This window comes from Phlebotomus argentipes, unplaced genomic scaffold, assembly GCF_947086385.1.
Source record: "Phlebotomus argentipes unplaced genomic scaffold, Phlebotomus argentipes genome assembly contig_6, whole genome shotgun sequence".
NCBI lineage: Eukaryota > Metazoa > Arthropoda > Insecta > Diptera > Psychodidae > Phlebotomus > Phlebotomus argentipes.
Genome location: NW_026776145.1, coordinates 1347484 through 1563209, shown reverse-complemented (window position 1 = coordinate 1563209; position 215726 = coordinate 1347484). Strand labels below are relative to the sequence as shown.

At 38.3% G+C, this 215726-nt stretch overlaps 11 protein-coding genes across 27 annotated transcripts; 7 read left to right on the top strand and 4 right to left on the bottom strand.

Moving 5' to 3' along the window:
- Positions 1 to 1181: 1181 nt before the first annotated feature.
- LOC132256238 (uncharacterized) lies at positions 1182 to 2292 on the top strand. The gene is made up of 3 exons (XM_059752535.1): positions 1182 to 1754; positions 2020 to 2101; positions 2179 to 2292. Exons 1-3 carry the CDS (start codon positions 1238 to 1240, stop codon positions 2246 to 2248), a joined length of 669 nt encoding a protein of 222 aa, XP_059608518.1. The 5' UTR covers positions 1182 to 1237; the 3' UTR covers positions 2249 to 2292.
- A 154-nt stretch (positions 2293 to 2446) lies between these two features.
- On the top strand, positions 2447 to 15003 carry LOC132257043 (transcription factor E2F1). 3 transcript variants are annotated; one of them, XM_059753776.1, is made up of 7 exons: positions 4015 to 4618; positions 8648 to 9412; positions 9503 to 9606; positions 9715 to 10153; positions 10869 to 11061; positions 11227 to 11571; positions 13194 to 15003. In XM_059753776.1, exons 2-7 carry the CDS (start codon positions 9080 to 9082, stop codon positions 13298 to 13300), a joined length of 1521 nt encoding a protein of 506 aa, XP_059609759.1. In that variant the 5' UTR covers positions 4015 to 4618; positions 8648 to 9079; the 3' UTR covers positions 13301 to 15003. The 3 variants fall into 3 exon arrangements, 2 of the variants coding, with proteins under 2 accessions (XP_059609759.1, XP_059609844.1); XM_059753861.1 differs by lacking the exon at positions 4015 to 4618 and adding an exon at positions 5233 to 5351; XR_009468246.1 differs by lacking the exons at positions 9503 to 9606; positions 9715 to 10153; positions 10869 to 11061; positions 11227 to 11571; positions 13194 to 15003 and adding exons at positions 2447 to 2617; positions 2706 to 2730 and having other exon boundaries at positions 2791 to 4618; positions 8648 to 8987.
- A 251-nt stretch (positions 15004 to 15254) lies between these two features.
- On the top strand, positions 15255 to 121298 carry LOC132265379 (maternal protein pumilio). Of its 14 annotated transcripts, none has more exons than XM_059766012.1 (14): positions 15255 to 15813; positions 17323 to 17593; positions 19217 to 19588; positions 35659 to 35885; positions 36117 to 36252; positions 36923 to 37044; positions 39605 to 39854; positions 39999 to 40097; positions 109840 to 110166; positions 110997 to 111195; positions 111667 to 111741; positions 112725 to 113777; positions 114500 to 114668; positions 115371 to 121298. In XM_059766012.1, the coding sequence occupies exons 2-14, from the start codon at positions 17408 to 17410 to the stop codon at positions 115633 to 115635; spliced, it is 3480 nt and encodes a 1159-aa protein (XP_059621995.1). In that variant the 5' UTR covers positions 15255 to 15813; positions 17323 to 17407; the 3' UTR covers positions 115636 to 121298. The 14 variants fall into 14 exon arrangements, with proteins under 14 accessions (XP_059621995.1, XP_059622003.1, XP_059622101.1 ...); XM_059766118.1 differs by lacking the exons at positions 15255 to 15813; positions 17323 to 17593; positions 19217 to 19588 and adding exons at positions 24835 to 25025; positions 25959 to 25973; positions 26056 to 26896; XM_059766020.1 differs by lacking the exon at positions 111667 to 111741.
- A 1100-nt stretch (positions 121299 to 122398) lies between these two features.
- Positions 122399 to 125185, top strand: LOC132265767 (cysteine sulfinic acid decarboxylase). Its single transcript, XM_059766544.1, has 6 exons — positions 122399 to 122595; positions 122703 to 122890; positions 123404 to 124022; positions 124274 to 124384; positions 124444 to 124677; positions 124736 to 125185. The coding sequence occupies exons 1-6, from the start codon at positions 122479 to 122481 to the stop codon at positions 124925 to 124927; spliced, it is 1461 nt and encodes a 486-aa protein (XP_059622527.1). The 5' UTR covers positions 122399 to 122478; the 3' UTR covers positions 124928 to 125185.
- A 229-nt stretch (positions 125186 to 125414) lies between these two features.
- LOC132260357 (semaphorin-5B) lies at positions 125415 to 169505 on the bottom strand. Its single transcript, XM_059758454.1, has 12 exons — positions 168453 to 169505; positions 157300 to 157400; positions 151369 to 151468; positions 130487 to 130691; positions 129904 to 130412; positions 128775 to 129780; positions 128636 to 128708; positions 128049 to 128382; positions 127642 to 127811; positions 127408 to 127572; positions 126788 to 127140; positions 125415 to 126709 (listed from the first exon to the last, which is right to left on the bottom strand). The coding sequence occupies exons 2-12, from the start codon at positions 157397 to 157399 to the stop codon at positions 126464 to 126466; spliced, it is 3261 nt and encodes a 1086-aa protein (XP_059614437.1). The 5' UTR covers position 157400; positions 168453 to 169505; the 3' UTR covers positions 125415 to 126463.
- Positions 169506 to 169994: 489 nt separating this feature from the next.
- LOC132260687 (venom protease-like) lies at positions 169995 to 175383 on the top strand. Of its 2 annotated transcripts, none has more exons than XM_059758984.1 (6): positions 169995 to 170042; positions 173884 to 173969; positions 174043 to 174182; positions 174247 to 174645; positions 174710 to 174831; positions 174977 to 175383. In XM_059758984.1, the coding sequence occupies exons 1-6, from the start codon at positions 170006 to 170008 to the stop codon at positions 175297 to 175299; spliced, it is 1107 nt and encodes a 368-aa protein (XP_059614967.1). In that variant the 5' UTR covers positions 169995 to 170005; the 3' UTR covers positions 175300 to 175383. The 2 variants fall into 2 exon arrangements, with proteins under 2 accessions (XP_059614967.1, XP_059614957.1); XM_059758974.1 differs by lacking the exon at positions 169995 to 170042 and adding an exon at positions 173359 to 173556.
- Positions 175384 to 177077: 1694 nt separating this feature from the next.
- On the top strand, positions 177078 to 180380 carry LOC132265521 (inactive ubiquitin carboxyl-terminal hydrolase MINDY-4B). Its single transcript, XM_059766223.1, has 8 exons — positions 177078 to 177238; positions 178290 to 178353; positions 178443 to 178596; positions 178681 to 178722; positions 178867 to 179056; positions 179120 to 179190; positions 179271 to 179421; positions 179745 to 180380. Exons 1-8 carry the CDS (start codon positions 177182 to 177184, stop codon positions 180198 to 180200), a joined length of 1185 nt encoding a protein of 394 aa, XP_059622206.1. The 5' UTR covers positions 177078 to 177181; the 3' UTR covers positions 180201 to 180380.
- Positions 180381 to 180780: 400 nt separating this feature from the next.
- LOC132260694 (uncharacterized oxidoreductase TM_0325-like) lies at positions 180781 to 182040 on the top strand. The gene is made up of 3 exons (XM_059759000.1): positions 180781 to 180999; positions 181062 to 181365; positions 181596 to 182040. The coding sequence occupies exons 1-3, from the start codon at positions 180954 to 180956 to the stop codon at positions 182017 to 182019; spliced, it is 774 nt and encodes a 257-aa protein (XP_059614983.1). The 5' UTR covers positions 180781 to 180953; the 3' UTR covers positions 182020 to 182040.
- Positions 182041 to 182146: 106 nt separating this feature from the next.
- On the bottom strand, positions 182147 to 183376 carry LOC132260702 (3-oxoacyl-[acyl-carrier-protein] reductase FabG-like). Its single transcript, XM_059759011.1, has 2 exons — positions 183069 to 183376; positions 182147 to 183005 (listed from the first exon to the last, which is right to left on the bottom strand). Exons 1-2 carry the CDS (start codon positions 183112 to 183114, stop codon positions 182281 to 182283), a joined length of 771 nt encoding a protein of 256 aa, XP_059614994.1. The 5' UTR covers positions 183115 to 183376; the 3' UTR covers positions 182147 to 182280.
- A 10994-nt stretch (positions 183377 to 194370) lies between these two features.
- LOC132265444 (delta-1-pyrroline-5-carboxylate synthase) lies at positions 194371 to 204983 on the bottom strand. The gene is made up of 12 exons (XM_059766139.1): positions 204744 to 204983; positions 202985 to 203161; positions 202665 to 202808; positions 201877 to 201932; positions 201739 to 201787; positions 201421 to 201585; positions 200829 to 201017; positions 199766 to 199964; positions 198944 to 199185; positions 195881 to 196364; positions 195493 to 195771; positions 194371 to 194979 (listed from the first exon to the last, which is right to left on the bottom strand). The coding sequence occupies exons 1-12, from the start codon at positions 204909 to 204911 to the stop codon at positions 194720 to 194722; spliced, it is 2412 nt and encodes an 803-aa protein (XP_059622122.1). The 5' UTR covers positions 204912 to 204983; the 3' UTR covers positions 194371 to 194719.
- Positions 204984 to 206533: 1550 nt separating this feature from the next.
- On the bottom strand, positions 206534 to 209909 carry LOC132257279 (gustatory and odorant receptor 24). Its single transcript, XM_059754128.1, has 7 exons — positions 209730 to 209909; positions 208908 to 209057; positions 208598 to 208780; positions 208252 to 208425; positions 208079 to 208192; positions 206852 to 207202; positions 206534 to 206740 (listed from the first exon to the last, which is right to left on the bottom strand). The coding sequence occupies exons 1-7, from the start codon at positions 209907 to 209909 to the stop codon at positions 206534 to 206536; spliced, it is 1359 nt and encodes a 452-aa protein (XP_059610111.1).
- Positions 209910 to 215726: the final 5817 nt, after the last annotated feature.

The window sequence follows — 215726 nt, the reverse complement described above, 5'->3', positions numbered from 1 at the left end:
TTTTCCTCACAGATTTTCCGATTTAAAGATGTTTTTTGCTTAGTTAAATAACCTCTTCTGTTTATACTTATCACCTTGTGTAAATGACTCTTCTGCATTCACTTTCATCATGAAACAAGTCATGAAATCAGTGGATTTTTTTTTATGTTTTTTCTTTAGTCAAAAATAATTTTGTAATTTGTTGTTTTTTTCTGTGGTCAATTGTGTGTGTGTTTTGTCGAAATCAATGGCGTAAAATTGGCACCAATCAAAGATACACTCTCAAAATTGTGATCTTGAAGAGAGGAAAACTTTTTTTTCTTTTTTATATTCAAGATCACTGCTGTGAAACTTTATCTTGAAAGAAATTCAATTACGATTTCTGACCTTTCCCTCTCGTAACATCTCTTGCCAATTAAGATATTAGATACACAAATTGCGCAATATCAGCTGAATATGCACTTACACTTTTCTTGCGATCTTGTTTATGGCGAACGCCGAGTTATTTGGTTCCATTTTCACTTTCCGCTTCTTGTGGAACTCGTTCGCGGTGGTCGCAGAATCTCTTGCGGCCGGCTATGAAACATCTAACACACAAACACATGTTGCGTAACGTCAACTATCAGTTTTGGATCACAATTTATTCGCTCGTGAAAACATGGTGCAAAAAGATTGTCAATGGGAAAGCCAAAGAAGTGTGTCTGCGAGTGAGTGACATTGAATTGATGTTGCATCATTGGATTGAAGAAATTTCTTCCAAATTCTTCACGCATTTCATCAGCTGATGTGATTTATGTGGAGACTGTACAACATGTTTTGGACTCATTTATAAATTTGAATATATTTCGCATTATTTCATTTGCATTTAGATGCATTTTATCTGGCACGCGCATTTATCGATTTTCATCGAAAACTGTCTCTTCACATTCATCTTCAAATATGAAATGTGAAAAGACATAAATTCAGTTTATCACTGAATTGTGGGATGTTGAGTGTGTTAATACTTTAGCCATGATTGCCCAAAAAAAGATCGGTCAAACTTTATGCACGCCATCACCTACATTTTCTCTCTTCGGTGCTCCAATATGACTCAATTCTGTCTCATATTTATTGCATTTCTTAGTCAAATTACTTTATAGCCTCTGTGATTGAGACACTTTCAATAATTACTTTTTCAGACACCATGAAGGTGATCTTTGGACTGTTAATAGTGGCCATTCAGTGCTTGGGAGCAGTTTTCGGGCAGGCAGACGCCGTGATGGACATATTCAGCGATTGTCGGAAGTCTTCTCCGGACTTTGATGAATGCATTCAGCGAGCCTTCAATGATCTCCGGCCACTGTTTAGTGTTGGAATTCCTGAATACAATGTGGCGCCTTTTGATCCCCACCGATCGCCGTACGTTGAGCAGAGAAGAGGCGACGCTAGAGGCCTTGGTGGCTTCCGTCTCATCCTGACCAATGTCTCGGAACACGGCTGGACAAACTCAGAAGTGACCAAATACAGAACTGACGCGAAGAACAACAGGATCGTCTACTCACAGTTTTTCCCAGAGAAAAGCCTCGATGGCGAGTATATGTTTAAGGCTCAGGCTTTAGGGAATCCAGCCAATACAAAGGGAGTGTGGAATCTAACCCTGTACAACTATAGTCAAACCACCAGCGTCACGAGGATCGGCGGTCCCGGAGGACTCCTCAAAGTCAGAGTGGAAATTGATAAGATCGGCGACATGTCCATGCACATCTCCAACTTCTTCGGCGGAAGGAGGGTTTTAGGTAATGAATTCAATTAGTCTTAACATGATTTTAATTTGAGAGATTTCTCAAGTCCACACGCTGACCAGTTAAATCACCTTGCTTTCAAAAATTATTAATCATACAAGTTTCAATGGAGTGTCAGTCTGCGTTCTCAAACATTAATTTTATGTAAATTCACAAATTTTCACGTGTCGAAATTGGGAAATCGTCAAGTATAATCTCAGATATAACGATTACAGATCTAATTACATATTTAAGTTATGAAAAAATTGTCTCTTCTTAGAAAATATCGCTGATGTTGTGATCAACTCGATGTGGCAAACGGGATTTCCATTCATCAAGCCGCTCATAAACGATTTGGTTAGGTAAATCATGCACAATTTATTCACTCTTGCATTTTTCATAATCCGTGTGTTTTTCTTATCGTGAATATTTTCTGCAGCACTGCATTTACTGACATCTTCAACGAGTCTTTCAGACATTTTCCACTGGACAGGTTCATTAAAGATTAACCATCTTCTCAGCGATGTGATTGTTTTTGTGAATAAACTAGGAGATTATACATTTTTTACCAAAATTTCAACATCCTTTCAACTGAATCGTCGCATCGTTATTCTTCAAATGGGGCAAGTGTTGGTTCCTGTTGCTAGAGGCGCTACGGGCAACTGGGATTCGGAGAGAATTTTCGAACACATTGAAGTGTCAAAAGCATGTGTAAACATTGCGAAATAAGGCATTTCGTATAATTTCAGGGTGTTTTACTCTATTTTAGTGCATTTTTTGTGATATTTTTGACTCTCTGTTGATTAACAGTATTGCATATAGAATGGAGGTGAACTTCAATAAGAGTGACATTGAGTTTGCTGAGAAGAAATATGAATGTAAGTATTTCACAATTTCCTAGGTTAGAATGCACATTTGGCGATGAGTAATTTTTTAAGAAATCCTTGTAATTCTGTTTATTTGCAGATCTTGACCACACGGCTGATGTACAGTGAGTCGAAGAATATGGGGAAGATTAAAATTCCCTTATTAATTGATCTCTCTTTGGCAGACTCCACGCATGGGGCGCTTCGCTGAAAGAGGCTTTCGAGCAGTGCGGCATTGCTATGAATGGATACATGACGGATCTGGAGAAGGTCTCTGTGGAGAATTGCTTCAAGATTGAGGCCCAGGCGGATGATCTTGAGGGGTTGCTCTTTCGCTTCTTGGACGAATTGCTCTTTCTCTTCTGCGCTGAGCCCTTTCTCATCGCCCGGAAGTTGGAGTTCACCAAGTTTGACTTGGATACCTTCTCCGTCGAGTGCCTCTGCTATGGAGAGCCATTCGATCTGCAGCGTCACCCTCAGGGCACCGAAGTGAAGGCAATAACCTACTCCGCCATGCAGATTAATCAAGACCCCACCAAAGATTTCTACGAAGTCTTTGTAATTATCGACATTTAGAGTGGTTTTGTCACCATTTTACCGTGCCTTTAATTTTTCCAATTGTGCTACTTTAAAACGGGTTCTGTTAAATTGCCTCTCAGGGCGTCACCCATTGAATTTGCTCCCATTGATGCTGCATCTCAAAGAGCAGAGTGACGAATTCAAATTGGGTCAGCCACACATCCTATAAATTTCGGCTGGAATAAAAGAAAGCACCAATACATTGAACAGGACTCAAAAGACCCGATATTGCACAAAAAACCCCGAATGAGGGATGCAGAGGAAAATGCTCGAGCTGGCAACTTTTTGTGTGAACTCCCTTTTAATCTACCCTTCGTGAAGGGACACGTTTGTCTCATAAATTTCGATGCATTGAGTTCCTTTCTGATTTTTTGATTTTCGAGGGGTGGATTTTGAGGAATTCACTGAGGGTCTTCTATCTGGGACTACACATTACAAAGGATATCGCTGGTGTGTAGATTTATTCAACAAATTTTCCTTCGACAACACTGAATTCCATGTATTTGGTGAAGTAATAAAATTGGAAAAGAAAACATTTTTTTCGGTTTTGAGCTGAGTGAACAAAAAAGAATTTTGGCGCCAAAACGACTATCGAAACTTTGAGTGTTTCTTCGAAATTGTGCAACATCAATATTGTCGGTAAGCTCATTTGATGGCTATTTTATTGCATTCTCGCGATTGATTGCACCGATAATTGGAGCAACAGCTCCCCACATAGAGGAGAAGAGCCACGGAGGCTGAGTGAAATATTGGGAAATTCAGGCAAATTCCGAAAATGTGTCGTCGAAATCTAGTCCCGCCCTCTTTCGGCACTCTAGTACCGCGCACGGCTTGAGAATTTGCCATTGTGTCGTCGATTTTGAGAGGTGTACATTTGCGCGCAACTGGGTGCAAGTTAACTTTGGGGCGTGAAATTCGAGGTGACATTACGTGAGCATCTCCGGCGAAATCCTCCCTGAAAGTGGTGTCCCCTCACTGGCCGGAAGTCGTATTTTTAATTGATGCTGTTATATCGTGAATTCGGGGTGGATTTGCACGCGTAAATCGGGCTGAAAATCGAAGCGACGCGATCAAATTGCGGCCATAGCTGGGCCTCTCTCTACGCAGTCACACACACACACACACATCGTCGCGTCCGAGAGAACGAGAGAGAAGTCGGAGTAGGGCGCTTTCCGAAGCGGCAGACATTTTTCTCAGTCGCCGCGAAAAATTTTTCACAGTCCCCGATCGCCCCATTTCCGGGCATCTTCCGTGGCGTCTTGCCGGTGAACGTGGTCAGGAGTGCGCTGCGGTGCTGCCGATGGTGGTGGCTGGAGTGCAACAGGGGGCGCAGCGCTAAACGAGCTTCCACGGGCGGCCCCGGACTCCCGGTGTCACTGCGTCGTGGGAATGCCTGGTAGCCACATGAGGAGCCGCAGATAGGATCACCTGCATGTGAGTAGTGTTTTTCCCAGCACCTCGGGATGGGCTTTTTTCTCCGCCCACGGCGGCGCAGGGCTTCTCCGGAATTTGCTACGCACTGACGCGGCGCTGCGACGGACGCGGCCATGACGAACGGTGCGTGTGGCTTGGCCGTGTGCGCTTCAGCCTGTGGTGGTGTTCGTGGCTTGTCCGCATTTCCATGGGGGGAGAGCATGAGGCTCTGCGGAGCCCGGCAGCGCCCCATGACTTCCGCCCTCTTTCAAGGTGACGACCACCCGCGCCCGGCCGAATGGCTCCGGGACGGCCCGAGCTGTGCGTGAGAGTGCGTGTGCGCCTCTCGTCCCGGAAGGGTCGCAGCAGCAGAAGCGAGTGTGAGGAGGAAAAATGGATAAAGTGTGCTCAGTTGGTATTGTTTCTGGCCCAAGAGGCCGCTCTATCTCTTGCTCTCGCGGGGCCATCACATCCACCTTCTTGCCAGTCGCGCCAAATGGGTGAGCAAAAGTGACAACAAAGTGTCCGGAAGCTTTCGGTGCGTCAGTCTCGAACTCTCTGGCAAATAACCTCAAACTCCCATCGATCCAATTTTCACAGTGACTCGCTTCGCCCTCGCGGTGGGCCTTATTTTTCGCGGAAATCGTGGGTATTTGGCGGGTGTTTGAGTCTCACAAGAGGTGGGGGGCAGGAGGAGTGTTGGCCAAGAACTCTTCCGGGGCGCGTGGAGAATGCATGCCAATTGACATCTCGGGTGAGTTTGTGTGACTCTTCAAGTCAGCGCCCCTCGTTATGCACGTTTTTCCACCCGGGAACCCCCTCGTCGAGCTGCTTCACTCCGGAAAAGCCTCTATCGTGGCTTCCGGCAAGTTTGCCGGCAAGATGTAGGGCTCAGTGTGCAACATTGTCTATCTCTCTTGGTCCGCCGGCTGAGGTTTGGCCGGGGAGGAGGAAAAGAGCTAAACATTCTGCCGCTCTGTAACCTCTTTCTGGCTATATGCTCGCCTTCCAGACAAAGTCGCCATTTTATACACAAATGCGCAAATACAATTTTCATTTTAATGCTGTATTGGGCAATTCTGTAACACTGAATGCCAAGTGGTTTTCTGGGGAAAATGAAAGTGAAGATTCTGAGGGTGAACTGATGAGTTGAGGAGTTTGAGGCGGAAACTCAGGTGATTAATTTGGCAAAATGCTTTTCTTTCGCTTTTAGGGAAGAAGGGCAAAAAGGGGGGAAGTGAAATGTGGATTTAAGGGCGGCTCTTTGGTCAAATTCTCAGATCTTTTTGGGTGCCCAATTGAGTTGTGATTATATTGTCTGTGAAGTGCGGAGAGCGCAAACATCCCAGACACACAGTGTTGATCAAACTGGTTCCCTTTTTTCTTCTTTACCCCAAAGCATTTGTGTATTGAGAGGAGGCCCAAGAAGAAAACACAAGAGATGACCCATGTATTTATTGAACTTCTCTCTTCATGAGGTGCTCGATCGATCCTTCGCGTAGAAATCCAGTCTTTCGTGTCTAGTTCATTGAAATACGGTGGATAAAAAAGACAAGAGAATGAGCCGGTGTTGTCCAATATATTGTGCCTCTCTGTGACTCTGTGTAGAGATGTTGGGACTACTCTTTTGTAGATTTTGGTGTGGTGTGTGGTGGAGATACGACAAGAGCGACAGAGAGAGAGAGAGAGAGCAAAAGAGAGTGGAAAAGAGGAATTTTTCTCATTTTAAATGGGTAGCTCAAGTGTATGAGATTGAATTTCACATGATATTTGGGGTAAGGAGAGCCCATAAGAAGAGCATCTCAGAGGCCTGGAAGACGGAAAAAAGTCGACTACAGCATTTTGGGAAGGAGAGACACACGAGAGGGCGCAAAAAGGCCAGGAATGCAGGGAAATGATGCGCTGAGGATGGGAAGATGTTGAAATTTTTGGCGGTAGGAAATTCTTATTGGAAAGCTTCCTTTTCGAATTGGGATTCAAAGGATATTATTCAGTGTTTGTGAATATTTCTGAGTAGAGTTCCATTGCAAAGCTTTGTGGTTTCCATAAAAAACGCGATATCAGGAGAAGTTTTGATAAGATTCTGGGTATATATTTGTAATTTCCAGGTTGAATTTCACTCCATAGTAACTTCTATTCCTCTACTGACTAGAGAAACAGAGTTCAGGGCAGAGGGGGAACGGGAAATTGCACTAGAAATTGAGCGATTTTTTGCGATTGTCCTCTTGAACACGACAATCAGTTAGGACAGGACTAGTTGTGGTGACAAAAGGCTTTGAGACCCAACATGAGGTCGATGACTCGACATGAGCGCGTTGCTTGAGCTGAAAAATTTCTAAACGCACTTCTTTATGCTCTTCTTGCCTGTCCTCTCTTCCTGCTTTCGTGTGAGTTTTGCATCAGGAGGCCCACAGAGCAGCTTCTTTCTCTATGGCACAAACCATATTCCATTGTCTCCCTCGTTAGATTGCTGCCGAGAGGCCTATAATCTCATGAGTGCGCGAAGGGTGAGATTGGTGAGGGACAGAGAAGGCTATATGGGTGGCCAAATGAAGGGATGTGCTGAGCCGCGCTGAGGGTGAAGCTGAAATTTGTTGTTTCAGTTTCATCCCTCTTTCGATATCGTCCAAACTCTCGTGCGGTGCGAATGTTTGAATATACTGTCGTTACGCCATTCGAGGAGTTTCTTCAGCGAAATGCTGTAAAATTACCATTTTAACTGGTGTAATTTTGGTGTCTTTTTTGTAATATCCTCCTTGGCGTGCTCTTTAACAACAGTTGGTGTGTTGCCTAACCGTTTTCCTTGCGCGGTGTGCGCGGGGTGAAATGGAGGGTGGGCGTTTGATGTTGTGAGTGACGCAGAGTCGTGTCGAATGGAGGGGTTGCGGAAAATGAACGCGCTTCACTCTCAATGAGTGAAGGAAATGAGGAAAGCAGCAGCGCGATGGTTTTCACCGGATTTTGGACATTGTGCAGAAATGTTCGCAACATCCATTGATCCATGGCAGTGAGTCGCGAAAGAATGGCTATGATATTGACAAGGTATTGCCCTCGGGAACTTCCCTCTTTGCATTGCATCATGATTGTGTGAAATGTGTGGCATTTTGGCTTGGGTAGGGGAGACTGCGTTGGCCCTTTCGGTCTCGGAAAAATGCCAGTGTGAGACAAATGGCGCCCTTTTTCCACTGCTGGCGTTGAGCAGTGAGTTTATCAAAAGCCTTTGGGTTGGTAATGTAATATATTATTGCTACTGATGAAAATGGGTATGGATGATTTTGTATGCGTTTCTCCTGGGTTGTTTTTTTTTCCTCTCTATTTTCTTCTTCCTTCAACTCTTATGTGGTTGAATAAGCAAAAGAGAGAGAGAGAGCAGATGAGTGCATTTTATGTGTAGCTTTTTTTCGGGACAAAGGGGGAATAAATGTGCAGTGCTGAAGAGCGAACAGCAACAGTCGCTGTGAGGAACGGTGAGGGTTGCTCATCCGGTTTCATAATTGCTGCCTTCATTCGGAATCTCTCTCGCTCTTAACCATACTCAGACGCGCGCGAGGAGCATTTTGCCTCAACCGTTTTGGGCATGGAGAGAGAGAGAGAGTGTGTGGAGGGAATTTTTATCCATATAGGTACGATGTGTGGTTGTGAATAAAATTTTTCAATATGTAGATATATGAAGTCTCTTTTTCGGTGGTGTGTTGTGTGCATGCATTTCACTCTCACCCGGGTGTCGCGGGCTTTTCCTTGTCGCTGCCGCTCTGTTTCGCCCCCCGATTGACTCGATCCAATGCACGCGGTATTATTGAGTACATGAGAGTTGTATGTATATCTTCTTTCCTCTCTCTCTCTCTTCCTCTCTTGGCAAAACAACGCAAGATGGGTAATGCTATACGCGCGGCTTGGTTGGGCTGGAGAGGCGCGCGAGGTGGGCAAAAACAGAGGCAATCATTAGCATTTTTTCCTCTTGTTGTTTTTTGTATTTTTCTCGTGGAATAAAAATGTGTGTAATATAGAATTTTGATACATCTCCTCTGTCTGTTCTTGTATACTTTTCAGGAATGCTGACTGGTGGTTGATTCTCTGTGGAGACAAAACAAGCTGAAAGAGAGTGGAGCAACGGAGTCGAGAGCACAAGAAGCACATGTAATGCAATTGAGTGATCATCATCTCTGTTGTGCGCTAGAGAGGTATTTTCTTCGTCAATTGCGTTCTGCGGGCGCGGACCGCCATTTTGGGGAAGAAGAGGACACAGAGTGCCGGTGAATAGCTGCTCCTTCGCTGAAAATTGGCGTAGGTCTATCTCCTTTTGGATGGGGTGTTGAGGAGCCACAGTGTGACCACAACGGGGGTGTGGGTAGACGAGCGCGCGAGGGTGTGCTTTCTGCTGGCAAGAGAAGAGAGGAGACGGAAGAGAGAGAGAGAGAGAGAGTGTGTGTGTGAAGGAGCGTGAGCCCCACAGAAGCTAAGTGACGTGGAGAGAGAGGAAAAATGCCCAAATATATGACGCACCCCAATACAAATCAGACTGGCGGTATATTCAGTGAATATCGACCAAATGAGGATGGTGACGATCAGCTAGACATGAATATTGAGAAGAGTGTTGCCATATCATCATCATCGTCTGTTATTCCCACCGCCATTTCAGCAACATCCAATTCTGCCTCACCATGCGCCGGCAGTACAAAGTCTGTCAAGACACTAAACACGGGCAACCAGCTGAGGATCCGTTCGCATCTGCTGGACCATGGCTACGGATCCACCCTTCAGCCGCCGCAGTTTATGCGTGGCAAGGCAGATCAATATATCACGAATTACTACAGGGTGAGTAAGCTGTTAGCGCTAGTTTTGTGAGATGACAATGTGAAGATGTGCGCTCTTTACCGATGATGGGTTTTTGTTGTGTTTTTGCAGCAAACGAAGCGCCGCCATACAACATCGGCGCCGGGTCCACCGTCGAAACAGGCGAAAACAGATAAATTGGTGGATTCGAAGAAGCGATACTCGGAGGGCGCATGGTTAGTAGAGAGAACTCGATGATTTTTTTTTCTTCTTCTGGATGCCCTTCTCGCCACCCCACTGTAACCGCGATAATGACACATGGTTTTCTTCATCCTCCTTTGCAGTTCACCGGTGTGTCGATATGATACTTCACTGGGGCTGCTCACGAGGAAATTTATGGAGTTGCTGCAAACATCGGCGGATGGTGTTGTGGATCTGAATGTCGCATCGGCCAAGTTGAATGTGCAAAAGCGTCGAATTTACGACATAACCAATGTTCTCGAAGGCATTGGGATATTGGAGAAGAAGTCAAAGAACAACATCCAATGGAAGTGTGGCACAACACTCACGGAGTTGACAAAGGATGTGAAGAGGGAGAGTGACTATCTGGAGCAGAAGGAGAATCGGCTGGACTTTCTAATTGCTCAAATGCGTGATGAGTTCAATACGCAATTCGAGACGAATCGATATGGATATATAACACGACAGGATCTCGCCTCGATAGACATGTTCAAAGATCAATCTGTTATAGTTATCAAAGGACCACAGGATGCCAAATTAGTGGTGTGTATTTGTTGTTTTTCGTTTTTCCTTGTGTATTGATTTGTCAATGTGTTGTGATATATTGAATGAAATTCACAATGAAGAATCGCAACGCAGACAAACCAATTGCACGATTATTTGCATATCTAGAGTGCAAAATTGTAAGAAGCAATAATATTGCGGCACTCTTATAATATTCTACTCCGACTTGGTAATCAGTCAAACGGAAATTTTTTCACTGACTCACTTAAATTTAAATTTTCTATTGAATCACAAATTTGACGATATATTATTCCAGTTCTGAACGTTCATTTTCGTGGCAGCATAAATTATGCTGGAAGAAGTGCTGACATCATGGTTTAATGACTGGAAAACTTACAAAATTCACACTATATGTACATATACATATAATGTATTTTGTAGAAATTTATAGCTTAGTGAGCTTGTGTCTGATTGGGTGGTGTATATATACATGTAGCTCGCGTATGTGGTGTAAAGAGATTTTCCACATCACAGGATTTGAAGCGAATTTGCAATGAAACTACCATAAAATGGTTGATAATTTAATTTTTATTGCATTACCAAATTGACTTTTTCAATGAATTGCTTGTAACACGGTATGAATATTGATTGATAAATCTTCTGATGGGAGATTTAACTTGGACAGGCTTTTGAGATGGTCTCTTCTATATCATAAATTTGTAATGATTATGTGTGTGTGTGTGCTTGCTTGCAGATACCGGAAAATGGTGGTTTGGAGATAATGTTGAAGTCGGAGAAGGGTGAAATAGATGTATTCTTGTGTCCAGACGCGAGTTCGACGGACAACTCGTCCCAGTACTCAACCACAGAGCAATTGTTGAAGGACATTAAGCCAATGTTTGCTTCTGGCTCATATAATAAATTCATGAGTCCAAAGCGAAAATCCTGTAAGTGCGCTACTGAATCTCAATCTCCTGCATTTATATAGCTTCGTTTGCCGCCTCTTCATCACCACGAGATGACTTTCGTGTGTGTTTGGAGAGAGTGAGTGGCGAGGCTTTGGAGTGTTTTAGTGGTAATTTTTATGTGGCTCTCTTTTTGCGCGCACACAGTGTACGGCGTGAGTTCGGCCCAGAGGAACCTTAATCCGCTGCTCGAGGGGGATGGAGTGGACAGCAAGAAGAAGATTTTCGATGGCATCGAGGACTTTGGCATGAGTGTCACTCGACCTGTGGTGACACAGCAGGAGGCATCATCGATGATGGGCACTAAAGGCAATACATCGGTGCTTGGCCGTGGGGAGATCAAGAGGGAGGACAGAGTGTCCACGGAGAGTCCCAAGAAGGAGAAGTCGACGCTGAAGAGCGACGGGAAGTTGTCATCCAGTCCAGATGAGAGACAATGGACGCTGTTCAATGAATATGATTTAAGTCCTAACCACCTGTCTCAAGTCAATGGTGAGTTGAATTGGTGCCTATTGATGATGCTTACTATCTACATATATATTTTCCCATATTCCATCTTGACAAAAGTGCTTTGTGAATATTCCATTACTGTTTAATATGCTTTCCACATTTTGTGTGCCGATATTCCATACAATGCATATCGCAGATAATCATCATGGGGTTTATCATCCTCTGTTTGTGCGCTGACTAAAAACAGTAATTGATATTTGCAAAGTATACATATTTCTGTGAATGCTGAAGGATTTACAGTCTGGATGATGGTCCGCGTGTGAGGGTGCTTCTGGAAGGCAGAGATAGAGATAGATTGACCACAGGAGAAGAGAAGAGAGAGCGAGAGAGATTGATCGTTTGGGAGTTGTTTGTCAAGGACTCTGGCTGTGACCAGCGTGTTTTTGACATCGCATCACAGTCTGAGTTCTTGCTGAACGATTTCTCTCATGAAGGCAACAGTGTGTGCACGAAAAGTACATTAACTATATCGTTTAATACCTTCCTCATCATACATTGACATTCTAATCTTGCATTATATCGTGTGTGTTTGGAGGAAGATCAACGGCCAAGAGAGTGTTGCTGCTGTGTGTCTCTTTAAAGGAAAAGAAAAGAAAAAAAAAACAAGAAAATGCTTCTGTTTCATCATTAAGCTTCTCACGCCAGTACTAATCACATTTGTTAATAGTTTTATCTTCTCATTGAGTGGCCTTTTGGGGCAAATATTGACGCTATATGAGAGGGAAATAAGAGTTTTTTGTGTGTGCGTGTGTGCAATTTACCAATGGGCTTCTCATTCTTTTTGTGTGTTTCCCTCTTATCTTGTGAGTGAGACGAAAGGAGGAAATTGTCATGGGGAAAATTCACACCTGCGCTGAAGGCTCGTGGGTCTGCATGTCCGTTTGCAATTTTGTAGCACCATGAGATTCAGCTCTGGTGTGGATTAAATGTCTCTAACCGCTTTCATGTCTCTTTCTGTCACCATCACAAATATGTTCATCATGAATTCAGACGCCACGCATTTTACACCTGAAAGTAAAAAACAATATATGAAACAGTGATATTTAATATGAATGCTTGTATGGTCGTTACTCGAAGTGTTTGAGGAGGAAGAGAGCAGTTGTTTTGTGTGTGGAGAGCAGACAAACAATTTAATTTTAGCCGGTTCCACTATAAATTTAATGGGAATGTCATATGTACATTTTTTGCTATAGAATATTTTGATGAAATTTTCAGAGCATTTTCAAAGCAAAAATGCAATAAAGAAAAGAATTTCATGGAGTGAAACATTCCAAATAGATGATATTGTGAAAAATTTGCTAGTAATAGAAAACTCCATCGTGACACGGTGTTAAGCTGTGATATTTTGAGAAATGGAGTTGGGAAAATGCGGAGAGTAATTGAAATGGGGACTTTAGAAGCAATTTTCTAAATGTGCCCCTTCTTATCGCAAATACTGCTGAAAATCCTTCGCATTACATTCGAGTGGCGACTGTGTTTTTCAATATATTCAAATGAGATGACAATGGCGGTGTCGTGGGGGGACGAAGAGATGTCCCTGATTCGGTGGCAATAATGTGCAGACTGTGAAGTGCTAATGCTCCTCTATTTCCTTCACAATATAGAATTTGAGTCATTCCTGTGCATCGAACCACCTCCCCTGGATACCGACTACAATTTCTCCCTGGGACAGACGGAAGGATTATCCGATCTCTTTGATGATATGATGTAGGAGGTGGTGAAGGAGCGCTCGTGGTGGAGTCAATGCGACGAGGCGGCGGGAAGCACTTTTTGCCATGCATAGGAAAAACCAATTTTGTTGAATCATCGTCCTGAATGTGAGAGAGAGAGAGAGAGAGTGAGAGTGAGAAAAGAGAGCACAGCGGCATGTGACAAAGGGGGTTGAAGAGAGCGCAAAGCTCAGAGAGCAAGCGAAGGAAGAGGAAAAGAAAATCTACCCTTACTTTAGCGAGCGAGAGAGAGAGAGAGGAGAGATGATAAAAAACAAGAATTATCAATTAGAAATACATGAAACTTGTCTCTAGGTTTATTTAAGAGTATAAGTTCTTAAATGAATGGAAGATAATACAAATTAGTAACTTCCGCTGTAGATAAAGAAGGATGCGAAGAAGAATAATGAGGAGTGAGAAAGAGGAAACTATTGAAAGAATATTTTGTATATGTACAAAGTAAATAACTTATAAGTGATCATAACTAGACAATTAAATTTAGAGAAGATGCAGAAAGAGGAGAAAAGTACAGAGAGAGAGAGAGAGAGTGTAAGGAGAAAACGAGGAAGAGTGAAAACATACACAAAAAAAACAAATAGTTATGTATAGTTACTGGATGAGATATGAGAGTATAATGGTCTTTAGGAGAGCAGGAGAATAAAACAGCACAGACGAATTGTTTTTGAAAACGGCGGATAGAACTCCACCATAGGCATTGTATAATAAATAATGTATCTAATTGTAAAATGTATAAATTAGAGGCAAACTCATATTTTGTACTACTAAAGAGAGAGTGCGTGGATGAGGAAGAGAGAGAGAGAGAGGTAACTGTTACAAAAAATAACACAAAATACAGAGAATGGCAAAGATGACATCAAATTTTCGATTGTAATTTGTAGATGATGAAGAGCAGGATAGGCGTGAGGTGAAGAATGATGTAGACTCACTGTAATTGCAGATCTAATTGCACTAGAAAAGCGTGTGCAGGTGGGCATGCCAATTGGACTTTAGATTTCGAAATTTGTTTAAATGTCAAGATTGTTGGTCTATTTACTGGAAGAAGAACCGGAACAAAGGATAGAGATGATATGATGAACAAGAAAAAGTCTCTTGATTCACACAATTTGAGTGGAAGAGTCAAGGGTGATTTTGCATAGAAACATGTCCAAAATTACCTGAAAGATTATTCTAAAGAAAAATGTATTTCTTTGTGTGAACAAGATTGCACGATTCTTTTTCGTTGAATATGTAATTTGCACAAGTAAGGAAAAACACACAGACTTTTGTACTAAATGAATGATTAGGGCACTGAAAACGGGTAAAAATTGCTGAATTTCTCTTTGGATGAAAAGAATGGAAAGAAATGTCAAAATTAATTTTAACACTTTGCATACGATGACTGCATTTTCAGTGAAATTATGTTTTATTATCTGTTCTATTGATGTTTGTTTTTGCGCTGAGTTTTCCCGCCCACGAGGAGAGCGTTTTTATTTCTTTCTGTATACAAAGTAGTAAAGAGAAAAAAAATGTAAAGAACGAAGTTTTATGAATTGTAGGACAAACTCACGATAGCGTGAGTGAGGAAATGAGAGAAAATGGGAAAAAAAGAACTGAGTGAGTATTGAAAGAAGCAAAAGTTGCAATTTATTGTTAATATTTTTTTTCTTTAAAAATAATAAATTAGTATTTTTATTCTGACAATGGATTCTACCGCGTATACTTATTTTCCAAGAATATTGTAATTTGCAAAGTGAGGAAAATAGTAATTGAGGGTGAGAGAAAATAAAAAGGAGTTTCCACGAGCAGTTGGTGTTTTGAATGTTTGAATGCGTGTACTAAAAGCGGTTTTGGTTCTGTTTAGTCCTGAGCGGCGGCGCTGGCGCGACTCATCGACGGGGCTGTCATCGCGGGAAATTCATCGACTTGTCATCGATTGCCATCGATTTTCTCACCCATGTCGCCATTTTTCCCCAGTTTGGCGGCTACGAGCAGCACCATCTGCGCTAAAAAATAAATGGCGTAATCAGTGAGCTCTGTTGTAATTAGCGCATTTTCTTGTAAATAGCTTTGTGTACAGTTAGTGATAATTCCGTGTTTAATTTCTAATCAAACGTGGTGCCTCCGGTGGTGTGCATACAGCGACGAACACAGAGTGAACAAGAGTGGACAAGTGAGGGCTGTGTTTAATCAATTTTCGTGGGACCTCCACCGCGGTGTTGCCTAGTGCGCCCCCACCCCGGCACTCTCCGGCTTCGTGAGACGCCGCGGACGCGCTAGAGAGGCACCCGGCCGTCCCTGGATCGCCCAGGAGGCTCCCCGGCGCACGATCTCGCATCACTCAGTCGCCTGCCCATCTCCGGCGAGAGGTTTTGTGTACATTTGCCGTGCCGCCGCGTCGCGCCTTCCGTGTGTTTTCAAACAAGCCGCCGCAGGCCGCACACATCCAGCCGGCGACAAGCTCTCGGCCTCAGCTCGGAGCCCGGGTGGATGAGACAGTTGCAGCCATTGGAAGCAGGTAAGCGGGACCCCCACCCCTCGAGTGACCCTGAACGCCCGGGTGAGCCGCTCAAGGCCGCCGGCGACACGCCCGGAGGTCGCACTTCCTTTGTGGTGGGTTGCCTTTGTGCGCGGCGGCCGGGGGCCGCGCAGAGGGCGCTCGTGGCCCAATGGCGGACGGTGTGTTTGTTTCAGCCCGGCCGGCGAGCGAAGCTCCACTGACGCACGGCAAAACAACGCCGGGCCCCTCCATCGCCCCGTGCCCCCACCCACGGCGCCCGGCGAGCGGGGGAGACACCTTTCCGGACGGTGGAGCGCTTTTCTCTCGCTTTATTTGTGTTTTGATGTGCTCCGACGTCACAAACATTCTCGCTCGTCAAATGGGATGTCAACAAAATGATTTTGTGCGTTTTGGGCGCCCAAGAAAAAGAGGTTTGCAGATTACACGGCAGAAAAAAATGCTGTGCTGGGGGTAATCCTGGTTGGGGGGGAAATTGAGGATGGATTGCTTGTGAGGTTTTTTCGCTGGGCTGCCCGGGGGGTATTTGGGATACAAGTTTGGTCTTTTAGGATCTTTTATCTTGTGCAAACTTCTCTAGAGGAAATAATTTTCCGCTTTATTGTACGCTGGAACTGAGTTAGAGGATAAAAGGTTACAGTTTAACCTTGGCCCAGGGATGAGCATAAAGGCAGCTTTCGCGAATTAACTAATGATTAATCCTTGAGCAAATTGATCCGATAAACTGAGTAGTATCATCAAGTGTTAGGATTATCGTTTCTCGTGTGGCTTTTCGCCGTTACACAGGAGACGGTTTGCGGATACTTGCACAACTACGTAATCCAGTGAGCCAAAACTCTTATAGGACATGATTAAACCTAATTTTTGCCGAGATGATATCATTTCGCATCTGTCACTTGTATAAAAGTTATCAAATTCACGTATATTTTGGTTGGCTTTGATGCGATGAAGAAAAGTGTTATTAATAAATAAATGTTTATTCATATTTCAAGAAATTGATTAAGAGGAATTTTTTTTTTAATATGCTTAACTTTGTGATGTTTTTTTTTTTTTTAAATATATCCCTGATTTTTTAACACATATTCTATCACTATTGCACATATATAATTGGCATAATATTGATATAATGAAAGTTCAGAAATTATTTTCGCTTCAGGGCATGATTTTGATTGAACTTTTCAATTAAAATAATCAAAAACCTCATAGAGTTATTTTTAATCTTGCGTAATTATAATTTTATTGAGCGTTGAGAGCGCTGAAAGGATCAAATTTCAGTTATAGAATTTATCTTTGGCTTAACGTTTTTCATCTATCCGATTTCTCGCCGCAAACGGAGATTCTGACGTATTGATTTCTTCCATTTCTTTTCTTTGCGTTAATTTATCGCAACATTGCATAAAAGAGAGTATTGAAGCACCCACTCAATTGAAATGTGTAAATCTCTGCAAGTCGCGTGGTGGAAATGAAGGAAATTGACAGATATTTGTGCACACATTGCTTCTATTGCAGTTGGATCAGCGCAACAACGAAAGCCGCAACGGCGACAGGTAAATCAGACGACAGCCACTTTATCAACGCACCCGTTGACAACGGCATGAAGCTGCTCGGGGGCACCGATGACGGCGGTGGCCGTGGCCCGCCGGCGCGGTCCCAGGACGACGCGGCGGTTGGCTATGTGTTCCAGCGACACTCGCACGAGCCCGAATTCCATCAGTTCAAGCAGCCCCGCTGGGCATCCGGCGACGATGCCATCATCGACATGGGGTTCGCCGTCATTCCGGTGAGTGTTGCCTTCGCGACTGCGACTCTTCCTCTCGTCACAGTGGCTTCCTCGGCTCGCGCGATTTGATCAGTCAACTGTGAAATGGTACAATGCTTCAGCCTGGGGCCGCAGAGCGATCAATTGACTCGATGAGATAGTTTTAGGGGTGGTGGAATTTCAATTGCCCCCCCATATTTCTCACTCTCCTGCGCGCACACTCTGGTTGCTGGGTGAACATATCGGGGCCCGGGAGAGGAGGAGATACAAGAAAAAAGAATTTTCATTGGGGTTGGTTCGTCTGTGTTGTCGCTTGTAAGACATGGCAGATATTTAATTTCCGCACATTTTCCCTCCGCAACACTAACGAACATGACAATAAATCTCACTGGGGGTTTCTTCTCGCTGTGATGTCGATTTTGCTTAGATTTGTGCTGAAAGATAATTTAATGACTGCTTAATTGTGCGAATTTATTGCAATATTTTTCTTATCTGGCGCATTTTATGGGAGGGATACAAGGGGTGAAATGGGCAACAGTTTTTAATGATCCTTGGGTGTTTTGGGGTATGGTTAACAGTGTTGTGTTTGGAGGGTATATTTTTGGGGAAGAAAGGCTTTCTGGCTTGCACGAAAAATTCATTCATCGACCTTTAATAGCCTCTTTATTTAGCGTTCACGCTGTAATTAGACAGATGTAGAATTTGCATAAAGCCTCAGGCCGTACCTCAATGAATAATTGTCGGGAAATGTGTAGCGAAAGGGGGACTTAGGGCTTATTAAATTGCCCCTCTGTTCTCAGATGCTGACGTAAGGAGTTCTTCTCGTTGCATTTATTTGTCGCGAACGTTATGCTTTTTGTATGAACGTTTCTCGAAGAATATCTTAAATATATGTTTAATTTCTTTTGTATCTCTTGCTAAATTCAGTATGAATTCGAGTTTATTTTTTGAGGTTTCTCCTCTCCTAAGGAAAAGACATTTTCTTATTTTTATGTGTGTTATCTTAAATAACAGGAGAGTGAAAACATCAGCATAAAAGTGTGAGCTGATAGAGATCTCTTTGGCGAGCATTTAGAGAGTGTGTTTTTACAACCGATAAGATGTGGAAGTATTTTTACTACCGCCACTGTACGTTTCCTGGACATTTCTGTTGAGAATCTGAAGAATGACGAGAGGGCAAAATATTACACGACATTTTTGTCTTCGGAGCGTTTTGAGCAGTCATCCAATGATACTTGTACACAGAGACATCTCCTTCTCTCCCCTGTTCGGGGGGTTATATTGTTTTAAAATGATTGAACGATGGAGGGACATTGAATGGGAAACTTCAGCGTTTAGCATTCACCGTGGGTTTTCATCAAAAGATTTGTTTCTTCATCTCTGAATAGAGAGAAGAGATGAGTGGAGTCGAGAGAGAGAGAGAGGCTTGGAAATCTAATTACGCCGGCGAAACGGGGGAGAGCAAATTGGGGGAGGACTTGGAGTGTGTGTGCGACGAGGGGGGCAAGTTAAAGGGGCTGTTCTAGGTTGAAAGGCTCAATCGATACTTTCAATATAGGGATGAGATGGTTGGAAAAAGCAACGATACAGAAGTAGCGAGCCCATTTGATATTTGAGTGTGTTGTTTGTTTGCTTAATTTGCAGAATCAAGACAAGTGGAAATACAATGGACCGATGAATTCAAGCCATAGCGGGGGTGGTGTTTCCCTGCCACCACCGCCACCGCCACACTCGTCCAAACCACATCAGATTATGGGCCATGTATCGCATCAGCTTCAGCAGCAACAGAATCACATTAATAACACTTCACAAATACTGAACCAGACACTCAGCAGTGCAACGGCCGGTCTGCCCATGCAGATGGCCGCCATCCAAGGTGGCATCTATGATCCTGTCCATCAGAACATGAATGGATTGCCAAAGCCCACGGAGCAGCTTGTCTACTTGGGCGGACAGCCGCATCTTGGTGTGATGCCACCGCAGAGTCAGTACATGACAGCAAGGAACACTGCGGCGGTGAGTTTTCACTTGATTTTCCATGATTATTTTACGTACAGTGTATAGAGAGGGGAAGAGCGGGTTAGATTCAGCCACAAGAAGCAGGTCCCTTTTCTCACTACATCGACTTTGGTGACGAGTAGAAATCTCGGAAGCAACAACAAATTGTCTCTCTAAGCCAAATTCTGCATAATTTTCGCCTTATGCATGGCTTACATGAGCTCCATCATCTAAAGCAAACAAATATTGTATCAAATTAGTGCCCGAACCTACCCGACTCTCCCTTATGGCGTAGACGTGTGCAGAATGTGAGCGTGAATGGGCGCAATATTTATGCATTCACTGGTACGATATTGTCTGGTTTAATGTTGCCATGGGGTTTATGAGAGATTTTCGGTCATGGCGGTGAAACTGAGATTCAATGCAGGGCTGGCAGATTTTCAGCACTACGCGCGTCCCACTAAAGTGGCGAGATAGTGGAGTTTTCATTTGCTCGAGCGAGCAAAGGATGTTTCTTTATACATGAATTGCAAATCGGAATTTTCTGCAGCAGCAATTGTTAAATATTTGATTGACTCTTGATGAGGTTTTCATGACTATTTACGTGGCTTTTCGTTTGGAAATAGGGTTCATTGCTGGAAAATGCACATCTAAAAATGCATAAGTCATAATGTGTCATTCAAAGCTAGTGAGGATCTAAAAAAAGATACTTTTTTGTGATATCCTGTGATATTAATGAGGACAGAAGGGCGAATTTTCTCATCTTTTATGTTGTCTGAGTGCAGTGTGTTCAGGCAAACAAATTTTCCACACAAATCCATTAAAACTATTTTTATCAAAAAAAAAGTGTGAACAATGGAAAATTGCAATGAGAGCAGTTTGTAGGGGATGTTTTAAAATTTATATACATTGCCTCTTGTTTTTCCCATGTAGTTTCAGTCTGGAAAGGCTCAAATTAATGATCTAGTAATAAGTTTTGTCTTTATTGTTGAAAACTGGACATTTACGTAATTGAGATATGAATATTTTTCAAAGTACTCTATTTCATCGTTTTTCCCGGTCATGACGTACACACAATATAAGTGAATTTGAAAAGTTTTTAATAGAATTCAAATGGACATGACAAGTGTGTTGTGATTATAAACGGAGAATTTAGTTGAAAGAATTTGCAAGAATAATGTCACTAAAACAGACAGAGAAGAAGCTATTAAAGTGAAGTTACTCCAGCATTTAGAATTCCATTTCCTCAACACCCCAATCCAATGATATTTTAATTCGGTCTCAGGGTGCAGATTAAATTATCAAGTGTAGGGAAATAATGTGCATGAGTGGGTGGCGGAGAATTTGTGTAGTTTCAATCCCTGGTGTGTTATATTTGCACACTCAGGAGTATGTTTTTTTGGTCAGAAATCACAACAATACCGGCTAGTGATCAGAGAGGAAAGTTTGTCTGACTCGCAACACTTGCTTTCTTGACAGAGACATTATTCTGTACTTGAACATCATTACGATGGCTGTTGATTGCGTGTTTTCCAGCCACTAACGACGGTGTCCTTAGCCATGGTCTCCATGGAAGAGACACGGCGATGGTTGTGGTGGGCATCAATAAAAGCTTTAATGGCATTAATAATTACGGATGAGTTGAGGGGGGATTTCCTAAGAAATTCACGTGCTGCTAAGTTGGAGGAGAAGAAATGATTAACTCTGTCTCTGGCTTACTCTCTGTTAAGGGGTGTTGTTCGCCTTGGAAGATGGCCTCTCTTCCCGCACTGCGTGGCTAGATGAAATCGTGAGATGGAGAGATAAAATTGAAGAGAATGTGTGTGTGTGTTTTTTTTGCATAATTTTTGCTTCTTGCCATATAAATTGTTGAGAATTTTATAATCGTGTTTGCAGATGATATTGCGTGTCCTTGTGGGATTTTCACTTTGTACCCTACGGTTTCTTTTTCATCTTCTGCACACGTCATTGACTTGCCCGGGTACGGTTATTCATTTCTAGCAGGGGCTGTGTGGGGTGAGAAGTGGAAAAGTGTATGTTGAAGTGAAGCCCTATAATCATATGAATATAACAACACTTGAAGCTATACATGGGGTACAAAATTCTATGGGGCATATTAGCTATCTTAAATATTTCCTTGCGTTCAAAGACATGACACAAAAAGTTGCTTGGCTTTAGGAGACGAAGCGAAGAAGATCCTAATATATGTATATACGTACATATACGTATATCTAATCGAGAGAAAAAAAAATGTGTGAGTGAGAAAACGAGCAGAGAGAAGAGAAAAGGAGTGTGTAGAAAAAGAGTGAAAATATGTGGCGTCGTAAATAAGTAAATATGCGACAAGAAGTCCAAAGGGGGTTGGTAGCGTTCAATATTTTGAACGTGAAGAAAGTTTGAGAGGAAAAAAATACCTATTTTTCCCATAAAATCCCCACACGGAGAAAATATCTTGAGCTTGTAAACATTCTATTCTTTCTTGGGTCCGATGCGAGAGAGTGTTTTGTCCGAAAATGAGTGGGTTCATCTTGGCGATATAGGAAAATCATTGAGTTGTGTCTTTAGCGATTTCACCCCATATGTGTGCTGTGTGAGAGAGGGGCGAGAGCATAAAAAGAGCGTAGAAGAGTGATACTTGATGGTGCTTAGCACTATTTTTATGACAAAGCACTATATATTTTGAATCATGGTATTTTTTCCCACCCACATTATGTACAAATGATAATTTGATAACGAAACAAACTCATATGTGGAGTAAATAGACAGTGATATTGATGTGCGATAGAACTGGGTATCGTATTGCTCTTATGTGTATGTAGGAGTTAATAAATAATGAAATGAATACGTGAAATGCTGTAAGTTTTCATAAAGATTCATCCTAGATCAACACTGTTGTTTTAGGATTTTGTACCTGAAAGTTTTCTTGTTTTCTCAAGTTTCTGCGTGGGATGGAAAACAAAGGTTATTTACGATGAGAAGAATTTGACCTAGAACTACAGTGTGTTTCTCTTATAAAGAGACAAAATGGGATGGGGAAATACTAGAAATATTGAATTCTCACATGATCTCTTTTCTATGTCATTTCAATATGGAATTAAATTTCTAACACGCAATACATTTACTTCTCATTTAAGGGGTGGATTTTGCATGATGTGCGCGCATAGAGTGTAATTTGGTGTGTTTTAGTGAATGATTCGAATTTAGTAACTTTCGAATCTCCTCTTGTAATCTAAACAACTCGAAAGTGCTCTAGAGCGGCGTGGAATTGAATGAAACAGTAAATATAGATAGGGGGTATAATTACAGTGTACCTATTCAAAATATTCTAGCCCCCTTTTCAAACTATTGATCCGCATTGGAGGATTTGAAAATTCCCATACAAATTGGGGTGTTTGTATTGAGGTTTATCGTACAAAATAGGTATTTTAACATAGTTTAAACTAGATAATAACATATGAAGAGGTAAAATAGTTTATTTCCCTGCAAGGACTTAAGTGAAACTTTAGACTGTTACCAGATTCGTTGATTGGGAGCACAAAATGTTATAGAATTTAGAAGGAAGGGAACATGACGAAAGAATTTTCATGTGGTGAAGTACGAAAGAGAAATAATTGTGGTTGATGTAAATTTCCCGGCTGAACACACCCCTCTTCTCTCCAGACTCGAACACCGTGAGCAGTGCCTGTGTGAAGTGAATATTGTTGCTGGCTTGCACTAGAATATTCTGTCTGTGTTGTCTGGAAAGGAGGTATTTTGTGGTGTGTACTGACGTCTCTTGCATTTAATTTTGTTTAGGATTTTATTTTTAGGTAGGCTTGAGGTGAAAGATCATATTAGTATACACTGTGTGTATAGTGTGTATAGAGAAGGAGAGAAAACTGAAAAGTCTCCAACATATAGAGAGGAGTGAAGATGGTGTTTGTTTTGAGATGAAGAGTGGTTCATTTGCATTGACTGTATGGTGTAATGCACAGTTTGAGAATTACTCTCTGGATAGAATATATTTCTGTCTTGCTGCCTATGTACCATTTTATATTGAATGCAATCCGGGTTGGAAGGGGGGAGGAGAAAATTCTCGATTGTGTGTTTTTTTTCTGAGCACTTCTCTTGTTTCTGTCATGGCATATGATATATAACACAAGACTTCAACTTTTCCACTATATTTTCACGTTGAATTCTTTTGCCACAGTCTTTCTTGTTGTCTTTTGTTCCTGCATTTGGTTATAACCCCAAGAGAGAGTCTGTGGACGTGAGATAGCAAAGATTTTATTTCTGGATTTGTCGCAGAAAGGTGGATTTTTCCGGGTTTGAATTTTCTCATGGATACTCAAGCATGATTAGGAAATTTCTGGATTTATGTGTGTACATAAGTTGAATATGGGTGATGTGTGCGTTGAATTGCGCTCATGTTTGTACATAATATGCATATATCTCTCTAAGCGCATGGATGAATTGCTAGGTAGAGAAGCACTCGGTTTCCACATAGAATATTCTCTGCAGCACTTGGCTAAATCATTCTGCTACATAGTGGATACTTACTACTACCGGTATGGTTGAATCTATTTTTCATATGCCGGTTGTCCTTTTCTGGCTCTCCTCTCTCGTCATACCATGTTGCAATTGAATGTGAAAATGTGGAGCCGGGGTGTGAGTGAGAGAGTGCGAATTGGGTATGACAAGGTAGGAATATCTCCCGGAATATGTTGTGTGTACTTTCTGAGATGTTATTTCCATTTATACACAACACACATTACACATTATGTGGGAACATTATTTACTTTGTTATGATGTATACATTGTACATACAGAGGGTTAGAGTGAGATGGGAAATGTGTGTGCAATGTATAGAGAGAGAGAGAGAGGGAAAGAGAGAATAAGGGAAAATCTGTGGGTGTGTGTTGAATTGAAATGCGTGAAATGTGTCTCTCCATCTCACTTGTGATCCCATTTGTATCCCATATAGCATCTCTGTCGAGTGCCAAAGGAGGAAAAGCTGGTTGTGTTTGGTGTGGTATTTGCCTGGGACGATGACGGGTGTCGGATTCTTTTTTTTCTTGATGCGCGACTCTTTAAGAATATATAATGGGCATATACAATACTTAAAATGGGAGAACATATGACTCTCTGAAAATAGAGGTGTTCATTAATTGCAGAAGCCATGTGCATAGGGAAGAGCGAGAGAGGGGATCTCGCAAAGTGGAGAGTCGGTGGAGTTTGTGTTGGACAACAGTGGCACTGTGTTGACTGCGTCGGTATATGTTCACGTATGTATTGTACATAATGTGCCTCGGAGCTGGTGGAACATTCAATTTGACTTGGTCGTCTCCAATTTCTGATCAGAGTTCTTACTCTGCTTGTGACTATTGTACATAAAATATTGTAGAATAATCCGTAGTGCGTGGTCCAACAGTGTAGTTTTGACTGTTAAAACAGAGGGCGGCTGGTGGAAAAAGCTGTGAATATTCTCTCTAAATGCTGCTTTGTTCACGAAATTAGTAGCAAAAAGCTCTGTCTCTCTCTCTCCTTCTGTCTTTATCTCTCGATTTTTGGACATAGAACGGAAAAACAAATAAAACAGAGGACAATAATTCTGCTGTCCGGCGACAATAGCTAATTTGGAGTGATATAAACACAGTTGAAGTCTATTGGAATCGAATTTGTCAGGCCATTGGCGGAGGGAAGAAGTTGTTGTGTGTGACTGGAGGGCAGGAAAGGGGAGAGATATCTTGAGGTTTGGGAGACAGAAAAATGCATCAATACATTTTGTCGTGTGTTATTGGGTGGGAAATCAATTGTGTGACAGTGTTTGAGAAAGTTTTTACACCCTCATCACGCCGGAGATACACATACTCTGGGGTTTGAGAATGGGGTGTGAGGGTGAAGAGATGAATTTCGGAATAAATATGATGTGGAGGAAAGTTTTGTAAAAGCTTCGTCCCTCGAGTTGTAAGCTAAATTGTGGACTCTTGTGTGTGAAGTGGTGGGTCCAGTTGGTAATTTTCAAACTGTATGATACTTCTGTGGAGTGCAGAGTAGCTGGGATTTTATAACCTACGATATAGAGAAAGAGAGATATTTTGCAATACTCGTAGAGAGTGTATAATGTACTTCTTTTGTACAAAAGTTTAATAGGAGTGAAAATCTAACAGTTTCTAGACAAGTATTCTCGACATTACATACACCACTTTGTTCTCCAACCTTTTGTTTCACGACGATCATTTTGTGGTTGCGTTCTGTTGGACTCTGAGTGTGTTGATCTGTTTCCAGCTGAAAATTATTCACGGTAGAAACTGGAGGAGAGACTGTATAGGGGAGAGAGATAGAGAAAAAGCGAGAGCGAGGGAGAGAGAGAGAGAGAGAGAGAGTTGATATACTAAAAAGTTCAAAGGATAGGAGAGTCCGGGTAAGATTTCCCGTTGAGGCAGAAATTAGTTTGTTGGCAGATGCCATGAAATCCTGATTGTGAAGTTGAAAAATATATCCAGAGTGAAGAGAAAGAGTTGGACGGAAAGAGAGGAAGATCCAAGAAGAACACCAGCCACGGAGGGCTTGTTAAAGATAAATAAATTCCAATTGTTGGGTGTTAAACTTCAGTGTGTGAATCGCAGTGAAGTTCCAAGTATGGTGGATGGATAAACAAGAAAAAAAATAGTACGGGAAAGAAATTGAGAGAGCGCGAGCATATTATCATTGTGTGATAAATGCGTGGTTACCATCGCAACGAATTTATTGTCTTCAGTTCTTTCGGATAGTTGTGTATGGTGTCTAAACTCTGGCGAGCCTTGAAATTCATCTGCATCATCGGCATTCATGAGAGTGTGAAACGCACCCTCCCATTAGAGATTTTGGCGGGGGGAAGGAAAGTGGGTGAGGAGAAGAACTTCAATCAGAGTGTGTGTGCGGTGATCCTCAGCAATAGACAGTTCATTCTTCAGCTGGTAATTTTCAACAATTAAGTCACTTTTGACACTTTGGTGAGTCCACAAGGCGCAGTGAAGAGGAATTACTGGTCCTGCTTTGGTTGATGAGAGAGAAAGAGAATATATATACATATACATTTTGATATTGTGTGTGAAGAAACTCGATCTAGAACGACCGGCGTGAAGAGCAAGTGAGAGTGCTAAATAAGTTGTTTCAAGTGCAATTGCCAACTACATAAAGCGCATTAAAGTGGTCACTGAGGAGCAAAGATACAGTAATTTGCACTTTTGGATTACGGAAGACAGAGAAGGCAGCAATTTGTTGCGGTCACTGGGGATGAAACTCCTTCAGGAGTTTGTATTTGCTACACCGGATGTTGGTGATGATATAGTGACGCCAGAAATGGTAATTTTTTCTCAGTTTTTACTTCCCTCTTCCTTTTTTAGCTCTCCTGTGCGCTCGTGAATACACGAAAATTCTCATATTTATGAAATGTGTGATGCCACGATGGTGTTATTAAATTTATGCTATTAATATTTCATCCTTGATGATTTTGCACATCAAGTGCTACACGTTCTTTTGATAGTTCACAGCAAACTAATAATTTATATTTTCATAAGCACATAAGAGACCTGTATATGTACATCTTGGGAAATTGTGCACCGCTAAAATAGGGGGTATTTTCATTGGGGTCTGTGCTGATGGCGTGATGAGACTTTAGCATAATGAGGCAGAAACAGTGTGAATGCGAAGAGAAAATGGGTGATTATTCATAAATCTTTTTTTTTTTCGTATTTCATAAGGAAATGTACATAAATATTTATGATGTGATGCGCATAGGCGATGAGGTTTCGGACGCGGAGGTGTGTATGGGGTAAAGGGATATTTTCATGTTGTTACTGTTATGTTACCTGTTGCATATAACTTAATCAATAATAACACTGTCTTCGGGAAGATGGTTTTTGTGTGGGAAGACGGAGCTTTTATCTCTCTTGAGTGCAATTAGACGACTGAAAAAAGGGTGTGATTGATCTCAGGTGATATATTTGTATTTTTACGGTAGAATTGTATATTCTATCAGAGAAAAATCGTATTTCGGTTGATAATTATAACAATGTTGAGAACCGTGAGTAGTTTGGTTGGGGCGAAAAGGTCAAAAGCGGTGAAGAATGTGGAATGAAGGCAAAGACTAAGGATTGATGGAGTGATTCGATTTCTAAATATACCAATCGTGCATTTCTCGTTACATTGCCATGAAGATGGGAAATGTATTCTAATTGAGGGTTGTATGTAAAGGATTGCATAACATGGAAGGGAATTGATATGATTTCTTCAATACCAGAAAAAAAATATCAATTCGATTTGATCTATTATAGAGGAAGCATTTGTCAAGAGTCGATTTATAGTAATAAGACTACGAATGATACTTGTTCTACTTATATAGAAAGATGGGATGATCCGAATTTGTTCTTTTCATGCTTTATCGAGGGGAAATGAGAACACAGAAAACATGCATAGCTAAGAAGGTTTACTGTAGAACAGAAAAAAAAGCGAATTTAGGATTTTAATGGTGAGATATTGGATAGCAGTATGGCTATATTGCATGTTTTTCCCCTATAAAACGTATCTCAATGTTTTAGTACTTAGCTTTAGGTTATTATTCGGTATTTCACAGAGCAAAGCATGATGATTAGTCTTGTTTGGGAATTGGGCTTTGTTCTGCTGTACAACTTCAAGTATGTTGCACTATATATGCTTATGTATGTATGTATATAATATCCAAAAGTAACGAAAACGCCGAAACCGATATATTGAATGTGGAGAATGTACAATTTGTGAGCTGCGTTTGTGTTAATGTCTGGAAGGTTGTTATTGATTTTTCATTTTGTACTTCCTTTTTCTCCTTTTCGAATTCTCTTCCTTATATTTATCATGATGATGCGGAATGACAATAGCTCACTCCTAATATCCGTCTCGGGGATGATGTAACAATGGTGTGTATGTGGCCTGAAGAGTTGAGAGGGCATAGGCTTAATTGGTGCGAGGATTAGGGTGATGAATTAAAATTGTATTATGCGTAAATGCGTGTGTGCTTATTGTGTGTGCCGTAGAGGGAGATTACGCACTTGCGAAATGGCATGAAAATGCTTAATTGAGCTCTCCTTCTATGTGATTATTATATAGTTCTGTTGGAGCATTCCTTTCGATATATCCATTGGTATTATGGGAAAAGATGGGGTATAAAAGCCATTCTTTGAGAATGTATTTTCTCTTGGCCGACCTTGACTCAATCGCAAAAGCCAAAAACCTTGTTCAAAGCCAACACCACAGTGAAATAGTCGTGCATTTATATAGAGGTGGTTTTAGTGTGTTAAGTTCATGAATTACTGAGACTCACACATTTCACAGTGAAATGTATACAAACAAACACATAATATACTGATTTACCTCAAGAGTTCTTGTGCCTCTTCGCTGCCTTCTCTAAATCGACGTTTTATCGTTATTTCCTCCTTCCCGCACGAACTTTTTTCCCTCTTCACCACACCGAAATCTGAGCCACTCTGCGCCTGGCTATGCTTGATGGTGTCTTGTGACAAAGATGGCAAAATTAAATGCACAATATTCGCTGGGCTTGCACTTTGTGTGTGAATAATGTTGCATGTTTGAATTTGTCGTCAAGTGGGATAGTCCTGGCCTTTTTTTTTGTTGCACTGCAGCTCCATTTCAACTTGCGATGCCCATTGCAATTGTTCTGCATTTAGATTAAATGTGGATGGAGCAAATTTCTGCCCTCTGTATTTGCAGGACACTTGATAAAAAAAACAGTAATGTTGGCTATTTCTGTTCTCTCTTTTCATATGAAATGAGAGTGAGAGCGCTGCTTGTTCTCTTTTGTACGTGACGCACAAACAAGTTTTGCAGAAAGAGTTTATATATTATGAACATCCTCAAAAAACTTCTCAATATCAACTTCTTTCTCGAGACAAAATCAACAAGAGAAGAAGCTCTTCCTATCTTCCCAAAATCGTTCATTTTGTCTCCCACTCCTTCATATATTTGGTTGTTTTCTGCATGAAAATTGCGCGTCTCGCCTATGTGCCCAATGATTCACAACAATGGGCGTCAAAATAAGAGAAATGAAATGTGCTCCGTGTTCAGACAAACAGAGGTAGTTGAATAATGTGAAATTGGTTTTAATAATAGCTATAAATATTTAATCGTGTAATTGAATCAATAATTATAGCGTGAAATATGAGCATGTTGATTAATGTTGTAGTGCTGTGATTAAGTCTATGTTTTGCCAAGTGCAATCTATGATATACATTGCATATTGTATATTAATTATTATTGACAGAATCACCCAGTAAATTGTTATATTTTTCACACCACAATTTTCACATTGTAATTTTTGATTTGTGTCATTTTTATGCATGTAAATATAGTTTGTTGTGGGAAAATTTCGTCAATTGGTGCGGTTTTCTGGTGTGACTCGAAATTATATGCGGTCGTTTGGGGCACTGGGACATATCGATGTGTCGCGAATTTTCATGCACAGCTAGAAGTCTGATGTTCACCACACATATATCTTATGAATGTTTAATTATCTTGCCAAGTTTAAAGTCCTTAAGTTCTTAGACTTCAAAGTTTGAATATGCGCAAGTTGTTAGAAGTAATTTTCAATTGAGACAACTCTGACGAAAGGTCGTAACATTAATTCAGGTTGAGTAAGAGTGGTTTTTCTTTTTACTTCAATTGATCTATTGCATACAACAAATCGAGACTTGCCTTTCGATCCTTGTTTTTATACAATACAAGACAAATATAGGTGATATCACTTTCTACTTGAGAGATGTTTTCAATTAGGGATTCCTTTGAAATGAAACTCTGCATGCATTTCTCTTTTATCTGTGCGGAGTTGCAGAAGATAAAGTGTGAGGTAAAATTGAATGGGATGTAAAAGTAGTGCATTCTCGATTAATAAAGGGCGAATCTTATCGACTGATTGGAAGGGTAATGCGATACAATATTAAATTGGATTGGGTTGCCACTGGTAACGTTACTAAAATAAACACCTACACTTGCAATCGCGCTTTCGATATGGCTCCGGAATTGCTGCGTAGCTGAGAAGTGAGATGTTGGCATGGGACTCTGAGTACGGAGAGTCGACCATGAGAGAGAGACATGCGGCTTTTGGTCTTTTCTGGTATCGTAGCAACTGCTGGATATGCGATTTCGCGTCTATTTTCAGGACACTCTCCATACACATGAGTGTGTGCGCTTTGTGCTAAATGGCCGGGTGGCATGTACAAGGTGTATGTGATGGGAAAATATCATAAATATGTATAGACACAGACTATATATATATATATATAGATATTGGCTCTACATATTTCATTAAAATTGCTATGCTGAGCGAATTTTCTCACCATTTACATATGGGGCCATCATCTCTCGCTGAAATAATGGCAATGACAATTCAATATATATTTTTTTCAACACGGCAAGCACCAAAAATGTGATACCCGAAGTACGGTGTGTGAATTTTTGTATCTCAGAGGGTGTTTCTGCGTTTTTGCGAGTTGGGAAATGTATTTTTTTTTTTAATATGTAAATAATTGTGTGAAAGCTATTATTCGGGCATATCTCTTCCGCTGGGTTTTGTCTATTAATTGCTTGAATGTTGGTTCTGGCAGAATTAAAGAAAACAGGAACGGAGAGAAAAAAAGGGAGAGTGAGTGAGGAAAAGCACTTAAAGATTGCCTTTGTGAAATTACATAAATTTAATTGTATGCTGAATTTTCATTATTAAATTTTGTAGATGGAAATTTTCATTGCAAATTTCGCAAATTTAACTAAAGTTTGAACAATGCGGAACATTATATTGTGTGGATTTAGTGCTATTTATTTATTATACTTGCAATTAAGTTGACGCCTTATTTCAGGCGGCATTACATAGTAGATATGTACATATCTTCAATATTCAGTATGATCGTGCCGTACTGCCATGGAGAGTATAGAGAGAAACTGTTTTGTAATTCAGAAAATTGATTAATTACACGTATGCATAATTATATTTCATGTTCAGGAGGGTTGGTTAGGTTATTGTCTATTGCTGAGCTTGATTCTCTATGACATTTTCAGTCGCAAATGTATTGTGCCAGAGTTAATCTAAAGTGAGCATGAGTAATTTGATATTTGGAAAACGAATATCCTCAACACACTTACTATACATGTTTCTTCTGTGTGCGATATATGATTGCGAATGACTGAAATGTTCAAAGAATGACTGTGGCATAGTAGCAATTTGCTGAGAAATCTCGTCTTTTGAAGTTCAACGAGAGATGTTGCTGTGATGAGGCAAAAGGACTCGCTTAACCTCTTTATTAGGCGAAGTTATTTCTGAGAAATAATCATTTTAAACTGTTACACGTAGCATCGTTACAGTGTTTCTGGCATTTTTTGCTGTCACTCACATTTGTGGGTATTTCTGTACCTGTTGATATGGGTGGAAAGGTTCACAATTAGAAAAGAAGAACGCACGAACAGGGCATTAACATTAACTAATCAATACTTATTGTGGGGGTGCAAACAAATTCTTCAACATATTAGACCACGAACCCCTATTTTCTTGACGCCACAATGATGGATATTTGTATTTAAAATAATTAAGACGATTTAACTCTTGACCAATGCTTACAGTGTTCAATTAATAGCCACCATTAAAATCTTGTGAAAGATTCATTCACTTCTTGAAGAGTGATGGATGTATTTTTCAAAAAGTCCTGAACAAATCATTGTGGTCGATTTATGAGAAATTAGAGTGTCTGTTGTGTTAATTATAGGAATGATAGAAAAAAATAATATGATTTAGAAAAATTCCTTTTACTTGTTCTTTCACTGCGATGTAATCAATCAATTGAGCTCTTCTTATTTGCTCTCTGTGAGACTTGCCATGACGAGACGTTGGGCGGCACAGTAGGTGATACTTGTTAAATGGCCTTGGCTAGAATCGATGACCCAAAACAGACAGGCTGTTTCTATCAAATATTCATTTTCAAATAATATAAATTGCTAGATTCCCAGAGAAAGAGAGAGAGACAGAGGAGTATTTCAAGACTATTTGACTTCCATTTATCTCCACATTGAGTTTTTTTCCTGGTCTCTTCGCACAATCTGCGAAAATGAATGCTCAAAGAGGTGAGAATAGTGCAAAAATGTTCTTTTTTTGTGTATTCCCTAATTGGATTCTTACTACGAGTCAACAGTGAGGTGAGATTGAGAGGGAATTGGTTAGATGGATTTGCGAATGAAGTGGAAAGTTCAGTAACATTTGGTTGGGGTGTTGTGTGGAGTTTGGAAAATTGCGGTGTGTGTTTGTGCATATGGTTGGCCATGTTTGGGGGTCTAATGAGATTAATTCGTTTAGATTTCATATTTGTGCACCATGAGTGATATGTTTAGTGCCATTTCCCACATTCTTCAATTGCCGGAAATGGAGGAGAAAAAGTATCGGAAATGGAATTATTATCACTGTGTCTCGTACAATTTGTGAGAGAACGACTAACAAATATTGTGCCTAAATGAGCTCGATGGTTGTGGCAATATTACGTGCTCTCTCACTCTGTCTGTGGGGTAGATGATGCATGAAATGTAGATTTATTGAGAGAGAATATAAAATGATTAGAGATGACATATAAATCTGTGTCAGAATGTTTTGCAAATGAGCATAATTCCATGAGAAATGTGTATGTTTTGATGCTGTCAGAATATTCATGCGCACAGAATTTTTAGTATGGGGGAGAGCAAATGGAGAGACGGTCTCGATGATGGGGGATGGTATGAGAGAAAGAGAGACAGAGAGAGAGAGAAACGAGAGGTGATGAAAATATACGAGCATCCGATTTTGACGAGAGTAATCTGCTATCATCATTAATATTCGTTAAATAAATAGTTCCGGTGGTGATGAGGAACAAAACTATTACATATTCAGCGGACATGATGGTAAATACACGAAAAGTCACACAAGTGATATCATTTAATTTGGGTGGCTTGCTTTGCCATTAGCTGTAATGAAAAGTTTCTGACTCCGACTATATGACTGTGCGGTCTCCCCTCAATTGGGGACTGTGTGGCTGAGCAGCTTTTGATTTTATGCGGTGTCTGTGCGGTTGATTTGGTCGAGTATGATGGGAGCCACAGGGCGGTCTGTTGAATGGGTGGGAAATGCTGGACTTGTTATCATGTCGATTTGTCAAGGAAGTCATCCAATTGATAGATCCACGGAACACACAGAATATCAACCATTTGTTTGTTATTTATTGTTATATCCAGTCTGTTGGTGCGCAAACGCCGGAAAGCAAGCACAGACGCATTTAATGCAAAATAACCGGGCCACGTTATTCCCAGAAGCCGGGTAGCCATGTTCCGCTTCTCTCTGTGCCATACCTTTGGTGGATTCAATGCCCACCGCTAGAACATGTTCAATTGTATAATTTTCCAATGTGTCATCCGGTGTTTGAGTCTCTCAACCTCAGTAGAGATTGTTTGTGAGAGAGAGAGAGAGAGAGAGAGAGAGAGAGAGAGAAAAGTGTTTTCACCCAGTCTGAGTCAAGAAAGACAGAGAGAGTGGAGGCTTCTTTGCTTATTTCCTCGTGCATGAAACTTATGATTTCTGGCATCAATTCTGGTTCAATGATTATGATTGATTTTTGTGTTTTGGTTGGGGTATTTAGAAGTGAGTCTTTTAGACTGAAGATTGATCTTTTTACATAAAAGGGGAGAACAACGCCAACTGGCTCGATGGTGGATGAGTTTCTTGATTTGTGCTTTCCACAGTTTTTCGCCATTTCATTTTATTGCGGAGCTTTCACAGAAACAGTCTCAAGAATGAGAGCTTTTGACATATCATGGAACATTGATTTTGTTTTTTACAATAGTGGTGGGCTTGAGATGAAATCACGTCAAATGTGTTATTTTGATTGACAATTGATGTTTTTAGAAGCTCATAGTCCAGTAAATATCTCCTGGATAATGATTTAATACTTGCTTTTTAAATTATGGGGTGTTTTGAAACAAAAAATAGAGTGAATTACTGAAAATTTACATTTCATTTCTCAAAACTATTCCATATTTGTCTTGAATTCATAAAAAATGGAAGCAATTTTCTACATAAATTTATGAGATTCTACTAGAATTCTAGATTTGAGAGAAATGCAGACGAGATTGGATAATAAAATGAATAAATAAATATGCATATACCACGCTTGGTGGAGTTTTGTGATGCATTTTATTCTCTATCTCGTTTACATTTTTTTCTGCAGTAGCTATAATTTTTTATATTGTTTTTCTCATTCTCTCTTTCTTTTACATACAATACATTTTTTGCCATGTGCAATATAAAGTGGCAATATACATATGAAACAAGGTATCATCAGCATTATTAGAAGAACGATATTGCCGTGTTTTGTTTGTGCTGTACTGGAATGCCATTTGCACGCGGAGAGAAAGAGAGAGATAGGCAAAAATCTTGTGTATATTTCACATAATTGTGTGTATAAAGTAGGCAACAATGTGAAATATATATGTATCTATAGGGATTGCAATTGTATTTTCTTGGAGAGTATGAGAAGAGAGGAGAGAGTCATAGTTTTTGTGACCGGCTCCGGTTCTACGGTGATGGAGTTGAGATAAAAGGCATAGAATATCTACTATATGTGTGCTGTAGCATTCTGTGTGCAATGAACCTTATGGAATGTTAATGACACACACGCAAACTATCGTGAAAATCTATTTCTCTCTCCTGGTTTTGTCCCTGTATCGATGCGATAAAGACAAAACTCTCCTGATGTTGTATCAAGAGCTGATCTTCTTTATGTGTGCACATACGGAGCGAATTTTCGCCTAAAGTGCACAACTATTAGATAAGCGTGATTTGTTTTTGCTCCTCTCAACACTGCTGGCCACACATTGATCTTTCTATTTGCTGCTGTTCCAAATATGCCCGTGCGATGATTCTGCTGTGGCTGAATTATTGGGGGATGCGCGAGCGAGAATGGGGCCATTTTGGATGTTTGCGAGTATGCAAATTGCAGTGGGAGACGAGCGAGTGTGGAAATTCATTAAGCATTTAATTATAAAGCGTGTTGTGTTTTTCCTCCACCTTGCAGATCACCACATCTGCCGCAAAGAAGTTGTGGGAGAAAGGAGGTCCTGGCGATATGAAAATTCCAAGTGCAACGAGTGGGCCGTTGGCGCCGCTGCAGCTCCACGGTGGGCCTGAGCATCAGGTGTGGCGCGACTCCACATGGTCTACCCAGGGTGAAATATTGACACCGCGAAGGACATTTCAGCAGGCACCGGAGACCAACTCCACTGGAAGTACTGGCATTCTCAGGTGGGTTGTGAGTGTTGAGAAATATAAGGCGAGAAACTGTTGAGAGAGTCTTAGAAAGTGGATCATCAGCTTGGCATTTGCCATCATAGTGTTGTCCATAAGATTGAAAACTCAACCTATTTCTCGTCTTTGACACTTATACTGATGGTTGGAGAAGGAAGGAGAGTTGAAGGTGAAAAAGAGAGGCGAATGAATAATAATAATAACTTTTACTCGTGTCTCTCTCCACAGTCCGCGCGATTCAACTGGTGGCTTAGGTGTAAAAATGGTAGAATATGTGCTTGGTGGTTCGCCCACCAACAAGGAGAGTCCTCTTGCGAGCTTGGAACCACGTTTGAGGAGTTTAAAATTTGATGATTCTGACAAGGTATGATTTACCAGAGTGTTCCCATAATAATGTTTCACTTTTGAGGGAAATGAAATGTGTGTAGAATTTCTGAATGGAAAATATTTGAGAGTGCACAAGAGGAAAACGCCTGGCGTGGGAGGTCGAGAAAAAACCGTCAGAAGGCGCGAAAGGAAGGAAGGAAATGCTACAGGGTAATTCCACGCAATAAAAGTGGATCAATGATGGTATTACTATAGTTTCTCTAGGGAAATTCTGTAATTGGTTACAATGCACGAACATGCCCTTATTTATTAGTTTATTCTGTGGGAAAATGTGTGGCATTCACTTGAGGATGACTTGAAGAATGCACGACATGTTCTCAAGTGTGGGCAATTTTGCAATGTGTATTTTGTGGAGGAAGTAAAAATCAATAGGAAGTTGTGAAGAGTTGATTTGAACGAGAGGAAATAGGGTTATTCTATTTCCATATGAATTTGTTCAATTTTTCGAAGAGAAGCAACTAAAGTTATGCTAATATGAATGGGTTGAATATGTTTTTAATCACAATTGCAACGGAATTCAATGACGAGTGGTATTTTATGAGCCAGTCAGTAATAAAAATGCACATTGATTTGAAAGAAAAGTGAAATATGTATAAAGAGAAGCTTGTGAATACAAAATATACACAATTTGTGATCTGTTTTTGCAGTCGACAGACGATAAGGAGAAGACAAATTCGCCGTTTGACGCGAATGGCATCAAGAAGGAGGATCAAGTGAACTCTTCAAATGGAGTTGTCGTGAATGGTATAGATGATGACAAAGGATTTAAGTAAGTTGATGGGTTTATAGAAAATTTCCCTCACTTGATGTAACAACCAGGCGTCTCCATTTCCCATAAACGTCTTGTATAATGACACCAGGCGCCTCCATTGCAATTTGAGAGTCAAGTGGTGCTCCAAGAGCTCCATACACAATTGCACATACATATGAGATGTATGTAGTTTTGATAAAATGCATGAGAGAGTGGCGAACGGAAAACCTTGATGTGAAAGAAACCAGTTATTGTGTGAACATTTGCACACATACAGTAATGTCAATGTCGTGCAGAATTGCAAGCATACATAATTCTTGTGTGGTTTTCTTTGTTGTCCATCCTCGTCTTTTGCAAAAAGATAAAACTGAATGTGCGCAAGAGTCTGCTGTTTAGGTAGGGGGGAAAAATAACAATCACTCATGTTTTGCGGGAAAATTGATTGAAATATTCTAGGAAAAAAAAGCATTTCATCTGACTTGTCGGGAGCATACATAATTTTTTATTGTTCCGTCTCCTTTTTTGAGATGTGGTACACAAAGTATTTAACTTTGTAGGGATTTATACTTTACTTGATCTCAATTTTTGAGCAATATGAAGGGAAGAAAAGTAGAGGTTGGCAAAAATACAAAGAGTATGATATTTGAATGATTTTCTTTTCATACCCGGGATTGTATGTTGGTGGCTCTGTTGATGTGTATTGACAGGAAGTCTTCCACAATAAGCTCAATGGAATGGTAATATTTTATCCCTTTTGCGATTGGATTTCTTGCGAAAGGGGTTTTGGGTGGGTTTTCCATGCTAAATATGCAGATCATGAGAGGAATTTTGGGGGCTGAACATCCGTATTCACAGTATAAAGATCGATCACAAAGAGTGTTAAGTCAAATTATCATCATTGCTATCTACACTTTTACTGTGCGCCGTGTGCGTTTAGGTGGAAAATCATAGAGAGCGAGAGAGAGAGAGAGAGTCAGAAAGCTCAGGTGGATGAAGTCATTTATTATGCGGCACTTGGTGTAAATGACTTTCACCACCATCTGAATTTGTTGGACCCTTCATGAAAGTTTCGGGGTACCTATAATTTGTTCCCATGCCTAGACGCGACAGCGCACGGACAGGCACTTGCGAGCATGAAACATGACATAATGTGACACAATACATATCAAATACAATTGAGTGAAAGAGAGAGAGAGAGAGTGAGAGAGAGATGAGGTTGTACTTGATGTAATTGTTTGGTGCTAATTATGAATTAGTTTGTGCGATGTCGACAAAATAATTAACATATAATTCGCACTCATAAGGCACTCTATATTGCTTCGCCATACACTGATGATGGCGGCATTGTTTGACATTCTCCCAAGAGTTCGCGAGGAGGAGTTTTTGAGATCATTCTTGTCTCACTTTTTTTATGTGTCTCTTGCGCTTATTTGTTCTCTTCGCTTGATTCCCGGGCTTGGAATACTTTTCCGTGACGTGCAGATTTAATATATGTTAAGATTATTAATTACGGACATGGAGAAAATAAGAGTCTCTCTATCTCTCGCGCGCTCTTTCTCTCTCTCTATTATGTATGAAGTCAATGTCATTGACTGTAGAGAAAATGTTGAAACTTGGATATAATTTTTTTCATGTATTTGCGCCTCTCCAGCACTCTTGGGTGATATACATCGTGTAGGTTTATTTTCTCCTCTCGATTCTATGTTGTGTTATATATACACATATTTCCACTAGCTTCCACATACATATATGTTATACAATGTCATATTTTTTTCTTTCCATAATCGCGCTTTTTGTGTTGTATTTACGAACGTTGTCTGTTGGATAAAATCTTGACTGGAAGAGTAAGTTAGTTTTAAGGCAAAAACATAGAGAGGAAGGGAGAGAGATGAGAAAATGACATGCAATGATGAAGATTTAGAGAAAGAATGTGTTTGCTTGCAAAATTACTATTGTACACACTTTCAATTTCACTGTGAAAATTGAAATTTCTTTTCAATATTCCAAATTAAGCACATTGTCTAGAAATTCAGTAAGTTCTCTTCATTGGTAAATATTTATGAGAAGAACAAAGTGTCTTATATTTGCCATAATAATGAAAGAATTTGATTTTGTAAATCAATTTCGTAATACTTATACTCGTATACTCATGCATTTATCAGTGCGTTGGAGATGACAAGCTGGAGTCATGATATTCTTTTTTTTCCTATATTGAATCAATTATAGCCAATATATGTAATTTCCCTATTAAAACATACTCTTTTTGTACGATAATATGATAATGATAATAATAAGCTTTCCAAAATTTGGGCGCATGGTAATTGTAATTTTTAATTTCCTATCGGGAATCGTATATTTCAATTTAAATAGGAACATACATTTAATGAATGCTGTGAAAGTCTTTTAAAACACCGCAAAAATGTGTAAGAATATTTTTTGGCGACCTCTTAAAATAAGAGAGTCGTGTGTCTCGGCTAAGCGGAAGTGAAATGTTATATTTAAATTGAGGAGATGCAGCATAAGACGATTACTTCTTGAATTTCGGATTTAATAGCGTGTTTTTCCACTTTTCCCATAGTCGAACTCCCGGATCGCGACAGCCATCTCCGGCCGAGGAGGCTCTGACGCGCCCGAGTGGTCTCTTGGATCCGACCGGTCAAGTGGGCTCGGCGTATCCACAGTTGCCTCTGCAGCATATGCTCGGCGCGAGTGATCCACAGGGTGTTGGCCAACTCAATTCGTACCATCATGCGGCCCAATTGGCAGCGATGAATCAAATGCAAGGGCCAGTTATGAATGGCGTCAGTGGAATGCATCAAGTTGCACAGGTTGGCAAAAGCTCTCGCCTATTTTGCATTTCTATTTGTCGAGACACAAAATATAAACAAGCACACAGAGTTTGTGGGCGAATTTGATATGACGCCACTTGAATGAATGGTGATGTTGAACTTTTTCCTCTCTATCAATTGCAGAATTTCCAGCAGAACCAGATGGTGAACCAGCAACAAGGGCCCAATCAATTGGACACGTCGGCCAATCTGCTGCAGCAGCAGCATAATTTTGATGTACAGGTAAGTGAAATTTGTCCTGTATCGCTTTTAATTCAATGATCCCCGTCATTCGATTTGGTATCTCGATGGAGTACAAATTAATTGCCAATCACATCGACTATTTATTCGTGTATTTAGCGTATGAGACTCTCCCTCTGTTTCACAACGCTTGTGACGTTTGGAATTAGATTTGGTGCGGAATAATAAAGGGATGGAATATTTCTTTATTTTAGTTATATGAAAACGCTAAGGCGATAGGAATGAGGATTTCCTCGTAAATTTTCTCTGTGTCTCCCTTCCTAAACAATTTATAAATTCGGATTCTGAGAATGTATATAAGCTTTTGTGTAGAAATTTCAACTGAGATTGTCATGAAAGTCGTAGAGACAAAAGCTCTTGGCATCTCATCGCTTGTGGACAAGAGAAGGTGGAGAGGACAATGTGAGGGATTTCTGCTGGGGGTGTTGCGAAATGTGTTAAGAGCAAGAAGAGGCAGTCAAAGAATAATGTGGAGCGAAGGAGAGATTGCAGGAAGAGAGAGAGAGAGAGTTCCAAGAACGGGGGAGATAGGATGATGATGAAAAAGAATATAAATGAATATTCTTGTGTGTTATTATTTAAAAAGCAGAAGATTTTAATCGTCTTTCCTCGGAGGGTTTTTCCCATTTCTGCCAAGAGCAATAAATACACAGTATGATTAATTGAATAGGAGCAGAAACTTGCCATTGAAAATTGGTTTTGACGCTCCGTGTGTATAGCAAAGTGGAGAGTTTATAATTGAGATGTTCACAAAGAAAGAAAGAGGGATGCTCGTTGTTCGTTCATGATACAAATTGATAAAATAATGTTATATGTATCATAAATGAGTTATTTGACCAGTGTTAAACTTTAATATTTGATTATGGTTGCAGTGGTTGCAGCATAATGCGATTTGGTGAACTTTTGATTTTATCTATCCACCCTTTGCTAAAATGTCACATTTTGTCTGAGAAAGAAGCTCCGCTCTATGCTTGAATGGACGCCGAGTGTGTGCAAAAAATGGCAAGTTTTGCTAATTGCAAATTGGGGAGTGCAAAGTGTGTCTGACGGGGAAGGTTGGGAGTTTTGGGGTTGATGAAAGAATGAGAAAAGTTGGCTGGAAATAGTTGAAACATTCCTTTACGTTATTAAATTGTTGCAAAAGTTTGGCGTGGAATTTCTCAGCGTGTCAAGAGGAAGGCAGACAGAGAATGAGATTATATTTCCACCCGCTAAAAGATTATTATAGTGTATGTGTTTGAAAATGTGAGCTATCAGAGAGCACTAACATTTTTATTACGCACCATCGTGCACCACGCAGAGCGTATTGATTTGCAATTAATCAAATTGATGGGATTTATGGTTCACTTTTTTCGGCTATCTCTCACATGCTGAGGATAATGAAGTAATCTTGGTTCATTATAAAAAACGCGATATTATCCCTTTTAGCTTTGGTAATATGCGTGAATATATTGATAGAGTTATAATTAAATTAGTGTCATATTCTGGCGCTCATTGGGTGGTCACGCTCTCGACATGTACTGGTCAAAAATAATAAATTAACATTTAATATAAATTGCAATTTGATGTCAAATTCAATTATCATGCAATAAATAATCAGTATAATTTTGTTTTAATGTTTAACAAGATTTTCTTTATACGGATTTTCACGTGTCCTATTTATGTATGATGTTCAATACACTTTTTTGGCTATAAGCTGATCTATCACAGAAATTATGGGGAATTATGGTGAAAGGATTGAAATAAATGAGCTTTTATTCAGTTTTATTCAGCATATGGACAAGAGTAGAAATTCTCTTTTTTTTACGTAATAGTACCTATTTAAAAAATAACCCAATAGTCGTATTTGGTTATAATTTTAACAAAGAAGATTTAGTTAAAAATCAATTGTGTGTCACACATAAAGTCTATTTATAATTCATAGTGATAATAATGTAACATTCCAGTAGATCATGGTTTTCCTAACAAAGAACATGAAATTAACTGTCAAAGTTTATATCTCTTGTCTCTGAAAACACGCGACACATTTAGAGCTTTATAATTAATTCATTCTGTATAAATTTTCACCCCCTGAATTTCTCTGTCTAAAGTAATTTCAATGAGAGTCTATTGATTAATGTTTAATTTTTTCACATCACTTTTATTCTCTCCTTCCGTTTTTCTACCTCATGTAATAATGCGATATGACGCCGGTGGAGTAAAATCCAATCAAATATTCATAAATCATAACGCAAAGCGGTAAATCCAAATGAATTTTCCTAATCAGTGAACGATAGTGTTGTGCAAAATGAAACTTTCAATTACCCTTTTCCCTCAATAGATTGTAAAGAGAGATTGATTATCTGTGAAATTGATTTGGTCCAATTAATGAGAGTGTGCGAATGTATGTGTTTGTTTTGGTGTAGAATTTTATGTGATTTTTGCAATAATACAGAGAAACATTTCAATGCATTAGCATAGTATTGAGAGTTCGTTTCTTTTTTGTAATTTGGATTAATGCTTCTACTGCCTTTTTTTGCACAATTCAAGAGAGGGAAGAGAATTGGTAATTTGGGAAAATGGAAGAGAGAAAGGATGTCTAATTCACAGTGAAATTGACAGAGAAAATCAATTGATTTGAGTGGAGCGAAAGACGGCCAAAGTGTGAGTCAGAGTGGCAAAGAAAAAATGCAAGCTTATCTTGTCAAGAGTGTTTTTAAGAGATTTACCGTGGATGAGGAAGTGTGGTGAAAATTGTTAGGATTTGACTTTGTATCATTTTTTGTAAAGTGTGTGTCTAGAATGTAATGCGGAAAGGGGATTTTGGGGTGACAGTGTACTTGATAAATAATGTAAAATGATGGATATAATACGTGTGTATGTAGCTTTGAAGTACACACATTGCACTCAATAATGTCTGGCAAATATTTGCTTACAGCGATAAAGTCTACTTGAACGTTGTCGTTGTATCAATTGAAACTTTGTCATATCACCACGACATGATGCCAAACAGGAATGGTCTGGGCAACACACATAGTCTCTGGGATAGTCGTCAATCCGGAGGGGAATTGAGCGATGCTTGTGGGACTTTTATTTCATAGTTTATGTATGAAAAGGCCCCGGGGGTGGAGGTCTTAGGTCAATTTTGACAATCCAATGGTGAAAAGCTCGCAATGATGGCAGAGAGTTCGGAGCTCAGTATTTGATGAGAGTGAAATTTCTCATTCATAATTTTCATTTTGCTGAAACTTTTAATAAGCCGCCATGGTGAATGAGATGAACGGATAGGTCTCAATTGCAATTTTCGGTTGAGTTCATTTCAACGAGAGATGCAAAGAGTTAGTGAAGTTTAATTCAGTGCACTTATCTCAGAGCTGTGCTAAAAAATAAATAAATGAATGAAATATACGTTGAGTGGAAAATTTGCCATATAGAAAGAAATACAGTGTGTTGTGGGCCAGACCCGAGAGGGTCGAAATTACACTATAGTCGTATAATGTATATTGCAAAGTATGAAACTTGTTGATTGTTGCATTAATTATGCTAGCTGAAATTGCCATTTAAATGTGAGGTTTAATGAATAATTTAAGATGTGGGGGTCGAAAAAGTTCCAACACTCAAATATATATCCCTTATCAAATCATCTCTGCAATTTCTTTTACGCCCAGAGCATTATTCCCTCCATGGTGTTGCTGACACGTAAACTTGTTGATTCTGGTGTAATTTCAAATTTAATTGCTTCGCAATTGATGATTATGGCAAAAGTTTGAAATTTACCGTCTTTTGACAGTTAATTTGCTGCAACAAAAGAAAATTGAGTGTTGTGTTTTTATCACTTGTGGAAATGATGAGAAATTTATTACACACGGGCTTTGTTTTGTGCTGCATTTAGTTCAAAAATTGATTGTTTAAATAATGAAGCAGTGTCAAAGAGTGTAAAAGAGATTGACAGGAGATTATGAGCAATGGTGCTTTTTATCTCCTGCGCTGTGACTCATGCATTATGTGAATTAAACAGTGAAGCAAATATTGGTCAATTAGATGAGGCAGGAAGGGGTGTGAGGGTGGGGGTCATAAAATACGAGAATATGGATGTGTGTCTCTGTGTATGAAATGGTTTTCCGAACGGAGAGAGACACTGTGTGACATGGGGATTCTTTCAATATTAGATGAGTTCATTTTGATGATCATTAAATGTCAGTTTTATGGGTCAACCATTAAATTAGGGTGGTTTGATATATGAAGCATAGCGCAGGAAGAGAGAAAAAAGAGTCTCATGATTGACTTTCATGCTTTAGCATGTTTGCATCTAACGGGGATGTAAATAAAAGTCCAAATGGGATAGATTTAATAGTGTTGAGGGATGATGGGTGTTCTGTTTGGCCTTTTCGGGGCCACAACATGACAAAGGAAATTGCTGAAATTTCCACTGAAGACATAGCTTAGGGAAAATTTCTATGTAATTCTCCATAAATATTCAATTTATCCTCGGATTTTCACGTCCCTTTAATTTTCTTGCATAATAATTATAAAATTGCTGTGTGTTAGTTTAAGAAGAGCATAAGTTTGAGAAATTCTTACAGCAGTCTTCTAAACTTTTCCAATTACCCGTCAACTTTGATACAAAATTGTGCCATATATACGTATGAATATAGTGTATCGGAAAAGATGTGGATATATATATATATATATATATTACAATTTTGCTTAGAACTGTGTGTGTGGAGTGTGTGTGTGTGTAAGAGAGTATATATTTTATTTGAGGAAATTCAATTACTGTCCTCTTTCACAAGCATTGGATGGAACTCTTCCAGTCGGTTTACTCCTCTTTCTATCTTCTCTCTGCACTTCACGATGTTGTACCTCTTTTCTTATCTGATTGAGTGAAATTTGATACATCTATTTTTATCTACACATATGAAAGGATATCTAGTGAACTTTTAGGGTCTTGCCAAATGATATCATTTCTCTGTTTATTGGTGTATTGCATGCAATTGATTTTTTTTGCTGCCTCGCTACAGTGAGCATGCAAAGAGCTTTCACCCTCACTTTTATGTGATGACAGGGTAGAAGAGACAGACTTTTAATAGAAAAAGGCTGTGAAGACGGGTGTGTGCCTTTGCAAAGTGCGCGCGTGATGTGGTGGAATTGTGTGAGAAAAACCTGCATTTTTTTTGCAACAGTCGTGATTTCAATTTGACGACGAGGCAATAGACATACATGATAACCTATATTCTAGCTAATGTATAGAATTACATTATTGCTTTTCGGAGTAAAATATCGAGGCGAGTTTGGGAAATAAAATTCAGTATTATTACGGAGTGGGTTTCTCTCTATTCTTCACGTAAAAATGTCTCTGAAGAATGAAGCAATAAGTCAGGGCATTGAATTGGTTTCTCTAGTAAATTTGTTGTTCTCTCTCTTGAGTAAGTGTTGTGTTGGGAAATCTATTTTTTCTGTCTCACTTGTCCCCCTTTTTTGGAGGGCAAATGTCAATAAAAAGTCAATTAATTGACACTGATAAGGAGAGACGGGGGAGGTGGTGTGTGGTGGATGAAACTAATCAATTATAAAGTGGCAGTCATACGGGGAGTATCATGGAGCTTGATTGGTTGTGGAAATATTTGTGAATTAAATTAAAGCAATTGAAATTTTCCGGGAGGGCGTGAAGAAGTTGCGTGGTGCTAAATTAAGACAATGTTACACGTATTTGGCTGTGATTGAGGGTTGAACATGAGCAAAATTCGACATTTCTATTAATGTTTACCAGAATGTCGATGTAATTTCCAATTAATTGAGGTGTATGGGATTTGGAATTCCCATCGAGAGGCATTGAGGGCAATTTATGGTTGCAATTATATATGCGGCAAGAGGGCGCGGGGTGTGGAAATTAGTGGCTAAATTCGGGTTGTGGAATTAGAATTTTATTGGTTTGCGGATGGGATGTTAAGAAGTCATTAAAATTTCATGTTGTGTCATTTTGATTGATTTCACGTACAGTGCGCAAAGAGAGAGAGAGAGTAAATTGAATTTAATCAACATTGCTAATTAAATTGTGTGCATCTATATTTAAGTGCGATGCTATATGTACATACATATATTGTCGTGCATCATATTTTTCCTTCATCCAATCAATTTGGTTAATTAAATCACGAAGAACATCGCTAATGTTGCATAATTAAGTGGAAATTGACGGGTCTGCTACAGAGCTAGGGTGTTGGGCGCGCTGAGGAGTTCTTGAAAGTGAAAGAGAGAGAGTGAGAGAGAAAGAGTGAGTGAGGGAGAATAATGAGTGCATATTGAGAGTCTGTCATTGAAATGTTGCTGGGGATTTGAGGGGCTATAAAGTTTGTTTCTTGTCGTATGTATTATGTTACTTATGAGATTTCAATATTTAACTAACAGTTTTATGTGCTAAAGACATTGAAAGTATGAGAAATGGTGGCTTATCAAATTTCCAATTTTACACGTTTCGTCGCTCCCGCTGTAAATTTATCACGATGTTCCCTAATTAAATTTATTATTCAGTCTCAGCGCGGGTCGGGGGGTGGTGAAGGTGGATGAAGAGAGCTTTCCGCTAAAATGTTCCACCTCTCAATATATACCTAACATTTGTACGCCATGTTAGCTAGGTGGAGAGAATAAAATACAGAATCCATATAGCATATACTTTGTAGCTTGACTACACTTCATCATGCGAATTTAAACATGTACAGTATGGTTGGTGTGTGTGTGTGTGTGTGTACAATTCCCTATATTACATATATGTGGGAAATTGAGGTAAATTTTTGCACTCTCAGGTGGCAATGTTGGGAAGCACCTTCTGTGTGCTGATTCTACCAATTTGTGGGAATTTGTGTGGTGTTTATTCAAACAGATTCAATGCTCAAAATTTTAATGAACACACTACTTCACACACACAGACACCTTTCTGTGTCCTTTGGATAATTGTAAGTTTCATTACAGCCCCCATATCCGGCGTGCTACACCAACCCTGAGAACACACATAATAATTAAATAGTCCCACACTCGTGCATTATGTGTCTAACACAGACTTTTTGGGGGTGATTTTAACATATCTGGTATACATTGTTATAAAATGCAATGTTTACATTCTGTTTTTCCCATCACCGCGTGTTGATGGAAATTTTACCAGGATTATGGTGAAAAGTAAACTATATATGGGTGGAAAAGGTCATTTGCATTTTGCGCATTGTTCGGGTGGAAAAGCAAAGTTGAAAGTGTTATTCGATAGACACTCCTTTTCCTACAAATTTCTCTCTGTCTCCATTTTTTGCTTCCAATGTATAATTATTGACTGTGTTAATTCCAGAAGTTCTGAGAAAGTGGGCAAGAGTGGGTGATGAATGGAGGTATTTCTGGAGATTGTTGACAAAATATTCATGAAGTAATTCACACGAGTTGAGAGGGTGAAAAGAAAGAGCAATTTGTTGATCAGAGAGTGAGAGAGAGAGAGAGAGAGAAGAAGAAGAGTGAGGGTGTAGAAAACATGGTATTTTCCTGTATCAACAGTCAATGTTGTGAATTACAAATTGAGGATTTATCACTTAAAACCTATTTATTTGGTGTACATATTCTTAACTGCGTTTCTCTTCGGTGGAAGGAGACTCAATAAATATTCATGTACAACATTGATGTATGTCTCTATGGTCGCTGACAAGTATTTAGTACCATTGATTTATTCTCCGTACCAAAATAATGTTGTCTTTCCATGTTGAATTACGCATTGGGTGAGTTGCCTGTACATCAAAAGTAATATTGATTTCTCCATATAGGTGGCTTTTCCAATCGATCGCGCCACGCAATAAGCCTAAATGGGACTCGAAGAGTCAACTTATCCTGAAATATTCAACGTTTATCTGTGTGACATCTCTCACAAAGCATGTGAAAACGCTTTCATAATAATTTGTCTAATCGCATTCTGATTGTTTTCTTTTTCTGTACCTCACAGAAAGTCATCTGGCATTAGTTACACTCGTTGCTGTCTTTACACTTGATGTGATTCTCCAATTTGTCAGACATTTATCCAATTATTTAATGTTTATGAGTAATATTGAATCATTCAATTTGCCTTTAGTGGAAATGGAGGGTTTATTAATAGGAAACTGCAGTACAACTGTATATGTGACATTGGGTGTAAAATTATTTTTAAAATCTCTCTCTAGAAATCTAGTTCATAAAGGTGAAATGGATTGCCTTCGAGATTATCTTGTTATAGGTTCAAAATCAGAATTCGTTCCGGTCTTGTGCACAACAATATCTCGAAATGAGGCAATTTCCTAAACAAATGCCCAAATGTGAATTGGAATAGCGGTCCTCTACTCGATTTTCTTAACAAGCGAGTCATTAGTGATTGTGTAAAAGGGTCTGGCTGTTCGTTCCTGTAAATTCGGGGCCACCCACATTTCTGTACTTCTCACTCTATTGAAATTTACATATTCTTTTATAGGGCATTGTCCACCAATTCCCCTCGAATTCTTCCCACTTTACCTGAGGTTGAAATTTCATTTCTACATATGATCATTGGTACTTTATGAAGTGTGAATGGCAAGGTTTAAATCGTGACCGCAACAGGGCAATATCGAAAAGCTTATAGTTTTATCGATCTCTAGTCAGTACATTCTTTTTGACATTGCCTTGTCATTTGTATATTTTTTTTTCAAGTCTCTGTTCTGATGTTGGTTTCATTCAGAAAAGTTGAAATGAAGTGCAGAGACAGTGGTTATTTTGTTTGGTGAGTGATGATACAATGGAAAAGAGACCATAATTTATGGTAAAATAATAAATTGCATGGCTTTCGTATCTCGACGAGGCGCCATTGAATATTTTTTTCTCCTGTATTAGATAGTATACCATCCTTACTGTATGATATACATTTTTTTCTGTAAACGAGAAGGCATTCCAGGGGAAGGTGAGAGAAATTTCCGGTGTGTTTACCTTCACTTAGCCGCTAGACATCTTGATGGCACCGGATATACAGTCATTTCGAATGAAAGATGGCGATGGGTGGCCGTCAGATTTTCCTAGGGGCGGGGGCGTGAATGGGATGTGTATCGTATAGTGGGTGAAAGAGAGAGAGTCTCTCATGATGCGATGGGGATGATATTGCTGGTTAGCATGGTTGAAACAGATTTGTCACGTTGTCACCTCAAAAACCGTATTGCGAGTGAGTATGGTTGAAAACAGTGGGTTGAGAGCGGAAGAAGGACTCTCCCAAAGTGTGAATATGTGTGATAAATTCACCCCTTCGTGTGTTTTTCTCACCCATTTATGCCACTGAATTGAAATTCAATCTCTGTGATTTTCCACATTATATATTTTGTGTTATTTGCTTCACGATATACCGATGATGGGTGGAGAATGTATTTTGAATTAGAGATACATACACTAGATGGGCATGGGAATAATATTTTGATATAATTTTTTCCTATTTCGTATTATGCGCATAATTTTCAATCTATTTGAAGAGGCATTAGTTTGTGTATAGTTTCATATCTTCCCTTCCACTGGTTTCGCCTTTTTTTCTGAGGAGACGGCAGGACAAACGTGAGGAAAGCTCATGTGGGTGGATTTGAGTTTGAATATAAATGATATATTTATGTACAGCTGTTGGGCGCGAGTGGGGGTATAGTTTGAAAATTTGCAACTTCTTCGTGTCTATCGATATTTCATGTTATCGCGTTTTTCGCGAGTTTTCACGCTATATGTTGTATGAAAAATTTTAAGGTTAAATATATAGCAATAGGGTGACACTCTGGCAAATTTTCAAACAATAATGGCGATGATGGCGGGTGGAGAAGAGCGATAGTAATTCTTGTGGTGATTTAAATTGTTTATCAACTTCAATATCGTCTATCGTCGTATCTTCGGAAAGTTTATTTATTTTTTTGTCACTTTCCAAACAAGATATAGTGCGAGGTGGATTTATCATGAATGAATAATTTTCCACTTGTGATGGATTTCCTGCAGGCAAAATTGGTGAATAATATTTCCGTCGAATGGAAAATTGTTATGAGAAAAGAGTGTGTGTGTGTGTGCTCGATGGGGTGGCAAAAAACTGTTTGATTTACATTTTTATTATAAAATCTATTATGGAAAGTGTTGGAATAAGTATTTTCGGGGCATAAATTCTTTTCTTAGCTTGTGAATTTTCGCAATATGAGGTTACTAAAAAATGCATAAGCGCTGAAGAGAGTGTGAATGGGTGAGAAAAGGAGTGAATATGTTGATTTTTCAATGCTCTGGGTTGACTATTAAAAACGTGATGCACTCGTCATTTTTCACAATATAGAGCATTATACATATTATGATGCATACGTGTGCCAATTTATATTTATTATTGCATTCCATATGAATGGCTCAGTACATAAATATGGCAGTGATAAAATATATAAAAATTGTTAGTTCAACTCATTCGTCAGAAAAGTTGAGAGTGAGTTTGTGGGAGTGTGAGAGAAATGTCTATTTTAATAGCAACTCAGCACTTTTCAATATGAAAAAATCAATAAGCTCTCTTTTATGTCTTTTTGTCAAAGTATGCAAACACATATGTGTTAAATACTTTAGTGGAGGAAAATGGTGCAATATAGAGAAAAGAAAGTGAATTTATTGTTTAATAAATTCATAGCAATTCCCACATAGTGTCTTGTAGGGAGGGAAATTGAATTTTTACTTCACCTACCATTATATTTTAGAATTGTGAAGTGATTTCTGTGGGATTTCACTTTCTGAACTGAATGTACTTGCAGGCATTTGAATGCATAGTGACAACACCACATTCCGTAATATATTAATAATTATAGTGCATATTGTCCAAGGTGAAAATATGCGGTGAGTGCTCAAAAAAGGTCAGAGATTGCAATCAATAGAGTCTAAAACGCTTTAGCACACCTCTGATGACTTAGTACACAGGTAATTAACTTAAAATTTTATGATATGTCGTGCAAATTATCATGTGTGTGTTTTCAATGGTACTTTTTGAAATTGCAGTGCACATTAGTAATTTATTTGGAATGACGACGAGGGAAGCCGAAAACCACAGCATTAATTAGTCCTAATGAATTTTGTACGATAAATTTGATTACAATCTCGGCTGTAGTTGCCTGGAAGCTACAAGTGTGAGGCGAAAATGACGGAAAACACTTTGTTTTCTCACCTTTTTAATTATACATTTGGACAATCAAAATAGTCGTAAGCATATCCTCGGGGATGCTATGGTATTTTAAGATACACCACATGCAGATTACTGGGAAATGAAAATCTCACCTTGAATCGTGAATGAAAAGTTTTCATGCATAATGACTTGGAGATTTTGCTGGTGTGAAAGACATTTCATTATAAAACTGACGAGCTTTTGTGGAGAAATCCTGACTGAACTACTCTGAACTTGTGTCACACTGAAAATAAAATACTTTTTCATGAATTTATAATTCCGTTGGGTTCTTCTTCTGTTTCTTTTCTATGAGCTTTTCGACTTTACTAATAATGTAACAGGACTAAATATGCTTGTTCTTGTTCTTTGGGACATTTCAATAATTCATGATTTAGCGAATATTTCATGTTTGACAATGACTTTGATATAATAGTTGGTATTGTATGACTTCATTATGTAATTTGCTTTATTTGAGTCAAGTGACACAAATATGTTTTGAGAAGTGTGATATACAAGACGTGGGCGATGTGTAATGGTTTTATGTTAGCAACGACAATGGTACATGAAGACTGCAAAGCAAATATTAACACGAGCAAGACTGCCAAATTGTCATATATGCGAAAAGTTTGCAATGAAACAATAAAATTTCTTGGCAAATGAGTTTTTAGGAAAAGAGAGTTGATGAATATCTTTTGCCATTTCATATTATTAATCATATTAAATAGGGACAATTGTGTGAGTATTGTTTGTGTACAAGTAAATTTATAAATATACAGTATAGGGTTTTTCAAACAATTTCTGGTACAATACGAGTGCATTGGCTGAGTTATTGCTTGATTTATGAGAGACGCAATTTGAAAATTAAATTGAGAGCCAATTTTGAATTGTAAAAATCTTGAACAGAATCCAGAAGAGAGCGTTTCTCGTAGGCCGAAGTGCCCTATATTGCATTGGTTTTCTTGTGTAAAGAGCTTTGTAATTTTCTTTTTTGCTTGTTGTTTAAAGGAAATGAGACAAGATTGAGGACTCTCTGTTCCTCTCCACCATAGCAGAATGAGAAGGAAATTGAAAACTGGAACAAGGATTTTTATATGACAGCCTTTAGATAGAGAGGAGAAGTTTCAAGGAGGGGATTTTGACAATATTTAAATAAATGTGATTAGGAATTTGTTTTTACCGTGTAACATTTCTAAAGCACTATATAGAATTTTTGTTTTGTTGAATGTAATTGATTATTTCAATATTTAATGTTTTAATTATTTCTTGTTTAATTAGCACATGCTTTATGCATATTCATTATGATGAATTTTCAACTCGAATACAGTTGTGCTAATCCTCCAAAATGGCACATATTGCATGCGAGTGAATTCAGGAAATAGGAAAAGTGGCGAGAATTGCGGATGAACACGTAATATTTCTTTGCACTTGCGGGTGATATGATTAATGCAAAAAAATTTGTCGAAAGCCCCATTGGCTGAGGTATTAAGTTTTCCGTATATGTGTAGTACCGACGCTAAAAGTGGTTTCCACTTTGGCGAGCGGATACAAAGGACAGTGTGCGAGAGGTTGAAATTTCGGAGGCTCGGCCGAGGTGGTTTTAAACATATTTCCAGGGATATGCAGATTCTGTCTCAATTAAAAATGATGGTGAGAGGGTGTGTGAGCGTCAGAGGGCTGAGATTTTAGATGAAATAAATTAACTCTATCTGTCATGACCATATGTCTGTCCATGCAGAAATTTCACATAACGTATACTGTTCTTTTTTGTATATTTCTTATATCATAGATATGTATGGTTCTGTATGTATTCAGCAGCATATCTATTAATATTTCCACACACCCGCATTTTCCTTCTATCTGCCGCACTTTTCCAACGGCACCCGGCTCTGAATTTCACTGTGGCGACAGGCGAGTGAGACACGGAAAAAAGAGAGCTGAGATATAAGGGCCAATCTAAATGTGATGACCAAAACGGAAATGCGACTATGGGTGTGCGTTTGCATACATTTATTTTTATTGCCTGACACTGGATGCTGTGTGGGTTGTTTGGAGATGATGCTCACTGATGGTGACGAGGAAAACATATCATCTGTTCATGCTAGAGAGTTTAAAATCTTCCTCTTTGCATACCTACCCGAAAAAAGTCCCTTTATGAGCACGTGTGCGAGAGTGAAATAAGCGTTGGAAAATTTGGGTAAAATCTATTTGTGTCTCCACGCGCGCGAGAGTGATATTTTGTGAGATGACACCGAAGGTATAAATGACGTGGTTTTTGGAGGTATTTCAGCATCGGGCGGCACAAATTCCATATCGTTCTCACAAAATGCATTCGCGCGCTGAAAATTTTTGAGGTCTTGTGTGTGCTGCTGCATTTATTAAAATTTTCTGTCTATTTTGAATGCTTGCGACGATGCAATAAAACTGTTGCAATGACGGTAAAGTTTAGAGTGTTTAGAGGTAGATTTATAGCGAGACATCGTGATATTGTTGGATGTGCGGCACAGAGGCGTTTTTCAATTAGGATTATCCGCTGTAAGCGTGCAAAGCTTGGATCTCAAAGGAGTGAGTGAGAACTATACAAATTGTTGCAAAATATGAACATGTCGAGCACAAATCTGCAAAGCTGAGTGCACACTTGTAGGCTAGTGAGTGGCATTTTTTTCGTCTCTTCGGAAAAGGAAATAGAAATGTGATGAATTCAGATGTTCTAGTTTATGAAATTGTTATGAATGTTTGAGCTTTTTATTTCTTACAGCAAATGAAAAGTTCACTATGTTTTGATATTAATAAACTCTAATCAAAATTGAAGTTTGTCGAATGAAAAAAAGTTGTGAAATTTCTTTATCACAATAGTTTTCATACAATGATATTGGCGTTTGTAAAAATAACTCTATTGTAGTCAGAATAAATGCCACAATAGCTCACAAGAGGAGTGTGCAAAATTTGAACTTTTAATGTTTCTCTGAGTGTTTAGAAGTGACTTCCGCGTGACCCGCAATGATGAAAGGCGAGAAAACTCCGGTGACGGGTAGTTTATTTTGAAATGTCAGAATCATGAAACGTCAAAATTTTATAAACCCGGCCTGAGCGAAATAATGAGTTTATAAATCCTCTCGCGTGATTATTTGTACTACGAGGTACCGCTTGCTATGTATGAATGAGGCGAAGTGCGCGAGGGAAGGAGGGAAAAGAGGGGAGTGAGAGAAAAAGCGAAAAGTGTTTGAGTAGGGGAGTTAAGAGGAGTTCCTTAAACATTTCCTCTGACGCAATTTATCGCACGGTTTAATGCAGTGTTGGATGGTGTTGTTCAAAGAGGGGTTGGTTTAGGTTGGAATATGCTTGGCAGATAACGTGTAAACCCTGTGGAAGTTTGATGTGTGTGAGTTGATTGTGTGTGAAAATGTGTGGTGGAGGAGAGAGACCCGCATATATGGGCAAGGTATGGCCTCCAACACCAAGAGACACCAACCAGCTGATTGTGAAAGCTCTCTTGCGGTGTGGAGCAAGAAACTTGAGAGCTTGACGTGAACGTGAAATGGGAAGAGCTTTTTTTGTTCTCGCTCCCCTCCTGAGTACAAAATGTGAAAGAGATAACACAACAATTTCGTGCGAGAGAGCTGTGTTGTAGCTGTACTGTTTGCGCCTATTGTATCGTCATTGGATCCTTTGCGGAGAGTACGCTGTTGCCATCACTCTTTGGCGCTCACGAGTTGCCCCATCGAGTAGTGTGTATGTGGTTGATGAAGAGCGGTGTCGAAAGAGATTCAACCAAGCGACAGTCTCACTTCAGTCGTGTTTTGACTAGCGGGCATTTAACTTCGGTGTTTATGAGACGAGTATTTTGATCGGGAAAAATTGCTTTAAAGAATACAATATATAACAATTACGGATAATCAAATATTTGAGGGAAAAAAAGTTATAAAAGAAATTTATACGGAATATCATCGGTGAGGAGGAGAGAATTTCCTATATTGTGTGTGGTTTTTGCTGTGTGTGCAGTGCATTCTTTTTTATACCGCGAGGAAGAGATAGAGAGAAATCAGGAGGAGAATAAATATACAAAAAGACGAAACATAATCAAATTTGAATGAGAGCAACTGATCTATGCGATGTGCAAGACTATTTGAGACTCGTATTTTCTATACCATCGGATATCATGCCAGAGTGTGTATGTTAAGCCAAATTGATGATACAGTGTATTTATGATGATGCAGCAGTGATTCTATGAGGAGAAATATACCAGAATAAATTTGAGGTGCAGTAGATTTCAGAGGTTTGTTGAGATCAAGTCGTTCTACACACTATCGGAAGGAATCATCCGTTCAGTGCCAATAGATGTGTAGTATATTGTTTAATATTCACATGACGGTACTTTGGCGTAATGAATTTGCAATAAATAGCACGTTTCTCTTGATTAGTCAATCATGTGTGCAGTATATTTTGAAGGAGAAAAGGCAATATACCATTCAATTGCTCCAAACAAGTGGTTAGATCATAATAATGATGGTGGGATGTAGAAGTACAACTGTTTGAACGTGAAAATTTCTATAGTACCGCTGATGGGTTTCAGGGAAAATTGAGTGGAAAATGGTTTGTGATCTCGACACAAGGTCCATTTGGAGAGTCAATATTTACGGGTAAACATTGAGTTTTAGATGAAAACGTTGAAATTTATTTAGAGTCGTGTACTGATCGATTTGATAAAAATGGCTCATGTTCTTTCGTCCGTAGGGAATTTTCACGGCTAATGTTTTTCCATTTGCCCCGAGACTTTGGCGGAAATTGAAACACTTTCATTCATTACCTCTCAATTTCGGTCAATCCGTCTCAGAATTGAATAGGCACGCTCTTTGTGTGTGTCGCCAAAATACTCTAATTTTCCCCTATGATAGACATCATGAGTGGTTTTTGTCAATTGACGATGATTGGACCTCATAAATGGCTCAATTGATAATGTGTGAAATCAATATAGTATGCTGGTTGATAAATTTATGGCCGGGGGGGCTATATCTCCATCGTCTTTTGTGTCTATGACATGATTTTGCCAATTAGACATTCTACAGAGTGAAATTAATTTTTATATTCGCGCTGAAATGACTGGCGGAGTGGGTAAATTGAAACATGAGTTATTGAATGAGGAGTTGAGAGAAAAAAGGCATTGATATTATTAATGATATCTTGAGGTGAGATGAGTGAAGAGGGAAAAAAGAGCGGTGCCGCTAATTTTGTTCGTGGGCTCTTGTGTAGTCAAGTCGCGAATTTTATAACAGCAGTGTGCGCGTGAAGAAAAAATGGTTCATACTAATTTTTCATTACAATTCCGGGTTCACTCAATATAATGTCAGAAACAATTTGGTGAATTTTATTTGATCCGAGTCTCTCGTGTTTAGTACCGCCACCCCATTATGAAGCGCACAATATTAAGACAGTAAACACGTATTATATACACGTTTTGGGCTGTAAGAAAAGGGAGATTATGATGGGCTTTTATACGGTGAAAGACAAGAAAATGCCATGTACATATATTTTCAAGTTAAGGTTGTATGAAGTTACTCTTCCGCACTGTTGATTTTCTTAATTAATACAATATTTTTTTTCTCCTATGCGCTTCTCTGCTCTAACTTTATCACTATTGTCGGTAATGATAATATTGAGGAGTTGAAAAAAGAAAAAAGAATTGCAATTGGAATGAAACTTTTACTTGAGTTGTGAATTCATAAATGAATTCATCTTACAGTGACTGATTCTTTTATTTTTTTTTGCCTTCCACCCCAGAAGTTCTACTCGATGCGTAATATAATGTACAAAGAGGCGGTAAATCGCCGAGAAGAAGGGTATTGAGAGAGACGGGACGGAAAAAATTACGTGTAAAATATAATATGATGGGGAAAAGGAAAAAGGTTGGTTTGCTGTATTAAACTTATAACTATGTGCATACAGTAGAAAAATGCAAATTTTATCCGAAGCTTGTGCTAAAAATCAAATTGAAAATGTAAAGTAAGCGTGTAAGGAGACTGTGGCGAAAGAGACGTGGCAAAAGGGATGGAAATGAATAAAAATCCGACATAATCTCCACAATTTGTATGCCATTTTTTGTTTGGTTTTAATTATCTCTTGACGGCGAGATTCTCACCACTCTTGACAGTCTCACTCAAAGTCGTCACCGTTGAACCTACCATGGAAAATACGTATGGTGTGGGTGAGGGAGGAGAAATCAAGTGAGAAATGGTATGTTGAAAATTCATTTAGGGGAGGAAGCACATGTCCACCTTCCTCTCGTATGCAAGGTAATTGGACTAGATACAGAGCAGTGTTGGGCATTGTATGGCCATGTGCAAATAATGTGTGTTGTCGACTGCAATATATGTGTGTATAGTGTCCAATAGCCTGGCATCGTGCACTTGATCGATTTTATTTTGACAATAAGTTTTGCTCTAATGGAAGTTTAATATCACAGGAATTCATTTAATCCTGTTTATGATTATATTTCGTGCATTTCTATGAGTTGCCTCATAGTGGGTGGTAACAGTGGCACCCAGGCAAGAAGGGAAGTTACGCCTGTGGTGAAATTCAAAATTTGTTAGTATCATATGCAATATGGTTATATGCTTCATATTTAGAATATTGTTCATAATTCTCATTTTCTGCCATGCTCTGTTGTATGGCTCAAAAATGGGGAGATGATTGTTGAGAAGATGAAAGGATTTGAGGGAAAATTTGGAAAATTTTCCAGACAGACACCCACTGTGCGGGAGAGAGCTAAGAGATGTGTTTCGCTGTGTAGATTTTATACGCTCTTCTGGGTTGGGTTGGGGTGGGGTTGGTTGGGAGAATGAATAGGGTTTTGCATGATGGGGAGAAAAAAGTGGGATGGAAAAATGGGGCGGAGAAGGGAGAGAGATAGGGAAAGTTCAACAAGAAGTTTAAAAAGGAAATAATTTCGCAAAAAGTTATTCTGTGCTCTTGTGTACACATACAATTAATAATATAATATGCTATATAATTATTTTAAAATCCTTATCGCGGAAATTGTTACATCATCACCACATCAGATTAATGGTGGCACAGAGCTGGTAATCTGCGCATTGCAATAATCTTACAATACAGATCCTATGAATGGATTTTTCTGTGTGACGTGGAAAAAATCCAAATGTGCAACTCTGTGGAAAATTGAAATGGTGTAACAAAGAATCGACAGAGAAAGTTTGGTAATTACGTCAGTTAGTCATAGGTTAATTACCTAAAATTGTTGCAACTGTTGAGTCTGTTTTTTTTCCAGACCTTCGCTAAACAGAATACACACCTTATATTTATTTAAACACAATTATAGGTGGAAAAACGTTGGCAAAAAGTGCTGAGCATGAGCATAATGCGATGCATTGATGTTTGAGTGTAGAAAGTGGATGGGATCGTGGAAAAAGTAACTGAGTGGCTCTGTTCGTTTTGTAGTGGAGAAAATTTTCACACAAGGGATGTGCTTGCACACTTTCCCTTCCATTTTCTACCATTTGCCATGGGTTAAAACGTAATAGTGGGAAGATGAATGCGAGACAATTTTCTCTGCTTAAACAAGATTAAGTCTAGTGGAAATCGGATTCACAGACGACCAAGCTGAGTGCACAGACAAATTTTCCCATTAATTGCCTATGTAAATTTTTGCCCCCTTAATCGAATTACTCGTTAATTGTGTTGTACCGCCAAAAAATCCCCTCTTGCGGGGATGAAATTTCTCCCTTTGTGCTGGCCGGCTTCTGGAGTAATCCAAAATGTGAAATGTTTCAAATGTGATTGCAGTAATTAAGTTAGACCCCTGGAGGCGGTCTCGCTCTTTTCACTAATCACATTGGAATATTTAATATTTACTGGGGATTTGTTGCCTTCAACGCACTCAATCTCATAAAGTTTTCCGCACACACCTTTGATGACTTCACATAATACCTTGCGTTATCTCTGGGTGAGCTATCGATATCGTCTTTCCTGTGTGCTGTGCGTACCTTTTTTCCCCAGAAACACAATGAACATCATAATATTTTATTTCCGATAAACTTTTGCAATATGGATGAAATCATAAAATATTTGGAATATGTATTCCTAAACTTGAATATTTCCTTCGTCTTTTTTTGGGGCCCAATGCGATGTTTCACCAGGGTAAAGTGGGTAGAAAAAGGGGGAAGAATATTTAGTTACAAAAGGTTAAATCCCTGAAGAATTAAATAAATTTTTGTACAACACTAAAGGTATGGCTTTTTGTGCTGTTCCGACATTTTTCCCGCTTTCTCTTTCACTTTTGCTATAAAATATGTGCCAGTTGATTTAGGAAGATTGCCTCCATTCTATCACGATAACAATTCCAATTTAGAGGAAAATTTTTTGTTGTACATTTCGGAGATGAAAGAATGTGAAAGAAAATGTTTTGGGAAAAGTTTTAGTCATCTCATGTTCTCTCAAATCAGCTTTGAGAGTGTGTTTGTGTTTTTAGTTAAATATCTGTCATTCTATATAGTTGACGTTTTGAATAAGTGTCAAGCGTGTGCCAGAACCACAGAAGGCAGTGAAATTTAAAAGAGTTCTCGAAGAAAGCAATTACATGCAGTGAATATTATGAAAAGCATATAAACTCTCATGTTTTATCTCCTTTCCTCTTGCTCTAGTAACTTTTTAATAGGGGACATCACATCTCAAGAGACTAAATGCAATTTTCGTAATAGAATTATGTTAAGTGAATGAGATAGAAAATTAGTTTGTTCTTTGGTGACTTTTATCATCACACTTGTCTAGTTTATGAGATTAAATGTAATCCTTATATGGCCCTTATCTTCTCTGTTTATTTTCCTCAAAGTAAAATGCAAGATCAGACAAACAGACACACACACACTCGCACACACTCGGAGCATCTCCCATGGTGCAACGATGTGGTGAAATATTCTATGATAAGATAATAGAAATTCATGTGGGAGACAGTCTTTCAATGCTTTTGAGATGGATTTGTGTGTTCCCTATGTTAAAATTTTGTGTATACAAAGCTTTTCCGCCCCTTGTGGTCATGAGGCAACCAGCAGCCAGCGGCGGAAGAATTCTGGGAAAGTGTCTCTTTCATGATGCTTATCTCACTTGAGATTGCGATATTGTAGTAAAATGTTCTATGGGAAAAAGAGCTTTGAATATCGGGGAAAAAAACAACACGATGAGTGGAATCACTTGGACACATTTTATATTATCTGTTTTTCTCTCGGGAGATGCAAGAATGTATTCATGTCGTACAATATTTTCCGCGGGAAGTTAATGTTTGGAGAGGTGAATTGATAATGATGGTCTGTTTGATGCTATAAGACAACACTAACTGTAAAATGCGCTCTGTTCCCATTTCTGGTCGAAAAGACGAAAGAGATATTCAGTCCGTTTCGCACTCGCGAGTTTCACAGTGTGACACAATTTAAACAAAGAACTTGTGCGGAAGAAGCAAATATACTCCGGCTGGGTGGTACTTTTGTACACGTTAACAAGAATAAATTCTTCAACACGTATTCTTATTTCACATTGAATTGGCTGTACACACTTGCATATGTGTTGTGTTTCTCATGTGAAATTGCCTGGCAAGTCTTTTTGCAGCAGCACAAGAGCCACAAGAGGAGGAGAACATAAAGTTTATACAATATATGTAGTTTTCTCCATGCATTTACAGTTATGTGTGAAATGCAAGATAAGACTGAGGGTATAAAGGCAAGGGAGACACATACATTCACTTGAAAAGATATTATATCAAATCAAAAACGGAAACGATAAAATTTTGACGTTTACACAAGATTGTGGCCATTCATATGAATAGCATTTACTTGGGGTGTTATAGAAATATGAACATGTCGATGGTATGCCCGTTGCCACTCCATAAATATGCTGTGTGTGGAGCATTAAATTTCGAGATCAATAAAAAAAACAAGAACACATTAATGACATATTGGAGGGAATTGGAATAAAATTTATATTAGAGTTATACAAAATGATGGTAGAATATTCCTCTATAAATTTTATTTCTTCATCGATTTTCCCTATAATACCACTCGCAATAACAAGAAAAGATGTGTAACGTAGGAGAGGAGAGGAGAGGATAAAGTTAGGGAAGAAATGGGAGATCATAACAAAAATTGAAAGTATTCGATAATGTGAAATGTTTGTATTTTATTTGAGGTATTTTCTTCACAATCATTTGAGATGCTATAAAAGTATCCATTTTTCTCATAGTTAAGAGATTTTTTTTATGAATATTAAGATCCAATCTAATACTTTGAAAGGTATTTTAATAGATTTTCACACATGGAATTTAACTCGCCTTTTTTCCACATTTATCTGTTTTCTGTGAAAATGCTTAATAAAGAATAGAAAGGGCTTTGGGATGGGACGCTATAAAAGTCACAAATTATAGACCTTTTCAGAGATTATGCCCACGATGTCTAATAAGAATGGTGTCTTCAAAGTTAGCACACACGCAGTGTCAGTGAACTCTTGCGTTTATTCACGGTGAAAAAGCAACGGAATCAATGTGTAGAAAATTTTTGTGTTTCCATGCTTTTTTCTCTTTCTTCTGAATTTATACTTATAATTTAATATATGCATAGACTATATAGCGTTGAGTTTTTTTCTTCTAACGTGTTGCTTCGTAAATTAATCTACCGGAGCCAAAAATTAGAGCGACATACGAATATATTATATCATTCAACTTTGTAGTTTTCTTGTTTTCGGTTTAGTAGGGAAAAAAGAAGAAGATTAGCAAACTGGGTGTCTCGTTGTTACTTCAGATTGTCAAGAAGTTAGATATACTCTGATTTACAAGGACTGTTGAGCTCATGTCAAGATATGTCAGTGATATTGTGAGAGAATAGTTCTAAAATATTGCAATTTTGATATACGAGAAGCTACCGAATTGGGACGAATGTCGACTGAGATTTTGTGAACTATCTGTCATAATGGCAATTTTATTCAGTGTGTGCAAATTGAAGCTCAATCAAATTGAAATTCTCATTACAGCGTCTTTGCTTTAATTACCATTGAAAACTCCTACGATAAATCATTCAAAGTTTTGCGGTGTGTGTTGGTTGGTGAGACGGCAAATTTAATCTCAATAGTTTGGCAACCTGATGCGTGTTTTCGGTGCCTGTCGACTGGTGTGCTGAAATAAGAGCAAAATGCCTCTGAGAATCTGGAGGCGATAAGACGAATGTGGGACGTGTCATGTCGCTGATAGACATCAAATGAAATTCTTGCCATCTGAATTTTGACATGTGGGCTTCGTTGTAAGCTTATTTCTTCTCATTGAGAAAATTCTGACCGAGTCGAAGAAGTTGAACGAAGACGGTGGGGGAAGAAAGACAGAAAAACGAGTAAAACTTCTGGAGTGTCCAAAAAGGGTGGCTTCCATATTATTAAGATAATTCTTCGCATTGAATTGATGTGTTGGAGGTGGAAAAAATACCAGTGTTTAGAGGAATATAATTTGTATTCATGGATAGATCATGAGGGACAGACACAAAGTGGTGGTACTGTTTGAAAAGTACGAGAGAAAACACACATCTTTCTAGTGAAATGTATAGAATTTTTTTCTGACATTGAGACGAAAATTACATATGAATAAATAATCAAACACGAGCCTATTGGGAGTCGGGATGTTATACATTATGTTTAGTAAAAGTGTACATAAAATTGGGTGGTGTTTCGAGAAGAGAACCATATTTACCTTTCGACGTGTCTTTATAAATGTTTAAATAGATTACAAAACGGAACTGAAGCGAGAGGGGTCCGGAAGAGATAGGGGGAGTGGAAAAATAAACTGAAATCGATCGAATTCCTATTAATTATATACAGAGAGCAATATTTTCCTTCACCCGCCACCATCAAAATATGGAGTTTTGATAACGGAAATGAATATATGCTTACGATGGTGGTTTTCTTTTCAAAAACCTCTCTACGCCGTCGCTCTTCTGTTGTATTCTTTGGATGTTTTTCCTCCACCTCCATGAGAATGAACATACCGTTAATTTTCGCCAGAGAATTGAGGTTAATTTTTTGTGCTTATATTCCTCAAACCTCAAACATACCGCGCGGGTAAAATTGAGTGCGCGCGCGAGAGAGAGAGAAGGGAGAGAGACTTGTTAAAAAGTCTAACTGTGAGAAATTGGGAACGGACTTTAATTCTAACTTTAAAATGTGCCACAGTGAGTTACAATTTTATCTCGAAAGCTTCACATTTGGAGATGGGGAAGCTGTCTCACAATTAAAAGCATGACATGTCATCAATCAAAGAGCTCCTAGGATGAGAGATGGACGGATAAAAGGAGAAATTTATATTGCGTTATAGTATAAAATGCCTACAATTATACAATGAGAAATGTTTTGGAGCAATGAAGAGAGGAGAGAGAGAGAGAGAGAAAAAAAAAAGATTTTCCACAATAATTTGTACAAGTTGTGTCGTGAAGTGAGTGGGTCATTGATCTTTCATTTTGATGGATCAAAAGCTGAATTGGATGGAGAGAGGAGAGTAAGTTGTAAAAAAGTACACTTAGAAATTCCACGCGCATAGCTAATGTCTCAATAATACTTCAACGAAATAAAAATTTTTTCTCTCTCACACTCTTCTCCCGAGGAGCCCTATTTCATCTTATGATATAAAATTCATCGTAGCCAGATTCAGCAACGGGTTCCAACCGTGTGGTATATAAAATCTTTTGGTAATTGTTGAAATTAACTCAAATTACCGGCGTATATTATGTACAATATGTATGGTGTACATTTGCTGAATAAAGCACAATTTACTTGGCTGAAACGGGAGTTATGTAGTATCTCTCCTCATACTACATAAAATTGCTGTATACACCATTTCTCACCGGGCGCACAGGCCCGTGCAAACAATAGTATGCCTCGGTAGCGTAAATTTCGGGGACAAGGAACTCAGGCTATTAGGCTTGAATATCGTGCATGACTTTGACCTTAGTCAGCCCTGAATAACGATTTCCCTTCACTCCGGGGCTTTATCATTCGCGGAACGTGTCTGTATTACTACATACTGTTTTTTTTTGTCCATTTTAACAAAATATAATGAATTGGTGTATGTCTTCTTCAAATACACTAATCACACATGAGGAGATGGTCATAATAGTAATTATAGCATTTTTGACCAACGCCCATGGTTGAAATGGACGCGAACTTTTGGGCTTTAGTAGTGTAGTATTTTTTTTGTCTTTTCTTCTCATCTTCTTTTTCTTTTCTTTTTTCTGGGAAGCATAAAATTTCTCATATTTACTGTGTGACTTTCCACATAGAGAGTATTTTATCAGGGCAACAAAGAAGGCATGAAATGCACGATGAAAGATAAATCATTCGAAGAAATTTCAAACTAATATTTTCACACATTAAATTTGTGAGTTGTTTTGTTAAATAATTACTCTGAATTTCTCACGTTTTTCCCTGTTATGTGTGGGTCTTCGAATGTTGATTTATCCCCATTTTCAGTGTTACTGCAGAGGCAACAAGACGAAAGCCAGAGAGTATGAGGGAGAAAAAAAATCAAATATGGTATTGTAATTTGAAGCCATGATGTTTGCATATTGACTTCATACATTGTGTTTCCTTTCACGTAATATTCTGTGAAAATTGAGTTGAAAAATACAATACACATTTTGTTGTTTACGATTTTGGATGGCGAATAAATATAATTTAATTCTGGACTGTAGAAATATGAAACACTTTTTTAAAGGTATAAATTGGTTGATATCTGGGCCGTACATAAAATGTGTGTAGTAGAAAAAGATGTTCGAATGGGGAAGTGTGCATATGTATAGGCTGACATTGAATACAGATATGATGGAGTGGGTGAAAAATGGGACTTTTATAAAGTTTGAAGCAATTGATATGATATATAGATATTGTATGAAGGTGTGCTTTGAGTTTGGACAAATATTTCACCATTTAGTGCCCTAGAGGAGGAGTGCTTTTAATTAAATATTGAATCCATTGCGAAGTGAGATAGAATTGTTATCTCTGTTTATTTCTAATTTTAACTGGTTCATACAGCTGCGGTATTTTATCTTGGATAGCACAATAGACACTCTATCCATGTACGCGCAATGTGCAATCTGTGTCATGTGAGCTGAGCTCTATATATAATGTATAAAGAGAATATTGATAAGGAAACTTACATCTATTGACATTGGTGGATAATTGAATTCATAGATTGGAGCGCAGACAGATCTCTGATAAGATTGATAAGGTGTGAAATTGAAGCCTGAGGAAAGTGGCGTCACTCAAGTGAAATATCTCAACAAGCATTGTCTGTGGATATTCAACAGGGTACGATGAGCTGAGTGGAGTTATAGTAGGGAAGAGTGATTGATTCTGCAACAAAAATTTCCGATATATATATAGAGAGAGAAGGGAGAAACATTTGTGCAGTGTGTCAAAGTGCGTGGTGATATTTTGAGAACATCTGAAAAGTCATATCATATCGGTGAAAGGATTAGAGATACAAACATAATATATAGGGAAGGAGATCGAAGGGAGTGACCAAGGAGGGCTCCTTTCCGCGACAATTTCGTCCAAAATCAGTGCTTAAATACAATGGTCGTCCTGGAGACGGCAACAATTGGTGGCTCCCTATTGGGCGGCCCCTATGCCCAAGGGGCGCCTGCCCTCAAAATGGTGCCGAAGCGCTACTTAGGGCTTCATCAGTGGCTGGGACCAGTTTGTACAAAGGAGCTGAAGGAGCAAATTGTAAGTTGAAAAGCATTAATGCGCAGAATTCTTGTTTACTATTTATTATACATATTATCTCTCGTCTGGACGGAAAAAGGAACTGATTGATCGGAAGTACGTGCCACCTTAAAGGTTGATTTTAGAATGGGGCCACACTTGTGCTGAAAAATTATGATTATTTACACACTGTGATTCACATTGGTGGGGTCATTTGCGAGGTGATTTTAGAAAATCGCTCATTAAGTCATATTTGTGTATTCACACGTGAACAGAATTTCCGGGAAATGTTCCAGTTCTTGTGGCAATAATCTTTTCATTGTAAGTTCCTTCCTCGCTAATCCGCTCACGGTTGATTCTAATTATAATATTCTACAACGTTGAAAGCAAAAATGCAGAATGTATGATTCAATCGAGAGAAAAAAATCCTGTAACATGGATAAAATCGAAATTCATAAATTGTAACGTCCCTTATCCACTCCACTTTGTCTATTGTCCTGGCTTTTTTCCCTAGAGGTCATGAATAATTTGAATTGGGTGGTGTTCTGGCAAAGAGAGCAGCAGCGCCAACAGTCTAGCCAGAAATTTGGTGTTTTTTTACGCTGAATTTAAGTGAATTACCGGTTTTTGTTGTAGACTTAACTGTGAATAAATTGAGTGAGAATATTGAAAATTCTTTTATACAATTATCGATGCGTTGTTGAATGGTTGAGTTGACAAAAATGGCTTCCTCTGGCACTATAATCTATTTTTCCTATTTTCAATTCACTGTGTTGGCAAATAATGAGGCTGTATGTGCATGGATAATGCATGAAATCGCTACGCATCAGCTCATTTATGAATATTTCAATTCATGACCAGAAAATCGACCTCTCACTCTCTCTGCAATGAATTAATAATTAGACACAATATATAGATGTGAGCGAGTAGTACTGAGGGAATGAATCCCTGGTGGAAATTTTGTTCATCTTAATGCACGATATATTAACGTTTTGCTTTAGCACGAAAAGAGGGGTCAAGATTCATAAGCCGATATCATGAAATTTTAATACGTAATCTGTCTCTGTTTTTTCATTGTAAATTACCAACAATCTAAAATGTATGCAGAGTGGTGTACTCTGCTGGTTTCTCCTGCAACAAGGTGTTTAGACATCTTTATTCCAGACCTGTGCTTAGGTACTTTATTAGTCCTAATTTGTCTGAGTTTAAATTTGCGGGTTTTGTGGTATCAAAGATAATGGATATGACACATTCTTGTAAAAGAAATTGTTGAACCTGAAACACGGAGGATGAGTTAAGCTCAATTGCGTAGAATGAAAACAATGAATTGTGTCTGGTTCAATCACCTTGATCTTGTGAGATATGGTTTATGGTAGGGAACAAGCACTTAAGATGACAAATCTCTTTTGTTTTGGTCTATTGTTCCTGGCTTAGGATGAACATAGTTGTGTGTTCTTATCTTAATTTTTGTGAAATGATGGTTAAAATGGAGAAAGATTGAGAAAATTAAATTTTCTAATTCTCAAAATGTCTCAATTGTGTGGAAGACGTGGTAATTTGTGAATTCTGATGGTTGGGTTGGGATTAAGAGATGGAATGTGGGTGGTGGGATTTTTCATGGTCTGAGAGAGAGGGTTCCAGTCAGAAGATGCCTTGATAAAACTAACCCGCTATCGTTTCACCTCCTCTCCAGTTACCCATCACCTCCGGAATCCTGAAGTACTTGCCTCATACAATGAATGGGGGATAAATTTAATGGGCACGTGGTTCGTGTAAATGTGAGAAAATGCGAACTCAAATGCGGAATACAAATGGGCTTTGAATGAGATGCCCCTTTTGCGCGAAAAAGTCTTTATACGCCTCGCCCCATCGCCTACAATAATCCCAAGTATATACTGATGTAGTGGCAAATGCCAACAAATTCACCACCATATCTTAAAGTGTTGAGGGGAGTGGAAATGACTTATTTTATATACTTGATTTCTTGACTCTACAACTTCATACTTCATACAGCAGCATATTCTAATCCTCCATGATGTTGTTGGGATGGGGAATGGATATGGAGTCAATCGTTCTTTACCAGATTTCCTTCTATTTTTTTTCGTCGAAGTCATGTCAAAGCAAAAATGTGTTTTTTGGTCGATTGAAGGAGAGACACGACGAGTTTGTGTGTGTGTGTGAGAGGGAAAAATTCTGGGAAAAATCCTAATGGAATATGTATGCTTGGGCGCGCGACAAGGTTCGGAAAAACGCGAAAAGCACTTGATTTTTATTGCTGTAGATCTCTCACGATATTGTCATACAAATTTTAGCTGATGATTTTATCCGATTTCCACCAGAATTTTCACCCCCTGGCGAGAAGAGTAAGGGCGGGCGAACGCGAAAAACGTGGGTAACGAGAGAAGATTGAGTGAATCAGTCGTCTATTCGTCATATTGAGCATGTTAGAGGTGGCAAAAGTACTTGCTATTTTAACATCACGACATTTCTTCACCTTTGTATACTTTGAACGCAAATGGAGGTGTAGATGATGATGCTAAATCGTGCGTTTTTCCGCTTGAAGCTCACGAGGGGGGCCAGACGCAATTTCGTTAGTTGAAATCCCGGCGAAGGATGAGTCAGGTTTGGAAGAGAAAATTTATACATAGATCGAATTCTTGGCAAGGTGTGTGTGTATCTGAAAGATGTCTCTCAATCTATATCTAGTGGCCGATGACAATATGGCGAAAATGAGAGGAAAATTAAGCTCTTAATATTACACAATGGCATCCAGTGTTGTACAGATGGGGAGTGGTGATAAAAAATCAATTGTGGAGAAGCGAATTTGACTTTTTTGTATCTCTCACCCTGACGAAAAATGCTCAAACACAAATACTACTCTATTCTCTAGTAGACTTTTTTTTCCCTCTCGTGCTCAATGGAATGGCAATGGCGATATTGAAGTGGAAAAAGGTGGAAAAAGTAATCTGATATCATTTGCTTTTCCTGAGAAGTGATTGACTTTTAACAGAGTTGTATAGGATTTAGCAATAAAGGCGGACACATGTAGTTGAAATGGACGTGAAAAATTCTAAATTCCACAGAAATAGATATTAGTGACGTTCGTGTGGTGAAGCAAAATACGCGCATTTCCTATTGAATTGCATTTTCATCATAGTCCAGATAATGAAAATGTGGAGTAATGTCACTTGGGAATAGAATTAATTGATTCCAATATCATTTGAACTTTATATGTTAGAACATTACAATACCGACAGAAGTGGCATTTCCCATGGAGTAGCTGACAACACACGTAATTGGATATACTGAAATTGAATATTAGTCACATAATGGAGAGTGTATAGCAGCGGGTCTGCCAATCAACAGTCATTTCTGTTTGGACTACCGAGAGAGGTGGTTTCACATTGGTGGTTATATGTATGTAGGTATTAGCGTTTTATGAGATGCCTTTTTTATGGAGAGTGCCTGTCCACTCATTATCAATATTCTTGAACAAACAATTACTCGAATCCTGGGTAATACATGAATGGTGTAGCTCAATATCTCGGATGACTGAGAAACATTTCTGCTGCGCTCTGTTGTGAAGTGAAATGAGTAATTTAAATTGATCTGTTGGCTGACAGGGGAAAATGCTCTTATCGATCATGGAGTATTGAAGCGATCGCGGATTTAAATTTTATTGCAAATGCTTCTGACATTGTTCTGGTACGAATGCACAGAACTGTGCATAAAGTAGTTGGACATGATGTAATAAATCACGATGGAAAATGGCAATGTCCTCGTTGGAAAGCTATACATTTCGCAACATATTTGGGAGCAAAGAAAAGTTTAATATATATATGAAAAGTCTTTTTTTCTCAAAGATATAAAGAGCACATGCTTGATTAAAATTGAATCAACTACTTGTCATTACTCAATACTTTTGTAATTAAAATGTCTTGCAAATTTGATTCACATCTACAAGAGAGTCTGATTTTGTCACTTACGGAAAATCTATAATTTAGCGTGATGAATAAAATACTTCCATGTGAATTCAAGACTATTGAAGCGAAACAGTGTCTTTTTACGAAATGTATATAATTAAGAAATCTGAAATGGAATTACAGATGAAGGGGAATGAACTTTTCTTCAGTTCATTTGTCGCAGTGATATTGTTGGTCCAAACTTGGCTGCTCAAGTATTTTTTTTTTGCCCCTTTGTATCTGAATTTAATTGAAGTTTGTTTGACTTTAATTTTATCTGTCGCATTAAATCACGGTATCGTGAGGGTCCCGCTTGCGACATAATATAAGCATTGTGAGATCAATCTTGAAAATGCATTAACTTGGTCAGCTGGGATATTGAATGCGCACAGCGTTCGTGCTATATAGCTGTAGATAGGGCCACATATGTTATTTTATTGCGGCACAACATTGTGTTTGTTTATTCTTTGTGCTAAAAGTGATGATGAAGATGGTATCGAATAAAGTGCATTTGACGCTGGCCACTCGCACGGTTTCTCCAGAGGGGATCAGTTTAACAATTACAGTGATAAATTCAGAAACACAGCACTTGAAGTGTTGAGCATTGATTTCGAAGAGGGCGTGTGAGAAGGAGATGGGTTCATTGAAATGTTAAACTCTCTAAATTTTCGAGAAGACACTCGCATTTCAAGGTTCTACTTCACAGCCCAATGGAATGATTACAACTCTCGGAGATTGTTTAGTTTAGTTGAGGAATTTTGCGAAAGCAATGATCGTATGACTGTATATTTATTGTGAATATATCTGCATTATGGCATGACAAAAAATTTATGTTATGTGGAATACAAGAAAAATAAATAACAAATATGAAAAATTATTCCTGTTTGACATTTCATTTGAATGTGATGATCTCTTGACATTTTAATTTTCGATTGAAACCTGATGGGGGAGGTCAATGCAATCCATATTTCGATGAATATTTTGATGTCAAATCTCTCTCATTGCATTGCAAACCAATAGGGTTTGTTATGCAACAACAACGGGAAAAATGTTCTCATATTTCCGCTATATATATATATATATATATGTGTGGAATATATATGTGGTGTGCTGTGTCGTCAGAAAATGTGTGTACGAAGCGAAGGTAGAGGATGTTTGTCTCATTATCAGAAAATGTGGTCGGTTGGTTGCGTTCCTGTTTTTGTCACATTGGTTTTTGTGGTCGATTGGTTGTGAGGGATTGCGAAATAAACATGGTGTGGATGTGTGGGGGTGAGTGAAGAGAGAAGGTGATATAATTTGCATGTTATGCGGGTGTGAAAGTCAACGACAGAATTTCACGGATCGTTGCTTCAAGTTATTACATTCTCTACGCATTAGGAGAAAAGTGTGTTGTTTGCTGGGAGAAGGAGTTATATTTTCACTGATTATTATTTTCCACAAAATACCTCAAAGTTTCGCGCCCACCTCCTTGATGATATTTTCTTCGCCCGAGACAAACCACCCACTCTACCCATCTGACAATGGGAAATATTTGTACGAGTTGCTAAAATTTGCATGTATTTTTGGTGGGGGGAGATGGAGCATTTACATGAACAACAAACTATTCGAAGAACTTTCAAATTACACTTTGATGAATCTACAAAAGATTTTGAAGGAATTTTCCTCGGGGAAGCTTTGCTAAAATCCTCTTTGGGTGTATAAATGGCTTTCGGAAGGAGGGCGCGTGCGGAGGCGGCACAGAGACGCACAAGAAAGTTATGTATAGCTTTTCTTGGATTTTTTATCCGCCTTCCACAACTGCAATTAACAATCACAAACATTAGTTGAGCGTACACACGCGCTTTCCTCATGAATCATATGTTTTTATTATTGGTGGAAAAATATATTGGGTATTTTTAGATGAGGGCATCAGCAGAATTTTGAGAATATCACATCACCTGGTACGCTTTCCCGACTTGATGATTTTCTATCGCAAAACACTCTCAGAAAGCATTCTTGTTCTTCGTCAAAAACTTGTGAACAATGTAGTATTTCTGGTTTATATTACTTGTGTGTGGTTCCACAGAGAGAGAGAGAGAGAGAGGTCTTCGTTGACACTTGGTCAAAGTATGCTTTTTTGTTGGGTGTTCATTAAAAAAAATAGTCATTTCTTTACAAAACGATGGCTCAGGAGTGATGTAATTTGTAGACTCTCAACGACATTTCGTTTAATGGTGACACTTCGAGGACGATGATTCTTTTTGTGAGTGCGGCAGAAAAATGCGTGCTATTGATTGATTACGTTTTTGACTTATCATATTTTTATCTTTACTTTTAGTGAAATGTTTAAAATAAACATTGACTCATCCTGACTTGTGAGATAGCATTGTGAGTTTTTGGGTGAAGAGCCAAAAGAAACTGCTCTGTCACAGATGCAGTGGAGAGTGATTCAGAAGAGTGAGGCAAAGTCAATGAAAGTCGCTGAGGTTGAGGAGAAGATCAAGGTGGTGGAGTATGAGAACAGTAATGTGAATTTAGCTATAAATGTTACCTTTGGCTACTGCAAGAATGCTGCTGAAAGCGAACTTGTCTGCAATTGTGTAAAAATGATTTAACTAACTTTTGGAATCATTCTTACGGTCTCTTGAGAGAAGTCATACAAGGTGATATTGAGACGTAGTATAAATTCTTTTACATTTCAATTGTAACATTAGTAGACTCTTCGCATTCTGTGTGACTATTGTGTTTACTTGGATGAGTGACATAACAAGACTCTCTTGCTGTGTAAAGTTTCAACTTTTGTGGAGTGAATGAGGAAACTTATGATTCCACTCTACTCTGTGGGTGGGTTGGGATCCATTGAAAAAGTTGTCCCAATCACTATCCACTGCAAGAACTTATATGGGGCTGTATGGCTGGCGCTGGGTGAGGGGAAATTGTATGAACGTGTACTGGGATGTATCATAAGAATAAGAGAGATAAAATTGCAATCCTTGACAGGATTTTGCTCTCTTTCTCTCACTCCCATCACTATTCCTCTTTTCTGAAGTTTTCAACCTCATTCACATCCGTTTCACTCTCTTTTCTTTCTCTGTGCGGCATAGATGATGATATTGCGAGGAAACCGCAAAAAAGAGAGCGAGGATGTGGATGGGTGATAAAGAGAAAGAGTATCTCTGTATGTGTGGTTTTTCTCCAATTTTCATGATAGTTCGCTATATTTCTCACATGGTCTGGCTATCCTCTAAAAGTGATTGTCTTATTATTTTTTATGACCCCACCAAAGAAAATCTTCCCAGTCGCAGTCGTGTGTGAGTTTTACAGTGCCTGTTAGGCGGTCGTATAACTATTCAATTTTATTTTGTGAAAAATCCTCTTCACTTGGGTGAAAATTTATGATGCGAAATTGGAATGTTTATTAAAATTCAAATTATATGTGACACTTCGGGGTGAACTTTGACATTTTGCTGAATGTTATCAAAATATGCGTGTAACAAGAGTGTCATATGTAGCTCATGCTGTATTCTGAATTGATTAGGTATAGCTCTCCGTATAATACACTGAGGGTAATTTCACTGGATTCAGTGTGGGAGAGAAGCGAGAGAGAGAGAGAGAGAGCATATTGAAATGTTTCATTATAAAATAAATGGAAATTCAGCAGAGGAGGGACGGAAGGTTTGCTTGCTGATATAGAAATATAAAAGGGATGGAATATAATGACAGTGAAATATATGTCTGGAAGGATTCACCATGTGAGACAAAAATCTTTTTTTCCTCAGCTTATGCCTTCTCCTCGGCAAGAATATTCCAAAGTGTGTTGTATGGATCTGACGTAAAATTATAATTTTGCTTGGGACATTCTGGGTATGTTCCATGTTCCATTTTATGTGCCCTGTGCGGGTATTTCGCCCCCCAGAAGTGTAGTCACAGAATTTTCATCCTCACATGGTGTGGCGTGTATTTGAACAAGTAATAAAAGTGCTACAATATTTTATTGGAATCGATTTAAAATTCGGATTCCACTTCAATTACATCTACATTGAATTGTTATGAGAACTCTCTTGCTTTTCCACGTTACCCCCCGAAGTGAAATTTGTCTGTCGGGACTCTGGCGAAGGGTCTTCTCCTTTGGTGTCACTCCAATTTTATGGCGCATTTAGGGTGAAAAAAAAGGGAGTGAAGAAAGTCTGGTAATCCTATTCCTGGAGTGTGGTAACTATTGTAATAGTGTATGGTGGAAAAAAAAATTGCTTAAGAAATTGAGAATGTTGCCTTAACATGTGAAGTGGGTGATATGGAAAAAGTTAACCTTTGAATTTTCATTCAATAATCTCTTCACCCTCTCTATTTGATATTACTTGGATTTGTTCAACTATGTAAATGTGCTCTTCTGCTACAGTTTTATCTATGGCCAAAGTATGGGATTCTTTTCTTTTCCTTTTCACGACACAAGCGGAGCGAAATGTTGAGGGTGTAATATGCACGATAAAATCTTGTGTTATTTTCCATGTGAATGCGCAGGATGCTTCAGCATGGGCTGGCGGTGTTGCCGCACAAACTAGGATTCCTGCTGACAGTTGACAAAGTGTCTAATATTTACAAAACAATATTACAGCGGAGGGAATGTTGAGCCGTGACTAAAAGGCAAATAGCGCAACTAACATTTAAATCCTGTGTGTGTACAGACAAATATACACTATATCGTCGGATTCATTAAGTGTGTCACTAAAATTAATCATAAAATGTGTAGCATTTTTCCCACATTTATGTCATCATTATTTATATTAAAATGTGGGTTTGGTGTTCTACATGGGCAAATGAGAGATAAAATCCCGATGCATAAGGCATACACTAGTAGGCAAAAAAGCTGTCGAGTACTAAAGTTTTCGAGGGCAAAAAATGGCGATGAAAATAAGATACGATAGCATTAATGTGCCAAGTGACTTATCTCTGAAAAGTGTGTTGTATCTTCTTCCACTTTGAGATAGAGAGACACAAAAAACGGTAATGACTTTATCGCTTGAAAATAAATACTAATGTGAAATTTAAAGTGACGGTGTATCGCCCAATGAAAGAGAGACCCACGTTTGATCGGTCTAATGGAAGTGTTAAAATGTTTATTTAATTTTTCCATTGGTACTCTGTGAGTTAAGGAGTTTTTTTTCCGCACGACAAAAATCCAACTCCATTAAAGAGGGTTGAAAGTCAAACACTTTTCCCTATGGAAGGTGATTTTCCATCTCTGTGAGCCCATTTTCTACCCATTTCTGTAATATACACGTGTTCCCTTGTATGCAATCTAACGATGATAATGTAAAGTGTGGTAACTTTTCTGGTAGAACAGGTATATTTTTTTATGTTTCAAGAGTACGAGGTGTGGAGAGAGAGAGTATAGGATGTGTTAGGGCTATATTCTGAGCGAAGAGCGGTCGAGGTGAAGTATATTATGTTTGTTTTAAGGTTTTATGGCACTCTGTTTGAACGGTATCCTTAATCAATCTCTTTGATATTAAACTCCATTTTACATTCAGAGTCATGAATAATTTTGCCCTAAGAGACGATAAAGATTTTTCAGGGTAGAGTGTCCCTAATCGTATTCTGCCTCGTAGACTGCAGTGCTTTCTGCAAAGGCTTACATGAGTAAACCTGGTTTACTGGCATGGCGTGGAATTGTGTTTTCATCACTCTCCTTCCCAACTTGTTCTGACTTTTCGGCGGGACCCTTTCTGAAAAGAAGAAGAGGGTGCATACCTCAGCAGATGAATTTAAGGAATTAATTCCTCGACAAAGTCTCCCTTCCGGCTTTCGTGTTCCCTTCAGGAATTTCCAATGTTTTGTCACATTCAGAATTCAATTTTATTCACGTTGTATCTCCGCATCTGAGATTGCAAGTTATTCGGGTATGATTGCTTTTGATCTTTCTCCATGTGTGATGTGGATGTTGTGTGTGGTAAATTTCGTCTGAGATATAAATATAAGACGTGAGCTTCTATATAACCTCGTCTTTCGTGAATCATAAAAGCCCCAAAAAAAGAGTATATTTGTGAGTTCGTAAAATTTCTCCTATTGTTTGATACCATTAAAGTGGTGTGGCAGTTTTTTTTCTGCTCTCCTCCTCTTCAATTCCCAAACAGCCCCATATTCTCATGTGTGTGATGAAAAACGTATTATATAAATATTTGAAAACAAGACAAAAAGAGAGCTACTATGCCCCAGCAATGGTATAGAAAGTATAAGGCAAAGTAAAATATTATTTTGCTTTATTTATATACAATTTTGCGCGCTGTTAATGTTATAAAAGAGACACAATTTATGTTACAGATGAATGATTTTCATATGTGAGTTTTTCCGTATATGCGAGAAACACACATTTGACGTAATGAATATGGTGGCAACTTTGGTGTGTACTGCTTTGCTACACTAAATTCCATCTTGCAAGAATAAGGTGAAAACCTTGAAATTCTCAAGAGCTCTATTCTTCATTTGAATGTTGTATTGACTTGCGTTTTCTTTGCCAGCTCTTTTCATTAGAGGAATATTTTAGTGCTAAAGAAACAAATCATGCTGCCATATAAATAATAGCATTGTATTAAATGTTGCACTGCCGCCTTTTTATTTTACAAACTATAATGCTTATTCACAGTCTTTATTATGAGATGTGTGAAGGATTTTTGGAGATACGTTCATAGTGGCTGCAGAAGTTGAACATTGTGTAAAGTTCACGTAAAGGGTATAAATTGAAGGAAATTTACGTGATGAACGATATCAATTCATGGCTGAAATATCATCTCATACATTTCTCAGTCAGTTGAATTCATTGTTAAGGTTAAATCTTGGAGTACGGATGCAGAAGAGAGCGAGCGAGTGAGTTTATTGTATGTATAGGTGAACTTAGTGCTGCTGTGAAATCCACTTTCGAGGAATCTTATTGAAAAGTATAGCAAACCTGGTTGGATTATGTATATATGTATGAAATCTGTATTTATGATATTTGCCAAAGACATTCTCAAGATGATGTGAATATTTGAATGTATGTGAGATATATATAAATATATATATATAGAAAATCTCAAGTTTGCCTTATTGGGAGTTCTTTGACCTCCTTTTGTGTGCTGTAATTGTTTGGAATTTCAATTGCATAAGGCAAAAACTCGAAAACCTGCAAGCAAGCAGTACACACAATTTCTCATTGTTGACGTTAATAAAATTAACATGCTTGTACAAATGCTACCAACGTTGAGAATGATGTTTTGAGGAGTTGGTATAAAAGTCGACATGTTTTTCCTATGACTTTGATTGGAGGCGAGGAGCATAAGCACATGGGCTAACTGGGAGTGTGTCTATTGGACAAGACAATGTGTGACTTTGGTTGTCTCTTGAATTAATGACGGTGCTGCTGGGAAAATGAGGTAATAAAAAACTGTCACCTTCAGTGTTGATTCTTGCACGAGTGGTTCAAACTTGTTTTATTTTTTCGCATCTTGATGGTGCGTATAAATTTATGTTTTTACGATCAAAGTGAACACAGAGGCAGAGAATTGCATGAGGTGAGAAGAATCACCTGCATTTGATGCCTTTCTAGGTCATCCATATGAACAGAAACATCTGATATGCCCGTGCCATCCGACACGAGCAGAAGAAATTTATCCCACTGAGATAAAATGTGTGTAAGTTGACCATCATTGAATATTCTGCATGATGGTGGCATGAATTCAGGTTAACACTGTGTTTCAAGCTAAATGCCATAAATTTTCTCATTAGATTTTTCTGCTGCTCCCCTTGTTGGGTTATAATGTTGCTGTCTGTGACTGAGAGAAAATGCTCTTCGTGTGGGGCATTGGATTGTGGTGCAAATGTGGTTTCTATGTTTATATGGAAGAGAAAAGTAAATCAAGAGGTGAAAATCTTTACCCACACTTGTGACATATTAAATATATGGATTCTGTGCAGTATGTGAAGAGCATAAATATTGCTTCACATGTAATACCGTTAAGTATCGGTCAAACTAACGGTATGTGGTAGTTTTCGAGACGTGGTACACTTTAGTCGAGTTCAACTGGTTGATCTCTTTTGCTAACAAGAACAAGGAAAAAGTCATCTTCGAGACCTGATTGAGACTTAATTATTTCTCTGTAATTGTGATCGCGACTTTTTTCTTGGAGCTTGTGTGAAATTCTTCACAACGCGCGCACGTAAGCGCAGACCAAAAGACTCCAGGAAGAAAGGCTAAAAGAATTTGGTGAGTGATTTCATGACTGAGAAATTAATTGGTCCGAAACCAGTTCACAAAATACTCTTTTTTTACAGCCGCCTGTGTGTCTTTTCTACACTGTTTGTAACCATGGATTGTATGTGTTGTGTAGTGTGCGAATTGAGAAAAAATTTCTACTTTTCCCGGACGTAAGAAAAAAAAACTGAAACATACTTGGAAAATAATTTAATGTAATTCTCTGTAATTGGCATTTGCTGTAGAATGAAATGCAAAAAAAATTCTGTATCAAGCCTCTTAATACCTTCAAAGAAAATTAATTTGCCTTCTGGTGAAGCATATTTCTCATGAGTTTTCTATCTCCTGTGTTGTTTTGGGTGTATGTGTGTGTGTGTGTGATTCGCAGAGTGAGAAAGGAGAAAAGGAGAAAAAATGGGAAAAGTTGCTCCTTTTGGCTATAAAATAAAGTTTAGTACATGGCGGCTTTAAGTTAAAAAAGTTAAACTTGTCATTTTCAGATACTGACGTTTTCAAAGAGAGCGGGAACATGAAAAAAGTATTTGAATAGCAAATTTAGAATGAAAGAGAGGGTGGTTTTTCCATATAATGTCTTGTCCTATCCATAGAATTTACATACAATGCATTAATTAGAGTGTTTCCGAAAGCTTTTCGTTTAAGCTCTTTATGAGTCTAACATCTGCGATGCAACGCGCAATTGACTCTTTTTTTCTCGCACTTGAGGCAGAATTTCCATAAGTTATGTTCAGTGAGTATTTTTGGCTGTGTCTAATGACTCTTTAATTTTTTCTTACACCACATTAAACCTTTTTGAATTCTTCTGCGAACATAATCAATGCAAAAATTGAGCGACGCATTTTATTCCTGTTTTGCGCACCCTCGAAATTGTCAAAATGTACATTTGGGATTCAGTTTCGTGAAATTCTTTCGTATATTTTATCATTTGAATTGTAAATTTTCTTTTCTTTCCAATTCTGTGATGTGAAAGAAATTTCCTGATTTTTTTTTGTGATGGAAGATTTTTTGACGGATAATTTATCATATGACTTGTGAGGGAAATGTTTAATTACGGTCTTGTTTTCTCTTGATAAATTGTAATACAGACATGCATTCATGATCCAGTTCTTGGACAAATAATGTAGTGTCTGATAGACCAGTCTCGTGATTATTATGAGATTGTGTGTAGAAATAGTGGCAGTTCATGGGTATGTCGTGCCTGAGGAAATGAAAAAGTGTGGTAAATGTGCGGCTGGGAGAAGAGAAGATGTATTCACATCCATACTCAAGTTTTGTATCCAATTCATTCTTTCAATCGTCTAAATCCGGTCTTCTACATGAGATCAAGGAGAAATGTGTCTCAAGATGTTCCAGTGTAATAAGACGTTTCTTTCACGGGAATCTTTTTTGTTCCTTTTCCCTTACATGGAGGATAGCTCTCTATGGTAGTTGCTTCAGTAATCCAGCCATTTATAAATGACATTTTTATTGTGGATTTAAAATTTGAATTAAATTCCAGACACATATAAATTGTCCTGTACATAAATTTTATGGAAATTTATGCAGTTCATTCGTGTAGAGATTTTGATGAAAGAAGAACAATAACAGTAATAATAGAGTACAGTGTATATCGGGTTGAAATTGAAAAATATACAATCCAATAACCTATATTGCTTGTTTGAGTGTGAATTGCAATATGCTTATTGTGAGAAATATGGTTCGGAAAATGAGATAGGTAAATAGAATGGGGCAAAGTGGTTAAATATATTCCGTAATGTTTGCTGATGTTACATTTTTTTCATTCTACTTTTGGTATATTATGTAGAAATTAAATGTACCTGAATATCTTTTGAATTGGCCAATGAGTTTCAGCTTGAGATATTGAATGCAATCTTGAATAAAGTGAGTTGGATGTTGTGTGACTTGAAATTGTTTTATTATTATTCACGGGGAAAATAATGTGACGTCATAAGTGTAAATATTTTAATGTCTTTCCATTGCTTATCTATTCTAGAGAACAAAAACGCTGTTAATTTGGGCACAATAGGGGGAAAAGGGCGTAAGAAAATGTGACTATATGGATGAGAGAAGTTAATTTAATTATGGAAAAACAGTGCGGCCATTCATCGTTTCAGTGAGTGCCATGTGAAATGGTAACAAAAAGTGATATTCATATACGATTCACGGTATAAGTTGGAACAAGAAATGAATTGTTCATAGTACGTTCTAAGGTGTACGCCATGTTCAATAATCCCGGAAGCTTATGCACATCAGCAGCAACAATGATGGCACGCCATTCGTATTTCAGCATAAATGTGCATACAAAGTTATAGAGTGTGTAATATGAGAGTGGCAACGATTACGTGAAATTGTACTGCAACGGAGGATTACAGAATTTTGTATTAACACATACGATATAGTGTGTGTTTGTTGTAGGTCCCATGCATTTGCACATGAGAGTCACACAACGTGCTACATCTTCCTCACATGTCCATGGTGTATGGAGGGTCCTTGTGCATTACCATTCATACATGATTCCATTGTGACTATACTACAATTATCGCTCCTTCATTATCTATCAGCAACAGGCGCTGTTGCCAAAGACAGTGTCATCTAAATGGAAGCAAACAGAGCCTAAATTCGAATGTGCGGTATTGAAGAGTTACACAACAGATAAGGAACTGAAATGTCACTGAATACCCAGTCCCTCTCTATTATTAAAAATATACATAAGTACATTTTCATCTATATCTATGTACATTGGGTGGTGACATAATTCAGAGAACATTCATTAGGTAATGTTCTCAGGGTGAAATATTAAAGCTATGTAGTAAATGTGGAGAGTGTAAAAGGTGTAACGGAAAATTTAGGTACTTTGAAAAAGTTTCTCTCCACAGCCAGAAAACATTCTGTTACAGATGTTTTATCAATTTGGAAATAGCTTTGTGTGGGGGGAGAAGTAAGAAAAATAGGTGATGCCCTTGGTGAAGAACCAGAAAGTGTCTCTCTCTTTCTCTCACCCCGTGAAAAGTTTAACAAATTCTATTTGTCAACTGTCACTCCTCATTATTTCATACTTATTCAGATGTTTATTCAATCATCTCGGCCACGTAATAAATCAGTATACAATTTGTCTGGATACATATCCTAAAGGGAGTGCTGCTGTATGAATAATATGCTCAAAATATCCAATAAATTTGCACAAGCAGGGGCGTATAATTTGCTGAAAACGCGTTGATGTCAACAGGAATGAATTCCTCATAGTTAGAATGACTGTCTATTCCACAGTATAGATTCATAATTGATTACAAAAGGGCATTTCATAACTTTCTAATGAAATTCGAATGGCTCTCCGTCACAGTTAGAAGGGCTTGTGCCGGAGAGTAGCAAATCATGCTAAATTTTTACGAGCTTTTTGTCTGTGGATATAAAAACATTAGCCTCCATCGCATCGTCGCTACAGGGCAAAACCTCAATTTTAAAAATAGAGCGGTCGCTGAATGACATGAAATGCTAAAGTATACCGTATTGATGTGCTTGTAATTACATATTGAGAAGTCTCATTCTCAGCGATCTTTTCGAAAGCTCGATAGGTTAAATATCGCAATACAACAAAGAGTCTACTTTGGATAGACGTGTTGCTGCATGGTTTGAATTGGAGGTTAAGAGAGTTCCTGATGTTGTAAGACATCAGCAACTGATTGTTTTCAAATATTGGGGGCATAAGATTGATTCAAAATGTGTTTGCTATTGCGTATTGAGTGGATCATATAGCCCACTTATTTAGGAACTGATGAATTCTTCAGAGCCTCTGCACGTGCGGTTATTAGCCTCTCAGTGCATAGGGGTGAAAAATACATAATGTAATATACTTGAAAGACGAGAATAATAAAATACGTTGTTTTTCGTCTTTGAAAATCGATGTGGTTGGCAATAAAATGAATTTCATATGACTTAATTAATATTTCTCCCCTATTATACTTAGAATTACATCCATATATGATGTCATTTTGCCATTAAATATTAATGAAGTGAAGGCAGAATTTGGCTATATTTTCATTTTTTCTCTCTTTCTTTTCTTCTAGGTAAGTGACGACATTTTCCTTACCCTCTACGTGATTTTCCTGGGCTGTGAGACAGAGAATAAAATCAATTGTGGGATAAATGCCGTGAATAAACCACAAATTATGTGGTATCTAAGATGTATGGTAGTGCGTTGTGTCAGGAAAAAGAATTCAGAGAGGTAAGAAGCTATTAAGACTGTGGAGTATAGATATTTCGTGAAATTCTATATCTGGGATAAGGTTGATTTTCACGCTTGTGGGAGACCAACAAGTGCGATTGTGTGTGGAACGGGGGATTTGTGGTCGAGATGATTATTTAATAAAATAATAACGCAGTCCATTGGATAAAGGTGCGGTGGTTTGAGGGTGAACATTTATATGTATATTGGAAAATGTGAGTTAAACTTGCAATCCATCACGTTTTCATCCATTGAGTGGGTGCGAAGTATTTATCGGTTGTGATGCTTCATTATTTATTTTCAATTGACCATGGCAAATATTTAATCAAAATGAAATGAACTTTCGCGTACAATGTGGACAGAGAAAATCCGTGAAATAAGCTTTCAATTCAATTTCCAATTAGTACTTGATATCATGTAGATAAATGTGCTTTTAGGTGTCGCATTTTGTGTGTCTGCTCACAATTTAAATTTCCATTTAGATAATTAAGTTTTTTTCTCCGTTTGGTCCGCCCCAAACACTGAACGAGGCACAACAGTGGAAAGGTATAATTGTATATCTTCTTCCAGTGCTACCTGAAAATGGGTGTCTGTATGCATGCGAGATGGGAGGAAAAATGTTTGAAATATTATCACACCTGAAGCAAGAATATTTTTGCGTGGAAAAGGTTCTTTCTGTCTTCCTTTCTTTTTAGTCAGGCTGCAAATTTGGATTTAATTATGTATATATGTATGTATGTATGTGTGGGGAGACGAGACCAAAAGCGAGGCGAAAGAGAATGGCTTGTGGTGAAAAAAGAGGCAATTACAGTTCTTTCAACCAAAGTCTCGGAGCTAAATGTGCACGACTGAAGAGTACTTGTTGTATAAAATTGAAGCCGCGTCACTTTTATCATTTCTGCTATCGCAATCGTCATCATTATCATCATCAATAATAGCCAATGTTGAGGAGGGAAACATATGAGTGTATAGCGCCGAGGTAGTGAAAAGACTAAGCAAAACAATAAGAGAATCAACAGAGCGCGAGATTTTGAGGTCCGTGAACTTCAACTTATTTCCTTCACTATACTCTGGCTCTCTCGATGTATGTAACTATTATATGTAATGTTCTAAGGCGTGCTTTTTTGCCTTTGCCTCTCTCATCTGTGTTGGACCACAAAGGAAAGAGTCATGATATTGCAAAGCGAGCCAGCGAAGAGGGGTGAATAATTGAGGAAAGAGCTTACTCATGTGAGATTAATTTAATAATACGACATCGTATTCATTTGATTATTAGAATCCTGTGTGAGTCGCATATGTGTTTATTGGGATTTTCTGTATATTTATTCAATATGCCAAAGGTATGCATTTACATCAATATGTGTTTACATAATAATGTATGTATGTACGTTCACCGAAGAAGTTGTATATTAAATTGGTGTTCATTAATTGAATTTCTCAATTAAAGTGCCACCGATAATCTCACATAACTCGCGCTCTCTCTCTCTCTCCCACTCATTGCTGTGTGGGTGGCTCGGAGGCTTGATTATATTTACTCACAAGCCGCCCAATATAGGCTCGGTTTTTTCGCGAAAACTTCTCTTCTGGAAAGATGTAGCGCACAACATATTGCAATGTTTGAGGAAGTTTTATACACATACATATGTGCGGAGATATTTTTGACATGAGAAATGCCGGTTCCCCCATTGAGGAGAAAAGCGAAATATGTAGTCATATTAGAGGTTCGCTTTTTCATGTGTATGTTCGAGCGTATGTAGTTATACTACACATTTTTTTTAGGAGGTAGCACACACTGCCGTTCTCGCGACAGTGCTTAAGGGATACCTGGCTAGCGCAGTCATGTAACGTAATATTTAGGTAGGTGTACGAAGACTGACGATATTCCAGCATTGTTCTTCATTATATATCCTTGCTAGAGTGGGAGAGAAAGGATCACAAGTTTGTTTAGTTGCCCCGTGGCAGAACAGATTGAAATTGTATGGTTTGTGTTGAGGAATTGTTGAGTTTTACTATTCTTGCAGGTTTTCGCATAACTGGAATGAAATATGTGGCTTCATGTGAAAATATCATGATGTGAAATTTTACTGAACCCTGTGTAGATGGATTACATTTTAGACGAGGCAACAGTTTTTCCTCCTCTGGGTGGAATAACAATAAAGAAATTGACTTTTGGTGGATGTAAATGTAGTTTATTATTACGTACATATGTATAGGTTATATATTTGAAGGGTTACAACAGGCATAGTTTCTATTAATTAACATTAGAGAAATCGATTTTAGAAAATTGAGTATATACTTTGGAGAGTCTTTTAACAAAGGTTGCATGATGGCGTTTTACTGAAATTGCCGATCACTGATTCAGGAATGCCAAAAATCTATCAATTATAGCACTTCAGCCCATAGTAATTCCTAGGCAGAGCTCATCTGAAACAGCCAGGAGCGTAATGTATTTCTCCATGGAATGCACTTGAGGGGGAAATTGATGGAGGCTGTAGATAATTGAAAATTCCCATTTCGTTTAATATTTGGTACTTTCCCAATATACATGTTTACATCGGTGATGAGGAAGAAAATGACGTTCATGAAATAATTAGTATGAAAATGTTTTGGATAATTATATTTATGGTTTAATTGGAAATAAATTGCACTCTATATACTGAGGGTAGTGTGGACACACAATTTAATCAATGTACAAATTGACTGGCATATTCGGGGTGTACGTATAATTTGTGCTATATTTTGTAAATAACTCAACCAAGTGCCTTACACTTCCACTTGCTTTCGTCGAAGCCATCATGAATCGATTATTGCGGTGGGTGACCGCAATTTCTAATCATAACCTCATACATACATACACTAGGCAAATTGCGAAAATGACAATCAATTTCACTTAATATACATGCCGAAGTAATGCATCACAGTAAATTTTTCATAGCTCTTATTTAACATTGAAAATGCATGAGTGGCAAATTACGGTATGAAAGCGTGTTTCACCGTTGCATTGCATACACAATATTGCGTTTGAATATGATTCGAGTCTCGATGGATGCAAATTAGATTGAGAAAATTGAGGGGTTTCAATGAGATTTTCCACACAATTTTTAACACCCAATTATGTAATTTGTGGAAAAGTAATTTTCTACTTTGTCACTCTCTATCTCTTTCCCTCTACCTCTACCTATAGCATAAATTGCACTACAACTCTGTGTGTACAATTTGAGCTTAATATTCAGGATTTTCACTGTTTTATGGACTTGTGGGTGGAATAAAAGTGTCATATTTTTCTCAGAGAAACGCCACACATACAGCGAGTAGCGAGAGATGCATGGATGCAATTTAAATTGAGTAAACATTCCTCAACTTTAATGAGTTTAATTAACTTGGAGATTTTAATGTTAGACAAAGTTTTCGGGAACTTGTTTAAAATAGTTGATCTCACACAAATATGCGATGACGCAAAAGTTAAATAAGAGTTCTTCTCACTTCTATTCCGTTTGATTTTTCACATGATTGAAGCTTCATCAATTTCTAGAAATATTGGAATAAAGTTGTGAATTTCTCTTGGAAAAAAGTCGCGTGTAAAGTGAAATTTAATGACAAAACTCATTTTGCATATGAAGCACGTTATGGTCAATTGTATTTTTTTTCATATCTGGTCGCTATGAAGAATATGGAAAATTTATAAATGCTTGTGGGAAAGTGCTCTCAATTGTAATTCAATCCGGACACCGCTGTATCATGTTGAGTGGAAAATTGGATACAATACAGAAGAGAACTTGGTTTGGTGGGTATTTAAAACAAGTATGGATATTTTCCATATCGCTTCTGGTGTGAACAGATTTAGACAGACAGAGTTGGTCGCAAAGTTGTGGGGCACTTTGTAGAGGTGCTTCAGCTAAGAAATGTACATTCTAATAGATGTAGTAAGTGATGTTAATATCTGATTGAGTGAAATCCCAGTTTGAGTTGATTTGCAAATAGTATTTTCGATGAAGTTTAGCAAAGTAGCGTCAGAACTTGTCGGTTAACCTATAATTCTAAAGGAATTGTGGTGAAATTGAGGATATTCTCAGTCAGACCTATAGTGGTAATGATGCTATGGCGAAGCGCAAAGTTTGGAAATAGGGGAAACGCTTGGAACATGTCTGTGTAGTTTTGTGGCTTTTGTGTTGACTTTGAGAGTTTTGGAAGTTATGAAATTTTCATAAAGGGCAAAGGGGGGAAACTGTGAGACACAGAGGGAGAGACAGAGAGAGAGTGTGTGCATACCACGAAAAAGCTTCATGATATATCCAGCTCTTGTAAATTTGGCACATAAAAAAAGGAAGTTATTTTATATTTTAGGGCATCTTTTTGGTACGAAGGGGGGAGAGATGGAAAACGAGAAAAGTATGAAGGAAATTATGGTTCTATGGATATGCCATTAGACCAACGGGGTCGTTTAGTCGAGGATGTCGTATATGCATTGCGTTATACATATATTTAAATTGCGTAATTATAACAAAGTTGGTACATAGTTGATTTAATTTCTTCGTGTGCAGAGAGCTGTGCTTGTATTTCAGCCCTCTTCAACCTTAAGGACATGGATGATGAGCGTTCATTCTTTAACTTTTGCAGATGCTTTGGGGGTGAAAACAATGTTACTTTCTCCGGCGGTCGCGCTACTAACAACATCCCTCTATTTTGTTTTCCTCTGAGCGTATTTATACACGTCATTTGTGCATACAATTATTATTTCATAAAATGTCTCGGAGAGGTTTCTTCTTGGGATAAAAGTTTTATTATACTTTTACTGTTATATATAATTTTCCTAATTAATTTTAATACCAGAATGATTACATCATTTTCCCTGTTGAATATGGAGATATATTCTCTATTCTGATATCTTTAGATTTTCTTGTGTTGACAATGTAATTGTTGTCACTTGATGTGGAAGAAGAAGAAGCAGATCAGGGCAATTGAGTTGCGTACTTTCATTTTATCTAATTTGACTTTAATATTTTGACTTGCAAAGGCGGGAAGATATTGTCTAATTAAACATCAGATATGATGGGGGAGAAAGTATGCAGGAAAATAGTACTAACAAGGTTTGATGTAAAGTGGAAATATATTCAATTTTTACTGCTATGTATAAACCCAATTAAAAGTTTGTCAACGTTGGCAGGAAGAAGTATGCATTTCTCATTTATTAATATTTTATGAGTTTCTCAATTTCTAACGAATTTTCATTATTACATTGTGCTTATTGGACTGCGCGAGTGTATAAGATGAGCAGTTGTTGCAATTTGTAAGGGTGCTCCTGCCAAATTAATGTCAAATTAAATGGCGTAGTCTCTCACCTAGCAAATTCATCTAATACAGAATTTTGATTTATATCTCGTGCATTTAATGAGTTTCACAACCGCAAGTGCTTGCCAATAATTCTGTGCATTAGAGCATACATGGTGTATCATACCTTGATTGTCATCACGATGATCATACAAGTTGTAATATGCTTGGGGTGATTTGGAATTGTGTTAGAATGGTTTTGTAATATAACCCACAGTCATATCTCATTTATATTTAGTATATCTGGGATATAATTAATTACTGTAGTAAATAATTTTCGCAGATTCACAAAATAAACTCTGGGGTTAGTCTTGTAGGATATGATTCTATTTGCATTTCCACGAGTAATAATTTATATTGTCTGCTGGCTGTGAAGTGTGAGGAGATTGGTAGAGAGCAGCGTGGTTAAATGATAGATTATAGCGGGAGAGTGAATCTGTGGGGAATTCGTGCATCTTGAGCAATTAAATGATAGTTTCAGCTTATAATGTTTACAGTGTTTATGTAGGGAAGGCAACGGTATTTGGATATCTCGATGAAAGGGGATTTGATATTTATGTATTGCATGCAATAGAGGCGAGAAGATGCAAGGCGATAGTGGTTGTTGGTGCGATGAAAAATGATGATGGCGATATAAAGACGATGTGCTATGGTGGAAATTGGAAAATTTATCGTTAGCTCAAGGGTATAGTGATGATGTGGAAAAAGATTCTTGATTGATTTTATGCCATTACATAAAGGTGATATACTATATTCCATTGTCATCGCAAATTGTTATCATTTTATCAAAAGGGGAAAAATATTTCATTTTATACGTATAAATTGAGAACTATTTTATAATCATTGTTGTATAAATATTCTTTTCGCTTACAAATATGTGCACAAGCACAGAAGAATTTGCATTTGCTGACAAATTTGTTGTCTTGATTCAACGAAATGGCTGAATTGGAAATTCCTTTTGCCATCACATCAGCTACCTTCAGGGCATAAGAGCAATTCTACGATCAATTGATTTCATTTCTATGAAGGGAAGAACAGAAGCTAATAGTCTTCAAGGGAAATTTCCCATACCTTCACGGTACTGTATGTAGTCACTTTATCTAAAAATTTACAATTCAGCATATGATAGATGGTATATATATGTACGTACTTATTTAAATCTATTTCTTTTCCGGTAATTTGATTTGCAAATTTGTGAAGACGGAAAGAGTGAGGAAAAATATAGCACGGCTTTTCATTTCCTTTAAAAATTTAGCACCATTGAGTGAAAATTTACTCAGCAGTATATGGCATGCAGAAGGTATTAAAACGTTAGACAGAGAGACAAGAATGGAAAAAAAAATCTAATTATATTTATTTGATGATAAATTTAAAATGTCACAATGCTTTCTCTTCTTTTATTTTATAATTCTTCTTTGTGACTTCACTTGAGAAATTACAGTCTCTCTTGTACTATTCTCAAGTGTTTTCATCACATTTTGTGTAAATATTCCAGCACCCATGCGACTGGTGGTAGTCGATGTGAAGCCAGTGTAGCAGAGAAAAGAGAGTGAGAGTGGGCGATGTCGTGCGTATTTTACCAAGAATATGCTCATTTTCTTCATGTCACATACATATGTATTTTATGTTGATTTATATTCAAAAAGGCCTTTAATTTAGCAGGTTTGTGTCTGTCTGATGCCCTCCAGGATGAGACGAATGTCCTTTTTGATGCTCCCGCTGTCTGTGTAGTTCCTCCCGGTGAACTTCCCTTCGTTGCTGCTGCAAAGCTTTTAAAGCTTGACAGTTGGTTTCATTTGCCAGAAATATTACAGAGAGGAAAAAAGAATGCCCCAGTCTCTGTTTATTTCTCCCCCTTCAGCTCTCTCTCTCTCTTTTGTATTTTAATTGGAGCAAGTTTTTCAATATACTGGGCGCTTGTAGTTAAAGTGATTTAACAGTGAAACGCAGAACAATATTGGACTTGATCAGAATTTATAGTTTATCTGCCCTCAGTGAAACATTCATCACACTGTTGATTCAGCCATTTCAATTTCAGTTGAATGCCTGATAAACAAATATCCTACAGTGAAACAAGAAAACAAATTAATTTTCCCCGTTCCTGTCTATACAAAAGACCATCAATAAATACATGTATTATTATTGCTATGTGTCTCTAATGTAACGTTTTACGAGTGGAAAAAGTAAATGGATGATGCTGAATGTGTGATGAGAGGAGATGGCGTAAATCACCACCAGTGATATGCAAATATTCAATTCACAAAATGTTTGATTATGAATAATTGTGGGGTAAATTTTCATATTTAACGACAACGAGAGAGTGAGGAAAAAGCGTGATAATATTAAAAAAAAAAAAAAACTAAAGCCACATACATACATCAATGTATATCAATTTTTATTGATTATAAACTCCATTACCTTCTCTATATTTCTCTCACATTGAAAAAGTTCAATGATTCTTTATATTCAGCATGAAGATTAAATGAGTCGATTTTTTTCCACATTCAACCTAACTTTCTATGGGGAAGAGTTCATATAATTTTCCTAGGTTCAAGAGCATGAAGAAAGTTGTTTGTAATTTGAAACATGATAATTTTTGGTTTTTTCTTCTAATTTTCAAGCGTATTCAACTCGATTTTTTAGTTTTCCATATGCTTGTATCATCTGCTGAAGATCTTAAAGAAATCTATTAACTTCATTTCTCGTACAAACATCTGTGTGCAGTATGAGAAACCAAGATAAAATTCGCACACTTCATAATGATCATTCGTATAAGAGTGCGCAATCAATTTATTTATTTTTTATTATCTGCAAAAGTGTGAAGAAAAATAAAACAGATCTCAAGAGTGTGCTCTAATTTCGCAAGTAATTTACACAAATACACTCAGTAGAAAGTATGAAAGAGAGAATGTTGGGGAGAAATTTATCATTAACGATGAACATCATTCATCTGGGTTGAGATTCAATCGATTGAAGACACACGTTTTGCTGTGAAAAACCTGAAGACGTGTTAGAAAATGAGAAAAATTAGATTGTTTCTCCATTTTTTTTCCTCGCACCACTTCTCGTCTCTATTCAATATATAGTACATACAGGTATTTGAAATGTGAAAATGTGCTGGTGGTATAATTTCATTAGATGAGAGGAGTCTATGGGTAAAATATATGTATAAGGTTTTTCTGCACCATTTTCTCTTCACTGACTGAAGACTATTCTCGTCTGAACATCAACATGCCATTATTGGAATTTTATTACGAAAAGAGCATTGAATATTTTCCAAGCAGCGACGTTCGTTGGGGGTGTACTTGGATAGCAAATGAGCAATACGTTTTGCGGCAAATGAAATTGAAAAATAGCATCTTAATAATTCCAATTTGTGATGAAAATATGAATTTTTCACAGAGGATAATGTAAAATTCATGCAATACATTTCACATGCATAGCCAGAGTATGTAAAGAGGCATCTACATATACATATGCTTCACCTTCTGGTATTCTCGTATGAATCCACTATTCCATTTCACCTCAAGTGCTACATGCAACTTCTTTGAGTAACTTCTCCACTCGTCGAAGAATGTGCAATTTCACGGAGGCAACTAAATTCGCATTTGTATGCTATAGACACTATAGAGCAAAAGACAGATAGGGGGGAGAGGAAAATTCTTATACATGTTGACATATGTATGTGTGCATATGTTATAGGTGGTGGGTTTTGGTTTCTCGCATGTAAATATCTGTGTACCTACTTTTTCTCGAGTAGACACACATGTGTGAAGGAATTTCCAAATAAATTCAGGAGTCGGGTAGTTCAAGAGAAATGGAGTGAAAGATAATAGATAGCAATAGTGTTTTCCAAACTTTATAAGACCCTCCTTATTTGAAATGTCAAGATTTCCAAAACGTTTTGCTGAAAATTCATACGAGGAACTTTTATGTGAACGTGAATGAAGGGGTTGGTAAATATAGGGAGAATTTTCACGAAAATGTTGAACACAATCTTGGGAGGCTTTTTTTTTTGTTCATCCGCAGCAATAAAGGGTATAATAGTATATAGTGACGCTGTATAACCCTGAATGGCTATGAAGTATTTCATCTCCGCACCAACAAGCGAAGGTATAATTGCATTAAATTGTCATCTGTCCAATTGCAAAATTGTCTGGCAATTGTTCCATGGGATGAATCAATTGAAGGAAAAGCTGAAGGATGATCATTGGAAAGCCATAAATGAGTTAATTAGTGACATTTTCACTTCGTTTGCCAGGACTTTCTTGGCTGTGGAATTATATAATGAAATTCCATCTCATTCACTTTTGCTCTCTATATCACATTCCCCTTTTGCCCTAGAAGATGCCGATATAAGTGCGTGAAAATAGTTCTGTAAGTCGATAAGGGGATCTTTCTCTCCACTCCTCTCCATTCTGCTGTGTGCTTTTGAATGTATGGGAAGAAAAACCATTTTCATGTGAATATAAGAAGCATCTTCTTGAGCGAAAAGAGGAGCTGTAAAGTTGAGTGTTGGAAATGAACACATGATTTTCTTCTTATTACATTCTATAGATTCGTTTTGCCCTTTTGGGCTTTTCGCCATCCGCATTTGCCCTCATGTCTTATGGTTTTGGGCGGGTTTTCTCAAAGGAAGGACGAGTGATCAATATGTGAACACGTTCTTGTTATTGAAACGATATGAAAAAAAATTAATGTTGGTTTCTCATCATGGGCATTTTTTGTCTGAATACTCTCTTGCCCTGCATAGTCGCAATATTATGAGAATCCGAGATTTTGAGTGGGGTAAAACTCGGAGAGTTTACACAATCGAAAAAAGATAGACAGAAATATTTTCTGTTGAGGAGGAAGGGGATGAAGAGGGAGGGTGGGCTGGGCGGCACAGAAAATTGGGTATGGTCTGTATGGTGTATAAAAATTGTTTGCATGATATTTTCCTTTTTTCCACTTTGGCTTTTTTTTCTCTATCTGCACTCTTGTGCCATATCGCAATATCCCAGAAAAGTGTTGGTTATGTAATATAAACATTCTAATTTGTGGAGCCAGATATCACATATGTATCCACACATATGTATAGTTTCAGGCTAGTGGTGTATGGGTGAGGTGCGACCAACCCCTGTGGAAATAATTTTCCTAATGATTCTGCATGAGTCAAGCTATGGGGCTAGGGGAGTGCCCTCGAGGGTGCGGTCGTCCATAATAGTGATGACAGACAAATATTGTTGCTATGTAAAGAGCACCCTATGTGAGGCCGTGTAGATACGGGTCAATATATGAAGATTTTATATTTATTTAGTGCGAGGGCGGCTGAGACGAAGGTATAGAAGGGTTCTTGCGACGAATCGCCAATTGGATTTGCAGAGTATATCCAGAGGTATCTGTCTGAAACATAATGATAAGCCATCTGAAATCACAAGAGCATGAGAAAGAGCGATGTTGCGCCGTCATAGATGTCTCACACCCACCTTAGCTCTCATTCTGTGTGACGGATAAATCCTAGAATTTCGTGTATTCTCGCAATTCGAGGAATCAGGTGGAAAGTAGGAAATAAAATTTTCAATATTACTCACTTCACCCTTACCCTTCGATGGTCCCCGTCACTTGAGAGCAAATCAAACACAATTTTAATATTCAATATTGGATAGTATGGTAGCGGATGAACAGAGAAAAAATTATTTTATCATTGAACGATTTGGGAAGTTCAATGCGACAATTTTCTTTATTGGTTTTTCTTTCATTCGTCGTGAATGTAAAAGGAAATAAAATTGAAACCATTCAATCATTCTGCTACGTCACATGTTGACTTTGATGTGATTTTTTCAAGATTCCGCCGAGAATTTAGGGGTGGATGTGGGTTTTCCTGGGTCCCCCAATTGGAGTTGGTGTGCTGAGGTGGAGGATTTAGGATAGATGAGGCGAGGCAAAAACAGAGGGAGAGAGAGAGAGAGTGAGTGAAAAAAGTGGAGAAGAAGAAGAAAAAAAGACCTTTAAGATTTCGTGTTTCCGATTACATTGAAATTTTACAATTCACTTACCCTCAAAGTTGGGTTTGGATGGCAAAGAAGAGAAGGAATGTCATGTGGCGGAGAGGATGAGAGAAAGTGTACCACATAAATGGGGATGGGCGGATGGAGAGGGAACGGGGGGAAGAGGGGCTGGCCAAAAGGAAGCTCCTTAACTGAGTGGGTGGATTGATTTTAGTGCCCTTTTACTCAATCTTCTTAGACCTTTCGTGTCCAGTTTATGGATCAATTTAAAGCATATATGCTGAGATTTAGAGTGCTTAGTGTGTCTACAAAGTCATTCTCTCTCCCTCCCTCTTTTCGATGGTGTGGCTGGCGACCATCTCCCATCACGTCCGATCGATTTTTATGTATGCAACAAAAACCACACGGTACAAGGAGCGTGTTCTTCTTTTGCTGCAGCATACTTTTCGATCGATACCATCGATTGAATGTTATGGACTTGTAATTGAATTTGTCACTGCAGAGTGCAGACAGAGTGGACTTTTAATATGATTTCATCTGTGATTTTGTGACATTCTCTAAGGGCGGGAAAGCAAAAAAAAATCACAGGACAAGATAAGCTATTAGTTAGTGCACATATTCCTCAACACCATTGCCGTGGAGTGAAATATATGCTATGTGTGTACGATATAAAGTAGAGAACTAGATTAAATGATTTGCCAGTGACATGTTTAGGTTCTACAGTGACTTGAAATAGCTCGTCCACTGGAGGATTGGACTAACTTAATAGGCTAGGCGATCTGGGTTGCGGGATGGGTGTTGGAGGAGTTTGAAAGAGTGAATCAATAACTTTTCCATACATTCTCGCTATTTACCACCTCCAATCAATCTCAGGTAAAATCTGAGGTGCGCGCAAATGATTGAGTATATGGGTGGATTTTTAATTAAAACCCCGTCAATGTGTGTTGTGACGACGGGTGGTTGGGATTGATAAGATTGATTGAGACATACACGGGGACGTAATGAAATGTGGAGCTTCGTTGCGCATAAACTGTTTTACTACTTCACCTCCATAATCCTCTAAAATAAATGTCCGCATGAGAATCGGTTGTATGGTATAGAGCGATTTTAGATATTTTTTCCCTCCTTTTCAGATACATCTAGAGGAGGGATAGAGAGAGATATTGACGGCTAATCGGAAGGGTCTAGTATGGATCCCTTCGGTTGCTAGTTAAAAAAAAAGAGAGGCTCTGAAGCATATCGTTAAAATTTATGTCCTTTTAATCTCACATCTATTGAATGGAAAATTGTCGAGTCGGCAATTTATATATGTGTTTAATGTCGTAAATGTGCGGTTTTCAATTTCAATTAGGAAAATTAAATACGACACACGCCCATTTTAGTGTTCCGTGCACACGTCCATATAGTGTTGGTGGGTTTTATATGTACATTTCATTGTCTGCCATCTCCCATACACTTCAATAGTGTGAATTACTCCATACCCACCTTGTACTAACTGTGTTTGGGATTCATGAGGGTATTTTCGACGGGGCGACACCAGAGCAATCATGATAAAGGGGGATGGCACACGGGGTTGAGTGTGAATTTCCGTTAGTCATTTGGTGGTTTTTGGCGCGAACCAAAATTGACTGATGGTGCGAGAAAGTGCCTCCATAGTCTCTTTTAGCTCATTCCAACTTCATTAAGTCTTTGACATTACTTGTGGAGGGGGAACGATGGAGTTTATGACTTTGGCATTTTTGGCACCCAGAAATAAGTAAGGGTTTGTCTTACACATTTTCCGTTCCCTCCCCATTTTTCCACGTAAAATACCGTGCTATATTTCAGTGTAATCACTCTGTGAGAACGTAACATTACACATCTTTTATACAGGGATAAAATTCGTTTTACTACATCATTAAATGCTTATTGAAACTCTTCCCCAAGAGGAGGGTATATTGAAGAGAGTGTATATGTTATTTAATAAATTTACTGCTACATTTTATCTATGAAAATTTGTTTAGGTCTCTCTACCTTCTTTATTTCCATGTCCTAATGGCTATTGGGTTAATTAAGCTGGAAAATGGAAGCATCACCCACTCAAGTTGATGAATCGATTCTCTGGGATGAAATGACAAATTGTGACCCTGATTGACTGTATCATGTAATACTCTGACTGAATATCATGGTGAATTAATGTGCATTCTCAATTGACTTTCTACTGTTTCAATATCATAAATCATATAATCTAATAACTTCATAACACTTGAATGCACTATGATGTTCACTGAGATGTCCCTTATTGCTGTGGTTGAAACTGGGAAATGTAAAGATTAAGGACAAGGAGTTTAAATACACTGAATGAAATGTGAATCATTTGGAACAGGATCAGAAAATATGTTTGCTATTTTTCTATGCAATATGCATTCTTTTGCGTATGCAACTGCATTTTTCTCTGTATTCCCATTTGCATAGTTATTCCAATTAAATAAGAAATGTATGCAAGTGCATTTTGCTCAGTGTAAGAATCAGTGAACTGAAAACCATTAATATGCATCTTACAAAGTAGAGTACAACTCGCATCAGAAGACTTACCATTCGTATTCCGTATTGTAGTTATATCATGACATCTTCTATGACTTTATAAAGTATACGGAGTATCCTGTTATGATAAAGGTTACGCCAAGGCTACATATTGCTGCGAAATTCACGTATAAATCCTGAAATCCAATAGTAATATTTATGAAAATATTTTTACAAATTCCCCTTTATTTATTTATGTGGAGAGAGAGAGCTTTTTTCTGCGACAAAATTTTCGTGCACATTATATATAAGATTTTGGAGGAGCCCAAGAGTACATATGTACTTTGCATTTGAATATTCATTGTGTGAATAATAGATCTGCCTATATGTATCTGTCTCTGACAGATATGAAGACTAATCTACCATCTATCCTCACTTGAGGAAATGGAGTGGGTGCAGAGCAATGTTGAATATAGGCGCGTAAAGTCAATTTGTATGGCAGGGTGTTTTTGGGTGAGTATGGAGACAATTTATTTGTCAATATTATGCGTCAAACTCATCAATATTATTAAATGGTTTGACGTTAATGGAAATTCTGTCGAGAGATGGATGATGTATATATTGGCGAGAGAGGCTGATGGTGATGAGTGACGAAAACTTTGGGTGAGAACTTTGCAAGTTGTGTGAAAATCAGAAGCTTTGATGAAGAGTCTATTCATTGTTATTCCATGAGAAAATTGTCCTTCTATACACATTTTGTTGTCTGTCTACCTCACAACTGTAGTCAATTGAGTTAGATGGGTGCCTGTGTGTGGCTGTTCTCTGTGGAATGTGCCAAATTTGGTTAAAGTACACCCTTAAGCTCAAACATACTTTTGGCACTCATTCAAACTGTGGCTACTCAACTGATATCCAACTAGAGAGAGGTGGCAGGGGACAGAACAGAAAAAATATATATTAGAACGCAAACTCCAAGCAGGGTGACGTCAATCAGTTTCATTGTTTACATCGTAATATTATTGGTGAATAAATAAATGAGTGCTAATGGAAGTGGAGTATAATATTTGGACAAGACGTGTCCTCAAGAATATCAGTTACTGATACAGACAGTATCTAGACGTTGAAACTTGTGTTTGCTATATGAGATTATACGATGTGTGTATACAATCGACTTCGCATAAAAGGGGAATAAATTATATTGCATTGAGAATAATGACAAAATATAGTGCCCAACCAGACTCACTACTACAATGCGGTTGGGACTTTGAGACACACCAACATTGTATATATCATTTACACATTGAATAAAGTGCTGGAGAAAAGTTTTGAGGGGCTCAAGTCCTTGCAACTTTGCACAATATTTAAAAAGTCGTGCTCTCCTATACAAAATCACCACAGGAGAGCGACAGTATGAGTAAGTCAATTCAAAAGTTTGCATTTTACTTATAAGTGAATGGCTTTTTAATGGAAAACTTCAACCACAGAACTTTAGTTTTTTATGCATATGTTTTCTTTTTTTTCTATTTGTCGCATATCATCTTTTCCTGCAATCATTGCTCGTGTAGTGTGAGTTGTGCGAGTAGAAAGAAAAAAGGATTATTGGTTCTCAAAGGGTAATATTTTTCTTTAGATTCATATCAAAGTACTTGAAATATGATTATGGGGCTTTCTGAGTAAATTAGCAATGTTCTTTACAGTTTAATATATACATATCGTGACCTTATCATTTTATGGACCAATTCACTTTATATAAAGGTTTATAGGAGAAAAATCCATCCTATTAATATGGCTGAAATGAGGTGAATTCCGGCTTTCTCTCTCCACTGGATTTCAATTGCTTCTTTTATCTCCAAACGAGTTGTTTTAGCTTTGCCATCTTCAAAGTGCCACCCAGAGTATATTGTGAGGGGAAAAGTGCTCCATTTGCAAGAGGAGCACATCCAATGGAGCGTTAAATAACTGTAACGATCGTCCCATATAAGTTTTCCCTTTGATAGTGGCGTAGAATGTAAACTGTTTGTAATTCTTTTTCTTGTCACAGGTGTTGGGGCTTTGTTGTGAATTCATGCTCTTGTTTTCCTTTTCTCCCATACTTTTCCCTATGTTCAATTCCCTATGCTATATATCGTGGCATTTTTCTGGAAAAATGCTCTCTAGAAATAATTGAGTGGAATTGCAGGGGAAGTTTCTTCTACAGGGTTTGTGTTTTTACAGGAATTGTGCAAGTTATTTGCTGGGTTATAATTGAAATGAAATGTTCGTTTCATCTTGAAGTCTGCGACACTTTCCTTCCTTTTAAGCATGAAGCTCTGTAAATACGGACCGAGTGAGGAGTCATGGTGGATGATTCAGGGCGAATAATGATGACGGAGATGGCGGGTGAGGTGGGCAGAGCAAAGAGAGCGAGAGGGGCCTTTGTCCATGCTCAATGAGACAATCATGGGTGCAAAAGAAGAGACACAAGACTCTTTAATGAGTCTAAATGAAGTTCAATCTAGTTCAATTAAATTCACAATATGTTCTCATTTGGAGCGTGTGTATAATGTTGAGTAATTGAATTTTGTATTTGAGTGAGCAGTTTTTTTCCCTCCAACACTTCAAAGTCCATTCATGAGTTAGCAGAAGCATTAGATTCACTGTGAGAAGTTAATTAGTCTGCTTAAGTGAGGTGTGTGTTGTGCGCATGAATTGACAATGAGGCACATGTCGAAAATGTGGGGGAAGAGAAATACAGAGAGACAGAGAGGTTTTGTCAGTTTCATGCCCTTAGCCCAACATTAAGTGGGAAATTCAAATGGTTTTGAGCGAAACTATGTGTACTTAATGAGTGCAGATTGGGGAAAATTTGGGTCATCATGAGGTGAGATTATGAATTGACGAGTCATGTGCGGTGTAAGGAAATCATGGATTTTGATTTAAATACAAATTGGTGAAATTCAAAATTAGATATGCTAAGTCTCCGATTTTGCAGAATATATTTTGGGACGAAATTCTCTTTCACCAGTGAAATTTATCCAATGAAGAGGAGTGATATGTAAATCAATTTAGGAGGGGTGTCTGTCGACTTATTAATTCGTTATTGATTTTCTCGCATAAACGGGAGCACATCAGTGTAGGGCGAGTGTGAAACAAACGTTTGACTTTTGACAGAATCATCTGCATAGCAATTGTGGCGGCTTTGCTGAGGGTTGAGTGCAGGGGGTGGGAAGAGAGGGGAGAGCTTGAGAAAGACTGCGAAAGGCTCCCTCTCAGGGTGACAGAAGTGTTGATAAATACTTTGTCGCGTGAATAACAACATTTTAGTACTTTTTTGCACGAACCGCATAACTCATGCCGTTTCACCCCATTCTCATTCAATCGAATTGTCGACTGAGGATGAATATTGAGGGACTGCGGGAGGGATATTAGGAAAATTTTATTCATTCTCATTCTATACTTTATATTAATGCTTTTTCAATACTTCATAGCTCTCCGCGGAGGCTCCATTATGAAATGTGACAAAATGAAATTATGATCATCAATCACGGTGGTTTATGTCTGATTGCCATACACAATGTGGTTAGAAGGGATTATGTTTGGATAGTATAAGTTTTAAATGGGGGATGGAAGATGGAAGTGTGTGGAACACGTAAAAAAAAAGTTACTTGCGAACTTCACTCGGCACTTTATTATTATCACCATTATGGGTTGAACGTGTCATGATTTAATGGGTGAGAAGCAATTGCATTTAATGGTACTCCATAATGTATGGTTCTCAATGTCAATGTAGCGAATGTTTATGCTCTTTTTTTGCTTTGCCGCATTTACGTGGCTAATTGAATTTGTATATCACTATTTTGAATCTTTTATATACACTCGACAGTTCTAGAGATTTTCGCAGTATTCATTTTTTCTAATTTCAATCTATGGGTTTTTTAACTGAAAATTATTGTATTCGTCTTTACTGAGTTCAATGGATTTATTAAAACAAAGTGTTTTATTCGACAGTGTCTGTAGTATTTTTCGCTTATTTTCATCACTTGGCAGTCGTGTTAGTTTTCACCTGGCACCCACCTAATAAATATTATATTGCAAGTTATTTCCATTTCGTTGTTTTTTCTTCTCATCACAGACACTAGCTCGGTATAATAAAATCACTGTCATTGTTTCATGTGGAAGGCAAAATAGAAAGAGGGAGAGAGAGATGGAGATATTGGAGAAATAGTCATAATTTCTTTCTTGACAAATTTCTCTTTCTTGATTTTTTTCTCTCTCTCTCCTGTAGTTTATACATATAGGTAGAGTCAAAGAATTGTGCATATTCTTGATGAGGTGCGGGTGGGAGGCCGTGTCATATAGAAGGAGAATCCAGTAAATTCCAACTTGAGTCACGCAAGCAGGTGTGGCGAAGTGATTTTTCGGTGAAGTACTCTTTGAGGGAGCGCTCGAATGATTCATTAAGATTTTTTTTACTCTCTTTCTCTCATAATTAATTCTCCCCCAATCTGCCCTAATATTGTTCGTAATTGTTGGTGTATATGTATTTGGTGGGCCTGAGGAGGAAATGAAGTATTTCAGGATATATATTTCACCGTGGGTCGGATATTTAAATCTCAGGTGGTGTTGCTATATTGCACCTGTAATCTACATGGGATAAGAGGAGTTTCTCTGAATGTGACCTCAATCAAATGGCGATTGAAAATTGGTTTTTTCTTCTTTATGAAATAGAGGCATCTCAACAGAGATTTGATTGGAAGACACACCAATCAGCATAATTGTAGTCTATTTATATTCACTTATGTACATTTACATGTCTCGACAGAATGAATTATCGTATTAGGTAAACGACTAATCAAGGCACTTTATTCTTAATGACATGGTATGTTCATCAGTTCCATGTTATACATTGTCGGATGTTCCAGTGATCCGGTTCTAATAAAGTGAATTGAGCACGTCAAGATGCGGTGAGAATGTCGTTTAGTCACTTTACAACTTTTAATGGGCCATTATTGATGCTTTAATAATAATTTTATTGGTTCATAACATGAAATATCGAAGGGTGTGTTGCGTTGCAAAAGGAACACACGTACTTCCTTTCTTATGCCATCATAATACTCTTCACTATACATTAATATAAAGGTGAAGCACTTTAACGATGCGCCATGACAGATGCGCTACATTAGTTAATTGAGGGAAGAAAAAAGTTCCGCCTTTTCACACTCAAGAAGTGTGTATGGTGAGTGCCATTAACATTTTAGTAAATAGCAAGAAAAGCTTCCGATTTCTCACATCAGACACTCCCGAATAGTGTGGCACTGAGACTACAATGATTTTTTTCTGTTCGTAGTAAGTTGGGAGAAGTTATGGTGAGATACAGAGACCAGAAACTTTCCGAGTCATTTCTTGACCGCTAGAGATCATTGACATCTAATAATGCATGGCACTCTTACAGAATTATTCCTTCTCCATGCACATAACTAGTCAATTCCTCTAGTGCCCAGTATATTATGTATGGAATGTGTCTTATGTATATGCTGCGAGTACAGCAGATGATCTTCACATTCGTATGTGTTGTGTGGCTGTGGGATAGATTAGTTCTGTTATGGAATGATAAATTTCTACACCTCCTTCGTCTGCAGTCACATTTGAGAAAGACAGAGAGAGAGAGAGAGAGAGAGAAAGAGCAAAAAATGAGGAAAAATTATTATTGCATACTGCAATAACTTCATTTTTTCCCCACCACAGTGACTAGCTCAGCATTTCTTATGACCATTGATTTTATACAGATATGTATAAGGATGTTAACATATTGTAGAGATGATACGAGGGTTACATAGAACTGACCCTTTTGGCCAGAGGTAGGGAACAATTCACGTCGCATTCCCTCATTTCTCTCAACACTTTGTGTTTAATGTGGAAGGAAAAAAAAATTGTAATTATTTTTCAGTATTAGTAAACAAGAACTTTTTCTTGAGGTAGAAATTCTTCATATATTTAACTTTTACCCTCTCGTTTGTACACTTTTATGGAAATAATTGATATTTGTTCTGTATAGATGTCTTTGGCAAGTTCCACGTCGGAAGTTTCTTCATAGTTCTCTGTTGAAAGTTTTTAATAACTTTGAGGTTTTCACCTTACCTCTCAGAAATACTCTCATCACGTGCATGGTGTGGTTATGATTTCCTTCATTGAAGTTTTGCTCAACATTTTATATATTTCCACAGTATAAAATGCTTTTCAAAGTATTATTGAATGTAAACATACCACGTAATGAAGTGCAGAGCACATCTTTGAATTTCGTATTAAAAATAAATTGTGAAAGTAATCGAACAGAAAAATCAATTTCAAATATTTGTGTGCTTTTATACGTGTTTCATTCTCGTCATTCTTGTAGTATGAAGAGTAGTTCGCCTATGAAAATATTTAGGAATCCATAGAATAATTGTTTATACGCAATTTCAATTCCTTAACATATGTAGTATGTGTTAATTTAACAATTTAGATGGTGTAATAAGAAATTTGTCAAATTTATCACTTTTTCTGTGATGCTAGTTATTTTTTAAGAGATGATCTGTAATGTGAAGGACTTTTGTAAGAAAAAAAACATAACATAGACATGAAAGATTTGTCATAAAGTGAGTGGTAGAGAAGAAAAAAAAATCTCATTCTGTATTCATTTCTTCTTTAGAAGTTAACTCAGAATTTATGAATATTTTCTTTAACAGAAAACTTACCATTTCCATTTTTCTTATACTCACTCCATTTTTCTCGTTGCTATATTACAAAGAAACACTCAGGCCATACTTCAATATTCAGCATAGTACTTTCTGCAGGCAATTTGAAATTTGTGTAGGTATAACATGCAGATGTACATTATGTAGAGAACTGAAAATATTCTGCATATAGAAATTGTGAAATTTCATGTCTATATCCTGTGAGTGGGACACGTTTTTTTCTCTCTCTTTTGCGTTCTCTTACTTGATGCGTGCCCTATTGAAAGAACTTCAAACAAGTCACAGGAATATCAGATTCACGGGTATTTCCTCGTGACTTCCGCACGTTATATGAAAAGGGAATATGTAAATTTGCATGCGTACAACATTCTAATGCTTAACCTTCTATTTAGCATTTATCTATCAAATATATGGGTACTCACATAGGATGGTGTGGCTCTATTTGAGAACCACTCTCCCAGTCTCTACACATACGGGAAATACACTTTGGGATAAAGTACATTCTTAAGATGGTAGATATATTTACCTAATATATTACAATTGTGCCTTTGATACTTGGTGTGGAACCTGTACAATTTAGATGGTGAGTTGCGGGATGATAGTTATGCTCATTGAAGGGTTCCATCTTATGTAATATGCATGGAAGAGATTTCGCAGTTGCCACAACAAGGGAATACAATTTGGTATGTGGTTTAAGTTGAGAATTCCACTTTAGTGCCTGTTTCATTCTGTTTTGTCGGATTCTTATTTACACTTTGGCCTGGATGCCTAACATGAAAGAACAAGGAATAGTACATATATGCATATCTATACTGAAGTGTGTTGCAATTGTATATGCCTTTCGCCTCCCCTCTTTTTCTACATGGAAGATATAATTTATTTATTTTTTGTTACTCATCATCATTCTTTGGCTATACCCATGATGGTATCTTATACAATACTCGTGTGTATGTTGTGCAGAATACAGGGCAGTATAGTTCCAGCTCGAAAGGGCGCTCTCTTTAGCACTGACATGTTCAATGACCTCTTGGTTAAACCGTCAGGATCATGCCTTTCGATACTACCAAGATGAATTACATCTCCTCTCCCACTTTACGTCAAAGAGTTTCTGTTTAATTTTGCGAACGACAAAGGAAAAAGATCCTCAATCATCTCAGTGTTTGCTTTCCCTTTCTCGCATTGAAATTTGTGTCCCGAAGATACACAACTGTAGGATGAGGTCGTCTTGGAATAAGAGGTTGAATATATTATGCAGTGGAATGAATATTTTACATTTTTTTCAAATTTAACTCGTCGGGAGAGAAATCATCTTTTTGACACAACAATATTTCATGCTATGCACTAAAATGCTATTTTCCGGAGGAGACTATCATCTTTTCATCTGGTGGAGGCTAATTTCAATTTTACTTTTAATCTCTTTTTACCTCGTAAAATGTAAACATTTTATTTACATTTTAATATGTGGTTCTATATGTGTATCTGCACTCCTTGGCTTATTACTTGACGCAAAGCCTTGAAACATTGAAATGATAATTGTTTACGATTGTGCTTTAATAAAAATTATAAGTAATTATTATTATGTGAAACAAAAATTTTTCGGTTATAATAGGGCTTTTTCGTCTAACTGTCAGCGCATTCATATGGTAGCGGAAAATATGGGAAATATGTATTGTCAATTACGTAAATTGTTGTGATCTCTCGGGTTTACATACTTTGTCATTATAATTAATAAACACTTCCATTATAATTGATTGTGTATTAGCGGTATGCAATATGCAAAATTAATTAATTTTCGATTACTACGTGCGTTTATTGATTTTAGGAAATTTAATGAACAGGTATATTTAATTTTTGGAGTGAGAGACAATATTTCAGAATTTCGTATTATCTTGCAGTTGATTTTCGTTTTTAATGAGCGTGGCTCTTTGTCACATTTGTTGCAAATTATTTATCAGGTGAAATTGTGGCACAATGGGTAAAAATATTGCATAATTCATTGTTAAGTGCTATGTGTGTTGTGAATTTGAACTGGGTTTCTGGTGAGACCGAATTATAGAGTAATCGATTTATATGTTGTTGGTGTAACAGCCAGTCTATAATAGTGCATCTCATGCAACAATTTTGTCACACTTGAAGTATTTTTACGCTTATGGTACACTTTGTGAAGTCATCCATGTGTGAATTTTATTACGTCGTTCGTCAGTCTGTCTAGTTTGATATGCACCTTATAAATATTATTTAGATGCAATGAGACTCACTTTGCCTCTAATATTAATTTAATATAATAGTGCTGTGCACAGGGAATGATAGTCATTTCATGTGTAGGTTTGTTCACTTTGCTATGCTTTCATGTGCAATAATAATTTCTGTAAAAGCGGTAGATAAATTGATTATATCGCAACATACTCATATAGTGTTTCTATGATATGAAATTTATATTTGCCCTGGAACTTCCATTAACAATAGCTGAGAGACTGGTTGTGTGATAGAGGGAGAATGCCAAGAAGACGTGTCTGTATGAGAAAAGGGGTGTACGATGAAAAATTAAGGCAGTCAATGGGATTTTAATAATGGAAAAACTTTTAGGTTCTTGCGAGAGGGGGGCTGAAGGGAAGTTAAACAATGGTGAATTTTCATGAACAATACATGGTGGTGACTCTTACACTGCAGGTCAATCCTATAAATTCAATGTTGGCTGCTGAGGGCTTTCAATATTATACCTCTCCAGGAATGTAAAATGCGAATAGAGAGCGGTGGTGATAGAATTTAATTGACATTTTTTCATTCCAATGCAATTATTTTATTCCCTCCCGATTGAATATGTGTTGTGGACGTGAAAGCATCTCTCTCAATTGGTATTAGACTTTTCATCAATTTTCAGCTATGTGTGGAACTTAATTGCATGACTCGCTGGGAAAGATGAGAAAATAGTCATCATTGCTCAACGTATTGGTAGTTTATTGTTGTTCAAGAGCAATACGGAATTTAATATAGATAAATATACGTATATATGTATCACTACTTTGCAATATATGAACAGTTTCAGTCTCCAATCTTTAGGGGATTGTTTTTAGAACAAGATTTATTACTTACATAGCCTGAGAAGTTGTAAATCTTGTCTGAGTGTTTCTGTTTTGGTAAATATTGGAGACAATCAGGGTGTGAAATTCATTTTTGGACACTATTTTCTGCCTACTGCTCTTTAGGTTTTAAAAATCCTATAAAGAACTATACACATATTAACTTATCAATTTGCATCAGAGATTAATGGTCAATTTGTTGTTTGATACAGTTAAATGGGTTCAATTAGAGCAATTGTTGACTCTTTATTTGCGAATGACCTTAGCAAAGGGTGATGTTTCTTATGCTAGTGCTTTCCTTCCGCACTTTTTGAGAAACGTGACAAATTTACTGACTATGAATTTTCACATTAATTACAATTTCTCCTTCTTTTCTTCACTCAGTGAATGGATTACTCTTTAAAACTCTGTGGCTTTTTATATATCTTTTGGGGTGTTTTTTGTCTAAAGTGAAAAGTTCTCTAAATGCAAATTAAATTGGTGTAGTGAAGAAGAGATCTGTTTATATACTTGAGCATGAAAATGGTTTGGGTGTACGCGCGACTAAGACTTTATTCATTTTGCTATGTAGTCTCTTGCGCAAGGATAGAATTATGCAAATCGCTTGTGGGGATCAGCAAGCAGTCATTCGGCCAGAAACGCATAGCGGCGAAGTAGTGGAGTTCCATGCCAATGCTGTACATAGAGCCACAATATCTCCGATGAAAATTCTACAATTTTTTCCTCTGCTTCGAATCTTTAACCAATTCATGAACGAGAGAGGAAGAGAATTTGTATTCAGACATTGGGGGTCGATTATTTTATATGTATCTTAGGTCTCTTTCTCTCTCCCCCTCTCTCCCTCTCTCCCTCTCTCCCTCTCTCTGTTTTTTCCCCTATAACCTTCATCGTAAAGGAAGGTGTATTAGTGAGAAAATAACAGAAGGAAAAGAACGTGGAAGGTACATGTAACTGGGATGAATGGGTTTTTCATGCGGATTTTCTCTTCATCTTCAAATTTTCAATCCGATTTTCTAAATGTTTTTCCACATTGTGTCATAGGATGGAGTGAGAGAAAAGGAAAAGCAATGGAAGAGAATGAAAGTAAACAAGATGAACTCATGATAGACTTGTATGCTTATTTTTTTTCCTTGTTTTACCTCTCTGACTAAATCCATTTCTTTCACCGTTTACTTTTTTACTTTTTCTTATAATCTAATGAAGAACATTGAATGGTTTCGGAAGGTGTAAAAATGGCTCTGGAATCCAAATTCACAACCAAAAAGGACGTGATTCTATAATATGATCTCACATTCACTATGCTTGTCGCGTGGAGAACCAGTGCACTTTGACTAGACGTATCTAGTAGGGAAATTCACAACAAAATTAATAAGACGAAAGGCTCTATCACTTGAGATTTTCCATATTTCTCTCCTCTATACCCTCATTTTCCGTCTTCCTTTTTCCATTATGGTAATTGCTTAGAATTTAATTATACTTTCATGACGGAATGGTTATGTATGTGACACTATTAGCTTCTCTGAAATTAGTTTTAAATTCAATAAAAGCGAATGCTGTTCTTTCTCACTCTTCATCTTTTGGCCGACACAGACAGAAGCGTCTACAGGGAGAACGGAGCATAGATGACAAAGCTATATGTATGCATTTTATGTGTAATTTATACATGTACAATGTTGATGGTCTTTCGCCATTGAGTGGCCTGGCCGCACATATGACTATAATTGTATTATATGGCTTTCATGATGACCAACATACTTTCAATGTTGCGTTGCTGTCTCGTCTCTCTTGTGCACTCCATTTCCTTTATACATACATACATATATACATATGTACATTTTGCCGATGCCGAATAAAATTCGAATAAAGTCATTAAGGCGAAGTGCTAAAGGCAAACACACAGAATAAATCAAACAAGTTGTAATATTATTAGGAGTTTATATGGAATTAATTTCTCGCAGATTTTCTGGACCATTTGACACGAAGATTGATACTCTATAGCTCTTCGTCTTTATCTCTGAGTGCCTTTCAAGACGAACACTGAGAAATTTTCCCCTTTACGGAAAGTCAAACAATCTTATGCTGGTGAAGGAGATATGTCTTATTCCATCCACTTTTGGAACTCATTCATGTAAGACTGGAAGTCGAGTAGAGATTCTCTATATGGTTGTGTATATCCTATTAAATAATTTAAAGTTTTCACTTGAGTGGTTCAAAGTGAATTTTGCGGGATGCACGCCTCCAGTGTTGAGATAATTCGTGAATGGCGTTTTCAATTGCAGAATAAAAGACGGCTTATACACCTGTATACAATTTTCACAGTGAACACTTGCAGTTGAATCATGTGAATGAACCTATAAGCACAGTATAATTAACCGCGCAGCAACTGTATCTCCTTATAAAATACTTTTCCTCTATGTGAAGAGCATGAGAAATTGACTGAAATGCATGTAAAACACATTTGGAAGGCATATTCCTGACATGTTTGACTCGACGTTTTGTTGCTGTGAAAAACAATTAATAAAATCATGTTTGAACAAAGTACAAGAAGCATATCTTCATCTATGTGATTGAATCTTCCAGAATTATAATGCATGCGGAGGAAGAGAGAATGTAAGATCAAGGTACTCAAAGTATGCACACACAATAATAGAATCTGACTTACTGAAAGTTTAGAGAGATTCAGAACAATTTTGCGTGTCTCGTAAAATTTCCTTGGACCTCGAGATGAGAGTTTCTAACTTTTCCAAAGATTACATGGATAATCTGGGCATTTCTATACAAAACACATCCATACGTGAGTCGATGCAAAGTAAAGCGAATGAAATTATAGGATTCAACATTCCGTGAAATATTCATTCACATCAGTCACGTATTTATATGTATTTTGGGGTATAGGATGATTGTGTCTGCGTATGTATTTCGCATTTTATTTACGAAAATGTCTTTTATATATATGTATATAAAAGAGGAATAGAATGAAAATGCCTTGGCACGCTTCTTATACACAATATAATAAAAATAAAAAATTCCTTGCAAGATGAAGTCGAATTGGAATATTACTATGTGAGAGGAAGAGAGACAGAGTGAGATTGAGGCGACAGATATGATGAATAAGTGAGGCATGATCGTTTATAAAAATTATTATATTTTGACAAAATATAAATAAGTGAGGAGCAAAAGACGAAATTCTTTCCTGTTCATTTTGTCTGTGTATTGAAGTGAACAATTGCTCAATTTAGTATCTACATTCCAGATAGTATATTATATTCACACAAGATAATGAAGAGCTCAAGTTGAAAGAAAACGACAAAATTATTCACAAATGGTTGTTAAATGCTGTAATAAGGAGCTGTGGAGGCGAGGGAAGAACTTTAATTGGATGATTTGTGGTGGAAGAGTGACTGTTCTCTAATGTTCATCGTGCATAATATGTACAAGATATGATATGAAGCATGAACGTGATCGACAGTTTGGTGCAGAGAGAAGAGAGTGAGTGAGTATCCTTCGAGAGTCTGGCACTGTGGGAAGAACGATTGTGCATCAGACAATACTCCACAGTCCTAATAGTGTATCTCTGTCTCTGGCCTTTCTCAATCTTTCCTCCATTGCTTAACGAAGGGAATTTCTCTCTCGCGCGGATTTTTATGGCTTTTGCATAATAATCCCGTTACCTGTGTCGATAAGACATAGTATTGTATAATTGAGGTGGACATAAAATGGAAAGAGAGAGAGAAATTTTCACAATTAGCATACAATTACTCGACTGTGTCGTGTTAAGAGATTAATCACGCTTCCATTTGTTGTTGTTGCAGCAACTCTTCCGCAGTCAGAATCCTGGCCTTGCCACAAGTGCAACGGCGCCTGGGGCGCCAAGTGGCGCCCCGTTGCCGCAACATCTGCCACAATTTCTGGCACAGCAGAATGCCTATGCAGCCCAACAGGCCACCCCATATGTGATCAATCCCGGACAGGAGGCTGCCCCCTACATGGGGCTCATTGCGGCCGGAATGCATCAGTACTATGGTGTGGCCACGGCACCTTGGGGCGTGTATCCGGCGAATCTCATCCCCCAGCAAGGATCACAGCCGCGGAGGCCGCTCACGCCGTCACAGCAGGGCGCCGAAAATCAACCGTACCAGGTGAGGAACCACGTTAAATGGCTCCCACACTCGCCATTTCACTTAATTAAGTGTACAAAACACAAAACAGTGCAAGAGCCTTCGAAAGTTGAAACTAAATAAGGCGTGAATATAATGTACATTCTGTTCATATAGGAATTCCATTGAGTGAGATTAGTTCAGAGTTTAAGTGACAAGGAACGTCATGCTAATTGATTTTGCAGTGTTCAATGAAGAAAATGGGGTGGAGATGAAAAAGTAAATTAGATTTTGTGTAGTGCTTTATTTTTCTTATTAACACAAATACCATTCATTTGAGCTACGTGTGGAGAAATCTCTGTCTCCCCATTGCTCTTTTCAGATTGAGAGAAACTTTTACCTTCATAATTAGCTGTATTGTGTCGAATTGTTGCCGATGTGATTTTCACAGACACATCGAAGCGTGGAAGTTTACAATGAGATTGTCTATTTTTGAAATTTTTTAAAAATTACAAAGCTGTGATTTAATTTTGGAACACAATGTATGTATCATCTTCATCAGTAGAGATGATTATTATTGGAGGTGAATGCTAAATGCATTTGTACAAAATAATTTATTGTTTTTATTGCATCTTTCTGTAAATATACATTACAATATTGAATTGGAATGCAAGGGAAAGTTATCTGGTTATGGTTTTGGTATTGCGCCGGATGATTTTCCCTTGACAAAACTATAATAATGTACAAGTGAAGAAGATATTTGAAAGAAGGAAATAGACTTGTCAATAACTTGCAAATCAGTCGAATTATATATATTCTAGCTAATAATGTACAGACATACTTATACACAGTGATATTTGTATATATAATAGGTAATTTCGGCATTTTACGATCAGAGTGGCTCGTTGATGATGGGCCCGCGTACTGGTACGCCCATGCGACTGGTGAGTCCAGCTCCTGTTCTTGTGCCTTCTGGAGCCCGAGCTCCTCAGGCGCCCCCAATCTACCCGCCTCAGCCTCAAACAGCACAGCAGAATTTATACTCGGCCCAGAATGGTTCAAGTGTTGGAGGTAGGTTGTCATTTTAACTGTAGAGTTATGCAATGTACAGGCAAAGAATATGCAATACACATGTTTTAAATCTGCCTACTCTTATCAGCTTCTCTGCAATTTGTTCTACATTGTACACAATATGGTCTCTAGAGTACACAATATCAGTTATTATTTCCAATTTGGGAATCATAAACTAACGCTTTTCTGTCTCCATGTGTGTAACACATATCAAAATTGTGAAAATTACACTAAAAATTACTCCAAACTATTTTACATAAGCGTATTGTGTTAAATGTTCACTGAAATTTCATAATCTTTTTCAAAAATCTATGTTTCCATCTTGTTTTATTGCTTTACAACATGCATATGGAGTTGTTTGAATGTTTCTCTTCTAAACGCATATAATCTCTCCCTGTTTTTTTTCACCTATATTTATGTGTGTGGCATAAAATAGTCTTTGTGATTGTAAAATTATCTTACTAACTCTAGGTGGCGGGTTGTTCGCACCCCAAGCGTTCAGCGGCGGTCTTGGTACCTTGGGGAGTCCTGCACAACCCACAGGTAGTTGTAAAATTTTCGGTGTAATTTTAACAAATACTCCTTTTAGAAAATCTCTTATTCACTTTCTTCGTGTAGTGTGTTTAATTCTTGTATATTTTTGCTCTGAGACACTGTAATTGACTGAGCAAATTTAAGTTTCTTCTACAACGCAAAGACGAAAACAAGTTGGGATGATGTGTGAGAGAGGTTGAATGAACACAATTTATTTAACGTGTTCTGTTTACTTTATTATTTACACCAAAAATCTATGAAAAGGGATAGTGTTCTTTGGCAGTTTGAGAGAAGGAAAGTGATCTTTTGTATGTTTTTCATGTTCACTTTCAGTATATTTTCAAGTCCTCAGACTTGTTCTCAGAAAAGTTTAATGACATTCAGTCTTTGCTGTGATGAGCATGAGAATTTATTGTGGGGTATTTTTCATCTTCAAATAACCATAAGTTGAAGAAGAAAATATTACTTTATTGTATGGCGCTATTTTTGAGAACGGACACAAGTTCGATACATGTTTAAACATTGTCAATATTCATCCCTTTCTTATGCGATGACCTCCTCCGTCATCGTGTGGGTTTTCTGGATCATGCATTTCTTTCAGTATATGCTCGTTTTTATGACTTTCCCGACTATTGTTTTATTGCGTCTCTTTTCTTCTCTCCTATTCTGCCTTGAGCGAGGAGTTTTTGGGACTCTTGTGTGTGTGCTCTCTCTCTCTCTCGTGCTTCCTATCGGTGTGTGTGCGCGATCGGAGTCTCTTAGTTGCAAAATTATCGGCTGAAGGGAATGAGGTTTTTCGTCACGAAAATTACTGGAGACAAACTAAAATGGATTCTGAATTTTTGTGTCATTTGTGGTATGCCGAAACGATGAACTTTGGTGGGTTTTTCTTTTTGTAGTGATCTCTCGCGATTGTTTATTTGTGTCATGTGTTTGTGTTGGGCATGTAATTGGTTGCGATCGCTAATGAGAGTTGTTTTCCGTCTGCTTGACAGGTCTGAACACATCTTTGACTGCGCGAAGGGACTCTTTTGATCGAAATACATCTGCATTCAGTCCCTCATCGCTGGATTACTCCACATCGACTGTGGCGCGAAATGCTGCGGCTGCCAAGTGGCCTGTGGGCAATTACGGGGCTCTGGGCACAGTCACCGCCGCGTCGGCTAGCCCCCATGGCGCCCCCATCACCCCACCGCCGTCGGGCATCGGAGGATTAGTGACGAATCGCGCTCCAGGAGCTGAAACCAAGTACCGGAATGTGAATCAACTGGCACCACTGTCGACTGCGAACAATATTTTCGGCTCCAACAACTCGATATTCTCAAAGTTGTCGGGTGCCGTAGTTCGGACGCCAGCTGCGCCACTGGATCGCCAGCCTGGACGGTCGCGCCTGCTAGAGGACTTTAGGAACCAGCGATTCCCAAATCTGCAGCTGCGAGACTTGGCAAATCATATTGTGGAATTCTCACAGGATCAGCATGGCTCACGTTTTATTCAGCAGAAGCTCGAACGCGCCACGGCCACTGAGAAGCAACTCGTGTTCCAGGAGATTCTCGGATCTGCCTACAGCCTGATGACTGACGTGTTTGGGAATTATGTGATCCAAAAGTTCTTCGAATATGGCACACCGGAACAGAAGTCCACGTTGGCGCAGCAAGTGAAGGGTCACGTGTTGCCGTTGGCGCTCCAGATGTACGGCTGTCGTGTCATTCAGAAGGCACTCGAGAGTATCCCGCCTGAGCAGCAGCAGGAGATTGTTCGTGAACTGGATGGACACGTGCTTAAGTGCGTCAAGGATCAGAATGGCAATCACGTGGTGCAGAAATGCATTGAATGCGTGGAGCCGGGCGCCCTTCAGTTCATCATCAACGCATTCCAGGGACAGGTGTATGCCTTAAGCACTCATCCTTACGGGTGTCGTGTGATTCAGCGTATATTGGAGCACTGCACGGCCGATCAGACGGCTCCAATTTTGTCCGAATTGCACACGCACACGAATCAATTGATTGAGGATCAGTATGGAAACTACGTCATTCAACACGTTCTGGGTGAGTTTTTGCCACTGAAAATTGATTTTGAACTTCCAACTCTTGGGCATTCATCAAAGTATTATTTATGTAAGAGAAGAGGTCATACACTTTTTTGTCAACTATTAATTTTGAATGTCCAAATCTTGAATTATTCTACAGCTTTGTCTCTTTTATGAGACTTCAACTGGCGATGGTGGAGAGGCATAAATTTGACGAGAGAGTCATTATATTGTGCGCGTCTTTAATATTCATTAATTTTGAGTATTTTCATAAAATATTTCACTGTATTTGCATATTGTTGACTCTTCAGCGGTGACAATGTCATATACTCAGCATAAGTGATTGGCATAATTTCACCTTGATATTTGAAGTACTTCTGAATGTTATTAGTATTCGAGGAATTTATGTTCAAAAGCCTTTGCAAATCTGTAAAATTTGAGAAAAAGTATTCAATTAATTACAACGGTAAAAAAGATATTCTTAATATCCTGTTCGTTGTACAATCTCTTGAGAACAACTTGTAACTTAACCGTTGTTGTAATCTGTGAAGTGTGTGATATTTTAATTTCGATACTTCACCAGACTGTCATGTTGAATATAAGATGTGAAATAGAGGCAATTTTAGCGTCATAATATAATTTATCTCTTTGTAATGTAATACGTCGGTAGAGATTTCTGTTTCACGGTGTATTTATTGAATTTAGCGTAATGTTGATGTTCCTGTTGTGTGTCTCTTGCAGAGCATGGGAAGCCAGAGGACAAGTCCGTTCTCATAGGGAGTGTGCGGGGAAAAGTTCTGGTTCTGTCGCAGCACAAGTTTGCATCAAATGTCGTGGAGAAGTGTGTAACACATGCCACGAGAGCTGAGAGAGCTCTGCTAATTGAAGAGGTTTGCTCCTTCAATGATGGGTGAGTAGCGCTGTATATTGTCAAATATGTTGGGCGGCATGGTCCAGAGATTGCGAAGGAATTCTTGGGGATGATGTGGGTGATGCTCCATGGACACAGGGTGTTGATGTACCGCACCGTGGACTATATACATATGTATTGGCGAAAACAAACACTTTCTGGGGTGTGTGCAATGAGTGTGTGTGTGTGCGCACTCATCAATTGGCACACAGCCCCAAGAGATGCAAACAAACAGGTTCCAACTGTCGATTGACTGTTGCGGGAAATTCTCCTTTGATTTAATGTTTGTAATTAAGCATCCGGCACAAGTTTACGGTCGCATTATGCAAATGAGAAAACACAGACTATATAGTTATTATGAGTCAGCAGCAACTTGTTTTATCAGTCTCTGAACCTTACTATTTTCTACTCGCCCGACATGGCGATAAATTGGTCATTTGGTCAATTGAATGAACGGTTTAACGGAGGAAATGGTTGAGTAATGTGGTTTGCGGGTTCTTGTCTCTCCGTGTGATCTTGTTTTTAGTTTTTGCTCTCGCCCCTTTGGTGAATTTGTTACGGCCACAACGTTCATTCATGCATTGTTGCTCAATTTTGAGACAGAAAACGGTATTTTGGGGACACACTTTTGAGAAGATGAATATTTGAGCGCGAAATTAGTATTATGAACTATTCTTAATGCTTGTTCGTATATTATTTCAGTGCACTTCACATTATGATGAAGGACCAGTACGCAAACTACGTGGTCCAGAAGATGATTGATGTGTCCGAGCCGACACAGAGGAAGACCCTTATGCACAAGATCAAGCCGCATATGGGATCCCTCAGGAAGTATACCTACGGGAAGCATATTATATCGAAGCTGGAGAAGTTCTTCTTGAAAACATCAAATGCCGTTGGGAGCTCACTGACGGGCAACTTGGAGGGACTGGGCCCTATTGGACCGCCCAGCAATGGTGTCCTGTAAGGAGGAGAACAGAAGGAGCAACTGAATATTTTCGTAATAATTCTTTAGCGTATGATTTTTTACGTGTCTTTTAAGTTTTTTATAAAAACATCTATACATGAGGACATATTTAAGGAGATATAATATTGAATGAAATCCAGAGATGCAAAAAAAAGCAAAACAAGGGATAAATTTTGTTTATCCATCACTTCTCATATTTTTTTGTGTTTAATTTACATAACATAGAATGTATTTTAGAGAATTTACATTTTCTTCTCGTCTTATGTTTCGAAGACTTTTTTTCTGTTCAAATGCAGTAATTTCTACTTTTTTCCTACTAGCCTAGGTATTATGTATATTTTTATACTTTTTTCCGTTGTAGTCTTAAAGTCGAATACTTTCCTGCATATTAGTAACGATGAAAGTGAACAGAAATCTCTGTGTTGATAAAAAGAACACTTTCTTTAATCCGATGATGACAATTATGATGAGAAAAATATGTTTTTTTTTTCTTTTCTTTTCGCTTGATAATATGATAAAATGGAAACGATGGATATTGAATGAAGAAGAAAAAGGAAGAAAAAAAAACATTTACAATGCTATACATAAACATACATATTGAATGTAAATCATATATTGCGAATATCTGTATCTATTTAATGTATTATAGTACAGTTCTTTGTAATTTTTCACATGAAGACTTTATTCCATATTTATATATTTTTCTTTATTTTTTTCCCTCAGAAAGTATATAATTCACAGAAGAATGAATTCAAAATATTCTGAAAAGAAATCTAAGTATTTTTGTAATTGTGTAAATTTGTGTAATTTTGAATGGAAAAAAGTGTGGTAATATGAGAAGCAGAAAAACGATTAGATCCTCTATTTTTATTGGCTTAATTAGTAGTGATGACAAAGAGGAGTTAATTGATTGGAGTATTGAAGAGGATATGGACGTAATGTAGTTAGAAAGTGGAGTCTCCGCAGAGGAGAGCACATTTTGGGAGTAGATGAAGTGAGAAGTATTTGAATAGACCCTCAGGAGGAGAGTCTTTTTGAAACGATGAGGGTGATTTCACTGTTGGAAAATACGACTTTTTAATGCTGTCGCTTCATGATGAATTTTCCCTTGAGCGACAGTATTGCTTTTCCTGAAAGAGATGTAGAGAGAGAGAGAGAAAAAACATCCACAGTGGCATTTTGATCTCGAGATGCAGTGGAACTCCTTCAGCAGAGGCAGATCTGATGGGGAGAAGCCACACACTCGGAGATGTATTGCTTAGGAATTATCATTAAGATGAATATTCATGTAGTAGAATTTTTGTGTATATGGAGCCAGTCAATGTGAGTTTTTACTTGAAAGAAGGACAACATATTATTTTGTGCAAATGAAATAAAAAATAAAGAAATGGAAATAAATCTCGAGATTGAAGAAGAACCCGACTTGTGAATTGATTGAAAAAAAAGGTAAAAAGAAGAAGGAATAAAATTGCCAAAGTTCCAAGGACAGCACAAAAAAAATGTTTGTATCAAAATGACGTAAATTATTTTAAATATAAAATAAATAATTAAAATAATGATGATGAGGAGGAAATGTGTGGCCCATAAAATCAAACCAACAAGAGAAAAAAAAACGAGATAAAGAAGAAAACACGTTTGAAAAATTAAGAAACAAAAAAATCAAATCTACTATGGAAGCTGGCATAGGGATCACAAAAACGCTCTCTTATAAATAAAGAATAATGAAAAAAAAATTAAAAAAACAAACGAAACACTTAAATAATTAATAAATTAACTGATAAAAGATGATTTATTGCTTAATGAAATTGTAGTGACACTGTTTAACTTGGATATGTATAATTAATGTTCTATACTTTTTAAAATAATCTCTCTCAATGCAATTTCTATGTATCGATATAGACGCTTCTTTCTGTCAAACCATAGGCCATTCATTGAGTTTATCTCTTCTCGTTTTACCTTCCAATAAAGTGTGTCACATCGTGGCATTTTCGCTGATAACACTAAGAAATAGAGAATCAAAAAAAATGAAGACCAACTTCAAAGTATACTGAATTGTTCTCCTATCCTTTCCAATCTACTTGCAATCTGAGAAGGAGAGGAAGGAAATATGCTGCCCATTATTGTTGAGCTAAAACTTTCACATCACAACAGCGACACAAACTTTTGAAACCGTCAGAAATGCATGAAATTTTTAATGCAGTGCAAATTAATGAAATTTCTTGAAATCCATTGCATTAGTAGACTTTGATTTGAAGTTTTTGAATACAAGAATAAAACGAGAAATGACATGCCATTGAGCGACAGCGGAGAATATTTGAGGATATTGGAGAATACAAAGATAAAAAAAACACGATAATAACCATGATAGATCACTTTCTAAAGAGAAAATGGAGCAACTTGAAAAATTTTTACGGGCCTTTTTTAGAATTTGTGACAAGAAAATGCGAAAGAAAATGCAACAGAACAACAACTGATACATTCGTACTTTGCCATAAAGTAGTGTCTACATAGTGGTTGAATAAGAGAGGAGGATAAAAGGAAAATTTACCACAGCAATCTGATTGCCGTATTAACTCTTTGAAACAGAATTACATTTTTGCCTGCATCCAAGATATAATGTATAACGTAGTGTCTCCCACTTTCAAAATGAAATATCATCCACGTTTTCTAATAACATACAAGTCTTTCGAATATCAGTAACTTATGCTATTTACAGAATAATGTGAAGGAAGGAGAAGAAACTTTAATGTAGAGTGTGTTTTATACATAATAATACATAAATTATTCTAGTTAGTTGATAAAATGGAGAAGGATTGACACGAATTATGTTCACCGTTCCTTTTCGCTCTTAAGTTAAGATCCAACTGCATTTCAATTCAATCTGTAATGTTTCTCGTAAGTTTCACTTTAGGCAGATAATTTCACTACTTTTACTGTATATTTCAGTAGAATTTTAGTTACTTTCATCAATTCAATGGAAAACTAAATATAATTCTAGATCATTTTTTGATAGAATAGATTTTTATTTTTATTTATAATCTTACTTTTCATCTAAACAATCTTATTAGTTTAGTTTAGTTTATGATCATTTAGTTTTTAATACATTTTCAACCTCATAGTGAGTTTCTGCGTTCTTTTATTATCGAGAAAAAATAGTAGATAAAGAGAAGTGTAACACATAAAATGACAAAAAGTAATTGTGTATGCAATTAATTAATAAAAAAAAAAAAGAGAAAATAGATGCATAAATTGCATGATAAAAGTAATAAAAAGAAGATTTTTTAGTGTAGTCTAGTAGTATTTAAAGGAAAATATATTCTTTAATTAACAGAATCATTATAATATACATGCATAAATGTGTATAAAATTTTTGACAGAGATACTGAGAAAAGTATTCAAATTTGGCTGAAGGATTTCAGTTGAAGGGACGTTTTCTATCCAAAAAGAAGAAGAAGATGAAATGAAATATAAAAAAAGAAAGTCTAATGAAAAAGTATAATTTAAGAATTAAAAATGAAGTAAAAAAAATGAGAAAAGCCCCCCACTGGAGGGGGGATAAATTTGCTAAATGAAGACTGATAATGATGCTTGGAAGTTTCGAAGTGGTTTTAAAATCTCGGATTAATTGGAATTCTCATTTTGTGTAATAATGATGAAGAAACAATGGAAATCTTTATATAAAAGAGAGGAGATCCCTTTAACTGAAGATAGTGTCACGAATTCATTTGTAAGAAATTTAATTATGAAAATATTAGGTGAAAAAAGTGTATGTAACTAAATTAAATATTGATAAATGTATTTGTTAGTGAATTATAAATATGAAGGAAGAAAAAAATATTACAGACTATGTATATCGCTGTACAAAGGTCCTGTCGTTATTATCCATTCAAAATGAAAAGATGATTCTTAGTCGTTTCGAAGACTGCATTAACGCAAATGTTTATTTCTTAACTCTTACTTTAACGCAACGCTGCAACTTGTATCACGATCGGATTGTCTCGATGAGATTGTCGTTTGAAGGGAAAATAGAAGAAAAAAAAAACTGTCGAAGATGTTCTATGAAATAGCGTCACAAACCCCGCCACAAAATAATGATAAAGACAAACCCAAAGTGAAATTAATCAATTGAGGATGAACCGAAATCATAATATGAAATCCATCAGTGCATTTTGTACATTATATAAATATATTGTAATTTATATGTATAATATATTGTCAAATGAGAAAAAAGTCATTTTCACGCGCATTTCTTTTCATATTGGGATGAATTTTTGAAAGACACGCAGCACATCTGAATGGCGATTTAAAACCCTTTTTCTGATCTCTAAACCAAAAGTGACAAAAATAACTGCATGTGGTCGAAATCGCTATTCAGAGCATAGCTTCAATAGCTACCCATATTTTCCAAATAACCAATAAGGCTTACGAAAAAAAAAATTGACAATGGAAGTTAATCTGATGAAAAGAAAATAGGAAAAAGCCTCTCCCGAGAAGAAATAGTCATCTTGTAAATAAAATCATTGCCCATTTGATCCATTGAACACATAATTTAACGTAAAAAAATGCAACCAACAAACTCAATTAAACCCATAAGCGAAGATGAAAATATTTTGTAAAATATGTGATTTTCTAATACTTTCTACAGTTAGTTTTAATTACTATAAATAAAAGGGATAATAGGAAATTAGACAAAAAATCATGTCACGGAGCTTCTCCTATGATTTGAAAAACGTGATAACCAATTGACATTTTTCCCAAGTTCAAGAGAGAATCAGTGAAAAAGAAGTCTTTTGAGTGACGAAAGAGAGCATAATACTATAAGAAGGAAAACATTGGATACGATATGACTTTATTATTAAATTTAATTGTATTGTTTGCAGTGCTGTATAGGAAAAAAGGAAACATTAAATTATTTGACATGATTGTAAATATCTTATTTGTATTGTATGTAATTAAAAAAAAGGAAAAAAAGTCGAGATGAAAAGATAAACTGTTTTGTATACAAAAAATGAATATATTTATATATTGTTGCAAAATTGAAACGAAAACCCACAGACATAATAAAATTAGGACAAGTCATGAACTATGAAGAAAAAAAAATTGAGAAAATATTGTACAGAGAAATTGAGAAAAAAATAACTTAATCTGATAAACTTTTATGAAAAGCTCTCTGACATTATTTTTAGTGTGTCTGATTGATAAAGAAAAAGTCAAACACGTGTAAAAATTATTTTATATATTTTTTAAAAGAAGCATAAAATGAACTATTTTGGTAAATAATAAACTCCTGAAATGACTGTGTATAGAAGAAATTGTATTTAAGATGGAAAACCCTATCAGATCCGGATAAAAAGCACAGAACGATTATGATGAAAAAAAAACGACAAAAATTTAACTTCGAAGCGACAATGGATGATGATAACAGCCAGTAAGGAAAAAAATGGTGTGAAGCGAATTAAATGGAATGGAGAAGAACTTTTCTTGGGGGTAATAATGACAGATATTTACGATGTAATTTGTTTAAAGTAATCACGATTATAAAGAATATAAATATATATACCTAAACAGAATATGAATATTACGTGAATATATTAAAGAGTAAAATGTATTTAAAAATGAAAGAAAAAAAATTGAGTAAAAATGATCATAATATTAAAAAAAAAGAAGAAAAAATACACACACATAAAAACATAGACATGAAAAAAACAGTTTGTAATCCTTGCATTGTAATAAATAAAATATGAGAAAAATTATACATATATACTATTTTAGTGTTTAGCACGTTTATATATTACTATGAATGAAAAATGAAAACAGAAGTAAATACTGCAACATTGAATAAACATTTCTGTAATAATTATAAATGCATTCTTTCAATTTTTTCTCCTCTACTCACTTTCTAACCACCAGAAATCTACATAAATCAGGTTCAAAATTCCTCAGATTTCACTGCCACCCATTCTCTCTATCGCAATGAAAGAATCTCAGGATTTTACGGTGCGAAAGGCATGAAAGTCCGTAAGAGGAATTCCTAAAGTGAGCCTTATGTAAAGTCTATGACGTTATAGTAAATGAGAGCTCAGAGACAAGAGCAATTTTCCCAATAGAGAGTGCGGCGATTGCCCCACATATATATATGATAGATGACAAATTTCCCTCCCAATCTCGGTATTCATGGTTTTTCTAATTTTCACTCATCATGCATTGGGTTCTGTATGAGACTACGATGCCTCAATGCCTGTTTATATACGGTTGTGCGGGTTGTGCGTCAATGTGTAGCGCAAGGTGGTTGGAGGGAAACGGAGAAAAGTAATAATTTTTCCCACGAGTGACACAATCTCCCTCTTTTTAATTAACCCAAGCTTTGAGTGCCACCCCAAGAGACGACTTCAGTGGAAAAGAAGTAAATTGCCGTGAAAGAGTCTCATGCGGAGGATGGAAGACTGGCCGTGGCGAAAGATTACATCGCAAAGCGTAAATAATTGCACACACATATTTATGACTATGAGTTGTGTCTTCGCTAGATTGAAATGCGCCCGAATGCAGGCAAAATCACCCTCGAGGAGATGATAGCATCCCATGATCACCTCTCTGGCAATTTTAGAGACTTTATCAGGCCAATATGCGCCGTCTCTTTCACTCCTACAATTCTCAAGTTTGGCGCGATTGATAAAATCAACAGCTGAGCAATTCGGCTCTCGAGCCTTCGGCTGATCAATCGCCAAGAAGCTCAGCCGAGCCAGTCTCCGTCCAATCTCTGCCGAGGCAACGTCTTGATGCTTCTTCTTGAGCAACTCTGAGAGGTGAAACTTGTGGAATTTTTCCGTGTGATCGTCAAAAGCAATGGCAGAAGAATGGGCATTTCTCGAGAGAGTGCATCGACTCCTGTGCGAGGAACAGGTCCTTCCCACGCCACCCGAAGCCTCCGTCGTGGACTTTCACTATCCTCACGATCTGGCGGTGAGTCTCTTTGGGATTTTTCCCACAAAACTCATTCCCACTGCATTATCATGAAATCCCCTTCTTCGAAAGGAGAAAGATAATAACTCTGGCCCTTCTATTTGCAGAAAATCATCGACGTGTCTCTGGACACTGAAGTGCCACGCACTTTGGACGAGGCGGAGGAAATGTGCCGCCTCGTGTTAAAGTACTCAGTCAAGACGGGTCATCGATTCTTCTGCAATCAACTCTTTGGCGGCTGCGATCCCTTCGGCCTGGCCGGCTCTTGGATCACCGATGCACTCAATACTAGCCAGTGAGTATAGATTTTTTTTACCTCATTCCATCTATATCTCAACAAGAGTAATTACTGATTAAACTTACGCCTCAATTGTCTCTGATAAACACTCAATTGGTTGAAATACTCTCGCTCTCCACTCATAAATCAACTGCCTATTTACTTTATTAATTAATTATTAATTATACCGAGGAGGAAACACACGGAGATAAGTGAGAAATACAGATTACACTCATAGGGAAAAAATATTTCAGCACATTTTGCGAGTCTTATCTCTATGTTTCTGTAAATCATCAGAGGAATGAGGGAAGTGCATGCTATGAGCATGATTAAATCTATGCAATCGTAGTTGAAATCTCCAGTGACGTGAATTCAAGCTGTAATTTGAGCATTTAAGACAAACATTTGAATAGCTTCGTGCAATCTATCACAAATCTGACTCGGTTAAACTAATAATCTGTCTAATTGTGTAAGAAATGAAATTTTGGTGAGAAAATGCATATTTTTTGTATATTTGTTAATTTTTTATAGATACACTTTCGAAGTTGGTCCTGTATTCACCCTAATAGAAGACTCCGTGGTTCGGAAGTGCCTGGATCTCTTCAATTTTCCCAGTGGTGATGGAATCTTTAGTCCCGGCGGATCCATGTCCAACATGTATGCGATGATCCTGGCCCGTTTTCGGCTGGATCCGCGCTACAAATCCGCCGGAATGTTCGAATCCAAGCCTCTGGTGGCCTTCACGTCTCAAGATGCACACTACAGCATCAAGAAAGCTGCACATTGGATGGGCATCGGACTGGACAATCTGGAGACCGTGGCCACAGATGATCGCGGGCGAATGCGGCCGGACGCTCTGAAGGAGGCCATTGAACGAGTCAAAAGTGGAGGTCGTCGACCGTTCTTCGTGAATGCAACGGCGGGAACAACCGTGCTCGGGGCCTTTGATGATCTCGAGAAATTGGCGGATGTTTGTGAGGAGGCTGGAATTTGGCTGCATGTGGACGCATGCCTTGGGGGCTCTGCTATTCTCTCGCAACGGTACAAGGGACTTCTCGCGGGATCAGGAAGGGTAGACTCTCTGTCGTGGAATCCTCACAAGACTCTCGGAGCGCCTCTTCAGTGCTCAATTTTGTTGGCTCGCGAAAAGGTGAGAGGAAGTAGTGTATTTTTTCCACTTGTTTCTTATCACTTTTCATAAATGCCGAATACGTGATTTTTTACTCACTTACACTCCCATTCAATTCTCTGATACGTCCGTTGAACTCATGCGGCAATACAAAATCTAATCTCTAGAGAGTTCATCCTTATCTGTATCTTTTTTGCGGATTTCCTGAATGTTTAAAGAAATCAGGGGGAGAAATCATATTCGCAAAGTCACAATTTCTCTTCAATTTTCAGAATATGCTGCACAAGTGCAACTGTGCCAATGCAGACTATCTCTTCCAGCAGGATAAGTTCTACGACATCTCCTTTGACACAGGCGACAAAAGCTTTCAATGTGGCAGAAAGGTGCGGATTCCGTCGAGTGAGAATTGTTCAAGTTTGTAATACTCGATTTTTCATTGAAGGTGGACGCCTTTAAGCTGTGGCTGATGATGAAGGTTCGTGGCATTGAAGGTTTGGGAGAGAAAATGGATAACGCCATGGAGATGAGTCAGTATCTGACGGACCAATTGAGATCTAGGCCTGGATTTCGCTTGGTCCTGGATGAATTTCAGTACACAAACATCTGCTTCTGGTATATTCCTAAGAAGATGCGAGATCAGGAGGAGACACAGGATTGGTGGAAAAATCTCTATAAGGCAATTACAGTCTGTAAGTTTATCTCTATGAGTGGCTCTAAAGATTGTTTCCTCACAGGTCGCGCCATTGATTAAGGAGAAAATGGTCAAAGCTGGCTCCATGATGGTGGGATTCACTCCGCTGCTGCATAAGGGCATTGGGAACTTCTTTCGGATGGTTATCACTTGTCAGCCATCCTTTTCCCGCAACGACATTGACCAATTCATCATCCAGATAGAGCAGTTCGGCAATAGCCTCGCATTCCCGTGAAGCCCTCCCAGCGTGCGACAATCAGTATTGTGTCTTGAAAGGGTCACAAAATTGCCAAACCTTATCTGCCATACATTCTTATCATTCTCCTAACATGTCATCCCACTATAGGCAGATTGACTATTCCTCAGCTCCTAGTGAGCAGTGGAATGTGGAGATATTTCATAAGATATACCCGTAAATACTTTAAATAAAATAAGAGATCATGGAATTTTATTACCGACAGTATTCGGAATAAAAGTTTTTAAATATCTGGAGAAATAAAGCATGATTTTTCACGAAAAGGAATTTACGAGGAAATTCTAAATATGATTGTAATTTACTCACATCGTAAGACCTCTTGAGATTTGATAACTTTCAGACAAAATTGATTTACACTTCTTGTCATGATCGCGGTTGATAAGAGGGCTTCTGCCGAGACTTCTGAATTTATAGCTGCTCATTAATCAGCACTGAAGTACCCACAATATGAGTGAATTGACACTAATTGGATTTACAAAAGAAAATTTTATTTGAGCTCCGTATAAATTTCGATTATAGATTAACTTGAATTATTCACATTTTTGTCTTTCACTGTAAGTTTCTTAATAAACTAAAATAGACAAAATTGTTATTGCAATTTAGGATTCACTGTTAAGTAGCCTAAAATCCTTTACACGTTCCTTTTACATCAAATTACGTCCTTATGAGCTACCATTTCACACTATAAAGTATGGAATAAATCTAGAAATCACTCAATATGAGCTACTGATTCATGTTACAATGAATTAATATTCAAATCTAGCAAATAAAATTATACGAAAAATCTTGCATTACAAAAGAGTCTATGCTAACCTTGCTAAATGGCACATTTAATAACCTTAGCAGTTGCTGATAAGCTACACAACACAATGCTGATTTTTGGTTATTTTGTAAATTGAAGCTTTTAAAATTACTTAAAAGGATTATCATTTTAAGGAATCATTCCAACCACTTAGCGAAATTATATTAGCTACAAATCAGACTTTCTTTAACGGAATAGACATCCTAATAAAATGCAAATCTTGTATAATTTTTTATGGAATTTCTCACCTAAAAAATCTAAAACCTAACATCACAATAGACATTAGTATTTAAATCTATGTATATGATTTTGAAGTAGTTTAGCAGTAACTGGCTTGGCAGCGATTTGATTATATGGGAAAAAATTAAGTCACGATTTTTAAAATTATACAGGTCGTTGAAGTTTTAACTGTTAATCGTGTAACATAATTTGGCACTCATTCACATGTGAAATTTGTAGTAATATTACAAAAGAGAGATGACGTTTCTCTGTCTATATAGTGAAAAGATGAGTTCTACAATCTAAACTTTTCTCTTACAATTATCCTATCAGTTTGGGCAACACTTGCCTCAGATATTGCAGTAATTTTGAAGAATGTGCTATGACGATAAATGCTCTCTTCGATGATGCATAAATTTGTACTTTCTCATGCGACAATGCGTTATGTTCAAATGATTTTCTACAAAGCTGGTTGGCATGGCCAGCAAATTGACTCAGAACTTCTCCTCGTCATTGATGGATCTCGTTGGGGGTCTGACGTTGTTGAGTGAATGGGAATTCCTTTTGATTGTGGCTGTGTCTGGTTCGAACGATTTCGAGAGCACTTTGGGTGTGTGATTACCCATCATGTTATTGGACTTTGTCAGTGTCCCATGTCCATTGGGGATGTTCTTGGAACTGCTCGAGCCATGGGAATTGAAGGACGACTGCCTCTTAGGCTTCTGCCTGGGTTCAGGGTACTGTAAAACAATAAATACACACGTGAGAAATGATGTTCGACGTGAATCCCTAATGCGCTCCATTTTCTTTCTACTCACATCCTTCGTGGGGAGGCTGGAATATTGATTGGGGTATGTGTCGTAGCACGGTGACCCGGGAATGTTTTTGATGCCCAGCGGAGGCTTTCTCGTGTACCTGGCGCGAGTCACGAAGAATGTTAGTGAGCAGAAGAGCAAAATCGTGGGGATGAGGATGATGAAAAGGCTTGTCATGCCAATAGAGGCAGTGTCTGTGTTGGCAGCCGCTGGCGGAGCACAGGGCCGGACGTCCCTCTCCTCGCCCTGGCACTCCTTCGAAGTGGGATTTGTGGTGAGACACTTCCGAGTTCGAATTCTTTCGCCATCGGGATTGCACTCGTTCCATTCGCTCCACTGACTCCATCCCAGGAATGCTGAAAGTGCACAAGGAATCTCATGAAATATCTGAGAGTGCAAATTTCTATGAGTCGATGTAATAGAAGGTTCATAAATTTGAATTTCAATCACTTCCAATGTTAAGAAGTTTGAAAAAATACAGCGAATCTCACCCGTAAATATTCATATAAAAAGTGACCGTTTAAATGATTTAAGTATAGAGAAGAAACATTATGGGAAAACCGGATATGGAGGAGGTAAACCCCTTTTTTCAGGAAATACGGCGCTGCATAGAAAACACTCACTGTCACAGCTTGGCATTTCGCAAATCTCTTGTTGAATGCCGGATCCATCGCAATCGCTGCCATCGCTGGAATCTGTCGCTGAAAGGCACTGGCGAGTTCGGGTACGTTTTCCAATGCCACAGGATACAGAGCACGGTGACCAATCGCCCCAGCATCCCCATTGGCCTGAAAAATTCATTTCGCATCAATCCATGAGAGTCGGAAGTCAAAGTGGATTCGAGTGCACGTTCTCACCTCTGCACGCCTGAGTGGCACATGCTCTTGCCATCTTGCCAGTGCCGTCGCATTCCCCGTTGCCCCTGTCGCACTGTCGGATCCGGAACTGCTGCCCTCCACCGCACGAGACGCTGCACGGTCCCCACGGACCCCATTCTCCCCATCCGGCGTCGGAGTTGTCGCCGTTTCTGCCGAGAGAAAAATCGCACAGTGAAAGCATATTTGGGATGTTGTCATGATAAAATCTGGGCACTCTTCGCAAAATCGATTTACAATAAAAGGCCATCGGAATGCTAAATTGGCGGTATTGGTGAATTTTTGTGCGGTGAAAAACCCGATAAGACTTCAATTAAGGCAATTGAGAGCGGCACTGATAAAGTGTGAATTAATTTCTGTTGAATTTCCTTATCAGCCGAAGCTCTTACCTCTGGCATGTACCATCTGGCTGGCAAATCCTCGTCTCCTCCTTGGCCAGGGCGATCCTCAGCGTTGACGAGTCAGCCACTGAGGCTTTGCATAGATAGCGGAAGCGCCGTTCTGTGTGGCCGCCGTCACCTGTTGTACCATTCAACTCCATTAACCACGGCGTCCAAGAGCTGAGGCGCTTTACCTCAGCGCAAGGTTGACTGTTACAGATCTCGTAATCAATACTGCACCCGGGACAGTCTATGCCGCCGTTCTGCGGTGTGGGATTGTCGCATTTTCTGCGACGAATTCTGAAGCCGCCTCCACATGGTGAACTGCAGTCCCCAAAGGCACCTGTACGGTGTGAAAATTAAACAAGAGGCATTGTGAAAGGAGGTCAAGAACTCCAGGGAAATACAGAGATTTTGCAGGTGGAGAAATTTTTTAATGAGCTCCCTATCATAGGACAACCATCTCAGTTGCTCCACTTTAGGGTAAAAAGAGAGATTGCTTAACGTTAAGCAATGTGAATTTCATTTCCAATTGATCACGAGAGGTTTATGGTCTTATCGCTCTTATCTAGTGAACAATTGATTAAAGCAATTACCCCAAGGTCCCCAGCCTCCGTCGATGGCGGGTTGCTTAGGTGCTGGACACGGAGGCAGCATCGTGCAGTAGATCTAAGATGAGATAAAGAGAAATTACGGTGAATTGCGAGTGCATGAAGTTGCATCTTTGACTCTTACCTCAGAACGATCAGGTCCCACACACACTCTGCCGCCATTAGCTGGCTTGGGATTGGAGCATGTGCGTCTTCTAGTCTTTACAGCCACACCGCAGGATTGGGAGCACTGTGAGTAAGGACTCCACTCGGTCCAGCCGCCGTGAACCGTGCAGTTTGTCACTTCAATGGGCATTCCTGTGCACTTTTCACCGCCATTCTTTGGCGCTGGATTATCGCACGAGCGGCTACGGCAGAGACAAGTGTCGGTGTTTGAAGTGTGCTCAGACACCAAACCTCCAGATGACTGGGCACACTTAAACCAGTCTGACCAGGCGGACCAACTCCCATCCACCGGAGCCGTGAGCACCGGACACTCTGTGGCATTCTGCACCCAATATCTGGCCAAAGTGTCTCCACTCGGCGGTCCAGTGCACATCTCGAGCATTTCATTCCAACCACAGTAGGGATCCATGGCGTTCAGACAGCTGGCCTTAGACACATGACGATTACAGTGATAAGCTGATATCTTCATTAGAGCCCGATCTGTGCCGATGTACAGCGCCTCTGTTTCCTTAAGAAACTGAATAGTTCGGATTCGTGTGTTGGGACTGGCCTCAGGATGCCAAATCTCCACCACACACGTGTCCTTCGTCCGCGGTAGCACAGAAATCTTCTTCACTTGCCCCTCCTCAGTCGCAACGTAGATCACCCTCACGCTCTCATGCAATTTCGTGGAAATCATATCCAAGGCAATATGAGTGAATCGCTCGAGACGAGAATAGTGAAGGGGCTGCAGAGTTGTTGCCTGAACAGCTTGATCCATCAATTGATAGCGTGAAGAATCGAGAAGTTGGTGTCTCTGGGCTGTTTTTCCGCGACCCATTTTGCATTCATAGTGATCTCGGTGTGGCGAATCTTGCCTCTCCCAGGCAGATCCCACAGACTCTTGCACCTTGAACGGACCCGAAAAGGCAGCATGAATGGCTGACATGTTGAAGGCACAAATTGCAGATCCGTGAATACTATTACTGAAATATATACGGAAAAAATTAAATTAATTATAGCATATTTGCATGATGGCTGGAAATATATTCAGTTTTTTTTTAGTTTTATTTCAGTATATTCTTCACGATTATATGTATTTTACTTACATCGGCGTTGTGAATGTAGCATAAAGCACTCCCTCCTCATGTGAGTAGGAAACACCCTGAACCTCGTCGAAGTAGAAGGGATATTCCCCGGGCAGAGAGCAGTTCAGTCTGGCTTTGAGAAATGATATCCAATTGTCCTTCAGGATGTGACTGCCGCCAGGATCATTTTTGCATACTCTGGCAATGCGAGAGTAGACCACTTTACCACAATTTATGTACTCCACCGCCGTCTCCCGGAAAATGAAGTAGACAAAGTCTCCCGCCTCGAAGCTGCCGACGAATTGTGGGTCGTTGAGCCACTTGGAGTTGTACTGATTCGTCCTCAGCATACGCGAGTTGTCCTGTGCCACGTCCGCCCGCAGGATGGCTGGATCCGAGCCAGAAAAATCCGTGGGGGAGCCAACAAAAATCTGCCCATTGTCGGTCATGAGGGCGGTGATGTTGGCATGAGGATTGAAAGGACACTTTGCTACACCCTTGTCATAATTCAGCACCGTCAGATTCTCCATCTGCCCAGGAAAATGTGCGTCATTAATACACCCGTCGGTGAGGTAGGGTTCAAAGTTACAAATTAACACCTCACCTGACGCCACGAGCAAAAAGGACTGAAGCCGTACGTTCCGCACGCATATAGACGATTACCATAGTTCTGTAGCACCATAATATAGTTGTGGCAGTCGGTTTCACTTTGACCCTTGTTCTGGCATGTCTCCTGGATCGATGTGGAAGCCTCCCAGGGCATCCTCTCACGAACTTCGAGGCCAAACGACAGGCGATATAGTGTGTCCCTGCGGAGAGTGGTAATAATGGATTAGGCTCGGATTCCTTCATGGACTTGCTTGAAAAATTGTCTCAGAGATTTAGGTATAAATCTTCCTTAGGCCAGTACACGACAGATATTTTAGTATTCCACTGAGAAGTTCACAATTATAATTTAATTAAACTCTCCCTCTCTCTCTCTCTCTCTCTCTCTCTTCATCTCTGGCGCAACGACATGTCCTCGGGACATTGTTTGTGAATTTTAATGAAAAGTCCACGGTATGTTTTCCTACATCGCCCCAGTTGTTATTCCACAGAGAAATTCCTGTGACTTTGGTGGTCATTTGTCGAATGGCGTGGTATCTATCATAAGAGGTATAATTCAGTGAGTGGGTAGATGAGATTATTATGATGAAAAAAGACCTATCAGACTTTTATTTTTCCGCCTAAGTGACTAAAACCAACAAATTACATCATAGTGCGGGGTAGGATGGATATTTCTTCACAAATAACATATCTCCTGTATCATGTTCCACTGGACAGCAGAGAAAAGTATTTTGATACTCTTTTTACAATATAGCGCCAAATTGCACAATAAGACGCTTTTTGCATTACTTCGGCTCTTTCAGCGCCTCGAATGCGACATCTTAATTTCCTTAAAAGTACATTAATGGTGGTTTTTATATTGGAAGATGGAAGCTATTAAAATGAAATTTATACTATATTTAAAATAATCACACGCACGCCATCGAGTAGTATAAAAAATGCCCAAGCACTTTCAGCCTCGTCGATTTAATATAATAATATGTCGATGAGCAACATAAAAATGACCATTAAAATTTCTCGTGGTCTCGCATTCGCGTTGCATAAGAAGTCACTTTGAACTTGGATCTGATGGTGTGAAAAAAGTGTGCAAAATGGATTATCGCGGTGAAACTTTGAATTTGCGTCTCGCTTCACCACTTTCAGGTATGCCTTAATTCCTTTTCACCTTTCATTTCAGGTCGCGAGTGTGAAGAAAACCGCTTTTCTTTTGCCGCTACATGCACACCTTCACCACGATGGGGCATGGCGAAAGAGTCGAGCAGGAGATCATTAAGAGATGTTCCCTGAAAGAATTTAAATTCTTTTCCTCCTCTTTCGCCTTCTCAGAAGTCTGTTTGCGCACTGGACAGGTTGCTTTCGACCTTGAGCATTCACCAAATTTGATTTTAATTGGCAATCTCCTACTTAAGAAAGGTGTGTCATTATGATCTAACCTTAATCAGCGATATGTTGAGTGTATCGTTTAAAATATCTCACTCCTACATTAAATTCGTCGAAACCCTACGTCTGTCATTCCTAAAGCTCATATAATTGTGCAATCAAGTAATCACTGTACAAAAATACATTGCGGAGAGTCTCTGGGAATGGCTTGTAGATGAGCTACGTATAATAAAATGATTATATGGATTCTCGTGTCCCATTTGTTCATATTTAATTTTCCCACAAGACACCATTTTACCACCAGAATTACCCGAGAATGGATTTTTAATGAAAATTACTACCTCGCCTCTCAGCCACACTCTACCCAATATAACCATGTGATAAAAAGGATTTCAAATTAAATATCGATGTTTTATATCCGATTAATGTTTATAGCACAAATAATGGAGAAACTTCACATTTTATAATGAGGAGGAGGTGAAATTGCTAGTTTTCCCAGTTCACTAACCACATTCAGTTCACAATTATTGTGCCTTATATTTGCTCAACCTACGTCATGACAGAGAGTGAGGGGGTCATATGGAGAATCTCGCACCAGGCTCATGGGCACAGAGTGTGGTGAGGAACAATAAACCGTTGGAGTGCAGTTTTTAATCGCCTCACTCTGATTATATTTGCTTATTACACTTGAAACGATGCTTCGTTACGCGTTTTATTGTACATTCGAAGTCGGTCGGGACAGAGAAGATTTCAAGACACGAAGGAGGGAATCGAAAGAGAAAAAGGAAAATAAAGTCATTTGATACAAACTCAGAATAAGTATAACCAATTGACCGGTAAAAAGAGCCGAGGAGTCTTGCTGAGCTTATTGGATAGGAGGATTTTTGTGGTGAATTCTTAGAATATCAGTTGAATAATTTTTGAAAATATTTCACTTTAATTCTTTATTATAAATTGGCACTTACAATGCATTTATGTTGGTACATAAAATTTTGGACTGTATTATATTTAATTCCTATTGCTTCTATTGTGTGTCTCACACATTCACAGTATCTGTGCTTTCTGCGAGTCTCTTCGTTTCAAAGTTGAAAAATAAAGCAAGAGAACATCTTATATTGAAGGGGATGGTAGTGTTGGGGAATATCGGAAAGTCATTCTTGGAAGACTGTTAATTTCTGGTGAGCAAATAAATTCTCACAGCTGCTAATCATAATTGATTTTTTTCTTGAGCCTCTTCCAAACTTAATGGCTGCCTTTATGGTGGTGGGGAAGAGCTGTGAAGTTTCAGGTGAATTTGCCAAATTCATGGACCATAAAGTAATAAAAAGGTGCCTTTTCTGTGCCAATCTCACAAATTATCCTCAGATGGCTTCATTGCTCTTTGCCATTATTCATCACCTCGTTTCACGACCCGGGCAAATGGTTTCTTCTTTGACTCCACGAAGGAAAAGGGGTATTAGATAAAATGCCGTGACTTTAGAGCGAGGGCGAAAGAGAGAGAAAGAGAGCTTTCCTTTTAATCACAGGTTAAATTTTGACGTGAGATCTCTCATGTGATGAGAATTGTGACTTTCACCATGTGTAAAAACAAACAGTGTTATAGTGATATGATGGGCACAGAGTATAAACAATGAAAAGGGGCATAGTGAGAAAAATGAGGAAAATTGTATGGTATATTCTTTGTCACGCCCCACAACGAAATTGTTGAGACAAAGAACACGAAAATTTATTCTCCCCGTGTTCTTCAAGCTCTTTAAAATCCATTCAGCTGCATAGATTTTGATTTAGTCCCGCTCTCTAAAATGTAAATGCACTCACAACACAATCAACACACCACAATTTACACACTTCAATTTCTTTTTTCGCTGCTATATTTATTTATGGACACACATCACATTTACCATCAAGGTAAGAAGTGTGTGCGACCACAATAAAATATGCTTTAGTTGCGAGAGAGACAAAAAAGGAGGAAGATAAAATTGTGCATTTTATATGACATGAGCGATGGTGCGATGCTTCGACGAAAAAGTGTCTTGCCAGGGAAGATCAGAGGGGGAGGTGCCGTATGATACATAAAACTGCGATCCGAGGAACTATATAGTGTATGTCAACATAAACACCCACATTTTAACAAAACCATAGCATTTATTTCACCTTCGTATGAAGTCTGCCATGGAGGAGATTACGGCGGTGTTCTTAGTATTGTCGAACAACAGCACTAGTGCTCGCCGTGACATAGAAATTTAAAGTCAATCGATTCCGATTGCGGAGGATTTACTTCTCTTGTGCACACACAACATAAATTTCAATTGGATCAACACTAAATATTTTAATCACCACAAATATGGAATGTGGAACAAGTGGATAGTGAAAAAATATACATTATATTGCACTATGATTTCTGCTAGTGCGGCAGGAATTGACATGATCGAAGGCACTCTGGCTGTCTTCAGACAGCCCGACAGAGAGCTCATAGCATATGTAATTACAGAACTTGATTGCAATTAAGTGAGATATTGTACAAGTGAACAATATTCTCAGCGGCAATCAATAAATTCCATTTGATGCGAGTGAAAATTAGACTTCGATTCAATTGCTGAACCTAAATTTATGGCAATTATTGGCCAAAATTAGAAGATAGTTTACCTGATACTGCTATTAAATTCGCTCTGAATTTCTCAAGATCAGCGCTTATGCTGCAGTAATTACAATTCAATTAGCCTCATCAGTCTATTAAAATGAACAAGACATTAACCATTCAATCTTGGCCGATGATAATCTACTTTTATGACTGTATATGCGGGATTATTTTGTTTACTATCTTCTTTATTCGGCAAATATTGATAAGAAATGATGTAAATTGGGTCAAATCAAGTCAAATAATGATAATGATAGACATGAGTTCTTCAATTTTGCTTCTTCAGGTATTTCTGTATGTTTGTCCTACTTCACTATCAAAACAGGTGAATCTAAAAAAAACGCTTCTAAATCCCTATACTGCTGATCCTAAAGCCTTTCGTAAAACTAAGCGTTACGCCCAAGCTTAAGGCGAGATATCAGAAGTTGAAACAAATAGTTTTATCTCAAAACACATTCTGGGAAATGATTGCATAAATTCCACATGGTTATTGATCGAGTCCGAGAGATATTTAAATATTCACTGTATTAATCAGTGGGCATGGAAATTTGTCTTTTGGATTGCACAAAGAAGTGGCGCCAAAATAAATTAGAGGCAAAGTGTCAATATTCGTATTGTTAGTCCCACAAATCCTTACGAAATTCCATCCACGCCACAAAGTACAGAGATTGGCAAGTGAATAACTTCTCCCATACGCAATCAAAATGCCCAGACTCCTCGCATAATGCAAATATGTGACCATAGATTTTGATGGAATCTCACACTTTGGAGTTATTATTTACATAGCCGTTCGTGCGACGTCTTATTCGCCACATAGTGTATGTGTGATGAGTAAATTACATGGGAGTTGAATAAAACATGGTGCCGAGTTGGGAAAGACACTCTCATTACACACATTTTCCTCAACATATATGAAATATCGCAGCTTTCCACCAGATAAAAATGCATCTCGCGGACTTTTATGGGGGACTTGTGGTGCACGAATGCCAACTAATGAAGGAATAAACATTAACCAATCTCTCTCTGCACGATTGTGAGTTCAGGTGCATAAAGGAATGATGGATCTGGTGGATGTTGCAGGAAAAACACATGGAAATTCATCAGAATCTCCTGGCATTGCTCACAATCTTGCCACGATCGTAAAATGGCAATGAAGAATTGATTATTAGCTACTCGGTGACCAATATGATGTACATTGGACACCTACTCGCTAAAAATGCCTCCAACCACAGCTTCTTTATGATGACTAGCAGAAGTGGGAGCTGGAAGCATGAAATGCCTGAGCAATAAAACATCTCGCATAATGCGACAGTAGAAGTGACAAAGACCATTGGAAAATGAATACAAATTCATACCCATATCCACAATTAATCATCTCTCCATCTCTGACACAGTTTCCGACTATTTCAGATGGAGAATAGAACCACACACTGCCAGAGCAACTGAAATCGCCGTATAAGCTTTATTGATTGTTTATACGATAAATCTGATAGATACGGAGGTTAAGTGATTCCGAACTGTTGGCATTTTCCATGCCACCTCAAATGCCTCAACAAGCAATAATTATCACTAGTAATTTGCAATGCGACTCATACCATTTCGCCCGATTTATTGGTGACCTCCAAGAGGTTGCTGGTAGCGCCAGGTTTTGTGACTCTATTAAAATCGCAGTGGATGGCGTGTGAAATCTATGTGATGATCACATAAACTCCACAATGTTGGCAGCAATCGATAGAAGCTAAAATAGTGACTGGCGGAGTGACAAGCTCAATGAGTCAAATTGGAATATAACGTCGTGCGCAATTGACATTCCATGTTCTCTCGGACAGGCCAATCACGCACTCAAATTGAGGTGTGAACAACACGGAAAATCATCTGCCTGATGAGATATTGAGATTTTCACAGCAGATCCACCGGGCAAATGTGTATGCAAATTGCCTCCTATGTGCAACTATTCCAACATGGATGATTGTGGTGTGTATTGTGTCAGCTTTTCTATCACATAAATTAAAGAGGGTGTTATGGTTTTCAGATCCCCTGAGGTTCCTTTCTCTATCCTAAGTTCTGCATTTCTCTGCAGATTGAATTGACTTGGAGAGTATACATGTTGATAAAGTTTTAACCAATATCCGTGACCATTTACATCCAGATATATCGATGAAGATGTGTATATGTTATGTACATTTTTGAAATGACACTGTTTGTCTTTAGGATTGGTTCAAAATTTACAGCTGCGTGCATATAGAATATTTGCCAAATCTTGTAATTAAAGATCTCTTGACGTAGCTTTGCCAATTCGAAGAATTTATATTTATCTTTGATGCCTCGAACCAGTTGAGAAAATACAAAGTATCAGACTTCCTCGGCGCACAACTGAGACGAGGCTACCTGACAATATATAAATCACGCATTGATAAGTCTTCTGTGGTGCTCAATGAGTGTCCGTCTCGGCCTTTGCAACATTATTCCTCCAGTTCTCCAATCTTCATTGCCACCGGACAGAGTGGATTCCATACACTCTCTACGCGTACATTTGAAATAAACTGCAAAACTTTTCACATCCCTATTGCCTTTAGATGCCGGAGTGAGCGCAAAATCGCGCAACATTGAGAGAATATCTTTTCGAGAGACGCGAAACATTGGAAGACTTATATGGAAGTGGTCCGCCCATCTCCGTGTAGCACAGATGAAAATTTGCTTAGACATGAGTGGTTGAGTTGGAAACACCACCGAGCATGGATTTAATTGATTAGGGATGCTGCATACTTCTGCGGCAACAACTTGCTCTATTTGGCCAAGATTGGCGCGCCTTTTTGCTGCTGCTTTCTAAGGCTCAGGCAGAGAGAAGAATACCCGGCGAGACCTTGTTCAGGCGTATAAGATTTCTAAAATAAATACATGTGTGAAATGGTATGTGATGTGTTTTTGCTAAAAGGGAAAAGTTGTGTTTCAGGAGGCAACAAAGAGACCAAGAAAAAGTCTCAGTGTGCTGTAGAACATCGATATGAGTGAGTGGAAGAGCAACTTTTACAACTTTTTGCCGTTCAAATGTTTTATTGTCAGGTTTTTGAGCATTTATAGCTTATAATTTGTGTTTGAAAATGCTTCAATTTTTTGAACGTTTGAAGACACGCGGAAGAGTTACCATGAGAGTGATACATTTGGGGTGGCAAACAGTAACAGCAGAACATATGGTTACATGTTGCAAATAATAACATTGCTCGAGAATGCTTGTAAGAAAATACTTTAATGTTTTGATTGTGCAATATGTCTCTCCTTTCAGTACACAATTGGCTGTAGTGCTCAACTTGTTGAGTTATTAACACACAAACGAGGAAGTCCCAAATTGTCTGCAGCAGCGAAATTCCTCGTGTTCAATTGAACGCCCTCGTTCGACACAATTTTGAGTGTATGCCATGGAATGAATTCACGGAGAGACTTTCTTTGCTCACAATCCTGACTGAATAAACTTCCATATAGAATGGCAAGTGAGGCCAGACAGATGGCTGTGCAGAGATTGATCACGCTCAGCTTCAGCTCAAGATGATGTATTGCACAATTTGCAAGAGCAAATAATCGTACAGGATTACCTTCCATTTATAATTGTTGATTCCGCAAATAATTCAAAATCTCGGCTACAATTTGAATGTTGGACAAGTGGCAGGGCGCAGAGGATAAGTGGTAACATTGGTGCTTCAGTTCGTGGAGGGTTATTACAGCCAAGAGGCAGGAAAGTGTGCGCACTTGAGAAAATTGCATCTGAAAGCGTCCAGACAAGAGTGATGGCAAGAAGAAGGGCTGTTCATCATGGAGAGTACCAGATATTTATTCTAAGTTCGCTTCACGACAATCGGGTAAATTATCACCTTGTTTAGAGGAAATAAAAGTATATTTTCGTGGAATCTCTTCGATATACTACCTATAATTTCTGTTTTTCGAATACAATAAAATATGGCACAATAAAACTCTTTTACCGCTACGACGTCTCACCATCTCGTGCACGCAGCCAAAGATAAATACGTATGAATATATGCAGGAATAAACAATCGTTAATAATAATAAAATGACGAAATAAAATTTCTTTATGGATGCACCTCCATCACGCTTAAATACCGTAAAAATGTTTACCTTGAAGACTCCAGAGTCACTCGATGGCGATGCAAAGGCAAGGCCGAGGCATATTATACGATTCTTTCTACACCCCGAGAGTCTCTCCTCCACTTTTTTGCCCAGCGTCTTGTCATGGGATGTTCGAGAGAAGTCTTGTATTTTCGTTATTTTAATTTCTCCTTTTACCCTTGCACACACTGTGGAAGATACTCAATCTCGGGACTGAAATGAGGAGATGTCCAGAGAGAAGTAAAAACAACAAGAAAAGTGGCACTTGTTGATTTTTTGGCATATGCGTTCACGATAATAAAATTAAATAACTCTTTATGGACAACCAACTGGGTCTTTTTGTACTTTCCATCGTGGTATTTATACATAGAAATATTCGATGCACACCTCAAGAGATCTTAAATTTCATGGTAATTTAAGCAGTTGAAAAATTCTCCACATTTCATTCCAAAGATACCAAACAATGGAAGCACGCCAAATGTCACATTTTTGCATAGTGTTTCTTAGGCGAAGGTCTTATTGCTGATTTTTTAGAGTGTGGTTTGTTTTTTTTAATATGAGAAACTATTTGTACAAGCAATTAATCACGAAGTGGAGAAGTTACAAACATAAAAAAAACCACAAATACTATACAGTTTTTATTAGTAGGTGTAGAACCAGTTTATCATTTATTTCGTAACTTGCTCGAAATTATCTAAAGTACTTTTGACTTGTGGGAAAATTTCCAAAATTCTTATTGAAAAATTCCTCACAATTTACCAAATATTTCGGACCATTCCAGCGAACCTATACACTGTGTTTGAATTGAATGTTTTTTGTGCAGCACGACAAGAGGCTTAAGCCTCGAAAATGCAGATGAAAGTTCGTCACGGAATGATAATGAGTTTCGGTGTGTAATGCCGGTGATTATTGCTCTCTTATAGTCAATTTATATTTTTCGTTTTTATATCCACTTTGATGGCATCCTGCACACTGGGACATTTTCACTTTTGTGAAAAAGGCAAATATGAAAAAAATATGCAAATTTTGGCACTTTTTGTCATGCTCTTAATATTTAAAGTAAGAATGAGGATACCATTTTGCTTGTTATCTCAAGTGATTTTGAGTGAACATTTTGAATGGTGAGAAGGAACATTGGTAAATTGACGCCTGAAATGGCATTAATATTGCATTTTAATGAGGATTTCTTCAGTGGATGATTGCATTCCGCGCGCGCGTAATTATTGCATAATGCCATAATTTTGCGACAATTGCCAAATGAACTATATTTTCAACGGACATTTTCCCGCTCATTCATGGCGTATTTGCATATGCGACTTTTTGCCCATCAATCGCAGTAATTAATTCACACTGGGTGCCACCAATTAGCTGTTGGTGCAATAATTGCAATGAGTATCAAGAATCTCTAAACAGTTGAGTTTCATAACAACGTGCTAATGATGTGTTCTCATCGATACATTTTGCTGCTATGGAAAGTGTAGCACAATTGTATGGGTATCGCTTTTCGATTGTCGTGTATGATTTGCAAGAATCATTTTACTATGGGTGTCGCCAGATGGATTTTTATGATCTTTGCTGTTGAGACATTTACCTTCACCTAACCTATTGCCTATGGCGTTCGCGGAGTTGTTTCCAATCTATCTCAATGGCCAAACGACCTTTCCTAATCACACCTCCAGAGGCAGATCTAACGGGCGAATGTGAAACTGAAGAGGCATCAAGTGGGATGGCGGAGCATTCCCCTCATATTTCCCGCGATTGCATAGTGTGTCAATTAAAATGGAGCCTCCGTTGGATGTGCACAAGAATTATTATATTGTTAAGCTGGATGAGGACAATTGCTATGCTGCAGCTTTATTCCCTCCATTCCCATTGAATTCATGCTGCGGGAATATTCCTATGCATTCGTCTATCTATTGAAATCTTAACGAACAATTTCAATTTCCGCGCGCAACTCCCAATATCGTCGTCCGTGAATCACTGATTATGGCTAGATTGCAGTAGAGAACTATGCATACATTAAACCTTTCCACCAAATACCCTTACATTTGGCACATTTTCCGCATCACAAACATTGTATGTAGTTACACATGGAATAATCTCGCTAAGGCTCTATTGAAGCACAAAGATCTAATTAGAGAAGCATGAAAATTATGTTTGAATTCAATTTGCATTTGATATCGTGCGATATATCCAAATGACAAAGGTCCATAATTCAATATTGCAAAAAAAGAAGAAAGAAGGAGAGGTGAAAGAAGTTTTACATTGTATTTAGCGTGATATAGGGTGTGCGACTGCATTATTGTATGCCATAATAATAATTGTGGGTTGGAAGAATACAAATTGAAAATGTTCTGAAAATTACACTGATATTCAAGATATATATTATCTCCCACATCTTGCTTAAGTGCCAGACTCATTTTCTTAGTGCAACTCATTTCCATTTATTGAGGAAATCTGCATTGTGTGGTCGATGTTAGATTTTCTCGATTAAGAAAAGCACTTATGCTGGGAAATTTATTAATCTATCAATTGCAAATGAGATATTCAAATGCTTCCTACAAGGGAAATGTAGGTAATTATAAGAAGAAGAAATCCTTCTCCAATGATTATGTCACAGACACTGGTGGTCTACAAGATTTCACACTACTGAAGAATCCTCATTCTTCCACTGTTAATGGGGTTGCTTTAGTGAGGTTTACAATCCTCTTGGCCTCGCTTTCAAAGTTGCCAATAAAGATTACTTCTCACCAAAAAAAGAGTAAACAATCGCCTGGGGAATATAAAAGTTGAACTACTTGAAATTGGTTATTGTGACACCATCAGCTGAGTTGAAATTATATCTCATCTTTTGCAGTCCCTTTCATCGGGTCCTGAGGAAATCTCCATGGTAAATGGCATAAATCGTCTCACGGAGAATGAATTTGGTAATAACGCTCGGCAGTGCGCTCCTTTCATAAATCAATTTTAATAATAAGAGATACACCGAGTGCCATTATAATTTTATTGCAATGGTGACCGATTTTTCGCAGACGCCTTGCAATTGATGGCGTCGTCGCAGTCACTCTCTCAGAGTCAAGAAATTGCCCTCCCAATGTGAGCGAGGCACTCATTATGATTATGCAATGTGTGCCGCCACCACAAAATTCAGCCTTTTTTGCATAAATTGTGAATTTGATTTCGATATATCTTAATAAGCCGTATTAGACGAAGAGTGTGGAATGGCGTTAACCACCCATAGTCTGTTCAGAGAGCATATGCCATTGTATGAAGGAATTTTGAGGTGGAAGAAAGCCCCGATCAAATATTTTCTGACGCGAGTTGCCACCCATTCGATTCTCCAGTGAACTTTAGCGGACAACCACTTGATGTAAATTGGATTTCCAAACACTTGTAACCTGCTGCATTACAATTCAAATTCCAAATAATAGAGACGCGTGGCGACGCAAGGGGAGGGAGGGAGATTGAAGGAATTTGCAATTTATTTGTCAAACGTGTCAATTTAGCGGTAAGACATGAATTAATATATGTCATTAATGCAAATGAAATAAACGCATTTTGTAGTATAAGTATTCCATGAATGCAAAGCCGCTGAGATTGAAATGGAAAGAATATATGGAGATATTTGAGAAATTATTGCACTCGAATCTGCTGGATGCAATTTATCTGACAATTAATCCTCAGTAATTCAACACATGATGATGAGATGTTTGCGTGTGTTTGGCGAATTGAGAAACAGACAAGGCGCCTCCATTCGCCCACGCACGCGACTAATTAACTAACTCTGGCCCGAAGAGCCCCAAGAGGAGACTGTCGTACAGCAAGAGGACTTGCCTTTCACGCAACATCCAGAACTCAAACGACTGGGTGGAATCAAACAAGGTGTCTCCTTGGGAAAAAGTAACACAAATGCGTAGTAATGTTGTGCGAGGTGGTTGTGAAAGACATCATTAGAGATTACCAGCGAGATCATCCGTGATTCTGCAATACTGTGTGGACTTTTGTGAGAAAAAGGCGGAAATTACAAGAGATTGTTGTTGGAAGTCTTCAGTCTTTTCCTCATTTCACTCAAAATATCAGCGCTTCACTCCTCCGCAAGGTGAATTGATTAATTGGACGTGGTGTACGTCTTGTTAGTGTTTCTCAAATGATACTTTCGAAAATCATATACGTAAAAGAAGGCAATTATCGCAATTATCATAATTCAGGTCTCATCGTACATTTGTTGAAATCATAAAATGTTTTTCAATTTGATATCTTACTACGTTGCTCTTTAATCAACCGCTTCTATGACATTTTAAAATTCAAAAGCTTCTCAACGTATGTAATTAAAAACAAATCCCTGTTGTATGACATGTAATGTTCTTGGTCCCGTCTACATGACCTGTCCTTGCCTCACACGTGTCTCTGGGCAATTCACAAGATAGAATGGTAATATCAGAAAAGTGAGGCTTTCATTTCGCCACCCACACACAAAGGTGATCATCTTCCATTCGCCGAGATTACCGTGCTCAACATGCTGCAAACATCTCGTCCTCCAGACAGTACAATGTCTAATCTAAGATTATTCTTCCCTCTGGGAAGTGGAGAAGTCTCTGTGTTGTGAGTAAAACTGGTCGGTGGTGGAAAAAATGAATGTCTCTGTCAGATTGCCCGTGGACCACCGTTGACAACAGCACAGAGTCACTTGAGAAAACACCAGGTCGGATAGGCAAATGGTGAAGAGGAGTTGATGAGGAGATCGTGGTGCTGTGGATGTTCTGCATGACATGAGAGAAGCTGAGGAGGTGTAGATGTGTGTGCGTTGATATGTTGGCACTATGAAGCCTCCTGTGCATCTGGAGCCTCGCACAGAAGTGCCTGGGAATCAATCGTGAACTCTTTTCGTGGATGGGGAGGGGAACATTAGAAAGATGTCTGGAGAATCTATCAGTCTCACTTGAGTGGCTGGAGAGTCGCTTCACCGTGGGATCGATAAGAAGTCAATTTGGTAAATTGATTCGTCTCATGCCTTTTGCCTTCTCTCCCTTTCTCCTACTTATTTACGTGGGCCAAGGAATGGCCCATCCCTTGGCGTGACAGTGCCCGTAGGGATAATCAGTGTGCTTTGGTGTGTTTATGAGCAACCTATTAATTATGATATGCTTATGAGTGTTGATGTTGAAAAAGTCAATCATCTAATGGCATTAGATATCCCCTTCTCGCATGAGTGGTGCCAGTCCGGTTTGAACAATCTTCCAGTAATGAGACAGAGAGACTTGCACAACCAACGCTGGCGCCGCTCTGCACCACACAATTATATCACGTAAGAGGTCTACGATGGCGCGCGGATGCAAGTAACAGGTTCCTGTCGCTTAAATTGCCCACTTCCATAGGCTGCACCGTTCTTGGCTATTCATGAAGGTGCAATGATTTGGTCACAATAACAACAAATGACTGGAAGAGTAGCAAACAATCTGTACTTGTAAGATGATTTATTGGTGCTGCTCCGACCATGGCAAAAATTGTCCGTGCTCCAGGGGGAGATTCCGAGACTCGCCAAAACGATTATCAAGCGCGGGCCGTGGTCAAGAAGTGGCCAAGGAGGTGCGACAATCCGACAATCCTTATCTGCACACGGCAAATTTATGCATTTCGGCATTTGAATTTATTGACTCGATATGGGGAATTATACAGCGATTAATCTGCAGCATAATAACCATGCGGCGATCACACAGTTGACGGATTGCAAGATTTGTCGGTGATGTTGTTTTTGGTGCCACATGGCGTTCTCATATCAACGTTATTTATTGCCATACCTCACTACATTGTCTCCTATCGCTCGGCCGCTATTTATGGAAGTGTTGCGTGAGGTCGGTCGCTTTGGGTCACTCTTAAGTGAATTCCTCAAGTACGGCGACACCACCTACTGATCACCCGTTTGGCACTTCGGCCTGTGGTGCTCTAATTATACTGCACAGATTCGCGCTCCCTTCTCCTCCAAAGTAATCCTAATAAATCACAATTCCTACCATGTTCCAAACTATTGCAGGCGAGCTAAACAATTGTACAAATTTGTCTTCGCGCTGAAATTCCATGGAAAATTGCTCAGTAGTTTTTTTTGTGAATCTGCTTCTTTACTTTTTTTATGTAAATTACCGCGGAATTTCTGTACTCGTCCGCAGTATTTACAGGCAATGTTGTGCACAAAATAGCTACTCGCAATGTCTTTTAAAGTTCTTTTGGCTGTAATTCAGACAGAAACCATCTCATTACTTATGTACCAAATTTCAATAGGACTTAAATTTCCTTTCTTCAATACCCACTCCAAGTCCGCTGGGACGATTACGCGCCTCAATTTGCATGAAATCCCGATGATTCAAGTGAGATTTCCTTGAAAGCGCTTTTTAACACCGCAATTTTCTCGTTAACTCTCCCATGTTGGTGAGCAAACAATAATGCAAAATTAGTGTTTTGTGGACATATTTATCTATTCTTATTTTGATTGTGATTTTTTTCGCAAATAGTGAAAATGTCCCACACACCGCAATCGACTTGTTGTGGCGATTCGTGTGGGTTTTTCTCGACGCTGGCCAGCACTGTGCAGAAAATCTTGGAACATTGGAATTTCACACGATTCCCATTTGATTGAATTCGGAGTGTTCTGTCGCCTTCACAGAATCTAACAAGTGGCAGTCAGGCTTTTAATCATATATGCCCTCGCTACATAGTGAGTGATTTTTTGTACTTTATTTATTATTAATATTGATGTCAACCAGGTATTTGTCGCCCATGTTAATCATTTGAGCGACACAGTGTCGCTGGAATTTTAAATATTACACCACAGCATATCTCTCAAAGACTATCTCCTGCAGAGTGACAGAATTTGTCGCCACAGCATTCACTTAGTGCTTCTTACATGCTTCGATAAAGTGTATCGATACAATAAATACTATTTTTCTGAGAATTCACATTGGGGGATTTAATCAATGTCTGCATGAGCATGATTCTGCATACTAAATGAAGAATATTCATGCACCATTCAGTGTAATGTCACAGATTTACGGGTTCTGTAATGAATTGTGTCTCTCGAGAGGAGATATATGTAACTCAGTGTTCTGTAGAGAGATACAATGGGAAGCATAGTATTCTGTTTGCACTCCTTCCATGGGTAGAGTAATCTCTTGGATGAGAATCTGCCGTTCAATTATGTGCCTGAGTAAACCGGAATGAGACGGATTAATTGTTTATTGATTGTGGTATGTTTCTATAAAATACATCTTGCGAGTTGAATAAATCTGCTACGGATTAGCCGGTCCTTCGTCATTGATCAATGATCAAGAATATGTCGGCTGTTTGCAATAAACTTATCCATTTTCTTTCTCAATTCATGCAGAGAATAAGTTAATTTATATTATTTCTAATGCTAAGAAATTGAGTGAAAAGAGCAAAATTTCCATTTCGCCGCCAGCTCTATTATTTCTCTATGACTGAATACATTTTGTGCAGAAATCATATGATTTAAATGAAATTGTAGTAATATTTCAACAGTGGTCGAGTGTTAAAAGTCTTTTCGCTGCGTAATTAGAGAAAACTATTGGGTTTCCTCATTTATAAAAATCACTTTTTGGATTAGAAGTGAATTTATCAAAGCAAAATTGGATTCCACAAATCCTAATTAGTTTTTATGATTTCCTTCAGGTTGCATTTCTAATTCAGCGACACCTGATCAGGCCCTGAAGAAAACTTTCTTTTCGTCTAAAATCAGCGGAATGATTGTGTTGGATTAATAACATTATACATTGCAGAGCGGAAGTTCAAAGACTCCTTGGAAAAAGAGAAATTCTAGCAATATTAATATGCTGGAAACATACTATGTATTTTGCAGTGTGTACACCTTCATTAGTAGCAACGCCATGTGACGGCAAAAGAAACAGCGAAAATAGCAACATAAATGACTTTTTTCTCGTCACACAGATACGCATGCGATCTTCCTGTGTCGGAGATATCTCGCGGATTCTGTCAAAAAGAACCCATCTTGTTCAACACACCACCTGAGGCCGCGAGCATTTGCATATATGCACGAACTTGATGGACTTCTATGCATTTCTATTTTAGCATCCATAATTAAAACACGCACACATGCATCGATGGGACGTGTTACGATTCTACAAACCCGTTCACACGATCACTAAGGCCGTTTAATTGATTTGGGGTGTTCGAACGCCTATATAATTTCGGACCCAGACAATTATCACCTTTTACTTGGTCAAAAGTAAGTTTCTTCGCACGTCTGTCTGAGTACTTTGTGGCAAGTCAACATCATGATTATCTCTCTCAACAGTCACTTTAAATGATTAACTGGATCATTACGCAATAAATATAAAGTGATCCAGTGACACCACATTACGCAAATGCAAGATCTCATAAATTTTCGACGGAGTCAAAACTTTCAGCCATTTTTCAGCTTCCCCTCATCAATACAATCTCTCAAGCGCCATTGGATGTCTCTCAACCAACAATCATTGATTCTCTTTGCCCGGATTGCAAGTGACATCGTAAATTTTTGCCTTTATTGGACTCTTTAACCGGAATGCGAATTTCATGGGCGGCAAATTGGCGCCCCGAGAAATTTCATGTTTCCCTGCTCAATTTGGACCTCTTTTTTTCGTGCCTTTTATTTTTTTTTATATCTGTTACTGCGAGGTGAAAAATACTCCCAACCCTCCACCATAAATTACCATTTACAATAAAGCAAAATATTCACGCTATTTCTTGTTTTAACGGAAGATGCAAGATGGAACACCCACATGGTGTTTCACGTGAAAATCAGCAAACATTCCGCAGTTTAGCACTTCGTAAATGCTAAAATAAAAGTTATTACTGTGGAAAAATTATCATCTGCGAGTATCTTCTAATTTGACCTCCTATAGCGGATTATCACTTAAAAGGATTTTTACAATGGAGCTACATTTCAAATGCTCCCAGTTTATCTATAATGAAACTTGAGATGAAATGTAAAATTAGTTGAAAAGTGACAAATTTTAATTTGTGTATATCTAATGAATTTCCATTTGATCTAAATTCCTTCACATCTCCCTCCGACATTCCTTTACTATGAGTGAAAGCGTCTTCACATTAATTGGACCAATTCAGATAAATGGCGCAAACGAAATTCCATTTTCAATAGACGAACTCATGCGTGTGGAGGCGAATGGGTATAAAATCGTGGAGTGTTGTGTGAAAATAGTCCCTTTGTCTGATGGTTTACAAGAAGTTGTGCTTGACCTGCACGACTTCAACCCTCTGGGAGAGGGAACCTAATGCTCCAACACCTCTCGGAATATTCACCTAAATCACGCAGTGGGATATTATCTCTATTTTCACACAAAAAGCCTGAGTATGTAAATATTCACCATATTTCACTGAGTAGGCAATCTCCATGATTATTCCATCCCAATGAATGGGTCTCTAAACTTCCACCAGAGTGCATTCTGCAATTCGGATAGACTTCTGAACTCATAGGCTATCTTCCAGTGTGATCACTGGCGGAGGCTAGAAGTTACAGAAATTTGCATGCACTTGTATCCGGAGGACCGTGTTTATGTTCTCTCTCGGGCGAAATTCTCGAGATGGTGTCAATTTTCATTAATTTAAGAGGAATGGCGTGTGTGATTGAAATTCGGGCGCTAGAGATTAATTAGTTAGCGCATGTAAAATCCAATTTGTGGATGTTTTCATGGTGAAACCCACATAATTACCAGCAAATCGGCAATAGACTCAACAGATGGTCAAAATATTCCTTCATCTCTCCTGCCTTCTCACACGTTGAACATTCAAAAGACTTCATACATGAGCGAAAATCGCGTATTTCTCTCTTATGAAACAAATTCGCGATACATTTGCTGTCTCACTAGAGATGATAAAATATACCGGTTTGCCCCTGCCCAGGCTTCGTCCGGCACTCGAAAGATTTTTTAAAGGCGCATTGTGAGAAAGAACTTTTTAGTTTCTGATAGCAGAGGAAGCAGAGAATTTTCTCCGGCATCAAGAAGTGGGATTTCAACGAGCTCTCTTGCCTTCTTACACATCGTAAAATATTTATTGTTCATTAGTGATACAATAATGGTAATCAATGGACTGCTCAATCGATGCTTGCAGTCAGAAATTACACTCAATCTTCCTCTGTTGTCTTGCGAAGGTCCCTCTAACATCCATGGATTTTTCCCGCGCGCAATGTCTTGTTTGGCCGACTAGAGATAATGCATTTTCTTATATTCCACTTTTAAGAGCTGTGGTGGTAATGGAGCCATTTAGATGATGCTAAGATTAATCATTCACTTCCTTAGCAAATGCCCGGGTGATTCTGCCATGTTGTACAACAGACCGTGGTCGGAGCCTCAAATGGACGAAAAAATATCCCAAGTATCCAGCTGAGTGTTTCTACTCCTCAGAAGCAACTTTTACCATTCCGAGCACCTCGACCGTGAGCAACAAGTGAAATCATGCAGCGTGTAACTGCCAATAAAACTATTTAATTATATCAGATAATACAGTCTCACTTCTCATTTTCATATTCACAATTATCAGTGGCTAGTTGGAGAATATGACAATGTTTTTTTTCTCTTTAATACTTCATGTTTGTACAGTGATTTCCTGAAAGTATCGCTATGTATTTTCTTAAGCATCCATATCAATCATCGCCCAGTAATGAAAACAAACATAACACTCTTGAGATTCAACATACCACATGGAAAATGAGATGAAAACGTTTTCAATATTAAACACTTTCGTTTTGAAAAATTTTATGTATTATGACTGTAGTTAGAGCATGGTGTGAAAGTAAATTCAAACTTCACTACGTCTGTATAATTTTGTATTCATGACTGTAACTAAATGTTCATTACGTTGAGTGATACAATTTTCAATGCAAATGCTCTAGTAAATTTAAAAAAAAAAAACCCAATTTTTTAGCCATACTATCAACAGAAGCAATAAACGAAATGTTACTCTGACTTGTGTACAAACTTCAAGGAACACGGGAGAAATTACCAAGGCAGAGAAATCAACAATTCTTTATGGCAGTATTTCATACATTTCGCCACTTATTTCGTGCGAGAGCACCGACACAAATTGTAAATTATGTTTTCAAATCACATTTCGCATGGGTCGATGTCTCCTTACAGTTCCGTAGGCCATATCAGCCAAGTCGCACATTTGCAGTAATCTTCTAAGCGTGTACAGAGCAAATCGACATAGTTCTTGTAGGAATAATTTGCTGTATTATTTCACATTGGCTCATGCCCTACTTGTCAAGTATACGCTTTTATTCAATCAACAACGAAATCTTCCATCTATGTATAAGTCAACATGAGCTCAACATTTCCGTTTTCACTTTGCAAAACATCTAATTGAGGAAAATATTCACGGTTTCTGCCAACTACTGTTCGTACTTGTCCTATCATATCGACTACATATAATTACTTTTCACATGACTAAAATTTATGTTGTGTCTGGCAATCAATCGTGAGATAATTTTCCCAAGACTCTGACCGTGGGCAAGTCACAGTTCGAGGAGAGTATTCACGAAATGGGCAAATCGCCTTCGCAACCTATAGGCCATATAATTTGGCAATCACTGAGATAGAAAATTTTATGATCCTCCAGGGAAAAAGAAAGTGCTTTAGACACTAGAAAATTGTTACACTTGATGTCGTGTTAGAAAAAGTTTCTTCAGCCACAATTTCTATTGCACATTTTCATGCTTGAGCTCAATATCTTGTCTCTTCCGTCGACTCTGCCGCAGCATAAATTTCTTCATGGCGCGGAATCGCTTTTTTCGGTGTGAATCCGTGAAAATCAATTCACGATTTCGTGATAAATAAACTGTGTGACAAATTGAGTGTCATTAATAAACAGCAAATAATACAAAATTGCCTTTCATTGAAACGTTGTGTGGATTATTTTCTATATTTGATCTCAAACACCCCGTGAGGAAACAGTATTCTCAAGACGCACACTTCAATTTGGCAGATTAATTGACTTTCTCCTGCATTGCAAATTATCTCGTGAGTATCGCTCTGAAAGAAGGGTTCAAATGGAACACTGAACCCAGATTAATTTGAGAAGTATCAAGCTGACGAGAGGATTGCTCGGATTCGTGGGAAGTTTGAAAAGTAGCGATAAAATTAGCGCGGTAGAAATCATCTGTGAAACTTTCTTCCCGCAAATTAATGCGATCATCAGACGATAGTGAGAGAAAAGGCATTAAGTTTGATGTACATGTTAAATATCTAATAAATCTTCTACCTTTTCTTCACATCTCTCCGCTTGTGTCGCATGCGAAATTAGGTGTGTGGAACTCAAATTGATGAGAAACACAGTTAGAAATCGCGATGAATTGCTTAGAAAATGGGAAGAACTTTTTTGCGACTCTCAAATTAGTCATAATGATACATTGATTATTCACAATATAATTTGTGTTAAATTTATTGTATATGTTTCAAATTAAAATTATCTGCACGTTCTTCCCGTTACTTAATTAACTCTATCTGCACTTTTAATTTTTACTATCTCGCATTAGTCAATAGACATCCCTCTCAATGTTTAGCAGTGGACTAACCGGACGTTTTTTTCTCATTATCACATTTCGAAGTATTCATTTCTCTGACATCGATGGCGTCGATGGAATAATTAACAGTGGTGGACTTTTTTTACTGTTTGATTGGCAAATAATTGAGGAGCTTAAAAAGAGTCACACATACCTGGCCCCAACAATCACTTGATCTCTGGCGACATCGAAGAGCAGACGCGAAAATGATGTGACATTTCCATCAGTGAAACGACTCGAAGTCGGCAGCAAATCTGCAAAGAAATAATCCGAAAATCAATTAAGAACCTTTCAAAATTATTCCACGGTAAGTGGATGGGAGCATAAGTGTGTTTAGTGAGATAATTCTCCAAAGAGTGATTGAAGATCTTTCACATCAAGTGCATTGAGAACTCAAGATGCATTAGTGATCACTTTCAAGTCCTCTTTGACTTAACAGTGACACGCGTTCACCAATCAATCATGGGAATGTTTTTCCATAAAAAAAATACCCCACGTGCATGCCAATCACCACTCTAATAACTTTCAAATTGTATTTACTTTTGATGAGTGACCATAGCAAATATCGCCAACATTTGAATTTATGTAGTATTTCTAGAGACTGTTTAAATTTGCCAATATATCCCATTCACTGATCTTGTTTGCAAATAATTGACCCAAATTGTGAGGTCTTGTTGATTTTCAATTTTTGACCCTTTTTGGATGTTGATACTGGCTGAAGATCGAGGAGTCATGGCGCCGCGCTGCGGTCTCCCATTAGCATAAGAAGCAAATATGAATGCTTTCTACAATCACACTTATTATTTGAAAACAGTAATGGACTCAGTAATGGTTCAGTCCTTCATGTATAAATCCACAATGCTCGACACCACAATTCAATAAAATTAATCAACCTAATTGTATAATGAATGTACAGATATTCCACGAAATTCATCCTCGAACTCTTATATTTCCAGACAGAAAGCACATAGGTCATAACTATTTACAGTTAAAGATGATTAAAGTAAAATGCAAATACGGATATTGTAAGTTTTATGTTGGTAATTTTAAAATGAATTGAGGTATGCAAAGCATATGGTCACAAGATACAAGATGCACATCCTTCTAGAAATCTTTGTCAGCAAAGGCCGGTATGAGAAACAGATGTTTCAAAATCTTCATGTGAATTCAGAAAAGCAACCGTTTACTTTAGTGGGGTGTAAAATAAGCAATGAAATTTTACCATTTCTTATTACCAGTCGCACTTTCTTATTCTTTTCATGATTTCACCCACGACCTTTGCCTTCATTCGAAGGTTTATCAGTAAATTGACTCAAATTATAGAATAATTTAGGCCAGCCTTAAATAGCCTCAATTTTCAAACACTTACGACAAAACTCTAGTGAAATTCCCACTCATTTGCTCCCTCGATTTTTATTTATTATTTTAATACCATCTATTTGCAATTCTCCTAGAGCGCACAAAGCCAAAGATTCATTGCTGTTTCACGGGCGTATATCTCTTGTAGGTTTCTTGTACAACCAAAGCGATCAGTTTCAACATGCAAAGAACCGCCTGATGCAATCTTTATCATTCCGTTTTATGCAAATCTCGATCTCGGGAATAAAAATAAAAATGGTCACTATTTGTTCTGGCTCCGTACAAAATGATTGTCAGAAAATTGGCAATTATTCACGAATGGCATTGAATTAATTTATGAGGTGTACTTTAATCCATTTTGTGTATATGAAATAATCTCATCATTGGTGGTGGAGCGCTTTGCCAGGACTTTGTGATGTTCCTCGCGCGTTCTTTTTATGCCATTTGCTACACTATATATTATAAATTACGTTGCTTTTTATTTATGCACATATTATGCAGAACATGTTCATGTAATTTACGCATGTACGAAGAGAGTGTGGACTCCTCCATAAATTCCTCTCCGCCAAGGTGCTAATTTTGCATTATCTTAGACACTAAAGAACATTAAGAATCTGCATGTTTTCGCCAGGCACAATGGAGCACAGGTAAGAGGTATTATGTCTTTCTGTCAGCTCGTTCGGTACATGAACTGGTTTGACCATTATTTGACCCATTTTGGCCAGTAAATTATGGGTGAGAGATCGGCCAAAATTTCTGGCACTATAATTGCACACGGCTGTGTTTCGATAATAAGTTTACCAACAGAAGAAATTGACTAATCTTGCTCTGGCAGCTTCAACAATTCATATTCTTCGGCTCCATTCGCATCATTGCGCGCAACATTTCTTCTCTCAATCACCCCACATTATCATTGTCCTTCGCAGGGCAGGACATTGCCCTGAGATGACTCTCCGTGACCACGGCGAGTGGGGAGTAAAACAAACTGTTGCGTTATATCTGTGTTCTCGTGGTGGAGCTACCTTTTGAAGTTATTTCACGTACTCGGCCTGTGATGTGCGCTTTCTGTTAATGCCGCTGCTCTTTTCCTACTTTGGACAAGTGTCTTTCATTGTCGACTTACTGGATTTACCGGGAGGGTCGATCTTTCCATTACTTTTTTCTCTCTCCTTCTTCTCATCTTCTCCTTTCTCCACTCCTCCTTCTTTCGCCCTGAAGCCACATCAAATCCCAACGAGGCGCAACGGTTGTGCGGACGATGGCATTAAACAAAGATGGTAAATAATTTCAATTCCTGTGTCATCGATATTTTTACAAGCAAGTAAAAATTTATCTAGATTGCCCGTTAGAAATGGGAATTCATCGACTTTTTAATCGTACCTATTAAAACATTCTTTTATCTCTCGTTGCCGTTGAAATTTTTCGAACCTGATGAGAAATATCAATTAGGCACTCGATACATAAACTTCTGAGAGAAATCTTCTGTTGGAGGAGATTCAAGTGGGATTAAGAAGTTTTTCACATTAAATAATATCAACTTCTGTTTGCCGCTAGATTATATGCTTCAATTAATTTACGTATCTGACCATGCTTAGAGAATACGAGTCTTTCAACTATCCATTTCATTTATTAAAGACGACAAGTCGGAGTCCAAGAGGGCTATCTTCATTTGATTAAATTACCTCAATATTGTGCAACGACTCTCAGAAGAGTTGACGCAAGAGAATTTACTAGCCCCTCAACGCAAAATAATTTAAATAGACAAAGCTCCTTCAATTTAAGAGAACGAGAAAGGCGATCTTGCGCTTCGACAGCCACAAAGAAGCAGGAAAATCTTACAAACATGCCTCCATAGAACCAATATGGGATATTTAGCAAGTCTCTCGCCAATAGTAGAAGCCTTTGTCTCAAATCGTGCCGTGTTGCTGACTGTAGCCAAATAGGTTTTACTTGAGCTGAGTGAATTAGACACAATATTTTAATATTTATCACCCACTATTCACAATTTGCTCACCTTTAATTCCCTATCTCTCAGTGTCTATTGATCGAAATACCACGACTCTTGATTCACGTGGATTCTTTGCATAAGGTTGGCGATTATCATTGAATGCCTGGGTATCTCTCGAACGAGGCTAGGCATGAGATGATTAGTTGTCACGAGGGGTCAAGGCGCAACAATAGAAGATTTTTACAGCATACAAATTGATTGCACTATTGACACAATGCCATTTTGTACTTAACGGTCTTATTAGTCGTGTCGATGGATTTTTCTCAAATTTCTCTTTTAACCTCCTCCACAAATGAGATTTTACTCTCTTTGCTCGCGTCAGACCGGGAGATAAATCTCTGGAGACTTGGAGTTTCACCATGACATTCTTTGTTTAAGCGCGACCATTAGAATACATACATATTGTACATTTCCTGATGGAAAATAGCAACCCAGGAAATTATGGACACCTCCGGACTCCGGAGTGAGGCTGACCAGAGTGCTTGTGAGCGATTGAAGATGCCATCGTCACTAATATGGTGAGGTTTGCATTCCGTGTAAGGTCACAGTGTTACCACTGTTCACGTTGATATCGAGGAATGGCTGGTGGTGGAAAAAGTCTCTCGTGAACTTTTATTGCATTGGCATGTCTCAAGAAATCTGTCGTTTTTATTGCCTTCGTACCGCCATATCGCCAGTAAATTGAAGCTCACATTGCGTCCATCAGTATTCGCCATATAAAATGCTCTCGCCGAAGCGATGAGACTTTCTTGTATGCCGAAACAACGGACGACGCGATGTACAGGAATGCTGTCACATCGGAAAAAAGGCTCCGTATCGACTTTTATATTTGCGTGGATGATTTAAAAGAAATGCAAGATCGAATTTCTCACTCATCAATACCTTTTCCATCATACCGAACGGCAAACCGTTACGCGACAATCTAATTGCGATCTACCATCCATGAAGGAGGAGATTTCTTTATTTCTTTCTCCTTGTCGAGAGTGTCTTCACCATCAGCATTTAACCCACTTTGGAGCCACCCGCCGTGTGAGATATCTATTTCTCCAATTCTTCACCACAACAGCTCACCGAAGATCTTCCACCTCGCGGAGGATTTACCACGGATCACCGAATCGTTCAATCATCGTGATCGGGCTGGACAAAAAGTGTGAGGTGTGTGCGTGAGACTAAACCAAAAAAAGACTAACCATGAAAAGTTAAATGCGGTAAGGGGCATCTGGGCTTTGTGCGGAAAACATCATATAGATGGTAACAATCGATGATTGCTCTTTAGCGTGTGATTAAAAGACCCACAATTCCCATTTATACCCAACTTTTAATTCCGCTTGTGTCTTTTATCTATCGATCTCTCATTGGATCGCTAGAAGTGTTTTATATGGCAATTCACATGGTGTCTCTCCATTGAATTATTTGGTCTTTTCGGCTGAGGTTCAAGCATTTGGCTATGTCCCATCAACATTGATTCGCGAATCACCTCATCATTGGTCATTTTTGCGCGTGGAGAAAAATTGATTCAATCGAGAACAGGAACTTGATCGATTTCGCATTCCCAGCATATCGACGATTGATGTTGAGAATGTTTTTTTTTCTTATATCTCTCAGTTGAAGCTTTTTCTGCGTTCATCGACTGTTTTTTTCTCTCTCAAAGATTTCAACTTTTTCTTGCTGCACCAAAGAAACTGGCACTGACATTAGTGCCATTTTCTCAGTTGGCGATTTTTTTCCCTCTTGCCCATCAATACGTATAAAATGTATGAGTTATGTGTATTTCTCAATACGGACATAGAGTGTATGTAAAAATAACCACAAGTCATTCTTCAATAATGTCGTGATTGAAGACTTAATTTTTAATCACGTTGGGCAGTAAATCAATCGTTTTTCTGCAATTAGTTTGTCTCCAGAGACTTTCCACATAAGACAGTCACTAGAGTTGATTTCCTTACTCACATAACCTTTCTTAGAAACGCAGTCTCGATGATGTTTGAAGAATTTTATAAATGCAATTCTTTTCCAAGTACCTACTAGCAAAAAATACCCAATGTGAGCCGCTAATGTGAACTTAGGAAAACAGGCAGAAGAGAGAGTGGAGGAGAATTGTCTTCAAGGAAAGGCGAGATTCCATTTAGCGGTGATGATTAATATTTGACGATTACTGAATTTATTTTAAATACCACCCAAAATATATTGCTACCTTAAGAGAGCATGAAATATCAAACAAATTTATTGCTGCTGTAGTAAAATTATTCTCATTTAATGGTCTTTCTTTTTAAAGTTAACTCTCATTCATTAATTTAATGAAACAGAAATTACACACAATTTACCACACGTCATATTTATTCAATGTTGGCAATTAATTACCAATTCGCGTTAAGTACTTAATTACATACTGATTAAAGACATCAATTTGAATGAGGTGAGACATGCAAAACGAAAATAATTCGAATTGAGATGCGAAAGAAATGTTTTGCATGACAATTCTGTGATTTTTTAAATGAGGAGCGTATCTTTTACACTTGTAATTGCAGACCACACTGCACGACACATTCTTCATAAATTGCCCCTTCAGGTGCAATTTTGCTGTAATTGTAAGGTAGATTTCCTAAGATATTCATCATATTTGGATCCTTGTGTATCTCTATGAAAATCTTAGTCTCATTTTGACTGAAATGTGTTACAATTTCGGCAACGAACATGTCACACATGAAGCTCTCTTACCTTGATAAGCGATGGATCTAAAGTCATGTTCCTTCTCACTTAATACCACTAACGGTGAAGATAGTGTCACGAAGACAACAAATGCCGCCAAAAAAGCCATTCTGCAAATAAAACAATAAAGATGGTATATAATATCAGAAGGAGGGTAATTTTCTATATAGATTAGTTTATATATACATAAGAATATACATTAGTGGGATTGAACGCATGTAATCGAAACCATGTGAGAGTTTCTCTTTTTCGTTCAAGTATAAACCACAATTTAATAAAAATGTTATGACGCCGTTATTTCTTTTAAAAACCCTCTAATAAAAACTACTAGTTACGCAAAACTCAACATGAGTTTTTCGGGTTTTCCACTGATTTTACATTGATTATATAGAATTAAAAGCCCTATGTGTAGCATAATATTATTTTGGGCTAGAAATTAAAGCAGTGGGTAGCTTCATATCTCACATGACAATATAAATTCGACATTGGCGGTTTTTAACCTGCTTAATCATGGCAAATAATAAAAGTCTATCTGATAGTAAAGCGAGACATTAAACGATATTAACCACAATTCATGGGCTGAAAAGACTGGAATCATTTGTAGAAGTGCCACAAAGTCTGGTGAAGAAATATTTCTCTATGAAATTTAATGTGAAGTGTGTGTATATACTGCAATAAATAACTGAGGTCATTTTGATGCTTTTAAAGGAAGCAATTCAATTAATTTTATGAAAACATTTACGTCAGTTATTACTCAGTTTATATTACAACTGTCAACTTTTTTCTCCATGCAATCAATACGTTGATTAATTCATTTTTGCGTAATAATGATTAGATTGCTTTACGGAGCACTTGTCACGGGGCATCATTCTTAATGAGATTTTGATAGAGAGTCGGAGGGATTTGGAGTGTTTGCAAAAACTCGTGTGAAAACAGAGTTCAAAATGTCTTGTGTGATTACGTACACGTAGCCACAAAAACCTATTATCTTCTGTTTGAGCAAGCTTTTTCGGCTCTGGCAGAACCACGCGATTTCGTTGGAAGAGAATTATCTCATTGAAGCAATATCAGACTTCGAGTCACCTTTTTCTGTTTGTCAATGCAAATGTTAAATAACAAGGAAAGCAAATAAAGCGCAAAATAAAATAAGAAAGACTGACAAACAGAAAATGTTACGTGAAAATGAAGTCGGACGAGAAAAATTTAATGCTTTTAGCAGCAATCAGCAGTGTCACATTGAAGCGTATTTCGTGCAAGATCTTGCATGAAATATTGTCCGATGCTGATTATGTGTTTCACTTAATGAGACACTTCATATGCAAATATATATTTTTACGTATTGGCATAGAAGTGTCCTTTCCGAATGCCGAACAATGCCACATTCTCGCCCATTTTCCCAGCTACATTTTTCTATGAGCAACAGATTGTGTTTGAACATTCAACATTTAGTTAAACAGTTAAATTTTGCAAAAGCATTTGCCAGACCGCGTTTCACCATTTGTTTGTTCAGCAAGTAGAACATGCCAAATAGCGTCACAGTGATAAAGAAACCTATTACCATTCTCTTACCATTAATGCCCATAGCTGGGCGATAAGAGAAATATAAGACAATTTTTTGCCATGCCATTTTAAGTGCTATTATCTCAAACATTTTCTTGTCTTTTCCACTGAACCGGAGAAGTATTTAGAACGAAATATACATATTTTAGCGTTTTTCCTTGCAATAATAATTCACATAATAATTTAGAAGAGTGTATCTGCATATCATTGTTTATGTAAACAGTGCGTATGATTAATTTACAAAAACGCAAATTTGCTAAATAAGGGGGTTTCTCAGTGGCAGAAAATAACGTAGTGAAGCACTTAAACGCCAAAGGAACGTGCAATCCTCCTAAGTCAGACCATCTGCTAGATTCAATTTATTTCTTGCCTGTTTTGCTGCGACTCTTGCTCATATTTTCACAAGAGAAATTTCTTTAGGAACACTATATTCAATTGCGTGTGTAAAATGTGTAAAATAAATGGAAAATATTTTAACATTTATAGCACTTGGCTAATTGAAATTTTATAAAGCACCAACATATAAATTAGATGCTGGAATTTATGCAGTGAACAGCATAGTTAAACGCCCAATGACAAAAGTATAAATGCTTGACTAAACAGGAAACATCTGCTTGTAGATCATACAAACACTCCAAGTGGTTGTGCAAAAAATGGTTGGAAAATCAATTAGATAAAATTATACGACCACCACACCGCAAGGTGTGGCTTTTTATTGAAAGATGTTGCGAAAAATATGCCACTTCAATCAGAATGTGAAATCCTTTCATGATACTGAATTGCGGATTTCAAAACCGCTAACGGTTATAATGATTGGATGAGCATTGGAGGAGTACCACAGGAGAGTGTAAAGCTTTATCTCTCAATTGTCATTTCTTTGTGTAATTTTTCTCTAAGTATAGATCTCGTGAGGGTTCATCGATCTCATCAAAGTCATATCTCGGCCCATGAGATCGTTATGAATCGAGATAGAAATTTATTTCTTTATTGAAAACATCCAGCAAGACAACCTCAAATTAAATATTTGATGTGCCATGACTTTATCATCACACTTCTTCAGACCATCAAACCTGTTATCGTACAACATTGTATTTATTTAGGTTATCGTGCCCTCTAAATGCTCTCTTTTTCCCTCCACTTTTCCATGTGCTCAGCACCTTTTCTGGAGTTACTATCTCCGTGTTGGATCATATTTTGAACAACCACACTCCAACTCAAGACACTCTCTTCTTGGCCAATACACTTCCATGCGACTCGGCAGATAAATAAATGCGACACTTATTAATTGCTATCATCATGTTCTTGTGTACATGGTGACATCAAATGATTTGTTTTTATTTCCCAGAGAGAGCTTCACTTATTCTCTGGAGGAGACCACATCTAGCAAAGGAGATGGATTAAATAAGATTACTTCTAAGAAGTGATATCTTTCACAGTCAAATATTTTGCCTCTAATTTGTTGACATGAATCAGCTTCAACTGCGGCTACAATTAAAGTCACGAGAAGCATTGCTGTACTTTTATTAACTGTTGAATGACAGCAAATCTTTCTTGGAAACTCTCTTGTCAACTATGAAGGCAATCATCCAGAAGCTCATAAGAGCCGTCCCAACAATCCTGACCTATTGACATGCCTTGAATTGAGTATAAGAAACAGAAGAATGCCACCTGAAATCGTTTGCAAAATCTGTATTATGTAGCCATGCTATGTACATATTCGCTTGCCCATAGTCTCATCTTTTAAACCTGTTTGCCGGTTGCGTTTTGCTTTGGTGTAATATTTTAAATAAACTCTACGCAAAAAAGAGATACACTGCTTCTGAGAATCCTGCCGCATTTAAATATAATGCGTCCAGTTAACTCCAGAGACTTGATTCGCCCACTTTGTTCATTGTTTCAGACCAAATAAAGTGGCCCATCCACCTTCTCGAGGAGACCAAGTTTCAAATTTACACTGCGGGTCAAAATGCACAATCGGACAAAACGATTGCATAATCTTATATATACAGATTTGCCAAACAAACTTTGAATCGCAGATGAAACAAAATGAAACAAATTGATTGTAAAATGGTGTGGATCAATTCTATTAAACTCCTTTTACTCATTCCAAAATTTTTTTTTAATAATCCTTCTTCATGTATGAAGTTCAAAGCGAATGATTTTTATATACTTTTTGTGGCTGAATTTACTGAATTTCATAATACTCTGTTGAGGTTTTTCATCTCACTGTTTCTAGAAACTCATCCGAGCCTCTCTCTCTCTGCATGTGGTGGTTTTGCACATAACGAAAGTGTACGAGATACGCTAAGAACGTGAAATCCCTTTGCGAAAACAATGTATAGATAGAATCGCTGGCGGTGCATTTTAGACTTTGTTTTTTTGCTGAAAAATCTATAAACACGCTTACGTTTTAGTTTACGTTCAAATGTACTTTCGTGTGAGTTCTTGTGATATGATTATTCACACGAATGTCGCAAAAATGAATTGACAGGCACTTAACTCAGTGCTTCAGAGTATTTTGTCTTTTTCCATGTCCGTTGAAATATTATCATCAGGAATAAATTGTCTCTCTTAGCCTTCAATTTCGTTAAGGCTTTTTTATGATCACGTCTTAAGATAATTGATATGGTAATTTTTAGTCAGTGTGATATTATTTTATCGATAAATATGCTCTTTTCAAAAATACACCCGGTAATTGTAAAATATTACCTTGAAATTCAATACATTCAATATGACTTGGCGGAAGTTGATTTATTGAGTGACACATGGATTTATGCAATTCCAAAATCTCATCAGTTACAAATAATTTCTGTGAGACATTCTCGGCCTTCATGAAAATACTTTTGCACATTTTTCATCACAATCCAAAGAGATTCTCCAAATAGCACACACTGAAAAAATAATTGAGACTTTTTTTTAGAAAAAAATGTGTGTTACAATCCCAAAGTCACATAATCAATTCGTCTGCACGTTTAAAGATCTCTTCCAAAGGGCATTTCACAAATTTTTGGGATCCTAAAACGTGTCGCTAAAAAAAGAGACGAAAAAGGAGGGTCACTGAAGAGGACTATTTAAAAGGACAGTAAGTAAAAAAAACTACCATCAGGTCGTGCATCCATGGCAAAAATCTGGACAATGGTTCGGAATTCTAAAAGATTGTTGTTACATAGATATGCCAAACACGAAGAAGAAACAGAGAAAGCGATATAGGATTTCACGGTGATTTATGACATTTCATGGTTCTCAGCGAGAGTGCCACATAAAAAGTCAAAATCTAATCGACTTTTGAAATTAGTGATTTTCGAGGGCCTCAGTTTTTTTCTTTCGATATGTGAGAACGGAGAGCCCATTTGGGATCTTAGTTGCACTCTTGCATAAACTCACGTCAAAGAAATGTTTGGCCTGAAAAAATATCCCAAGCCATCAGGCCTTTAGACTTTCGGGACAACTAATGAACAACTGTTTTCACATTAATTTCTGCACGAGAGAGAGAGAGGATCTACGTAATTGATATGTGAGAATTCAGGGATATGGGAGAAACAGGTTAATTAAGAAGTGGTATATAAACAAACATAGGCTAATTGCTTTTTATCATCAATTCTCGCGACTTGGATAGCGTGCTTCCTGCAGCATGTGGTGGACAGAAAAAGGAGTTGAAAAAACAAGACAGAGGCAGCAGAGTTTCGCAAAATGCTCTACTCTCAGGCTATTTGTATCAATTTTCAAACTGACCACAGATTACGCGCCAACCGATCTATCAATAGAGCTAGTGGGTCACTCTCCCCACACTGCATCGTGAGCTTGGGCAAGGTATCCACTCGCAGGTACCTTTTTCCCATAAAGCATATCTAATAAATATGAGAGCCTGCCGAGTTGACGGTGTGATTATCGAGGCTCATTTGAATTCTCATCGGCGGGTGCATATCACATTCGTTTAGCAGCTTCCTCGTTAATGATGGATACTTTTTCGGTTCTTTTGATATTTAGACGCTCTCTTGACTAATTAACAGTTTTCAAGAGTATAAACCTTGTTATATGCCTGATTTATTCACTTCACAGAGTGCAATATCATTAATTAGTAAATTCTGCTCTCAGCATGCAATCAATTTTACTGATTTTACTACTTATATAGGCTTGACTCCAGATAATTCAACACATAACATAAATCGTGAAGAGTATATTTTTTGACAAGAGTTGCGTCCGACTAAAGAGGCCTTAAGATATGATTTTAATTGTCGGTGTGGCGTTGATGTGAAAACACAATAATATTCTTTGCGGCCGTTCACGGAGATTAATGCCGCTGCCCGATATCTGTCTTGGCAGATTAACACAGTTTCATCGCTATTCAAGAGATAGTACTGCATTTGATTAATAGGAGAGATAGGAAAAGTAGGAATTTTTTAGTTAATATCTCAAATGACCGTATAAAATGTTTAATGTTGCTGTTAAGAGTCTCCTCTTTCATCAAGTGCTCGTGTGTGACTTTTCAGGTGAATTCAATACCTCAAATATCATAAAACTTGCTTGGCTTCTGAATTTATTCTCCGGATATATAAAGCGTATGACCAATAATTGGTGTCGTTTTTCATGGGAGACAGAATGATGAAACAGTACACCTCTTTCTCAGTGTTCTCCCTTCTCCCAGCATATCAATCGATTGGAAAGTGATCTCTCTCCAATTAGTTGATTTTTTTCCTCATTGTAAAATATAGGGTTAATCAGTCATTTCCGTCCAGTAATTTTTTTTGGTCTGCACTTTATCAACGAAAGGAAAATGCATTGCCCAGACTCATAATAATAATAATAATCGTCATTTGTCGGCACAGATTATTATGTATAACTCTTCTCACGCTCATGACGACCCCAAAAAATGCCACAAAGTATATACGAAGGGATGCAGAAAATCATCACAATTAAAATCTCTCCTTGAACTCTGTTCTCGACCTTGTCACGGAAAAGACATGGAAGTGGAATACGTTGCATAATCGCGACACGCTTCGATCAACAGGTGTGAGTCCCAGCATGGGGCTTTCGTATCCACGGCGGAAGGCTGTGTGACTAAGAGTGTGGAGCTCCGGACGCTAGACTCGCGGAAGTCATCTGGCTCAGATACGTTTCGCAAGAGGGAAAACCTCGCGGAGGACGAGACGCAGGCCATGTGCTTCTGGGCACATCCGGGGAAAAAATTATCCGCATCAGATTGCAAATATACACTGTATGGTGAATTTATACCTAAGTGGAGGCATAGGTTTTAATTAATAGGGTGTCAAGGCACAGTAAAATGTTATGACAATTTCACCATCTCTAGTAGTCGACATAGAGATCTGCAACGGAACTTTTACGGCCAATTACACTGAAATTTACAATCGTGTACTCCAATCTCAGCAGCACAACTTTGCCTATTAAAGTTAACAATACATCCACCCAAAAGCCTCTCATGTGGCTGTAAAAGTTCATTGATTTCCTTCAATGAAATTGAGTTTCTCACGATCAAGGTCAATTTTGAGAGCAGCCCATCATCATCGTAATTGCTTAATTGTCCCTCACGGGTGAGTTCTTGCAAGAAAATACCCTAAGTACCAGTTCGCAAGACAGTGTAAAATCTCTGCTGTGGACCCTCCTCTTCAGGTGGATGACAAAAGGTAGGTATCAATTACGGGGCTTAAGGAGTACTCATGAGAAGACGTTGTCAAGAGTGTCGCATGGGAAAATTTGGCAAATCGTAATCTTCAGGCGAAAAATCGGAAATTGGGAGCACATTTACCACGTGGGAATATTATCAAGTAAAGTGAGTTTTGAAAGCCAAGAAACTCTCGTTGATTTCTCTCGCTATCATATTGCGAGCGCGATACATCTAAAATTAAATGAGTACTGGGAGACAGCGATGGAAGTATTTTTGCCAAAAAGCCATATCCAATTTAAATAAAAATCTCTCACGCAAAGCTGGCAGAAACCGATTAATATTTTTAATGCTCGTCTTCATACCAGAAGACTGCGACAAAAATATTTTCCACGGAAAACTCTCCAGATGATGCAAATGGAGAATTGTATCAGTTTAAATTTGCATCTCATTTTTGAGTGCACCGAAGCCATAATCTGAAATATTCTGACACTAATTGATACTCTAAATTCCAGTGCGGCTCAGAAACCGGAGATTTGTATAATATTTGTGATTAATTAGAAAAAGCCCGTGTTTCCATATAAAATGAATTGGAATATGAACTCAATCTGATGATGTACTCTTGCTCTTTCACCCATTGAAAAGGGGCCACGAGACATGGAAAATAGACAGAAATTTGTGATTGATCTTGTTCACGTCGCCCACTTCCCATTCAATTGAGATGTCATCCTAGGAATTATGTTAAAGAGGTCTCAAGTGGTTAACAATAAAAATATACATTCCCTAACATATGTATGTATGTAGGAAGAACTGTATGTTCCTTTCATGCTCAGTGTGACTTGAATTTTGTAATGGCATTGAAGAGTTTTCGTGTCATTGAGTGTTGAATAAAGAGTGTTGGACTTTTGAAGAAGAATAATGAGGACAGTCATTTAAAATTGGGAAAGATTTGGGGGATAAAGTCTCGAGTTCATCCAGAGAAGGGCATCAATCAGTGTAATTAAACTGTGATCTCAATTTGTGAATAAAGGAGAACCCGAGAGACGTCGACGGATTTGGAGGAACGCGAAAGAAGTAGGAAAGAGGATTGTTGACTGTAATTAGTGGTTTGTAGTCTGACAACTGTGAATACCGTCAACAATTAATAACATGGACACATGATTAATGGCAGAGAGAGATGAACTGAAGTGACCACCATGATGGAGCTGCGACAAAATTAATTTTCACATATTATCAGAAAGATGGAAAAATTTATCGAGTAATGCCATTCAATTTCAGCATTTCTCCATTACTCGAAGCCATATGGTGGACATCCCATGCATAATTGCCAATGAAACTGCACAAGAAGTATGAATTTTATTAACCAATACCTCAACAATCTGTCTCTTGAAATAAGTCATGCTCATATTTATAGCGCTTTATTGCCAATTCAAGTGGCTTCAATATAAGGTTCCGTTGTGGGGACTTAAGTGCACATGAAAGTCTTCTCTGTCGCTTTAATGATTATTTTAGCCCCAAATTGATTTCCCCATGGTGCATCCCGAGGAGAAATTCACTATCAGTCATCTTATTGAAACACTGAGGAGAAACTTAGTTGCCTAGAATTTGAGTGGAGTATTTCATTTATTCACAAAAGCGAGCACATGAAGAGTCTGAAAAAAGCCCCAAAATCCAATTCGTGTGGGGCTCTATAGGCAACCTTCATAATACCATTGACCTTTACAATGTACTAACTCCGACTCTTTCGTACACTTTCATTCCTTTTCCAACCTTACAATGATACAAAGTGAAAAATTGATAATTCACGGGAGAAGTGATGCTTACATATCTGTTGAAATTCAGTGATAAATCATGAAGAGTATGATAAAGTGAGTATTTAACTGTGTGAGAATTCAAACCCTTTCACTCACTGTGAGTCAAGTCTGTGTCTGTATCATATGCACATATTCATTGCACATTCAATTTACGTAATTTCAGCATCTACTGCTATCTGGCTGTGTTCAGGAAGTGAAGGCTGCAGTGACCTCGAACTTCAAAGGCGCAATGTCACCGGAGCCTTAATACATCACTCAGATCTACAGACCAATGACTGATACAGGTGTCTGACGCTTGTTCTGGCGGCACTGCAAATGCCGTATGCTAGGGGGAAATTTATGTATGAAGGAGTACAATTTAAGTGAATCGGAAGACAATAATTATGTCTCTGAATTGTGTATGGGAAGAATTATGCTATAAGAATAGCTATTGAGAGTAAAACTTATTATTCTCGCACTCAAGAAGATGAAACTTGTTTTATAATTGTTTCAAGTGGTACTTTGCATCATATTTGCTGGTCTGTCGGATAAATTAATTGCAAATATTTATTGTGTCTCTCTGCAATAAATTAACAATTTTTGCAAGAGATATCCTTTCATATGCAAATAATAATAATAACATTCTCATGATTCTCATTAACTATTCATCTGCGATCCGCGCTAAAACTAAAAACTCCAACATGAATCGCTTATTGACTTTGCTTGATTTTTTTTAGCAGTCAAAATTTGCATAACTAAGCAGGCAGCATCTTACGTGAATGAGTTTGTGTATGTTATTAAAATCACATTATTCCTCCTATTCGTTATAATTGAGCGTCTCATTAAATTCCACTAAAATAACTCGTGGAAACGTGGTATTTTGGAATCGAAGAAGTTTCCACCCGAAAATTTCCATTTGTTGCGAAAATACGTTATTTCATCTCGGTAACATTGGAAATGTGTTCCAATAAGTTTATCGGGACATTAATTGAGTTGATGAAATGTTGAGGAAACTGTTTCCCCAACCAGAATTCGCACCATAAAATTACTCCTCTTGAGTATGTGCACACAAGATAAATGGTCCCATTTGTTATTTTCATATTTCAAATAGCATCAATTTTAAACTTTTCCATGCTAGAGATATTTTCACGTTTTTCCATTATGCAATAATAAATATCCTCGAGTATGTCGCGATTAATATGAGTTAATTGCGCATTTATGCTTGAAATACCACATATTTCTCCGCCACATCGGTTCTTATGCTTCTGCAGATAAGTTCTCGTTATTGTATTGCTGATGATTGATTGGGAGATAAATCGAGAAGCACATAAAACTATGTAAAAAACGCTCAAAATCATAAATGCTTAGCTAGATGTACCAGCCACTAATTTGAAATCCAATTTTCAAACTCTGTAAAATAGGTTAATGATTTCCAACATAAATTAGAGCCTAATCTACCACCTTATATAATGCGCTTTTTATCAGTTTTCTTTTCTTGTTTGATTTGCCTCAAAGTCTCAGACGACTATCTGATGAAACGACGACGTGGAGATTGGACGAAGACCTAATTGAATGTTTTTGGAGAAATCATATGCGTTCAAGAGATGATGTGTTTTTTTCAGTTTGTCCTGCCTATAATTTTGAGTAGCTTTGTGTTATGCTATTGGTTCTTCGCTTATGTAGACCGTTTCTCGAAACATTAGATACTACACCGCATCAAATTGATAAAAAAAAAATTCTGATTAGGAATTTTCTCTGGCATTACATAAGAGTAAAAATTTAGTACCTGCGATAAGACTCTATTTACCTTTGGTTGACTAACTGTTGAGACTTATCACTCCTGATATTAGATTATTTTTTCAGTCGTCTCCACTTGAAATGCCTCCCAAGAACACTTTCCCATGGAAAGCTTCAATTTCCTGGCCGTAAGCCAGACGCTCAAGGTATGAATTGTAGAATAAATTTGTGTCAGAGTTATTCAGAATGAAAATTACATGTCTAGAGTTGAAAGGTCAACAATTACATGTAACACAAGCCAGATGAATGGATATGTGATGTGGCAAGGAGAATTTACGGCACACCATCACCGCGGTTACAATTATAGCTCAACTGCTACATTCTTCATGTCGGAGCTGAATTGGCGCCGATTTTCTTCCACTCTAGTAGATTCGTTGGATAGCGAGACTCACCTGATATTATCACTCAGCTGCTAATCCATGAACCAATGCATATGTCATAGCATCAAGATGAGATTTTCAGTCCAGAGCTTGTACAGTTACTCCGTTGTCACTTGTAATCACTGTTCTTACAATCATTCAGCCTTTATACAACAATCGTTCGCTAGATTGGATGAAGTGGACAATATTTGCCACCGACAAATCTCACTCTGTTCAACTCAACTTGACGGTATTTTGTTGGACACACAGGCAACAGCAAATCACGAAGAATACAGCAAAAAATATTGTTCGTAGCTTTCTCAAAGAAATTTTGATTGGCCTTTGTTGATCATTTGAAGAAATAGAGAAAATGACTTTTTTGTTCGCTGACACGGGATTAGACTGTCTTGTACACGCTAGAGTTCTCGTTTTTGCTTAATCCTCTCCACGAAAGCGCACTAAAGCTCACTTTGAAAAAATTCCAATGGTATTTATTCACTTTCAGTCAAAACAAACTCAAGTTTAAAGGTCACCCTGCGTTTCTTCTATCTGTATTTGCATGTGGTGACAAATAGGAAATGGCGAAATATGTCACGAATACAACGTCTCAATCTGCACAATTAACCGATTAAATGCTCCACGAGAGATATTTTTTACAACACTTCTTTATGCACACGCCATAATCATTAATTTATTGTTATACAGTTGAAAGGTCAATGCTTTTGCCTAGTCGTGAGAAAAAGACGTTCAGGCAGAAAAAAACTGTGATTATTTTGAATTATCCGCAACATAAATTTCCAGTCTATCTGCCTATAATGTAAACACCACTTGAGATATTTGACGACATCATCTGGTCCAGAGAGTCAATGGGGGTAAGGCCTCAAGCGATAGTGTGAGTTGCTTGGGCAAGAATGATTTTGCGCGCCAAAAATAACATTTCACTGATTGAGACACTCATTCACACTCTCAAAGAGTCAATTGACCGTCGAAACTCCGATATTCACACGGAAATGGCCAAAATTGATGAGCGTTGGCTCCAAGTTGGTCCACAAAACACAAATCGGAATAAGCAAAACACCTCGATTTAGTGATCCGCGCAGTCGCAGCAAAAGCACGTCCGACCGTTTGTAATGCTTCGCAACCAATGGCAAACTGTCCAAGGAACTGAGGCTTGAACCTCAAGAGTCGTCGTAGAGTTGGGTTTCCAGTTTTTCTCCGCATATGTTTTCGTTTGTGTTGGGTTTCTTTTGAATCGTCACACTTTAACATGGAGTGAACACTAAAGCCAAAGCACATGAGCTCAAGTCGTGCGGTATATAGACGCTGGCTTCAGTTTACATAAGAGGCTCGAATATGGCGCGTAGAGAGAAATCACGATTCAGCCGGCATCGCGCTAAAACTGTGTGGGTTATGTTTTGTGTTTATGCTTAATGCTGAATTCAAAGAGAGAGAAAGATGAAACGTAGGTCTGAGCTCGGCGGAGAGCCACTCATGTGTTTATGGAAGATGTTGAGGCATCCGGCACTCGGTGGTGCTTTCCTTGCTGGCCAGAGCGAGATTTCAACTTGAGCGAATTGCCATACTGAATGACTATCTCATGTATACATGAAATTGTGCACAAAGGTGTGTTTATGCAGAGATTTTACAGCCAGAGAGACAGCTCATTTGTCAAAGTGGATGTTCATCATTATCCAAAGAAGATATAATTAGCCAGGCAATTTCTACTTACTCAGAAGCTCTAACATCTTGAACCTTTCTTTTATGGATTGCTCCATAAGATGACAAAAAGATCGACAAGCAAAGTATTGAAAATTGCTTACATATCATAAATTGACACAATGCCTCGCCCCGTTTGGTCATGATGGTCGACAGCGGAGTATTGCGAAGGATGGGACGCTATGTGTCAATCCAGACGTCTCTTCACATCGAATGCCACCTTGCCCCGATCTATCTAACAAAACATACTCGCGATGTAGCAGCCGGACTGGGACACGGTGTAGTCCTAGCAAGGAGTGAAAATATTCTATTCATATCGGATTTCACTGTAACTAAACGAAAAGTATTGCATATAATAAAACTGCATGATTGTCACAGAGGATGGATGGCAGCAGAGGAAGCTGAGATGATAAAAGACATGGCGAGACACTTTGATGAATAATGCGCTTGAGTACATCATCATAATCAGAAAGGAAACTTGAGCTCACAGAAATTGCCTCACTTTTGTCAAATTACGACTGACACTCTGATACAAGAGCACGGCATTTCTCAGTCAGAAGAGGGGCATTGAGAGGGTGGCAAAGGGTTGAAAAGCTATCCAACTGCTTCATTGAGACACTCCAAGAATCCTCCTTTTCAAGTCCTCTCGCACATTCAATTCATCGACGTACGAAGGCAGTACAAAAATGACGAATGAGAAATAGCACCGGAGAGATAATTACAATTTTTAAATATTATGCGTAAAACTTGTTTGACAACGAGTCTGGATGTGGATGGAATCTCTCAGAGGATGATTTCTTTTACGATCACCTCTAGACTCTTTCTAAATTGGCTCTATGTCGAGCCATTCCCTACAAAGTTCGCCGGAGTGTGAAAATTGATAAAGTGTTCAAATGCTCGGAGCAATAAATTTAATTACTGGCCTCGTATCTTTCACAATCACAGTATTTTGACATCACGAAATGGTCGATAGAGTCTATAGAGCCCCGAAAGTGTGTTCAATACCGCAGGGTCTTCAATTTGTATACCTGCGACTCGGCTGAGGGGTTTTACTAGTGATCTTTCTTCTTCCAACACATCCCTCCGCTCATCTCTAGTATCGTACAATGGGACTCTATACATCCATCCTCACCCTGTTCCCTGGGCTCTATCTTGAAAAAAAAGGAGAAGAAAAAACCACTTAACCAATAAGCTAGGTGTATTATTTTCGTGTGGTCAAAAAACCACAGAGCAATACATTTAAACTGCGTATAACATCCATTACTTTTAAGAGACAGCATGCAATCGACAATTCACGCAACTCTTCCACGAAATGCGAGCGCCTCTCGAGTTCGAGAAAAGCCACAATGATAGACGATTAGTGTAGAAATTTCAATTTGTAAGCATTATCACTGCATGTCATGGACTTCCACGAAGTGAATCTGCAAGTCTTCATGCATAGGGAATTAATCAAAATACTCCTCAGTCCCTACAAATGCAGGGTGTAGCTTGCATTGTTCCTGAAGACACACCTTCGATTTCGTCTGCCTTTGCCATGCACAGCTGGAAATGAGTTGCTCTGGGACTTTCCCATCCTAAATTCCAATTTAGACATAAAACGCACTGCAATTCCAGTCTGCAAATTATTCCAAAATTTTCCTCTACCTAAGGGAGGTTGTAAAGTCTTTTTATTATAGGTCGGCTCTTTGCAAATTGCGGAGGATATTAAGTACATTTAAATAGGGAAGGAGAGAGATATAGTGTTTGAGGAATTCCCCAGTTTCAATGATTTCAAAATTTTCAACCAACTCTCTTACCATTTATATAATTATGTTTTTTACCCATTGATTTTGCTAGTTAATTCACAAAGTTCTATTGTTTTTATCCCTTCTTTGGCAACTACTCTTCTATGACTTCGCGGTCTTCATTTTTACTCACGATTTGTCACAGTGTAGGGTAGTTCCTTGTGGATTTATCTTTCAGAAGCCCATGGTATTTTGTGTGTGATGTTAACATCATAGTTTTTGGACGGAAGAGTTGTTAGTTCTACCCATTGTTTTGGCTACTTTTCTACCTGCAAGAGTGTTGTCCCCTATGTACACAGGGCAGAAGGGTCTCCGAAAACAAATATTTCACTTAGTCCCACTATCGATGCCCCCAAAAAACATCATCATGTTGGGAATTCAAGTGTACAATCGTTTGTGATTTGTTCGCATGTTACCATTTACTGCTGAATCTCTCTTAGCACGTAATTACAAAATTGCTACCTCTGTACAAATCACCAATATAATTTATGAAATGGAAGTATAACAATACCAGACACGCAATTTAACTTCATATAGAAGATTTCCCGGTATCAAGTTATTGTGCGGTGGATTCTTTGAGGCGTCTTTCAATGCAATTCACATCAAAGAACACACCTAGATTTGGAGAGTGTCGTAAAGTATTTTGGCGGCTGAATTAATTGTTAATTCATGAAGAAGTAATCGGCCACATATGGAATGCTGTGAGATAGATAATTTATGAGCATTGAGCGACATTCCATTGCAGACTTTATGTGATTCATTGGCAAGAGCCGTGAATTTCAGGCGCTTGTGCGATGAGGCAGAAAATAAATTTGACTATTTTCGCCCACCCTCAGAGGCGGGATTGTCTAGTGGTGTATCACGCAGAAACATCATCTTCAATGATTGTGTTACATAATTAGCATTGGCCCAATTTTGGGCAAATTGAGTTGTAGCGCGCCGAAGTTCTCTCGGAATTTCTCTCTGTCACGTTGTTCCCAGAAACTTGACATTTGAGGCCAAAACAGCCGGTATAGGTGACTGATCAGCATATATCTCACCTTATCCATGGGAATTAATGAGATACCACCCGTATATGCATGCAAAGTATAGCGACAGTACCTTCCCTCTCGGCTACAGAATAAAACCGTCCGTTGGCATGGCATTACCCGCTTAAGTGATTTTTTTTTATAATTTCTTCACTACGCGCCTTCCATATCCATCTAAAACAATAGGATGTTCACTTGGTTTTATATCAGAGCACAAATTTACACACAGTGAAACATTCAACTTATCTAAACTTACACAAGGGAAGTAATAAAGTGATTAGGAGTCGCAGCGGCTCACCGAGACTACAGCATTAATGTTTTTGACATAACACTCAGAAGCTTTAAAATCATTAGTGTGGAAAATTTATTTTGGGAGAAAAAAAAATTCAATTCCGCTTCTCACACTGCATGAAGGAATTTGGAATTAAAATATCAAGAGAGAGAGTGAATGAATCTCAATTCAACATCTCAGTGTGAATTATGGTGTTAGAGCTACCGAAAGTGTGGACAAGTATTTAGACATGATTTGGAGAAATTATCGCTCAATTCTAATTCTAATCTGCTTCATTAGTATTGTCCACTGCGTGCCACTCAATAATAATGAACAAGGTATGTTGTTGATCTCTAAAACACTGATTCTCTCAAGAATACACCTGGGAAAACTTCTCCCAATTTGCATTGCTGATGAGACAGATTTTATCCAGAGAGTAAACGAAAGTGCAACTGAATTAATGAATCAGTGAATTTGTATTCGACGGAAGTGCAAGTTCAAGTTTGCTTTATCTGCTTTTGCTTATTACACTTTACTGAAATGTAGATATGCGATTCTATTAGCTTATCGTATATTTGTAATATATAAAGCATTGCAGAGGTTAAAGTAGCTTTTTTATAATGCTTTGTAGACTGAACTTAATGGTTAACTTCTCTGATAAATAGCGCCGTTTATGGGAAATTCAATCATGACACCAAATAAGACGAGCGACGTGGATTTGAATTCACTGGACTTACTGATGGGAACATTTGTAAGATCCCAAGTTTTTCCTCCACTTAATGTGAACAGCACTGACGAAATTGACAAACTACTTTCGCACGCAGAGTCTTCTTCAGCGCTACCAAGTGTGCACTGCCCCGGACGGCAGGAAGGGTCGCTGCATGCACTCCAGGCACTGCACTGCCTTCAACACCCAGCAGAATATTGGGGAGGTGATGGGGTACTTGTGTGTGATTGAACAGACGTATGTGACTCTTGAGTAGCGAGATGGCGGACGCTGTAATTGTCTGATTGTCGCACAATTCCAGCTCCATTGGCGTGTGCTGTGTCGAGAACGTGACCAGACTGAGCTTTGGCGACACGGTAGATCCGCCGTCTGAGGGAAGGATTGTCAACCGACCTGAGGAGCGTGGGTGTGGGGTGTCTACTGGTCAGTTTCCCAAGATAAGTGGCGGACGTCCTGCCCATCCAACCGAGTGGCCTTGGATGGCAGCCCTGCTCACCAGAGGATACACTAAAGCATTCGGCGGCGGAGCTCTCATCACAGACAGACACGTACTCACGGCTGCCCACTGCACTGACGGCCTGAAGGCAGAAGAGCTTTTCGTGCGCCTCGGCGAGTATGACTTTAGCAAGCGAGATGAGACAAGAGCGAGAGATTTTCGAGTGGCAGAAATTCGCGAACACGAGGACTATGATACTATTACGTAAGTGAGAGCTCTAAATGTAATTGGGAAGTAAATTTCATCAGTTATTTTCATTATTGAATAGGTATGAGAACGACATTGCCATCGTGAAGCTCCAGAGGCCCACCCTTTTCAATACCTACATTTGGCCCATTTGCTTGCCGCCAATTGGGGAAACGTGGGAAGGACACAATGCTGCAGTGGCAGGTATGAACAAGTTCCTTTACAACTCACTGCGCGAAAGGAGGGCAGCTTTTTGAACTTTGGCCCTAATAAGTTTCGATCTCGGAGAGAATGACGGTTTTCCTGCACCTGCCAATGTATGTGAGCATTGATTGGCAATCCATTTCAGGATGGGGCACGCAATTCTTCGGTGGGCCACAGTCTGACGTGCTTATGGAGGTCTCCATGCCAATCTGGAAGCAGTCTGACTGTGTGGCCGCTTATGCTAACCGCATTGAAAGTTCATCCATGTGCGCTGGTGGCCGCCAGGATGGCAAGGATTCCTGTCAATCAGACAGTGGAGCTCCTCTAATGGTGATGCTCCCCAATCGCCGCTGGGTCGTCGTCGGCGTCGTCTCTTGGGGTGTGCAATGCGGCCAACCTGGCCGACCCGGCGTCTACACCCGCGTGACTTCCTACATCGATTGGATCGTGGAGAATGCAGTGTTTTAAAACTCTAACGCTTCAGAACGCTTCATCACAGAATATATTGAATTTCCCAGTTTTCTCGCAGAGAGCTTAGAGAGTGAAAATAAATGCACATCTATGAAAAGTGTGTTGTAATCTCGGTCGCAATTTCCTCTGAAAGTTGTAAACTTGATCTCAGAAGTTGGAAGAAAGTTTTTGAACAGAAGCTTGCGCCTAATTGTATGCAGATTGAAGAATTCTATTTCCACAGAATGAAACATTAGTCGAGATGAAACACGAAACAGACATTTTTTTTCTACAAAAACTTCCGTCAGTTTTTTAACAATAAACTATGAAGAGAGCTCCAATTTGCAGTAAATGAGAAAAGTTTTTTTTGCTATCTCTTGCGATACATCAAGTTTGTGACAGAAATCTAATTTCCATCATTGCACAATATTGTTAAGTGCACGAAACTTTCGCGTGAAAAGCCTTATGAATCACCAATCGATGCGGTGGATTTATTAACTCTCACTCTTGAAATAAAGACCTTTTATTTTATATCGCGCCCTAAGGTATTGCACGAGATTTATTTAAAGGCAATAAATTGCTCACAACAGTTTCGAGGATTGCTTTTCCACTGTCTTTCGATAAAAAAAAACAAATACACTCTGAGTGTGGCAGAAATTGAGCTGAAAAATATGGAAAAGAGTGTCACATTGAGTGTATTTTCAGCCGTGCTGAAGGGTGGATGATTTTCCGCTGTCCTACTTTGTTCAAGAGCAAATATGCTGTAAAATATGCACGTGTGAGGGAACAAGTCATCCACATTTGATGTGGGAGCCGCGGATACTTTAAAAGGCGGCGATATTATTATGAAATCAAGCAACGTCTGCATTCGCGCTCAATGTGGGGAAATTTGGGAGAAGTATAAATTTTCATATATCCCTTTAGAGAGAGAAAGAGAGAGTAAACTGTCAGACGTTTCAGCTCACACTGCCCATTACCCGCCAAGTTACCCGCACTTGGAACCATCCCTCATACTTCATATCCACTCGAACGTGTGCAAGTTCACCTGTCGATTTCGCTCAAATCACCTCTTTCAGCCTTCTCCTGTCACTCATTCAAGTCAGTGGAACCACTTGTACTCTCTATATTTTGACGCCAACTCGCGTGTTTGCCACCTATCCTGGGCGATGGGTATTATTTAAGAAAATTTCATTTTACTGTTTCGGTTATTGAAAAAAACTGTTATGAATTTTCCTCACGAAATATTCGAGAGGGTGCAAACACCTAGAGCAATATTTTAATTTAAAGTTTGTTCTTCGTTCATAAATCCGCATGAGGTGTAATGAATATTCTGCGAAATTGAATGAGAAAGCTCAAATTTTGCTGGAGCATTTCTCATTTTATATGATGGTTTATGTGCTCACATATCTCCAGGGTGAATCGGAGGAATTAGCATATTCCCTTTTATGATGTCAATATTTATATAGAAATTGATTTGTGACTCAGTTTTTCGGATCCCTCAAATAAAAGCTTATTTGCGAGGTGATTGAGTGAATGGCTGATGGTGTAGGGTTCCTCACTGCAAAGGTATAAATCCATTGATGGTGTGTGTAAGCGTTATAAATTGAACCTCCAATGCTGCTACCGTGCAATCAAAATCGATCTGATTTGCCAACTTTTATGCTAGCGCCAAACAAACACTCAAGTCGACACGCGAAAGCTCTAAAAAGCTCAAACAGTATCACCACTGATGGCGCACACCGATGCACATTTGCGTCTCCTTGCTCTATTATTATTACTATTCGCCAGCAATCAGTATCGAATGGGCCAAAGAGGGCCCCGTAGTGTCTCTCTGTCCTTAGTATAAATAAGAGGTAGCTTCCGGCGGTGGATCAGTGCGTATCCTGGGAGGCATTCGAACATGGTGACTCGAATCAAACTGACGGGCGGGACTCCCATTACCCTGGAACAGGCAATTGTGAGTGATTAAGGATTCCCTCAAGATGGGCTCTTTGTCCAGCACATCCTTTCCACATTTCTCTCCTTAAAATTACCATATATGCAAATGTCAGTGGATAATGAAAAGCCGCACATTCGAGGGCTCTTAATTGACTATTCTACCCCTTTCCGCCTCTGCAACCGTCATCATCTCACTCACCAAGCACATTATTATGTGAATATGTGACAAAACATCTTCCGGAATGGTGTATTTATCCGCTTTTTATGATCCCCAAAATGAATATTATATGAAAATCACGACTCATGTATAATTCATCGCTCATCAAAAAGTTTCCTTTCTCAATTTCATCCATTTCATCCCAATTTACTCAGGAAGCCTAATTTTATTCAGAACACCAGCTATGTAATTATTGTTCCTAATTCAGTGACTTAAATCAACATTTTTGCCTCCATAATTGCGTCTTAATCATTACTCGTGACGACACTTTGTCATAAAGAATCTTCCAGCCAAAAGGGAAAATTTATGCGTCAAATCATGTCTACACAATTACACGTATTTCCCTCATTATCACAGTGAAATATGGAATAAGATGTGAAGTGTTGTTTTCACCATGGAATTATTAATGAATGACGAAATGTGCGTGTATGATTAATTTGTTAAGGAAGATATATAGCACATATGGCAAAAAATAAATAAATACTTTAACCGTGAAAAGCCTAAATAAGCACAGGAGAGTTTACCTACCGGCAAAGCTAATACAATTTGTGAAATTAATATGAAATTAATAAATACTTTTGTGTACATAATGTATGAACGCACATACGTGTCTCTGTCTAGAATGCTCACTGAATGTATACGAAAATATATGAAGTGTGAATATTCAATTTAAAAATCATTTTACATATCTTCAGCACTCAAATCCTGTATAAAATCTTATTTCCTTCCTCGTAACCCACTTAATTTACATATGTTATGCATAATTTTATAAAATCTAACTGCTTCTATTCAACATATCTCTAAGTAAGGACTCCGGGTGAAACTTTTAATTTTCTTACCCAATTTCCGGAAGGACTTGCGTCAGACGGTCTTCGGATCGGCAGCAGCCCCTCCTCGGGGTGAATGGACAAGGACGGGTGAGCAGTAAATGCCGAAATAGACGGCACATGCACTGAAAGTGGAGCTACATTGAATCAATTTCCGCACATTTATGTACATCATGTAGGACTGATATTCGGCCAACCAAATCAGGAACTGCCGTATGGCTTGCGATGTCCGAGGAATGCAACGCGAGGACTTCAGTCAGTGGTGCAGGCGTTCATCATAAAATATTTTCTCTTTGATAGCAGGAACAATGAGAAATCTCTCCCTTTGGACGTGTGAGTATCATTTCTGTGTCCAACTTTCATTTCCACTTTCGGGAGCTACATAAAAAAAAAATTTTTATTGCACATGAAACCCAGACTCCTGAAGCCGTCCGAAGCTCAACAGCACGAAGCGCTCTGGTAAGAGATATTCCTAAAGTTTTGAGTGCTCTCTGGAGAGCATATTTGTAGAATACAAATATTTTATAGGGCATCGCATTGAGTTGTAATTCGCTGGAATATATTTCGGACATCTCTCGATGAATACATTTTATATCCTTTCAGGCGCTCCATATCCACTGTTTTGTGGATGATTGGTGAAAAAGCTTTAGTGAAGGTCGTGTTGCCAGGTGAAATTCCCCACATACCGCACAGTCACACATATTTTCAGGATTCAGTCACCGAGAAATTGTATCTCTTTGAGTTTACCAATTTGGAGGATTTGCAAATATTTATCAAGCGCTACTTATTCTTCGTAAGTTTCATCTCTTGTTGAATTTTCGGGAGCACGAGAAAATTGCATAGCGTCTCTTTATAGTTTCTTGAAGATCCGGGACCTGGAGCTCTACTTTTCCTCTATAGTGCAGTCATTACCAGAACAACACCCAAGTATGAATAATGCAGGAATTAAATAACAACGATAGCAACATACATAAACGAGATGGTGTAATAAATTGTTGTGTTTTCAGAATTAAGACAGACTTGGATGCTCCCAAAGGAGCTCATCTGATGGGACCCCACGAGGAGGGATCACTCAATGTGGTGACTCTGCTCTTGACCGGAAGAGCCACTCCATATTTGCACAACGGAGTCGTGTATGTCGGCGATGAGGACCACTATGTGAGCTTTGCTATTATTGAATTACCTTGTGATTAAGCTTAGATTTCGGACAATTTATCTAGTGCACATTCAAGTGCACATATGTAGGATTCGAAGGACATAGTGTGATTTATGCTAATTTCGCAAAGTAGACATGTTATGGCCCAACTGACTCCTTAAAGGCCATTAATTACAATGATAAGACGGGAGGTTACAATTTAATAACAGTCATATTGGCTTATTGATGTAAATTTAATGGATTTCCTTGTGGGCGCCAATCTGAACGGTCAATTTATCAAAATATAAACCTTCTAATTACGCCATTGTATTGTCCCGCACAATAGGCACTTCCTCAATTCGGAATTCTGCAGAGATCAAGCATTGGGTTGATTGTCTGGGAAGGTGAAAATGAGGCAGTCCAGGCATCTTCTCGCCAACCAGGCTCTCGTCTGAAGACACCCGCTATTCCAATATGGGTGACCAGCTGTTGTGGTCACTACGGTGTGGTGTTCAATTCCAACAGAGAACTCTTGAGGAACTACCATGCTGAGAAGCGCTTCGAGTTGCACTACTACACCTGTGCCGCGTGTCATCTCTCCATGACAGTCGACACGAGGACTCATGAAGATCCCGAAGCAATGTTGCAGAGGCAAAACAGCTCAGCCTCGAGCGGCAACAACAGTGGGAACACTCAAAATCAGGACATCGTGGCCACGCCACTGGAGAGGCTGATCCACACCAAGTGGATGGATGCTAAGATTACATTCCACGGTCCAGCTCCTCCATCACTGAATTACTAGCAGAGACACGGGTAATCACTTTGGCGTGTGATTGTTAATGTTCCGTAATTGAAATTACATTTTATGGCTAATAAAAGGACACTAAATCCACCTAGAAAATGCAGTATAAGAAAGATGGATTATTCTCTTACATTTATAGAACCAACTAAACAAATTATAATTACAGAATATAAAGCTTAAGAGTTTGTTGAATTTAATTGTCGTGCCGTTGTTCAGTAAAACCATAATGTAAGACTTTTGGATATTGCTAAACTTGAGCAAGTTTTTTTTTCACAGACCGTGAAATCGTGTGAATAATTAGGTGAAATATAGTAACTACAACAAGTAAGTGAGTACAGTAAAATTATTGCATTGAACAAGGCATTGGAGTTGTTTTTGTTTAATTTCATCTAAACTGTTTTATGACAATATTTTATCGTGATGCATTTCAATAAATCGAATAAATTTCAGTGTGCCATGAATCGTTAGAGGTACTAAAATTTGAATTTATTTCGTCAAGCTCTTTGACACACGCACATTATTTACTGAGAATCCGGAGATAGCGGTAGGTAATTAATATAATACAACATTTAATAGCGTACGTAATTGTAAATGGAGCAAATGGAGATACCACTGAGGATGAGGCACTCTATGTGTCTTCAGAGTCAGTAGTACAGTGATATCTGAGCGCTTACACAACAGCAATTTATTGATTTCAATTAATCTTATCAGCGTCGAGAGGCATCTTTGGGCATCGCAATTACCAGTTTCGCAATGGCTTTCGAGGGGAAGGTTGTTTTAATCACCGGAGCATCGTCAGGTAATGGCGTGAAATCAATTATTCGTGCATTTCGAGGGGAAATTGTCATGGTAATATTGCAGGAATTGGTGCGGGAACGGCAGAGCTGTTCGCCAAGGAGGGCGCTCGACTCGCCATCTCGGGTCGCAATGAGGAGCGCCTCCGGGAGACTCTGGGCAAGTGTAAATCGCCCACTTCTGGACGTAGTCATGTGATTATCAAGGGAGATGTCACGAATGAAGAGGATGCCAAGAAGATTATCAACAATACCATCGCGCATTTCGGTCAGCTGGATGTTCTGGTCAACAATGCTGGGATTCTGGAGAGCGGATCTATTGAGGAGACCTCTCTGGAGCAGTACGACAGAATTATGAACACCAATGTCAGGTATGTAAATTGAGAAGCTTTCCTCCCACTCTTTCATAACTGCTTTAATAAAGCGGATATATTAAAGTTTTAATGAAAGCACTTTATCTTCAGAGTGTGCTTTTTGCTTTCTATTTGAATGTGTTTCAACTGGAGAATATAACTAACTGGACTTGGACTCCAGTTCTACATTATCCTAAGCTTTGAATACATTTGTTTGAAATTTGGAACACTCTTCCCTGATCTTCCAGGTCTCTTTACCACTTGACAATGCTCGCTGTGCCCCACTTGGTGAAGACAAAGGGCAACATTGTGAACGTGTCGAGTGTTGCTGGCACTCGCTCTTTCCCCAATGTTCTGGCCTATTGCATGTCCAAGAGCGCGGTGGACCAATTTACTAAGTGCACAGCTCTCGACTTGGCGCCGAAGCAAATCCGCGTTAATGCTGTTAATCCTGGCGTCATCATCACGGACATTCACAAGCGCGGCGGAATGGACGATAAGACCTACGAGGAGTTCCTGGAGCGCGGCAAGGGCACCCACGCCCTGGGACGAGTTGGTACAGTTGATGAGGTGGCAGAAGGCATAGCCTTTTTGGCCAGCGATAAGGCGTCCTTTATCACAGGCTCCAACTTGCCAGTTTGCGGTGGACGTCACGTTATGTGCCCCAGATAGATTCATGCTTCGCTGCATAAATCTCGCACAAGAGGACGTTCTGTGGCTCTCCTTGAACTCACTTCGCCTTTTGTGTAGATATCGGAAGTGGACAAATACATATATATTTTTGGCAAACACTTCAATGTTCAATCGTTTTCAATCTCTGCTTTATATTGCAATAAAAAGTTTGTCTTTACAAAAATAAATCGCACAAATGCATTTAAGGCACTCTGGAGACCATCAGGACAGATCAGGGAACATAGGAAAATCGAGAGCATTCTATCGTGGACACATGGCATGGCGTCCTCCATCGACCGGCAGCGAAGCTCCCGTGATGAAGGATGCCTGGTCACTGGCCAGGAAGGCGATGGTGTGCGCCAACTCCTTCACATCGCCGGGTCGTCCCAGAGCGTGAGTGTTCCGGGAGTGCTCGAGGAATTTCTCGTACGCCTCGTTGGACATGCCGCTGCGCTTGTGGAGATTCGTCACGGTCACTCCCGGATTCACGGCATTGCAGCGGACGTTCTTGGGCGCCAACTCCAGTGCCACGCACCTTGTGAACTGATCCACGGCTGCCTTGCTGATGTTGTACGCCAGCACGCCCGGAAAGGAGCGGATCCCGTTCACGCTGGACACGTTCACGATGTTGCCCTTCGACTTGATGAGGTGCGGAGTGGCCAGCATGGTGAGGTAGTAAATCGAGCGGATGTTGGTGTTCATCACGCGATCGAATTGCTCCAGACTGGTGTTCTCAATGGTTCCCGGCTCGAGAATTCCGGCATTATTGATGAGCACATCGAGTTTTCCGTACTCTTTGATGGTGTCTGTGAGAATCCTCTCGGTGTCCCTCTCATTGGTGATGTCACCGGGCACCAAGAAGTGCTTCTGAGGAGTAGCCTTGGGACATTCGCTGATCAATTTCGTGAGACTCTCAACGTTGCGTCCCGTTAGCGACAAACTCGCACCCAATTTGGCCAAATGAAGCGCCGTTGCATAGCCGATACCTTCAAAAGAAAGCTCTCGTGAGTAATCCATAAAATTATGAATGCGATAAGTGTGTAGAATACCTGAAGAGGCACCTGTGAGCAGCACGACTTTACCGGCGAAATTCATCTTCTATGAACAAGTGTTACGCAACAATTTCTCTCTTGCCGATAAGAGTCCCACAAACGGCACTGACAATCAGCTGCTTTCCGCTCGTATTGGCTTCAGGCCCGCAAGTGACGATTTCCAATCCCTGGACTTGACGAAAGTCGGTCTACTCCATTTTAGTACAGAATTTCAAATGAAAGACGTTATTTTCCCATTGGACTGTACATACAATCATCCCATACTTTCATTTGAAGCATAAATAAAATTTATTTTCTGTGTGAAATAATTAAATATAGGGTGGAATCACGTGAAGAACAAATGAAGCAAACCAGTGGCGCAATTAGTTTGATTACGAAAAGCTTTTGGGTAATATAAAATATTCAAAAAGAGAACCAATTAATTAACAATGCACAATTTTATTTGCGCCACGAAACTTTTTACTTGGATCCCTTTGTGTAATCAGAGGAAATTAATTGGCATGTATGTAACAAATTGGTGAATCTGTTGTTTTTCTGATATCCCACATTTCATTGTCCTGCTTTCTATGGCAAATAAATTGAAGTGCTTCACGCGCTTCCAAGACGCGCTGCATCCAATTCCCAATCAAGGCGAAAGGCATATGAAAGAGAGTTAGTGCACCCTCTATCTGCTGGGGCGGTGATAATTTCGTGAAAAAGCAAAACAGTTGATAAGACAACAAAAAGAAGCACTTCGTTGAACTGTGTCAATATCGGTCAGATAAACCCATAGTCGGAAATGTTCCACCGAGTCGAGTCTCCCGGACGAAGACTGGCATCATCAGCGGCAATATTTGCTGTTTGAGATACGATTTTAAATTAATTTCAGAAAATTCGATGAATCATCGGCCAATGAGGATTTAATTGTGTATTTGTGCTCTCTCAAGCATGATTTATTAGTTCTTCGCGGATGGTCGTGGGATGAATTCATCAATTTTACTCAAGAAAATCAATAACTCATCTTTTTGCATTTCTTCCACCCGAGAATGTTTCTCATTTTCATTTTAGACTTAGAGCTTCTCCAGTGCGGAGGAAGAAATATACTTGATTATCTTTTAATTTTTTGATCTGAAATGCGGAAAATTTCCACCAACAAGAGAAATGAGTAATTTATTTCCAAACAACCTTCACCAATCACGTTTGATAAATTCCCACTTGAAGATATCAAATGGTTCCGTAATGCTATTTTTTCTCGATTAAATATTGTCGAAATAAATCTGCAATATTATAGAGAATTTCACACAATGCAAACTACTCAAAACTCCAGTTCAGTTTGTAATAAATTCGACCAGCTCAATTACTACCTACATATTTCCCTCTCACGAACCTTGTTTCGCAGACTTTCGTTAGCATTTGCCTGAATTTTCCGGTAAAATGCGATATCTGTATTAATCCTGTTTTGGTAAACATATAATTCCCTGTACTATATTACCATTGGATTAAGTACAGCGTTCTCTTGACCCTGATTTTGAGTCCACAGTGTGATATGACAGAGATCCGGATTAATTTCCCGCATTGGAAAATATTTTTCATGACGACTTGCGTAACTAAAACTGCTCCACTGAACATAGTGCAATGGCTTAGAGTCAAATTTCCTTGATAACTATACAGGGTTCAAAATACAAATGGTTTGTTTTGGTTTTGCAGCATTGGCACAAAGCTCTGAGTCTCACAGCGCACGCACAGCGGCAATCTGTAGCGTATTTTGATAATTAAACACTTCGGTCTCAATGAACTTCAATTAGCTGAAAGCTTATCAAGAGTGCCTTCTTAATTCCACTCCAGAATTGCCAAGCGATTCAGACATTTAATGAGAAATGGCTCAATTAATGAAAATTCGACGCTGGCTTTATTGCTCGGATGAGCCATCTGGACCATTTATTATGCACTTTTGGGGCGTCTGGTGCAGGATGCCGAAAAAATGAGGGAGTCGACAGGCTCTAGCGTCAGAGTGTCTCGTGGCGACTGTGACTGGTGAGTGAGTGATAGCCGGCGGATTAAAGTGTGACTCGCCTTCACGCGATCGCCGAGTGATTTAGAGCGTGTCTGGAAAATTTTCACCGTGCGTTTGGAGAGTGCTTCACCTCAGCTGTTGAGGGAATTTTCCAAAGGAACAGTGCGAGCCGATTAGGAAATTGCCTAGGTTTTTTTCCCCTTGAAACATCGCGTCTATCTATAGTATTTGGTGATTAGGCCGGCCGATATGGTCGCCAGAAATTCATGCCGTTGTGAGTAAACAATAAACACTCCATGAATTTTTGCTTGTAGACTTTTTCCGCCCAAAACAGTCACCAAGCGAGATTGCTGTTTATTGTGAATTTCGAGTGAGAGAAAGATAAAAGTGTACACAGAAATCTGCAAAGAGATGTACTATATATCCCAGTGGAAAAATTCAGGCGGACATTCTGTAAAAATTGTGTGCGTAGCAAAAAAATGGTGACAAGTCGATACTGGAGTGGACGGCAAAAATTGGTTGTTCACGAGTTAAACTTTGTCCCGGTGACAACCGTAGTATTTTTCCTTCATTTTCAAAGCTCATGCTCCTCACATTGGCGGCAAAACAGCGTGTCCGATACGCTGGCTGTATAGTTTTTCCTCAGTCGTGACGTCACTAGAGCGGTGTTCCATGCGAGCGTAGCCTGATACTGATAACAACCCCAGCCGTATAAATATAGGACAGTGTCAGGGTGAGGCAGTCAGACTTCTTTCGACACTCCACCCGAGAGCAACTCCTGCCCACTTTCGCAACTTCAGCTTCACCCGACTTGCTGAGATTCCGCTGAGAGACCGACACGGCGACAACACCTCCAAACTTCTGGACGTTGACCATCAGTTGTGGCGGAAATTAAGTGGACTGCGTGTGAAAAGTTTTGTAATTAGTTCAACTCTTTGGGAGGAGGCAAAAGAAAAGTTTACTCGCAAACACCTCAAGGAGAGCCCGAGTCCCGGTGCACACGAATCATCATTTTAAAGTTTCACCAGTGAGCAGAGGAACGCAAAGAGCAAAGATGCTAATTGGGAGTGCAACAAGATTCATTGCCGGCAGGAATGTGGCGCAGACGGTGTACTGGCGAACATCTGCCGACGGAGCGCGTCTGATCAAGACCAATAAGACCATCAACTTTGGACCTGCCTCATCCGCCCCCGTCAACACCACCGAGACGGCCAACCGGATAGCCAAGCACGAGATTCCCGCCAAGTGGACACTCCTGCACTAACTTACCTCATCTACTTTCACAAGTTGTTACTCCTACCTCTTAGCATGTAGTGAAACACCAAATACCCACTTATTTATTATTGTTATAGCTTTAAGACATTAAAAAAGATAAAAGCGTTAAAAAATACAATCAACACACTTTACACTCGTGCTCTATCTGTGGAAATTGCATCATTCTTAATGTCACCGGATGGGGTGACATGGAAGCACAGAATCTACTGATCTCTACACAAGATTAATAAGCACTTTTCTTTGGCAACGGAAGTCTTCTGCAAGATTTACTAAAAGCTTCCGTAAACTTTGCCAGCATGCTGTAGCTTTTAGCAGAACTCTTCAACTCCTTCCAACGAATTTCCTACTTCAACAAACTTTAATTGCATTCCCAATATTGAATAATGATCCGGAAAGATCAATCTCAATCACGTGTGAATTTAATTTTTCACCTCAAGGTGCTGAGTAAGAGATTTAAAGCTCTTTGTCCCGAACCTCTCTCAATATAGAGACATTCCTCAAGCGACTGATTGGGTCACGTTGCGGTCCATGTGGGTGAAAGTGACACATCTACGATTAGATTGAAGTGACTGATGCGGAAGTAAATGCATACACATACATATGTATTGATATAAATTGAAATATACATTGTACGCGACAAAATTGATTTCCTAGAAATTATTTCTTGGGAGATTACAATTTTATTCTATGACATTGAATGCGACGAAGAAGAATTCCATTACCCAGAGTTAATTGATCTTTCTTTTAAATTGCTTCTACAAAGTATTATCAAATTTGTAAAAAATCAAAAGGTGTTAAAGAAATCTTAATGAAAAAGGTGCATGTATACCTAAATTGTTACCAAGGAAATGGATGTATATAAAGAAAAGTTAATACGGAGAAATGCGAAGAGTTGAAGATTTGTCAAATCCAGTTGGATCAAGAAAGACGAGTATGTATAATCAGAAATTCTTGGTATTTTTTAATGAACAGCATAAATCTCAGTATATTTAGCAGAGAAAAGCCGTATCTTGTGTTAAAAAGAAAGTGGCCTTTCTGTATCCAACAGAACGAGTGATTGTAAGATTATGATGTTACAGGAATAGTTTGAATTTTTCCCAGCATTCCCGCTTATATGTAGAAATTTAGTTCTTTGAAGAATTTGTGAAAACTCCTGGAAGATTCGTTACCCCAAAGGATGTTGCAATCACTTCCGTTTTCCTAACTCTCTACAAAATTTCTTCGCAGGGAGGCAAAAAGCGAGGCTGTGAAGAAGATAGTGAAGGTAAAATTTTGTATGCTCGGCAAATACATGAAATATTAATCACACAAGCGAAAATTTACTACAATGTATGGTTTGGAAGCATATGCTTGACTTTTTGTCTCCCTTCTAGCAAAAATTCTTGAGCAAAGATGCTGGAATAGGGCCAAATTTTGGGATATCATTCAAAAAGAATTTGCACACTCCCTGCGATTTTGCACAATCTCCTGAAGGGATACGGCGATAAAAACACGGTCGGTCATCGTAAGGTTTTTTCTCCTTTATCTGCATTTACATCGAGAGCAGTGTGCTTGAATAAAAATGTACTGAATGTGGGTTTCTTTTCAGGTATTGTTATTCCTATACTTATTTTCATTTCCCCTGTGAATGCTCGCAAACAATATGATTCATTCCTGTGAATTTGAAAACGCCCACAAGAAGAAAGTGAGTAGTTGAATGTCTCCATGGTATTTTATATAAAATATACGAAGAGGAGGAGAAAGGTGAGGCAATATAAACAGGTACAAGTGTTAGGGACATAGCAATCGAAGTGTCTCACCTTTATATAAGGTTTTTCTTCTCTATTTTTATCACACGGAAAAAATTGTTGAGAGAATGAACATTCTTAAATTGATTCAAGGCAGGAAGAAAGGTGGCTCAATAGAAGACAAAAGTACGGAAAATTAATTGCTCAAGCAAAGGAAAAGTTAGATGTAGTGACGTCCCATCAAAGTATAGCAATGGAGCGGAAAATTACACTTCAGTCTCTTAATTGTCAAGTCAGTAGCAATATTCAAATAGGAGAGGAATCATTAAAAGTAAAGTAAATGTTAAAATCAAAAATGACGTTCTGAGCAATCTGATCATTCCGTTTGCATATATTGACTTCATGCAAACATCGCAAGTGCTCACATTCCCTGGCAGGCTCTGTAGAGCAATAAAGTTGTCTTTGGGTGCCTGTGAGAGGGTCGCGAATATGGTGCAAACTCATTATCGCAATTACGCAAGTCGTTTGTGTGGCATCATCTGATCAAGTGTCGCAGCAGCAAAAGCAAAAGGTCTTCAATTGTATGCTCGTCTGAGCGGTATTTAATTAATTCGACACTCTGATATCATTTGAATATCGTGTTTGGGTATGTTGAATTTGTAGTGTGTTCGGGCGCACGAGGACCTAAGGATGAATGGAGCTGCTATCAAGATCTTGAGTATGTTTTCATTGCCAATTCAACCGCAAACCTTGTGCCGCAAGACGATGGTAGTTCGTGTTGCTACAAGCCGCAATCTTCTTTGCACTTAGCAGTAATTGCTGGAGGACGCCTATAGAATGACAACATAGTACCAGTGTAGTTTTCTGGTATGTTTTCCCGCACGGAAATCCCATCAAAGTGGTGAGTATAAGGTGGCGCAGAGGAATTTTGAGCAATACTATCAAGTAAGCCATGATAAAAGTCCCCGAGATTGGTGCAAAATGGTTCTACTTCAGTATATCTTCGCAGAGACAATTTTGAAGTTGCTTCAATGTGCTTGAATGCTTAATATCGTGCAAAGAGGCGACAATTTCCTCCGACAAATTGTGATGCACATCGTGTAAAATTTCAAAAAGGAGTAATACGAAAAATTTAATATATATATACACGTATAATCTGCATTAGTACAGAGCTGTATTCGGATAAGTCAGCATACAAAGTATCAAATTTCAACTTCCGTAACGAGAAAGGGTCCTTCAAAGAAAGTTTTTCAATAAGTTTTACCTCATTAAAGTTCACTAAACATTTTCCTGCCAAAGGGGTAGTTTAGAGAGCACTACACCTACTCACGGTGATGCTTTTATGTACAAAATAAAAAGGATTGAGGAAACAAACTTTAAAGTTTAACAATTTCCGAGAACCCCATTAAATCACGATAATGGGTGCTTGTAAGCATAAATTTAAAGCTCTTCAGACGCCTCCACTGCACTCCCACGTGTGCCAACAGAAGGGTTTATTTTTAATGTTAGGCTGATGCTGTCCATTGACTGTGTAAAATCTTCCTATGAATGAAGAGGTCTAAAATTAACCATACACACATTGACATTTAAATCACGACGAAATGAGCCTCCAACGAAGGGATACAGTAGAGTTTGCAAATCAAGATGTTCCAGTAAATTGTGAATGGAAATGAGTGCACCAGAAGCAGCATGAAATCATAGTTCAAGGAATGAGCGTGGATTTAGATATTACCTATCATTTCTATAATCAATTCATATACGTCAAGGCATCTTGGCTTTTGCCCCGTCAAAAAATTCAACCTATATTTTCAATGAGTCTGATCTTTGGATAGTTCTTCTAGTAAATACGTAATATGATTATCAGTTGAACGCACATTTTATAGTGTTGAGTTGTCTGGCGATTGCCAATTGCGTCATTGAAGAGTTTGCTGTTTCATCAGAAATTCGACTTTGACAAAGAATACAGCGACTCTTGGAAATAACGCAGTTGTCACATAAATATAAAATGTCAAGCGCTCTTCATTAAGTTTCATTTGACATTTTCTTCTAACGCTCATTGCGCCAATGGTTCCCAAATAATATACACCCTTGAGAAATTGAAAACTGAGTTTTGATGAGTTTTACCGTGAATCAAATTTTACTGAAACTAAATTTCTTCTGCAAAAGTCCATCAACATTACATACACTTAAGAGAACCACTCGTTCAATTAACAAATTACAGCCATGTGCCCTAGTTTATTTAGCTAGGTAATGAACTGAAAGCATTGAAGGGTAGAGTTTATTTTATTTGTCTTGTTATGTTTTGCACTATATTCAATTTCCTGTGGATGCGATGCACGAAAATTCTCAATGTTCTTCCATAATTGATTGCTGCTGTTTAGTTTTAATAACATTAACTTTAACAGCATTATATCTCACTTGAGAACATATGTTTTAATTCTTTATTGCAACCTTCATCTATCTGTGCACTTCTTTTGTCGGATTTAAAATCTCTGAATGGAAAATAAAACGAATATCGCGCTTTTCGTGTTATATTTCTAAGCTTTCCTTTCTTGCATTTCCCGCTTTTATTGCCACTCGCAGTGCTGGTGAAATGCACAACTGACGTGAGGTAGAATTTCACGTGAGAAATTCAATAAAATAGCAAGAGCAGTGCTGTTTCTCGAGAGGAAACTTTAGATATTGTGTAGAATGGGAATTTCTTTTGCAATATGTGCATAATTCCAATTCACCACCCTAAGCATTACCTGAGGGATCAAATGATGAGATAAAATGCGATGTGAATTTCTCGACAGCGTTTCACTAGATCCTTTGAAAGATACATGAGACATGTGATTCAATCTGCTGCACGTGTGTGGTTTTTATCCCGAAACGCATAATCCATATAGAACACATTCTTGGAGTAGAAATAGCATGTCTTTCAGTGCCAGAGACAAAAAGGACATCAATTTAATTCATACAATTAGTCCATCTAACTCCCTTAAAAATATAATTTAGTATTTGATTGTGACTATTACGTAAAGTAAATATAAAATATATTTTCTAATCAGTCAAGCGTGGTGGAAATAATATTTTAAGAGCCATTTTCTTCAGCAGCAAGAAAGGGAAAAGTTTGCCAGCAAAAGGTGGTGTGAAGGAAAGTTTCGAAGAGCTGTATTGAAAGTTCCTTGAAAACTTTTTGTGCAGTACTTGTTATAGTTCAAACGTTTGAGTTCAGGTTCAATACTATTGCGGTCATAGACTTGTTGTATGACTCGCTTTGCTCATTCCTCTATGAGAGACACAATATTGTGGCGTGATAAGATGTGTATATGGCTTTTAGCCCGGCAACCCAAATAATCCATCCACGTCCCGTCAAAACGGAAATTAGGCAACTGTTACACTGCAAGTGTAAATAAGATGATTCAAAATCCCATAAAGACAAATTGAGTCTGGCGTATGGGGAAAATTTAAGCATAACAGACAGCGTGATGATAGACCATTATAAATAATGAATATTGCTCAAAGTTTCGCGAGCTTTTCCTCGTGTTGTCTTAAAAGGTACGAACTTCTCTGTCTTATCAAGATGCGGAAGTTTCAAATGTTCCGCAAGGAGCAGAGCAAAGGTTTAAATCATAATTCATTCTGAAAGGAAAAAAACCACCGTGAGTATTATATGTATATGATATATTAAGATTTACGTAGCAGAAAATTGAATTTTCCCGGGCTCAATTCATACGTTCAATATTATGCACATACATTATATATTATCCAATAACTTTTCAAAGTGAAAAGATAAACTACAAATAAACTCCATTCATCTCGTTACCAACTATGACGCATAAGCTAACAATGAGTTGCTAAAGCATTTCTACACCCCTGAATAAGATGCAAATCTTCTAATTGGCAAATTCCCAAAGTTTATACAAACTTGAAATGCAAATTCACCTCTTCAGGCTGCCAAAGAGAAATTAATTCTGCTAGAGTAGAAAACCTATAATCCACAATGTGAAAGCCTTAGGATCCAATTGAGAATGCTGTATTGAATTACGTGGGGTGAATGTGCGCAAAATTCAATGACCATGGCCTCAATAATTCTCTGATTACAGCCACTCCAAAAACTGAAAATTTAGCGTCTAGCCGATCATTTATAGAAGAGGCGTCAGTATGATTTATAAGTTGTTATTGAAGCATGTTTGGTCCGAGATTAATTTGATTTTGATAAACATACGCATAATAAGAGCTAGGCAATTACAGTTATCACCATTGTTTAGATAATGATCTGTTGTGTTTTCGAGAAATTGAGCAACACGATATCAAAATATTTGTCACCAGAGAGAATTGACCAATAATACGTTTTTTGACATTCGAAAAGCATTCGTCACGAGTGAATAGATACAGTGAACAAGTGTTGTCCGAGTTGAGAAAAGGCTGAAGAATTTTCTCCATGAGTAATTGACATGTTGTGAAAGTTTAACGAATTTGTGAGAGCTTTCGACAGTCAAAATTGAGAGTCACGCTTGAAGAAGAACAGTGCGGAGAGTGGATTAAAAAATAAATTCCAGTAGCCTCCATCGTTCCTGCCTCATGAATTATGAATGCAGAGAAAGAGTGGCGAGGCCTCAGTGAAAGGGTTATCATTGTCCCACGTCATGATCCTTTTTTAATAAAATTGTCATACAGCAAGTGATTGACGCAGACTCTATGTATATAATTTTTCCGCAGTAAAAGTACACAACACACCAAGAAAAACATAAAAACAAACATTCAGCTCTATCTGTTTGTTATGTACATGTACACATTCCGGCTCCCCCTTATTAAGCGGTCAATAAAATCACCCGTCACGGAGATAATCAATTGGAAACAACGTTTCTCTCACGGTAGATTTATTGTCGCCTTTATGGCGAAATGTGTGTCAGAGAAGAAAAAAAAAGCTTTCCCTTCGCCCTTGGAAAATCTTAACTTTTCACCTTTTCTCTTCTGCCATCAATCCAAGGCACAAGAGAGCTTCTCCTATGTACAATTCACGTCTTTTCATAACACTTTTTCTCTCACACGGAAACCTTTGTTTACACTCTGATCTAAACTGGGACAGATTGCTTGTGATTTATCGCTTTTCTAGACTTTTTGCCATGGAAATGAGATAATAATGCCTCTAAGTTTGGCACTTGTCTGAGAAAATCCTTGTTGCCAGGCATTTCGGAAGTAAGATGGCAAATTGTTTCTGACGACACACAATGCGATTGTTTCAAACAATGAGTTCACAGCTGAACGATTAATTGATAAAAACATATCTGCTTGTTGGATGCTATCGCGAAACGGGTCAGTGCGTTAATTGTTCGTATCGAGGCGTTCAATTTCAGTTGGAAATCGCTAAATTTATTCAAGTGGGGTGTACAGAGAATTTTATGGTTTCCCAAATTCTGGGAATTTGAATTCACTGTCGATCGAAAACATTTGAGTTTGAGCCTATTTTTAGAGAGCTGTTAACATGGAGATAATAAAAAATTCGGCACACTTTAAGATAGGTATTTGTGAAAATGTTTATAAATATCTCCTAATCTTTAGGATAGTGACTCATGGATATGTATTCACCGGATGATCCATACATTGAGACAAATGGATGCATTTATGACTAATTAACTCCATTCCAATTTAAGAATAAAAATTTTCAGGGTTGAAAAGAAACTTGACGATAAGTGAAGGGTTAAATTTATATATGCAGAGACTTTACTGTCATTTTCAGAAAATAGAGCACTCTTCCAAGCTTCGTCGAGTCAATCAATAGCTTCATCCGCTAAAGCATTCCATCCATAACTCAATTGCTCCAATGGTGGAGAAAATTGACTGTGGGCGCCCTTCTTAGCTCGCCGGGTCGTCAAATGGTATGTGAGCTCAAAACTCAAGTTTATATCTTATGTGTCACGATCATGTCTATACCACCGGCATCTACATAAGCCGCAGGATAATTCTCACCCACCACGAAAACTTGCAATTTTCTCATCTGTTTGCTGTGAAAAATTCATCTCATGACGTGCGGTTGGAGGGTGTGAAAAGTGGACGTGACAGATGTGATAAAGACGCTATTTATCCGGCTTTATTGAATGCCACGAAGATCCTTGCGAGAAGCCCCTTCAAATTGATAATGCGAACATTCCACGGATTTTCATTCACTCATTCTCTGCCCATTGTGGGTCGCTAAATATCCGCCGACAGCGAATCAGCCATATTGACAGTCCCGTCGTCAAATCAGTATTCACAATGCACTGGCCTTTGGGCTCTTCAGTTTCCGCGAAACCATATCTCAGCGTAATGCATTCGCATCTTCAATAGAAATTGTTTTTAGTTTTATTATTCCAAGATAAATGAAATTTCATGCATGACAGGGTATCAAACGTATCAAACTAGAAATTCGTCTTTCACAATTCTATCCTGAATGTCACAAATATAAGATCTAAGATTAAGAGAATCACACTGTGTGAAATTATCAAAGCGCATCTACTGAAAATATATACATTGGAAATTAGTTCTTCATCAAATCAACACTGTGGCCTCTCTCTCTCTGTTTGTTTCTGTATAAATACACTAAACCATTAATACACAGGGATACAGAATTTCTCAGCACAAATTAGCGAGTCTGTTGCGCGTTACGAGAGGCTATTGACTTTGAAAGCTTATATGGGAAGGCTGTCGTGAATCCACCTCCTGGGTCCGCCCTCAGCGAAGTCTGCAGCAGCGTGGTCGGTACCATTGAGAATCCATTTGGTGGTCAGGAGTCCCTCGACTCCCACGGGGCCTCGAGCGTGAATGCGAGCCGTGGAAATGCCCACTTCAGCACCCAATCCGAAGCGGAAGCCGTCAGCGAAGCGCGAGCTGGCGTTATGGAATACACAGGCACTGTCCACCTGCTGCTGGAACTTGCGGGCAGTCTCGTCTGGAGAGAGAAAAAATTACTCAGCCTGAGTGAATTGTGATGGAGTACATTGTATGTTTTAGTCTCCATTTTGGTAGTAAAATATTGAAATCACAATGCACCGGCGTTGACTACAGCGTAATTGTCAGGACTGCGTAAAGCTATCAGTGTTTGGACTATAAAGCTTTCATATTTAAAAAAAAGTCCCTTTCTATGCATGATTGACTCCACAACTGCAGCTGACATAATTCATTTCTATTTCAAAAGTAGCAATAACAATCGCCTCTAACCAATGTCAGCATTAAAGTTAAATCTCCTCCATGCGTTCAGACCGCATTGTGGATTCTCTGCCGAATCGTTAGCGTATTATGGATGTGGCCAAAATGTGCTCAATTATCCCAATGCAAGCCTTGATGATGCCCGTCTCAATTAACATCATGCTCAGAGGCCTAAATCGCTGTGTCGTCAGCTCTGACATGAGTGATTCATCATCAAATTATGGTGAATCCTAAACATTATCTGGCCGCAACTCACCGTTCTCTGTAACAACGACATCCGTGTGGGCGCTGCCGAATGTATGGATGTGATCGATAGCCTCATTGACATCGTCCACAACTTCAATACAGCACTCCAGGGCACTGTACTCGTGGCGCATGGATTTGGCCACGGCGGGTCCGAATGTCAACAATTTATTCAACTTGGGCCCAGAGTATATCTTCACACCCTCCTCCTTAAGCATATTGCAGACGCTGGTGAAGAAGTCCCCTTCCATGAGGTCTCGGTGGATGAGCAGCGTTTCCATCGCATTGCACGCTGGAATGGCAGTTTGAGAAAAGTTAATGCGGAACAGAGACGTGAGGAGTAATGGAAGGAAAAATCCACTCTCGGGAGCAATGGTGGACGCGACATAATGCTAATTTACCTGCGGGATAGTCGCACTTTGAGTCTTTAATTATCTTCAATGCCTTCTCCAGATCTGCTTCTCTGTCGACAAAGACGTGACAAATGCCCTCAGCGTGTCCGAGCACAGGTATGTTCTGGCTCTGCTGTTGGATGCTCCTCACCAGGTCTGAGCTTCCACGTGGAATAATAAGGTCAATGTGTTTATCCATGGAGAGAAGGTCACTAATCTCCTCTCGGGTTGACACTAGGGATATAGCATTGGCAGCTCCCACAGTGCCTAGTGCCTCCTTCACCAATTCCATTAGAGCTTTGTTGCTGTTCACCGCTTCCTTGCCACCTTTCAGCAGACACCCGTTGGCTGAGGCCATGGCCAGTGCGCTTATTTGCAGCAGAGAGTCGGGCCGAGATTCGAATATGACCAGCAGAACACCAATCGGCACTGTGACCTGTGTCAGCTGCAAATCCTCCGCCAGTTGGGTTCGTCTCAGTACACGTCCCACTATCTGCGCACCGTGTGAAAGAAATCGATTGAAAAGTACATTAGATGATGAAGATATTTGAATTTCTATTAGGAAAGCATTGTGGGAATTGCAAATGGTGATAGATTGAAAGTTCACGTAAATGCAATTCGCGAAAAGGTCAATTATTCAGGATTTTTCTTTGTATTCCACCGTTGAGTATTCAAATTCCCTCTTGTACACTTTGCTTTTAAATATCTTTCTGGACCTAATTCACTTAAAAGTTCGTCAAATATGTTTAGTAAAAAATTCAACAAAGTTTTGCGATTTGTCATTTTCCATTAGACTAATGGAAAGCACTATCTGGAAAGTGAATCCACGTGCATTCACTTTGCAACGCGTGTGTTTATCTCATATGAATAGACTGTTTGACATGATATGATGAAAAAATGTATGTCGCCTTGATGAGTTAATCCATCTTTGAGCCAAAATAATAATTAATGTTATTAAAACTTTTAAATAATCAATATTTAACTAGTTATTGATTTATATACTATATTGTCTGCGTAACAAAGAAAAAACTTATTTGATTTGCTTAAATGCTCCGCCTCATGATAAGCTTAAGTACACAGATTGGTTGCTCTTGTAGGTGTCATTATATATCTAATTTCATATGTCACTCATTTTGTTAAATTAGGGCGAGAAAGTGTAAATGGAATAATTTCATGATATTTTAACAACTTTTCCTTTCAAAGCAACTAACGTTGTCTTCAGAGAATTTATTAAAGAAATGAGATAGTGAAAATCAACTCTTTGTAGAATCTTCATCCTCTCTGGGGATTCCCAAGAAATGAGCATTTCTCGGGAATTAATCATATATATTCGTCTTAAGTCCTTAAGACGTAGACAAAAGATTTCTGAGAACAGAATTAATTTACTCTACAAATAAGCTCGTCTACTCAACTCCCAATTACAATTATTTTTCAAAATTTTGCGTATACGGTCACAGACGAGATTTACGTAATTTATTTTATTAACGGCATCATTTGTTATATGTATTTTCTCTGGTTTTGATCTTCTTGTTATAAGATGGAACATTTTGGATTGCCTGACAAAGAAAAAGTTGGGAATTATTTACTACTTTCCTCGGCAAATGGGTGGATTGTCATGAAACATCTTCGAGTGGAGCGCGTGCTCTCAAGATGTGTGCATTGCAACAATAGACACTGTTAGTGGGAGGAGAAACATCTCACTCAGGAAGTGCCCTTCAATGCAAATCGCACTCGTTGAAAACACTTTGTATATCACACTATAACATGAATTACACTGGATCACAACTATTTTATGCACTCTAGTCAAGTCAGTGAAGCTTCGCTTGGAAAATTCAACTGCTTTTTTTTTCTTTCATTGTAAGCCGCAGTTTTGCCTTTCCTCGCCTGTTCTTTTCTCCATCGCAACTCTTGTTTCAAATAATGCTTCCTCTTGAACACTTTCAAGTGCAAGCATGTGGAATATTCAGGGAAACAATAAAGCTTCAACCCACGAAATACAACACTCAAACTCTATACTCTGTGGTTTTTCCGATGGATTGTATCTCTCGCTTGGATGACACATCGTAGGAAGAGAGTCTTGAGCTCTACTTTGCTGTGCAGTCTCAATGCAGAGGAGAGGCATACCTGTGTAAATACTTTCCGACATGGCCAATTGTACATATTAAACGTGCATTTGATATAGCTATTTGCTGTTATGCAGGGGGAAATATTTCTTTCTTTTGTCTCTTGAGTGGCTTGAAGAAGAATGCTTTGTGTTTTCGCATTCACACAGTTTTCGTTCATGATCTTCATGATGTAGAATGTGATGTAAATTCAAAAACAGACGAGATAAAATCTCAATTGTTTGAAAGTAAATTTTACTAAGTTTTTGAATGCATATGAAAACGAACCCCGTGCTCATTTTATATATACATAATACGACCCTTTAGAATATATCTATGATACAAACATGAGAAAAAATTAAGAATGATTACATAATCTTTTCAGCACACTCTGACACTTTTTCATCTATGAAAATACCACAAATCATGCTGAGGATGCAAAAAAAACGTATAATCAATTTTTAATCTAAAATATTCAATACTATTACTTATGTATATGACAAAAATGTCGAGTAATTCAAATTCACGTAGAAATTTTTCGTTTTAGATAAATTTCCCTTGATGGCAATTGTGTTCAAGAATTTCTTGTCTCTATGCTTTTTCACTAGGAATATTATTTTGTTCAAAATTGAGTGAGCAATATAAATTCAACACGAGCTCTTGCTCTGAGGCTGAAATAAATGAAATTTCATATTGAATTTTTCTCCTCTGTGTGGCAAAAGACAACCCATGTCAGGGGTCCATGTGCAAAAGTTTGCCTGGCACACGGAAATGTCTATTTAAATTTTCTCCGGTTCATCTTTATAAATGAATTTGTAATGTTAGCTCAAGGATCAGGAGTGAGTGAGTGAGAGCCGGGCAGAGATTACACCTTAAATTTATCTTATGTGTAATTTTGAGGCGGGATGGGTAAAACCATCGTAATCTCATTGTGGGCTGCGCATTTCCACTTGTATATCTGTATTCTTACCTTGTGGCTGGAGTCGGCGATTTGCTTCAAACCAACCGAGAGGCCCTTCAGCTTGGATGGTGTTAGCGATAATCGCGACTGAAGGGGCTTCGCGAGGCCGGATTTGGTCGCCTCGTTGAGATCAACTCCGTTCGCTTCCAAGATGAAAGATTGCTTTGAGAGAACCAAATCCGCCAAAACATTCACAGCGTCCGCTCGTTGATCTGCAGATAAACTTTGGAGCACTCGACTGCCAAGGCGCGCTGTAATTGGGATAGTTGGAACAATCATAAGTTGAAAGTTTGCCGGGCTGCGAGGGGGTGAAGACACTTCGTCCAGCATGAAACACATTTGTTCATTCAGTCTATATATAGCGTGTTGTACCGAAAAGTTCAGAGATGAATTTATGCACAATATTCTGAGATTTGGAAACTTCCAAGCAAATAATACATCACAAGCGAAATCACATGACCCAGTGTAGTTTGCTTGTTACCCGCAAAGACCGTGGATGGATTTCTTCCGCTTCCCATAAGCTCATACATCAACATCATCAACATTGATGAAATGCATTGAACAAACTTTGGTCCTGATGAATTTTCCATGATTAATTGAAACAGACTTTTCACATAGAACCAACGCTGAGTAAGCTGGTGAGCAAATATCCCGAAGATACAATATAATATGTGATACCTTTGAACATCCGCAGTTTGTACGAACAAATGAGTCAATACCAGAAATTAAACAAAGCAACATAATGTATAAAGAAGAATTTTGCAAACAATACCTTTGCCAACAACATGCAAATGCACTCTCTGAGAGGTGAAACAGAGAGCTTAAACTCACCATTTTCCGCTAGAATTTCCACAGGTGCCGTCTGTCCGCTGCCCGGACCAGTTTCCGTGAAGAATGTCCCAACTTTTCGCCCCCCAATTATTGTCTTGATTGCCTTCTCTTGAGTACCATTGCAAATTACAACGCTCACACCTCGGTCCAGCGCCCACGTAGCAGCACTCACTTTGGAATCCATCCCTCCAGTTCCGACCTGAAAATAGAGAACGAGCAAGAAATAATTTAACAAGCTTCTCAGATATCAAGAGAATTTTTCCAAATAAATTGAATTATTTTTATTGAGGAATAGAAGGTCAGATGACCTCCATTGTATTGTCTGAACACTTAGTTGGATGCATGATTGTTATCGTTGAAAAAAAAAAATTGAATAATGTCTCGCTGGTTTCGCTAGTAAAATGAGGCTGCCAAGATACACAGCATCCCCATCATCTTATAAATGTTGGAACTTTCTTACTGCATGTTGAACAAAGACGAATACTTAATAAAATTAAAAGTGTTTTTCCTACTCCCTCCAGCGACTTACTCAATGTTTGTATACATTTGTTTGGAGCAGAGAATAAACATTATTCATCATGATGCTACATCAAGTTCTTGTCAGATGAACTTTCATACGATTAAAATGTTCTTTTTTCTGGCAGCGAGTATTTGAATTGACTGGGTGTGAGGGACAAAATATCTTTTCTGCCGCGAGTAATAGAGAAATTATACATCAATGTATATGGAAGTTGTTAAAGTAGCATGAGAGAATGCGAGAGGGAAGCAAAAAAAGCCGTACGTTCGATAAGAAGAAAGTTGCGATTATTAACTTTTGCGCCAATTGGCCAATTTATACCCAATTTGGCCATCATAGATTTTATGAAATTGAGTGAATTGATCCAGACTAAGGACTTTATTAGAATACCGTGTTCGGTGAACAGATTTTGCAGGAAAGTTTGGCATTTGGAAATTGCTCAAATTGCTTCACTGTTGAGAGTTTGTGGAAATTTTAATACAGTTGATTGGAGAGGTGAATTCATGAAGTTCATGATATATTAAATTGCTTAACTCCATACTCTACCTTCGACTTTTTCCCAAACTGTATAGCATTCCGGTCATTTGATGTATACGTCGACATGAGTTTGGCCCCGTCTTCCCACGGTGGCTTATTGTAAATGCCATCGACGTCTGACATGAGAATCAGGAGATCAGCTTGAATTTCAGCTGCCACCATAGCAGCCAGACTGTCATTGTCTTTTATACTAATACCCTGAAAGCAGTATTATAGTTAGGTGATTAAATTTGTTCTGCCAATACAACAACGCTATCCTATCAATTCATTCCCTCTGGCTTTCCTGAATATTCACAATGCAAGTTTCCATGACACATAACAAATGCTTTCATTCTCCAAAGTTCATCAAAGCATTACACTTGATAATGTACATAAACCTTAGCTTAAAATCCTATTCGCACAAAGCTATCGGCGTAACCGGTATACACATATTGTATCTCATTAAGGATATTGCAAAATCTCCATTTACATGATTATTTTCCACATATCGCAGTTGCCTTTCGGGAGAATGAAGCAAAATATAGCATTTGTGTGCAGGCAATCATTTGAGTGAGCAATAATTTTTCAAATTTCACATAAAAGCAAGTTCGGCGAAATTCACCTTTTTGGGTCCAGTAACTTCCTCATCCACTATGAACATTGGCGGCGAGACCGCATCGTTTGTATTCACGATCGGAACAATATTTAGACTTATTAGTTCCGATAGTGTACAGAACAGATTCTTTCTCGTCTCTTCATTGTAGAAATCCGGTTTGGTCACCAATACCTTTCACCGCGGGCGCCACAGGGTGCGGAAAAGAACAAGGAATAAAGACATGAAATAAGCGAGATGCGGAAAATTCAATTTAGTATAACATTATTGATGAGAGTTCATATATTGATTTGATTTGTGTCATTCAATTGATTCGCTTCAACTTACTTGAGCAATCTTAACCCCATATTGCGCGAACATAGCGTCATACAGTGACCTATACATGATATATTCATTAGGATTGTAGGAATAATATATAGTGTTCATGTTGCCATTTTTTCAACACTGGAATTGTTCTTAACTCACATTAATCCTGATTGACCCACAGCAGCAGCAGCACGAGGTTCTATTGACCCAGCATCCTGCAAAGGAAGGCGAAAGCATGAAAAATGTCCTTATAGAGGTCCTGGCACACTCTTAGATATATGATACCGGCATCATATCATAAATTAAATGATTTATGAGAGCAAACAGGCTGGAACAAGCCAAAGTTTTACATGTATTTACTACGAATAAACACAATGAAACTGATACACATTTCTCGATAACACAAAATTTCGGTGATATGTCTTTAACGACCATATTTGGTGATAACAGTATCTCAAGTTCAACAATCTGTTATTATTATTTTACAACTCTTACGCTTGGTAACTGATAAAGTGTGAGGAAAATTTCTCCCCGAATGCCTTTCCATCCGTACATTTTAGTTCTGTGGCAATTTTTCCACTCTCCATGTTTCATGGGTCAGTGAGTAAACTCCTAAAATCTCTGGCTCTGCAGATACCGATAGTAATCAGTGAGTATGGCTCCAAGGCACGCGTCAGGTCATGAGTATAACCGTAAAAATGTATGTATGGAGCTAAAGTCAAAAACTATTGCAGTGTATCGAAATTCATTTCATTCCAGCTGTGATAGGCATCAATATGAATATTGGATGCACAGTTCCGTACCAGCGGATGATGAATTTTTCAGTGAAAACTCAGTGCTTAGGGCTTTCGTATATAATAAGCAAAGTGGATATTCAAAAACAGTATAGAGTTCCTTCATTCGCTATACTGTTTACTGATTTAATAGGGGCTGTCGATGGTAATTACCTCTCGGGTGTGATCCTTGGGTGAGAGAGTCTCTCGCATGGATAATGACATCAACAATTCCTGCGTTAATTTCTGCTTTCCAAATGCGACAGCACCGCTCGTCACCATAATACAGTCACGTCCCTCCAGTTGGCACTCCGCAACCTACAGGTATATATAATATGATAGTGGTCGAGATTCAGGTTCATCGGTGCGACGAGTGTAATCTTGCCAGTGGTGACATTTATTCATCTCATCACTGAAGGCCAATAGATAGCAATTCAATTGTCTCTGGAGTTCAATCGATATCTCTCCTCCAAATGAATTTCTTGCATCCATACCTGTTCCACAATGGACGCCAAACGTCCCAGCGCAAGACCATGCTCATCCTCCCGAGTAATCACGGCACTACCCAATTTTATCACGAGTCGTCGGGCATACTTCAGTTGGCTCCGGTCCGAAAATAGGGATGGCCTCCGTTCTGTTTGTAGGGTTCTCTTTTCCATCTGGTTGATTTGCTGCAATAAATTTCATATAATTACATCAACGCATGAAATTGATAATTTTCCAACTCCCACACACAAACTTCCCAAATTTTCCACACTGGAAATTTCCACCCGGAGAGCATCTTGGACGGTTTATCAAGTACTTGGAACTTTATCGGTGTCCCCAAAAAGAATTTCGAAACCCCTTTCATCGACATGTGGGTATTTAGGTCTCATAAGCAACTCACCCATATCTAACTATGTAATACTGATGGTGGAAAATTTCAGAGTGTGAGACTTCATTCTCAAATCGTCGCATTGACTTGCCTTCCCAAGATAAAAGCCGTCTTTGATTTGCCAAAAACCTCCTAATTATTCTGACTTGCTCATGTTAATTTCATGCCGGCAGTGAGTGTTTACCTTATCAGCTTGTGAGTATGACAAAGAAAATGTGATTGGAAGGCTAAAGATAAGAGTGAATGCTGAGAATGTGTTTTTATGCATTTCCCTTTAATGTTTCTTATCCTGCCGATTTTTCAAACACTTCAACTTCGTAATCAAGAGAGAAATCAAGTCAAACTTAACCCTTCGCCGTTATTTCCTTATAATGAAACCAGAGAGGGAAGAATCGGGGAGTGAAGTAAGTGTATGACACTCAAAGACTCATCATTGAACTTCGATACTTTATTCAGGAAATTATTGAAGCATAAACTCGTAATGTTTTATTATTTCGTCTCCAGACTTTTTGCTCATAGTGTGGTGTGACTTTGTTGGAAAAAAAGTAATGTACTTGAATGTTTTGAAATGAATGAAATTGAGTTGTTTACAAAATATTCATGCCCGAAGACGACACCAACATTGTCTCACTGTGCTGCTTCAGCATCATACATATTTCCCAAGAGAATATCCACAAACAGGAAACTGCCATTACATAGACGACACTGTGCACTGTAAATTACATATGTCTGACACATATGTCCAAATACAAAGTCACGCGTTTTACTACCCTCAGTCACATCATCTGCAGCGGAGAAATTCATTTGGAACTGAGGATGTGCTCCTCTATTTAATTTGATCTCGTTGGCATTTTAACCTTGAGAGCCTCATTCTCATGGTGCTGAAGAGAGGACCGCTCATGCAGTGGAGAGTTGGGGCTCACTATATTCTCATATGTGGTGCTTCCTAATTTATATTCGCGAACTTTGTACATTATAGTGTTGAAACAAATGGTGGGTGGAAAGCTCCTTTCCGGGTCTGAATATGATTATCATCGTTATTGTACTTAACCAGGTGGAAAATACACCTCCACCCTATGCAGAGCATCAAATATTGAAGGAGCTCTCGGTTTAGGGTGAGTAGTGGGAAATTTTGGTGTCAAAATCAATATACAAACCCCCTCTTGCCATCCCCATTCCTCCATTATTCACCTATTCCATGATGGAAATTGTAGCATTTGAACCCCCAGCGTAATACGGATCAATAAATAAATACGTGAGTGAAATCGCATTGTTGAATTTTCACTTTATCTTTAAATATTTCATTATTTCTCATCAGTGTAATGCAATTTGTCCGGACTGACACTCTTTTACGGGAAACTCTGGAGGATTCTACTTACATTCTGGTTGGTTCGATGCCATAGATTTGACGAACCAGAAGTGTGGCGCACGGACACATCCGTCTGGCGATACTTTGCTGAGCCCCCGAGCAAAATAATTCTATCTCCATAGATAACCCGCCGTCCCATGGCAAGCGAGCGAAACCCGCGCAATAGAATCGGTGCCATTTTTTCTCCCGTCTCTCTTTCCCGAACTTTCACACAAATTTCCGCCTTTCTCCTTCACTTCACAGAATCAAAAAGGACGAAGAACAGGACGAATATGGATAGAGATGACGAAGAAAAGGGGTGGAACGGGAATTTTGTCGTGGGTTTGATGTAAAAAGGAGAAGACGGCACAGAAAAAAAATAAAGTTTCCGCTCTTTATGAAGTATGAAATATCAGAATATTTTTCCAGAGCTGAGCTGTATCCAATCAGTAAGATCTTTTCAATGTACCCGTTTCGCAGATGGCATTACTCTGTATAGAGAAAGTTGTGCGGAAACTTATATAATGAAATTCACAAGACGGAGTTGGGGAATCAAAAACAGCACTTGTGACCTCGCGTCACTATACCAATAAAAACGTCTTCAGCATCCACCACAAAAAGGATAAAGGCAAGAAACGCAATAACACTGGACACACAGGGACAAGAACTCAGATTGTGTAGCACAAAATCGGTCGTAAGATCTCGTTTAGCAGAGAGCCACGAATGGACTGAAGTTCGATAGAGTGATCCCAACAGTAAATCCCAAAATGGCTATCAATACCCAGAGTTTTTGCTTTTAAAAATGTCTCAACAATCCCCAGAGAGATAAGGCGGTATCCGTTATTGTCATTGCTGGACTCTCGCAATCACTGGCATTGGGGTGAGTGACGAACAACACACATGCAAGTTTAACTCCATAAGACGATTCGAACTGCGCTTGTAGATACAATTGAATTAAATGGCTTATCAGTGAGTCTGATGCAGGTCAATCTATTTGTGATGCCTTCACACACTGCGGCGTATGTTTTGATTTTCTCAATGTTCCCGCTGATAAGATATCCCTCGCATTTCGCCACATAAAAATTCGAGTAGACGCACTGAAAAAGCCACTCTAATCATTAATCAGCTGCTCACAATATGATAGCTTTCCTTGACAACACTTCCTAAACAATAAAATCAAAATATTTTCCATGCAAATTTTCACTCCATAATACCGCTTTTTCGTTACTTTAATAACGAGTTTTCTCGAGTTATTATTGAAAATTCAATTTTGTGTATGAATGCCAAACATGATTTCTAAAGCGCGAACGAACAAATGTTAACAATACATTGTTTTATGTTAATAGAGAATGATCAGAAAATTAATTTTACTGATGGATTTGTAATCACTTAGTGCGCAATAGTTCATTATAGTTTATACCGTTTGTAATTCATTTTCGCCCATAAACCCAGCTTAATTTCAATCAATTTGGCACTTTGAATGCAAATAGACATCGTTATCGCTTTTTGCATTGGAATTACATTATACAGGTCAATTGTAATTAATCTGCAAGCACGAGCAAAGAGTGTTCAGTTCAACTAAAATATATGGGCGCCAATTAGAAATTTCAGACAGGAAATATTTATTGTGTGGAAGTGAAAATAGTAGAACTCAGAAGAATCAATGTAATTGTCTAAGAGTTTTTGCTTTTCTCCGTATGGAAAATATCTATTTTCTGTCTTTATGCTAATATATATACTTATTTGTACATAATTTAGCAGTGTGATTTGAAAGTGAGACATTTATTATATAATTGTACAACAACAACTTGGAAACTCGGCTTAATTGGAACTCTCCGTGGGTGAAAACTCGGTGGTTGTTTGAGTGACGGTGTCGTCGGGAATGCTAATTTGGAACTGGAGTAAAACAACCAAATACGTGACCATTGTTGTAAGAAGGGACTTGAAGAGATTCCTGTTGACATCGAAGAAACCGCCCAAATTGATATTGGCTGGATTCATTTCCGTTGCTCGCAAGAACATGTTTATCTGAAAGAACAGTGACAGGGTGAATTTTGATGGGGATGAAAGGAGTATATGCGAAAAGAGAAATTGGAAAATCCTCTGAAGTGGCGTTCTTGACTTGGGGGAGGACTTCACCTCTGTCTGTGCGTCGATGTTCATCCAATTGAGCTCCACCATGAGGAGCTTCTTCTGAAAGTTGGTGCGCACATTGTGGGAGGCATAATGGGCCTCGTCGCAAATGAAGAAGAGTAGGCCAATGCTGGAGAATGCGGTAACAGCCAAGCCAATATCCTTCACCCCGAAACCCTCAGACAGCTGCGACATCAGCCCATAGATCGATAGGGTGATGATGAGAAAGAGGTACAAGTTGATGAACGTGAATGTGTAACAAGTGGCCGTTCCTGTGTCCCGTGCTAGTTTACTCAGTCGAAGCCACAAGGACCGATATTCCGCCACCATAGCTGCCGGTCCAATGTTACGCAATGCCTTGTAATTGCAAATGAGACAACATTTGAGTCCATCCCGCACTTGCATACCTAACGCGTAATTGTGGTTAAAATAAGCATGGCTCTGGGCAAATATGCTGCACATTTCTCCACTATTTTCCACATTTTCCATCAGCACATCTCTTGAAAATTTCAACATTGCACTGCATACTTGTGTGCATTGTTAGGAGCCAAAAAAATGCCAGGAATTCTCAGCATTCCTTTGTCACATAGAAAGCTCAGAAAGCAATGTTGTGCGGACTGATTGAGAAATACAAAAGTTTATCTGTTTCAATTTATCGGAAAAGTGGCAGCTTTATGTTGCAATCATGATGTACATTAAATGTCCTCAAACTTGAGGCTCAAAGTGTCTCATATTGGGGAACAGTAAAGTGACTGTTTTACGACTGAAAAGGGCCAAACATTGTGAAAATTGTATAGCATATCGTAAAAATTTCGTAATAATCTTCTTATATGGGGAAGAAACTGTAAAACTACACAACAAGATTTATGGTAAACCTTTTTGGTAATCAATACGCATAGTGTCAAACTACTTTATGTTGCAAATGACGTGATAGGTTGTCATTTTCAATACAGAATAATTTAAAAATTTGCAGCCAAGATTCAAATTCTTGTTCAAATATCTTGTAGGGGTGAAATTAAAACTCTCTACTTTCAATAATCAATTCAAAGTTAATCTGTGCAGGATGTTATTGCATTTTGGGTATTGTGAGTGCCATTAAATCCAGTCCGTTGAAAGGAAACTGCATCAGCATTGGTATGCCGATAGTGTGGGTAGGAAAACTATTTGTATTTAATTACTCTCTGAGCTCTCTGACATTACGCCCACTATTGAGCACTGATGCTGCTAACTTACCCTCTGAAAGTCGTCAGCCAGAACATTTGCAGCTGCACTGAGGGTCTCGCAAGATAGGTACCAGTAAGCTCCCATCATGTACGTCAGGGTATCCAGGAAACAGTATGGGATCACCTTTGTGGAGAAGCCGCAATTGAATAGGAATCGATTAGTTAAGGTGAAATTGTCAGTACAGGCAGAGCATGTGTGATGATTCTACATACCTGAGATATACGGAAATGTACCATTGTCACGTGCGTCACGACAACGGACAGTGATGCAAGTAGTGGCAGAACTATTGCAATAACCAGAGCTTTCATCTTTAAATTTATGGCCAAGGGTCTTTTGGAGACTTGAAAGTACAGCAACTGGAAAATTGTTCGCAAGAGAGTTCAGCTTATAGCGGATTTCCGTGGTATTTTCTTAAACAAATGAACTTGGAAGTATTTCGAGCTCCGCAGGTACGACGAAAGCGAATATAAATCATACTTGACGCCGGGTGAGAATGTACCATTACTGTTCTACCCACAAGCAACGTACCTCAAAATCACTCCAGTGATTCCAAACCTTTACCACCTTTCTCGACTCGTACCACATCATCGGCACTATTACCACGGGCAGGAGATTGACGAGGAACAAGTATGCGATTACGGCTTCCTCAAAACGCCCCTCCAGATTGCGGACAATGGCTATCCGCTTGATCACCACGAACACCACATAAGTCTGGTGAATTTTGGTGGTTGTAGAATTGCGCCCAGAAGTGGTGGCACAGTTGGAAATTGTTTTGGTTAATCATTTATTACATTTGTCACTCACAACGGAGATGTATTTGCAAGTTTCTACAACTTACCAAGAGAGCCGCCAGTACCACAAAAGAATAGAACATTGTAAGGGATGAAAGTCGGTATTCACTTTCTCCAGGGCGTGGCTTTGAGATCGGAAGAGCACCCATAAATTGTAGGACAATATTAATGGGCTTGGCATTTTCATAAATGATGTCCTATGGAGAGATATGTGTGGAGAAAGCATGAGGATTTGAGTAGATCGTGTAATAAGTAGATTAGGAGATGTGAGGTGAAATTTTCTTCTCAATACCGCAGGATTTCAAAGGAGTTGCGATGTTGCATTGACAGATTTCATGGAATGAATTTCGGAAATTAAACTCAATTTGGCTGAGAGAAAGTTTTTTTAAAGGAATTTTCAACTAAAGTTTCATGAATGTGAACCAATTTTAGATCCAACGTACTATGGAAGGGGTACATATGATAAATAAAATCCTGACGATTTAAGTAAATTTTTTTTCCAAATCTCTTCAGAACATTTCATTCACTAAAAAGTCACTTATCATTAAAATCTTTCGTATTTTACCCCGTAGAATCCACAAATTCCGATTTAAGCAATTTAGATCGACAAAACCTGGCAGTTTAGGAAGTTCTCGCAGTTGATAATTTTGAGTGAGTGAGAATTTCGTGAGTTTGAGCTTTACAGATTATTCCTGATTCCCACCCAAGAGATTACTACAACTTTCACTGCTCACGGTAACTTGTATTGGGTGCAAATTTACTCTCAAATTTATTAAATGAAAAGTGGTTGTACATTAATCACACTCCAAGTGCACTTTATCTCCCCGGCAAATGCTTGTAGGACTTTTATTGTGGTGTGTATTAAATACTTGTGGAAATGGGATGTGACCATCCACGGCAGGAGGCGGCAGTCCATTACTGATGCTGCCATTGCTTCGGAAATTCTGCAATTCTGTGATACTCTTCCGCGCTGTGGTAATATCCAAAGTTGGCTTCTCGTCCAGAAACACAGAACGCAAATTTGATCCGGGAACTGTATTTTTGTGCATTGTAACTTTATCACATACACACTTCCTTATACGCCAATTTCCGTCTCGGAGTCGCGCCGAATCATGTGCACTGTAAGACTCGCGGAGAGGCACTGCAAAAACATCATGAACCCTTCGGCAATTTAAGAACTTTCTGGGCAGCGCCAGAACCACCCAAAAGTGACATGGTAATGACCTAGAATTGAGCCGTGCTGCACAGACTGATGGAAGGTTAATGAAGAATCAATATGAATTTCTTATCGCACACACCATTTACCTATTGATGCAAATTGAGAGTAAACAAGTGCGACTTAAGGAGAAATCAATAGACTAAACAACAGACACTATACAGTGTCCTTCAGGGTACAATTCTTAAACTAGCAAGTCAAGGACATCACCACGCGCTCTCCACTGCCGCATGCATAAAAAGTGCTTTCTTTGCATACATATTTTTACTCCTCCAATAAAAATTCTTTTTGACTTCAGATCTTGTTTAAAGTCGTAATAAGACACCAGAGAATGCGGCTCTTTTGAACAATATTGCGTTTTAGATTTCACCTAATTAAAGGTCACGCATTTTGACACATTTTACACGCATTGTAAGCAATTTTACGCGCATGGAAAGATATCAAACTTAAAAAACGTGGAAAAATTGGAAACATATTTAATATTAAAAACACTTTAGTTTAATATGAAAATGCATTTTAAGGATAATTCCATTGATACAACCATTCAATATGAAAAAAAAAAACAATTCTGAATTTGTGCATATTTACATTCAATTGTATTAACAATCATGCAGATAAAGTATTATCAAAATATTTATTTATACGGAATTATTTTCCACTATCACATTGTTCTAATTTATTGATTAAAGATTGGTAGACTAAATGGATTAAATGAATTTTGAAAACAATGCTGTATTTATCATATTCGGAAATTGATATTTTTATATTGACATCAATTAATTTGGTTGGTCTTCAGTCGTACAAACATTAAAAAAATAATTGTTATTTATTTAAATTTTTCGATTATGTTTCTGTACTAAGGTTGCAAAATGCCCGGGATTCTTAAAATAATTTTAAAAAAACCAAATAAATGTAATTTCATGCGCTCGATATCATCTTAAGGTAGCATTAGTAAAAATATGTATAATAAATTTAATCTACTGATGTCTAGTGTGAAACATACTGCAAATGTTTATGATATGAATGCACTTAAGTGTCCGCATTGAGGTAATCAATAAAGTTGCATAATTAAATATGATATTGACTTATTTGCGCACAAGAGTGAACGTATGTCTTGATAAAAGTTTATTGCACGGTATATCTCATCTGTATATTTCTTAACGAAGGAACTTATCATATAACTTTGTAATTAATTTCATTCAGCTTGCATATTCTCATTAGCAAACTATAATAAAGCACAGAGCCAAGGAAAATTTCACACAATTATTTTTCATTATTGATGCAACCATTGAAGCATTCCATAATCTCCTACAATAAAGTAAAAATTCGACGATGGTATGTTTCATCTTTTTTCCTGGTATTCAATTCATAAGAAAATAAGTGAAGAAAAAGGTTTTGTTCCACTTTTACAGTAAACTTTAATGAAATAGCATGTATAAAAAAATTTATTTCAAAAGGACGTCAGAGAGTTCGAGCACTCGATAAATGCATGCAATAAATACTCAAAAAATGCTTTTAAAAATGTGAAAGACATTTTTTATGTATGCTTTGTCATATTCTCACGATTATTCCGAGGTATATAAGAGATATTGGTGGCGTGAATTCAATTTCGCTATTGTCTGTTATCCCTTCTTTTTCATGCTGAATATTTATTTGTCCAGGATATTTGCTTTTCGCAAAAATGCTCCACAACTGAATGAGCATTCAAATGCAGCTAAATCTCTTGTCGCGAATGCTGATACCTTCGGTTATTTATTCCATTCTCTCAAACCTGAATTCACGGAAAAGGGATTGGACAAGAGATTGGAATAAATTCCTGAAAATTACTACACCTGAAACCCGAATTTACGCCACATTTTCAGTGGGAGTTGGAATGCTTACAGATCTCAACAAGAAATGCCAGATGAACATATGTATTATAAGAAAGGACAGAGCTTTGTGAAGCACATGCATAACATACATGTTTTTTATGTACAAGAATGTGTTTGTTCTGTGTACATTGGAAGACGGTTAGTTCGGCGACGGATTAAGTGATTACATTCAAACTTTCACTCTGTTTCTCATTTTTTTGGCTCTGTTTTGTGCAAAGTTTTGTAGTTAGCTTTTGTAAAAGATGGTAAAGTGACAGGTATTTCTGACACCAAGAATCCACATAAATGTCAGTATGAGTTTGTAAGTTTCTTTCATATGTCCTGTCATATAAAGACTAATGACATGTTCTACTTCAAGTTTGTAAAAGATATGATATTGAGTTGGTGTTAATTGTGGATAAAAGTATTTTAATTTAATGTCTACCGCAACTGCCCAGACTAGATATTTGAAAACTTTCCCTTTGTGATATATTCACTGCACAAAATAAGTTAAGGTTTTCTTGTTTACCACAGTGCATATTTGTGGAGACTGGAGATGTTGCTATGGGAAGCAACCTGCTCAGTAATCGTCTACATATGTAAGTTCTCTTTGATCAAAGAGTCGTTAATTGTCTGAATTGTTCCATGAAGTGTGCTTCCGTCAAAGATTTCCCTAAGGACACGAATCTCCTTGATTTGAGCTCCTCATCTGGATGGGAAATTTATTGATCTGATAAGCTCAATGCCTCTCCCATTGAATATTGTCGTAAATCTGACAGTCACTCAAGTCATCAAACTCTTATGTACTATGGATAACATGTTGGCAACACTTTGCTGAATTAAAGCGAAAGTTGGAGCTTATTCAAGTGCCTGTTCAGAAGTTTGGGCAATTTTTTCTCGACGTCATTTGGGGGAAATATAATAATAAATCACGGATATTTGCTGTTGAGAGGATAATATACGCTGACATGTCATCAGAATAGAGCATTGCATATCTTGATGTGCACAAATATTTCAAATAACACAACGCACGAGACAGTTATCAATTAATAAAAAAATATTGAAAGCGTTTTTGGCGCATATTTAATACCTAAATCTGTTTCTTTAAGATTTTTTTTAATGAATTTTACACTTTTATTTTCATTGACCTAATTATAAATCACATCAAATTTGTGTGGCAGTAAATTAAAGTGGAAGAATCAAATAGAACAGCAAAGAGGCATTTTATCTCATAAGAAGTGTCACACATTCGAAGAACAGGGAAAAACAAAATGAAAAGACGAGGGTTTTCTCTGCTGAATATGTGATTGTCAGTACATGTTTGGCAAACGCCACGCACATATGCGTTGGTCTATATATAAATGACCAACAGACAAATACAGGTCCATTCGCTTTGACTTCATGATATTTCGTCCCTCTTTTCATATCATTACATCAAACACAATTTGGCCACGCAGCGAAAATCTCACATGTCCTGTCTGGTCACATTTAAATTGGTCCTAGCAGGACACTAAATTAATATGACAGACTTCAATTCCTACCAGCGAAATATTCGGTTGAAAGGATTGGACTCTCTCATGAAAACTCGTATGAGACAAGCGGTCACAAATATGTAAAACTCTGCATAATATGCGAATTGCACTGGAGAATTAATTCACATAATTTATTGCATTTCTTTCTATCTATGTGCATCCACTCTCAGCAGTGCGATTACCTTGGCGATTGCACAATGTTTAAAATATGGAGCTAATGCATCACACGTTGCTCATATATCCAGAACGGTGGTGAGAAAAATTACGCAGAGCGCTCAATTCCATTTCCACATCAAAACTTTTCAAAATGCTTCAAGAGTACTCCACATAATGAGAAAAGAATATTTTAGTGACATTTTCGAGGTAGAAACCGCAATATGTACATTTATGCTTTAGTCTGAGCGGCATGAAATTTTGATATCTCTAAAAGAATTCACCTGAGTTTTCCCGACACTCCGTCAGAGAGCAAAAACCATTTATGTCCACTTAAATAGTATACGAGAAAAAGTTTAAATCTTCTCCTATTTGTGAATTTAGAAACTTGGTAAGAGTTTGTAATAGTGTATGATATTCAAATATTAAATTTTTTTATCTTGCATCCACAGACTGTCAACTTTAACGGTTCTTGAAACAATTTAATTATACAAAAAGGTTAAAATTATTCGTAGAAGAGTTTTAATTTCGTAATTAGGTTGAAATATGATATTTGATCTTCTTAAAAGCTTTCAGTAGAAATTATACACTTCTTTAAATATAGACATTTCTCGTTTTGGTGGTTGGAGATTCTTAAAAGAGAATAATTTCATTCGCGACTATAATCACGATAACTAGATAATATTTTTCGATTAAAGTTCTGTTTATTCAGATTTTAACATACCATAATACACATAATATTGTATTCTTTAATTGTTTGCGCACAAGAGCAAAGTCACTGATAAATATTGTCTGAAATGTATTTATGTGGAGATTGAGAAATGATGAAGATTAAGGGATAATGAATCTCGCAGAAGGGTCAATTAGACATCGCAGAGTGAGTCTGCATGAATTATCAGCAAATTAAATGGATAAAGTGGAGCTCATTATTTATGGTAAGTGAAATTCCCTAAGAGCTAATTGATGTCCAAGGACCCTACGGCCACTTTTGCGCCATGAACAGAATCATGAATGTTATTTCCATAATCTTTACAAAGTTTCTTAATCGACGTCACTTCGTGGCGTGAGAAAATCTTCTCCGAAAGCACTTGACTACATTTTTCTTATAATGTATTTGGCCACAATGTTTTTAATAAATTTAATACTTTCAATGTTTGCTGCAAAAAGGATTTTACGGATTAAAGCTTGATAATGTAGATTTCCAAATTTATCAATTGTCTCCCCTGTCAGAACTTTAATTGAAAAATTATTTTGGGTCGATTAAAGTGCTTTTCTCTTTTAACACACACTGGGTACCACTCCTAATTAGTCTTGATTAAGCCTACCTTCTAGATCTATATTTCACACTCTTTATGGATTCCAATACGATAATATAATTTATGGGTTCATTTGCATTTCATATAATAATCATGTATAAAAAATTGATTTTATACTAAAGGTATGTAAATTTCATTTACTTCGTCAACCACTTTTGGTTTTTATTCAGTCTTGTGGTAAGAGAAAGCTTTCAAGATTGGGAAACCCCATGCATTAATTTTAAGACGAAAGAAAAATCTTATTAAAAATTCACAAGATACAATATGTAAGGTGGGAAGTGTAAGCTTTTACAGCGTATAGTGAATATAGGTATTGATGATTTGTGTGAAAATTAATGCGATATTAAAACAAACACTGCTGGAAAATGTGATTAACCTACCGAGATCACTCATGAAGCAATTTGTGGTGGTTGAAGAGGGGGATTTGTGTGAAAAATAAGGAAATAGAGAAGCCTTCTTTAGACTGTAACCATCAGATACCGGTGTTGAATCAGGATGCTGAAGTGTAAACAATTCCAATCTGGCGGAGGTGTTGCTCGAGCACTCGCATGAGTGAAGTTTCTGAAGGAACATACTCTGATGTGCTTCGGTGGAGCTTTCGTATAAAAATCGCCATTTATTTTTAGATCCTACCTCTTGTTTATTATGTAAATACCCGTTTATAGGCGATAACTCTTTTGTTGTGACGCTCTGTATGGTGCAATTTTTAAATTATTAATACAAATTGACACTGTGAAGAGTAATTCTATTTCGGAAGCGGCTCAAATATCGCACGCTCTTAAGCTTCTTGTCACGCCGA

Excerpts from the sequence above, each read along its gene's own strand:
- LOC132257043 (XM_059753776.1), top strand. The coding sequence starts at position 9,080 with ATGCCCAAATATATGACGCACCCCAATACAAATCAGACTGGCGGTATA. Across the intron at positions 10,154-10,868 it reads CACAGGATGCCAAATTAGTG|ATACCGGAAAATGGTGGTTT; the intron begins GTGTGTATTTGT and ends GCTTGCTTGCAG. Across the intron at positions 11,062-11,226 it reads GAGTCCAAAGCGAAAATCCT|TGTACGGCGTGAGTTCGGCC; the intron begins GTAAGTGCGCTA and ends GCGCGCACACAG.
- LOC132260694 (XM_059759000.1), top strand. The coding sequence starts at position 180,954 with ATGGCTTTCGAGGGGAAGGTTGTTTTAATCACCGGAGCATCGTCAG. Across the intron at positions 181,000-181,061 it reads AATCACCGGAGCATCGTCAG|GAATTGGTGCGGGAACGGCA; the intron begins GTAATGGCGTGA and ends GTAATATTGCAG. Across the intron at positions 181,366-181,595 it reads ATTATGAACACCAATGTCAG|GTCTCTTTACCACTTGACAA; the intron begins GTATGTAAATTG and ends CTGATCTTCCAG.
- LOC132265379 (XM_059766012.1), top strand. The coding sequence starts at position 17,408 with ATGAAGCTGCTCGGGGGCACCGATGACGGCGGTGGCCGTGGCCCGCCG. Across the intron at positions 37,045-39,604 it reads GATGATGACAAAGGATTTAA|TCGAACTCCCGGATCGCGAC; the intron begins GTAAGTTGATGG and ends CTTTTCCCATAG. Across the intron at positions 113,778-114,499 it reads CGTCATTCAACACGTTCTGG|AGCATGGGAAGCCAGAGGAC; the intron begins GTGAGTTTTTGC and ends TGTCTCTTGCAG.
- LOC132265444 (XM_059766139.1), bottom strand. The coding sequence starts at position 204,911 with ATGGCACCGATTCTATTGCGCGGGTTTCGCTCGCTTGCCATGGGACGG. Across the intron at positions 201,933-202,664 it reads CCAAGGATCACACCCGAGAG|GATGCTGGGTCAATAGAACC; the intron begins GTAATTACCATC and ends CTTCCTTTGCAG. Across the intron at positions 201,018-201,420 it reads AAGTTACTGGACCCAAAAAG|GGTATTAGTATAAAAGACAA; the intron begins GTGAATTTCGCC and ends TACTGCTTTCAG.
- LOC132265767 (XM_059766544.1), top strand. The coding sequence starts at position 122,479 with ATGGCAGAAGAATGGGCATTTCTCGAGAGAGTGCATCGACTCCTGTGC. Across the intron at positions 124,023-124,273 it reads TTTTGTTGGCTCGCGAAAAG|AATATGCTGCACAAGTGCAA; the intron begins GTGAGAGGAAGT and ends TTCAATTTTCAG. Across the intron at positions 124,678-124,735 it reads GGTGGAAAAATCTCTATAAG|GTCGCGCCATTGATTAAGGA; the intron begins GCAATTACAGTC and ends GTTTCCTCACAG.
- LOC132260702 (XM_059759011.1), bottom strand. The coding sequence starts at position 183,114 with ATGAATTTCGCCGGTAAAGTCGTGCTGCTCACAGGTGCCTCTTCAG. Across the intron at positions 183,006-183,068 it reads GCTCACAGGTGCCTCTTCAG|GTATCGGCTATGCAACGGCG; the intron begins GTATTCTACACA and ends TTTCTTTTGAAG.
- LOC132260357 (XM_059758454.1), bottom strand. The coding sequence starts at position 157,399 with ATGGCTTTTTTGGCGGCATTTGTTGTCTTCGTGACACTATCTTCACCG. Across the intron at positions 127,141-127,407 it reads CGAAATGCCAAGCTGTGACA|CATTCCTGGGATGGAGTCAG; the intron begins GTGAGTGTTTTC and ends GTGCACTTTCAG. Across the intron at positions 126,710-126,787 it reads CCAGCCTCCCCACGAAGGAT|TACCCTGAACCCAGGCAGAA; the intron begins GTGAGTAGAAAG and ends ATTGTTTTACAG.
- LOC132265521 (XM_059766223.1), top strand. The coding sequence starts at position 177,182 with ATGGTGACTCGAATCAAACTGACGGGCGGGACTCCCATTACCCTGGAA. Across the intron at positions 178,723-178,866 it reads CAACAGCACGAAGCGCTCTG|GCGCTCCATATCCACTGTTT; the intron begins GTAAGAGATATT and ends ATATCCTTTCAG. Across the intron at positions 179,057-179,119 it reads TCAAGCGCTACTTATTCTTC|TTTCTTGAAGATCCGGGACC; the intron begins GTAAGTTTCATC and ends GTCTCTTTATAG.
- LOC132260687 (XM_059758974.1), top strand. The coding sequence starts at position 173,469 with ATGATTTGGAGAAATTATCGCTCAATTCTAATTCTAATCTGCTTCATT. Across the intron at positions 173,970-174,042 it reads ACTTACTGATGGGAACATTT|AGTCTTCTTCAGCGCTACCA; the intron begins GTAAGATCCCAA and ends TTTCGCACGCAG. Across the intron at positions 174,646-174,709 it reads GAGGACTATGATACTATTAC|GTATGAGAACGACATTGCCA; the intron begins GTAAGTGAGAGC and ends ATTATTGAATAG.
- LOC132256238 (XM_059752535.1), top strand. The coding sequence starts at position 1,238 with ATGGACATATTCAGCGATTGTCGGAAGTCTTCTCCGGACTTTGATGAA. Across the intron at positions 1,755-2,019 it reads CGGCGGAAGGAGGGTTTTAG|AAAATATCGCTGATGTTGTG; the intron begins GTAATGAATTCA and ends GTCTCTTCTTAG. Across the intron at positions 2,102-2,178 it reads CTCATAAACGATTTGGTTAG|CACTGCATTTACTGACATCT; the intron begins GTAAATCATGCA and ends TATTTTCTGCAG.
- LOC132257279 (XM_059754128.1), bottom strand. The coding sequence starts at position 209,909 with ATGCACAAAAATACAGTTCCCGGATCAAATTTGCGTTCTGTGTTTCTG. Across the intron at positions 208,781-208,907 it reads TGGTACTGGCGGCTCTCTTG|ACTTATGTGGTGTTCGTGGT; the intron begins GTAAGTTGTAGA and ends AAAATTCACCAG. Across the intron at positions 208,426-208,597 it reads ATCACTGGAGTGATTTTGAG|TTGCTGTACTTTCAAGTCTC; the intron begins GTACGTTGCTTG and ends ACAATTTTCCAG.